This window comes from Schistocerca serialis, chromosome 1 (genome assembly GCF_023864345.2).
Source record: "Schistocerca serialis cubense isolate TAMUIC-IGC-003099 chromosome 1, iqSchSeri2.2, whole genome shotgun sequence".
In the NCBI taxonomy this organism is placed as follows: domain Eukaryota; kingdom Metazoa; phylum Arthropoda; class Insecta; order Orthoptera; family Acrididae; genus Schistocerca; species Schistocerca serialis.
Genome location: NC_064638.1, coordinates 782,287,959 through 782,576,316, shown reverse-complemented (window position 1 = coordinate 782,576,316; position 288,358 = coordinate 782,287,959). Strand labels below are relative to the sequence as shown.

General features: G+C 43.6%; 1 protein-coding gene and 1 non-coding gene across 2 annotated transcripts; both read right to left on the bottom strand.

Moving 5' to 3' along the window:
• Positions 1 to 113,012: 113,012 nt before the first annotated feature.
• Positions 113,013 to 286,198, bottom strand: LOC126483468 (BTB/POZ domain-containing protein Tiwaz). Its single transcript, XM_050106623.1, has 5 exons — positions 286,098 to 286,198; positions 266,609 to 266,818; positions 140,742 to 140,947; positions 119,486 to 119,769; positions 113,013 to 116,313 (listed from the first exon to the last, which is right to left on the bottom strand). The coding sequence occupies exons 1-5, from the start codon at positions 286,124 to 286,126 to the stop codon at positions 116,077 to 116,079; spliced, it is 966 nt and encodes a 321-aa protein (XP_049962580.1). The 5' UTR covers positions 286,127 to 286,198; the 3' UTR covers positions 113,013 to 116,076.
• Positions 154,192 to 154,263, bottom strand: Trnat-ugu (transfer RNA threonine (anticodon UGU)). Its single transcript has one exon. It is a non-coding gene; the product is annotated as a tRNA-Thr (tRNA).
• Positions 286,199 to 288,358: the final 2,160 nt, after the last annotated feature.

Sequence of the window (288,358 nt, the reverse complement as noted above, 5' to 3'; positions counted from 1 at the left end):
ATTTTAAAATTATGACGATGCGGTCTGATACCCTGAAGAATTTTATTGAAGAACCGTGGCCTGGTCAGATGAGTCCCTATTTCAGTTGCTAAGAGCTGATGGTAGGGTTCGAGTCTGGCGCAGGTCCCACGAAGCCATCGACTCAGGTTGTCAACAAGGCACTGTGCAAGCTGGTGGTGGCTTCGTAATGGTGTGGGTTCTGTTCACATGGAATGGGCTGGGTCCTCTGGTCCAGCGGAACCGATCATTGACTGGAAATGGTTAAGTTCTACTACATGGTGACTATTTGAAGCCATTCGTGGACTTCATGTTCCCAAACAACGACGGAATTTTTATGGATGACCATGCGCCACGTCCCCGTGCCACAATTGTTGACGATTTGGTTAAAGAACTTTCTGGGCACTTCGAGTGAATGATTTGGCCATATATCGAACACATATGGAACATAATCGAGAGGTCAGTCCGTGCACAAAACCCTGCATCGGCAACACTTTCGCAATTATGGGCAGCTATAAAGGCAGCAAGGCTTAATATTTCTGTATTTCTTCAGGAGACTTCCAACGACTTAATGAGTCCCTACCACGTAGGGTCGCTGAACTACACCGGGCGAAAGGAGGTCCGACACGATATTAGAAAGTATTCCATGACTTTTGTCATCTCAGTGTAGTTGAACTGGCTAACAAGATATACGAGGGTGAGTCAAATGAAAAACTTAAATTTGTAATAACAAATCGAAATTTCGTGCTGTTATCCTGTAAGTTGGTAAGCGTGCTACAAACAGCGTGCAGAATGGCCTGTAGGTGGTAAAATAGTGCAGATGCAGACACACCGTCGCAGTATGAGTATAAAGATGGCCGCCCCACTTGCGACTTGCACCAGGGAAGAAAAGCGTTCTGTTGTTCGGTTTTTGCGTAGTGAAGGTGTGAAACCTATTGAAATTCATCGACGAATGAAGGTTCAGTACGGTGATGCATGCTTGTCACAGCAGCAAGTCTACGAATGGAGTAGGAATTTCGAAAATGGTGTGACTTCAGTGGGAGATGCTCCTCGTCCAGGTCAGGCACAACGAGTTGTGATTCCACAGAACATTGCAGCAGTTGAAGACATAATGAAGGAAAACCGCCGAGTGACACTGAATGACATTGGAGCATGTTTACAGATTAGTCATGGGTCAGCACACCACATTGTGCATGATGTGCTCCGGTTTCACAAAGTGTCTGCAAGATGGGTGTCATGGCATCTGACTCGAAATGAGAGAACGACGTGTTGATGCTTACGAAGAACTTCTTCGGCGCTTTGAACGAGAAGGTGATGGCTTCCTTGCAAGAATCGTTACTGGGGACGAAACCTGGGTTCACTTCCACCAACCGGAAACGAAGAGAGCGAGCAAGGAATGGCGCCATTCCTCATCACCAAAACCAAAGAAGTTTCGAACAGAACAATTAGCAGGGAGGGTTATGCTGACTCTCTTTTGGGACGAAAAAGGCGTCATTTTGTAGCATTACATGCCTAGAGGGACCACTGTCATCAGTGCATTATACACAAATCTCCTAAAAAATCATCTGCGGCCTGCAATCAAATCAAAGCGACGTGCCGGCAGCGGTGGCCGAGCGGTTCTAGGTGCTTCAGTCCGGAACCGCGCGACTGCTACGGTCGGCATGAATGTGTGTGATGTCCTTAGGTTAGTTAGGTTTAAGTAGTTCTAAGTTCTAGGGGACTGATGACCTCATATGTTAAGTCCCATAGTGCTCAGAGCCATTTCAACCATCTGAAAGCGACATGGATTGCTGTCAGCAGGTGTCCTTTTGCAACATGACAATGCAAGGCCCCACACTGCCCGTACAACAGCTGCAACAATCACAGACCTGCATTTTGAGTGTCTTCCTCATCCACCATACTCACCAGGCCTTGCCCCAAATGATTTCCATATGTTTGGATCACTCAAAGACGCAATGGGAGAAAAGAAGTTTCGTTCTGATGAAGAGGTACGCCATGCGGTGCATACGTGGTTGCACGGACTACCAAAAGAATTTTTTTCTAAAGGAATTTATGCACTTTGTAAGCGCTGGAGGACTTGCATTGAGCGTGGGGGAGATTAAGTTGAAAAGTGATACAGCTTTGTACCACTTCTGCACGATAAATAATATTTAAAAAAATATTTAAAATTTTCATTTGACTCACGCTCGTATTAATACTATTTTTGTTCTTTCCTTTATAAAGCAGGTACGACTTAATTCTTCAGCTTAGATTGTTGCTGAGAGTAGGCCCCCTACGGCTACCATTCACTTTATATGATATTCAACGGCAAACGGTGGTATACACGTGTTACGTCATATGTAACGGTAAAGAGATTTGAACACAGATGCGACGTTTCGTCTACATACATGATATTTATTGTAGTCCTGAGCTTGATGTAACACGCCACATGTGACAAGAGTCCAAACGATTTCTTGCAGATGACAGGTTACCGTAGCTGCATTATAGTTTTTATGAAGCTATGGTTAACGGTAAAATAATGCACTTGTGCGACAGATGTTGAGATGCCGTGGACATGAAATAGTACAGCAGGGAAACGAGAAGGGCTTACAACCTCGGCGGTTAAAAGGAAGCGCCCTCGTAACGAGATGCAGAATGAAGACGTTTTGGCTCCTGTTCTGATCTGGCGTTTAATTTAAGATGCAGATGGAAACAGATAATTTCCATGAATGGGTGGTAATGTGTTAAGCAATAAACCGGTTTCAGGGTGTGGTTGCTCTCGGGGAAATGTTTTATTTCAGAGACGAGATGGAAAATGAAAAGATAACATCTTCTTGGATTATAACGTAACGACAGGCAATGCTTTTTTTGCTCTGTTATGACACTACAAATAATTTCATATCCAAAAACCAAGCAAAACAGAAGCAAGACTCGAAGAAGTCACAGCTGCTGCTCTCTGCGCTAAAAGGAAAGAAGGGAAACAGCGTGGACTGTCTTGCTGATATGTGCATAAGGAAAATCCGGAGCGTAACAGGTTTCAGTGCTTCTGTCAGAGTCATTGCTAGCCCGCTCACTGTCTCCACCGTGCTTCAGAGTTTTTTCATCGGCATACTTGCAATAGCAGTAGCGTTACCTGCACTTAACCTGTCAGTGATCCTTGAAGATACTCACCTATAGTCTGCACTAATAGGGTGGTATTTCAAGCAGTTTATTTTTTCTAGTTCTCATGGGAACTTCAGAGAGAAAAAACTGCTAAATAAGGTACCTAGTTCGTACATTTTATTGGATTCAGCTTGTTTCTGTGTTATCGAATAACAGTTCTTCATCGTTACTTAAAGGCAACGCACTAGTAACAATCACTTATTACTTTGATTGAGATGATAGTATTCAGAGGCATGTTCCCTATTAGAACGCAGTGCTTTCAGATTTTGTTTAATGTGTTCCTTCCTTCGTGGGGCGGAATCACATGTCGGTTGTCGTTGATTCCACAATGAAATGTTGCACAAGTCCGTAAAATGTATGAGCTATTCACTTTATCTATTTTCTTAGATCAAATAAGTAATTAAATCTTCTAGCTACATTTTAAATGCCAAATTTCTTTCATTTCTTCCCGAACTAGGTAATAGACGTATCCCTCTTTTCGTGCAATGCTAACTGCCATTTTACACAGTGCATTGCTCCTGTCCATTCATTTAATTGAAATTTGTTTGCTGAAAGGTGACACAAAGTTATCGTGACAGTTGCAACGAAACCTTCATGGTGCAACCAAGACTTCTTGGCAGATACACATGTTTCTCAATGCCAAGCGATCTTATTGTTATTAACAATAAGATATGTTTTAGGGAGGGGTCTACCTTTAGCAAAACACAATTTTCCTTTTTGTTCCAGACATGTTTCACTGCAGTTGCAGCATCATTAGTGTTTTTTTTATTATTATGGCTGTTAAACATAAGAAATGTACTTTACTGTTTAAATATATGTAAATATTGGTTTCTAAATCGCAATTAAAGATTTTTGAAGAGCACATAAAAATATATTTAATTACGATTTAGAAAGTAATATATATATCCATTTAAACAGTAAAGAACATTCCTTATATTTGACAGCCATAATAATAAAAAACCCTCTGATGATGCTGCAATTGCAGTGAAATATGGCTGGGACAAAAAACAAAATTGTGTTTTGGTAAAGGCGGACCCCACCCAAAAACATATGTTATTGTTAAAGCAAACACACACAAAAGAGCTTCAACCTCAAGATAATTATGACTTATCGTTATTGGCTGTTTGTGTCCTTGGAACACGACATACAGATATTGACAGTAATAGAACCTGTATTGTTTCACTCAGAAATTTTAAGCTTCTCCCGAAATGGCTGGTTGAACATTGGGAGTTCTCTGTAGTTAGGCAAACACAATATTTAGGTGTCGTAGATCACACCGATAACACAATTTTTGTGCTTAGCTTTTCCTTTTGCTCTAAAATGAAGAAAAATAGAGGAACTTCGTTCCCTAGTGCTCGTGTATGCAGGTCCTGTTGTAGTCGTTGGAACAGATTTTAATCAACTGATTGGAAAAACTAGAATTTCATAAATAAGGCCTAGAGAAAATTTACCGAGAAACAATTGTAAAAGATTTCCCTGAAAATTACCTAGAAGAGAGGGGCTACTGACCATTACACGTGATGGAAGTATAGTAGACCAGTTGGCAACCAACAGACCTGATCATTTGAAGGATATTAACATAAATACTGACATCAGTGATGAAATTGCAGTAACAATGGGAACAAAGATACAAAGGGCTAAAAAAGTAAACAAAAAATCATTCATATTTAGCAAAGGTGGAGAAGGTCTTATCATTAGCCAGGCAGGGCTTAGAAACAACTGATTCAGCACTGTCACTCAAGTGTGAATAAAATTAGGCAAATAACAGCTCACTCAAAGACGTACAAGCAGGTATTCCACCCTCGCTAAATATGTTAATGGAAAGGGAGGAAACAGTACATAAACCTTTCGCTTCCACAGACCTGCTCTCTGCTGTCACTGCTGATGGCGGCTTTTGTTGTGGCTGAACTGCTCGCCATATGCTGGAGCCTGTGCTGGCAGACGGCGTTCCGGCTCACGTGAAATACTCATCATCCGATTTTTCGAAAACTATTACGTGAAAAAATTTGGTTTTCCGCATTTTATAGTCCGAGATCTTCATTCGATAAAGAACTGTATTTCTCTTCGTTATACGTCATACTCACTGCGGTGCATCAAATTAAGTAAAACATTGCATGAAATGTTAAAGACTCTGCGCAAACTATATGTATGCTCGATTTTAGCTCATACATTGCAAGAATGAAACGTGGATGACATACAGAAATTTAAAATTGAGAACAGAAACATATCTCATTTCATTTTCTAGTTACTGGGGTTCATATCCGACGGACGGTTGCGCATGTTGCACCGAGTTCTGCCCATGCCGGCTAATATAAAATACTTATCATCCGATTTTAAGAATGCTGTTGCATGACAAAATTTAATCTTTGCACATTTTACGGTCTGATATCTTCACCCTATGAAGCAACGGATTTCTTTTCGTTATATGCCATAGTTACATAATTACTGCCCTGTATCAACTTAAGTAAAACATTGCGCGAAATTTTAAAGGTTTTTGCAGAGGTAAAAAGGCATTGCGTTAACTTTCCGCATGGTTGACATTAGTTCATAAATTGCAGTGATTGAGATGTAGAAAAGATATCAAAATATTATTTAAAATTGCCAGCAGAACGATATCTCACTTTGTTCTCAACTTATTGGGTTTGATATCCGACAGAAGGCGGCGTGCGACACGCCCATTCCCGTCCTTGCGCTTCGCGAATCATGTGGTCGTAACAATCGTCATATCTCATAAACGATTCAAGGTACATATTGGAGCGAGCTTTTTTGCAACTGATAGCACGCAGTGAGGGTCATATTTTGTATGATAGATATTCGTAACTTTTTATTCACCGAGGTATGAAATTAAGTCGTCAACAGCAGTGAGAGGTCGGCGGCGTCTCTAGCCCTGTGGTAAAGCAAAGCGGCGCTCATATAGACGTCGATAGCATCTGGATACGGCAATCAGCAAGTTTATAGGCTCCTACAGAATCTAAAGAGAAACACAATAAGAAGTGCCTTCCGCCAATAAAATAATATTACTTCGCAAGCATAGACACAAGCAGGACATCTGTACTGCAGTGAAAAGACTATTTTGCTGCATTGTTTGAAGATACCAAATTAGAATATAATGGTAGTTCTCAAATAAAGAGCTGGACAAAATATCAAGTGACCTCTTAAAAGGGCTCACCGAAAGTTTGGAACGCGGTAAGTGGCACAGAACTTTTACCAGGTGGTCATACACTGAAGCGCCAAGGAAAATGGTGTAGAGATGCGTATTCAAATACAGGGATATGTTAACAGGCAGAATATGGCGCTGGGGTCGGCAACGCCTACATAAGACTAGAAGTGTCTGGCGCAGCTGTTAGTTTTACAGCTGCTACAATGGCAGGTTATCGAGATTTAAGTGAGTTTGAACATGGTGTTACAGTCGGCGCACGAGCGATGGGACGCAGCATTTCCTAGGTACCGATTAAGTGGGGATTTCCCGTTCGACCATTTCACGAGTGTACCGTGAATATCAGGTATCCGCTAAAACACAGCTGCGGCACAGAAAGATCCTGCAAGAACGGGATCAAAGACGACTGAAGAGAATTGTTTAACGTGATAGAAGTGCATCCCTTCCGCAAATTGATGCGGATTTCAATACTGGGCCATCTAGAAGTGCCAGCGTGTGAACCGTTCAACGAAACATCGTCAATATGGGCTTTCGGGGCGGAAGACCCACTCGTGTAGCCTTGATGGCTGCATGACACAAAGCTTTACGCCTCGCCTGGCCCCGTCAACACCGACAATGGACTATTGATGACTAGAAACATGTTGCCTGGTCGGACGATCTCGTTTGAAATTGTATGGATGGACCTGTACGGGTATGGAGACAGCCTCATGGCTCCATGGACCCTGCACGTCAACAGGGGACTGTTCAAGCTGGTGGAGGCTCTGTAATGGCATGGAGCGTGTGGAATTACGTGATACGTCTAGATATCACTCAGACAGGTGACATGTACGTAACCATCCTATCTGGTCACCTGCATCCATTAGCTTCCACTGTGCATAACGACGGACTTGGGCAATTCCAGCAGACAATGCGACATTTCACACGTCCAGAATTGCTACAGAGTGGCTCCAGGAACACTCCGCAGTGGGACTAGAAGCGCGGAGGATGCCCTATGAGTGGTGCAGTGATGTGTGTCTGGCGGGCTGGCGCGGATACGAGAAGGCAGTGTCCTGAGGCAGCCTGTCCGGTTCTGAGGACTGGCGCCAGTTAGGAGGGTGCAGGTGGCCGCCTGCTGGCGACTGGTAGGTGGCACGTGGGAAGATACGCAGCAGCGGGTTCGCAGGCCGTGGGACCAGGCGCGCCTCCCTACGACGCGGCGGGTGCTCACGCTTGTTTCCATAATGCGATGTGATACGCGACACGTCCACATCCACTCACACTTCCAGAAAATTTGCGCTGCTTAGCACAGAACACACATATCTGGCTGTATAAATCTAACAGAACTATTACTCTCACATGGTGGTACTTTCCATTCAGATGAAGACCTCGGATACACCACAGTATAAAAGCGCACGATGAGGGCAGCGGAACTACTGTCACTAAGAGAGTACTGTTGTCCTTAAGAGTCAGTGCCAGGCTTGCAATGGGACCGCGCCTACTCCTTATCACTAATGTCGTCCAAATTTGTGTTAGATGCAGAGCCTGGTCAGAAATGAAAACGACGATTGTAGGAGCTCCAGATGGCCGAGCGTTTAGAGGAAATAGAGCTTTTGGCGCGGTGGGCGCAGCATGATCCATTTCCCAGGCAGCGTTTGGCGCAGCGGAATGGGGTACAGAACGGTAATTCAGTCGAATACCTGTGTGGCAACAGGTTTCTTCTGTATTTCATTTTCAGTTTTTACGTTACTTACACCTCATAAATAATGGCTAATGTTTTACATTCATTAGTATTTTCATAAAAGTCATGAAAGGAAAGGCAAAAGAAAATTTGGTATTGGAAATACGTTTCCGAGAAGAAATTGTAATTCTAGCGCAGGTTTCGTTACGAGTGGCTCCATCCCCAACTGTGTAATAAGAGAGAGCCTCTATTTAATGTAAACCACAGTCATTTTTCTGTAGAAATTTTAAAAAAATCATGTAATTGTAAAAACGCGGTGTTTATAACACTAGATACTGAGAAAGTTTGCTTTCCCTGTTCTCTGAATGTTACCCTAGCACGTTTAAATCATCAACCGTAAAATGATAAAGCATCTACTTTTATATTCGAAGCTCCCTAGATCGCTTACAATCCGTTCCTGGAAATTTATTTGCAATCTCATATTTTCTTTTGCCTTTCCTTTTCATGCCTTTTATAAGAGTATTACTAAATACAGTCTATTGAGCATTCTGCTGGTATATTTGCTGTAACGTAAAAATTGAAAATAAAAATGTTTCCGCATAGAGACTCGACACCACGACCCTCGGATAACCGTTCCGTATTCCTTCCGCTGCACCACCCTCTGCAGGGAAACCACTGTAACGTAAATGGTTCATGCCTCGCCCGATCGGCGCCAAAAATGCTATTTGTTCTAAACGTTTTCCTAATCGTTCGGACATCTGAATCTCCAAGTTCTGTCACTTTCTTTCCTGGCAAAGCCCTGCCTATACCATAAATCTGTAATGTCGAGTAGGTGCGGCTGTCTTGTTTTACAGTCACATACTAACACGTGGGACAAGAAAAAAAAAATGCCCTTGTTGGTGAATACTGCAAGCCCCGACAAATGATATCCGAACATTCATTTCGGTAAAAATTCCAACCAATCGCAACAGCTACACATCTGCAGAGGGCGTTTCATTCTCAAAGACGCCTGTAATGGTTGACTTTACCCCCCCCCCGACCCCTCCCCCACTGCCTTGTTTTACAGCGACTCCCTTGGAATTTCATTTACTACGTGGAGTATGGTCTCCGCTGAACAGAATGAGATCTGGACATGCAGGAGAAATGAGGAAAACTACCTTCACCAAGGGCAAATGTAATTCAGAGAAGCAGACTATCAAACCTGCTAACGTAGAGTTCACTTTAAGGATACACACCAGTGTTGCTTCAGTCATCCTGATGTCAGACGAAGAAAGTGCCAAAAATATTACAAATTCGGATATATTCCGATGGATTATCGTTTTGTATATGTATTCTGTATTCATCGCACTAGCATTCTGTTAGAGTTCTACAGTTTTTAATCGTATTTTAATTACTTTAAATGAATAAATTGTCAGATATAAATTTGGTATGCGTAGGGACCAAGGCAGTATGCACGAGAACTAGTATTTTGCTGCACCGTTAAGACTTGCAAATTTCTTATCTACCGACGAATAGCTAAAAGAGTCGTCAAAGTGCAGCATCACCTCCATTTTCAGATGAAGAACATAAAAGGCGTCCATCTGGATAGAAACTTCGCTATGACATAAGCTTTTGCTCTCACATCTACGACTTCCCAGCAACATTCTGCTTTCTTTGGCGGTGGGGGTGAATTCCGCTGGAAACCTTAACTACTGTCATATTAGTAGGGGAAGGTGTGGTAAAGTGGCCAGGACGAGAAAAATGGCCACTGCATGTTCTTTTGCCGCTGCCTACGCGAGAAGTAGTCAAACTAATGTATTATACACAATTATTGTTGAGTTTGCCAGAGGAAGCTTCTTCTGTTATCTTTTAGTGAAAATTTTTCAGATTTTCGGTCTTTGTTGTTGTTGTAGTCTTCAGTCCTGAGACTGGTTTGATGCAGCTCTCCATGCTACCCTATCCTGTGCAAGCTTCTTCATCTCCCAGTTCTTACTGCAACCTACATCCTTCTGAATCTGCTTAGTGTATTCATCTCTTCGTCTCCCTCTACGATTTTTACTCTCCATGCTGCCCTCCAATGGTAAATTTGTGATCCGTTGCCTCAGAACATGTCCTACCAGTCCCTTCTTCTTGTCAAGTTGTACCACAAACTCCTCTTCTCCCCAATTCTATTCAATACTTCCTCATTAGTTATGTGATCTACCCATCCAATCTTCAGCATTCTTCTGTAGCACCACATCTCGAAAGCTTCTATTCTCTTCTTGGTTGGTTGGTTGGTTTGGGGAAGGAGACCAGACAGCGTGGTCATCGGTCTCATCATATTAGAGAAGGATTGGGAAGGAAGTCGGTCGTGCCCTTTCAGAGGAACCATCCCGGCATTTGCCTGGAGTGATTTAGGGAAATCACGGAAAACCTAAATCAGGATGGCCGGACGCGGGATTGAACCGTCGTCCTCCCGAATGCGAGTCCAGTGTCTAACCACTGCGACACCCCGCTCGGTATTCTCTTCTTGTCCAAACTATTTATCGTCCCCGTTTCACTTCCATACATGGCTACACTCCATACAAATACTTTCAGAACAGACTTTGAAAGGTGGCTACACTGAGCCACAGCGCCAGAGATTGCGCCAAAGAGTTTTATTCGGCCGCCTCCACTGGCAGTTCTTGTCAAGAAGTCGCGGTGGAGAGTGTTTGTCGAGATGTGGTAGTAGTCAGTGCTTATCGAGATGTGGTAGTAGTGAGTCGGTGTTGAGATGTTGTAGTAGGGAGTGCTTGTTCCATGTTTTATGCAGTTTTGATGGGCTAGACAGCAGATGTTGTTCGAATGGAGATATTGTAGTGATCAGAGTGCTTTTCGTCAATATATATGAAGGTAAACAAAATTCCCTTTTCTTTTTATTATTTCAATGTCTTAAATAATGCGTCATTACAGGTTCAGTCAACAAAGCATCTGGCTTGTGTTCTTGTATTAGAGTGTAATTCTGGTTTCCTTACGCAGTTATAGGATTTCTATTTTTTTTTTAATTACTTCAGTATAGCCGGCCGCGGTGGTCTAGCGGTTCTGGCGCTGCAGTCCGGAACCGCGGGACTGCTACGGTCGCCGGTTCGGCTCCTGCCTCGGGCATGGATGTGTGTGATGTCCTTAGGTTAGTTAGGTTTAAGTAGTTCTAAGTTCTAGGGGACTTATGACCTACGATGTTGAGTCCCATAGTGCTCAGAGCCATTTGAACCATTTGAACTTCAGTATAAATGGTATTTAAAATTTCTTGTCTTATTGAAGAAGAACCGTGCCAGATGTGTACGTTGAATCACACTTCCACACACAGAACAATTACACTTGTGTTTTGGTTTCGTAGGTTTTATAGTTGCTGGGGACTTAATTAATTAATTGTGTTAACGGAAATTTTCTTTCATTCTTTGTTGTTATTCTATGCAGTCAGATTGCGTACTAAAACTAGTCAGGGCCAACCGTTTACGAGACTGCGTAACCGAACAGACAGCTACTAAAATTAAAAATATTTGCATTTTAAATAATTAAGCCCCCATGCACGTGACGACCGCTGCTTCGGATCGTCCCTTGGAATTCTTCTGATTGTAAAAATAGTAGACAGTAGTATTGTTGTAGTAATTTGTAGTTTAGTAATTGTAGTCTATATTGCATGTGTAGATTTGCTAATTGTCATTCTTCTAATGGTATTTTTTTTGCAGAATTTAATTTTTGTTGTCTTGTCTACGGGTTTGACAATTTAGTGCAATTATTTCAATTGTTCGTTAATCGTGTTTGAGGGAAACATTTCGTGTGAATGGTATTGTTGGAGATAAAGAGTCATTGTGTGTAATTTTCGTACAGTGACGAGTTTTGTATGTTTTGTAAATGATTACGCGATCGATGAAAAAGGCAAAAATGATCGGTAGTGAGAATGACGAAATTGTTAACATGGCGAACTCGCCAACACAGGAGAACAGTATGATGAATAATGAAGTGGAAAACATTTTAATAAGTCGGGAAAATAGTACGGAACCATTTCAAAATTTTTCTCAATCAGAAAATTCACAGAATACGAGATTAACGATAGAAGATTCTGAAATAGTATCGAACACAGATAGCTTTACAGCTATGACGAAAGAAGTTGGTTTTGCGGGAAATGTTAGGGGTGAAAAGAATTTCGAACCAATTAACATGGAGCAGTGGATGGGTGCTATATTAAATTTGGGACCACATATGGGAGCAATGGGATCACGGTTAGACTCACTGGGATCACAAATAGGAACAATTAAAACAGAGATAGGAACAATTAGAACTGAGATGGGAACAATGGAAACACGGTTAGATTCACGAATAGGGACATGTTTCAAAAATATGAAAGATGAATTAAAGAAAGAAATCAGAGAAGAAGTACAACAGATTTTGAATGCTCACAATAATAGATTAATTTCGATAGAAATTAGACAAAAGGAACAGGATAGAGAACAGGAAGAAAGAGATCGCGTGATAGTACAAAAATTTTCAGAGTTAAATTTACAATGTGCACACGATAAGGAAGAAATATTTAAGAGAATCGAGGAATCCGTACCAAATGACAGATTAAATAGCCTAACACAACAATATGAACAGTAAACTACCAAATGTGTCAGTACTGAAACCCGATTCACGACACTTACGGAAGACGTAAATAAACAGAAAGAAAAAATAGGTGACTTATCGGAAAGAGTTGAGGAGATTTCAGATAAATTGATAAGTCTTAGTTTAAATGGGGACAGAGATTCGGATGATACAGTTCCATTACCATTTGCAGAAACCGAAGAGTACCAGAACATAAATAAGCATGTTGAAAATCAGGGAAAATTTAATGAACACGTTAAAAGGGAATTTGAGGTATTACAAAAGCAAGTCAAACAAATTGAAGGCGAAATCGTAGGAAAAGACAGCAAAAGAAATTTAGAATCACAGATAGCAGAGAGGTTTGAAGAAAGTAATTTGTTTCATTTACGGGATGCAACAAGAGAGCGCCAGGTGCGTGAACTTGACAATAATCGACATTCGGACTGGAACAGTCGCGGTAGGTCTTTGTCGCCACGAGGAGAAAACTTTGACTATAAACACTTCTTAACTGTTCGGAAGTTTAAGATATTTCGCAATTCTAAGAACGACATACATCCATGTTCATGGTCAGGTCAATTTGCGTACGCACTTCCGCCAAATTTGCCACTAAGTCACAAACTGGAAATTATGTGCGGCTATTAAAGTCCTCAGGGGATTCACTACACTAAGTGAATATGTGCCGTAGCGTGCATCGGGCCCCGAGCTGTAGTGGTGCTATTTCCCTTTTAGTTTTCTGCACCGCTGCCTACTCTTTTACTATTCTTTGCATCTATCAGAATAACTCTTCAACTATCAATCTATCTAGAGAGTAAGTAAACAATAACCGGATATGACTATTTTACCCAAAATTGATTTCGGAAATTACCGTTTGGACTTACTATATCTTCTGCAGCATTCATTCGTAGTTTAAACGAAATGTTATCTGTTTATCTTCGTGACAATATTACTTCATATGTTGACGATATTCTTATTGCTAAACATTCTTGGAGTGAGCACAACAAAATTTTGGATTCATTATTACGTATTTTTGCAAGAGTTGGCATTACAGTGAACTTGGAAAAATCTGAATTTGGTCGTTCTCAGGTGAAATTTCTCGGTCACATTATTTCTACAGAAGGTATTTTTCCTGATCCATAGAAACTAGACGCTATTCGTAATTATGCTGTTCCTACCACAAAACTTGATGTTCGTAGTTTCCTTGGTGTCTGTAATTTTCCTAGACGCTTTGTTAGATTGGACAATTTGGCCACACCTCGTTTATGTGAACTATCTGGAATGAATTCTAATTGGTGTTGGGATGAGGAAGCTCAATCAGAATTTGAACAACTTCGTGATGCTTTAGTTGCTGCTCCACTTCTTTCACATCCGAATTTATCTAAAGATTTTTGTTAGACAGCATTATTTAGTTCGCAATGATATTCTTTTTAAACGAAAATCGGTCGACAACTCTGCTTGGTTAGTTTGTATTCCTGATGAGTGGGTTAATAAACTGATTTGGTGTACACATTTCAGTTATGCACACTTTGGTCCCAGAAAATGCTTTCATAAATTACGAGAAAATTGCTACTTCAGTAATATGGAAAAACGTATTCGATCTGTTCTTGCCAAATGCAAATTATGTCAAAAGGCTAAGCCGCCAACTATTTCTCACAGAGCACTGTTGTTTCCTATCATTCCAGCGAAATTAAAGGACATGGCTGCAGTCGATTTGTTCGGTCCAGTGGTTCGTTCTACTAATGGTTTTGCATACATTTTAGTAGCAGTGGAATTGACATCAAAATGTGTGTGTTTTACGCCTTTACGCAAAGCAACAGCTCGTTCAGTTTCTAACGCTTTCATCAAATATTTTCTTAAAGAAGTGGGTCATGTTGATAAGGTTATATCAAATAATGGATCACAGTTTCGCTCTAAAACTTGGCTTCATACTTTACGGCGTCGTAAGATTGAACCAATTTTCATTTCACTTTTTCACCCTCAATCTAACGCTTCAGAGAGATGGATGAAGGAAATCAATAAATTGTGTCGACTTTATTGTCATCAGAATCACAGAACGTGGGATCAGTATCTTCATATTTTTCAAAACATTCTGAATGAACTTCCTAATGACTCAACTTCTTTACCGCCAATACTGATATTAAAAAACAAAGCACCGACAAATCGCATTTCTGAAATCGTTCCTTTTCCGCGTTCACGGAAACTGCGGCATTCTGAAGTTGTCAACCTGGCTCTACAAAATATTGCATCTGCGGCTGCTAGAAGAGAGAAATCAGCTAAACATCCTGGTCGTTTAAAAATCTTGTCAGTTGGTCAGAAGGTGCTAATTAAGTCTCACCGTTTGTCTCACAAAGGAAAGGGCTTGTGTCGCAAATTTTTTCTGCTTTATAACGGTCCATATAGAATTCGCAAAATTATTCATGATAACACTGTCGAAGTAGAAACTCTTAAATCTCGGCGCTCTAAGGGAATACATCATATATCTAATGTTAAAATTTTTGTGGAATGACATACTTTTGAGAGACTAACAGTTACATGTAAACACACGGAGAATGCAAGGATACCGCGCCGTGTTCCGGCGGCGGCATATACCCAAAGCAACAGTCAAGTCTGCGCGCCGCACAAGGCAGTCGTTGACCGCAAACAATTACTTCCTACGTCACGCGCCTACAGCTGATCGAGCGCTCAGTGCGAATGCACTGACAGCCGTAAACAAATACACTGTCTAATTTCTCCGATTAAATTCAGTATAAAGCTATAGTGACTTGATGAATTATGTTATTAACGTTCAGTATTTTTCAGGATATGGTTGTATAAAATATTTAAGACGTTCAGGTAAATTCAGTGTGTGTCCGACGTTAAGAGGACTTGCTATCGAGAAAATTTCAGGAAGAATGTAATTTCGAAGAAAAAAGTAATAAACCAAAAAGGTAACTGTTAATTGAGTTTATTTTTCAGGTAACATATTTCCACTTAGGTACGTACTTTAGACATAATTTGCTGCTCGCGATTACGTGATTCATACTTTGTGCTAAATTTCATGTTCTATGAATTTACTTATGAAGCGACGTGCTTGCGTACATTAACTGATTTTGACAATGATTGATTAATGAACAAGGTTGTTACTTATGTATATTATGCATCGCTTTGCTGCTTTGCTTTTTCACTGATGTCATATTTTTTTTAATTATGTGCCTGCTGTGCTTATTTATTTAAATTATAATTGTCACCTGATTAATTGTGCTGACTGTGGTTATGTATGTAAGTTATATTTTGTGATTTATCTGCTTGCGCCTTCATGTTTACTTATTAAATTTTCATATGAACATTTATTTGCTTACGCTGATATGATGCTAATGACCTGTTTATTATGTAAGATATATATTTGCTGCTTTGCGTATGGATTGCATATTTACACATTTCTGTTTTGTTGTCATAACTACTCTTCAATTTAGAATATAGCAATGCTGATGTACAGTGTACGAACATAGAGTTTAGGTTACACTATGGTATTAATTATTGTTCGCTTGGAAGAGCCTCGTTGTAGGGATTGTGCTGCATCCACTTGTTGACATTCTGTTCTCTACTGGTATATTTACTCGCTGTTGCATGTTTTGCTTACGCTCAGTGCCTTATATTTTTAAGATAAGAAAATGAACTGCTATAATTCGAAGAACGACATTAGTACAAGAAACTTCATAGAAGTCACATGAGCTGGAGGTTTTATGGAAGCTGTATAAATTTATGCTAATAGGAAGGAAGCTAACGACATGACATACCAACACTAGGGTTAGACCATTGACAGTTATTACACTGCATTCTTCGTGAGCAATTGAAATAGGAAGTGACACTTGACACAAGAAATACTCCACATGTATGTTTTTGATTTGCCATGATTCTTGAAGTGGTGTACACACTGTGAAATATTACGATTTATTCACTCAGAGTCTTATGTGATCTTTCATACTACGTACTCGTAATTACTTACTGAGAGTTATTCAAACTAAAGGCTGTTAGAGGTCATGTATGCATTTCTCTTATTTAATGATGGACAAGGTAACCAAAATGTATTTATAATTCATAACGAGTAGAAGATTTGGGTTAGATGGATTACACAGAGGTTGTGTGTGGACACTGTGTCTTTGGATTGCATGGGATGATGAATTGAAGTTTGCACTAGGATTTTATCTGTACTTGTTCGAGGAGACTGACTAGAGGAAAGAGTTGTTATGGAAGTGAAATGATATTGGTAATAAGGTTTATGTGTATCTACGTATTGAAGAGGTATTATTGAGGTATTGAGATTGTGTGAAGTTGATGATTATTGGAGTTTGGATGGACAAGAGGTAAGGTGAATGATATTGATGATAAAGTTTATATGTATCGACGTAAGAGGTATTATTGAAGTATTGAGATTATGTGATGCTGATGATTATTGGAGTTTTGGTGGATAAGAGGTAAAGTAAGTGAGGAGCATATTTTTTTGTTGGTTTATATGAAACAAGGAGGATGAAGATGGCAGACTAGAACACTCAAGTAGAAGGAAGATTGTCTACACACATACTTTGTTAAATCACTAAGCAGTATATACTTTTTTTTTTTGGAGAGAGGAAGTAATTGCATATCTTGGTACACTGACAGTTGTTCAGCAACCGTACATTTGATTTGGCTTGGCAAACATTGGTCTTGACATGATGACTATGACGTTGACTAACTATTATTGACTGTTATACATTGCTGCCACTACTACTTGATACACATGTCGAACATCAAATCTTGGACAGAGTTACATTTACACAGTTAACACTATTCAATTACACAGTAGTACTTAATGTGGATGAAAGATGAGTGAGTGTGTTTTGTGTGTTTTCCTTTCCTAATCCTAGATAATTGGTACCGACCTATCTCCTAAATATTATTTTACTTGTTTGTTGTGGCTTGCACTGACACCCATAAATATTATAGGTTTACTGATATTTGTGTATTTGTAATAGTTAATATGACAATTATCTGGTATCATTTGTGTGTTTATTATAATTTGTATGTTTAGTGTAAGAGCATTGATAATAATTTTGTAAAAGCAATTGTGTGTGCATTGAAACTGTTGTTCACACCTGCACCTGTTCAACATTAATGTGTGACACTTAGAAATGTTTAATTTCTGCTGATGAACTGTGTGATTAGTGATAGTGAATATTATGGACTGTTACTTGCACTTTTTCTACATGATTGGTGCCACTAGGACATGTTTAATTTCTGCTGATAAACTCTGATGAACAGTGTGATTAGTGATAGTGAATATTATGGACTGCTGTCTGTACCTGTTCAACATACTGGGTGTCACTAGTGGAACTGCTTATACTGAAATGATGTCACTTGTTGCTGTCTGCACCTGCTCAACATTGCTGGGTGCCACTGATGGAACTGTTTCTACTGACATAATGTCACTTGTTGGTGTCTGCACCTGTTCAACATTACTGGGTGCCACTGATGGACTGCTTCTACTGAAATAATGTGACTTGTTGCTGTGTGTACCTGCTCAACATTACTGGGTGCCACTGATGGACTGCTTCTACTGAAATAATGTCACTTGTTGGTGTCTGCACCTGTTCAACATTGCTGGGTGCCACTGATGGAACTGCTTCTGCTGAATGATATCACTTGTTGGTGTCTGCGCCTGTTCAACATTGCTGGGTGTCACTAATGGAACTGCTTCTACTGACATAATGTCACTTGTCGGTGTCTGCACCTACTCAACATTGCTGTGTGCCACTGTTGGAACTGTTTCTACTGAAATGATGTTAGTTCTTGCTGTTTGCACCTGTTGACCATTGCTGGGTACTACTGCTGGAACTATCAACTACTTGTTTTTTTGAATCATTGAAAGCATTTTCTGTGAACATTTGTATAAACTGATTTTTTGTGTATTGTGTAAACTATTATGTAAAGTCACATGTATGAAAGAATTTGTATTGCTTACTGTATTTTATATATTAGGTTATTGAAAAGTCAGTGCAAAGCCAAAATTTTATCTAATTATGTGATATTTACGTATTAATATTATATTTTATTTTTGTGGACGATTTTGGTGGTATTTTCACCACCAATGCTGGCAAAAATACCATCAAATTCTGGCCCGTGGAGGAAGGGCATATGAAAGGTGGCTACACTGCGCCACAGTGCCAGAGATTGCGCCAAAGAGTTTTATTCGGCCGCCTCCACTGGCAGTTCTTGTCGAGAAGTCGTGGTGGAGAGTGCTTGTCGAGATGTGGCAGTAGTCAGTGCTTGTGGAGTAGTAGTAGTGAGTCGGTGTTGAGATGTTGTAGTAGGGAGTGCTTGTTCCATGTTTTATGCAGTTGTTTGATGGGCTAGACAGCAGATGTTGTTCGATTGGAGATATTGTAATGATCAGAGCGCTTTTCATCAATATATATGAAGGTAAAAAAATTCCTTTTTTTATTATTTCAATGTCTTAAATAACGCGTCATTACAGGTTCAGTCAACAAAGCATCAAGCTTGTGTTCTTATATTAGAGTGTAATTCTGGTTTCCTTACGCAATTATAGTATTTCTATTTTTTTTAATTGCCTCAGTATTAACGGTGTTCAAAATATCTTGTCTTATTGACGAAGAACCGTGCCAGATGTGTACGTTGAATCACACTTCCACACACAGAACAATTACACTTGTGTTTTGGTTTCGTAGGTTTTATAGTTGCTGGGGACTTAATTAATTAATTGTGTTAACGGAAATTTTCTTTCATTCTTTGTTGTTATTCTATGCAGTCAGATTGCGTACTAAAACTAGTCAGGGCCAACCGTTTACGAGGCTTCGTAATCGAACATACAGCTACGAAGAATAAAAATTATTTTCATTATATATAATTAAGCCCCCATGCAACTTCCTGACACTTAAATCTGTACTCGATGTTAACAAATTTCTCTTCTTCAGAAACGCTTTCCTTGCCATTGCCAGTCTACATTTTATATCCTCTCTACTTCGACCATCATCAGTTATTTTGCTCCCCAAATAGTAAAACTCCTTTACTACTTTAAGTGTCTCATTTGCCAATGTAATTCCCTCAGCATCACCTGAGGTTATGAAGTCAAATAAGATAAGTTATTTATATTATTCTCGTTATCTCACTTACACGTAGAGTAATACTTTTTTACCATATCACTGTTTGTCTTTTGGCAGACAAGTGTCGTTCCATGTTGTTTCTTTCAGATTAACAGCTCGATCTGTGAACCACTAATGCCGGCGCGGTGTCCGATCGGGAGTAATGACCATTTTACCCGTCGGAAAAGTCGGTTAAGGGGTGTACTCTAATTAATTAGTTAGCTGCATCGATACACCGTGGTGACAAGTCATGGGATAGCTATATGCGCGTATACAGACGGCGTTAGTACACAAGGTATAAAAGGGCAGTTCGGAGCTGTTATTCGTACCCAAAAGATTGTGTAAAAACGTTTCCGACGTGACTATGGCCACAAGGCGGGAATTAGCAGACTCTGAACGCGGAGTGGTAGTTGCAGCTAGATGCAAAGGACTTTTCATTTCGGAAATCGTTATCGAGCTGAGTGTTTCGAGATCCAAAGTGTCAAGAGGGTGTCGAGCATACCACATTTCAGGCATTAACTCCCACCAAGGACAACGCAGTGGCCGGCAGCCTTCACTTAACGATCGAGAGCAGTGGCGTTTGCGTACAGTTGTCTGTGCTAGCAGACAGGAAACGCTGCGTGAAATAACATCAGAAATCAATGCGGCACGTACGACGGACGTATGCGTTAGGACCGTGCGGCGAAATTTGGCGTTGCTGGGTTATGGCTTCAGACAATGGACGCGACTGCCTTTACTAACAGTACGACATCTCCTGCAGCGCCTCTCCGTGCTCGTCACCACATTGGTTGGACCCTAGACGACTGGAAAACCGTGGCCTCGTCAGAAGAGTCCCGATTTCAGCTGATGGTAGAGTTCGAGTGTGCAGATCGTACGAAGCCATAGACCCAAGTTGTCAACAAGACATCGTAAAAGGTGGTGGTAGCTCCATAATAGTGTGGGCTGTATTTACGTGGAATGGACTGGGTGCACAAAATCTTGCACGAGCAATACTCCCGCAATTATAAGTGGCAATAGAGACTGCAAAGATCAATATTTCTGCAGGGAGAAGTTGCGAGGTGCCAGGGCAAGCAGTGTATTTAACACTAAATTCTTCTAGAATCTACATATGTAAATGATGCTCTAAGCCCCCCCCCCCTATTCTAACTCCGACTTTTGCCGTTGCACATGGATTAAAAACCATACGCGAACTGAATGTAATCAACCCTGCAAGTGGAGTAGAAAAGAGTTTGGCACCTGCAATAATTTAATTTGATAAATAAGTTAAATAAAGGAAGGTTTCATTAACGTAGTGAGAAATGATGGGTTGCTCTACCGTTTAACAGAATGAAAGTTCTGTCCAAAATAACAATATGATTTATTAAGACTAAACACAAAATAATAAACAAAAACACATGAAACATTTGTAATACATCAAATTGGCTCAAATTGGATACTCAAACAAACGCTGTGAAGGTGAAGTTGTCCCTAAACTAGATTGTGAGGTTTATGACGAAGTAGTATGTGGAGCCAATTCCGTGCCACTCAAATCTTAAGAGAGACACACAGCTAACCCCACATTAATTGCTGCTACCCAAGACAGAACAAAATTAGAAAGAGACGAACAGGCACGCTCTGCTGAGCTCTGATTATCACCTAGGAAAATCCCTATCTGCCGGTGCTGCGGACATACATTACCAAACTGTCTTCTTAACTGCCAGAACACGATCCGTCGTACCGGAGGCGATGGCTGGTTGCTTTGACGTCCTCGACCGAAAAGCGAGAGCCGACTACTCTAGAGTACCCGTACATGCCGAACCGAACATTCCCGCCCTCACGACAGTGGTCGTGGTTAAACGCTCCAATCAGCAACTCGAAAACCGGCGGAAAATTCCACTCCATTGCCGGAGCACTACCATTCCACCAATGGAGATTCTTGGCGCCAATTTCTGCGCTGATTTTGCTACGTCACGGAGCTATGCCCTGAGCAAGCCAATCACAGTTACTATTTTGCAGAAAGCGCGGGAATTTTCCCGCCACAACTGCCTGGGTACACCAGTCATTCCCACGCCTCGCTGGTAGCCTGCCAGAAAGTGTTTTCGCTAAGTTTCTGCGAAGTAACGGAACCTCTAGCCCAGCCGCTACTTGAGGCCCCTCCGGGCGTGTCTTTTGACAATGTCGGCGTCTGGAAAGCATTCACTCGACTCCCTCACACCCTTTCAAAATCAGCAGAGCCCGCCTGTCACCGGACCACCCGGGTGACGAGAGACGCTGTGTGGGAAGTCCGCGTATGAAGGAATAGCAACTTTCCACCACATGCAATTAGAGAGGAGAATCGTAAGATAGAAATATGAGAGGGGGCTCATGCCACCTCTCAAAGTCTCCAACGACTTATAGAGTTCACGCCATGTCGAGTTGCTGCACTACGGCCCGGCAAAATGAGGTCCGACACAATATTGCGAGGCATAGTATGACATCTGTCACGTCAGTGTATATCATGCATAGTACCATACACTATGTGATCAAAAATATCCGGACATCTGGCTGAAAATAGCTCACAAGTTCGTGGCGCCCACCATCGGTAATGCTGGAATTCGATATGGTGTTAGCCCGCCCTTAGCCTTGATGACAACTTCCACTCTCGCAGACACACGTTGAATCAGGTGCTGGAAGGTTTCTTAGGGGAATGACAGCCCATTCTTCACGGAGTCCTGCACTAAGGAGAGGTATCGATGTCTTTTGGTGAGGCCTGGCACGAAGTCGGCGTTCCAAAACATCCCAAAGGTGTGGATTCAGGTCAGGACTCTGTGCAGGCCAACCCATTACAGGGATGTTATTGTCGTGTAACCACCCCGCCACAGGCAGTGCACTAGGAACAGGTGCTCGATCGTGTTGAAAGATGCAATCGCTATCCCCGAATTGCTATTCAACAGTGGGAAGCAAGAAGGGGCTTAAAACATCAATGTAGGCCTGTGCTGTGATAGTGACAACAACAAGGGGTGCAAGCCCCCTCCATGAAAAACACCCCTCCATGGAAAACACGACCACACCGTAACACCATTGCCTCGGAATTTTACTGTTGGCACTACGCACGCTGACAGATTACGTTCACTGGGCATTCGCCATGAGCCGTGGTAAAATTTGCTGTTTTGAAGAGCGCACTGCAGCGCGTAGTGTAAAGCAGTCGCCTTCCGTCTCTGGCGGTGGCGCCGCTGTGCCAATCGCAGCTTTGGTGTCTCCCTCTGGTGGGAGACGGCAAAAGTTACCTGTTCACGTGCATTAAAGGGGCGCTATGAGATCGGCAGTTGGTCAGTCAGTCTGAGTCGGTGCAGTCTGGGCGAGGCTAGTCAGTTGGTCAGCTGGCTCAGTGTGGGCAGTCAGTGTCTGTCTGCAGTCCTGAGTGCTAGTATGTGTTAGGCATCCAGTCCGCTCGAGTTTGTTCAGGCAATGGGCATTGACGGTTGGATTGATCGGTTGGACGGTCGCGCCGGGACACAAGATGACTTGTCCGTCTTGAGCGTCGGCGCATCTGAGGCTGCCACGTTAGTCCAGTGGGCCGCGCCGTATAGCGAGGGGTAGTGGCTTAGCGGCCGACACGAGAGCAACAGGAGTCAGCCCACGACATCGGTCTGGGCGGCGCGAGCTGCGACGCCGTGAGACGGGAGATCGGCGCGCCTTCCTGCGTCCGTTGAAGCGGCTGGCAGCGGACGGTTAGGGAGAGCGTTTTGGGCGTGGTGCGCCAGGTCTTCGCCAGACATCGCAGTTTATTATTAGTTAAGTGATTCGTGATATGTTGTTTCATTTACTCGTTAAATTCTACTTGTTTTCTTGGTCAGTTTCTGGTCCCCAGCTAGCTCGTCTGCTTCCCGTCCGCATTTCTTAGACAGTTAGTGTCTGTCTGCCTGTCTGTAGGTCTGCCGTACGTTAATAGCTGCCTCTGTCATGTTTGTCGGATTCGGTGTTAACGAATTTATTGCTTAAAGGCCGAATTCTTGAAATATGTTTTTATCTTGCCTATCATCTTGCGAGGTGGTATATGTGTAATGTAGAGCATGTTGTACATTTTATGTAAGTCTGCATTTTATGAGTTTTATTTAAATAGTCATTCTAGGTGATAATGTTGCCACCCTTCCACGGTAAGACTCCATTAAAGAAAAATGCAAATCGCACTTTCGGTGACAAATAATTTGAGTTTTGTAGCATTACCATCCCTCTTACGGGGTGCATAGTTTACGTGTTTGTGTGAGTTGTTAGTTATATTTTGGTTTAAAGTAATCTGGTGTGTTGCAGATTTGCACCAGTGTACTCTTTCAGTTGTTGTGAGTGGTCATGACTACTGCCGTGTTGAAAGGGAGCAGGCAAGCTTCTCTGCCCGAAGGCTCCTACTGTTAATATTGTTCTTTCTGCCTCTAAATAAAATTGTAATTTGATATTTCGAGGGTGCTTTTCTGCTTATAGTTTTAAATCTGTTTCTGAAAAAGGTTTAGCAATAAAATTCACATTTTTTAAAAGTAATTTCATTTTCCAAATGGTTCAAATGGCTCTGAGCACTATGGGACTTCACTTCTGAGGTCATCAGTCCCCTAGAACTTGGAACTACTTAAACCTAACAAACCTAAGGACATCACACACATCCATGCCCGAGGTAGGATTCGAACCTGCGACCGTAGCGGTCGCGCGGTTGCAGGCTGTAGCGCCTAGAACCGCTCGGCCACTCCGGCTAGCTTTCATTTTCTATCAGGTACTTCCTGGCAATTACTTCCACGCTCACCTAGTGTGATTAAATGTGTTAATGTTCTTGATGAATCGCTAGTAAATAAAGTATATTCTTTAAAAAAAATTGGAAAGTAAATTCACGGTTCACGCCATACACACACCCTGTCATCGGATCGCCACATTGCGATTCGTCACTCCACACAACGTTTTTCCAATGTTCAATAGTCCAGTGCTTACGCTCTTTACACCAAGCGAGGCGTCGGTTGGCATTTACCGGCGTGATGCGTGACTTATGAGCAGCCGCTCGACCATGAAATCCAAGTTTTCTCGCCTCCCGCCTAACTGTCACAGTACTTGCAGTGGATCCTGATGGAGTTTGGAACTGGTGTGTGATGGTCTTGATAGATGTCTGCCTATTACACATTACGGCCCTCTTCAACTGCCGGCGGTCTCTGTCAGTCAACAGACGGGGTCGGCCGGTATGCTTTTGTATTGTATGTGTCCCTTCACGTTTCCACTTCAGTCACACCGGAACCTATTGATGTTTAGGAGTGTGGGAATCTCGCGCAGAGACGTATTACACAAGTGACATCCAATCACCTGACCACGTTCTAAGTCCGTGAGTTCCGCGGAGCGCCCCATTCTGCTCTCTCACGATGTGTGATGGCTACTGAGATCGCTGGTGTGGAGTACCTGGCAGTAGGTGGTTACACAATGCACCTAATATGAAAGACGTATGTTTTTGGGAGTGTCTGGATACTTTTGATCACATAATGTATGTTATACTGATTTCCAAAATCATTTTATACACTAAACTGTTAGTCTGTGACAGTTTTGAATTAATTAATTTGTATTATTGAAAACCGACTTCTGTTATGTTTAGTCTAATACAAAAATAGGATTGAAAGTGGTCTGTTCCAGCGGGTTGGTATTGTTTCCGATACTGGACCATCAAGATGCCTAGAAGACGTGTCAGCAAGTCAGAACAGATGCTGTGGAAATGGCACTGGGCATGTTACCTCCTAAACAGAGAACAGTAGGCACTATGTATGCCTTCAGAAAAAGGAATATACTTCCTGTACCTTTTGTTCTTTTTCATTTAAAATTATGTGGTGTCATACTCTATAATATGTAGACTGAGTGTGAGTGATTTGTTGAAAATACGTTTAGCCTTTGAGTGGTCACTTTACCCTGCATTCTACTCTACTTCCCTTTTCAAAGACTGGACGCCACCGGAATTCGTGATTAGACTATGCGACATCTTAGCTGTCAGTGTGTCTTGCGCACCCTGTTTTGCGCCTAAGAGGGCTCATCGAGAATAGTCGCGGGACGCTCAGTTGGTACAATTAATACGCTAAGCCATGAGTATCACCATTCCGGTCGCCTAAAGACAGAGACGACAATGTCGAAATTTCGTAGGAATGATGTCAGTAGTCATACATGACAGATATTCCGAGAGTATGCATTTCCACGATATAGCGAGTTTTCGTAATTCTATTTTTCGTATAGTTTTACTGGTTATTGCATGTAAATAATCACTTTTCTTCATATATTGTGTCATATGAACTTATCAATACGACGATTCGTAAAATATTTTTTATGGCACTGATACACTTCGTAAAGTGTCTTCAGGAGTCTCTCGTTTTCTCAGTAACTATAATATTGCTGTCATCAGCGAAGAGAATTTTTTCACCATAAGTGACACTACTGGGAAAGTCATTGATGTATATCAGGAACAGTATTGGTCCTAATATGCTACCTTGGGGAACCCCGATATTAATGTATTTTGGTTCTCATAAGTGTTTTACTAAATGTTTAGATCTATTTGAAGTATGTGTTATCTCTACTCTTTGTACCCTATCTGCTAGGTATGATCGAAACCAGTCATTAGCTACCCCTCTTATTTCTAATGCTTCTAATTTATTTAATAGAATGTTGTGGTCAACTGTGTCAAAGGCCTTAGAAAGATTCGAAAATATGCCTGTGACACACTCATCTTTGTCAAGAGCATCAAGTACAACCTTTGTGAATTCTACTATGGCTGACTTCAGAAACCAAACTGTGACTCACTTAAAAGATTGTATTTATTTGGGTAATTCATTAATCTGACTTTTATAGTTGCTTCCATTATTTTTGAGAATGGTAGCAGCAGGGAAATGGGGCAGTGATTTACTATGCCTTCTGTATTACCTTTCTTAAGCAAAGGTACAACTCTTGCCTGTTTTAACTTCTTTGGAAATGTCCTTGATGTGAGGGATTCATTTATTATATTTGTTCAAGGGCCTTGTATAATTTCTATCCATTATTTCAGTACACACACTGGTACTTCATCTAAACCTACTGACTTTTTATTTTTTAGTTTTTGAACAGTTTTATTAACTTCATTCTCTGTGGTTGGACGTAACATCATTGTACTTAGTGCAACATTATTTACAGATGTTATATTTGTTATGGGGATTTTTTGTAACTTCTCTGAAATACTTGAAAAATTCTCATTTACATAGTTTGCTAAGTGTTGTGGATCATTTATTACCTTATCCCACTCCCTTAGTAATATGTTATTATGCGTTTCTTTGCGTCTCCCCATTTCCTTTTTTATAAAATGCCAGACTACTTTGCTTTTATTCTCTGCATTATATATTATTTTGTCATTAAATGACTTTTTGCAGCAATCAGCACTTTCCAATAGATCTTTTAGTATCTATGATAGAAATTTAAGAATTCTGGATCATTGAGACTCTTTTTCATGGAACTGAGGTATTTAAGTGTTTGGGAGGACTTCTTACTACCTGCTGTTATCAATCTGTTTTTGTGAGATGTTTACACAGACATGCATACTTTTGGAAATGCCTTTTCAGAGTTCAATTTAAATAATGTGGAGAATTTAGCGACTTTCATATTCACATTGGTTTCCTTATAAATTTCATCCCAGTTTTGTTTCGCTAGTTCCTTTGAAATATCTTTTATTTTGGTTACTGATAGCTGTCGTTTGTAGGCTTGTAGTTTAGAGAATGATTCGATGCCTGATTTTACTGTTGTTATTTGACAGAGGTGGTCTGATAGTCCGAGATCTTTCACAGCTACATCGCATTTTTCCCTGGCCATATATGTGGACACTTGGTCAATTACTGATGTAGTCATTGTAGTAACCCTTGTTGCACTATTGATCAATAGGGACATACCAAAACTTTGAAGGATATTTATGAGGGTGCTGCTGGATTCATTTATGATACTGGTGTTGATGTTAACGTCTCCACATACAATTATGTTGATCTTTATCTAGAACTTCTGTTAATTTATTGAAAAAAGTGTCCGCACTACCACTGGGAGATCTATACACATATAAAACGATTGATTTCTTGGTAATATGAAGCCCTATTAAATCAATAGCTGACATTTCAAAGTGTTTGTCTTTACTTGCAGTACTGAGGTCATGTCTTGGTTTGAATTGTGTTCCTTTCCTGATATAAATGTTGATCCTCCACCCCTTGAAGCAGTTCTGCAGTAAGAGGTCTCCCTTTTATACGATGATAACACTACATGTCGGATTTCTGTCTCTCTGCACCAGTGCTCAGTAACACAAACTACTGTGCAGTTCAAAGACTGGAGCTCAACTACTAATAGTTGTATTTTATTTTTTATTGATTGCATGTTTTTATGGAGGCTTGTTAAGTGTCGGCTGCTGTGGCCGAGCGGTTCTAGGTGCTTCAGTCCTTTTTGTGACATCTGGTATGTGTGATATTTGGAGTGTTAAAATCTGTCTAGTGAGTGATTGTTTCAGTATTTTTTAAAGTGCTGGAGATATTCTTTAGGCAAGGGAACCTACCCATGACAACAGGTATTTGACATGTGTGGCCCGAGATCCACCCCCTATCCTTTCATGACTCAGCTGTACCAATATTCCCTTCCCAGTTCTGTTTAGGTGTAGGCCATGCCTGTTGATAGTCCCGACGGCACCCGAGAAACATGGGTAAAGTTGGCTGCCGTCAGAGCCATCCCCAGCCCCAAACTGATTCGCCTCGCAGCTCCATCAAGGTGTCGCCGATCATGACTGCGGAACAGCTCAACGAAATGTACATTGGTGCCATGAGTCAGGGAGGCTATCTTGTTCAGATCACCACCTATGCCATATGCCCCATCCCTGTCCAAATTGTTTCCGCCCCACCCACTATCACTACATGGTCCTCTTTTGTAAAGTCATTTTGTAAAGACCTTAAGTCCTCTATCACATGGCTTAGCCCTGCATTTGGCTCGAAGATACTGGTGGCCTGGTACGCTGCCCCTAAACTGTCCTGCAACTGAGGGCTTACACCTAGCTCAAGGCTACTACCTAGCAGCAGCACTTTCTCCTTCCTAAGACTTTGTACACTCCTAGGCTTCTTGGCCTCAGTTGAAGTGTGCTGCACATTTTCTGCCCCTCGTTCTACCTGAGGCTCTTCTCCACTTAACTCTGATGGTGGTAGACTCCTGTTTTTGATGCTGATGATAAAACTGTCGGATCGCATTCTCTTTCTTCCTATCCTCCTACCACCTGCCAGGTCCCAACCACCCTCCTCCCCCCTATCTCCTTCGATCCCTGTTAGCTCCTTCTGTGCTTCCTCCAACTGTGCCTGAAGAGCACAGATTTTCCTTTCCTGTTCTCCAATCAAAATGTTCCTACTGCATAATCTGCAGTTGCAGGAGAGAGCCTCTTCTGTTCTTCCAATATTCTCCCCATCGCATCCTCCACAGAGAAAATATTTCGTAAATGATTGGCAACAAATCCCTCTACTCACTACCCTATAACAGCTCCCATATTTCTCACTCCTGGTCAGTTTCGAAAGAATAATTAAGTTTAAAGAATTTTTAAATTTGTCAAGGATGCGAGATTGGCTGTATGTAAACAAAAAACGACACAAAGGTCTTATGTGCGGTTGTTGTTTTTGTACTGATTTCTAGATACAACGACAGTAATTACTTTGCTTTTTAGAGAAGCGTGTTTGGTCAGTTTCTTAAACGTTTATAACTTGGAAAATCTAGGCCTCTATCGCGTCTGTCTAACTAGTAAACAATACGATGTGAGTTAGTTAAATACGATTTACAAACGTTTAATTACACTTTTATTGCGACAATAGACACTGATGAAACTAGTGTCTTTTTAACGAATTTTGCACTATCAAGAAAACTTGAATAGAATTTTTCGTGTTTATGTCACGAAAAATTTCGGGTTATGTCGCGATTATCGGAACTTCAGATAACACGAAGTTTTTTCAAGAACAAGCTCTGCTGGGACGCTACTAACACTCAGTTGTGCGACAAGAACTTACACTACAACAAGTATACGAAACAAAGAAAATTTAAATTTGACGCTATTTCCTCCTAAATAAGTTCTTTTAGCGGACGAAGAAAATACCTGTGATCTCACTCGCCGGCCATCTTGAACCATAAGACGTCGGTGGTTGTGGAATTGATCAGTACCCGCACTACCCTGGCATTTCAGTGTACCTGAACTTTGTCTCCTCTCCTTGACTACCTATGACTGTCTACGAAAAAATCAATGTTGCTCACGTAACAACTTGTGCTGCATCATAACATGCAGAGTGTGTGTTAAAGTAAGGAAAACGACGAGAGAGGCATTCAGCGACTTTGAAAGTAAAATTTTGTCAACCGATATGAGTAAAAACCCCAAAAAGTTTTGCTCTTGCATAAAATCAGTAAGCCTTTCGAAATCCTCTGCTCATTTACTCGTGACCGTACTGGAACAGAAACTGAAGATAACACAGAGAAAGCCGAAATATTGGAATCGGTCTTCCGAAATTTTTTCACCGCGGTGGATCGCAATACGGTCCCTCTTTAAATCATCATACAAACGCCGAAATGGCAGATATTTAGCTAACCGATCGCGGAATAGAAAAGTAACTACAGCTGCTTAGTTTTGGAAAGCCATCAGGTCCATCTGAGACATCTGCAAGATTCTACAAAGATTATTCGAAAGAAGCGACTGGGAAAAAGCGCAGGTTTCAAGAAGAACAGACGCACATAATTATAGGCCTATATCGTTGATGTCAATCTGCCGTAGAACTATGGATCATGTGTTTTGGTCAAGAATTATATTTCTAAAAAAGCACTCCGTATTCAGGCCACGAGTGGCCTACCGGGAACATCCGACCGCCGTGTCATCCTCGGTGGAGGATCCGAATAGGAGGGGCGTGGGGTCAGCACACCGCTCTCCCGGTCGGAAGATGGTATTCTTAACCGAAGCCGCTACTATTCGGTCGAGTAGCTCCTCAAGTGGCATCACGAGGCTGAGTGCACCCCGAAAAATGGCAATAGCGCATGGCGGCCTGGATGGTCACCCATCCAAAGGCCGACCACGCCCGACAGCGCTTAACTGCGGTGATCTCACTGAAACCGGAGTATCCACTACGGCAAGGCCGATGCCCTATGATATTTCTAGAAAACGGAAATCCCTTCTATAAAAATCAACGTGGATTTCGCAGACAGACATCTTGCGCTATGGATCTCATGGAGGAAGAGAGCGAGCTGAGTTCCGCCAACAGACCTCTTGCGAAACTCAGCTCGCTCTGCTCCTCCACGAGAGCCGTAGCGCTCTAGACAACGACGCTCAGGTTGTCGACGTCTTCCTTGACCTCAGGAGGGCATTTGACGCTCTCGTTTAGTGGGAAGAAAAGTACAAGTTTACCGAGTATCGGACCGGGCTTCTGACCGGATACAAGACTTCCTTACAGGTAGAAGTCAACACTTCGCTTTTAACAGAACAAAATCGGTAGATGTAATTGTAATTTCCGGAGTACCCCAAGGAAGCGTGATAGGACCGTTACTGTTTATATTGTATATAAACGATCTATTAGAAAGCGTACGAAGGTGTTTGAGACTGTTCACAGATGATGCAGTTGTCTATAAGTAGCAACGTCAGAAGACAGTATCGATTCCCTTTAAATGCGAAAATTTTAGGTTAGGCTTTACCGTGACTGTTATTGACATTAAATGAAACAACAAGTTTACTGTTACTAGCCACCGTTTTATTTATCTCCACGATGCGTTTCAAAAGTTTATGCCTCCATCATCATGTAGATTACATTAGTTAGTATGACACTTGTGTGTGTTGTGTTACGATTTTTTGGAGGAACTTGTGGTACTGTTTAGTGGAGAAAGAAGATACTATTTCAGATAATGGTTTTGGGTTTCCTCTGACCAAAAAGTAAACTTATATCCAACGGTAAACATAAAATAAGTAAAATAATGTACCTCCAGTGGTCATAGGTTCCTTTCGCTGTCATAACACACACATATATACTCTCGTATTTGTAAACAAATATGGCGTCTGGAAACTGCTGGGTGCAAGGTTAATATGGCAGAAGAGAAGACATTATCGCAAAGTACAAAGAATATACACCGTAGCAGCATTATTACAGAATGATTTCTAAGGATTTGGAGGTGTTGAATACATGTATTGGAGTAAATACCTCAGGTGGCACGTAAATCCGATTTTGACAAGTGAAAACAGCTTAAACCTGATACTCGTTTATACAATCAGGTGAAATATTAAAATGGCTTAAACTTCATACTTGTTTATAACAATCAGGTGAAATGTTACAGACTTTAAGTACAATAATCATATTAGCTTCAGCGGTAAAATTATACATAAATAACAATTTTGATTGGGATTAATGGATCGATACGAAAAGCTGGAGGCTGAAGGAGAGGAAGAGAATAAGAAAGTGAGAAGGTGGAAAGAGTGATTGTATGAGAGCTAACTTTACATAGTAAAAATTATATCTCTTACATATATTAGCTGCCTAAAGGTTGGGGTAATACATTGGTTAATGCTTTAAAATATGCAGATGGATGTACAATTTGTGCCAGTAGTTGATGTACATATTAGAGTGCTGCAACGCTTAATGTTTGACCGGTCACTGCTCGCCTGTTGACGGGGGGACCGAGCCGCTTATGCCCGGCCCCACACGACTCGGCTCGGTCACGTACTCGCCCCATGTCTGTTGTCCGGATTCCGGACACGCGGATAACCGAGCATGACCGGTCACCGCTGACGTCTCACCTCGCCTCGCCCCAGTTCGCTGCACCGTACTGTACAAATCCAACGCGTCTCTCTCTCTGTATGTCTGTCTGTCTATCTCTCTCTCTCTCTTTTAATACAAAGGTAACGTTGCCAAGAGCGGGTACATGACACAGCTAAATTCATAAAGCACTTGGTAAGTATAATGATATTTCAATACAATCGCTGATAGATGACGAGTGTCATTTCCAAACAGAAGATATATTTTTCCTTTCATTGATAGGCATTATGCTGTTTCGTATTGCATCAGCTTGTTCTTTGACATGTCTGCTTATAGTAGAGGGATGTGGCATGACATCTGCCACGTTAACTTCTCCATAATGCGCACCTAGATGAATTAATTTTTTGGCCTAGTTCTCTGAAACCTTAACCGGAAACAGCATTCAAAGTCTCATATCTTTAGCATACATTGCAACACACTTTTCTGTAATACTACTTTTTATTATTGCTGGTATCTCTGAAGGAGCTGTATCTTTGTGAGGTTTCTTGCAACTGTGTTTCTTTAAATGAGTGGTTCCCGGCTGGAAACACAATAATGTGGAGTAGGTTATGGGCGACCGCGAGAGCCGCGGTCTATCGGCCCCCCGGTCGCCCGGTCTCTTTCTGTTCCTGATCTTGCTGCAGCTGGCTCCATTATGCCACACAGCCCTCCTCGATCTCAGCCTGAAAAGAAGAAACATAAGTCCCGGGACAAAGAGCCTCTGGTGTCACCGGAGGTCCCTTCCCCGGCTTCACAACCGGATTCTGACCTGTCGTTTATGGATGTCGCCCCCTCCTTGTCGGTGACGGGTGGGGACCCGGCGGTATGACTGGATTTAGCGTGTTCAGCCCTCATTTAAACCATCGTTCTGTGGTTCTCCAATGGAATTGTAATGGCTACTATCGTCACCTTCCGGAATTGAAATCCCTTCTTTCGTCCTACTCAGCAGCTTGTGTGGTTCTCCAGGAATCTCATTTTACTGATGCTCACTCACCGACCCTCCGTGGGTTCCGTGTTTTCTGTCGAAATCGGGTCGGACCCTTGCGGGCTTCTGGTGGCGTTTGTACGTTGGTCCGTACAGACATTGCTAGCACGTGGATTCCTCTCCACACTACATTGGAAGCGGTTGCTGTTAGGGTCCACTTAGACTCTGCAGTCACAGTATGCAATCTTTATCTCCCTCCTGACAGGACTCTTACACCTGCTGCCTTAACCACCCTTCTTCAGCAACTTCCTCCTCCCTTCCTCCTCCTTGGGGATTTTAATGCTCATCATCCTTTGTGGGGCAGTGCCTTTCCATCTAGACGAGGTCTTCTTATAGACCAATTTATTGCAGACCACGACCTGTGCCTTCTTAATGATGGCTCCCCTACTCATTTCAGTGCTGGTCATGGTACCTTTTCTGCCATTGATCTTTCTCTTTCTTCTCCCTCTCTCCTCCCTTCATTACACTGGTCGCCACACGACGACCTTTGCGATAGTGACCATTTCCCGTTGATTATCACGCTCCCTTCCCGCTCCCCGATGGACAGGTTACCTCGTTGGTCTTTCCACCGCGCCGATTGGCCTCTATATACTGCACAGGTCGAGTTTTCTCCCTCTTTGTCGGGTTGTATTGATGACGTCCTACGTGACGTGTCTGCCGCGATTGTTCGCGCTGCTAACCTTGCTGTCCCGCGCTCATCTGGACAATTTCGTCGTCGGCAAGTCCCGTGGTGGAGTACGGCCATTGCCATTGCCATCCGTGATCGCCGTTGAGCTTTGCAACACTTTAAGAGGCACCCATCTGTAGCCAGCCTTTCCACCTTTAAGCGCCTTCGCGCTAAAGCCCGTTATTTAATCAAACAGAGCAAACGGATATGTTGGGAACGATTCGTTTCTTCCCTTGGTTCCACTGTCCCTCTGTCACGGGTATGGGCTACACTTCGCTCTCTCCAAGGTTGCCATCGGCAGTCCACCCTCCCAGGCCTTCACCTCCCAGATGGCATTTGTACGGACCCATTAGTTCTCGCAGAACATCTTGCGACCCATTTTGCAGTGGCATCAGCGTCGGCCTCCTATCCAGCTGCTTTCCTTCATCAAAAACAGCAGGCTGAAGCTGTCACCTTATGTTTCACCACTTGTGAGTCAGAATCTTACAATGAACCTTTCACTGAATGGGAATTTCTTTCTGCTCTATCTTCTTCTCATGATACGGCCCCTGGCCCAGATTCCATTCATAACCAGCTGCTTCAACATCTCAGTGCTCCACAACGGCACCATCTTCTTCGGGTGTTTAACTGTATCTGGCTCCAGGGTGACTTCCCTTCTCAGTGGAGGGATAGCATTGTGGTTCCTGTCCTTAAGCCTGGTCAGAACCCCCTATCTGTTGACAGCTATCGGCCAATTAGTTTGACCAATGTTGGTTGTAAGTTACTTGAACGGCTGGTAGCCCGTCGGCTAACTTGGGTCCTCGAATCTCGTGATCTATTGTCCCCTTACCAGTGTGGCTTTCGAGAGGGACGATCTCCAATCGATCATTTGCTTCGCTTGGAATCCGCAGTTCGGCAGGCTTTTTCCCAGCGCCGCCATTTGGTTGCAGTGTTTTTTGACCTTCGCAAGGCCTATGACACGGCCTGGCGCCATCACATCTTACTAACCCTTCATCAGTGGGGTCTTCGGGGCCCACTCCCGATTTTTATCCGCCAGTTCCTGATCCATCGGTCATTCAGAGTTCGAGTTGGTACTGCTTTTAGTTCTCCACGGACCCAGGAGACGGGCATCCCACAGGGTTCTGTCTTGAGTGTCCTTCTTTTCCTCATTGCTATCGATGGACTTGTGGCGTCTGTCGGTCCCTTGGTCGCCCCTGCCCTGTATGTGGATGATTTCTGCATTTGGGTTAGTTCCTCCTCGATGCCATCTGCAGAACGGCAGCTCCAGGTGGCTATACGGCGTGCCTCTGCATGGACCCTCTCACACGGGTTTCAATTCTCTCCTTTAAAATCGCGGGTGGTCCACTTCTGTCGCCGTACTACGGTCCACCCTGATCCAGAGCTCTATCTCGCTGCACAAAGATTGCCTGTGGTTCCACAGTTTCGTTTCCTAGGTCTTCTTTTCGACAACAAGCTCACTTGGCTGCCCCATATCAGACTCCTGAAGGTAGGATGTTTCCGTAAACTCAATGTCCTTCGCTTCCTTGCCCACTCCTCTTGGGGTGCGGACCGTTCCCTCCTCCTCCGTCTTTATCGTGCTCTAGTTCTGTCACGTTTGGACTATGGTTTGTCAAGTTTATGGTTCAGCTGCTCCTTCCACGCTGCACGTGCTGGATCCAGTCCACCATCGTGGTATCCGTTTGGCCACCGGTGCATTCCCTACTAGCCCTGTTGATAGTCTCCTGGTTGAAGCTGGGATCCCCCCCCCCCCTTTCTGTTCGGCGGTCCCAGCTTCTGGTGTCTTATGCCCTTACTATCCGTTCTTCTCCCGCTCATCCTTCCTATTCTCTCCTATTCCCAGACCATGGACGTCGCCCGCCTGACTCCCGCCCTCGGGCGGATTTACCGGTTGGGCTGCGCCTTGCGTCTCTTAACCGTGATTTTCGGCTTCCTTCTTTGTCCTGTCTTCCTCGCTCCCTCCCCTCCACCCCTCCTTGGTTAGTTCCTCGGCCTCGAATTCGGATGGATCTCCGCCGCGGTCCGAAAGATTCCATCCCCCCGGTGGAGTTCCGTTCCTTTTTCCGCCAAATTTTATGGGAGTTTCGGGATGCTGTTGTTTTTTACACTGATGGCTCTAAATCTGCTGATCATGTTGGGTATGCCTTCACGTCCTTTGTTGGAACGGAAAATCATCTACTGCCACCCTCATGTGGGGTGTTTACTGCGGAATTGATGGCAATTTCCCGGGCCCTTACCTTTATTAAACAATCCCAACACAACCGCGTTTTGTTATGTACAGACTCGTTGAGTGGCCTTCTTGCTATTGACCGGTGTTTTTCGCGCCATCCCTTGGTCTCTGCCATCCATGACCATCTCGCTGATCTTCACCGTGCTGCTTGTTCCATTGATTTCCTATGGGTCCCGGGCCATGTGGGTATCCCGGGTAATGAGCTCGCTGATCGTTTGGCTGGGGGAGCAGTTACTTACCCCCCGTTTTCTGTAACCCCTCCTGCAGCGGATTTACGGCTTCACATCAAATCCCACTTTGCACAGTCATGGGCCAATTCTTGGGAGGCTACTCCACTGTCTAATAAACTTCGTGCCATTAAGGTGAATCCAGGCCCATGGCGTTCTTCCTTTAGCCTCTCCCGCAAGGACTCGACCACACTGTGTCGTCTCTGCATTGGCCATACCAGGCTGACCCATGGTTTCCTTTTGCGTGATGAGCCAACCCCGCTATGTGGTTGTGGAGCCTTCCAGTCAGTGGCCCACATTTTGGTTGAATGCCCCCTTCTTTTGGCTCTGCGTGCTAAGTACAGACTCCCCCACACTTTACCTTTGATGTTGGCTGACGATTCCCGGATGGTCTCTCTGGTTCTAGGTTTCCTCCGGGAGAGTGGTTTTTATTCTCAGTTTTAAAGTTTTTAATCTCCCTCTGGTGTTGGGGCAGAGCGGTGAGTGTTTGGGTGTCTCCCACTGTAGGCAGTGTTCAGAGATTCCCGATTCACCTCCCTGACCGGAATCCTCTTTTCTTTCCCTTTTACTCTGTTTTTACCCCTTCTTTTTAAGGCTTGGTTAGTTTTTCTATTCCCATCCGTACTTTCTGCATTATAGCAGTTGTACCTTTTAAGTCACAGGTGGTCTTGCCTATGCTGCTTCAGCATAGTGTTGGGTCCGTTCTCTTGCCAACTTCCCTCATTTGTTTTTACTAATGACAACGTGACTGCCCTTTTACGTTTCCCCTTTTTCCGTTTTATTTTTCTGACTATACTGAGATGTCCCGTTAGCAGAATGGAGTCTATTTGAAACAAGGGACTGATGACCTTGCTGTTTGGTCCCTTTAACCTCAAACAACCAACCAACCAAGTAGGTTATGCACGATACGTACCCAGTAGAGGCACTGTTTTCGTCTACAACTAACAGAAATGTTCTCCTTACTTGGCTTTTTGGACCTTCCCGTTCCTTCAATGTGTAAACATTGGTTTCAGTCTTACGTCTTACTGCACTGGCTTCGTCGCGCTGCATGATTACAGAGAGAGACAGACCACAAATGAGAAGCCCGTTCTGGCTACACACTCACATGGATAATGACACGTGTAAAATGTTTGAAGTTTCGTGCTACGTATTCGGTCACAGCTTCTATGCTCGGTCACTAGGACTAGTGCGGGCAGACTATCCAGTTAGGGTGTGCTCGCCCCGTCTCGTATTTTGTGCTCGCTTACTCGGTCGTGCAGGACTCTAGTACATATAGTTTCAAGCTGACACGGGGTGCAAGCTGTTGGTGTGGTGAAATATCTGTAAATGACGTCAATCTCTTGTACTCTTGGCGGCTGTTATGGTAACATGACTAAATATTTATGGTAAATATTAAGGTGTGTGTGTGTGTGTGTGTGTGTGTGTGTGTGTGTGTGTGTGTGTGTGTGTGTGTGTGCAGTTTTAATGATGTAGGCAGATGCTGAAAACAGAGATGATACTATTGTAAATATTGTCATTTCTGTCAATTAAGATGGATTCAGGTTGTTTGTATATTTGTAGTGTTTCAAGGATGTCTAGTTTTCTGCCTTTTGGTTGGATGTGTAGGATGCTGATATTTGTGTTGTTAACATGGTCTTCTGTTTTGTGCAGGTATCGATTTGCAGAACGACTGCAGAGGATTGACGAATGTGTAGGTTCTGGACGTAAATAAATATAAAATATTGCGCATACACAGGAAAATAAATATAAAATATGGCGCATACACAGGAAAATGAAAAATATAAATTATTTACTTACTGGGTAATGGTGTATCCTGGACTCTAAGTCTCTTTGCAGCACCACTTCTGAAGACACACTTCTGGGAACAATATTTACCGTAAAATATCTAGGAATAACTATCCTGAGCGACCTTAAGTGGAATGACTACATAAAGAAAATAGTAGGAGAAGCAGATGGCAGACTGAGATTCATAGAAAGAGTCTTAAGGAAAAGTAACTCATTGACGAAGGAAGTGGCTTACAAGGGCGCTTGTTCGACCGATCTTTGAATACTGTTCATCTGTCAGGTAGGACTGATAGGGGAAGTAGAGAAGATTCAACGAAGAGTGACGCGTTTCGTCGCGGAATCGTTTATTATAGAGATGTTCAACAAACATCAGTGGCAGACGTTACAAGAGAGGTGTCCTGTATCACGGAGAGATTTAATACTGAAATTTCGCGAGAACAGTTTCCGGTAAGAGTCGGACTACATATTATTATCTCTGACATATATCTCGCAAAATGAGCACGACGAGGAAATTCGAGAAATTAAAGCTAAAACAAAAACTTACCGACAATCATTCTTCCCCCGCGCCATCCGCCAATGGAAGAGGGTAGGGGAATTAGTTAATGGTACGAGGAGTACCCTCCGTCACACATCTGCCGTACCAACGTCAGGGTTAATCCCTGTTGAAACCCATATCTATGTTCAACAACTGAACATTATTGAGACGTTGGAACTACCACCTATCTTCTACATGAGATCGTAATCTATATTTTCCGCTTTTGGTTAGTTAAATGGGCACCATATCAGAAAAAGTTCCTTTGATTGCTATATGATGTGGTACTACATTTGTATTGTAATCGAATTAAGTTATATATAAAAATTGGAAAAACCTTGCCTCCGTATTTTCCATATGTGCCCGAGACAAGAGGGAGACGGAAATTCCATACCATATCATCATTCTTGGTTTGAAGACGGACACCAGGAACGCAGGGATGTCTTCGTGGGATGAGCAGCCAGGTAATGACAACCTAACAGGCGTGGACAGTTCCCTCAGAAGTCGTTTGTAAAACGGGCGTGGATTTTTATAGGAACGGGAGTTTAGTGTGACAATAGGAGATAGTTTCCTTGCTGGGACCGAGCCTTGAAACAGGGACTAGCAGGAGTATCAGTCTCCCTTTTGTCGGTACTCTGGAAAAGACAACTGATAGCGTCGGCATAGCCAGTTTCCATCGCAGAGGCCTTCTTGGGAGGCGCTGTGTCGGCAAAATCTGCCTCTAAGACCTCCCACGAGAAAATCGAGTATGAAGTTTACTATTCGCTAGATGTAAATGATATAAATGATTCACGCCATCGGAATACAACTGCCGGCCACCGACTGGCTAACATGACGAGATTCTACGGCCTGCAGGTTAGGTAACACGCCATCATGCTGCAGTGTTACATCCGATTGCTAGTATAAAAGGCGATCACAAAGCTTCAGTTTGAGGGCGTTGCTGCCGCGTATATGCAACGTAGAGCGAGTCCTATGCACGTATATGAGCACCGGCGTGTCTGTTAGTGGGGCATTCGTGTCGTTTCGGCTCACTTGAGGTAAATGTGGGAACGTGAGGTATGTCGATGTTATTATCAAATGCATCCAAACAACACCAACGTGGTCTTATTATCAGTTTGGCTGCCGAAGAACAAGCACTGGCAGACATCCATCAGAGAATGATGAATATGTATGGGGCGGCAAATCTGTCGAAAACCGTAATTGTGGAAGAGGCAAAGCTGGTACTTTTTGCCGATGATACAAGTACAGCTATCACACTCAACAGACAAAAATTAACTGATGAAATTGTAAACGATGTTTTTCAGAAAATCATTCAGTGGTTCTCTGCAAATGGGGTCTCATTAAACTTGACAAAACACAGAATTTACAGTTCCACACAGTAAATGGAATGACACCATTAATAAATATAGACTTCGATCAGAAATCGGTAGCTAAGGTAGAATATTCAAAATTTCTAAGTGTATGCATTGATGTGGGGTTGAACTGGAAAAAACACACTGAAGATCTCCTGAAACGTTGTTCAGCTACTTATGCTATTAGAGTCATCGCAAATTTTGGTGATATACATCTCAGTAAATTAGCTTACTACACCTATTTTCATTCTCTGCTTTCTTATGGCATCATATTCTGGGGTAACTCATCATTGAGTAAAAGAGTGTTCATTGCACAAAAGCGTGTAATCAAAATAATTGCTGGAGCTCATCCAAGATCATCCTGCAGACACTTATTTAAAGAGCTAGGGATCTTCACTGTAGCCTTGAGAGGTGGCATGAGCCCCCTCTCATATTTCTATCTTACTCTGAGCAATTCGATTTTGAAAAGTTGCTATTCCTTCACACACGGACTTCCCACGCAGCGTCTCTCGTCACCCGGGTGGTCCGGTGATAGGCGGGTTCTGCTGAACTTGAAAGGGTTAAGCTGACGGGTGTGAGGGAGTCGAATGGATGCTTTCCAGACGCCGACATTGTCATAAAAGCGGTGGCGACACGCCCACAGGGGCCTGAAGGAGCGGCTGGGGCTAGAGATTCCGTTACTTCACAGAAACTTAGTGAAAACACTTTCTGCCGCGCTACCAGCGAGGTGTGGGAATGACTTGTGTTCCCAGGCAGTCTTGGCGGGCAAATTATCGCGTTTTCTGCAAAATCATAATTGTAATTGGCTTGCTCAGGACATAGCTCCGTGACATAGCAAAATCGGCGCAGAAATTGGAGCCAGGTACCTCCATTGGTGGAATGGTAGTGCTTCGGCAATAGAGTGGAGTTTTCCTCCAGTTTTCGAGTTGCTGATTGGATTGTTTAACCACGGCCACTGTTGTAGGGGCAGGAATGTTCTGTGTTTGGCTTGAACAGGTTCTCTTGAGAGGGTCGGCTCTCGCCTTTCGGTCGAAGTAGGTTACAAGACTGAGCTCTCGCTGCTCTGGACAGCCTGCCTCCCATTGTCTGTCTAATATACTGTTATTTAATTGTATTTGTTTGACGAAGTTGCTGAAGTTTCGACTTCAACGTAACTTTCCGAGTACAGTTGCAATTGAGCGTTCTGCGTACAAGCGGCCTATGTTGTCTGTCTTGAGCAGTTTTGGCTAAAGCTGACTGTATCGGATTTACTGTGTGACTTCGCTTGTTAAAATCAATCACTGTACCGTCAGTGATTGTGTGGCGAGCCTTCTTCATCTCCCTCAGAGGCGCATTTGTATTGGTAGGAAGTCTTTAGTCCGGAACAACCAGACCAGGATAATTTGTTTCGGGCTATACTCGTGGCATTATCATCACCACGACAGGATGTCGAAGCAACCAGGCATCGCCTCCGGTACGCCAGATCGTGTCCTTGCAGTTAAGAACGCAGCTTGGTAATGTATGTCCGCAGCACCGGCGGATTAGGTAATTTTGCTCTGTGATAATCAGAGCTCAGCAGAGCGTGCCTGTTCCCGTCTTTTCTTACGTGGTTCTGTCTTGGATGTTCATTGTCTGAATTCTCACTACTGTAGCAGCTATTAATGTTGGGTTGGCTGGGTGTTCCTCTTAAGATCTGAGTTGCAAGGAATTGGCTCCACATACCACTTGGTCATAAACGTCACAAGCTAGTTTATGGACAACTTCACCTTCACAGCATTTATTTGAGTATCCAATTTGACGTATTGTGTTTCATGTGTTTTGTTTATTACTTCGAGTTTAGTCATAATAAATCAAATTGTTATTTTGGATATAACTTTCATTCTGTGGATCGGTGAAGCAACCCTTTCATTTCTCACTATGTTAATGAAACTTTCCTTTATCGAATTAATTTATATCAAATTAAATTATTGCAGGTGGCAAACTCTTTTCTACTCAACTTGCAGGGTCGATTACAGTCAGTTCGCGCTTCTTCTTAATCCATGTGCAACAGAAAAAGTCGGAGTTAGAAAAGGGGGGCCTTAGGGCATCATTTCCATATGAAGATTCTAGAAGAATTTAGTGTTAAATACACTACTAGCTCTGGCACCTCGCAGCCTCACAATATATGTATTCACTTATGAAATTTGTTGTTAACAATCCAAACGAATTCAAAGTAATAGCAGTGTACATGGCTACAACACTAGAAGAAAGGATGATCTTCACTTCTCAAGATTGAATCTAACTTTGGCTCAGAAGGTGTAAATTATGCTGCCACAGAAGTCTTTGGTCACTTACCTAATAGTATCAAAAGTTTGACAGATAGCCATACAGCATTTAAAAGGAAAAAAAAAAGAATTTCTGAATGGCAACTCCTTCTACTCATTAGATGAATTTTTGGATATAGTAAGTGGGTAATTTCATCTACACTAAAAAAAAAAAAAAAAAAAAAAAAAAAAAAAGAAAAAAGTGTCATGTAATACTTTGTGTAATGTAATGTCTTATATAGACACCTTTTATTAACCTGACACGTTCCACATCATTACGAAGTGACGTATTCATGATCTATGGAACAAGTACTAATCTAATTTAATCTAATCTAAAGTGCGCCAAGGTTATTATAACGCACATCCCCACATCGCAAATGTCGTAACGCGGAAGTTACGTCATCTCAAGTGCGAAACACTCGAGCACCGACCATGTAAGGTACATGTACCAAAGAAGGCACGGTTCCTAATAAGGCCTACTCTCATTTTCTAGCATAGAAAGTTTGAAAACAGCGCTAAATGTCTTCGTAGTGAAGGCTTGTGACATCTAGTGGGCAAGGCAACAACTATTTCCGCACCCGCTCTCGTGCCGGCCATTTTACTTTCAGTTGCGCTACGGCTTCCAACGAAGGAGGGCTGCTTCTTATTTTCACGGTACGTTTCATCTCATGCAATCGGTGCGGTTATGAAGCATTTTTACCAGCAAATACGTATTTCAAATGGTTCAAATGGCTCTGAGCACTATGGGACTTAACATCTGTGGTCATCAGTCCCCTAGAACTTAGAACTACTTAAACCTAACTAACCTAAGGACATCACACACATCCATGCCCGAGGAAGGATTCGAACCTGCGACCGTAGCAGTCCCGCGGTTCCGGACTAAGCGCCTAGAACCGCTAGACCACCGCGGCCGGCTAAATACGTATTTATGAAGAGATAATTGTGCTGTATTAAGATAGCTGCACTATCTTCCTAATAATAAGTTTCTGTTTAAACAGTAAACGAGGACACGTTTTAAACTGGTTGTTCGCAATAAGGCCCATCCGTGGCGCTCCAAACAAGGCGCTCCAAACAAGGCCTTATTAGGCACCTTGTTGCATAGAGCTCTGCATAACGATAATGCGTATTTAATTTTAGCGTACCCTGGGAAACCTCATGAAACACGTATTTACTACCTCTAAATTAAATCTAAATTATTTTATACATTTTTACTGAGCTATCAGTTGGTCGTTGCAAGAAATGTCAAAAGAAAACATTTTAAATTCCTTCTTGGTTATTGGTCCGAGCACGGGGCTCACAACCCGAACCACGCGCCACTGTTAAGCACTATTGAAGGACTGGGTCCCTTACTTCGATTGCACACAATTCATTAAGGTCAATCCAACACATTTATTTCAAATAACATAAATGAAGTTACATTTGAATCTGTCTGAAATTAAACAGGAATAAAAATACAATTTCAATATCAGCTGATTTAGTGCGTGAAGCGCGAGTTAAGCCAATAACCAGATAAACTAAACAATTCTCCGTCGTTCAAAAGAAAGAGAAAAACAAAATTGTATCAATACACCCCACTGACAAATATCCAAAAAATCTTACAATACTACTAAAAAGAATACACTGAAGTGGGGAGCAGTCATTCACCCCACAGACCGCTTCAAAATGAGTTCAATAACACAGCTGCGTGCCCCAGAAAACTGCAAGACATTAAATACACTTGATTTGACGAATAGCAAATACTCATTAACATTACGCCACTCGTGTTTGAACTGCGGTGTCCCAGAGAAAAAGGCGCTTAGAAAGAACAATTTTTTTATATGTTTAAATTACAGCATTAAGGAATTCCAAAAGATGTCCAATCGAACCCCCCCTGTCAGTTGGGGCACAAATCTTTCCCCTTTCTGCAGTCATGGACTGTGCGGCTGACCCTGGCGGAGGTTAGAGTCCTCCCTCGGGTATGGGTGTGTGTGTTTGTTCTTAGGATAATTTAGGTTAAGTAGTGTGTAAGCTTAGGGACTGGTGACCTTAGCAGTTAAGTCTCGTAAGATTTCACACACATTTTCCCTTTTCTAGGCGGAGGCTGAGCCAGAAACACAGACTGCCTCAAAAACACAGTTTTGCTGTGAAATCTTACAGGACACCCGGAAGCAGTTACAGACAAGAGGTCGGCACCCACAAATAACACAGGCTGAGTCACGCTGGGAGCACATCCTACGAGAACTTGTTCACACTATGCTCACCACAAACTGTAGACATTCCGGTCGAAAATCCGCTTGCGGTGGCTGCCGGAAGGACGAAGCAACCAACAGGCCCACGCCGTGCTTCTCACACAAGCACCTCAATTTGTACAAACATACAGGCCAACACCAGCTCCGGACTCCCCTCTCACTGCGAGGCTTGGCACAGTTTATACAAAATGCCTTCCAGGGAACCAGTAACCACCGCAGGAGTTTCACGATTAGCAAACAGTCCCAGCGTAACAGACATCACACATGTGCTTACGCCCGAGCCACAACTCCGCCAGTCTCACCGGCCGCCCCAAACCGACTGCCTCTCGCCGTCCCGCGTGCCCCAGCAGAAAACGCAAAGATGCTCATGCCCAGGGACGCGCCAAAGATAACAAGCCGATCGCTGATGATCGACCAGCGATCTGACTCAGTAATCTTTGTGAAAGGGCGTTCTGAATAAAGGTCAATAATTTTTAGTAGCTATGATTGAAGTACGGTGCTTTAAATATAACCACAGTTTTACAGCCCTAATTCAGGAAAGTCAGGCTATCTGGAAAAGTTTGCTTTTAGATGGAGCCACAGGAAAAAGAGCAGATGATTTAAAACGAGGTATGGAAGCTGTTGCTGAAGGGATGTCTGTCAGAACCGCTTCGAAAACACACAGGATTCCTCGACGTGCGTTACGCAATCACATAAGTTCTGGACTAACAACCAAAAGTGTGGGACGAAAAACTTGTTTCTCAGGAAAGTGAACTTTGCCAAATAGTTTTTTGACTCGCTGAAGTTGGGTATTCAATTACAGCAAAAGTGCTCAGAAAATGTGGATATGTAAATTGTGAAAAGGATAGTGTGCAGAATCCTTTTAATGGGATGAAGAGATTGGCTGGACGCAAGTGGCTCATCCTACAAAGACAGCCAGACATTGCAAGAAGGAAGGCACAAGACTTGAATCCAGGAAGAGCTTCAAAGCTAAACAAGATTATTGTAAATGATCATTTTCAGAAACTGAAAACGGTCTTGTCCGAATTGGAGTTATTTGACAAAACCCACATTATCTACAATATGGACGAAAAGGGAAGTCTCCTGAAGTTTTAGCAAAGAAAGTTGAGAAATGCATACACTTTGTCGCCCCAGAACACGGGGAAAATGTTACCATTGTCTCGTGTGGGAATGCAATTGGTTATTCCTACTATGATACTTTTCAAAGGAAAGCGACGCAAGCCAGAATGGGAAGACTATTTGCCACCTGGGACAGCAATAGAAATGGCAGACAAGGGCTCAATGAATACTGCGACATTGATCAAATGGATACATCATTTTCCCAAATACAAGCCTGCAAAAGATATTATTTTGATATGTTATGGAGCATCGTCGCATTTGGACCCTGAAATCTGCGACGTTGCGGAAGAGCACATCTGACTTTACTGCTTGCTCAGCAACACAACACATGAGCTGCACCCCATGGATAAATCAGTATTCAAGCAGTTTGCGTCTTACTAGGCCGACGAAGTTCAGCTGTACTGCTCTACACAGGAAAGAGAAGAAAACAGAGCAATTAATAGACGTGTTTGCAGAAATTTTCAGCAAGTTGTGGCCAAAAGCAGCATCCCCGGTAAATGTCATGTCTGGGTTCCCTGCAACAGGGATTTATCCTTTTGATCCAGAAGCTATTATAGACACTGCATTTGCTCTCTCTCATGTATCAGAGCGTCCTGACCCAGAAGAGGACATGACAATTGCCCCCGAAACAGGGAAACTGCCAGAGACTCAGTTAGTCTCATAGGCTTCCCGAAAAAAGAGATGCCATTCCATTGATTCCAGTTCATCAGAAAACGAGGCATATTCAACAAAGGATAGTGACTTCAGCCTTGAAGATAGTGACACAGCCGAAGATCTCGATTGTTCTTAAAAGGAAATTTTGCAAACCCCAAAAGCTGAAGAAGAAAACCAAACACCACGGAAGAAGGCATTAAATTAAAAGGTGCAAGTCGTATGTAAGGAACTGTTCACGCAGCATCAAAGGAAAAATGGTACCAACGAAAACACTGCGTCTAAGGAAGATACACATCGCAAAAAAATTTCACTGTCAGTAAAGAATATTCAGAAGAAAAAATGCTAAAATAGACTCCACTGAAGCAAGCAGCAGCTCTGCCTCTAAGAAAGTGTTGCAAGAGGTTGGCTGGTTTTGTCATATGTGCTGTGAAGACAGGATATTCGACATGAGAAATTGAGAAAAATTGTATGAAATGTGTGCATGAAGACTGTGTAGGGTTGACACCCAAAGACAAAGTACGAAATTTCCTATGCCTCAAATGTAAAAAAGTATTTAAATGAGCAAACCAATTTCATGAATCATTATTTATGTCGACATAAAGTTTTCTGGGTGTGGTACCGGGTCATAATGTATAAAACTACTGATGTTGCAGAAAAACCAACTTTTCGACCACGGTTGCAGCGGCCTTGTTCTGGTTCTACTGCTGCGTTGTAGCTACGCAGTGTACCTTATATTTTGTTGTTAGTGTCCAATGCGTATGCCATTACGTCATAATTTTAAATAGGTAGTTCGTTTCATTGGTCACTTAAGGAAGAAGGAGAGGGAACTTTATTTTAATGGGTTGTTGCGGTGGAGAGAGAACATAATCTCTGTGTCTGTTGACTCTTGAATTATGTGCCATGTTTGGTGGTCACCGTCGAATGAGAAGTTGGCTGCTGTTTACCAAATGCTGGACGTCGGCCGCGCGGCGGCAGTTACTTGCCGGTAGTGCTCGTGCCTCGTGTTGACAGTGCGGTCTGTGGGACTCTGATTGCTGGCAGCCAAGATGGGGCAAGCCTGAGTCCATCCTCCCCATTCATGTTCTTAGGGTGTTTAAGTATTTCGATGTCCTCTCTGATTTTGCGTTTTGTCATAACAGACTGCTTGGCCAACACACAAGCTTCGTTGAATTTTTTCTTTTCCGCAGTCTTGCTGAAGTTCTGACGCTGCAAATTTGTAGTGTTGCGCCAGACGAATATAGCTCCCGTGTTTCCGAATGCGCGTCGCTATTGGCCTGCCGGTCTCGCCGATCTATGCCTCTCCACATTCACATTGCACCTTGTACACGCCTGCAGTGTGCAATGCATCTAACTTGTCCTTAGTGGAGCCTAACATGTCCTGGATCCTGCGACCTCTTTAGAAGACAAACTGCACCCCAACCCGGGGGAGGTGTTTGCCTATTCGATCGGTAACATTTTTCACATAAGGTAAGCGCACTGTAGGCTGCATTTCGTCTATTTATTGCTTATCTTTCTGGCTTGTGTTCGTCGACAAGGCTGTGTGGATCGACTTATGGCTGTAGCCATTGGCTAGAAAAGTTGTGCGTAGCCTTTTAAACTCAGGTGTAATGTTTTGCGCTTCACTTAGGCGCTGCGCACGAATTGTCAAAGAACGGATGACCGAGTTCTGCGCTGGGTGGTGGTAGGATTGGGCGTGCAGATACCTGTCAGTATGTGTAGGCTTTCGATATACTCTGTGCTCCAGTGTGCTCTTCGTTGTTCTGTATACTTAGACGTCTACAAATGGAACTGCACCATTCCTCTCTACTTCGAGCGTGAACTGTATCTTTCCATGCGTGTTGTTCAAATATTTGTGAAACTTGTGTAGCTCCGTTTCACCATGAGGCCATTTAGTGAACGTGTCGTCCAAGTATCTGAACCAGCAACGTGGGCGTAAAGGAGCTGAACCAAGGGCCGTTGCTTCAAAGGCTTCCATGAATGTGTCGGCTGCTAGCGGAGATAGGCCGTCTGTCTGCTTGTAGTATTTTCCTTGCCATTTGACGTACGTTGAAGTCGGGCACAACTCAACCAGGTCGCATAAGTCTGGCGGCACATGCTGCTGAAGGTTGCGGGTAGTTTCATCTACTGGCACATTCGTAAATAGTGACTTCACATCGAAGCTGACCATGATGTCCGTAGGTAAAATTGTTTCTCCCTTTAGGCGTCCTATAAAGTGCGTCGAGTTCTTCACATAAGAATCCGTCTTGCCAGCTAGACGTCTTAGCCGCCAGCAATTAGAGGCCAACACATCGCAGTGTCGACAAGTCACGAGCACTACCGGCGAGTAACTGCCGCCGCGCGGCCGACGTCCAGCAGTTGGTAAACAGCAGCAAACTTCTCATTCGACGGTGGCCACCAATCATGGTACATAACACAAGAGCCAATAGACACAAGAGGTTACGTTCTCCCTCCACCGCAACAACCTATTAAAATAAAGTTCCCTCTCCTCCTTCCTTAAGTGACCAATGAAACGAACAATCTTTTTAAAATTATTGCGTAATGGCAGTGAAGGATTAGAATTATTGTTCCTATTACGATAAGGAAACTTACTGCTGTCAGAACAATTTTGATTGCTGATTAAATTTAATAATTTGAAGAGTTAATAAGCAGTAAGCAATTCCGCATGAAGCGTTCGTAAAAACAAGTCTATATATCATCTCATTCCACTTATTTCTAAAATAAAATTACATTACGACTCTTGCAGCGTATTCAAACAGTTTTCCTGCCATTTACGTGCCCCAGAATGTTAATATGAGCAAGACATGGCTACGGGCCATATTAGGGACAAGGTCTCCTAACAAGGCCTACTTGCACGAGTTAAACATCTTCTTTAAAGTAACGATACTAAACAAATGAACTTTCAATGTTCATTTATTTTTGAACTGAATACAGTTGTAGGATGATGGACGTACGATCACGGAATCTTACCACTTGCACATACTGAATACGAAATTCCTAAACGTTAGGTGGGTCTTATTTGGTACAGGTACCTCAGTACTGATCTCTCCTCGTACGATTATCACGCCTTTGGTCCCCTAAAGAAGGCCTTGCAGGGTCGACGATTCATGTCGGACGAAGATGTGCAGTAGGCAGTTACGGACTTGTTCACGCAGCAGGACACTGCGTTTTACCAAACGGGTATATTCAACCTGGTGCGTCGGTGGGATAATTACCTCCACGCTTACGGCGATTTTATGTGATTGGCATGCCAGTTCTGAACTGTACGACATACAAACGGAAATTTTTTGATCGCCCTTACATTTCTCTCTCTATCTCGCTCGTCTCAGTCTTGAAGTGGTTTCCCTAATATCAATCATGTTGTAACTTATTTTAATTCTTGCTTGAGCACAAGAGAAATCTGATACTGAATACTAGTGCAATCTTTCTTCCCGACTTCAGTTTTTAATATTAATTTTTCTCTCTGTTTGTAGATCTTAAATGTAGAACACATTCAGCAAAGTTTAATCTCCTCGAATTCTTGTTCACCTATATCCCCAATAAGTGATGTTCAAAGTGGCTGCTTCATTCAAGCCTCTATGTACGATTGAGTTAGATCTGCTAAAGCGACTGGCTACACATCGCTTGTCCGTCCTCTTCTGGAATATTGCTGCACTGTAAGGGATCCCTACCAGATAGGATTGACGGAGGACATAAAACAAGCTCAAATAAGAACAGCTTTTAGTGTATTTTCGGGAAACAGGGGATCGAGTGTCACGGATGTGATACGCGAGTGAGGAAGGCTATCATTAAATCAAAGGCGCTCTTTGTTGCGGCGAGATTTTTTCACGAAATTTCAGTAACCAACTTTCTCCCCCAAGTGCGAAATTATTTTTTTGAAGCCGACCTGTACAGGCAGAAATGATCGTCTTAATGAATAAAGATATATCAGAGCCCGTACAGAAAGATTTTAGCGTCCATGTTTCCTGGGTGCCGTTCGAGGGTGGAACGGCAGAGAAATAATCTGAAGGTGGTTCGATGAATCCTCTGCCAAGCGCTTAAGTGTAAATTGCAGAGGATTCGTGTAGATGTAGATGTTTTCAAGACTTTACAATATGACGTCACCTACTGTGGTATCCACTTGTTACAAGAAGCGATCTTGAAGGGGGGGGGGGGCGGTGGGTTGCATTAAATTTTCGAAACACACATAAAATCTTCTTAGCTAGTACTTAGTTTTTTGAAACTGACTGAGATGGTGAATGTGATAAGAATTTTGAAATCCCCCACATGCACAAAATTGGTGAGAAATAGTACCGTCGTGTCATACAATGCATAGACAAATTACACACTTCTTTTGGTTCACTTACAGAAGGAGACGCTTTCTTCGACAGGAAAATTTTTTCTGGGTTTGGGTGTTATGCATTCATCACAGGCGGTGTGTGGATGCGACAAAGCAGAATTTTATATGTATGTAAAGTACTGGCGCTATTGTAATGTAAGTTGTCGAAAATCATTGCATCAAACTGTCACTAACGTAAAGTCTAAAATATTAATTCCGACTTTCCACAATGACGTTTTAAACTTTCTAACTATAATGAGAATTTAAAGAGAGATACTAGCCGAAAGCCATGAGTTTCCTAATATTTGGTACCAAAACACTCTAATGGAATTGCCGAGCACTGTGGTCCTATTTTCATGTTTTTATGGAGGTTAAAATGGAATTTAAATTTCGCTTTTAAAATTCTTAAAATAGCTCATGTATAAATCTCTTTCGCAGTTTGGACATAGCCCAAATGGTTTTCTTAGGACATACACTCCTGGAAATGGAAAAAAGAACACATTGACGCCGGTGTGTCAGACCCACCATACTTGCTCCGGACACTGCGAGAGGGCTGTACAAGCAATGATCACACGCACGGCACAGCGGACACACCAGGAACCGCGGTGTTGGCCGTCGAATGGCGCTAGCTGCGCAGCATTTGTGCACCGCCGCCGTCAGTGTCAGCCAGTTTGCCGTGGCATACGGAGCTCCATCGCAGTCTTTAACACTGGCAGCATGCCGCGACAGCGTGGACGTGAACCGTATGTGCAGCTGACGGACTTTGAGCGAGGGCGTATAGTGGGCATGCGGGAGGCCGGGTGGACGTACCGCCGAATTGCTCAACACGTGGGGCGTGAGGTCTCCACAGTACATCGATGTTGTCGCCAGTGGTCGGCGGAATGGAGGGACGAATGGAGACGTGTCGTCTTCAGCGATGAGAGTCGCTTCTGCCTTGGTGCCAATGATGGTCGTATGCGTGTTTGGCGCCGTGCAGGTGAGCGCCACAATCAGGACTGCATACGACCGAGGCACACACCCCCTGCGGGTCCGGGGATAAGAATAGGCCCGCGGTATTCCTGCCTGTCGTAAGAGGCGACTAAAAGGAGTCTCAAATGTTTTGGCCTTAATGTGATGGTCCCCCTTGGGGTTTGACCTCCATTTTTCAAAATTCTACAGAAGTACGAGCCTTTTGGGGAAGGACACCTTACATGGTGTACCACTGGTCCTAAGTGCACTAAGACCTTGGCACTCAGCATTGCACCGGCGTTGTCGCCATACCCATTATTCCTCAAATTGGGCCTAAACGCCTGATGGGTTGTCCACGTTACGCCCATAGTGCCTCTCCATCTGCACCAGCGATCATGATGGACTTTCCATGGCACCAGAAATCCAGCACGGTAGCCAGCCCGTTGTGGTGGGGTCGTCATGTACCCTCTAGGTTGTAGCCCCCTGACAACACAGGGATCGTACTGCCGATACTTGAGCTGCACCCTCCCCACGTTGGCCAAGGAGTAGATGCCCGTCTCCTTGGGGCATCAGGACTCCCGGCAATGGTCATCCTGCCAGGTGGCCCTTGCTGCGGCTGGGTGGCGCCCGTGGGGAGAGCCCCTGGTCGGAGTGGGTGGTATCGGGGCGGACGTTTCGTACATGAAACGTCAACACGTATCAGGTCGCTCTGCGGCCGAGTCTTCCAAAAGAAAAGGTACCGTTTCTAGTTCTGGTTCTCCTGCCCTTTCCCCCTTGGCCACTCCATGGGAGGAGGGACAGGCCCGCCGGCTTGGGGCGAAGTACTTCCCCCGCTATTTGGTCTGTTCTCGAACAGATGGGGGGACGTTCGCCACCTCCAAGCCCATGTTCTTTGTTCAACACATTGAGGACGTCTTCGGGGAAATCGAGGCTCTCAGCAAGATGCGATCTGGGTCCGTTCTTATCAAGACCACCTCTACCACACAATCGGCGGCACTCCAGGCGTGCGACCGCCTAGGGGACATCCCAGTCTCCATTGTCCCACATCTGGCACTAAATAGGACGCAGGGGGTCATTTTTCATCATGACCTCCTGCTACAATCTGATGAGGAGCTCAGGGCCAACCTGGAGCGCCGCGGCGTGCATTTCGTCCGGCGAGTCCAGCGCGGCCCCAAAGACCGTCGCATCGACACCGGGGCCTTTATCCTCGCCTTCGAGGGGGACGTTCTCCCGGAGAAGGTAAAGGTGATGTGCTACCGGTGCGACGTGCGACCTTACGTCCCGCCTCCTATGCGCTGTTTTAGGTGTTTGCGTTTTGGGCACATGTCGTCCCGGTGTGAGGCTGAGCCCCTTTGTGGCGACTGTGGACGTCCTCTTCGTGAGGAACATACTTGCACCCCACCACCTCGGTGCCCTAATTGTCCTGGCGTCCACTCGCCTAGGTCTCCAGACTGCCCCGCCTATCAGAAGGAGAAAAAGTTACAAGAAATCAAGACTTTGGATCGGCTCTCTTATTCTGAGGCCAGGAAGAAGTATGACCGCCTTCATCCCGTGTCACTGGCCACTTCGTTTGCCTCAGTTGTGTCCACTCCTTCCGCTGTATCCTCACCTTTATCCTGTCCCCCCTCCGCCTCCTCTGCCCGTCAGGGGGCTCTGCCTCCGCCTCCCAAATCCCTCCCTTCCAACTCCTCCTCCCCCGCGGCCCCCACCCCCCCTGCCCCAGGGGCCACCCTTCCTCCTCCTCCTCCCCCCACGCCACCTGAGAAGCGATCCTCTTCTCAGGCGTCCATCGGGGAAACGTTCCGGACCCCAGCTTCCGAGATCCGGCGTTCCAAAACGGACCCCGCGCGTGAGGACCTTCTTCGGGTCCAGCCCACCATCCCTGTGCCTCCTTGGCCTTCCAAGAAGGCCTCCAAGAAGAAATCTCTCTCCCCCTCTCCACCCCGGCGCGTTTCATCTGACGCTTCATCCGTGAGTCGCTGCTCCCGGCCGTCCTCAGTTTCGCCAGGACGCTCTGCTGCCAGGCGTTCCGCCGGCCTTTTGTCGGCAAATGGTGCGGCCCCTCCTACACAATCAGGGACAGCGGCCGCAGCTGGCGACGAGTCGATGGAACCGGATCCGCCTGCCGTCAGTTGTAGCGTTGTTGCCTCGCAACCTGGCCCTCCGCGGCCATCGAGGTGACCAGCTCTTCCCCGTCTCGTTCCCCCAATTTTTTGACTAGCGATGGCGTTGTTTCATTGGAACATAAGAGGTATTCTATCTAATCGGGAGGAATTACAACTGCTCCTCCGCCTGCACTGTCCGCTCGTCCTTGGTCTCCAGGAAACCAAGTTGCGCCCGACTGACCGTATTGCCTTTTCCCACTATACCTCGGAGCGGTATGACCTCGCCCCTGTGGACGGTATCCCAGCTCATGGTGGGGTCATGTTGCTCGTTCGGGACGGTGTCTATTACCATCCCATCCCATTGACCACCCCACTCCAAGCAATAGCTATCCGCATTACTCTTTCTGCTTTTACTTTTTCAGTTTGTGCCGTCTACACTCCACCGTCATCTGCTGTTAGCCGGGCAGACATGATGCACCTGATCGATCAGCTTCCCCCGCCGTTCTTATTGTTTGGCGACTTCAATGCCCATCATCCCCTTTGGGGCTCTCCTGCATCCTGTCAAAGAGGCTCACTCTTGGCGGATGTCTTCAACCATCTCAATCTTGTCTGCCTCAATACCGGCGCCCCGACTTTCCTCTCGGACTCTACTCATACCTACTCCCACTTGGACCTCTCGATCTGTTCTACCACTCTTGCCCGTCGGTTCGAGTGGTATGTCCTTTCTGACACCTATTCGAGCGACCACTTCCCCTGTGTCGTTCGTCTCCTGCACCACACCCCATCCCCACGTCCTTCGCGCTGGAACATACTGAAAGCTGACTGGGGACTTTACTCCTCCCTGGCGACCTTTCCGGACCGCGATTTTTCCAGTTGTGACAGTCAGGTCGAATACCTCACGGCTGTTATTATCAATGCTGCCGAACGTTCCATACCTCGTACTACTTCTTCTTCACGTCGCGTTTCCGTCCCCTGGTGGAACGAGGCTTGTAGGGACGCTATCCGTGCTCGACGACGTGCTTTACGCACCTTTCGCCGCCATCCTACGTTGGCGAATTGTATTGAATACAAACGACTCCGAGCGCAATGCTGTAGAGTCATCAAAGACAGCAAAAAAGCTTGCTGGGCCTCTTTCACGAGCTCCTTTACCAGTTTTACTCCCTCTTCCGTTGTTTGGGGTAGCCTGCGCCGGCTGTCGGGCATTAAGGCCCACTCCTCAGTACCTGGCCTGACCTCAGGTAATGAGGTCCTCGTTGATCCTGTGGCTGTCTCCAACGCCTTTGGCCGCTTTTTCGCGGAGGTTTCAAGCTCCGCCCATTACCATCCTGCCTTCCTTCCCAGGAAAGAGGCAGACGAGGCTCGGCGACCTTCCTTCCACTCGCTGAATCTGGAGACTTACAATGCCCCCTTTACTATGCGGGAACTCGAACGTGCGCTTGCACTGTCCCGGTCCTCTGCTCCGGGGCCAGATGCCATTCACGTTCAGATGCTGGCACACCTTTCTCCGGCGGGCAAAAGCTTCCTTCTTCGTACCTACAATCGCGTCTGGACCGAAGGTCAGGTCCCCATGCGTTGGCGTGACGCCGTTGTTGTTCCTATACCCAAACCCGGGAAGGATAGACACCTTCCTTCTAGTTACCGCCCCATTTCTCTTACAAGCTGTGTCTGTAAGGTGATGGAGCGCATGGTTAATGCTCGGTTAGTTTAGATTCTTGAATCTCGACGACTACTTACTAATGTCCAATACGGCTTTCGTCGCCGCCGCTCCGCTGTTGACCACCTTGTGACCTTGTCGACATTCATCATGAACAACTTTTTGCGAAGGCGCCAAACGGTAGCCGTGTTCTTCGACTTGGAGAAGGCTTATGATACCTGTTGGAGAGGAGGTATCCTCCGCACTATGCACAAGTGGGGCCTACGTGGTCGTCTGCCCCTTTTTATTGATTCCTTTTTAACGGATCGAAAGTTTAGGGTACGTGTGGGTTCAGTATTGTCCGACGTCTTCCTCCAGGAGAACGGAGTGCCTCAGGGCTCCGTCTTGAGCGTACCCCTTTTTGCCATCGCGATCAATCCAATTATGGATTGCATTCCACCTAATGTCTCAGGCTCTCTCTTTGTCGATGACTTCGCGATCTACTGCAGTGCCCAGAGAACATGCCTCCTGGAGCGCTGCCTCCAGCGTTGTCTAGACAGCCTCTACTCATGGAGCGTGGCAAATGGCTTCCGGTTCTCTAAGGAGAAGACGGTTTGTATCAACTTTTGGCGATATAAAGCGTTCCTTCCGCCATCCTTACATCTCGGTCCCGTTGTTCTCCCATTCGTGGACACAACTAAGTTTCTAGGGCTCACGTTGGACCGGAAACTGTGTTGGTCTCCACATGTCTCTTATTTGGCGGCCCGTTGTACACGTTCCCTTAATGTCCTCAGAGTTCTTAGTGGTTCATCTTGGGGAGCGGATCGCACTGTCCTGCTTCGCTTGTATCGGTCCATAGTCCGATCGAAGCTGGATTATGGGAGCTTCGTCTACTCGTCCGCTCGGCCATCCCTCTTACGCCGGCTCAACTCCATCCACCATCGGGGGATACGTCTTGCGACCGGAGCCTTCTACACTAGTCCTGTCGAGAGTCTTTACGCTGAAGCTGCCGAGTTACCGTTGACCTACCGGCGCGACATACTGCTGTGTCGGTATGCCTGCCGGCTGTTGTCTATGCCCGACCACCCCTCTTACAAGTCCTTCTTCGCTGATTCTCTCGACCGTCAGTACGGGTTATATGTGTCTGCCCTGCTGCCCCCCGGAGTCCGCTTCCGTCGCCTGCTTCGACAATTGGATTTTGCCCTCCCTACCACCTTCAGAGAGGGTGAGAGCCCAACACCACCTTGGCTCCAGGCTCCGGTTCGTATTTATCTCGACCTCAGCTCACTCCCGAAGGAGGGTACTCCGGCTGCAGTGTATTGCTCACGGTTTGTCGAACTTCGTGCTCGACTTGCTGGTCACACCTTTATTTACACCGATGGCTCCAAATCTGACGATGGTGTCGGCTGTGCCTTTGTCGTCGGGACCGCCACCTTTAAATACCGGCTCCTTGACCAATGTTCCAGCTTTACGGCCGAGCTTTTTGCTCTCCATCAGGCCATTCAGTATGCCCGCCGCCACCGCCATTCATCGTATGTCCTCTGCACTGACTCACTCAGTGCTCTTCAGAGCCTTGGGGCTCCCTATCCGGTCCATCCCTTGATTCAACGAATACAGCAGTCCGTCCATTGTTTCGCCGATAATGGCGGTTCTGTCAGCTTTCTGTGGGTCCCCTGACATGTAGGAGTGCCTGGGAATGAGGCTGGGCCAAGGCTGCAGTCCTCCAGCCTCGGTCAGCCTCCCATTGTGTCCCGTCATCTGACGTTTGTGGGGATGTATGTAAGAGGCTTGTGTCCTTGTGGTGGGATGCTTGGTCATCCCTCCAAGGAAACAAGCTCCAGGCAGTAAAACCGCTCCCAACTGCTTGGACAACTTCCTCCCGACCATCTCGGCGCGAGGATGTCCTTCTGACCAGGTTGCGGATTGGGCATTGCCGGTTTAGCCACCGCTACCTGCTCTCTGGTGACCCAGCCCCGCAGTGCCCTTGTGGTCAGGCATTAACGGTGCGCCATGTTTTATTGTCGTGTCCCCGTTTTAGTCAATTTCGTGTTGTCCTGTCCCTGCCATCTACCTTACCGGATGTTTTATCTGATGACGCTCGAGCAGCTGCTCGTCTTCTGCGTTTTATAACTTTAACTGGCTTGACCAAAGACATTTAACCCTTTTACTTATTTCATCTGCATCTTTGTCAGGTCCTTTTGATGTCCCCCCATCCCCTTGAGTTTTAGCAGGTTCCTTGTGCTCTAACACCAGTGACTGGGCGCTAATGACCTCAGCAGTTGAGCGCCCTTAAACCCTACCAAAAAAAAAAAAAAAAGACCGAGGCACACAGGGCCAACACCCGGCATCATGGTGTGGGGAGCGATCTCCTACACTGGCCGTACACCACTGGTGATCGTCGAGGGGACACTGAATAGTGCACGGTACATCCAAACCGTCATCGAACCCATCGTTCTACCATTCCTAGACCGGCAAGGGAACTTGCTGTTCCAACAGGACAATGCACGTCCGCATGTATCCCGTGCCACCCAACGTGCTCTAGAAGATGTAAGTCAACTACCCTGGCCAGCAAGATCTCCGGATCTGTCCCCCATTGAGCATGTTTGGGACTGGATGAAGCGTCGTCTCACGCGGTCTGCACGTCCAGCACGAACGCTGGTCCAACTGAGGCGCCAGGTGGAAATGGCATGGCAAGCCGTTCCACAGGACTACATCCAGCATCTCTACGATCGTCTCCATGGGAGAATAGCAGCCTGCATTGCTGCGAAAGGTGGATATACACTGTACTAGTGCCGACATTGTGCATGCTCTGTTGCCTGTGTCTATGTGCCTGTGGTTCTGTCAGTGTGATCATGTGATGTATCTGACCCCAGGAATGTGTCAATAAAGTTTCCCCTTCCTGGGACAATGAATTCACGGTGTTCTTATTTCAATTTCCAGGAGTGTATTTTCTCCATGATTGGACTCCAGTATTTACGGTAATAGAAAGTGAATTTTCTGTAAGAAATATTATGTTTTTCTACTTTTTGTAATTATTTAAATGCAGCTTTGACTGTGTTGAAAAAGTACAACATTTTTACAGTGTTGTGTATAGTAGAGCTGCACTACAATTACGTGATAAAAACTTATAGAGAGTAAGATATCAGTATATATGCTTCTAAATTAAACCACAGTACTATCATGTAGCAGTTGGTCTACACATGTGCCATGAATGATGGCACATTCAAGTCCCACCCACTGTGATAAGTGTGTCCAGGATTCGCTTGTCGGCCAGGGAGCACATCAAGCACGACAGTCTGCTAGCGGCGCCACCTCGATTAAGCGATGTGGAGCCACAGCAGGAGCAAGGAGTCAGTCTGTTGACATCCAACGAGGGAGGACCCTTTAAGGGAGCAACAGAGACAGCAGTGTGAGTTGTACGGACGGAGCTGCAAGTTCGCATGGCCATCGCTGGTGTATCCTGGCATGGAGTCCAGGCCTGAACTAGCGGCTAGCAGACATTGCTTCCTGGTCCAAGTAGTTGGAAGGTGCCAAGCATCTTGGTTTCAGTGAAGACCGTACTGGCTGTTCACAAGTGAATACTACTTGTGTTATATGCTCTTTAGTGGCAGCATACAAGAACAGTGTTATGCTGGTCGTGTTCAGTGAAAACATTAGTCGTGCAGTTGCCTATGGTCTGGCTCTGTTTGACCTTTAAGCTGTTCTAGCAGTTGTAGTGTTACCTATTTTCCTGTTTACTATTGTCTTAATGACAGTGTCGCTGCAAGCTCAAGTGTGTTTGACTGAAATATAGTGCAGTTGAGGAAGGTTCTATGTTAAATTAGAATCTGGATGAGTGCTCTTATATTATTGTTATGTATAACACGTTAACTTCTTTTATATTTAGTCTGTTGGACTAGTGTTTTTTTTAATTTACTGAGCGAGTTTATCTTCCTTCATATTCCAGCCTCACATAGGCCTTTTTCTGTTCTGTTTAAACTGACTATTTCTTGCTACTTTCAGTTTTTATTACAGAATTAGCCTTAGTTTTTGGTTATCTCCAGTCATCCCGCAATTATATTTCATTTAGAAAATAATGTCAGGAGCTTGTACTCAACAACCTCGTTTTGTTGTTATTTTCCAGTTTGTAATGTTAATTAGCTGTAGGCTTTTTGATTTACACTGGGCTCTTCTAGTAGTTTTACAACAACATTTACATATTGTATCAAAGTTTTTGTCATTTTGACATTTACTGTGAGATATAATTACTTTCATGATTTGTTTCCTTATTTTGTTATTTAAGCTGACATGCTCAGTTTAGTTGTATTATAAATAAATGTTATTGCAGTCGACAAGTATGTACCCATAACCCCTCCCCACCTCAGCCACTTATCACTATCAATATTTCCTGCACTACAAGTGGTAGCAGAGTGTGGTTTTGCATTGTGAGAGTCTGTTGTTTGTACATAATTTAGTGGATTTTCGGGAGTTTTGCTCTTTTGCTATTACAAAGATTTAGTCAGAAATACTGGATAAAGGATGGCTTTGGAAGGGTGAGTTAGCCTATTGTGTCAACTTTTGCAGACAAGTCTCCCATGTACATTGGCAAAGTTAACCCAGTAACTTTACCTGGTATTGGGGGAGGTGGTCCAGTTACCACCAGGGAAGCAGCAGCGGATAAGCTGCGCAAATGCTACAATACAACTAGCATTAACAGAGATTGATTCATTTATTAAGTTCTTGGAATATGAGGCACCCACACCAGTCTCAGTTGAGGAGGTTACGTGTCAGGGTAACGGATTACTTAGATTGATTGCTTGATTTAATATTTCTAAGTAAGAAAGAGGTGAACAGTGATGTGCTGGAGGATCCCCAGCCAGAAGCTGTCGAAACAGAGTTAACATTAAATAACAAGTTGTCAGCAACTTCAATATAGGATAGTAGTACTAATGTAAACATGGTTCAGGAAGATGAACTTCGTCAAGATCTGGAGGTGCAACACTGGAATAAACATTCCTCTAGGTTGTCGCAGACTGCTTCACGGATGGAACAAATGTTCTTACTGGATTCTATAACAGATGGTGGCAACAATGTGTTACCACTCATATCGTACTGGTACCTCAGTGGCTGCTATCATAACACGATGTGAGTCATCGGCCTGAACCATCACAGTTCAGCTTGCCGACGCTGGTGCCCAGCAGTGCAAGTCCAGCTGCCAGGTGGTGGCATGATCAGACACTGCCGGCAGCGCTGCATTGGAATCAATGTGCACAGCTGACAGATAGCATCATCTTGAGAAACTGACAAGCAACCTACCTGATATAATCCCACAGAGGAGTGCAGTCATTCTCATTCTATTATTGTGTTTCCTCATGTTAAATTGACTCCATTCTTGGGAATCCCCGCATTGAATTGAATTTGGCTTGACATTGTATTCAGGCTGTGTATGGAACATCTCAGCTGGTTTCTTATTAAAGTGATTCACACTCTAGGTGTGTACCCATTTGATGTGTAGTTACTAAGAAGACACTGCCGAATGTTTGTATTACTTGATCTCGCTCTGTGGGTAGAAGGAGATGTTTGGACTAGAAGAGGTTGAAATCCGATAGATAACTGACATACTTCACTGATCGCATTTTCAGTGCAATTATCACGCGAAACTGTCTTAAACTTCCATCAACAGTAGTTCCAACAACTGATCTTCGATACGGGAATAAGACACTTGATAGGTACTGGTTATGGGCGTGAACAAATTGTAGGGGAGCCCCTAGGGGAGTATATGAGCAGGGTAAAAACGACATCAAGGACATTGTGTTACTCGTACACAAGCTTGAGGTGGTATCAAGCATAGTGGAGGGCATCAGTCCACTGGACAGATCATGTTTGCTCAACCACACAAAACGTTCCAGAACTTAAAAGCGTTGGTCTTTATCATCAAAGGCATTAGATATGTGAACGAAAGTCGACAGGTTGGAAGTCAAGTGACTGGTGTTACCTATTGAGTTCTGGAGCATTCAAGGCTTGGAAAAACGGATACTGGGGGATAAAGGGGACGGTACCAAAATAGTGCGACTTAGGTGAGCTTCAGGATTCTACCAATAAACCGCAATCTAGAGTTTGCCTTACCCGTTACTTGTGTAATCTGATCATTCCATTTGAGATCATTTCGAATAGTCACTCCCAGATACTTGACGGATGTTACTGCTTCCAAACTGGGCATTTATTTTGTACTCGTACATTAATGGGGATTTTCGTCTTGTTACAAGCATGTTTGTGCTCTCTGTAGATTAGTTCAGACGTTCTTTGCACAACGGTATTTAGCATGGATAGGGACTGCGACTGCTGTGTTTGGATGCAGGCTGAGTTGTCATCCCTTCGCTCCCATTTTCAGGCAGTGTTAGCTTCGGTCACACAGCTTAAGGCTGCCAATGGGCATCACTGCGGGGATCCGGACGGGGATTTGTCGGGGACGGCCAGCTCGTCCCACACATCCTCCGATCGGACTACGGCTGTGGCTGCCCGGGATACTGCCGACATTGAGACTGACCCCTCACCCATGGTAGAGTGGGAGGTCGTCTCGAGGTGTGGCAGGGGGCGAAAGGCATTCTGGAGGGCTGAACGGAAGGCCTTTCCAGTTTGTCTGAAGAACTAGTTTCAGGCTCTGTCTCCGGCTGATACTGATCTTCGTCCGGACGTGGCTGCTTATCCTGTTCCAGAGGTTGCCCCTGTCTGCAAGATCCGGGCGGTCACATAGGGTGGGCTTACTGGTAGATGGGAGCTCCAACGTCAGGCGCGTAATGGGGCCCCTTAGGGATACGGCTGCAAGGGAGGGGAAGAAAGCCAACGTGCACTCCGTGTGCATACTGGGGGAAGTCATACCAGATGTGGAAAGGGTCCTTCCGGATGCCATGAAGGGTACAGGGTGGCCGCTCATGTCGGCACCAATGATGTGTGTCGCTATGGGTTGGAGTAAATCCTCTCTGGCTTCCGGCGGCTATCTAGTTTGATGAAGACTGCCAGTCTCGCTAGCGGGATGAAAACAGAGCTCACCATCTGCAGCATCGTCGACAGGACTGACTACGGACCTTTGGTACAGAGCCGAGTGGAGGTCTGAATCAGAGGCTGAGACGGTTCTGCGACCGTGTGGGCTGCAGATTCCTCGACTTGCACCGTAGAGTGGTGGGGTTTCGGGTCCTGCAGTATAGGTCAGGAGTCCACAACACACAGCAGGTGGCTACACGGGTAGCAGGGGTTGTGTGGCGTGGACTGGGCGGTTTTTTAGGTTTGATGGCCTCGGGCAAGTACAGAAAGGGCAACAGCCGCAAAGGGTGCTGGACAAAGTCATGACATTCGGGGACCAAGCAGCAATCGGTATTGTAATTGTAAACTGTCAAAGCTGCGATGGTATAGTACGAGAACTTCAAGCGCTGATAGAAAGCACCGAAGCTGAAATCGTTACAGGTACAGAATGCTGGCTGAAGCCAGAGATAAATTCTGCCGAAACTTTTACAAAGGCACAGGCGGTAGTTTATCCTGTGGTGAAATAGAAGTGGATAGTTCCTGTCAATTATTATGGGTGGAGGTTATACTCAACAACCGAGCTAGGTTAATAATTGGCTCCTTTTACCGACCTCCCGACTCAGCAGCATTAGTGGCTGAACAACTGAGAAAAATCTAGAATACATTTCACATAAATTTCCTCAGCATGTTATAGTCTTAGGTGGAGATTTCAATTTACCAGATATAGACTGGGACACTCAGATGTTTAGGACGGGTGGTAGGGACAGAGCATCGAGTGACATTATACTGAGTGCACTATCCGAAAATTACCTCGAGCAATTAAATAGAGAACCGACTCGTGGAGATAACATCTTGGACCTACTGATAACAAACAGACCCAAACTTTTCGACTCTGAAAACGCAGAACCGGGAATCAGTGATCATAAGGCCGTTGCAGCATCCCTGAATATGGAAGTAAATAGGAATATAAAAAAAGGGAGGAAGGTCTATCTGTTTAGCAAGAGTAATAGGGGGCAGATTTCAGACTACCTAACAGATCAAAACGAAAATTTCTGTTCCGACACTGACAATGTTGAGTGTTTATGGAAAAAGTTCAAGGCAATCTTAAAATGCGTTTTAGACAGGTATGTGCCGAGTAAAACTGTGAGGGACGAGAAAAACCCAGCGTGGTTCAAAAACAAAGTTAGGAAACTACTGCGAAAGCAGAGGGAGCTTCACTGCAAATTTAGACGCAGCCAAAACCTCTCAGACAAACAGAAGCTAAACGATGTCAAAGTTAGCGTAAGGAGGGCTATGCGTGAAGCGTTCAGTGAATTCGAAAGTAAAATTCTATGTACCGACTTGACAGAAAATGCTAGGAAGTTCTAGTCTTACGTTAAATCAGTAAGTGGCTCAAAACAGCATATCCAGACACTCCGGGATGATTATGGCATTGAAACAGAGGATGACACGCGTAAAGCTGAAATACTAAACACCTTTTTCCAAAGCTGTTTCACAGAGGAAGACCGCAATGCAGTTCCTTCTCTAAATCCTCGCACAAACGAAAAAATGGCTGACATCAAAATAAGTGTCAAAGGAATAGAAAAGCAACTGAAACCAGAGGAAAGTCCACTGGACCTGACGGGATACCAATTCGATTCTACACAGGGTACGCGAAACAACTTGCTATCCTTCTAACAGCCGTGTACCGCAAGTCTCTAGAGGAACGGAAGGTTCCAAATGATTGGAAAAGAGCACAGGTAGTTCCAGTTTTCAAGAAGGGTGTCGAGCAGATGTGCGAAACTATAGGCCTATATCTCTGACATCGATCTGTTGTAGAATTTTAGAACATGGTTTTTGCTTGCGTATCATGTCATTTCTGGAAACCCAGAATCTACTCTATAGGGATCAACATGGATTCCGGAAACAGCGATCGTGTGAGACCCAACTCGCTTTATTTATTCATGAGACTCAGAAAATATTAAATACATGCTACCAGGTAGATGCCATTTTCCTTGACTTGCGGAAGGCGTTCGATACAGTTCCGCACTGTCGCCTGATAAACAAAGTAAGAGCCTACGGAATATCAGACCAGCTGTGTGGCTGGATTGAAAAGTTTTTAGCAAACAGAACACAGCATGTTGTTCTCAATGGAGAAACGTCTACAGACGTTAAAGTAACCTCTGGCGTGCCACAGGGAAGTGTTATGGGACCATTGCTTTTCACAATATATATAAATGACCTAGTAAATAGTGTCGGAAGTTCCATGCGGCTTTTCGCGGATGATGCTGTAATATACAGAGAAGTTGCAGCATTAGAAAATTATAGCGAAATGCTGGAAGATCTGCAGCGGATAGGCACTTGGTGCAGGGAGTGGCAACTGACCCTTAACACAGACAAATGTAATGTATTGCGAATACATAGAAAGAAGGATCCTTTATTGTATGATTATATGATAGCGGAACAAACACTGGTAGCAGTTACTTCTGTAAAATATCTGGGAGTATACGTACGGAACGATCTGAAGTGGAATTATCATATAAAATTAATTGTTGGTAAGGCGGGTGCCAGGTTGAGATTCATTGGGAGAGTCCTTAGAAAATGTTTCCCGTCAACAAAGGAGGTGGCTTACAAAACACCCTTTCGACCTATACTTGAGTATTGCTCATCAGTGTGGGATCCGTACCAGGTCGGGTTGACAGAGGAGATAGAGAAGATCCAAAGAAGAGCGACTCGTTTCGTCATTGGGTTATTTGGTAAGCGTGATAGCGTTACGGAGATGTTTAGCAAACTCAAGTGGCAGACTCTGCAAGAGAGGCGCTCTGCATCGCGGTGATGCTTGCTGTCCAGGTTTCGAGAGGGTGCGTTTCTGGATGAGGTATCGAATATATTGCTCCCCCTACTTATACCTCCCGAGGAGATCACGAAAGCCAGTCGGAGTGGCCGAGCAGTTCTAGGCGCTACAGTCTGGAACCACGCGACCGCTACGGTCGCAGGTTCGAATCCTGCCTTGGGCACGGATGTGTGTGATGTCCTTAGGTTAGTTAGGTTTAAGTAGTTCTAAGTTCTATGGGACTGATGACCACAGCAGTTAAGTCCCATAGTGCTCAGAGCCATTTTTGAGATCTCGAATGTTCTTCCCGCGAACGATACGCGACTGGAACAGGAAAGGGAGGTGATGCAGTGGCACGTAAAGTGCCCTCCGCCACACACCGTTGGGTGGCTTGCGGAGTATAAATGTAGATGTATATGTTACACTTACTAATATTGAGAGATAACTGCCAGTCATTACACCACGCATTTATTTTTTGCAAATCCTCATAGATTTGTTCACAACTTTCGTGTGCTACTACTTTCCTCTAGACTACAGCAACATCGGCAAACAGTCTAATGAAGCTGTCAATACCATCAACCAGATGGTTTATGGAAATCGTAAAAAGCAGCGGACGTATTATGATGCTCTGGGTCACACCTGAAGTTACGCTTGTTTCTGTTGAAGTTACCCCGTTCAAGACGACATACTGCCCCCTTCTGTTGGAAACTGTCTGTCCAACCGCATATGTCATCGGATAGACCATAAGCGCGCACTTTTTGGAGCAAGTGACAGTGCGGAACTGAGTCGAACGTCTTTCAAAAGTGGAGAAATATGTCATCAACCATGGGAATTGGTGTCTAGAGCCTGTTGTATATCGTGCACAAAGTGGGCCAGCTGTGTCTCGCATGACCGCTGTTTCCTAAAACCGTGCTGGTTTCTGCAGATGAGCTTCTCAGAGTCTACAACAAATCGATATCAGTGAAATTGGCCGGTAATTATGTGCATCCGATTTTCTACCCTTTTTATAGATTGCTATGACCTGGGCCTTCTTCCAGTCCCGTGGAACTTTCCCCTGTTCCAATGATCTCTGATATATGATGGATAAGAATGGTGCTATATTTGTTGAGTGTGGGCCAGATGCCTTCCTGGCGTCTAAGGATCTTAGCTGTTTTACAATCCCAGATACAATAAACATGCGCTGGATCAGGGGTCTAATCCTCCTATGGTTTTCGCCACAGATTAGAATGATTTGAAATTCAATTGCGTTGCTTTCAGCCTCTCGGTGGGTGCTGTGGTGTTTTCCAGCAGCTAGGTTTATTATTTTCTGACATTAAGGTCAGATGACTTAGATGATTTAGTCTTTTCTTAGTACGAATCGAGAAGAGTACGTTTAGCGTTCAAGTGAAGCCTTTATTCGATTAAGTAAGGTGGCTTTAATCGGAAGCCCGAGAAAGTCAAAATTGGTTTTTCAGAAATTTGGTTTTAGGAAGCTTGGAGGGGATTCTATTCGAACTCAGGATTTTTTAAGTTTTGTGTCACCATCAGAATAATCCTAAGGAGGCAGCAAGGTTTAGCGGCATGGCAAGTGGTTTTAGAAAATGTTTCCTCAATTTTGTCCAGGAAAACATACACCTGAACAAATTGCGAAAAAAGGGGTGCAAATTCGAGTGAGGGGAGTCGCAACAAGCGGTTTTTGGGGAGGTGAAGGACGTCCTAACTTGTGCTCCTTTGTTGGTAGTTCTATTCATTGTCCAGACTGATGCCTTCTTGTTTGGAATGGCAGCTATGCCTCTGCAGGAAGGTCAGTGCGGTTAATATCTCGCGAATTATCTTCTCTGAAGAGAAATATTATTTTTGTAAGCTGGCAGTCCTCGCCGTGTCACTTGCGTTAGACACGTCCGCCTTTCATTTAGAATATAGGCCGTTCCAAACTGAAACTGGTAATGGACCTTAAGCTGTCTGTTGGTGTGACCTAGTTGTAAGGGGAGAATAGCGAGTTGGGCTACCTGGGTATCTATATTTCAGTTTGACATAAGGCACGCGAAGATACTGATAATGTCATTGCTGATGGCTTGTCTAAGACGTTTGAAGGCGATTCGAAGGAAGAAGAGGTTAGGGGAGCAAGACACTGATTCTCAGCTTATCAGTCCTATCTACGGTCTCTTCCGTGGTTATTTGTGAGTGCTAATAAGTACCTGGAAGAAGATGAGGCCTTACGTCAGATGAAGAGCCGGTTAGCGAGAGCTGAAGAAGTTAGGTCTTTTATGTTAAAAGATGGTACACTATATTGTGAGGCTGTGAATGAATACTGCGCTAAGATAATTGTTCCCAATCAAGTTGTCCACATACTTTTTACATAGTTACACCATTTACCTCCTGGCGGTCGCTTGTGAGTACAAAAGATGGATGCTAAGATTTAGGAAGAATTTATTTGGAAGGGTACGGATTCTAAAATATCAGGACTGTGGCACAGGCGTGCAAGGCCTTTTCGATTAGTAAACCACCTCAGGACACCAGGCGGGGAATATTGGCCTCGACAACTACCAATTAGAAATAATCTATAGACCCTTTCCTCACTCGCATTCAGGAAACAAATGTGCAGCTGTGTCGTGGTTGTATTCTCGAGGTTTTGTTGTTAGTTTCGCACACACACACACACACACAGCTATGGCACAAGTGGCTGTCTAGTGTTGGCCACTTTAGTATTGGATAACGTTACTGCCATTAGGTCCAGAGCCATGAGGCCGTATATCAATACTCCCTAGTATCCTAAACACTCATCTGGTGAGAGAATTCATCTGAATCTTTGCATCATACTTATTGCGTACCATCACCTGGACTATTCTCAGTGAGGAGAACACAGGAATGGTTGATCTATGCATTAAAGACCATCAAGCACACCTTGGCAGTATTAATGTTCGTCTTTTGTGCGAATTCCTCTACGTCTAATCTATCGTCACTCGACGAGCTCTTACACAATACAGTAACTCTTGGGGAGATCAGCAAGAGGTGGTGCAGGGCGCACAAAAAAATCCTAGTGGTTCATGGCCAAGTGGCCATGTTCTACAGCAGAGATAGGTGTCCTAATATTTTCGGGCTAAGATATTTGAGAAAATTTGGTAGGATTAGAAAAGTTACAGTGAAGCTGAAGGGAAAGTTCCCGCTGTACTTTCGGGGTTCCAACAAAATTATTAGTTCAGTTACTCCTCTCATGATAATGTTAAATGAGATTTCAACAGTGCTGGACCCATGTGTCAAAACCTAAGCGGGCATATAATTCGAATAATGTGTAAAGTAAACATACTCTGTGCCTCAATTTAAAAGCAATTGTTTATCCTTGCCATTGCATTATAACTAATATTCTTAATTCAGCTTGCAAATGTTCCTCGCAACCCCCATGTTCGTTGGGGCAAGGACGTAGCCCAAGGGGGGGGGGGGGGGGGGGGAGGCGGGGGGTAGGAGTCCAGAGAGTCCATCACTCTCTATAAGATAAATGAATTTACACGGCACCTAGCTGCCGTGTCTGTGTATGCCCTTCTTTTCACAGATGGTGACGGGACTCGGCTGTTCGCTACAGGATGTCAAATCAAACACGTTGCACACGTCTAATTTCCAAACTTATTTTATTTGGCTACCAGTTTCGGCGATTTGCTACGCCATCTTCAGGTCTCTGACCGACGTGTAGGAAGATTCCACCTGGTCAAAACAGGGGCCAGCATTCACATACTGGTATCTGTAGATTTCTGCTTGCAGTAGCGATCACTTCAACCAACATCTGCCATAGCACAGCCAGATTTCAGCTAGCGTCTTGTAGCGACTTGTTATAAATGTACAGATCTTGGTCTGTGTGGGAAGACGTTCCCTGGCTTTCCGGTTCCAGTGATGAAGTGGCCTTACGTAAGTGAGTACCGCAAGTGCACAGAATGAACGTGTTCATCTGACTTCGTTTGTGAGGTGTACGAAGTCTTTTAGTACTGTACACTTAAATTCGATTGCCAGGATACTGAGTCAAAACATGTACCCAAAGTAAATAAAGTGGTTTCCAAGCCCTGACTTCCAAGCAGTATCGCTGTATCTGTAGCTATCTCTTTGGTACTGATTATTTTTTACGTTAATGTAGCAATAAAAATCAGTTTTGTAGTATGTTCTGACTTTTCTCAAAATTTTATTGGCATTATCCACCAAGATCCACAGTAAACCATTACACAACCAGAGATAAAATTTAATTCAAATATGACAACGCCACAGATATTCATTCCACATAGCCCAATAACATCGCTGGTACAATTGTCAACAAGCAGATGTAACCATATAATATCGTTGGTCACCTGAGTTAATTACTGTCACGATATTTCAAATGGAAATAAAGTTTACAACTGATAATTATTAATGAAATGTAAGAACATAACACACAATTCATTAATACTAGAATAATAACGAAAGAACATAATCAGTAAGCAAATACACAACAACAGAAATATCAAAATCGCTGATAATTTGTCAAAACTGTCACTAAAAGTTAACTACAGACTAAGGTTTATTTCTGGCCTCTACTGAAAGAAAAGTCAGAACACACTACAAAACTGATTATTATTTGCTACATTAACGTGAAATATTATCAGTAATAAATAACGAGGATTTGCTTTGTAATGTAATACTACAGAAAGTTAAAACTTGAATTTCACTGCGTAAATGTTTCAGCTATCACAATTGCAATGGCGGTTTTGGAGTGTGATAGGCTACAATTCAAGGATAACATATCCCAGTACATACGAAAGTGTGAGTGAATTTGTCTCATCAAAATCATCCAGTAAATATACTCTCTCGCTGTTATCATACAGACAAAATATTACGCCACATGCTAAAATGCGAATTACCCTTGTGTAATGGGTTTTCAGATATTCGCTACCATGTAACTGCAGTACATCTACAACTACATCCACATCTACGTGATTACTCTGCTATTCACAGTTAAGTGTCTGGCAGAAGGTTCAATGAACCACTTTCAAGCTGTCTCTCTAAGACCGTTCCAGTCCCGAACGGCGCGCGGGAAAAAAGAGCACTTAAATTTTTCTGTGCGAGCCCTGATTTTCCTTATTTGATCGTGATGACCATTTCTCCCTATGTAGGTGGGTGTCAACAGAATGTTTTCGCAATCGGAGGCGAAAACTGGTGATTGAAATTTCATAAGAAAGTCCCGTCGCAATGAAAAACGCCTTTGTTTTAAAGATTTCCACTCCAATTCACGTATCATGTCTGTGGCACTATCTAATAGGGATCCGATTCACAATAGGTTACATACGTCACCAGCAAAGTTCACTTCTACTATTTTTTAAACTAAAAAAGCTGTAATTCAGTGTTGTCAAGTAGGGAAACAATTCGATTAATGAAAGGAAAGAAATGTTTACCTGCATTATATTTTAACGCCCCAGTTAATTAGCATACATTCGTTATTTTAATTTTCTCGAAACTTTTTTAATGTTCAGTATTCTTTAAAATCTGACAACAAAACCTTTTTCCATCTTCATATTCTCACAAACTACTTTGATTGTCATTCTAGAAGGAGACAGCACCATATCTCCACCCAAGAAACAAGAAGATTCTTAAGAATAATTAATTAATACATCGGCGTATCAAAGAATAATTATCACTTTCATAATAACATCTATGCGGCTCGATAAAAAAAAAAAACACCCTCTCTTGCTCTTGCGCTGTTTAGGTGTCTCATTCGGAGAACTCGATACCAACAGATGGTAACACCCTCGTCTGTCACAGATCGTCTCTCCACTGTCTTCATCGTTTGTGACATGACTGTCGAAAAAAATATTCATCTGCTACTTCCACTTTAAATACACAATTAAAACATCTTACACTGTGTGTTGCGTGAAATTATCTGCATTTTGTGCGGTACAAAGAACATGCTACTTGTGAGTGAAATTCGGCTGAAAGTATATACGCAAAAAAGTTTTACCTTAGGGTACTACTTTCGGTGTGTGCTCGTGATCATTTTGTGTGGTAGTGACGTACCGCCAATGGTGCTTGACAAAAACGTCGGTTGTACAGTCGCCTGTGTCATACTGTGATCCACCTTTTAAGCTGTGCTAGCAGTTGCAGGGATCTGTGTGTTCCTGTTTACCACTCTTCTAACGACGTTGCCACTGCAAGGTAAAGTTGTGTTTTACCTTTAACTTATTAACTTTTCTTATATTTAGTCTTTTGAACTAGCGATTTTTCGTTTGGTGAACCAGTCTATCTTTCCTCATATTTTAACATCTTATAGACCTTTTTCTGTGATGGTTAAACTGACTATTTCTCGGCACTTCTAATTATGATTTCTAGAATTAGCCTTAGCTTTTGGATATCTCCTGTTATCTTTCATTTATATTTTATTTAGGAAATAGTGTTTTGAGCTTGTAGTTGGCAACTTCGTTTTATTATTGTTATCTTCTAGCTTGTACTGTTAGTTAGTTGTACGCTTCTTCATTTACCTTGTGCTTTCCTTTTCCTGTTAACGAAATATTTATTCAATGTGTCGAAGTTTTTGTCTAGTTGACTTTTATCATAGATAATATTGCTCGTGTATTATTTGTTGAAGGTGAACGCAATTTTGTTACGTGTTCGGATTAGCCGATATGTACTTTAAATTTTACACTCCGACAAACTCCAATCACTTATCACTCCCAGTGTTTCCTGCACCATACAAGAAATTCGTACTACTTAGAGGGTTCTGATAATTATACATTCTGTGTAAAGGACGTGAGTATTAAGTTATTAATAGTAGACACAACGTATTGCAAAAGCTAGTGAAAAATTTATGAAGATAAATGCAGCGAATTTTAACCCTATTTTTGATGTGTTTGACACTGGAAGAAAAAAAATGATCATCGTGAAAATATACTGTGGCGAAAAAAAAATTAAATCATATCTACTGATACGCAGTTTTCAAGTTAATGAGAGACTGTGTTATAAAAATAAATCTATTGATTCAGTGGAGTACGTAATGTGTTGGTCGTTCCGACTGTTCAAATTTAAAACATAGTTGAAGCATAATGCATCCAAGTATAATGACTCACATGGTGCATCTGACAAAATATTGCTATAAATGTGTTTTAAATACGAAAAATCGAAGACATGGTAGTATTTAACGCTATGAAGAAAGTAGTGGTTGCATTGTGTGTAAAGGTTTAGTGAAAATTTCTCTCAAATCTTTTAATGTCAAAAGTTGAGCTACGCATTACATTGAGTAGAAAATAAGTCCAACGGTTTTGCTAAGGATAAGAAGAAAGCCTCAATGCAATGTGGAAGCTATGTATAGAAAAACGAGAGGAACCAAATTACGAAATTGGACAGGCCATTCGACAAAAGAGGTATACGTTACAATGGAAGTTCAGAATTAGTATTAAATGCCTAAAATAATTGAGGACTACAACAATTGTGCAACAGTAGATCTTAAATTTGTGAAAAGGTGTCTATGTCTTTTATGAATTTTCACACATTCCGATTGCGATTCATCCCGTGAGACTAGTTTTCGTAATAACTGAATTGCTATCCTGGAGGGATAAATCAAATTATGTGCTTTCATTGATTTTAGATGGTAGTTATAAGACATGTTCAAAGGAATAGTAAGAATTTAATGTATTTCCACAGGGTGAATAAGCTTATTATACATATTCATGTTTTTAAGTATTTAAAGCAATTTTTAATGTGTACGCAAATGAGAGTTAGACAGCAAAATAAATTGTTTACTATGAACTAATACAGTTTCAAATATTCAAAAACGTGTAGGTCTCCAAACTTAAAGCCACCTCCGGTTTCGTGGGCCTAAATGTGTTCCAGATAATCACATTACTGTGTAGTACAGAGCTGAGTAGAGCTATCGAGCTTAGGAAGGCTGCTGAACGCCTTAATGAAAAATTCCTTTTTTGGAAACATTAAGTTATAGTTATAACAACGTTTAAACACTAGTTTTTCAACATTCAACAAAAGGTAGTACATCTTAGGATGTGTAGGAACACAATAAATGTTTCATAAATACGTGTTAAGAAATATAGACAGTTACATTCTGTAAAATATTGTATGTTACGTTTATCTCTTCGAAGATTATGGTGCACCCTCTTTCCCAACCATCTTTCCCAGTCAACAGGAAAAATGAAAAAAAAAGAACGAGTAAATGAGTAGCTAAAAATTGATGTTCCTTTCTTTTTAATTTTCGTCCATCCCGTGCAATTTCTGCTCGGTTACTTTTAGTGTGTAACTCAATAAAATTCACAAACAGTTCCAACTTTTTATTAAGGTTTGCTAAAGCATTCTTGCCTACGAAGACAAACTATTTTTTCTTCGTATTGGAATACTCCCTATGTCACTCGATAATGCTGGCGATACAATGCTGCACCAAGACAGACACAAAGTTTATGAGCCCAGGGGAGGACTATCAATCAACAAAGTCAGCCGTTTGGTAAATTAGGTGGAAAAAAATGGTCTTGCATTTGAGAACCACCTATTGGCCGTTTAGCACATTTCTAAATTTGAAATAGAACTGTTCGTAAGGAAATCTTGCCCAGCGATCAGGAGGATAATTTAAATATTGTAACGAGAAGCAAATGTTCTAGTCTGTGTTATTTAGTTGCACATGTTTGCCGCATCATCTTGGCGACAAGACTTGGTTTATAAACTGTCGTCGTGCGTTGTTTCACTGGGTTCCAAGATGCTGGAATGTTCCAAACGTATATATGAGGCATAGTAATAGATTTGTGTGGCCATATTGTCCATAGTTGCTTTACAATTTCTAAGGGCATTTTTGTTCTGTCGTCACAACTACAAGAAAACTCGTGTTTTCCACGTCAGATGCGTTTCAAAAGACACCATATTTAAGTATATAGTATACCTGGGTATTGGACGGGCCATAAGTGGCGGATATTGAACGTTCCAGCAGATATGGTGGACAGTTGCGAATACAGAATAAGCAGTCCCGGATCAAGGCAAAATAAAACCAAATCCCCTTTGCATGTGTTTGTAGCAAGCGGAAGTCGGAGTCCTCTGGCCAACTTAGAACCAAAACAAATACATTTTTTGCAACACTTAACATACATACGCTTTTGAAACCAGGCAAAGTTCATAAATTGGATGACACATTAAAAGAACAGAAGATTCAAATTTTGGCACTTCAAGAAACACGAATGACGGACAAGAACATGATGGATTGCGGTAATTATCGTCTTTTTAAAAGTAAAACTGATAAAAGAGTACTCAATAATACACCACATCTGGGAGTTGCCTTTGCAGTCCCCAAAAATACTTTTAATTCAATATCAGAGGTAAAACCCATAGACAAATGTCAATTTCTCTTAAATGTGCAAATAAGGCTTTTTTTGGGTCATAAGTCTTCTGACTGGTTTGATGAGTCCCTCCACAAATGCTAAGTTCTTCATCTCATAGTAGCATTTGCAGCCTACGTCCTCAATTATTTGCTGGATGTGTTCCAATCTCTTTCTTTCTCTATAGTTTTGCCCTCTACAGCTCCCTCTAGTACCATGGAAGACATTCCCTCATGTCTTAACAGATGTCTTATCATACTGTCCCTTCTCCTTTTCAGTCTTTTCCACATATTCCTTTCCTTTCCGATTCTGCGTAGAACTTCCTCATTCCTTACCTTATCAGTCCACATAATTTTCAACATTCGTATATAGCACCACATCTCAAATGCTTCGATTCTCTTCTGTTCCGGTTTTCCCACAGTCCATGTTTCACTACCATAGAATGCTATACTCCAGACATACATTCAAAGAAATGTCTTCCTCAAATTAAGGCCGATATTTGATATTAGTAGACTTCTCTTGGCCAGGAATACCCTTTTTACCATAACTAGTCTGCTTTCGATGTCCTCCTTGCTCCGTCTGTCATTGGTTATTTTACGGCCTATGTAGCAGAATTCCTTAACTTCATCTACTTCGTGTCCATCAATAGTGATGTTTTCTCGCTAGTCTCATTTCTACCACTTCTCATTACCTTCGTCTTTCTTCGATTTGCCGGCCGCTGTGTCCGAGCGGTTTTAGGCGCTTCAACCCGGAACCGCGCTGCTGCTACGGTCGCAGGTTCGAATCCTGCCTCTGGCATGGATGTGTGTGATGTCCTTAGGTTAGTTAGGTTTACGTAGTTCTAAGTCTAGGGGACTGATGATCTCAGATGTTAAGTCCCATAGTGCTTAGAGCACTTTGAACCATTTTTTTCTTCTATTTACTCTCAATACATACTGTGTACTCATTAGACTGTTCATTCCGTTCAGCAGCACTTTCAAAAATGGCTCTGAGCACTATGGGAAGAAGGTCATCAGTCCCCTAGAACTTAGAACCACTTAAACCTAACTAACCTAAGGACATCACACACATCCACGCCCGAGGCAGGATTTGAACCTGCGGCCGTAGCGGTCGCGCGGTTCCAGACTGTAGCGCCTAGAACCGCTCGACCAGCCCGGCCGGCGCAGGGTAAAATTTGCTATGATTATTACAGATGTAATTGGTGAAAAATACTTGTGAATGTGTTAAATGTGTATGAAATATATGAGACATGTGTGAATGCGAGCAGAGCCACAGGTAAAAAGTCCCTCCTAAACCTGTGGAATGATTTCAATCAAATTTGGCACACATGTTAGTTACAATCTGGAAAGGAATACTGTAGGAAAAACGAACACTTAAATTTTTCTGTGCGTGCCCTGATTTCTCTTGTTTTATCGTGATGGTTTGCTCTACTCACAACATTATCTATGTGATTGTTCCAATTTAGGTTACTTGTAATTGTAATCCCTAATTATTTAGTTGAATTTATGTGAATAACTTCACATTTTTCTATATTCAGGGTCAATTGCCATTTTTCGCACCATACAAATATCTTATCTAAATCATTTTGCAATTCGTTTTGGTCATATGACGACTTTACAAGACGCTAAATGAAAGTATCATCTGCAAACAATCTAAGTCGGCTATTCAGATTGTCTCCTATGTCGTTTATATATATCAGGAACAGTAGAGGACACTTAACACTACCCCTGGGAACGCCGGATATTACTGTTGTTTTATTCGATGACTTTCCGTCTTTTACTACGAACTGTGACCTTTCTGACAGGAAGTCACGAAACCAGTCGCACAACTGAGGGGATATTCCACAGGCTCGCAGTTTGGTTAGAAGACGCTAGTGAGGAACGGTGTCGAAAGCCTTCTGGAAATCTAAAAATATGGAATCATTTTGACATCCCCTGCCGACAGCACTCATTACTTCATGAGTATAAAGAGCTAGTTGTGTTGTAACGTTGTTGCTTTAATTTGCTATGAAAGCGGTGCTGATAGACAATAAAAGCGGGTTAAAACTGTGAGCTGTCTGGGGAAGTTAACCTTGCACTACTGCGCAACTGTTTCACCAGGTATCCAGTCTAGCTTACCAAATTCCCAACCAGACTAACATTAATTATAATCTTTTAATAGTCATACGACAGCCGGTGATATATATATATATATATGTATATATGTATATGTATATGTATATGTATATATATATGTATATGTATATATATATATATATATGTATATGTATATATATGTGTATATATATATATATATCACCAGCTGTCGTATGACTATTAAAAGATTATAATTAATGTTAGTCTGGTTGGGAATTTGGTAAGCTAGACTGGATACCTGGTGAAACAGTTGCGCAGTAATGCAAGGTTGCAGTAATGCAATATATGTATAATGCAAGTATATATGCAATGTATAATGCAGTAATGCAATATATATATATATATATATATATATATATATATATATATAAAAGAATTTAAATAAAAAGAAGTAAATCAGTTTATATTTGGAAATTTATTTTAACATTGATCATTGAAATTTCAGCATATTAAACGTGAGTCGTAACTAAGCTGGTGCCTTATTTAGGATTGTGAAAATGTGAGTTTGTAATCTTACAGAACACATCTAATATGGAGCCAAGATTGGGAGACTGCATACAACACTGCATTCATAAAATAACACTCAAAGAACGTTGAAACATATGCAAGAGGAAATTAACCACAACCAACCGATTCAATTTTCACCCAAAGAAGTTACGTTCGTAGCGCAATCCTGTCCATCACGAAATTACCATACACTGGTATACTAAATTCATACTAACTCTCTGTGAAATCTTCCCGAAAAGAATAGCTGAGGGCTACTTTGATGCTTACACCACAAGGTACACGTGGTCTACTTGGTTTACACAAAGAGCGTAACTCCACAATATTTTTGATAATTAAAATAAGTTATATCGAAATGCAATTTACAAAAGAAAAACCTCGAACTGGTTACTATCGTCTTACTACTAACCTGATGGGTCAAACAGCTGTATAAGCACGTGGTACTGGTCTCACAAAGTACACCCCACGTGGGTTGAACATAAAGAAAAGTTGCTATATTGAAAAATATTGTCAAGACGAGACGTTATAATCACACGAGCATTCGCATTTAAGATTGATGATCTTAGTTAGAGTTACTGATCAACACGTGGTTCCACTTTACTCACAAAGTAGCGACAAAGCAACTACCAGAATATGTAATGAACTTCACACTCGAATTTCACTGCGCTGCAATTTAAGATAACATTAGATATTTTAGAGCTAAACCTGAAATAAGGTGATTAAATTTTCAGTTAGCCTGAACTTAAGAAATTCATTGTCCTACGGACTTAGCAGACACGCGCTTAGCCGGAGATCTTACCACTTCAGACGCTCGCCGCGGACGGACTGACCTGTGCTCCTACCGAGCGTGCTTCCCAAATACAAACGGAAGTGACCAGAGAGGCAGCTTCCTATACCAACATGACAAGGGACGGACAGGACTATACTAAGGATAGAAACCTCTCTGCTTTTAGAAAGCGTAGCTACCTGTTCCGACGTTGGTCCTACTGTTCTCTAGCAGACAGGCATGTCTGCTACCCTCAAGCATGCAACTAGAAATACATTTGCTCATTCATCCTCTCACACAGAAGGGAAGGGGGATGACAGTATCTTATCATATAAACTATATATAAAAGAAAGCGGATGTAGGTTCCGTATGAGACTGTGTGACATGAATTACATATAAACTGTGTTTTACAGTGTAGTAGTGTGACATATCGTTCTTGTTTATGTGTAAAAGTAACACGTTTCACTGCTCAGTCTCCTCCCAGATGGTCAGAAACACCATAGTAAATTTAGAAGAGGAATTTATGCCGTAAATGACAACATATTTAAGAAATTAACATGAAAAGAATCCAACAGAGACCTTTCAGTGTTTCGCAAGAAAGATATTTTCTGAATCCGTGCTGACTGTGTGTTAGTAAATGATTGTCTCCGAGGTCCTTTATAATGTTCGAATATCTGTCAAACTAAGAAAATACCTGAGGACTGGAAAACTGCCCTGATTCATCCACTGCATAAAAAGGGGACAGAACCGATGTTAATAATTACCGAGGAATCTCTATCCTCCCAGTCACATGCAAAATTCTCTCGCGTTGTTTATTTGATGTAGTCCAAGAACAGTTAGAACATAAAAGTGATGAATACCAGACAGGCTTCAGACCAAGCAGACTCTGTCCGGAACGAATTCTTAATTTAGAACTAATCCTTAGGCACCAAAGGATTTCTGGTAATACGAGGGCGGTTCGGAAAGTTAGGTCCGATCGGTCGCGAAACGGAAACCACAGTGAAAATCATATATTTTTTATAGTTAGCCACATCTTTCAGCTACCTCTCTAAATAGTCACCGCTGAGACTTAGACACTTGTCGTGGCGTTGTACCAACTTTCCAGTACTTCGTCACAGAAAGCAGCCACCTGTGCTTTCAGCCTTTTCTCTACCCTGGTTTGCTTTTCGTTGTTTGTGCCAAAACGTTGTCTTTGTAGCCAGCGGTTCATGTGAGCAGAGACGAACAACGGAGGGAGCCAATTAAGGGTTGTATTGTGGGTGATCAAAGACTTCCCGTCGAAAATCCTGCAGGAGCGTCTACATTGCCCCTGTAGAATGCCTTTGAAAATTGTCTTGAAGAAAGAAACGCATGACATTTACGTTATGTCCACTGCATAGCTTCAGGCGAAATCTGTCACAAGATCCACACACTTGGCAGGAGACACTGTTGTTTTAGGCATTTCTAATTGATCACTTTGCGCTCTGGCCTCAAAAGAGCGACGTGAAGAGATCGACAGGCACACTATAATAACTGCCCAACACATCTGTGCAAAGTTCCATCGGATTTTCACAGTGGTTTCCATTTAGCGCCAAATCGGACCTTACTTTCCGAATACGCTTCGTAATGTTGTGTGTACATTTGTGGATTTTAAAAGGCCTACGACTCAGGTGATCGTGAATCTCTTTTCCAAATTTTAAAGGAGCAAGGGCTAGATACTAAAATTCTAACACTGATCAAGGAAACGTTAATTGACACTAGCTCTAAAGTTAAATTGGTGGGAGAAATTTCTGAACCATATGATATAAAGTCTGGGTAGACAGGGAGATGGACTCTCCCCATTACTGTTTAATTGTGTTTTGGAAAAGGTGATTACAAAATGGCGAGAGCAAAAGTCGAGTCAAAATATAGATCAATCAATCAAGTTAGGCAGAAGTAATATTAGAATAGATTGCCTCGCCTTTGCGGGTGAACTGGCAATTTTGACTAGGGATGTTACCACAGCTCAAAAACAAATTGAAATTCTTAAAGAAGTTGAGGAAAAAGTAGGATTACAAATATCAGTCGAAAGAACGGAATATATGACATGAAACAAACAAGCACCAAAGTTTTTGAACACAAAATATGGAAAAATAAAAGGGTTTCTCATTTTAAATTCTTGGGGGAAATCGTATGCGAAAGCGGTCTGGAAAAAGCTGCAAACGAAAATCGCCGTCAAAAAATGACAACTAGATTCAGATTAACACAAAATTTTTGTAGCAAAAAATCATTTTCTTTATTCAGTGAACTTCGGTATTACAGTATTGTAATCAATCCTAAATTCTTTATAGAGCAGAAACTTTAGTTTTAAATAGAAAGAGGGATTTTGAAGAAATTCAAAAATAAGAAAGAAAGATTATTAGGAAAATATTGGGCCCCAAAATTACTAATGGAGATACTTATAGGCTGATAAGTAATAAGGAAAGCGAAGAATACACAGACATACATGGTGTGTGTGTAGTGAAGGAGTGTTGCTATTTGCGGAGCAAAATAACTGATGATGGTCGAAGTAGAGAGGATATAAAATGTAGACTGACAATGGCAAGGAAAGCGTTTCTGAAGAAGAGAAATTTGTTAACATCAAATATAGATTTAAGTGTCAGGAAGTCATTTCTGAAAGCATTTGTATGGAGTGTGGCCATGTATGGAAGTGAAACATGGACGATAAATAGTTTGGACAAGAAGAGAATAGAAGCTTTCGAAATGTGGTGTTACAGAATAATGCTGAATATTAGATGGGTAGATCACATAACTAATGAGGAGGTATTGAATAGGATTGGGGAGAAGAGAAGTTTGTGGCACAACTTGACTGGAAGAAGGGATCGGTTGGTAGAACATGTTCTGAGGCATCAAGGGATAACCAATTTAGTATTGGAGGGCAGCGTGGAGGGTAAAAATCATAGAGGGAGACGAAGAGATGAATACACTAAGTAGATTGAAAAGGATGTAGCTGCAGTAGGTACTGGGAGATGAAGAAGCTTGCACAGGATAGAGTAGCATGGAGAGCTGCATCAAACCAGTCTCAGGACTGAAGACCACGACAACAACAACATGGTGTCATGAGAAAACGAAGACTTCAATTTTATGGGCACATTAAAAGAACGGTACCCACTAGGTGACAAGAGAAATTGTAGAATTCTACGAAAACAGAAGTAAGGCTAAAACTGAGACAAATTAAAGGGATCGCTGCGACTAAGGAGCATCTTAAAGTAGCCTCAGTCAGACGTTACATATAGAAAAACATTCAGCAAAAGATATTTCCTTGGAAAGTTGGTGAGAGGGAAATTAGAAAACGGGCTGGAACATCGTGGTCTGGTGAAAGAAAGAGACATCACTCTGAAAGGATGAAACAAATTTGGACACAAAGTGACATTGATGGATTGTACGTCGCGTTGTGGCATTGGGCCCATACGTGAACACTAGTTAACAAATTTCAACTTTTTCTCTGTATCTGGTTTGTAAATGGGTCGATTTATCTAGTTTTGGGGTGCTGAATACACTGCTAAAATCAGTTTTTCTCTATGACGTCACATTTCCTAAATACACAGCAGAATAAAAAATGGTAACAGGGAAAATTGACACAATTAAGTCAAACAAAAATACACATTCAGAACGTTAGAAATCAATATTATTTTGTATATATATATGGGCATAATGCCAGTAAAAGGTCGAAATTAGTTCAGAAGATATTTTTACCATTAATCGTCTTTGGTTTTTGAAAAATACGACGACGGGGCTCTTCTTTTGTTTGCCGTTTCATCACTCTCTCTAACAAGACCCCAGCAGTAGTCACCCATCTTCAAACGGTTCCAATAGCCTTGGTAACGGCGTTCCATGGTAAGAATGTCTTGGTGAAAGCTTTCACCATGCTTATCGCTTGCGGCTCCCAAATTTTCCGGGAAGAAATTAAGGTGAGAATGTAAAAAGCGAATTTTAAGCGACATTCTACACCCAATGCTCTTATAGTTGTCCTACAGATAATTCACAATGGTAACATAGTTTTTGTCTTTTCTGTTACCCAAAAAGCCCTTCACAATTGCTTTAAAAGAAGACCTAGCAGCTAATTGGATATCTGTGATTTTGGTATCAAAGCTTGGATCTTTCAGAAATTTTCTGACTTGTGGTCCAACAAGTATACCCATCTTTCAGCTTTGCCTCACTTAATTTGGGAAACTTTTCTTTCAAGGCCTCACCTTCTTTATCCAGAGCTTTTACAAAGTTCTTGATGAGGCCCAACTTGATATCAAGTGGCGCAAAATGATTTATCGGACTCAACCAATGGGGTATTGTTCACATTTACGTTTGCAGAAACATATGACTTCCTAATAGGCCATTCCTTGACTGCATAGTGGTTCTTGGTGTCACGGCTGCCCCGAAGGCACAAAAAGCAGCAGTATTTCGTGAATCCACACTGTAAACCTGTAAGGAGTGGAACAACTTTTAAATCACAGCAAAGCTGCCATTAGTGATCCTTATATTTGATTGCCTGTAGCAGCAAAGCCATGGTTTCGTAAGTTTCTTTCATGTCTACTGCGTAAGCCAAAGGTATCGATGGAAATGCATTATCACTATGCAGCAGTACTGTTTTCAAGTTGGTTTTACTGAAGTCAATAAATAGTTGCCACTCCCGTGGATTATGTTGTACACTTAGCTGCATCATCAGACCATTGACAGCTCTACATACACACTTTGAATTCTGCATATCGAAATACTGAGCGAAGGAAGCACCTCTTGGTCTGAAACAGGAAATTTTTGTCCCTGGAGCTAGAAGGTTCCGTTGTTGCTGTCTCGTCCCCAAGGGTTCAGCTTGCTGTTTCGAAAGTTTTAGATTGCGAACCAAATCGTTCAATTTCTTTTGATTAAAGAGCTGAGGCGAAGTGTCATGATATAAAGGGCAGTACTCTTCTATATGTTCAACACTTTCTGATTCACTTGAAATTGTGTCTGGTTCCGTGGCTTTGAAGTTACAGACAGGAATAGGCAACCCCTCATCATGGGGGACAGGCAAATGCACTGAAGATACGTTTGGATACTTTATTTTTTGTCTAGTTTTACTTGAATGTCCAGATATATTTGTAAGACAGAAGTAACAGTCTGAATAATGGTCATTAGGCTCACACCACACCATCGGAACAGCGAATGGCATGGCTCGCCGTTTTTCTTTCAACCATTCGGTTAAGGTTGTAGAACAGGTTATTCAGGCAATATGAGGTGCAAAATTTTTATCTTAATCACCAACAGGACAATCAAAATGCAATTTATATGCCTTCTTGACCAAATAAGTGACTGGTTTTCTTTGGGCTTTTGGAGTGAATTTCCCACACACATAACCAAAGTTGTCGGGGTAGTTTAGACAGCAACGAGATTTACTAGTTGCCATTTTTCTTAGTGTAAGTTTTAAACACTAAAAGTCTGCAGTATCTTTCACAGGAAACACTCACTGACGATCTCTTTCACACCACTGGATTACCACACCAACCAATTGCTGGCGGTTTGTAGATATTCTAGCTCTCCTCTGCAAATCAAAAACCAACAATGAAGCATTAAAACAGAAAAGCAGCAAAAAACGAAATACTGAATACTAAAAATAAAAAGAAACTTTAAAAACTCAATAATGGTACGTGGTAAAACATTTTGAAATGTATATTCGGATTCTACACACCAACATATTGTGGATGTATCACAGGTATCAGATGCAAAATGGCTGTTGACTAGTGTAATAGCGTGCTGAAATACACAAATAAACAGTGAACAGTGGTGTACGAAATTGTGCTGTGTTAAGTGTAAAAAATGTGTAATTATGCAAAGCAGAGTAAAATCACAAAAAATGGTTCAAATGGCTCTGAGCACTATGGGACTTAACTTCTGAGATCATCAGTCGCCTAGAACTACTTAAACCTAACCAACCTGAGGACATCACACACATCCATGCCCGAGGCAGGATTTGAACCTGCGACCGTAGCGCTCGCGCGGTTCGAGACTGTAACGCCTAGAACCGCTCGGCCACACCGGCCCGCGTAAAATCACACCACAATTATGAGTGTCTAATGAAGAAGGAAGCCAAAGACGCGCTAGCAAAATGAATTTCCTGATTTAGGCGAAAAACCAAACAGAAATTACCGTAAATAAAAACCAACAATTTTTCTGTCTAGGAAACATATCAAACTATAAGTACCTTTAATTACAGACCACTGACGATGCTTTACTTCAACAAAGCGAAACGCTTCTGGTGATAAAAACACGCCTTTTCTTGTAGTTGTGACATCAGAACAATAAATACGCAGAGATCATTGTATAGAAACGTTTAGGTATTGAAAAGTCACATGTTTTTGCACATAGGCTACGCGGAAAAAAGAAAACTAATTTGCCTGAATATACATTGTAGATTAAGTACACTGTCATGCATAACCATCTAAATTTACAATATAAAATAAAAGCACATTCGTGAAATACGTGTTCTGCACACCTCGAGGTACAATAGAACGGTTTTGTAGCTGTAATAGTATCTTTCGAAGAATGCATGTTGATTCCTGTGGATGAGATCGCAGATTTTGAGTGCAGAGATTTATCGAGTTTAACTGTGTGATCGGACAGTACGTAAACAGTTTCAAAGTGTCATTTCGTTCACTGAGCACTGCTTTATTTGGCGTGCTGGCGATTCGTCTGCCGGCGCCGGCTCATTACAGTACGCAAAGCTGCCATCACGGGCCGGCGTGTTCCGTCTGATTGACACGGGGGATGATCCTGTGTCCAGCTGCAGCTCCGGATTGGCATCTCGCATCCCTCAGGCAGACCGACTACATCGACCAGGCGCGGCCGCAGAATGCTCTGACGGAACAGATTATATGAGCACTGTGTGCGTGCGTGTGTGTATTTGGTGCCGCGGACGGCTTACAACGGTCGGGCGGCGCGGGACAGGGGAAGGGGAGGGGGGCGGCTCGGACAGCCAATCAGCGGCGGACCGGCGGGCGCACTGGTCCGCGCCAGCCGCGCCGGGGACTCCCCGGAGCGTGCAGTGCTCACAGCGCCGCCGCGGGGCGCGCCGAAAAGGGATTACCGTTTGCTGTGGGCCGCGCAAACACGCCCTGTGTTCCCGCGCTGCGCTGCGCGTATTATCCGTCCGCGCTGACCAAACACGCGAAAGTATCGGCCTGCTCCCTGCGTCCGTGTCCCTTATCCGCTCCCCACCACCCCCATCCCACCACCCGCCCCAGCTGAAGCAGTGCGCCGTTGCTCCCGCTCCTATCGCCCCGCTGCTGCTGTCTCAGCGACCCTCACATAGTGTGAAAACTAGCTAGGCTAAAAATTAAGGCTCCAGTCTACCTTAGCTTTTCATCCGCAAGTAGCTAAGAGGTTTCAGAAGACGACTGCTCGAAAGCTACAAGAAACATTCACACAAATTAAAAAAATGTATGAATGTTCCACATCTCCTCCTAAACCACAGGCCCATTGTAACCAAACTAGGTACACATATCGTTTACTGTCTGGAAAGAATCACTGTGGAGGTAGCAACCGTCCACCTATCAAAAGGGTGGAGGTGGGGGTGAAAATGCACTGTAGCCCATGACACGAGAATACCCATAATTTAGTCATCCAGTATTTGAGGATGAGAGGACTTACAGACTTGCAACAGATTCTGCACGTAATTTCAAGCCTTCAGAAAAGTTTTTCTCGCTGACGACTTCTACAAAATGATGAAAGGAAAAAAAGTTTATCGCTTACTACATTTTCGCTGTTCATGCAGTAAAACTACTATACGAAACATGACTTTCTAATTTCCTTCTTTACTACTACTTGTATTCGTGATGCATTTTCGAGACGATATTCACATATAACACGGAATGTACCACAAAAATTAGATCATTATACTACATTTAGTTCAGAATACGACGTCTTAACCACCGTATGCGCGAAAAACTACATCATGTTTAAATTTACTACTTCCTTGATACAAACTCTACTCGCAACACACTCGCCGATAATATCCACATATGATGCTGAATGTACCTACAAAAATATATCATTGTACAACACACAGTTCAGGAGATATGACATGAAATACGGAGGTACATGAAAAACTGTCATATTATGCCTGACGTTTAAATTTATTATTTCTTCACTACTAACTCTATTCACAACACGTTTCACACACAGTAAACACATACACGACTGGTGTACCTGCAAAATTACATCATTCTATAGAAGATAGTTCAGGAGATACGACGTCATAAACATTGTGCTGCGTGGAAATGCAACTGCAGGAGAAAATGTGCTATGATTATTACAGATGAAATTGGTGAAAAATACATGTGAATGTGTTAAATGTGTGTGAAATAAATGTGATATGTGTGAATGCGAGCAGAGCCACAGGTAAAAAGTCCCTCCTAAACCTCTGGAACGATTTCAATCAAATTTGGCACATATGTTAATTACAATCTGGAAAGAAATGCTGTAGGAGTGAGAAACACCAGCCTCCTCTTGGGGTGAGTGTGATGAAGCAAAGAGAGAAGAGAGTAAGAGGAGAGGTGCAGACAGGGAGGGGAAATGAAGAGATGGGCGCAGATAGGAGCAGGACCACATGAACAGAGGTAGGAGAGGGGGAAATGGACAGAGAGAGGGGAGAGGAGGTGACGGACACAAAAAGAAAAGGGGAGGATATAAACACAGGGAGGGAGACAGACAGAGAGAATGAGGCGGAGGACACGGACTAGTAGAGACTGGAATAAATAAAAACCCGGGCAACGTCAGGTTTCTCTACTAGTAGAGGAAAAAATACATATCACTGGATAGAGCACCTCTCCAAATTTCGGTTTGTAATACGCCCCGTGTCACCGTTGGACGAGGCGGCAGGCGTATAAGAATATGTAACATACGAATGTATGGTGTCTGTTCCTTCGAAAATATCCGAAAGAACAAACACCCCGCATTCATATAACTCATTCGCCTGGATGGGCAACAAATTCACTTTATTCAGTGCGGATGCACAATTACGTCTGACAATCTCGAAGTAGCGAGCGTCGAGGACACGGACGGTGACTGTGGATTGGTGGCGCTAAAGGAGGGGGGGAGGGGGGTAGAGGGTCGGCTGAAAGGAGCGCCGAGACAGTCCGCGCAGTTGCTATGAACGTATTGTGTCCTCGTGGCGAAGTGAAGCAGTTGATCCCGGGTTAGAATCCCGGTCCAGCACACGTTTTCACCCGCCGCCTCTGATTCCACGCAAAGTCCCGATACAGCTGACGTCAACAGTCCTTTTATTTTCTTTTCCTTTCTCTCGCCCATCTTCAGTTTAGATAGACCATGTAATGACTCATCCGCTCCCTGTAGTTGCGTATGGGCAACCCAACGAACAATAGATTTGCAAACTGGCGTCTTGTCTTCCCAGGCAATTTGTGTCGGCGACCTCAATGAACTGCTCATTGCACTGATGTCTGCAGCGTCAAAAAAGTATTGATGTGTAATGTAAATTAAAAACATGAATAGATGCTGTATCCACTGATATGTGTCCGACACAGACGAAGTCGAGGAAACAAAGCACAAATTAACCAAAACTGCACAAAGCCAAATTCTTCTACAATGGCGAAACGAATGCCCTAGGTGGAATGAAGATTGTAAACAGGTAATAAATTCTCGACACACAACTTTCAGAACACGGAATAGCAACAAATAAAAAAAAATGTACCTGACACTTTTCGGGCAACCATAACAAAAGTTTCAAAAAGGCAGTATGAGATCATTCATCTCCGCGAAATTGAAGACGACTTCCAAAAATACATCATCATCAGTTTTTATAAAACATTTAAAGGCGAACCAAAGTGCGTACCAGCTCTAATATCTCTGCTTCAAGAAGTAAATTGATAACTGACAATGAACAATCAAGAAAACGGCAGACAACCTGGCAAATATTTTTAAAATCTTTTAAACTGCCCTGATCTCACAGAAAACCGGAAATTTCCCTAAACCACAATACAGATCCACAACCTCCAAATGAAAAGGCAATTGCCAGAGAAATTAAAACGCTAAAAATAACAAAGAATTTGGTGAGGACGGAAATTTTGCAGAATTCCTAAAATCAACTGGCTCAGAAGCCGTAAGTTACATTGATCCTGGAAGATATTTAGTGAACTGAGAAAATTCCATATGACTGCACTATACATCCTCTGTGTAACATAGAATCGAACTGATGTTAACAATTATAGAGGAATTTCCCTTCCTTCTGTTACACACAAAAATCTATCTCAATATCTTCTGGAGGGTGCACAACAAGAATTTCAATGTAGGCGAATATCAAGCACGTTTCAGCCAAAATGATAAGCAGAGTTTCAAATCGTATTAAGTGCACAGATCATAATTGTACAAGAAGAGACAAAAACGTTTCGCTTCTTAAGCAGATAAATTAGCGCACAATCCGCTGCAGAGTGAAAATATCATTCTGGAAACATCCCCCAAGCTGTGGCTAAGCCATGTCTCCGCATATCGTTTCTTTCAGGAGTGCTAGTCCTGCAAGGTTCGCAGGAGAGCCTCTGTACAGTTTGGAAGGTAGGAGACGAGGTACTAGCTGAAGTAAAGCTGTGAGGACGGGGCGTGCTTGGGTAGCTCAATTGGTAGAGCACTTGCCCGCGAAAGGCAACGGTCTCGAGTTCGAGTCTCGGTCCGGCATACAGTTTTAATCTGTCAGGAAGTTTCAGATAAAATACGTCAAAATTATCGGAGGCTAGACCTAGGTATTTAGATTACGTTCCACAATTAGTCATCATTGAAATTACTTCCCAGTGCATTAAGCCGCCATTTTAATTTTTAAATTCCACTTGATACGTTTTGAAGGAATTCAGTGAACAAAATACATTTTGATCCAATGATGTTTTTACGTAATATAGTTTGAAAACGTTTATTTCCGTTTTCTGTTTTTATTTTGTATAGCTTAGTCTGTGATCTTGTGTCTCTTGATTCGGTAGGCTATAAAATAATACTTTTTTGTTTTCCTTATGCCGTGATGGTTCCTCTGAAAGGATACTGCTGCTTATTTTTCTGCGATATTGCTGCTCGCGTTAGCATGGAACCCACGGCAGTCACGTGAATAAGGACTGACCACACTCTACGCCATGCAGGAGCTTAACGGGACCCCATGAATAGCGCCTAACGGGACAGACATATTGTTTTCTCAGCCGTCTAGGATGGTGCAGTTACATCACGTACTAGCCAGAAAATGTGCTTGTTTTCACCGAGGTAAAGGTCCCTGTGGACTGTGCGATGACGCGTGGAACACTACGGAATGCTTGCGACAGGGACCATAGTTGTGGCGCGCAAATTACTGCTGCTGGCTCTGAGCACTATGGGACTCAACTGCTGTGGTCATCAGTCCCCTAGAACTTAGAACTACTTAAACCTAACTAACCTAAGGACGTCACACTCATCCATGCCCGAGGCAGGATTCGAACCTGCGACCGTAGCAGTCGCACGGTTCCAGACTGCGTGCCTAGAACCGCGAGACCACCGCGGCCGGCCGCAAATTACTTGTAGGAACCGAAGGGCTACTCTTGTACCGACGTACTCAACTCTGAAGATGTTTTGATGATACTGAAACTGGACTCAGTTTTACAAATATATGCAGTTGATACCGATAGTAACATTTGTTGTATTCCTGATGTTGCTGAAACACTGTGGTTGACGGTGGCTGTAGTAAGGGATGACGTGTAAAGCATACCTCTGGAACATTTTGAGGAATTTAAACGAAGCGCAGCTTACGTAATATGGATATGCGCTAAATAAGAAAATTACAACTTGTTAGCAAACCTGGGTAAACATATAATTTGCAAAACCTGACATCGTCGGGGAAAGGAGAGGCACCGACCTATATCGTTGACTATAAATTTTAATAGGTTTGTTCGCAAATACAGTCCAATAGTTGCTAAATAAACGGTTCTGGTTGGCCAACAGTTGCCTTCAGATCATACTTCCACTGTAATTAATAGCTAAGACCACAGACAACGTTAACCAGCACAAAACTGTTACAACTGGAAACTTTTCAAAATATGTAAATTCAGACCAGAGCACGTCTCTCGGCGCACAGTCTCTTGTAAGTAGACCGATTGGTCACATTTCGGATAATTTTGAAAAGTTACAATCCCGTGGCGATTAACACTGTCTGATGTCTTCGCTACTAATTAGAGTGAAATACGTCTGAAGATGGTTGTTGATAAACCGACACCACATATCTAGTTACTATTGGATTGTATCTGCGATCAAGACTATTATTATTTTTAACACACACACAAGCGTGCACACACAGGTGCACACACATATTTTAATCTAGCACATTTTTATTATTTTTCTGTAACGGACGATATTCCTATCCTCATACCGTCTTAGCGTGAGAACGGAGTAAAGCGTTGTCTGTGAATAGTATCTGTTTTGTTGTGTGTTTTAGTTATTTGTTTTTTGCTTTCCTGGAGCCGAAATGGTAAAGAGGCTCAGCATTCGTGTAAAAATGTATGGGTAACAGCGTGATATCCGCACTCACGCTGGACGTTTAGCATACTAACCATATCGTTAATGTGGCATGAGAAAAGTAATTATAATGTAGCTTCCAGGCTTGGATACACTTTTCAATTTGGGGATGCGTATCAGTAGTTTTCGAAGCAGCTTCTCATTTGGTCTCACAAAGCCGAGTGAACCCTGTATCAGACCATAGTGCTTCTAAACACAGCAGTACAATTTTTTAGACTACGCTTCTATTAACCCCGCTTTATTGTTGTAGATACTGTGAACTGCTTATATTTGTGCTTATTCGTGTAGCTGTCGTTGTGATGCTCTTCACTCCGAAGAGTGGTTCGGTGGAGCTCTCCACTCCACTCCCTCACTACATGATTATTGCAGTTTACAGTCATTTGAACCTGTTTACTGTATCCGCATTTGGGTCTCTCTCTACAAATTTTACCCCTCAAACGTTTCTCCATTACTAACCCACCTAATGCTGGATCCGTCAGTATGTGTACTGTCAACAGATCCCTTCTTTTAATCAAGTTGTGCCATAAAATTCTTCTCTCCCCAGTTCCATTCAGTATCTCCTCACTTGTTATCCGATCAGTCCCTGTAATATTCAGCATTCTTCTGTAGCACCACATTTCGAAAGGTTCTATTCTCTTGTCTAAAACGTTTATCATCCTCGTTTCGCTTTCGTACAGGGCTACTCCCTAGATAAATACCTTTAGAGAGGACGCACTAACAGTTAAACTTATATCCAATGTTAATAAATTTCTCTTTAGCAGAAGCGCTTGTCTTCATTTTATATTCTCTGCTCTTCAGCAATCGTTACTTATTTTTCCTCCCAAAATAGCAAAACACATCTATTACTTTTGGTCTTTCAGTTCCTAAGCTAATTGCCTCAGCATCACTTCATTTTGTTCGACTACATTCAATTACCGTCGTTCCACTTTTGTTGCTGTCCATACACTGCCTAACAAAAAAAGTTAATCACTCAGAAGACATGACCGAATGTCAATATAACCTCATACAAGTGCACACCATAATTGGATATGTAAAAAATTGGAGTTGCAATTCTCTGTGACTGGCCATTGTGGTGCAGAACGACACGGAATGTTACTGAGAACATATTACTTACTCTTAGATAGCAGACGCAGAAGGGGTTACGATGTGGCTGGTAGGCAATATGGCGATCCTCCCTCGAGGCGATGAGAGACGTAGTCAACCAGAACTGTTGCCTGCCCTCATGTTCCCGTGCTGTCCCACATCGGACCACTGTGATATCTAAAAGATCCACAAATGTGGATACTGCACGATTAGACCAGCTGGCTAAATGGAGATCCAGAATGAGGCCGTTTCAAACATTGGTCCGATTTGGGACAGCATGGGAACATGAGGGTAGGAAACAGTTCTGGCTGGCTACGTCTCATCGGCACAAGGGGGGGGGGGGAGGGAATCGCCATCGCCACGAGGGGGGGGGGGGGAATCGCCATATTGTGCACCAGCTGCATCGTAATCCCATCTGAGAACAAGTAACATGTTCTCAGTAACATTCCGTGTCGTCCCGCACCACTTGTGGGAGACAAGCAGTGGCCGAATGACGGAATTTCCGTCCCACAAGTAAGCTGTACCACAACACAGACGGCTGCATTTGGAATGGTGCCGTGACTGGGGAACATGGACTGCTGATGAATGACGACGCATTGTCGTCAGCGGTGAATCGCTGTTCTGCACGACGCCGGATGGTCGATGTGTGCGAGTACGGCGGCACCCCGGGGAGAGGTTCCATTGTTAGGCACGGCGGCGCCACTGTTGGCTTCATGGTATGGGGAACCATCGGATACGAGTTCAGGTCACTGCTGGTAATTATTTAGGGAGCCCTGACAGCACGGCGGTACGTCACAGATATCCAGTGTCCTCATGTCTTACTTCACATATTACAATATTTTGGTGCTATTTTTCAGCTGGACAATGCTCGTGCACTCACGGTGAGGTGTCCCCGTGGGCAGCAGGATACCTAGATGTGTCTCCGACAGAACATGTGTGTGATCAGCTTGAACGTCAATTACGTGGCAGGCCAGTACCCGAGGTATCAAAGGCCAATTGACATAATGCCATAACTGTTGACCAGATTGCCTCAGAAGAGGATACAACAGCCCTATGACACGTTTCCAAGCGAATCAGTTCATACATCCAGGCCACATTCGTTGACTTTCAGACTGATAAATGGGCTCATACTACCAAGTCTTTGTAAATTTGGCTTAATACTGTAACCAATGAAATGATAACATACACCCTCCTAACAACGAATTTTCAATTAGTTTCCGCCTCCTCTTCCGGGTGCTTCACTTTTTCTGTCAGACAGTGTATTATAACCTCTTTTCAAGACAGTATCCACACCGTTTAACTCATCTTCCAAGTTCTTTAGCTGCCTGTGACACAATGTCAATGGCAAGTCACAAAGTATTTAGTTCTTCTCCCTGAACTTTCAAAACTTCTCCTTGGTTTACTTTATTACTTGCTCAATGTGCAGCCCGAATGACATTTGGAATAAATTACAACCATGTCCATCTCCATTTTCAGTCGCTAACTCCTTTTCACGTTCTTTGAAGTTTATAACCTCAGTCTGGTTTTTGAGAAAGTTGAAAATAACCTTTCGCTATTTGTATTTTATCGCTGCTACATTCAAATTAAGTTCACACTGTTAAAAGCTTTTTCCAAATCTACAAAATGCTATAAACGTAGGTTTGCCTTTCTTATCCTCTCTCCTAAGAGAAGTCGTTGAATAATACTGCCTTACGTGTTCCTACGTTTCTCCGGCATACAAATCATCTTCCCCGAGGTAAACTGCTGCTAGATTTTTCATTCTTTTCTAAATAACTCATGTCGTTATTTGGCAACTATGCATTATTTAAATGAGAGTCCTGTAATATTCACACTTGTCAGCACCCTCCTTCTTTAGAATTGGTAGTATCATATTCTTATAATATAGCTATAAAGTAAATGATTTACTAAAAATAACTCCCGCATCTCAAACTAAAAGTTCAGAGATGATATTTATGACGTAGGTAATATACCGCCAGTTTCATAAAAATACGCTGTGGTTAAAAGCATTTCTGTGAAATCTAGTGGTTTGTGGCCTATATCATAAATATTTTCCCTAAAGTTTTAGGTTGAATTGCGAGACATTTCTTTAGTAAATCATTTGTGGTTCCTGATAATCGTATCCAGAGCTTTTGTTGAGTACTTCCTCTTTAGCTTTTATCCCAACGAAATAATGCAGACAATGGGTTATCTCTTGGAGTCTTTAGTCACATCAGTTATGTTTTGTTGACTTTTACTCAGTATGTAACTTGCACCGATTCAGCCAGCTGATATCGCATGCTGCTAGCAGTTTGCCAGTGCTGACGAACATCCACTGGGTTGCGCGAGAGATATAGACGCCGTTGAGATGGGGTGAAGAGCCAGTTAGCTTCGGACCGCCTGTGAATGTACAAAGTTTACGTGAAACTGATTGGCAATGAGATGTGATGACGCGTATTTAACAAGCGGATATCAAGCGCTACCTGCAGTCTCTAGGTGTACTAACTTTCGTTTAATATAGGCTGTTTCACGTACGGCGCAAGCACTGGCTTTCACTTCAAGAAGCATTGATGCCATAGTGATACTACTGACTGTCCTTTGAGCGCAGGTATCGGACCACGGTACACGTTACTTGGGACTTCAACATTGCAGTTCCTCCTCTCCCATACACACCCTATACAACTGTGTAAGTTCTGGAAGATCATCCATAGAAAATTGTGCTGCAATATTTTGCTTGTCCGATTTTATTGAGTAAGTCCGATCAGGTGGTCCACAGCTACGTCTACATGGATATTCTGCGAATCACATTTAAGTGCGTGGCAGAGGGTTCATCGAACCACCTGCACACTATTTCTCTATTATTTCAATTCCATACACTGCGCGGAAAAAACGAACATCTACATCTTTGTGCGCGAGCTATGATTTCCCTTTATTTTATTTTGATGATCGTTTCTCCCTATGTTGGTCGGCGTCAACAAAATATTTTGTCATTCGCGAAAGAAAGTTGGTTATTGAAATTTCGTGAGAAGATTCCGCTGCAACGAAAAACGCCATTGATTTAATGATGTCCATCCCAAATTCTTTATCATTTAAGTGACACTCTCCTCTATTTCGCGATAGTACATAATGTGCTGTTCTCGACCGAACTTTCTCGATGTACTCCGTCGGTCCTGTCTGGTAAGGATCCCACACCGCGCAGCAGTATTTTACAAGAGGACGGGCAAGCGTAGTGTAGGCAGTCTCTTTAGTAGATCTCTTACATTTTCTAAGTATCCTGCCAATAAAACGCAATCTTTGATTACCTTCCCCACAACATTTTCTACGTGTTCCTTCCAATTTAAGTTGTTCTTAATTGTAATTCCTAGGTATTTAGTTGAAGTTTTCCCCTTTAGATTTGATTGATTTATCGTGTAACCGAAATTTAACGGATTACTTTTAGCACTCATGTGGATCACCTCACAGTTTTCGTTATTTAGGTTCAACTGCCAATTTTCGCACCACTCAGATAACTTTTCTAAATCGCTTTGCTATTTGTTTTGATCTTATGATGACTTTATTAGTCGATAAACGACAGCGTAATCTGCAAACAACCTAAGACTGCTGCACGGATTGTCTCCCAAGTAGTTTGTCTATATAAGGAACAGCAAAGGGCCTATAACACTACCTTGGGGAACGCCAGAAATCGCTTTTGCTTTACTCGATGACTTCCTGTCAGTTATTACCAACTATGACCTCTCTGACAGGAAATTACGAATCCAGTCACATAACTGGCACGATATTCCATAAGCATGCAGTTTCACTACAAGCCGCTTGTGGGGTACAGTGTCAAAAGCCTTCTGTAAATCTAGAAATACGGAATCAATTTGAAATCCCTTGTCGATAGCACTCAACACTTCGCGTGACTAAAGAGCTAATTGTGTTTCACAAGAACGATGTTTTCTAATTCCGTGTTGACTGTGTGTTAATAGATAAACTACTTCTAACAGCAACAAAGACGCCACCGTCCTCTGTGTTTAGAGTACCCTTTCGGAACGCTGTTACGTTTTTCGAAAAAATTTCGGCTGAACTTATCTCCGGCTTTAGTCAGCTTTCACTGCTTACAACGATTTGAGCATCAGTACTTTCTATTAGCGCTTGGAGTTGTAGTTTCTCAACACAGCTACGACAATTTAAAACTGTTATACCGATGGTTCCTGTATCTACGTTCTTCCTGTGTTCGGCCTGCACCCTTTGATACTGAAGCCCTTTTTGTGTTTTCAAGAGACTCTCCAACCTAAAAAGCCACCCAGCCCACGCCACGCAGCCCCTGCAACCCGTGTAACCGCCTCCTGCGTGTAGTGGACTATTCAGCGGAACCGAAACCCAACTACCCTATGGCGCAAATCGAGGAATCTGCAGCCTACACGATCGCAGAACAGTCTGAGCCTTTGATTCAGACCGTCCACTCGTTTCTGTACCAGACGTCCGCAAATCGCGAGTTCTGCATTCATCTCGCAAGCAAGACTGGCAGCCTTTACTACTTCCGTTAGCCACTCAAAATCAGAGAGAATCTCTTCAGATCCAAAGCGACATGCATCATTGGTACCGACGGGAGCCACCACCTGCAGTCGGCTGCACCCTGCGCTCTTCGGCATCCGGAAGGACCCTTTCCACATCTGGAATGAGTCCACCCGGTATACACAGGGAGTGCACATTGGCTTTCTTCCCCTTCTTGGTATCCATGTCCCTAAGGGGCTCCACAAAGGGGCCTAACATTGTAGCTCCCAGCTACCAATGCCCCTGTGACTGCACGGATCTTGCAGGCTGAGTGGTTTCCTCTGAAACAGGACAGGCGACGTCATCTGGCTGCGGGACAGTGTCAGCCACGGACAGCACCTGAACGTGTTTCTCAGACTACCAGGGGAGGCCTTACGTGTGGACCCCTAGGAAGTCTTTCGCTGCCTGCCACGCCCTGAGGCGACCTCCCACTCCACCACAGGTGAGGGGTCAACCTCAGTGCGAGCAGTGGCTGGGCTGTCTGCCGGTGAGAACCGATTGGAGGACTCTGAGGTGCTGGACGTCCGTTGGATCCACACGGCCAGTCCATAACAGTGATGTCCATCGAGAGCAGCTTCAAGCCATATAACGAAGCCATAACAGCCTGGAGCTGAGAGTGAAGTGTCATCAACTCGGCTTGCATCCACACGCAATAGTTACAGTCCGGATCCCTACTAAAGACTGGAAAACTACACTACTAAGATGAATGGACTATCAACACATGCTGCGGAACACTACTGTATACCCTGGTGAAAACGCAAGAACTGTGTCCAATAAATTAGATTAATACTCAGAGATTCAAAAACCGAACAACCGAAGCACTCAGGTGAGACTAAATAATTCACCCCTGATTAGGTACTTCTAATACATCACAAAATTGGTTTACTTCCCGACGCAAACGAAAATACGAGAACTGTGTCTATTAGATATTAAATTAATACATAGAGACTCAAGAAACTGACTATCAAAGCACGCAGATGAAATTGAGCTGTGTGTGGCTCGTGTTCGTAGCATTTCTTATTTTACATCTTGTTTTTACCGTATTGTTACCTCGTTACGTTAATTTTCAATTACTGTTGTCACTGAGTTGCTGTCCAGCCCCAGTAGCTGAGAGGTCAGCGCGACAGAATGTCAATCCCAAGGGCCCGGGTTCGATTCCCGGCTGGGTCGGAGATTTTCTCCGCTCAGAGACTGGGTGTTGTGTTGTCCTGATCATCATCATTTCATCCCCATCGACGCGCAAGTCGCCGAAGTGGCGTCAGATCGAAAGACTTGCACCAGGCGAACGGTCTACCCGACGGGAGGCCCTAGCCACACGACATTTCATTTACTGAGTTGCTACCTTGCCTGCCCGTGAGAGGCAGCAGCAGCGCTTATCGATATAGGTCCGGCTGTATTATCTTTGCTGGACTGCTATTACTTCCCGGTCGTCGTGTGTCGTGAGGGAGTTCGGCTCTGGCAGTGAGTTGGAACCTACCAGGAGATGGTTCGGACCTGGTAGTGTTTGAGTTGGCACGCAGCTCAAGTTCAGTCGGGGTGTGGAAGCAGTGAGGTCCGGACCGCCATGGCTCGCCCGGCGGTTGCCGACACACATGATTGGAGTGGCGACGACTTTGGTTGGTCGTCGGTCGGTCGTCTTGCCGGGCGACGTGTATTTGGCCAGCGATCGCTTGTGGGTTGGCTGTGTGCGCCAATTCGTGATTCGTCCCCGTTATTGTACAGTCACTGTCGTTAACATTGTCTAGTTCTTCGTGCAAGTGTTCGTGAAACTGTGTGTAGTTTGCGTGATTTTGATTGACAAGTGATTTTAAATGTTGTCGGCCTACTGGCTCTGAGGAGTCGGTCGGTTGGTGTGGATCAGCCAGGAAATCTCCACGCGGTGCAGTGCGTCGGGCCCGCTCTAGGTCTCTACGCAGTGTCGGAGTGTGTGGGAGCTGTTCCGATTGCTACGGGATTCGTGGCTCACTGACCCAGGACATCAAAGTTAATTGGTGATTTAATTACCGAAGCCAACCTGTTCACATTGTGCCATTGGTTTTCATGGTTGGGGATATTCCCGTGAGCAACAGCTAGTGTTAAAGTTAAAAAAAAATGGAAGTGAGTGAGAGACGCACCAGCAGTGCACTCACGACGGAGCAGCAGTCGCGGACGAACCAGCAGGCAATTGGTCGGTTGGCGTGTAGCAGCGAGGCAACCTCGGCGCCTGTTTTGGCCGAGCCTGCTGGCCGCATCCCATTGCTACGAGGTCCGTGGCTCACCGGTCCAGGACACGAAAGTTAAGTTTGACTTAGTCTACCAGCAAGTCACGACTGTTCGTAATGTGTCATTTGGATTTCGTTGTTGGCTGTCGGACATGTTATCTTGTCGGTGGGTCCGTTGACTGTCGGTCGGTTGGGTTGTCGTCGGATCGTGAATGGTTGGCCCGACTGCCTGTCTCCCCTAAGCGAACGTTAGTATTTCAAGTGCAGACTGACCCCCGGAAACTTCTGAGCGCTGTCGGCTGTAATGCCTTTTCTTATTGGTTGTGTATCTTAATGGCTCATAGACGATGGTTGAATTCGTATGCTTTTAGGTGGGTTTTAAATAATGGGCCTTCAGCCGTTTTAAAATTGAAAGTTCCTTACTTGTCAAGTCTTGCATTGTTTGAGCCTTTAGTCTCATTTAAAATATTTTTTTGGATAAAGCTTTGGGCCTTCTGCCTTTGAAAATTTATTGCAGTTGTGTTTTTCAAAAGGGCCTTCAGCCAGTTTAAAATTTAAATTCCTTACTTGTTGAATCTTAGATTGTTTGGGCCTTCAGCCTGTGTAAAATATTGTTTAAAGATATAGCTTTAGGCCTTCTGCCTACTAAAAATTATTTTAGTTGTTTTAAGTAATCGGCCTTCAGCCGTTTTTAAATTAAAGTTCTTGTCTTTCAAGTATCAGATTGTGTGGGGCCTTCAGTCTAATTGAAGATAAGGCCTTCTGTTTTTTTTTTTTAAATTAATTTTACCTGCAGTCTTAAATCAAGGGTCTTCAGCCGTCTTTAAATTAAACTTGTTTGCTTTTCAAGTTTTAGATTTGTTGGACCTCAGCCAAGTTATAAATCTTACTTACGTGACGCCTTCTGCCTTCTAAAAATTCTGTTTTGAGTCTGAAATTTAAGTTAATGACTTTCAGCCGTTTTTAAATTTAAATGGTCGTGCCCTTAAGGCATAAGATAGTGTGGACTATTCAGCCGATAACTAAGTTCAAAAATTTTTGCTGTATTGTTTGGACAACTACATAAAGTTATATGTGTTTGAGTGTAGCTGGCCCCTTTCCACAATTCCAACTACCTGTTCTGTCTTGCGGACTTAAGCAGGGCGTTTCAGAAATTATACAATTCGCTCCTGGCTAGGAACTCGTGAAAGTCAGAGAATCGGTTACTTCCCTGTTGCTACTTCTCTATCGCCCGGCTGCTGATGCCTGTCTCAGTTACCTATTTATCGCATCTAGTCTCTCTACACTCGTTCTTCCCTGCCGCTTCGCCGCATCTGACAGAACTGAAATCACACGTTCTGTAGTGAACTTCAGGGACAACACAAGAAGTTCGCATTGCTTTCTTCTGACGATGTTAACAACATTCGTTTACCATTGCGTTCTACGAAAGTGTGACTGTGCCAAATATCTGACACATCCTTTGCATGACAGTGTTATGAGATTTTTATGTATAATGCCTGTGTGTTGGCACGAATTATAGAAGTAGAATAATAGAAGAGAAGTACACAGCCTACTCAACTCAAAAACCCTTAGTGGTGCTGCACAGTTTACTGCGTCCTTGTCTAATGGACATCTCAAGAAATTCTTAACCCCTCACTCCATGAAACACGGATCTGAAGTATAATTCAGCTGATTAGCTAGTTGTGTGGTGAGAGTAGACATAAGCACGCCTTCCCCTTACCTCTCTGAGGAAATCTTGGCAATGAAAATAGTGATAAGAAGCTATAGGATATTGTCGCTTTATGACTTCGAACAGTGTAGAAGCGATGGCACCTTTGTTCTAGCAAATTCCTTGTTTCCGTCGCCATATAACTTCCTTCTACCAACGTTCCATTTACACTTTTTAATCCTTGAGTTCCTATTATCTCTGTCTTGATTCAATCTCGTTTCTGCTTGATTTTTCTTTATATGCCTAACAACTATAATTACCAATTTTAATAAACGCTGTCTCATTTCTGAGTGCGATGAGAGTGTTCGATGTGCTCCTCCTGAACTTAACTTTCCAGACATAAGCCAGGAATGTATGTGTAGTTCGCATTTCAGTTTGTCTTCCTTAACTCTATAGATGTAGCAGTCAGGGCGAACAGGCTTAGATGGTGGGGTCATGTTACGCGCATGGGAGAAGCAAGGTTACCCAAGAGACTCATGGATTCAGCAGTAGAGGGTAGGAGGAGTCGGGGCAGACCGAGGAGAAGGTACCTGGATTCGGTTAAGAATGATTTTGAAGTAATAGGTTTTAACATCAGAAGAGGCACCAATGTTAGCACTGAATAGGGGATCATGGAGGAACTGTATAAGGGGGGGCTATGCTCCAGACTGAACGCTGAAAGGCATAATCAGTCTTAAATGATGATGATAATGATGATTCCTCATCCGACGGTGAACCGCAATGAAATGGACATAACAGTCTAAAACTTTGATGGAAGTCTCGTATCAACTGCAGTCTCTAACAGCCTCCATATCCATGGGATAAACTCTCTCACTCTGCTTCAAATTTAACAATAGTCGTTCTTTCCATATGGAAGAGCACATTCTATGAATTGTAATAGTGACTTACCCCAACTCAATAATGGATGTTGGCTGTGTTTGTTTATGTGTGTGTGAGCTACGTGTCTGTTACTGTACGAGGTGCGACAATAAAGTAATGAGACTGATTTTCTTTGCAAGATGTGGCAATCCTGCAGGCTTGCGTAGGCACAATATCTTTGACCTTGGTCTATAAGCTGCTTCTGGTCCAAGCAGCACATTGATGTAACTGCTCAGACGTGAGTTGTGCTGTAATAAGTTAGCATGTGTTTGTGTCTTTCGTCTCGGAAATGGAACCGCATAATATTGTGTAACGGTGTGCCATCGCTTTTTGCGATAAATTGGGTGAAAACGCGACGACAACTTATAGTAAGCTTCAGAAGGCTTTTGGAGAGGAGGTTATGTCAAGCGCTCAAGCTTTTCGTTGGCATAAAATGTTTAGTGAAGGCAGAACGAATGTTGAAGACGAAGACCGCAGTGGACGGCTGTCAACCTCGCGGACGGATGTCAACTTGGCCAGGGTGCGTGAACTCGTACGGTCTGATCGAAGATTATCCGTGAAAATGATTGCAGAAGAACTGAACATCAATTGAGAAACGGTTCGTATAATAATAACTGAAGATCTTGGTATGAGAAAGATTTGTGAAGAAATGGTTCCCAAAAATCTCACACCATGATAGCGAGAAACACGGAAAAATGTGGCAGCCGATCTGTTAGAGCAAACTGAAATGAACCGTCACACAGTTTTAATCTGCCAGGAAGTTTCAATCCAGAACTGTTGAGCCGTGTTATCACTAGTGATGTAAGTTGTTTTTTTTTCAGTACGATCCAGAGACAAAACGCCAAAGTTCGCAACGCTGCTCAGAGGGATCACCCAGACCAAAAAAAGCTCTCATGTCAAAGCCAAAAGTGAAATGCATGGTTGTGTCCTTCTTTGATTCCAAGGGAATTGTTAATAAAGAATGGGTGCCTCCTGGACAAACAGTTAACCAATATTACTACAAAGAAATTTTAGAAAGACTTAGTAAAAGAGTTCTTCGTGTCTGTGCCAACATTGCTAATAATTGGATTCTACATCACGATAATGTGCCATCCCATACCGCTCTATCAGTACAGCAATTTTTAACTTCAAAACAAATTTCAGTACTACCACAGCCACCTTATTCACCAGATATCGCTCCATGCGACTCTTTCCTATTTTCAAGAGTCAAAACGGTGGTTAAGGGACACCATTTTCAAACAACACAAGATGTCCAAAAAGCTGTGACTAGGGTCTTCGAGAATATTACAGAAGATGAGTTCCAGAAATGTTACCATCAATGGCAGATGCGCTGGAAAAGTGTGTGCAATCAGAAGGAAACTACTTTTGAAGGAAACAACACTAAACTTGATTAAAATGCTAAGCAACAGCTTTTTCAAGTGACCAGCGCCACCAGCAGGCGAGATAAGCTACTGCCAAACTCTTGTGCCTCCAGTTCAAGGCTTCATCTGAAACTGAACGCTGATACTGCAGGAACGATGTACAAAGCTTAGGAAACCATGTCTAATTACAAAGCTATTTGAGAAGTGCATGTGCCGAGATTTGCTATACTCTTCGTGACATGCAATCTACATTGTGCACACAACGTCTGATCAGAGTATCCATACACCCATCAGTTGACATTAACACGTCTGTGCCTACTGAGCGAACAATGGCTGCTAAGACCGAGATATGAGTACGGGATTTACATTGCATTTTAAGTGTTTCGTTTTTAAGTGTTGTAGTGTAATATTCTCTAGCAATCCAGTCCACATGAGACTATTCCATTCCATTTTCACATTGCTTTGCACATTTAATGTTCTAAATAACATCTCTACATCCACAAAACGAGGCGAAATAATGAGATCATTCTCTACAACAGCGTTTACATCTCGTGGAAGAGTAAAGTGAAGACAGTGTTTAATTGCCAATACACTTTGAAGATAGTCCCTACAAAACCTCTGATCACCCTCTTCTCGACTACTGTTTCACGGTATGGGTCAGTACCAGATGTGATTCACAGATGACATCGAACAAAAAGTTCTAAGAAATGTGGCTTGTTTTTGTTTATACCGAAATTTATGAGTGACAGAAATATGACGTGAGACACAGGGCCGTCCAACGTGGGCCTGCATTGCATTCAGCACACGATATGCTTGATTGCATTGATTCATCTTAGTGCAGTCCGCCCCCGGTGGCTGAGTCGTCAGCGCGACAGAATGTCAATCCTAAGGGCCCGGGTTCGATTCCCGGCTGGGTCGGAGATTTTCTCCACTCAGGGACTGGGCGTTGTGTTGTCAGAATCGTCAGTATTTCATCCCCATCTAGGCGCAAGTCGCCGAGCTGGCGTCAAATCGAAAGATTTGTACCCGGTGAACGGTCTACACGACGGTAGACCTTAGTCACACGACATTTACAGTTCTATTTTAGATAATCTTAGAAATTATTTATGCATAAGAAAATCGATGCTTATTTCTCTTCTCTGTGGTAGATGAGACTGCATAGAAGCAGGGCAGAAAACCGGTAAAAATGGTTCAAATGGCTCTGAGCACTATGGGACTTAACAGATGAGGTCATCAGTCCCCTAGAACTTAGAACTATTTAAACCTAACTAACCTAAGAACATCACACACATCCATGCCCGAGGCAGGATTCGAATCTGCGACCGTAACGGTCGCGCGGTTCCAGACTGAAGCGCCTAGAACCGCTCGGCCACTCTGGCAAAACCGATAAAATCTGTACCACGTGCACTCCCCCATGTACAGGATGGGTATACTGTTAGACGATTGCCATATAGTGAAAAAGAGAACTGCTGACGATAAAATAAGCAAATTGCATTTCAAAAACAGGAAGACGAAATTTGCGGGTGCACGTGCTGTATATCTCGAGAAATATAGCTTTAATTGCGAGAATATACAGAAAGAGGCAGACTAATAGTTCACCAGAGACATGAGCAATTAAGTCTTGCTACTTTAAATACTCCACTTTAAATGGTTACAGATGCTTACTTATACATATTTTATAGTAATTACTGTTTAACGGAGCAGTATTGGATTTCTTCTTCTATGTATGCACAATATGTCACATTTATTTACATCCAGTGTTTCCACCACTAGCCTGCAATTCCTTAGTCTGCTGGCACTGCTACCTCCTTACAGGCAGCCTACCATCTGCGACCAGCCTTTGCATATTGCTATAAGCTATGGACACATGCCATTACTCTCCACGCCAAAACATCGACTTAGTAAAGTCTAGCGGGGTATGTATACTAAAGTGACACCTATATTGTATCCTGGCAGACATATTGCACCCTTGGACAGTAAGGTGTGTAAGTAGTTCGTTTAGGTTTTTATGTTGGTAACGCCACGTAGCGCCCTGTATGAAAATCACTGACTGTGCTGTGTGTAGTCTGTGGCTGGTTGGGATTGTTGGAATATTCGCTATTGTAGTGTTGTTCAGCTGGACGAGAAAACCGCGTAACGTTGCGCAGTTGGAGGTGAGCCACCAGCAGTGGTGGTTGTGGGAAGAGAGATGCCAGAGTTTTGAGCGGACGATCTGCACATGTGTCTGTCAGAAAAAGGAAATTTGTTTAATTAGATGTCACAAAATTATATATATATAATGACTTTTGAACGCTATTAAGGTAAATACATTGTTTGTTCTCTATCAAAATCTTTCATTTGCTAACTATGCCTATCCGTAGTTAGTGCCTTCAGTAGTTAGAATGTCTTATTTAGCTGGCAGTATTGGCGCTCGCTGTATTGCAGTAGTTCGAGTAACGAAGATTTTTGGAGGTAAGTTATTCATGAAAGGTATAGGTTATTGTTAGTCAGGGCCATTCTTTTGTATGGATTATTGAAAGATTGCGTTGCGCTAAAAATATTGTGTATCAGTTTAGTGATGATCACAATAAGTAAAGAGAAAACTGAGTACGTTGAGTTTTGCTCAGCTGCTTGAAAATCAAATAACGTAGAAGTTTACCAGCACAGTCATTTATAATTTTTCTAGGGGGACGTTTCAGGTGACACACGCCGCAAAACCGGAATCTATCTAAAGCATTTTCGATGTTTGTGTTTCCACAAAGAAATCATGGCAATGCGTTTTGGCGACTCACTAGAAAGCGCCCCACTATCTAATCCACACTGTCACTCCCTATACTGTTTACGATAAATAACATTACATATACACTCCATATAGCGTTCGTGGACGACGCTAACTAGCACTGTACAGAAAATCAAATGCCAGCCAACAATATGGACTACCATTATTTAACGCGCGTCGTAATTAACGGATAACGATACACAACTTGTGTCCGGAGCTTAATGTGGGTAGGGATGATTTCACAACGTGCATCACTGAACATACGTGAGGCTCTAAGCACAACCTGGCTTGAGAATGATTGCCACAGCAGACTGAGAGCCTAAAGCACAGTACTGCCACTAGGTTGACACCCACTTCTACATCACATACCAAATGAAATGCGCACCATATTCAAATTCCAATGCCGTGGAAGACTTTCCACGGAAGCTGTAGGGGTGGTCAACATTATTTCTGTGGTGCAGGCACAGAGATCGCGTTGATACGTACCTGTTAACGGCCCTCAGTGCTTCAGCGTATACAACTGTGCTAGGAAGTGGTACACTACGGATCAGAAGTTTCCTGTTTCCCATTCCACGTGTATCAGTCATAGGATTAGTATTTGTCATTTCTTTGAATGCTAATGTTGCTTTCTCGTGTTGTATCGGTCACTGTACTCATAAATCATAGTTTCATACTTACCACATATTTAATCAGGGTATTTCATGAGTTCAGTAAGTTGTCTACTAAATCGTAAATAGTGATGGAATCCATTCGTAACCAAGTTTATATGCATGCTATTCACTTTAGCAAAACAGATGGTCGTTAAATATAATTATTCCCCAGGTTTAGGAACTGCTTCCAGCTACTACATCATACTGTGGTATTTAGTATTAAAAATGCCTAGCACCTCGATAGTTGTTGATCACAGTTTAATAACATGCTCTTTCGTTAGGAAGACTTGTGTCAGTGTATTTTTCTTAGGTGACTACCTCATCCTGGTTATCTACGCATGTTCAAAGTATCATGTAAATTGTGTGTTCGCCGTTTGTCACAGTAGTACCATGTTGTACTAAGTAACACTTAGAAGATGTAAGGAACCTAGTGAAGAGTGGCTGGATGCACTACAGCTGCCTTGTACACATACTCCATCCACTACCCCAGTACTAGCAATATGTAAGCCATGTGTATTTTTCAACTGCTATTGAACAATTGAGTTACAACAGTGTTTTATACTCAGAATCTTTAGTAGGGTATGCTTTATATTCATTCGAAAACATGGTTGTTTTTCTTAGAACCTATGTAATAACATTGTTTGTATGTACAAACATATTTCATGGTATGCTGACAACAATATCCTGGGTTGAGAAAGTTGTTTCTCCTGTATAATACTTGTGTCATCTTTGTCGAAGTTTGTATTAACAATCTCCATACAATTTGTAGAAAAACAATCAAAGCTGTAGCCAGACTGAGCATAGTTTATACGTTTTGCGCGTTCTTGATTGTCTGGAAGGTTTACCTGTACCTCAGCCACCTTATGTGTGCTCTTACTTCTGGAGTAGAAAATTTGAGAACACTGTAAGATGCAACCCATACAACAGCTCTGTTTTGTAAGGCTATCTGATAATTTACATCACATGGATGTAGTTGGCACAGATTACAGAAGAACATATTTTTAAAAAATGCTGCTTATGACACTTAATGCAGTTCAACAGCCCTCCAAATAATCAAAAACCACTCATTCCATAGTTATAAATTATAGCTTTAAACCATATTCCTTTGTCAAGGAAAATGTAAATGTTTCTCGTAGCCACATACCAGGGCACACTATAAAATAGATAAGGTGGTTCCAGATAACTTTGTTCGTATCTGAATATAAATGTTACATGTATATCTTTATTGTGCAACTGGAACTCATCCACGTTAAACAGGCTTATTGTTGTTTTCAATAACATAACTGTACCCTCAGCAGTCTTTTAAGTTGTAATTTAATATTAAGTAGCCACGCACCTCCATTTTGTTAAAAATGCCTGCAAAATATTGCGTTAGACCCACATCCATTTGGTAATGGCCATCTAAATGAAGTTGTTGGCAATAGTCCAGGCAGATCATCAATTTTGAGATCGGTCAGCTTCATTTTATATGATATAACGACACAATTTTTATACTCGTATTTTATTGGAATGGTTACCAATGCTCTCTCGCAGTATTGCTCCCATGTAGGAGAAATTGTAGTTTCATGTTGACATCTTGTCTATAGAATGCATCGACTTCCTCTATTAAAGTACAGATCTGTTCTCATCCCTCTCTAATATCTAGAGCTCACATTAAAGCCCCACAGATTCTGCTGCAAAATCCAATTAATTCCACTGTATGATGCTTCCTTTTAGATGTATCTGTAAATTGGTGTAATATTGCTGAAGGATTCTGACATATGGGTATAGGCAATGAATTATAACTGTTACGGAACGGACCTGGATGTTCCCTATGGTATACAACCCACTGCACCACAAATCATTAACTGGTTGGTGGAGTACACATGTTGCTTCTGGAATGCTATTCCGTCATCTCAAGACACTTGCCAACAGATGATACAGAACTGTGTAGTAAAGTCCGAATGTTTTAACAATAGCACTCTACAGGAGATAAAATCATGTTTTCTAACTATGTGTAAGATTTACTACGTCAATAAATGGTGATAATGACTTTCAGTTCTATGTTGCGACACTAAAATCACGATTCTTTAATGTTGGTTAATTTTTTAGGATGTGTCAAGATCACAATGCAATCATGTAGAAATGCGGATTAGAAATGTCACCGTCTTAATACGCTCTGAAAGCAATTATCTCTAGCATAGCGGATGTCTGGGGTGTTAGAGAGGTAAACCCCTGAGAGTAGGTCTGTGATGATTCAAATGTTATGCCTCGAACTGTTTTTGTATGAAACTTGTTTGTAAAGAATGGAAATACATCTGCACTCATCTCCTGAATCAATACCACTGAGCAGTACATCGCATGATGTGCGAGACACTAGGTTAGTTCACCCTAAATACAGAATATGTAAGGTGACGCTAGCATCCTTCAGCGACTGGTCGTTAGCTATTAACCAAAGCCCAGAAAAACTAAGTGCAACTGGATTCTTTGATAGTGGTAATAAAAATCAAACCGTGTGTTTCCATTGTGGTGGTGTACTGAAAGGTTGGGAAGAAATGTACAATCTGTGAGTTGAACATACTGTGTGGTTTTTGATGTCTTTACATGTTATTCTTGTGGTAGTAAAAATATTGTAGATAATATTTGTCACAACGTAGGCGCAATAATTACTACAAACGATGCAACTAATATTAAACTTGCATCAGATCGGGATATGACTGTGAAAGCTTTTGACAGTGCTCGACTTCGTAAAATTTCGCTGGAGGAAGAGATGGGAGAGCTATTCATTGCATGCAGCCATGTTGACACTCGCGTAAAATGTCTACCTGTCGTGTGCAGTGTGTTAGAAACCTGTTTTAGTTACAATAAAGCGCGTCCTAGACGGTCAGTAATACTGCGCAATTTTCCCCGAAGCGCAATAATATTAAACGTCTAGAGGTGAGACTGAGAGGTTGCCCAATAATATTGAGAATATCAAAAACTAAAGAAATATTTTGCACTGTCCAGAAACATTGTGCTATCTGTGGGCAGTACTGACAATATCCTTGCCAGTCTCTCGAACGCTACGGATTGTTAATGTAGTTGTGTTCACTGTTCGTTGTTGTTATGGTGTTGGAAATGAGTTCAGCACAAGACGAAATAGTGTGATGATAAGAGCGCATCGAAATGTATAAATAATTACTTGCAGTGTGGGGTGTTGGGGCAGATGAGTACAAAAACAGAAATGAATGAATCGACGATTTATTGCTCAGAAAATACGGGGAAAGTCCACGAAGAACGTTGTTTAAAAGAAACGCAGAATTATGGATAACAGTATATATAGATGTTTGTGTCTGTTTACACTTGTAAGTTTAAAGTCTTCGAAAGAATTGCCAGAGGAAAGGAATTGTAGTATAATAGATTAAGGCTGACTTGGTGGAATTACATCTCTCACTGCTGTTCTTTGTTTCTTGATTATGGAGATCTAAGCATCTGCAGGAATTTAAGAAATAGTGTGTACCAGACTCTAAAATTTCTATTTTTGATAAAAGTGAGTTGGTCAGTTTTGAGACTCATCATGCTTCAAAAACTAAGTTTTACAAGTGACACAAAAAACATTATATCCCAGGGAACGATGCTTATCCACTCAATACTTGTTACACGTACGTTATTTCAATACCTTACTTAAAACAACAAACAAACGGTTACACAGCAATTGCTAAACCGGTATTATCTCGCTGCGATCAGCCACGCAGTCTACATTTGGCTACGCGAAAGGTATAGCAGAATCATGGGAAATCACTTCTGGAAGTGTATAAGAATTCTGTAATGATAAAATTACCATACTCCAGATTCCAAGAGGGGCAGGGAGGCCAAGTATGGCAACGGCTATGTATGTTGACAACAATTCGAGTAATGTATCTAATGTTGGACCATCAACACACAAAATGTTATAGTTATCATAATTTTCGTTCAACTTCAATTCTCTGAACAAGATTTCTCATGAGAGACTTTTGACGCTCCTTGACCCACTTTTCCATCCACTTTTTTTCTGCTTGTAACAAAGTAGAGCAATAATCATAGCTGCAGTGTCTTTATCGTCAACATTCCACATCACATTATTAATATATTCAGCGGAGTATGGAGAACCTCAGTCATATTGTACAGTATTATTATGCAGTAATATTGACCGCCTAGGAGCCACTTAAGAGCACTTTTGATGTAATAAACCAAATATAAAGGTGAATTAACTGTTTTAAACTAGTCTGTGAGGATTTTAAAAGTAAGACAAATAAAATAATTTATTTCACTGAATTATGTAATTTTTATTTGCTAAAAACCTTAGAAAATGTGCAATCAACATAGCTTAACCACTTGGGGGTAGGATAGTAGTGGGTCTACTTGTAAGCTCATAAGTGTATACGCATCTTAACTATACGATTCTCTGTATGGTGATGGTGGGAATCTGTTTATGAAGTTGGGGTTTATAAGTTTTTTGAGCAAGATAGATCGTGGACTTTCAACTACAGAACGTATGGTGGTGAAATGCAGAGCGCATTTTTACATTAAAAGTATCATTTGTTCGTGAGGCAGCAGGTATGTAACAGTTTCTCGAATAGTAGGAATTACTATAAACTGGTTTATAACCAAGAACAACATTAGATTTATATTACAGAACGTCATTGCCCGCTACCTACAATCGTCACCAGATTTTTCAAAGTATGAATTGTCAGGAACGCTATATCGAAGGCCTAAATAGCCATTCGACATACGAAATACCGTCACGTGGTTAATTCGTACGCAGCAAAAATGTATTGAATGGTTGTCCGAAATCACGGTTCCCAAAAGGACAACTCCAATTATATTATGCACGTCGGGTTTTTGGTTTAAGTAAGAAAGATCACACACTCACTTGGTGACGGCAAGAGTAAATTTTTATTTAAGCATTGTCACGCAGATACTACTCATAGCCAAATTTTTTTCAGCTCATTAGTCATCAGCTGTGCTGCTTTCTGGCGTAAACAGGTGCTTTGGGTCAAGCAACGGCACCGCCCGAACTACAGTGTCCCTCTAAAATACACCAGCAACGCGCCGAAGTGTTGTTCCACCTCCATAACACTCCACTTACACCATGAAACGCTAATCTTGACTTATGTGTATACCTTTCATATAAATAATCACGATGTTCATTTTCCTCAGGCCGACTTCTGAAGAAGATAGGTTTAAACTTATCGAAACCTAGGTAAAGACTACTTTATCCTTTGCAACGGGTCGGCTGTTTTTAATCTAATTACGTGGAACCGTTGCTGTTACGCAGCTATGTTTTGACCATGAAAATTATTACTTCATGCACCACTCACATCATCAGTACACCAAAGCAGCATCAATAACGTCTCTGAATACATTTTAACTTTTATGTACCCTCATACGTGACCAATATACAGAGGGGTCCAAAAAAGTGTACCCACTGTTCAAAAGTCCATAACTTGCAAACTAATTGACGAAGTTGTCTCATTTTAGGTGAAAGTGTAACTTAAAGATATCACTCTAGGTGTTCGAAATTGTCGCCATTAACATCCACACACAGACAAATGATGCCACCGAACTGCAGCACGAACTGCTGACTGCAATGTGTTCAGTTGGATATTTGCACATGAATGTACGATGGATTCTCGAAGTTCATCCAATATTCGTGGCTTTTGTCGATAAACGACGTCCTTTAGTGTTCCCCACAGGTAAAAGTCCAGAGGAGTTAAGTCTGGGGAACGTGGTGGGTACTCCGCAGCACCTGTACGGCCTATCCATCTTCCTGGTAGATTTTGTTGAGATACGCCCTAACACGATTTTGGTTGTGGGGTGGGGCACTATATTGTTGAAAGTAAACTCTTCCGTCCCCATACAAGTCTCGGATGGCAAGTAAAATGAATGTCTTAAGCTTCTGAAGGCACACCTCACCGGTAACTGTGCTGTCAAAGAAGAATGGCCCAATCAAGCCCCGGTAAGACAACCCACACCACACATTTACTCCTTGCAAATTCATGGCTTTGTCTACATGTACTTTCGGATTTTCGATGGGCTCAGTAGATGCAATTGTGCCGATTTTCTGTACCATTGAGTTTGAACTGTGCCTCATAAAACCACACAATCATCTCTGCATACTCTTCGTCGTTGCGCACCATGTTAGTAGAACACTCGTAGTACTCCATTCTACGATTTGGGTCGTCCTCGTTCATTGCGTGTAGCAATCGTGGGATGTAGCTCTTCCACATTGCTGTCTTCAAAATTCGCCGAATACTTGAGCGACTCACTCCAGTTTCACGGGCACACTGTCTCACAGACTTCTGTAGTGAGCGAGTGAATTGTTGTCACACACGACGGGAGTTAGCTGGACTTGTTACTGTTACAGGTCGTCCAGATCGTTGTTTGTGTACATTTCTAACACAGCCTTCGGCTTCAAATTTGTCTCGAATGTGACGAGCGTGTCGGTGGCTCTGTTTGATACTCATTTCGCCATTGCCGTTGAACCTCATTAATGTTTTCGTACTTAAAATACCACTTCAAAACTGACTTCCTTTCATCGAATGTAAGCCTTGCGCCAGCCGTGTTTACTCGAGTAACTAGGTGCAACTAAAAACAAAACACTGACAATCTGGCGACTGTCGTCTGACAAAACAAAAAAACGGAATACAACGCTTGTGTGGCGATTGCTGGAACTACAAACTATTACACTACCAAAGATGAGCCAACTCCGTCAATTAGTTTGCCAGTTATGGACTTTCAAACAGTGGATTCATTTTTGAACCATTCTGTATATATTTAAAAAGGTCGAATTTATTTCATCTGTTTATGTAATTAGGCATTTTGTCAAACAAGTAAAACTTTTGCTGAAGAACGGTTGAAGTTTCATTCTGCCCTATAAGCGCTTTGTGAAGTCCGCGTTTCTCACGCGTAGAGATAACTATTACAGCCGTATGTATGTTGGAATACTCTTTAGTCTGAGACTTAATCACGTGCATGTTTTCAGATCTGTTGTCCTCCTGTGTGAAGAAGATCTTTGAAATTGCCGTAATCCTTTACATAAAACATAAATGTTATTGTTTCCAAAAATAAAAGTCGTTTTAATGTTACATGCCTGCCACGATGCAACCATTCTTGTGACTATTAGACAACCGTTGCTAAGGATGGTTTTAATACTTGGGCGCTGATCCCGGCTGAAATTGTTTGTGTATTCTGTCGTCGATATGGCCACTATTACGTTATCAGCGTCAGCACACTTTTATCATTGCTTCAAGAGTATTTTATCTTGCAGTAAATAGATTGTAACAGCTTCACTGGAAGATGTTTGGCACAATGTAACAAAAAAGTTGTTCATACAACTGAATTCTAAAGGAAGAAAATACGAATTGCAGTCAAAAAAGCAGTACACGTTTAGTATTATGTCAAAGATTTAATCGTACAGTTTCGGTACAGATTGGCACAATTGTTTCTTATTGCGATAGAAGTTATATACTTTAAAAACAAACAATATTTTCTATATGCTACATTTACACAAAGATCTATTATTTGAGATGTGAACTGATCTGTTATAACCCTATGTCACAGAACAACAATTATGACAGGGGGAACGACGGGCAGTCAGTTCGGGTCCCGTCTCGTGGCACAGGAACCTTCTGCGACGGTCGGCGGAAACCGCAGCGCCCCGCAACGCACTCCTAACTCTCCTTTCTCACTTCTCAGCCCCGAAAGGAGTTTCTAATATGAGATCACCACGTGGTCCACATGTCTTTCCTCTCCTGTGCGGTAGTACAAGCACTCGTCTATACAACAAGGAGATAAACGTAGTGTATACGAAATTTTCCTGCTATGAAATGAGTCGAGAATATTGAGTTTTGTACTTAATGATAGAAGTCAGTTTGATCCGTAACGCCTATGTAAGTCAAAAACAGAAAACTATTTTAGTGTTAGAATGATGGGGTGTAATGTACAAAAAAAGTGTGTTAGAATTAAGGTCTTGAGAAGCATTACTAAGAAATTAAGGAAATTGCGATCGATGGTGTCTATTTACAAACGACGATTTAAAAGGTGACAAACTAAAGACCTCCGAGAAAGGTTTACGAATGTAATTTCAAACTTTTCGATGATTTAGTGCATTAATACTCGTGGCCGGCTAATAATATTTTGCCTAGCGTGCAAGGAAATGGTCCTCAGACAATTTTGTTCGAAAGCCTACGGCGTTCTGATAATACTATTTGAAGGTCATGCCAGTAGTGTGTTTCGTTAGTATTCGTTCTTATCTTAAACAGTTTTCACGATAAAAAACCGTGGAATTCCTGCTAGAGAAATAATTATGTTGCTAAAAACGATACACTAACATTAATGGAATGAATCATAACTGGAGCAACTGCGGTAAAAGTGCTGTAATTGACAGGATTGTTTTAACGGAAACAGCACGCGCTTTACGCATTGTTTGATTCAGTTCAACCTTAAATGTGTCTGTCCGCTTCTGGAATTAGGTCTCAAATCCGTAACAGTATTTTGTAGCAGTACCTCTTCATAGAACACCACTTGTACGAGGGGTGTTCATAAGTAGTGCAACACATTTTTTTCTGTTGATGCAGCAAGACCTTTGTGGGGGCATCGAGGAATATTCCCGTTTCAGCCCCCTACAGTTTCACGAAATTCCGATAGGTGGTGGCGCTATTAGTGGCCTTCAAAAGCGTGCGTTCCAATCAGAGAACTGTCATTGAGATTCTTTTGGCGGAAAACCATACCATCACAGATATTCATAGGCGCTTGCATGGTGTCTACGGAGACCTGGCAGTAACAAAAGCATGGAGAATCGTTGGGTGAGACGTCTCATCATAGCAACAGGGTCGCGCAAATCTGTCGAATCTGCCGCGTACGGGCCGACTGCACATAGCTATCACTCCTACAATGTTGGAACGTGCGGACACTGTCATCCGAGGTGATCGACGGATCACAATCAAACACCTCGCTGCTCAACTGGACATATCTGACACACTCGTCCACCAGTTGGGACACTAAAAGGTGTGTACCAGCTGCGTCGCTCTCCGCCTAACAGAGTACCATAAAGAGCAAACGAAGGTCATCAGTGCGGAATTGCTTGCGCGTTACGAGGCTGATGTTGACAGTTTTTTTGTCGAATATCGTCACAGGCGATGAAACATGGATTCATCATTTGAACCGGTTACAAAACGGCAATCCATGGAGTGACTCCACACAACCTGTCCTCCGAAGGAAAAGTTCAAAGCCACACGCTCAGCCAGTAAAGTCATGGCGACGGTCTTCTGTGACACTAAAGGGGTTATTCTGTTTGATGTCCTCCATCGTGGTGCAATGACCAACTTCGAAGTGTACTGCGCTACGCTCAAGAAGTTGAAGAAATGACTTCAGCGTGTTTCTCGCCACAAAAATTCCAACGACTGTATCCATTCACAAGCTGCGACATTGCCGCGAGTAAAACATTGACCCGTATGTAGAATAAATTCCCTTTAAGTTACGTCTACGGGCACAAACTTTTTGTTCACAGATTACCGGTTTCGGTCGATGATGACCATCTTCAGATCTGTATTTTATTAAAACAATGTCCTAATAAAGTACATTACCTAGCTACAGACCGGTTTCGGTCTATAATGTCCATCTTCAGATCTGTGTTTTATAAAAACAATGTCCTAATGTACTTTATTAGGACAGTGTTTTTATAAAACACAGATCTGAAGATGGCCATTATAGACCGAAACCGGTAATCTGTGGACAAAAAGTTTTGTGACCATAGACGTAAATTAAAGGGAGTTTATTCTTTCCCTTGACAACACGAGAGGACCTCACAACACTTCACTGGATTATTCTTCATCACGCACCCTACTGCTCGGATCACGCACATTATCACTTCCAGCTGTCTGGCTCAATGAAGGATGCACTCCGTGAGAAGGAGTACTTGAATGATGGGAAAGTTCCTGATGCAGCATGCCGTTGTCTGCGATGTCAACCAGTAGAGCGGTACAATGCGGGCATACAGGCCCTGCCAGTAAGCTGGCGTAAGGCTGTCGCATCGAACGGAGATAACGTTGAAAAATAGGATTTTGTAACCAAAAGAGTGGAAATAGTATGGTGTATTGGAGACCTGAATAAACCAGAAAAAATGTGTTGCATTTCTTATTGAACGCCCCTCTTATGATATCGTATCGTTCAGTTGCTTTTTCTCAGTTTGCTATATACCTATTTGCGTATTCACATTGTACGGAATTTGTCAAGTTTTTGCACTGACGCTAGTGCCCATTCAGACAGTGTGAAGGAATGTCAAATGAGTATTAAAACTGGAATATAAAATGCTCTGGTCGCCGAAAGGAGCTCGCGAGTCGAGCATCTCCAGTGGTGGAGAGAACACGATAGAGAGAGCGTGGCGGCGAGGTGCGCTCCCCACTGCAGCAGTCTGTGAGTCGGTCACGGCGGAAGGCCGCACCAGGGGCCGCGGGCCTAGAGCGGGTGCGCCTGCCGGACGAAGAGGTACTCGGAGAACTGCTGGCCCTCGACGCCGCCGCCGGTGCTGGCGGCGACGCTGAAGCCGCGGTTCAGCAGCCGCGTGATGGCCTGCACCGAGTTCAGCTTGCAGTAGCCGTTGAGCGGGAAGCGGATGACGTGGCGCGCGTCGTGCGCGTTCCACGCCGCGCCCGACCGCGCGTCCATCAGCGCCTGCGACGTCTCGGGGAACACCTGCGGCACCAGCAGACACCAGGGCTGTAGCGGTACAGGCGCACTCACCTGGGCTTAGACACCAACTGATCAACAGTATTCGGTCGCCCTTATCATTCTTTTTCTCCAGACATGGAAGATGTTAAAAAAAAACTAATTTTAACTCATATTTGTAATATTTTTTCGTAACTTCCAATTGACTCTCAAAGTTGAAGTGTGTACTGAAGTTTGATATCATAAGGGTCTATTAAGTGTATAATTTTCAAATTTTTTTCTGACCCACCAACAAAGATTCTGCAACTGAAAGAATGAAAAATATGTTTTTTGAAAATAGTGTACTTTTTAAGTGTAAGCTTCTCACCAGTGCAACACTATTTAAAAAAGTAACTATACTACATAGAGTAACAGCACAAAAATATTGTCTGAGAAACGGCTCTTCCTGTGAAATACTACTGTTCAAAAAATTGAGTTTTCTTAAATTTCGACCAATAGCTTCGACCTATTAGAAATACACTAAGGAACGCATCCAGCTAGGTGATAATGGCTTTAATTTGTAGACCAGAGTGTCCTGAACTAAATGCTGTGTATCTGAAAGGTCTAGAGCAACCCACTACTGCGTAGTTAATAAAACTGCATAGGCTTGAAAATATAGCAATTAGTTGAGGAGACTCTGGTGTGCCAATTAAAGCCATTATCACCTAGCTGGATGTATTCCTTAGTGTATTTCTAATAGGTCGAAGCTATTGGTCGAATATTACGAAAACTCACTTTTTTGAACAGTAGTATTCCACAGAAGGATTCATCTTGAAACAAAAGTTGCTGCCATTTCTGAATCATAAACAATAAAAAATTTTAAAAATTATTTTTGAGTCCTATAAACATTAGGCAATTCAACCAGCAAATATCAAATTTTCCTTAGGTAGTCAAGCAACCAATGCTGGACCACTTCGTGTGGGCCGGCCGAGTGGCCGAGCGGTTCTAGGCGCTGCAGTCAGGAACCGCGCTACTGTTACGGTCGCAGGTTCGAATCCTGCCTCGGGCATGGATGTGTGTGATGTCCTTAGGTTAGTTAGGTATAAGTAGTTCTAGGTTCTAGGGGACTGATGACCTCAGAAGTTAAGTCCCATAGTGCTCAGAGCCATTTGAACTTCGTGTGGATTGAACTCTCTGTACCGCATCTGTGTAGATTCACTGTGGCTATTAACGGATTGAGCGTGGTTAGTTTAACGAGTTATCGGATGCCATTCCTGTCGAAAGCCAGCTACCTCCCCGGATAAACACTTGTATGGCTACTGTTTTGCGTATACTGTTATCCATGGGATAGCGAGCGAAAGCTCTTCGAAATGTTCGTGAATCCTGTCACTGAGGCAAGATTTGGGTACTAGCCCGATATTCACCTCGTGAGATGCGGGAAACAGCCCAAAAATCAGAACTAGGCTTTCCAGTAAACCGACTTTCGTCGTTTATCACTCGGCCGGAGTGTATACAAAGCCGGCAGCTCTCCGTCCCGGAAGCGGCGCTTTAATACGAACGAATAACCGGGCGGGTGTCTGGACACCGCTATGTAGTACGCAGTTGATGATTAGATGTCAGGAGGGGCGGACTAGCAAGTGCAAAAGGAAGGAGGGACTATTGTGTTGTCGGCAGAGAAGCAGTAAATGGGTCGGCCAGGAGAGCTCACTGACTTCGCACGGGGACTCGCCGTTCGATCATACCTGAGTAACAGATCCATCGGGGGCATTTAAACCCTTATAGAGCTGTCCAAGTCGACTGATGGTGATGGGTCATCGAAATGGAAACGCTAAGGAACAATCATGACCAGGCAGACCTCATGTACACAAGGGCACGGATTGTAGAGCACTGTAGTGCTATCAGCAATACAATTAACACAATAACTGAGTGACAGTTACAAGGAACAGGTTACAATGGTCAAGCAGCTCGTCATACACCACACATTTCTGTTGTCAGTTTCAAGCGACACTTCACGTGGTCTTATGAAAGAGGCCACTGAACAGTGGATGACTAGAAATTAGTGATTTGGAGTGAAGAGTCGCGCTATACCTTGTGGCAATCCAGCAGAAGATTTTTGGTTTGGCCAGTGTCTGTAGAATGTTACCTGCCATCACGTGTAGTGCTACAGTGAAGTAGGAAGGAGGTGGTGATACACTATGGAGGTGTTTTTCGTGATTAGGGTATGGTACCCCCACTGCATTTGAGAGAAAATACGCAAGGAAATGAACAAGTTTTACAGTGTTGTGAATGCGTACAGGAATAGTTCGAAGACGATGGCAACCTGTCATAAAGCAGCATTTGCGAGACAATGGTTTGTGGACAACAGCATTTCTGAAATGCATAGCCCTGCCAATAGTACCGACTTCAACTCAATGGAACTCCACTGGGATAAATTAGAACGTCTACTTCGCTCCAGATGCCTGTGCCAGACAGCACTACCTTCTCTGTTCTTTTCTCCTGTTGAGGAAGCATTGGCAAAAAAAAAAAAAAATGGCTCTGAGCACTATGGGACTTAACATCTGAGGTCATCAGTCCCCTAGAACTTAGAACTACTTAAACCCAACTAACCTAAGGACATCACACACATCCATGCCCGAGGCAGGATTCGAACCTGCGACCGTAGCGGTCGCGCGGTTCCAGACTGAAGCGCCTAGAACCGCTCGGCCGGCTAGTTTAAACATATTCATCCACGAGGGTCCAAGTCAGTGTACTTGAGAACTGGCGAAGGTGATCAACTGTGATCATTCTACCATCGTGCGAAATTTGCATGCAGTTGGGAAGGTGGCCGGCTGAGGAAGCATTAACTGCTATTCTTCAACAGAATTCCGGATATCTCTCTGAAAGTGTCCCTAGGAAAGTTTAAGTCATCGTCATAGAGTCAAAAGGTGGAGAGACTCCACCTTCATGTCCAGTAACAGGTGTCCCGATACTTTTGCTCAGATACATTGTGTGTGCGTCTGTGAGACACCTATAAAGGCAATAAATTTTAGAAATCGATCTCGTATTTAGTTAAGCCCTTTAACACACGTATAATGTGTGAAGAAAGAGTTACTTCGCCGATATGTTTCGGCTGTGACTATTATATAAGACGTGATGAACACACTTTATAAAACTAAAACAAAATGAGAAGCTGCCGACAGTGCGGTCCGCTGAGCTGGTCACGGAGGGGAGGCGCACGCACCTCGTCGAGGACGGCGCGCTCGCCGGAGAGCACGATGCGCTCGCCGAGGTCCGGGGAGACGTGCAGCGCGACGCACTCGTAGTGCAGGCCCGGCTGCAGCGCGCCGCTGTTGTGGCAGCAGCCCGGGTCGTCGGCGCAGCCGCCCACGCCGCCCCCACCGCCCCCGCCGCGGTCCCTGCCGCCGCCCAGCGCCTGCGGGCTCGCCGCCGCCGCTGCCGCCGCCGCCGCCGCCGCTGCTTTCTTCTGGCGCTCCTTGCGCAGTTGCTCCAGCTGCCTCACCATGGCTGCAACATTCGGAGAGGCACTGTGTCACACAACGACCACATAATGGAGTTCAAGGAAAATTTTACACATCGAAATGAACGCAGCTTTATCTGATTACTAATTGATTACCCTGCGTTGGCCGAATATATACTTCTTCCAGTCTTCTATCAGTCCATCTCCCTTTGGTCTGCCTCTGTCCACTCCCACTCCCTGCCCATCTCCTCCTGCCCCTCTCTCTATTCCTTCCTATGCCTCTCTCTGTTAATCTTCTCGTCCCCCTCTGTCCATCTGGTCCTCCCCACCCTGTCTATCTCCTCCTCCCCTCTCTAATTCCATCTCCTCCTTCCCCTCTCTCTTCATTCTGTCTCCTCCCCCCCTCTCTTTTCAATCTCCATCTCCGTCATGCATGATGCGGCAGTTTCTCACTCAGCCCAGTGTTTATGACGTCATAGCTCCTCAACTACGTGTCGTAAAATAGTTCAAATGGCTCTGAGCACTATGGGACTTAACTTCTGAGGTCATCAGTCCCCTAGAACTTAGAACTACTTAAACCTAACTAACCTAAGGACATCACACACATCCATGCCTGAGGCAGGATTCGAACCTGTGACCCTAGCAGTCGCGCGGTTCCAGACTGTAGCGCCAAGAACCGCTCGGCCACCGGGGCCGGCTACGTGTCGTACTACGATATATTATTGTAGGCACATTCAGCAGTAAAATGTTCTTTATTCCAGTCTTTGATCTCAATATCAATTCTTTTGACGATGACCGGTTTCAGTCAGTAATGACCATCCTCAGATCTTTTCTACACCATGTCCTAAACTGATAAGGCCGTAATGACATCGTCAAAACATAGAAATATATTCAGCACAGCATCGTCACATGATGTAAAATACATGTAAATAGGCCACATCGTCCGCACAGTCATTTTTGCAACTGGCCCCAGCTGGTGAGACATTCAGTAGTATATGTTGATACTGTCTGCAAAATGTGCTACGAATATAATTAATATTACAGAAGTAATAAATTAAAACGTCTTGCTTCATGTGGCTGTTTTACTGCTTGAACGGTGTAAATGCGATAAGCGACGAAATTTTTTTCCGTTCATCATTTTGTGGGGGGTCATCAGCGAGAAAAAGTTATTTAGACGTTTGAAATTTTGAGTAAAGTTTTTGACAAGTCTCCAAGTGCCGTTATTCTCAAATACTGGACTAGCGCATGGGTATTGTTGCGAGTTGCGCTACACTGCTTTTTCATCCCCACTCACACCCGTTTGATAGTTGGGTGGTTCTCACTCCGACAGAGATTCTTCCTAAACAGTAAATTATATGATCATACAATGTAGACTTTCACGGACGGTATTGTCTTTACTTAAAACTTCCGGGCTAATAGGCCGTGGTCGATGTATAAAACCCTCCCCTGACGTTTCGTCTCCGACTGCGGGAGGCATCCTCCGAGGTAAGCAGTTCGCCGCTTTATCTTGGAGGATGTCTCCCGCAGTCGGAGACGAAACGTCAGAGGAGGGTTTTATACATCGACCACGGCCTATTAGCCCGGAAGTTTTAAATGAAGAGTAAATTATATGCGTACCGATTTTGATTTAAATCGGTCCTGTCATTTCGGAAGAGATGTGGGATGTACATAGATTCAAATGTACATCCATTTTTATTATTTGTATGGATAACAGGGCTCATATAAGTTTCCTTTGTTAAAAATACAGATTTCCTTGACAATGTTTGTGTGCCGATTACTCAAAATATTTGGAACGGATAACTGGCGCCTTTCTTCCCCAAATGCGATCTAACATTTAGACAGACAAATAGCACATGTGATGATGACAAGAACTACGCATCAAGACTGGTAACGAGACACCGTATTACGTGTCTCGAATATTTCTCCAGTGCGCCATGGGATGTGTGTCACAGTGGTCTCTTATCTAGAACGTATGTGGACTGGCATACGAGACCACCAGGCTCTGAGTATTTTACGTTAATATTTCTTCGTCATTTCTCCATTACAATTTAAGTGTACGTTGATGACGAATTTGTCATATCGCTAAGAATATCAATAAAACAATATTTACGTATACAATAAAGTGGGAAGAACGCAAGATTAAAGTTGTAAGTGATTTCGGGATAAACACACACAGCTGGCATCTCTGGCGACAACAATGACTTTAGCCTGGCTGGGCATTGCGTCAAACTAAGCCTGGATTCCATCCTGTTTCAGGTCTACGCAGAGTTCGTCAGTCATAGTGGTTGGCGAGTGTTTGCATTCCAGTTTCCCCTAAACCGTCTTGACCAGTGCTACAGTTGAATACCATCTTTATCGTGTTGGATCCTGGCGGTATACGCAACATGGGGTCTTGCATTACATTCTACAGAGATCTTAATATGTCAAAAATCAGACTTCTGCTGTCCAAGTTACTGACTATTCTATGCGAACAACAGGTGATTGTGTATGTACCCAACGACACTCCATACTGTCACTCCATGTCCTAGGCCTGTATGAGTTTGACGAATACAATCTGGAATTGTTCGTCCTACTCGGAGCCTCCATACACGCTGTGTGCAGCAGTGGGACACATTTGAAAAAACGACGTGGTGCAATTGTCGCCGTGCTGAATGCCCATGGTGCTCCACAGGTCGTCCTGCAAACACTACATCTGTCCTCTCAGGTGCTAGTCACGTGAAAGCGTTGAGATCCTGCATGCCCTTGAGCACGGCTCTGCTGCTGATGATGATGTTTGGTTTGTGGGGCGCTCAACTGCGCGGTCATTAGCGCCCGTACAATGTCTCAATTTTTACACAGTCCAATTTTTACACAGTCCAATTTTTTACACAGTCCACTCTAGTCACTGTCACGAATGATGATGACGATGACGAAATGATGAGGACAACACAAACACCCAGTCCCCGGGCAGAGAAAATCCCCATCGTGACCGGGAATCGAACCCGGGACCCCATGATCCACGAGCTCCGGACTGGCTCTGCTGAGCCCACCATAGCTATATTCGTATGACAGACACAGGACCCCGACCAATATGAGCATCAATATTGCCATACAAGAAACCACAGGCACGATAGGCCTCGATCTCCATCCGAACAGGCCTCAGAAGTCCCAACGGTTCCGATCGACCGTCGTGTCATCCTCAACCAATAGGCGTCACTGGATGTGGGTATGGAGGGCACGCGGTCATCACACTGCTATCTGGGCCGTTGTTAGTTTTAGGCCACGGTCTAATTGGGACACGTGCTGGTAGAAGTTTCTCCTTCTTACACGGCGCATGACATGCCCTTCTCACAAACGATTCGCGCCGCTGCCCCCGTCGGAGGTTCGAGTCCTCCCTCGGACATGGGTGTGTGTGTTGTCCTTAGCGTAAGTTAGTTTAAGTTAGAATAAGTAGTGTGTAAGCCTAGGGCCCGATGACCTTAGCAGTTTGGTCCCACTAGGAACTTACCACAAATTTCCAATTTTCCTTCTCACAAATAACAAAAATGACTGTGATTTCTGAACGTCAAACCTGCTGAGTAATCTTCCATTCTATACAGATTGTACATAGCGTTTCTCATACGTGCTTGACCTGTTATGCTGAATTGCTAATCGTTTGCATATCGAAACTTCACGCCAATTTGGCATTTGTTGCATGCCATCTTCATATTGAAGAATATGAGTTTCCACTGGTGTTTTACCTAGGATTTGGACACTTGGGCAGTAAAAGTGGAGGACAGAGTTTAAATATGACTATACTCTGACAATAACAAAATGAGCCTGTACAATAAATTACTGTTCCAATATCTATATTACTTTGCTCGGTGAGAACAATGTCGTACGTGGGGGCTACTGATTGCAGGAGGGCATGTAGGCGTGAATAGGGGTGGTACGTCTTCCGCCGGTCAGTGAGCGAGTGCCTTCGTAGTGACGATCAGTGTCCAATCATCAATAAACACGAAAGAATACAGAATGAAACTTTAAATACGATAGGAAACATAAATCTTGAAATGACTGAACAACTTGCTGACGATGATCAGTCTGAAATTCATCAGGCTCGTCCCCGACGTCCACTGCTCTCCTGTTTCTTGTTTTGAGTCCTAACGCTGCTGGATGCTTCTTGACGTGAGATTCCAACTTCACTGTGCCACATTCTTTCAAAGTGACGCAATACGTCAACCCTTCGCAGCTGGTTAAGTGAGCGAAAGTGCGCCCGGTCCTGGCTCTAGCACGATTGCTTGGATTACGTGTGTTTCCATTGTCTTTGTAATCATATCCCACCATCCAAGATGGAAGCGAAACCTACACTAAAGATGGCTGCGATGGCGGCAGAATAGCGACATATCCAGTGCTGAACCAAAGGGGACATCTGGGAGCAATGTGAAAGCAACGGGTCTGTTGCAACAATCCTGTCGAAATATAGCGTAAAAGCAAAGCTAGGAAATGGGCACTAGATTCACAATATGCAGTAGTTAGTAGGATTATAATAAAGATCAAGCTTGCAGCAATGTTGATTGCACCATGCAAGTTTAGCCTTGCCAGTTCAGGAGCATCTACCTAAAGAGGACTTGCCTCTTTCACAGTTCACGCGGTTCAACAACTCTTTAATGAAAAGTTGGTGACGCTGACAATTTTGACGTAGCTGAATTCGAATGTGGAACTGCTGCTTATCGCCACAAGTCGCCACTCACAAACACATTTTATGCACGTCCTTGCAGCAGATAGGAAATTTATTTACACAAAGCTTCAAATAAGGGAATTTACATCTTTTGAGAGGATGCAGTTCTGCGGCAGTCTCTGCAAATGTTGGCAACTACTGCTCTATGTGCGTTCTTCCTTCACCAGCTGCCATTTGGCGCCAGCCAACGTGGCAGACCGTGCAGAAAGTGCCCTCTCATATTCTCTCTCATCTAACGTGGCGTGAATGCATTAAAAAATTTAAAGTTAGATTATTAAGTAAATGCTGTATAATCACTATTCAGTCGGAATGTCATCAGAAACATAATTTACCTGCTGCAGTATGTAGACAGTCCAGCAACTTAGGTATTTAATCTACACGTTTACTTGACGGTGTCAACTTCGACATATTCCTTGTCAAATTTAGCACCCTAAATTTCTCGCCACGTGCAGCGAAATGGTTTTGTTCATACGGGCGTCCCGCCAGCAAGGCGTCATGTCCGCACCATAAACTCACAAAGGAGGCAGGTAGTATCAACCGTCCTCCAGGATTCGGTATTAAGTTCTATACTCTTTTGATCGTACGTAAATGATGTATCATCAGCTTTGCAAATACTACACGTACGCTGGTGACCTCGAGTTGTACCTAGCTGCAAAACGAGCAATCCTGAAGACTGCTATCGAGAATCTCAGTAACGACCTGTGTGCACTATCAAAGTGGGCGCAGGATGTGGTGTTAAAGCTCAACTCATCCAAATTTCAGGCGATACTGGTTAGTTATTCTAGACTCATTAATTCGAAATATTGGGAATCCCTATCATCTTTAACCCTAAATGGACCAAATATCAACTTTCCTCCTTCAGCAAAGAGTCTAGGAGTCATATAAGATGCAAATCTAAAATTGACTGAGCACGTGACTGCATAAAACATTGCATCTCTCCATGCCCTATAAAAACATAAAAAGCTCTTCCCTCTTGACATGAAAAATAAACTTGTACAAATACTTATATTCCCAATTATTGATTACAGCGAAGTTATCCTACAAGGCCTTTCTCAGGTACGCTCACAGCGCTTGCAACTGGTTACGAATGCCTGTTCCACCCTTGAAGTTTCAAAAGTGGGGGCTGGACTTATTTCCGGTTTATAAGATCGGTGTTTTTTTTTAATATTAAAAATAGTGTTTATATTCTCTAGTTTGTTATATCTGTGACGTCCGACCAAATCTCTGATCGTATTTCACTATCTTAAGCACAGCTATCATGGCTGCGTGCAGACAAGCGCAATAGCAAGAACCCGACTCTGGAACAACCTCCTGCATTATATTAGAGAACTAAAAAACATCTCCAGCTTCAGAAGACAGTTAATGACATATATAGTATAGCAACAAAACGGATCGCTATTGCGCCTGTACACATTCCTTACGCTTATATTATACATTCTTCCTTCAAACCAGATTTTCCTCACTTCCCGGAATACTTAGCTTTCCTTCCCCAGAACTCGATATATCATAAAACATCTGTTCGTATACCTACAAATTATTTTTTATATCTGCCATTATCATTACTGCGCCACCCCACACGTCAAGAATTGGTACAGAGTGACTCCAGGAACTCTCTTCTGGTTTTAAGCACTTCTCCTGGCCACCAGACTCCCCACACGGGAATATTATTGAGCATATCTGGGATGCCTTGCAACGTGCTATTCAGAAGAGATCTCCACCCCCTCCTAGTCTTACGGATTTATCGACAGCCCTGCAGGATTCATGGTGTCAGTTCTCTCCAGCACTACATCAGAAATTAGTCGAGTCCATGCCACACCGTGGTGCGGCACTTCTGCGTGCTCGCGGAGGCCCCACACGAAATTAGGCAGGTGTACCAGTTTCTTTGGCTATTCAGTAGTACAAGTACTGCCAGTATTAATTTCAGTAGTTCATAGACGGTATTATTTACTCACATTGCATTTGAGACACTCAACTCATTTTAATACTATTTGTTGTATTGAAATTGATATTACTTAGGTACTTATGATGTAAAGAATGTACCGTATGTGTGATGTACATGAGGGCCTGATGGTCCTAATCAGATCGGGTTAAATAAATAAATAAATGTATGAATACAGGGAACATCAGATCTCAGCACGTATATTGGTGACCGCAGGTGGAAGTATTACATATTTTACGGTCAAAATTATTATTCTTTGTGTTTAATTAAGGCTAAGTGGTTGTGATCCTTAGATACTTGGAAATGAGCTGAAGTCTTAAAGACGCCGTAATAGGAAAAGTTTCTGCCATTAGCCTTACTGACTGGCGGATAAGAGGCAATTAATTTGAAAACGACGAGCAGGCCGCATCAGCTGCCGGGAGCGGCCAGAAGACATTCCTGGCGGTAATTATTTTGTAAGCAGTGTACGGAGGAAACGCTAAGGACAGCAGTAACTGTCCGAGTGAGAGCGGCCTTACCGCAACGAATAAAACGCTCTGGACATAAAGCGTTGTGAGCTAAGACTGAATGCTGGGCTTTAGAATGGAACTTACTTTCTGTTGCGGGCATATGAAGTAGAAACACCTCTAAACTTTTCTCGAGCAACGAATTACAACTCTGTGTTTGGGGCGCTACTCTTTAACCAAACCGATCGAGGTGGCAAACTGGTTAAGGCGACACAACCTCAATCAGAAGGAGCGGCTTCCACACCCCGGGCTGCCAGTTGCGTTCAGGTTTAATATGAAAGCTCGGACTGTTCCTTTCAAAAAGTAGCAGCCGATTTCCTCTCCGGACTTCTTCAATCTACAACTTGTATAACATCTCAGAAGACCTCACTGTTCACATTCCTTTCCGTTTCCGCTGCGCCAGAAAAGAATTTTTTGGCAGCTAACGAGTAAAAAGCATTGTTCTGACGTTGTCATAGTTAAGTCGTAGCAGAACACATTATGACACTACTGAGGCGCAAGTTTGAACTACTATACGACCAGCATGGACCGACGAACATTATCCACTGTGTTACCAAATCTAACGTCTGGTCTGCTTAAATCATTGTTTAGCCGTCCCTATTTAGAGTATTCGTGTTCCCTTAAATCATTATTGGCGAATGTCAGGGCGGTTCCTTTTCTCCACGTTGTCGTAGAAGAGAGCTGTCGTCCGTTTCACTTACATCTCTACGGAATGCTAAACCCCCGTTTTAAAATTGTTTCGAAGATCTGTTACCCAACGTTCCTGTACCAACGGGATGTAATTTTGCGATTACTGTTGACGACTCCTCTAGCAAGGTATCCGGGATCCATTTATAGAGAGTGACGTATTTCTTTCTTGTGTTTCTACATACTGCCAATATGTGGGAATAATTTGAAATTAATAGTTTGTAAGAGATGCTATTATAACGACAATATTCTAGTTTCTCTACTCAAGAATACTGGTCAACTAATGTCACTTTATCAGATAAGAATGAAAGTGTAAATCTGTCGACTAAATACGCTGGATATTTAACTCACGGTGCTTCTTATTTTAGTAAGTAGCTATAGTACAACGCGTCTTCACAACTGTAATTGCCCTGCTCACAAAACCACTCGTTTCTTCTCGGACGTTTCAAAATCGATATACGCAGTCCTGATATGACAAAAAATCTAAAAAATTGTCTTTTGATGGAAATAAAAAGTGTATTATATGTTGCGCTGTGGGTAAGAAGAGAGTTATAGTCTCAAGAAATGTTAAAAATAATGCTTGTAGAAGAGTCACAACGACGAACTACTCAGCAATGGCACAGAGTTAACTGACTAACTCTCTGAAGGAAAGTTGGCATATCCAGTTTCGAAGTCCGATACACAGAAAATACAGTTGTGAATGTCGTGTTACATCTAAATCTACATGATAAATCTGCAGTTCACAGTTCAGTGTCTGGCAGAAACCCTCTTGGGGCCAGCCTCGCACGAAATGATGCCCTCCTGTATTACTATGCAGCTATTTACGTAGCGATGGGGACAATAAACGTAAGGTGGTCTTCAGCTCAAATTACATACAACTGACAGTGGTGTCTTAGAGAGATGGCTGTGAAAAACAAACTGCCTCATCCTGTCTGTTTTAGAAGTTTAACAAGCAGTAGGAACCACGGCGCAGTTTGGCGATACTATTACATTATGAGATCACTGTCGGGGAAGAAAGTATCCTTTAAAGGTCCAGCTCGGAATAGTTTGCAGTTAATAACATCAAACGCAACTAGAGTAATAAAAGTATCTTAGGCTATCACAGACCATCATAAGTAAGCCTAGACTACGATAGTTCCCTAGTGGCTTTGGCCAGTTAAAGTAGTAACCACATTACCTGTACATTAGTTGTGTTGCATACCTTTTAGGCATTTCCTCCTAACGATGGTCTTACTAGATTCCCCTAAAAATCGAAAGCGGTGAAGCGTGTAGAAACTGAGTGACGACAAATAAAGGGATGGGTATCCTATGGAACATTTTTGCCCTACGTAGTTATCCTCCTGTCTGTTACTTAAAAGGAAGCCATATTTATAGCAAAACTGAACTTATCGGTGTTTAATTCAGGTTTTATTCGAATATTGTTGATTTGTGACGTGAAACAGAGGAATGTTTCAGTAAAAATTAAAAAAGCAATTCAGAGTTATCACCTAGCGCTAGCCCCAGAAGCGCAACTTCTTCTTCAAAAAAAAAAAAAGACAAAAAAAAAAAAAAAAAACCGCGGAACAAAAATACCCTATGCTCATCGCTTCAATACTTCGTCGAAGTTATGTAAAACATGTTTCTGTTATTCATGAATAACTTTGGTAATTATCAATAATAAGAAGAAACTCTTGCCTTTGTCACGATGAAGAATGTTCTATTGAGTACAAAATAACCAGATATTTTATGTTTGAGCTTGTAAACGGTATCGGCAGCAAAAGCAATTTCTTTGATTACCTAAAAGCACAGAAGTACCCGCCTCCGCGACGGAGGTCGCTAATGCTTGCTTGTGAGGTGGCACTAGACACGGGGGTAAGCTAGTTCGAATCCTAGTGGTGGAAAAAAGGGGAAGGGAAGCTGAAGCGTAAAGTTCCTGATCACCAGATATTGCACCAACGTCGTGCTTTAAGTACCAAACCTTTCCACGGTGTCTCATGAAGTGAGGGCGCATGACGCTGCTGATGGTGGTCTGTCCACCGGATGGGGAGATAAAGCTTGGCAGCCCCCTCGGTGCTATTCGCGAGAAGCAGGCTAAGTGCCGGCACGGGGTTTCACCCTCTCATCATCATCATCATCATCATCTTCATCATCGTCATGCAACACAAACATCACATTACACTACACGACACTGCACACACACACACACACACACACACACACACACACACACACACACACACACACACACACACACACAATAAAATGGTTCAAATGGCTCTGAGCGCTATGGGGCTTAACATCTGAGGTCATCAGTCCCCTAGAACTTAGAACTACTTAAACCTAACTAATCTAAGGACATCACACAACACCCATGCCCGAGGCAGGATTCGAACCTGCGACCTTAGCGGTCGCGTGGTTCCAGACTGAAGCGCCTTGAACCGCACGGCCACACCGGCCGGCACTCACTCACTCACACACACACACACACACACACACACACACACACACACATACACACACACGTCCAAAATGAATTGTGTAACAACCATACAACATGTGCATGAATATTTTTCCAGGTGTTCCGGGGGGCTGACCTTCCCGTATGATACATTCCTTCATCTCGTTTTCTGAGATATTGTGGCGCTCTTTGCACCTTCCCAACTGCATGCAAATTTCGCACGATGCTAGAATGATCACAGTTGATCACCTTTGCCAGTTCTCAAGTACACTGGCTTGGACACTCGTGGATGAATATGTTTAAACTAGTCGGCCGCTGTGGCCGAGCGGTTCTAGGCGCTTCAGACTGGAACTGCGCGACCGCTATGGTCGCAGGTTCCAATCCTGCCTTGGGCATGGATGTGTGTGATGCCCTTAGGTTAGTTAGGTTTAAGTAGTTCTAAGTTCTAGGGGACTGATGACCTCAGAAGTTAAGTCCCATAGTGCTGAGAGCCATTTGAACCATTTCCTAACTATCTTCATCAAACCCCGAAGGCCTTAGCAAACGTGGAGAGTAACCAATATCAAAACAATGCTCCTTAAAGCGAGAAAAACATTTTGTTTCCGTGCTCTGTCCAACGGCATTATACCCATACACGGGGAAAACGTTACTGGCTATTTCCGCTGCTCTTACCCCTCTGTTGATCTCAGACTAAGAATGTATCAGAAATGTTCCGATTTCCCAACTTGGCACCCCATTTTCTAGCGTACACAGCTCCCCTCACTATTTTTAAATGACGAAATAACAATACTTAAACTCAAATACCAACAGTGAACTACAAATTAAAAAAATGACCATCGATAAATAAATCCATAGAAATTTTTATTGGAATACCAAAATGGAAAACAAAAAAGCTACGAAGTTATGGATCAATCTAATAACAACACCCTACGAAGTCGGACAATGTGTCGTTATTATGTCTATTACCAGCAGGTTCAGTTAATTGTAATTGCAACTAGTCACTTCAAGCGAAGTTTCTTGGAAAACTGGGTGGCGTCATAACGCAGGAATTCCAGCCACACAGAAAAAGGTAACAGTATAATAAGGCTCATTGTTAGCGGCCATTACGGAGAGCCCGGCCGTGAGTAAGGCACATAAAAGCGAGAGAACAAAAGTGCTAGGGAGCAGTCGCGGTGCGCGAGGCGTGGCTGTCAGCGGGAGGTGTGAGCAAGACGTCAGCCGGCCGGGGCAGCCCAGTTTATTGCGGCCGGCTCGCTGCTGCGGAGATAGGCGGCGTTATAAACCAATTTACGCTCGGCGGGCCTGAGTAATTGGCGGTGATAAGGGCGCGCGCGAGGCCCCGCGTGGCGGCCCGCTCCGTGGAGATTAGTTCGTTATTCGGCGGCGCCGATTTATTGTGCACGCGCGCTTCTAAATCGCGATGGCTGCCGCACTGGCGGGCGGCGCGAGGCGCTAGGCGCGAGGTTCGCTAATCGCGCCATCGCCGCCCGCGCAGACTTACGAGGCCGCCGCCGGCGTTAATTGGCAGCGCAGCCCGCCGCCAGCTCGCGAATCTCTGCAAACAGCCAACTTGCGGGAAATCTCCACTCTGCGACGACGACTGGGTAAACACGGGCAGAAAGGCTGTTAAAGAACTGCAAAACACGTTACATGCTCGCGCATTATGATCCCCTTGCAGAGTGAAAACGTTCTGTGTAGCACTCGGTACGGATTCCGCAAATGACGATCGTGTGGAGACTAGCTCGTTCTCTTCATCCACGACAGCCAGAAGGCAGTAGAAAGCACCCCCCCCCCCCCCCCAGATTGATGCCACGTTGAATGTTTTCCGCACTGTGACCTGATGAACAAACTGCGAGCATAAGGAACATCAGACCGGCTTTGTGATCGTGATTGGATTGATGAGTTCCTAGCAAAATAAACCTAGCATGTCATTCTTAACGAAGAGAGAATTTCAGACGAAGGGGAAACTATGAGTCTACCCCGAGCAATGTTGCAATGTTATAGCGCTTTTTTTCCTGTATTGAGTTTCGATTCTCCCCCGATGGGGGCGGACTGGCAGCAGCTTAGTACGCCGCTCTTCACCCTACAGAATTTTTAAAACATAAGAACAAGACAATAAACAGTAAAAGCAGGCGATAAAAACGAAGACTTAAATTGTAAAATGTCGGAAAATTGAGGAAGTTAAAACATAAAACGTAGGGTTGGCGATGCTACTAAAGTACACAGGTAGCAGACAGGTAAAATATTAGACAGACAGTTAAAGAAAACACAGCGACAATCTGGTTTCTGTTGGCAAGAGATGTAAAAATCACACCCAGCCATAGTATGATTTCCGTTCGCAACACTTCGGAAAAGACGCACAACACTTAACACTCACTTGAAACACTGTACTAAAAAATTAGCACGAAGATGACACACCACAGCCAATGCTTGGTACAAGGGTTGGCAGTTGATTCGCAACAAAGACAAATATAACGCGTTGCGTGTAAATACACTATGTGATCGAAAATACCCGGACACCTAGTTGAAGATGACTTACAAGTTCGTGGCGCCTCCATCGGTAATGCTGGAATTCAATATGGTGTCGGCCCACCCTTAGCCTTGATGACAGCTTCCACTCTCGGAGGCATACGTTCAATCAGGTGCTGGAAGATTTCTTTGGGAATGGCAGCTCATTCTTCACCGAATGCTGCAGTGAGGAGAGGTATCGATGTCGGTCGGTGAGGCCTGGCACGAAGTCGGCGTTCCAAAACATCACAAAGATGTTCTATAGGATTCAGGTGAGGACTCTGTGCAGGCCAGTCCGTTAAAGGGATGTTATTGTCGTGTAACCACTCCGCCACAGGCCGTGCATTATGAACAGGTGCTCTATTGTGTTGAAAAATACAATCGCTATCCCCGAATTGCTCTTCAACAGTGGGAAGCAAGAAGGTGCTTAAAACATCAATATAGGCCTGTGCTGTGTCAGTGCCACGCAAAACAACAAGGGGTGCAAGCCCCCTCCATGAAAAACACGACCACACCATAGGGCCACCGCCCCTGAATTTTACTGTTGGCACTACACACGCTGGCAGACGATGTTCACCGGGAATTCGCCATACCCGCACACTGCCATCGGATAGCCACATTGTCTACCGTGATTCGTGACTCCACACGACGTTTTTCCACTGTTCAATCGTTCAATGTTTACGGTCCTTACACCAAGAGAGGCGTCGTTTGGCGTTTACCGGCATGATATATGGTTTATTAGCAGCCGCTCGACCATGAAATGCAAGTTTTCTCACCTCCCGCCTTACTTTCATAGTACTTGCAGTGGATCCTGATGTAGTTTGGAATTCTTATGTGATGGTCCGGATAGATGTTCGCATATTACAAAACGGCTCTGAGCACTATGCGACTTAACTTCTGAGGTCATCAGTCGCCTAGAACTTAGAACTAATTAAACCTAACTAACCTAAAGACATCACACACATCCATGCCCGAGGCAGGATTCGAACCTGCGACCGCAGCGGTCGCTCGGTTCCAGACTGTAGCGCCTAGAACCGCATGGCCACCCCGGCCGGCCCGCCTATTACACATTACGATCCTCTTCAACTGTCGGCGGTCTCTGTCAGTCAACAGACGAGGTCAGCCTGTACGCTTTGGTCTGTGAATGTCCCTTCACGTTTCCACTTCACTATGATACCGGAAACAGTGGACCTAGGAATGTTTAGCAGTGTGGAAATCTCGCGTACAGACGTATGACAAGTGACACCCAATCACATGACCACGTTCGAAGTCCGTGACTTCCTCGGAGCGCCCCATTCTGCTCTCTCACGCTGTCTAATGACTGCTGAGGTCGCTGATATGGAGTACCTGGCAGTAGGTGGCAGCACAATTCACGTAATATGAAAAACGCATGTTTTTAGGGGTGTCCGGATACTTTTGATCACATAGTGTAGCAAGAAAGTCCAATCACTGAACAATTACACAGGTGCTAGGCGCAGGTAGGCAACCACTTGATACACCTCTGGTGCCAGTTGTCTTACTGCAGCCATGTAGCACTTCTTCGAAGGTTTCCTCTGTGAAAGCACATTGTTAAAATCCTCAATAAATGTGGGAGGAGGGCGGGGTGCCACCGAAGTTATTGCCGAACTGGTGGCTTTAGAGTTCTATTCACGCAGCTATCAATGTTGGGCAGAATTTTGATGAAATTTAGTGGTAATGGGACATCATTAACACACTTTACACGTCACATGATTTCTGCGTTGTGGCCTTCTTTTAGCACGTGTCGACACTTTGCTGTCTGAAGCATCGACGAGCCCGACGACGACGTCGCATGGGCGCCACTCTTTTGCACCGTTACAGAGGAAGGTTGTAGACAGCTTTCAGAGAAATATCAAATTTATGCTGCGCAAGACATTACAGTTACTGGGTTTCGAAAGCGTGATCCTCTAATTCTGTTGCACAGTGTAACTAGCGGTCAGTAGTCTCATTATTTGCTACCGCGACTAGACTTCGGTGATTACGAAGCACTCATAATCATTAAAGAAAGAGAGAACACATTGCCAGGATCACATTTTCACCTTCCAGATCCTTTTCAAAATTTGAGGGAACTGGAAAGGATAGATATATTTTTGTAACTTTGGCGCCGTTCTTCTGAGACGAAACTAATCTTTTCTATTTTCGTCTTTCATTTCGAAGGAAAAACAAACTTTGCAGAGCATAGTTTCCCTATAAATGTTATAATCAGACGCGGACGTTCAGTATCAAATATCAGCATATTTTCGTTTCATGGATAGTTCAGAAGAACATCAGCACAAGAAATTTATATCGAACGTTCGATGACATTCTTGAGGACTGTAATGATCTGTGAACGATCTTAAGAACTTGATAATACATTTATTTAAGCGATTTTATTCCGCTTTTTATTTCTGTTGTGGTTACGTCAATAGACAACGGAAGTTTATAAAACGTTAACTTTAATTTTCAATAGTTATTCGGAATACTGTGTGCAATATTGCAGTCAAATTGAGAGATCGAACAAAGATTTTTGAAAGTGTGATCCCAGCCATTTATACCTTCCCAACAAAACTACTTTTTGGCACGTGTAATAATTCCGGGAATCTGGTACACGTTATTAATGTGGCGATGTTCCATTAAGCAAAAACACCCGTCCGTTAGGACGCCCAAAGTTGTTAAGGAAATGTAAATTTATTCGAGCGTATAGGAGCTTAAATTAAAAATTTACATAATACACTCCAGCAGCGGCCATCGCTACGGTGGTTACCTAGTAACGTACCGGACGAAGTGGAGCGAACCACGGGGAAGAGCACGCAAACGCGTGTACTCATTAGTGTCTGAAGACGCTAAGGCTGTCCGTGTTGGCAGCACGCCTGTCATCGAACTGTTCCCGTCACGGAAGTCTGGCCACTGGTTACCTGTGATTCCGTAATCGTACCCGTCAGCGCGTGCGCATTAGCGCGTGGCAAGGAGCGCTCACGCAACGCAGCCGTGATATTCGGAGCAGCTTAGCATGATACCGTGTGGCAATATTGGCTTAAGGATAAACCCGAACAGTCATGTCGATCACCTGTGCCCAAGAAGTTATCCTTCACAATGACAGGCATGTTACGTCTGGCGTACACTCTAGGCTTTCGGGGAATTATTTGCTAGATGAAAATACCGGTGTATGAATAACGCTGTCATTACTGCGGAAATTGGAGTACTGTACGCACACACTTGGCGGTATCAGAGAGGAGCAGTAATAAGAGGGAATATGTTAGCCAACGGCGTAATTCTTTCGTCTCTGTTTGTTGTTTATGGTTTGGCGTAGACAAGTAATAAAACTCTATGAAACTTGGACCATATATAGAAAGAACCGCTGCAGTATAGTACAGAAGGTAGCCAATTCAGAGGCATACTGCTAGACTGAGCCGGCCGGGGTGGCCGAGCGGTTCTAGGCGCTACAGTCTGGAACCGCGCGACCACTTCGGTCGCAGGTTCGAATCCTGTGTCGGGCATGGATGTTTGTGATGTCCTTAGGTTAGTTAGGTTTAAGTAGTTTTAAGTTCTAGGGGACTGAAGACCTCAGAAGTTAAGTCCCATAGTGCTCAGAGCCATTTCAACCATTTGCTAGACTGATTTGTTACCTGTGTGTTCAGTCAACACTTGAATATTACGGATATTACGGGGATGCTTCGTAACTGAAACGGAAATGTCTGGAGGGAAAACGTTCTTTTCACGAAACAGCACAGAGAAAACTTAGAAAACCGGCATCTGTGGCTGACTGAGAAGAATTCTACTGTTCTACTGCCGGCAACGTACAAGTAGCGTAAGAACAGCGTAGTCGCACGTACGGACGCGTATAGATAGTCTTTTTTCTTTGCTCCCTTTGTGAGTGTAACAGGAAAGGGAACGACTCCGCTATACATTGCATGATGTTTTGGGGAGTATGTATGTAGATGTAGAAGGAATACACTCATAAGCCTTAAAACTCAGCCCATTATCTGACGGTAGTGCGAACAGACTGCTCTATGTAATTACTGTTAGGCTGACGAAACTGTAAACTACTCGTAACCTGAGTCCAAGGCAGTTATTTACGTGGCATAACATTGCCACGGCGATTTGAACCTGGAATCATTGTGTGCGTCTGCAGAATGCCAACCGCCTTGTTAGCCATAGCGAGGAGCGCGATTCGTTGGTCGTTGTCTCGCTGCTGCGGCAGAAACACGTCTAAACACGGTCCTTAAATATTTCCATCTCACGTCAAATCTATTTGGAGAATCAAAAATATTTGTTGATGTGGAAACAAAAAGTATCCAAGTCAACATTCGTACGGAAACGTTTAGTTTCTGAGTCATTGAGGAAGAAGGTGGGTATATTGTTTCCGAGGTATTGTGAACCATCGATGAAATGTTATGAATCTTTCACACTGTTATTAGGTCGTCTCAGTTTTTCCACAACTGATTGACATTTAAGATACAAATAGGTGACTTGCCCACTACTTTGATTCTTCGAATTTTTAGTAGAAGAAAGGAGGGTGCTGGGATTCAGATAGTAGACTCCACGTAATGTTGACACCACAGTTCACCCTCCACTCTGATATAGCAGATATAGTCAGTGGCACACAATGCGTGGGTCATCGGTTCGAATCATATCTCTGGGATTACTTATCATTTAAAGTTATTGATCCCTGGAAATTTCTTGCGCTTTCGTATTAATTGTGTACTGGAATTTGCTAGAACATGCCACGTATATATGAAAAAGGAGCTCTCTCTACTGAGGTAGACTCTGTGTTCTCTAGTGTGGGGTGAATAAAAGCGGTTTCTGTGTGAAGTATTCGTCTTTGATGACTAATCTGCTCCCGTAAGTGATACATGGTTTAAGATTCTCCATAACAATATAGCTACAGATGCTGTTTAGTTTTTGAAAATATGTTCTCGATTACAGTTCTTAGAGCAAAGCGATAACGGGATTTCATAAGTTTTACGAGCGGCCGTAGGTTTCGCATCAAGGACGTTTCCGCGCGCTTTCCGTGTGGCGTTAGTGGATGACAACTGACACCAAAGTGCCGCCGGACATATGCTGTCGTTAGGTAATGAAAGACCGACCACTAGTTCGCTCTGTGCGTGGGCTGTCTGGGAGGTAGCCCAATACCGCAGGAACCTTGCTGCGGTAGGAATAGATACGGACAGGAGAACCGCGTCTTGTTGGTTCCTGAACTTGGGCTGTAGATGACCAAGCATCGTGGTAGAGTTATATGACCTTGCGTAGTGCAGTACTTCCTAGTTCATCATATGAGCCACACAATTTCTTCAGTTACGTAGCGACAAAGTGGCGTTGCTTCAGCGCTGGTAATATTGATCTTTAATTCTGAGACATCGATGTCAGCAAGGTTAAATACTGTAAAAATTACTCCTTAGAAGTCAGGGTATAAAAATGGAAACAAATAAATGGTGAGATTACGTATCTGAAGAGAATTTACAGGTGAGTGAATAGCATGTGCGCCTGGCGGCAGTTTACGACTGAATATCAGAAACAGTCCCAGGTAGCGCAAATACTGTTGTTGTATTCGAGAGGAGAAATTCGAATCTCCATTCGTTCATGCTCACCTATACTTTGCCTTCTTAAATCTCTTAGGTAAATACCAAAACGAATCCTCCAACAGGACCACGGCCGACACTATTACCTGCTCTTGTCCAGATGAGTTAGCGCCTGTCCCCAATAGCCTCGACATCGACGATACATTAAAATCAACTCTATTCCGATGGAGACTGGGAGTGGCGAAGGTTTCTAGCTATGAACAAATTCCTGATCAAACAGTTTTACTATTACTTTGATTCGTATACAATACTGTCTCAGAAATCGCTTACCGAGCTAGATGGCGCAGTGGTTAGCACGCTGGCCTCGATTCGGAAGGACGACGGTTCAAATCCGCGTCCGACAATCAAAACGTAGGTTCTTCTTGATATCACTAAGTTGCTCCAGGCAAATGTCGAGATGTTTCTTCAAAATGGTACGAAAGATTTCCTATTCCATGTTAACAAAAAGAAAAGAATTCCAGCTTGTGCTTCATCTCTGATGACATGGAAATGGACGGGACTTTAAACCCTAATGTTCCTTCCTTCTCTCCTTCAGGAATCGCTCATCGCTAGCTCAGCAAACGAAACGTTCGTGTATGTGTGACATACAGAACTTCGTCTGTTATTCTCTAAGATGTCAAACTAGACGTTCTCGTTCCCTGCTACAGATTCTCGTTGTTATTGTAGTCTTCAGAATGAAGACATCTTGCTTCTACAATTTTTGCCCTATATTAACAAAATGACGATTCCATGGTGCCCCAGGTTGTGTCATATTTACAGAGTTCTTCTTTTTGTCGAGCTGTACCGTAAATTTCATTTCTCCTCAATTCGATTCATTACCTCCGGAATAGCGGAGGAAGGAAATTTGTGGCGCAACTCGGCAAAAAGAAGGGATCTGTTGATAGGACACATCCTATGGTAACATGAAATCGTCAGTTCGGTAACCTAGGAAAATGTGGGGGGAGGGGGGGGGGAAGGGTACAATGAATAGAGTAGACCAAGGGATGAACACAGTAAGTAAGTTAAATGGCTGTATAATGCAGCAGTTACGCAGGAATGAAGAGGCTTGAACAGGACAGATCACTGTGAAGAGCTATATTCAACCAGTTTTCCGACCGAAGACTGTAACAACAACCTTCTCATTAGTAATCCGATCCACCCACCTAGCCTTCAGCATTCCTCTGTAGTATCACATTTCAGAAGTTTCTCTGGACTATTTTATCGGGCACGTTTTAATACATAGAAGGCTTCACGTCTCCACACGAATACCTCAAGAGAAGAGTTATTAACACTTAAGTTTATGTTCGATGTTAACAGACTTCGCGTCTTCAGAAACGTTTATCTGCTATTTCCAGTCTGTATTTTATATCCCTTTCAGATAGACCTGCGTCAATTACTTTGCTGCCAACTACTTTTAATGTCTCATTTTCTAATCTAATTCGCTCAGCATCATCTGATTTAAATGGACTGTTTTATTATCCTAGTTTCCCTTATAACTTCTATTCAAGACACTGTCCATTCAGTTCGTCTGATCTTGCAAATTCCTTCTCATCTCTGATAAAATTACAATATCAGCGAAAAATCCCAAAGTTTTTGTTACTTCTCCCTGAAATTTAATTCCCTTTTCAAATTTCTACTCGATATCCTTCACATGTTGCTCATTTGACTGAGTAAATAACATCAGGGATAGGACCATGTCTCAGTTCTTCTTCAGCTATTCGTTTTCGTTCATGCTGTTCGGCTCTTGCACGGGAGGTGTTCAATAAGTAACGCAACACATTTTTATCTTGTCCTATTTCAGTTTTAAAAATGTGGAATTTGTCGTGGGATATCGTAAAATATTCCCGCTTCAGCCTATATAGTTTCATGAAGTGCCGATAGGTGGCAACGCTATACGTAGCCTTCAAAATGGCGTCTGCAACGGAAGTGCTTTCCAAGCAGAGAGTTGTGATTGAGTATCTTTTGGCGGAAAACCAGAACATCGCAGATATTCATAAGCGCTTGCAGAATGTCTACGGAGACCTGGAAGTGGACAAAAGCACGGTGAGTCGCTGGGGCAGGTGTCATCGCAACGAGGTCGCAATAATTTGTCCGATCTCCCGCGTGCCGGCTGGAGCACGCAGGTGTGCTACCCTCAGGAGATTGGAGAAATGACTTCAGTATGTTCGTCGCCACAAAAATGTAAACGAACTTCTCGCTATCCGTGACAACGCAAGGCCTCACACCCTGTGCACCCCAGAGGAGCTCACAAAACTTCGTTGGACTGTTCCGTCTCATCCACGCTACACACCGGATCTCAGATCTTCCCATTTCCATTAGTTTGGCTCTGTCAAGGATGCACTCAGCAGGAAGCAGTACATGGATGAATGGGGGGAGGGTTATTGATGCTCTCAGACATAGGCTCTGACGTCGGCCAATAGAGGGCCCTCCCATTAAATGGCCCAAGACCGTCGCATTGAACGGAGATTATGGTGAAAAATAGGTCTTTGTAGTCAAAAGAGTGGGAACTATATGGTGTACTGGGATCTGAATAAAACGCCCCTCGTAACTGCAGTGTGGTTTCTATACCAGTGGATAACTAATCGCTCCCTATATTTTATCGTTGCTACCTTCAGAATTTCAGAATTGCAGCTTGTTGATTGCATGAAATGAGCAGTATAAAGTGGATGTGGAGGTAAGTGCGGTACTCACGGGCGATGTCGAAATAGCGGGCCTCCTCGAGCAGCAGGTCGATGTCGCTGAAAGTGTCCGGCAGCAGCAGCCGCGAGTTGCGCATGAAGTTGAGGATGTGCCGGAACATGCCGCCGTCGCGGTCGATGAAGTAGTGCTGCTTCAGCGAGTCCAGGACGATCGGGATGCTGCCGTTGAACAGCTTCGCCAGCCGGGACTCGGGGAACCTGCGCGCAGACACACACCGAGCGTAACAACAGGCAAGGCACCCGCAGCCTTTCAGAGGACATTACTCACACATTTCACATTAAGCAGCCTGAATACATCTAGAATGCTTCCAATAAATCTGGCTATTTAACAAAACTGTGTCAAGGCGTGCTTTTTTCACCTGTGACAGTTTCATCAAAATGGATTCATTTTCTCGAATCTGATTATGTGACTAAGGTGCGATATCGGAGATACATTTTCAGAAATCCGGAACGAAAGAAGATGCGTGTTTAAAGTCTCGTCGAGAATGAGGTCACTAGAGACATATGCATACCTGTCCGAAGGAACATTGCTTGCCGGCCAGTGTGGCCGAGCGGTTCTAGGCACTTCAGTCTGGAACCGCTCGACCGCTACGGTTGCAGGTTCGAATCCTGCCTCGGCCATGGATGTGTGTTGATGGATGATGTTCTTAGGTTAGTTAGGTTTAAGTAGTTCTAAGTTCTAGGGACTGATGACCTCAGATGTTAAGTCCCATAGTGCTCAGAGCCATTTGAACCATTTGAACATTGCTTCGTGCTTCTTAATAATACAGCCACCGCTATTTCGTATTTATTCGCCAATACTGCTCCTTCGTATCTCAATAAGTATGTGCTTCCTGGAAGGGAATACACGTAACGTACGAGTGCAGGTTGTGACACGTGGCCGACGACGTATGGAAAGTTGCGTCTGACAGTGATACGTGCACGGATGGCCGAAGCGGTTACTGCAACCGCTTGCATAAAGCGGGAAATTCGGGTTTGGCACAAATTGTCACTGTCGTCATTATTTCAGTGGTTAATATTGGCAACAGCAAATGTATTTCCTCTGTTTCTTGCCGATTGTAGTCGCCACAGTGTACGATACTTACTGCTGTTTCGTGTTTAGGAATTCTGAATCAATACTAATCACCCTCCGCGAGCCGAGAGCTCGCAAGAACTTTTGTGGGGTGTGATTGTTGGCGTGCGTCGCTGGAAAAAGGAGCATGGGGCGAAAGTGCGTCTTCTCGTTTTAAATTAATGAGGGTAGCGCTTTTCTTTCTTCCTTTTTTTTCACGTAACTAGTGCAACCAACCAGAATTATCGACAATGAAACTATGTATTACATCATCAAGAAGTGTCAGTCCTTCTCTTTTATATGTGCCATACCCATCAACTACGGGCTGCAGATTCCATTGAGCAATTAAGATGCAAAGCAAGAGATACCAGTGACATGTAAGTGCACCTGGGCTTCGGTTGGACGGTTTGTGCGTGAGTATGGAACCTTACCTGTAGCCTGGCATAAAAAGTGTGAGTGATGGTGAGCTAAATTTACGTATGGAGTCACCACTGAACAGAAGACGTCGAACTAATGAGATTGTCGATCGTCCGCTTAAAGGGGTAGGACTGTAGGACGTCAAACGGGCCGGTTTGGAGCAGGAGAGGCACCACAGGATATTTTAATTTCCACTGTCAATACATTTACAAATAAATTCATAAAACTTTGTCAGCATGACCAGGAAGGATTCAGGATTCCCACTCACAACAGCAGAAATTCAGAAACATAACAAAATAAATTTTTTTACATGTGAAATTCCATCATTTTTTGGCTTACTATTAGCTGCATTTGTTGCTATAGGTATACTTTCCTTCATAAGTAAGAGACATTCTTCGATGAATTTTGCACAGCATACAAACAATACTTACAGGTGTATGAAACTCTAGAATTTATTTAATATATGAAAAAATGAGTGAGGTGTTACATTTTAAACTTCATACTTAGAAAAAAAACTGAAGTTTTAAAGTTAATTATCTCAATTTTTACACAGTTTTTAATATGTTTGGAAAATTGTAGAGTTTCATACACCTGTAAGTAGGGTTTGTATGCTGTGCAAAATTCATCGAAGAATCTCTCTTACCTATGAAGAAAAGTGTACCTAAAGTAACAAATGAAGCCAGTAGTAAGTGAAAAAAATGATGAAATTTAACATGTAAAAAAATGATTTTGTTATGTTTTTGAACTTCCACTGCTATGAGTGTGAATTCTGAATCGTTTCTGGTCATGCTGACGAAGGTTTCCTGCGGTGCCTCTCCTGCTCCAAGTCGGCCCTTATGATCGGCATTGTCCATTCCAACGGCGCCATCCCAGCATTCACCTCACTGGGTCTATAGAAACTACAGAATGCAGGTGTGATTTCCGTTGTTCCAGAACACGAGTCCGGTGCCTTATCACGGCATCACCTTTTCGGTCGGAAATCTGGAGGTGGGAGAAGCTTCCACCAATAGAACATTTCTGCTGACGGAAAAAGGTACCTGATTATGAAATCAGTCAATATTCCCCATTAAATTACAACCTCCACACCGTTCTATGGTGTGAAGGTGTAGAATTCTGTAATAATGATAAAAAATCAGAAAAGCAAGGATAAATAATAACATGAATGAGTTTGTGAAATAAGGTATTCAAAATGGTTCTAATGGCTCTGAGTACTATGGGACTTAACATCTGAGGTCATCAGTCCCCTAGAACTTAGAACTACTTAAACCTAACTAACCTAAGGACATCACACACATCCATGCCCGAGGCAGGATTCGAACCTGCGACCGTAGCAGTCGCGCGGTTCCAAACTGAAGCACCTAGAACCGCTCGGCGAAATAATGTATTAGGACAGATACTTCGTAGAAAGTGGCAGAAAAGAAGTTTTTTGGACAATGTGATTAACTGATTAGTAATACACATCCTGAAGCGTTGGTGTTAATGAACCGATGAGTTTTGCAAATCTGACATTACATCGACTACGTTGAGTACAGCTTCGCAACGATTAAATGTAGAAGAACAAATAAAGAAATAACGAACCGCATCGTACTGTGCCTCTGCTGAGAACATTCTGTGACACCAGCAGCTGTACCATATGCTGCTACGTAGGGGAGCAGAGGGTCACCACGGATGCCACTGGCCACCTGCTGCGGGCAGTCTCGACGCAAAAATCTGTGCCGGCGAGATTTACGGGGGGCCGTTGGCTGTGCTGTGGCTGAACCCAGGGACCCCGCGACACAGTTAGAGCGGAGCCAGGAGACAGTCCGGTTGGCCTGGTCGGCCAGCCCCAGTACTCAGACTGCGGGACACGGGCACCGCTAGCCCGTATGCGGGGTTAAGTTTAACGCGGTGACGTGGTGCCATTTTATTTACTTTTTTTTGGGTGGGGGATCGGGGGGTTACAGGTATCAGACTTCTGACTGGTTTAATGCGCTAGTCAATCTCCTGAGCCAACCTCTTCACCTCAGAGCAACACTTCTAGCCAATCTCCTCAGTTGTTTGTTGCATGTATTTAAATCTCTGTCTTCCTCTGCGGCTACGCCAGCTGTACCACCTTTCAGTACCGTGGAAGTTGTTCCTGTCCTTTACTCTTGTCAATGTTTTCTTCATGTTCCTCTCCTAGCCGATTCTGCTAAAAAACATTCTCATTTCTTTTGTTATCGGTCCTGCTATTGGTTAACATTCTTCTGCAAGCACCACATCACAAACCCACTTCAATTCTCTTCTTTTCACATACTTCACGATTTGCTTGCATACAATCTCAGAAATTTCTTCCTCCAGTGAAGGTCGATGTTTAATAGTAGTAGACATCTTTTGGCTAGGAATTACCTCTTGCACTATGTCAGTCTATTTTTATGTCCTTGCTTCCTCTGTCATGTGTCACTTTGCTTCCAGGAGCAGCCTCCTCCATGTTGTCTAGTTCGTTATTTTGTTATTAAGTTTGTCACTAATCTCATGTGTGCTACTCTTTATTACTTTTGTGTTTCTCCCGCCGACTCTCAATCCACGCTATATGCCCATTCTAATCAACAGATCACGCAGGTCTTCCTCACTTTGACTGAGGATAGTAATGCCATCTGTGAATTTTCTTATCGATACCTTTCACCTTGAATTTTAATTCCATTCCTGAACCTTTCTTTTTATTTCCTTCATTACTTCTCCTAAGCATAAATTAAACAGTAATGGCGAAAGGCTACATCACTGCGTTATACCCTTTGTAATTCTGTAAGTTCGTTCTTGATCTTCCATTGTTATTATTCTTTTTTGGATACTGTACACGTTGAACGTTACCAGTCTTTCGCTATAGCCCATAACTTTTTTCGTGAAAATGTCGAACACCTTGCACCATTTTGCACTGTTTACTGCTTTCCCTATGTCTAAAAATCCTACGAATGTGTCTTATTTTTCTTACGTCTGGCTTCTATTATCAAGCACGTCAGAAATGCATCACTGGTGCCTTTACCTTTCCTAAAGCTAAACAGATCGTTATCTGACATATCAACTTTCTTTGCCATTCTATGAGGAAGAAGTATTCCTATTCAGAAGATAACATTACAAATGGATGCAGTGCCTGGTCATTGCTTTGTCTGTACACTGCCAGGGCAGTGGGGGATTGCTTCGTTGCGTTCTCTAAGAACGCTCGGTGACAGCGAGGTGTCCGCCAAGCCGGCGCCTCACATAGGCACATTATTTTGCCATTTCGGTTATTCTTCCCACGCCGCGGGCTCCCCATATGCACTTTAACAGAGCAAGCTGACTGGTAGACAGTAGCTGACGCTTGCTGACGTAACAAGGCGCCGCGAGCTTTGGTGGCAAGCGTCTCAATTGGAGTAGGATTTTTCGTGGTGTTTTGGAGGAGTTGTGTGCGGTGATTTGCACACGTGTGATTGAGACTATGATCCGCGATCTTCCACTGTTGGCAGCCATGCGGCTTGATGGAGTCGGCGAATCTTAATTTTTTTCGGAGTTTGTCTAGAGAATGGGATTTCTCAGCGGTGTCTATTCCGGACCGCCGGAGAGAGAAGACGAAGTAGAGACCGGAGATTGATTGAGTTAAGAATGTTCACTGTCTCGGTAGTCCGGACAGCATTTTTCTTGTAGGCACTGATCTGGACCACTTGCCAGCATAACCCGAGCTCGATATCACGAGTTATCGGAATGTTATCCACGGCCGCAGCTCGACACGGTGGTCAACAGTCCTGATTGTAGCCTGAACTGCAGCCCACCACTGATAGCGGACTCCACACGAATTGAACACAGTGTTTGGTAAAGTTATTTGGCAGTTCCGGCAAAGCAGGTACTCGGTCGATGATTTTGACGTCACCAGCACGGCGCCTGCCCACACAGTGCCCACAGAAGATCTAATTTACTTTTGGCGTCTATAAATGAGTTCTGTTACTTGTTAGAATAATCGGCCCACTCACAGTAGACGAAAGGAAACTACAATCGTTTGATGGAACCCCATTTCAACTTTGCCAACTAATTACTCACGGAAACTTGTCGTACTTGTCACGTATTTGAATCGCCACTTATTGTCATGACATCTGGAGATTGGATTCATTTATGCTTTAACTCAACAAGTCCTATTGTGATAGTAAAACCTGCTATCACTTCAGTAATTATAGACCCACATCAGAATACCCTGCACTTAATCACATTGTTTAATATATCGTAAATTATGTACAGGAGTCAGCTCAAGAACTGTCATGAAAGGCAGAACCAAACAGATTCTTTTGCATAAAAAAATCTTTGGGCATAATAGGGAGCGTGACAGTTGCTAGAAGCGATGTGTATCTTCATAACGTTGAAACATAGGTTTTACTCAAATCAGAGAACTAGTTACACCGCGCCACAAGAACTCAAAATGGTTCAAATGGCTCTGAGCACTATGGGACTTAACAGCTATGGTCATCAGTCCCCTAGAACTTAGAACTACTTAAACCTAACCAACCTAAGGACATCACACAACACCCAGTCATCACGAGGCAGAGAAAATCCCTGACCCCGCTGGGAATCGAACCCGGGAACCCGGGCGTGGGAAGCGAGAACGCTACCGCACGACCACGAGCTGCGGACCCGCAAGAACTGCTAATCTAGGAACGCATATGGAAGAATTACTCTGAAATTCTTCCATATACGTTGTTAGATTATCAGTTCCGCTAGAGAGCGTACCGCGAATGATGGTTGACCACCGTCTGGGGAATGTTTTAAAACTGATACTTCTATATTGAAAGTTTGAGTCAAGCTGTAAAATACATATGACTCAGTTTTTAAGAATTCTGTCAGCAATTTTAAGTGGCCTGACATCAATTATCGGAAAAGCACAGAAGTTTAATTTGCCCTGAAATTTCACGTTTCGTAGTTATCACACGATGAGCTCAACATCTCTACAAATATATCTACATGTATCAAGAAATATACGAAGCAACTTCTACCAGTAATTTACACATTATTATGGCAGGCCAACTAACTTTTATTGAATACTGCATTACACTTCAAAGTGACACCGATTCATGACACTGTTCTCGATCATAGTCACCAAATCTCAACAAACAATGGTCGGACCTTCTTACCAATCATTCACTTCCTCTACGATAGAAACCTGCTCCTTGGTTTTAGAGTCCAGATCAAAATAATGAAGGTTACACAAAAAAATAATTAAAGTCTTGGGTTTTTGGTACAGCCAAATGTAGAAAACGAAGAAGTGACCACTATAACTATCCAATGCCGCACCAGCGTTAAAGTCACAACCACATTTATAAAAAATAAATACTGTGCGTCGTGCACCCAAACCATTATATTCGCCTAAAAACAAGTTCCAGTGGAGAAAATATGGTAAGATGTCATTCAGAAGTAACTTCCATGCTGCTACCAGCTCGTGTGCCTCGTACCGAGTGATGTGGGACAGTAACTAAACACAAGACTCCTAATGCGTAAGAGCCATTTGCATGGGTTCTCTTACAATATTTCTATATCTCTTCAAGTGACTTTTGCTATTCAAAAGAGCAACAACAACAGCAACTGCGAAGCCTTATTCTTTTTTTTTAATGTCCTGGAATGTTACATCTTGCTATCGATATTATCCTTCCTCATTTCGCAAAATGAAGTAATAGACTTAAGGTTGCTGACGTGAGTCCGAGTGCTTGGTTCCCTTCTACCGTTACTTAGAAACTAGAATTTGCAATGTGCAAATAAAGCTCAGGGGCGTCGGCCACCAAGGCTACACAACATCGCCCAATTTTGATTTTCTAACGATCCTCCATTCCATCACTTTCTCAATCGTTTCTTGTCCCAATGCAATATTTCTTTCTTATTTCATTCTCATTGGCAAAACTGGCATCAGAATGGCAAGACCACCATTTAATCGTGTTTTTTCTATTAAAGCAGCTACTTACTGACAGGACTCTGTTTTATTTAACCACTGCAAGACGACGCACCACGTCTGTAACATAATGCGGTAACAATCTGCAGTGATGCAGCACCAAAGACGAGATTTAGTTATGTACACAGCCGGCCGCAGTGGCCATGCGGTTCTAGGCGCTACAGTCTGGAACCGCGCGACCGCTACGGTCGCAGGTTCGAATCCTGCCTCGGGCATGGATGTGTGTGATGTCCTTAGGTTAGTTAGGTTTAGGTAGTTCTAAGTTCTAGGGGACTGATGACCTCAGAAGTTAAGTCCCATAGTGCTCAGAGCCATTTGAACCATTTTAGTTATGTACACACACGAAGTTTCGTATTTTTCAATAGTTGCTTGCAACAATTTTAGACCAATTCCCTGATTCAACCTTCCAAAAGTGAATTAGTTTTCATTAAAAGACTTCGCTGTAAGCAACAGAAAAAAAATATTGCTTAATGTCTGTTGGATTTCCTTTTGATAAGTGAGTGTTGAAAATAGGGGTGAAGGTTATCACTGAAATAACTGGTTTTCGGTTATAGCGTTTTCTTACGTCTCCAGTTTAACCTAACATTTAAAATCGAGCAAAATAACCGGTTTCTGAAATAAAGATTTTCGGATTTTTATTGCTATCATTTACAGTAAAAACGTAGACTTGGGATAAAAATTAAAAATTCTAATAAATGTAAGGAGTAGGAGATCTCGATAGGTATGGAACTGAAGCTGTGGCAGGGATCAGTGCCACTGACTCCAGCAAATGTGGTGAAGGAGAATGCGACTGACGTGGCGTCTGCGAGATCGAAGGGTCAGAAGTTGATGACTTTCCTGCATGGTCACTTTTGAAAGGTATCAATTTTTCTCCCAAGATGATTCATTATCGCAAGTTAATAGCACGCCAATAAAATTATAGGTATATCAGTCAAATGTTAATGTGTTCTTCTTATATCATGTTGCATGTTTGTTGTGCTTCCTCCCGTTTTCAATCTTTTAGAGCAAATGGTGATTTGTACTTCAGTGCCACAGCACTTTGTAAAACATTTCCCTAACTAGGTGTAGTGCCATTCTGCAATTCAACCGAAGTCCGACGCATAGACCAGTTGGGGCAAGTTTAGCACGCCGCACGTATTCGTTTGTTTACAGGACACACCACACGGCGACAGATACATACTGTCTCAGCAGTGTTGCACTGACTCTTATGCTACGCGTCTTTTGTTTTTAGTTTCTAACTGTCGGTGTAGTTATTGAAATAGTATTATTCAACTTTCCAGTTGCCTATTATAACCCGTTATTTACAAGCAATGGAAATTTTATGAACAAACATTATTCGTTTTTAAAATAAAGGTTTTTAGTACTATTGATATGGCAAATTTATATACCAATTTTTTTACCTGGTTATTAGAAAAATGAAAAAGAAGCAGTCGTCAACCGAGACCAAACAGAAACCGAAAAATACCGATTGTTCAGACTAAAACACAGATATCGATTTTAAGGGAAAGTGATGATGTACTTTATGTCAGTATCGATATTCACTGAGGATCCCACGTCGACTTGGCTTTTGACTTTTTAGATCTCACGTTTCTGTCCGTGATCGACAGAGTAAGTGTCGAGTGTCCGTCGAAGACGAAGGAGCCGACAGTGACACGCTCGAAACGTGCTGCGCCACAGTGTCTGCTTGCACTTGTTTACTTTTTGGGGAGGGAATGGCGGTAGCAGCGAGGTGCCCTCGCGGGTGTAGCGAGCGCACGGGACGAGTTTTCGATGGATCGATGTCGCGGCCGTTTGCCGGCAATTACGCTAGCCCGACTGGCCGGCAGGCGCTGTTTTCGATATCGCCGCGTGGCGCAGTGTGATCGACCGACGGTTATTCCATTAAATTTTGTGGGGCGCGGCGCTCGGCGAGAAAGAGGCGTACAAAACCGCTTTCAGCGCGCTCGCCCGCCCGCCTCGCGCACACAGACGCGGCCCACAATAGCGACACTGCCAGCCCGCGGTCGTAATTGATCCATCATTGAGCGCTGCGGGCGGCGCGTTTGTCCGCCACAAATGGAGTTGTTGTGCGTTTCTTTATTGGGTGCCCCGTGTTTTAATGACGCCACTAAAACGCAGCCGGTTTCCTTGACCTGCGTTTTCCAATTATTATTGCTAAAGCGCCTCTTTGAACTGCGCGCAACGCATAATTTATCTTTACCGTTTGAGCTGTCTGTTATAGTGAGTGCTGCAGCACCGGTTTCAGGGACTGTTGTTACGACACGCAGGTGAATTAAACAGTTAACTAACTTTTATTGTCTCTGTGTCGCGACAGATAAACGCCACGCTGTGGTATTAATATACTTAGTTCTAAATTATCGGATTATTCACGTAATAAAAGTACACAATAACTTCGATTGTAGTTTCATCCAGTTTCGATTCGGCTATTGCCTACAAGATGTATATGTCACGAACTACTGTACAGTACATGCTCGTATTTATTGGTTACTGCTGTTACTTCTTTTTACTCACAACTGTCTCGATCATCTATGCTGGAAGTGTGGCAGCTGACTAGTTTCGAATATTGTGGGTCATCATAAGAACCAGTCTCTTGTTAAAAAAGTGAAACGTCAAATAGTCATCTAGCGCCCATCGTGGTCACTTAGTATCCACTTAGCATCCACTTAGTGACCACAACGGACGCTTGATGACTATTTGACATACTGCTTTCGTAACAAGAGACAGATTCTGAGGATGAACCATACGAGGCTAAACAACTCAGCTGTCAAGATTCCACAAAATGCAGTCAAGAAAAGTGTGATTAATAAAAGATTTTTTCATCAGTATACAAAAACAAAAGTAAGCAGTAAATTTCGACAAGTATTGCAAATAGTAGTTTTTTAAAACATATAGAGTGATCTATTCAACAATAACGAATTTCATTAATAAATAACTGTCCGCTATCTGCCTGTTGTACAATAGTCTGTCCTGCTGTTTCCTTGCCACTTTTGCCCAAAATATATAATTGGTGCAGAAAATTCTGTGACACATTGTTCTCGAAATCTATGCAATAATTCTTCACGATTTAACATCACTGTCTTCAGGTGAGAGAACTGGAAGAGAAAAGAATGCGTGCAAAAGATCACGCTAATTATCGCCTTGTGACTGTGTGGTAGGAGATACTACAGAGACTCTTGTACGAAATACTCATACCACACTTTTCCGTATTATACGATACACATTTCATGGTATGGCAAATATTAAAAAATACAGCTTTTCGTGCTTTGTATCAAGTATCATTGTACACTGGATATATAAAAAGTAGCACACGCATTTAGTTACCAACAGCTCATTTAAATACAAATAACAGGAATGTTTAAATAGTGGAAACGTATCTTATTGTAACCAACAATTTTACGTAATTTACAGACAAACTAATTATTTCATTTGCGTTACTCTCAGCCAATAATAAAGTAGAAACGATAGTGTTAAAATCAGTTCGGTCATTAAAATGGCAAACCAATTGTCAAAATTCGATTATTTCACACAACCTGAAAATTAAGGTTTTGGGTAATTTTCTGGTTAACTAATGCACTGAAAGTTACGTTCATTCTCAAGAGATTACGTTTCCATGGCTCTGAGCACTATTCCTTGTAATTAATTCTGTAAGTAATAGTTTAAAACATTCTCTTGTAAACAAATTATTATTTCGATCATTTGGTCAAAACGAGATTGTTATGTAAAATTTGAATCTCAAAAGCTATTTTCTCATTATGTAAAGCAATCCACAATATGTTATCATCGAAATTCCTATTTTAATTAAGGAGATACTAATTATTTTTTATCAAGTAATGTTAGTCAAGTTAGTAAAGAGACCTTTGGAGATAAGAGAACCACTTGTATGAACATCAAGAGCTCAGATGGAAACCCAGTTCTAAGCAAAGAAGGGAAAGCAGAAAGGTGGAAGGAGTATATCGAGCGTCTATATAAGGGCCATGTACTTGAGGACAATATTATGGAAATGGAAGAGGATGCCAGAGCACTGAAAGACCTGAGTCGAAACAAGGCCCCCGGAGTAGACAACATTCCATTGGAACTACTGACGGCCTTGGGAGAGCCAGTCTTGACAAAACTCTACCATCTGGTGAGCAAGATGTATGAAACAGGCGAAATACCCTCAGACTTCAAGAAGAATATAATAATTCCAATCCCAAAGAAAGCAGGTGTTGACAGATGTGAAAATTACCGAACTATCAGTTTAATAAGTCACAGCTGCAAAATACTAACGCCAATTCTTTACTGACGAATTGAAAAACTAGTAGAAGCCGACCTCGGGGAAGATCAGTTTGGATTCCGTAGAAATGTTGGAACACGTGAGGCAATACTGACCCTACGACTTATATTAGAAGCTAGATTAAGGAAGGGCAAACCTACGTTTCTAGCATTTGTAGACTTAGAGAAAGCTTTTGACAATGTTGACTGGAATACTCTCTTTCAAATTCTGAAGGTTGCAGGGGTAAAATACAGGGAGAGAAAGGCAATTTACAATTTGTACAGAAACCAGATGGCAGTTATAAGATCGAGTGAAGGGAGTGAGATAGGGTTGTAGCCTATCCCCGATGTTATTCAGTCTGTATATTGAGCAAGCAATAAAGGAAACAAAAGAAAAATTCGGAGTAGGTACTAAAATCCATGGAGATGAAATAAAAACTTTGAGATTCGCCGAAGACATCGTAATTCTGTCAGAGACACCAAAGGACTTGGAAGAGCAGTTGAACGGAATGGATAGTGTCTTGAAAGGAGGGTATAAGATGAACATCAACAAAAGCAAAACGAGATGGAATGTAGTCAAATTAAGTCAGGTGATGCTGAGGGAATTAGATTAGGAAATGAGACACTTAAAGTAGTAAAGGAGTTTTGCTATTTGGGGAGCAAAGTAACTGATGATAGTCGAAGTAGAGAGGATGTAAAATGGAGACTGGAAATGGCAAGGAAAGCGTTAACATCGAGTATAGATTTAAGTGTCAGGAAGTTGTTTCTGAAAGTATTTGTATGGAGTGTAGCCATCTATGGAAGTGAAACATGGACGATAACCAGTTTGGTCAAGAAGAGAATAGAAGCTTTCGAAATGTGGTGCTACAGAAGAATGCTGAAGATAAGGTGGGTAGATCACGTAACTAATGAGGAAGTATTGAATAGGATTGGAGAGAAGAGAAGTTTGTGGCACAACTTGACCAGAAGAAGGGATCAGTTGGTAGGACATGTTCTGAGGCATCAAGGGATCACCAATTTAGTATTGGAGGGCAGCGTGTAGGGTAAAAATCGTAGAGGGTGACCAAGAGATCAATCCACAAAGCAGATTCAGAAGGATGTAGGCTGCAGTAGGTACTGGGAGATGAAGAAGCTTGCACAGGATAGAGTAGCATGGAGAGCTGCATCAAACCAGTCTCAGGACTGAAGATCACAACAACAACAACAACAACATTGTTAGTCACATTTCTATAGCAGAATTTCGGTACTAAAGTTGAAAATCAATGTTAGAAATCACATTTGTTATAATCAGTCATTTGTTGTGTTCAAAGCTGTAACTGTAATTTCTTATGAAACAACTGATTTTAATTGTCACTCAATGTGACTTGTTGAACAATACTTTCAAAGAACGCGAATTTTGTTCGCGTGGCCTGATTAGACCCCGGTTTTTCAAGAATGGATGGTGCAGTGCTGCTGAGTAGTGTATGTTATCACAACATGAAGAATAATGTTTTTAGACGCAATTGGAGGAGTTAGACCTCGAAAATAACTTTTCCCAGCTACATGGCGCCACTTGTCACAACTCGCACTAATCACAAGCGCTGTTGCAGGAGCAATTTTCGGGTCGAGTCATCTCACGCCATGAAGACGGGAATTGTCCACCTACACTTTGATGCAGTGAGAGTATTTCGTGTGGCGTTGCGTGAAGTCGCGTGTTTAAGCTACGAAACCGAGAACAATTCCTAAAGTAAAGGACCAAATTGAGCACGTCATTGCCGAAATCGATCCAGAAATCTTATTTGTTATGATGTATATGAAAATTTGTACCAAGGCCGGGTTTCGAACCTGGGTCTCCTGCTCACAAGGCAGATGCGCTAACCACTACGCCATCCTGGCACAGTGGCTGTGTACAACTGTACGGACCACCCTAGCACGCCCCTCTACTCGATCCAAACTCCCACTGACGCCTGATCCTACTTGGTATTATCCGTTAACCCGAACAGCATTACTAAGGCTCTCCAGCTGTACTGGACTAGTACCTCAGTTTCGAACGAACCGGGGAACTCTGCCTGAGTCCCAGGCATAGGTGCTTCAATCAAATGATACTATAAGGTCACTGGAACCATACCGGTTCTTTTTATTAGTAAAAATAGTAGGAGTTTTGTCGAACATTCTTCGGATATTGGTTTTACTACACAACCCCATTCTGTACTGATGAGAAAAAAAATTCAATATATCTAGTAAATTATATGTTTTATTTGGAACTTAAACTGTGTGTTGTTATTGAGATGCGGTACAGCTGACGGCCCCGACTCGGTGGCTGCAGCGTGCCCCACTGAACGAGTGTGTTCACGCTGAGCGCGGGTCCGGCGAGACACACCTGCGGTTTCAGCAGGCGGCGCGGCGCGCCTGTGTGCCGGAGGCCCAGCCCAGGGCGAGGGCACTGCCTGGACCAGCTGCCCGCTGCCCGCTGCCATAGCCAAACAGGATTGCGGGTTCCTGGGGACAGGCCAGTTGGGGACGACGAGGGCGTTGACCCTCCACCAGCGCCGCGTGGAAACTCTCCTCTACGGCCCCACACACCGAGCAAAAATTTCTTCCTGCTACATAACCAGTAAGCACCATCAATCAAGCCACTACGCTACGTCTTCCACATCTTGTACTGCCGTCTTCAGTGCTAATACTGCTTTGCTGCCTCATTGTCTCCTCTAGATCGACATCTATACAAACCACCTCCCGTTGTGCGGTGGGTATTTTCTAAAGCTATATCTTCAAAATCATCAATATTCTGGTACCAATAACTGATTCCCCCCCCCCCCCCCCCCCCGTCCATGTTCCATTCACGAATGGCGTGTGGGAACTATGATGGCCGGTAAGCCTCTGTATGTAATTTCTCGTTGAGATCATTTCGTTATGTGGGAAGTAATAATATGTTGTTCCACTTTTCCCGGAAAGTACTCTCACGAAATTTCAATAATAAACCTCTCCGTGAAGCACTGCGCCTTTCTTGTAGCATCTGTCATTGGAGTTCTTCTGGCATCCCTATAGCGCAAACAACCCCGTGACGGAATAGGCCGCTCTCCGTTTGATATTCTCTATTTCTTCTCTGAATCCTGCCTGGTAAGGGTCCCAGATGGGCGAGCGATACCCAAGAATCGGCCGAACAAGAGCTATGTAATCTACTTCTTTAGTGGATGAATTATAAGATTCTTCTTATGAATCTTAGTCTGGTATCTAATTTCAAGTGGTCATTCCTCTTAAAGTCGCTCCCAATAGATAATCCCACATATGGGATATTTTACGGTAGTCAGTGTTTCCAAAAATTTGTCGTCAGTAGTGTAGTGGTACAGTAGTGGATTCCTTTCCCTATTACGCATAACATGTTACATTTACTTACATTCAGCATCGACTGCGAGACTTCATATACAACAGTCACTACCCCTTTCCGTGCTCCAGTCGCGATTGGTTCACGGAGAGAACGATTGCTCTACTGACTGAGCTACCCAAACACGACTGACGACCCGTCCTCACAGATTAACGTCTGCAAGTCTGTAGAGCATTTTCCCACGTAAGGCAAACGTCGCGAGTTCGAGTCTCTGTCAGTCACACAGTTTTAATCTGCCGAGACTTAACGTATTTATTGACTCTGTACGAAGATGCGTTCTCGGAACTTAAACAGTAAAGCACACGGTGATCTAGAGTGGCTCTCTTGCAGCGTCTGCCATTGGGATTGGCTGGGAAAGTCTGTGACGCTTTCGCGTTTGCTAAATGAACCTGTAACGAAACGCGCTGCTCTTGTTTGGATCTTCTCTGTCTTCTCCATCAATCCTGTCTGGTACGGGATCCCAGACTGACAAGCAATATTCAACGAGATTTCTGAAAGGTGTCTCCTCCGTGGGTGGACCACATTTCCTGAGCATTCCTCCAATGAATCTCACTCTTGAATCTGCTTTACCTGCGATTAGTTTATGTGGTCGTTCCATTTTAAATCGCTCCGCACGTACACTCCTGAATGTTTTATGGATGTGACTGCTTCCAGCGATTTTTCTGCTGTCGTGTAATCAAACAGTAACGTGAGTTTCTACTTATTTATGCTCAATACGGTACATATGTTTATGTTGAGCGTCAGTTGCCAGTCCCTGCCCCAAGCATCGATCCTCTGGAGATCTTCTCTCATTTCGCTTCAAATGTCTAGCGTTGCGACCTCTTTGTACACAACAGCATCATCCGCGGAAAGCCTCATAGAACTTCTGTCGTTATCCACTAGATTATTTATATATATCGTAAAAAGTAAGGATCATATAACAGTCTTTTGGGGTACGCCCGAAGTTACTTTTACGTCTGAAGATATCTTTCTATTGAGAATGACTTGCTGTGTTCTGTTTCTTAGCAAGTCTTCAATCCAATCACACGGATTGTATTATATTCTGTGCGCCAGTATTTCGTTCAGTAGGCGCTAGTGCGCAACAACACCCTCCTGAGATCAAGGCCAAGTCATTGTGTTCAATTATATATGGAATCCAGCTACTACGGGTGACCTGATTTAGCCAGTGTACATCGCTTCCGTGTTTCACTTGCATTATGGTCACCTACTGAATTCCTAACATGGTTTAGATAATACGAATCTGCAAAGAGTCACGTCGTATCTTTGTAGGCCCCACACTCCGAGCAACCTCTTTGCAACTACGTTATTCTGTCTGTGGTGTCTACAGCACTCGGTGGTACCATCGATGCTAAAGAGCAACGATTCTTCTCCACCCTCTGCTGCAGCTGTTTATGATTCATGCCTACATCCAAAAACGCAACCGAGAAAAGAAATATAATTGCGTGAGGCTGCTTTTTAAGCGAAATAAACTATTTCGCCATTCCATATTAGCTAATTTTGTCCACTTGGGCTATATTAAGCTAGATCACACTAAAAGTCATGCTTACAGGTTATCGTGATCCACACAGCAATGTGGAAAGGAACAGCACGTAATGGCGTCCCTAACAAGAGACGAAAAGGCCATCCATATAGAGGTTTTGCCACCCCACGGCTCTGGACCCCATGCATGAAACGTACTGTTAATATATTATTTCCTTAATCCCAAGTCTATTTTTTATGAGATGAAAAGGGTTTTCTGTTATAAGCTGTACAAGATTGAAAAAAACCGTCTGTCTTTCATATTAAATATCACTAGCGTGGTCCAAAAAATCTTCGGCTGCTTTTTACCATTTTTTTACAGGCAGTATGAACAACGTGACCATGGCATTTTGTTGTACACACCTTATTGTTGACGCTCGCAAATAATGCGGGCATTAAGCGTCCGAAACCGGTTAAGAAATTAAATTTCTTTTATGTAACTGGCTGCTGATTATTTCGATATAAAAACTCTCTACGCACTGTTCTCGTATGCTATAGAAGTTACAGCTTTGGCTCCTTGATAAAAGTATATCTGTGTGGTGTGCTTTGAGCGCGGAGCTCTGCTGACCAATCAGGTAACTGTTCAGCTAAAAGTTCACTTCGCCATGCGGATGAGCACAAAATTTCTCCTTTCCTCTGACCCTAGGCTTGGCTGGGTGCTGTTTCTTCACGTAGACACCTCTTGCTTAACATTGTTCTATTTATTAAGTTTCAATGCTTCCGTCTTATGTTTCGCCCAGTTGGACACCTCTAAGTTGTAACATTCATGAATTTATGGTGAGAGCGTTGTTTGGTAGCGTGCTTTGACGTAATATTATATTACATGATTTGTCAGCTCTGCAGTTGTGTTAATTTGTGACCAGGATTACATCTGTTGTTGCGAATGAGACATCGCTCATTGTACGAGGATCAATATTGGTCTTTTATTAAATCTTCCGTGGGTGCATTTAATAATAGAACAGGGATTTCAGAATATATGGGGTTACATTGTACTGTACGTGGCACTAGACTCCCACGTAGCCCTTTGAAAGCCATGTATATCTCTGTTAGTGAATTCTGCTGGTTATTTATTCAATAATAATAGGTATTCATTTAAAATTTATCCTTAATTATTCACCCTAAAACCATTTACAAAATTTTCAATTACCATGTTCATGCTGATTTGTTCGTTGTCTACATTCGTTGAACACAATCCGCCGAATACGTTCTGCCTTCAGCGGAAATGCCGTCTCGATAAACTGCCTTTGAAAGACATTTTTCTTTCTTTGCATGCATATTATAGCCACAAGATCTCTGCTGTCCAAGCAGAGATCTTCGAGAAAAGTGCTGCAGTCCTGAAAAAGTTGAGAGTGGCTTTTCTGATTCATGCCTCTTGTGATTGGTGTTAGGCTATGCAATGCACAGCCTACACCAGCTTCGCACGAGTTTTCTCTGTAGGAGAAGAGACACTTACACTTTCAAATTGTGTCAGAGTGATTGAACTTCTTAGTCGAAGTTTTGCTTTATTTAAAGAAATGTTAAAGACCTCTTTATAGCTTCCGTTGCGCTATGGAAGTTTTACCTAGTACAGAGTACTAGACTAATAACAGAGAATCTCATCGCTGCTCATTCATGGTTCAAAATTTTGGGCAACAAGGGAAATAGTTTTAGAGCACTAATACTAAGGTCATACCAGTTATGTACTAAGGTTAAGGTCAAGCAGGTGATAAGAAGCTTTCGATAGCATACGCTGCAGACGAGATGTCTTTCAGGCTGCATCCATCTACTGTTGCATCTTTTTCGATGTACATGAAAGTCTCCATATCGTCCTTTCATTATGTGTCTAAAACTCTACCAGTCCTTGTGGGAGGTCTGCACACTACATAAATGTTTGCTTTTACTTATTGCTTTTCAGATTATTAGCAGTGCTAAGTACGAACTCCACTACCCCTCAACCTTTATGACTGTTGCAGTGCCTGTATTGTTAAGAAGTATCATCCGAAGTTCCTTCGAGTCGTGAGTTCTGTCTGGATAGCTCAGATGCTAAGTCCATTACCCTCAAAAATCGAGGTAACGAGTTCGAGTCTTGGTCCGTCACAGAGTTTAATCTAACAGGAACTTTCAATCAGTGTGAGGTATCACTTAAAACTAAATTATAATATTCATCTGAGATAATACGCGTGGTATTAACGTTATGAACGGGCGACAGATTTGGTTTGCCTTTATTTCTTCCTCTCTCCGTTAATTTCAAGTTTAGAGTCTGGAGAAAAATCCAGTTGCTTGATTCCCACACAAAGATATAAGATTCACCTTTCAGAGAAAAGAAGCAGACAAATCCTTCGTTATGAAGAGTTGTGTGTGACAAAGGAACTCGGCGAATTTCAGTTATTCCGATGAAATCCCGATGTAAAGAGGAAATCACGATCTTATACACTGTAGGCCGCTCTAATAAGGCGACACAGCCACGTTTCCTATCAGTTCCGGCAGCATTTTTTTTTTTTTTTTTTTTTTTTTTTTTTTTTTTTTTTTTTTTTTTTTTTTTTTGCGGAGGTAACGTTGTATAAACGAAAGGCAGCCTAGAGCACCTGCTGCGAGGCATCGATTAATTCAGAAACGTTTAAATCGCCAACAAGGCCTCACGCAACGCAAGTTGGTCGGGACCCCGCACCTAATATACGCTGCGAGGTGTTTACGTTGATTGACAGTTTTCGCTTCTGGATACGTAAGGCAAACCATTTAAACCGTTATGACCTACTAGGGCAGTGACCTGATTAAGTGGCGCACGCTAAAGCTTAGGGCGGGACCGACCGTGTGAAACGTTTACTGTGTCGGCACGCAAGGGAGGGAAAAATCCCAGATTTCCGCGATAGCTTGTCTACGAGAAACGTACACCACACTGGGCGGATGTGACTGTTCCATAAGCTACGCACTCTTAAGTTCAGGTTAACATCACTGACACCAGCACAGGGAAAACGATACAATTGCTACTGCTTCTCCAAATAAACGGTTTACAATGTCCACGTCAGTCATTACAGCAGCTCGCTGAAGGTCTGACTCGAACGACAATCCCTTCGTATTTAAAGAGCCGTGCTCTGTTTATCATTTTTCTGTTTTACGGCTGCGTGTTCACGATGGTCAGATCAGCTCATGTATTGAGATTTCCAGCTTCATACGCTTATATATTTCCGTTTCTGCATAGTAGATGCGTCATTTGTAGCATGCTGGTATCATTGGAACGCGATTGTCACAGGTACGCTGACTAGTCTCTACTGGGAAACGTCAACAAAAAAATATTGTTTGTTAAGTAAATAAATTATGCCACAATCCTAATATACCGCTTTTCAGTGGGTCTACTGCTACCATGGCGGAGAAATTGGCAAAGTAACATGAATGGAATATGAGGGCAAGAAAATTGTGGAATACAATTTACCGAATTTAATGTATAAAAATGAATATTTGTTTGTTCGTCGTTCACGCTTTCCTATACCATTCATACGATTACGATACATTCGCGACCATAGCCGTACCACCCTCTACGGGTGGGGTGTGGGTGAGGATGCATGAAATGTAAATGTAAAATATTCGGTAACTACGGATACTAGTATCGGATCATTAGTTTCTGGAGACGATAGGGCCACTGATGCCGCACATAACACTTGCTATATGGAAACACACTAAAAGTAGCCCTATGGCTCAACTAAAGAGTGCCTGGAGAAATTTCAACCAGATTTGGTGTATAAACTTCTCGTTGTTTGCATGAAAATATTATGGGAGTAAGAAAAATCTTTTACCCGTAGAGAGGGATTTTTATGGATGACAATGCGCCTTGGCACTGGGCCACAGTTGTTCGCGATTAGTTTGAAGAACATTCTGGAAAATTAGATCGAGTGGTTTGGCCACCCGACTGGCCGACGTGAAAAGCATAGAATAATTATAGAACATAATCGAGATGTCTGTTCGTGCATAAAATCCTGCACCGGCGACAGTTTTGCAAATATGGACGGATATAGAAGCAGCAAGGCTCAATATTTCTGCAGGCGATTTCGAACGACTTGTTGTGTTCAAAAATGGTTCAAATGGCTCTGAGCACTATGGCACTCAACTGCTGAGGTCATTAGTCCCCTAGAACTTAGAACTAGTTAAACCTAACTAACCTAAGGACATCACAAACATCCATGCCCGAGGTAGGATTCGAACCTGCGACCGTAGCGGTCTTGCGGTTCCAGACTGCAGCGCCTTTAACCGCACGGCCACTTCGGCCGGCACTTGTTGTGTCCATGCCATGTCGAACTGCTACACTACACCGGGCAAATGGAGGTCCGACGCGATATTAGGAGGTAGCCTACGATTTTTGTTCAGTGTATAACAAGTTATGTGTTTTCGGCAGCTATGCATTGAACTTACAGCATAACCAAAAAGATCCAATACAGCGTTAATGATAGTTCATAGTCTACAGCATAAGGAAAGTATATGCTGGGAAATGGCAAGGAGCTCTCGTCGTACACAATATACAGGGTGTTTATAAATGAATATCGGGGTTTTAACGCTTTATAATATTTATTACATTAAACTTACAGTTATAAATGATACGTCAAATGAAAGAGCAACTCTAACAGTTTTACCAAAAACCTTATAAATGTTGAAGGTGTGAGCACCATTTGTCACATGGCACACATCACGTCTATAGCCGAGTTCTTCCCAAACGTTGACAGGGATTGCTTTGCCTGGCTTCCACGTTCACCCGACCTGACGCCATGCGATTTTTTACTTTGGGGCTTCATCAAGGATCGTGTGTACGTGCCTCCGCTCCCTGAATTAAGAAACCAGATTGAAGCAGCTGTTGCTACAATCACTGAAGACACTCTTATCAACGTTTGCGAAGAACTCGGCTATAAACTTGATGTGTGCCGTGTGACAAATGGTGCTCACATTGAACATTTACAAGGTTCTTGGTAAAACTGTTTGAGTTGCTCTTTCATTTGACATATCATTTATAACTGTAAGTTTAATATAATAAATATTATAAAGCGTTAAAACCCCGGTATTCTTTTATAAACACCCTGTATATACAGTTGTATAAGGGGAGAAAAACAACAGACCGATAGCTAGCAGTGTAACGCATCCTTTTCAGGTAAAGCCCGCCCTCCGCCAGCAACTGTGAGGGCGGATCGTGAGTCGTGCTTGGATAGCTCAGTCCGTAGACACTTGTTCGCGAAAGGTATAAGTCCTAGGTTCAAATCTAGAGCCTGTACACAGTTTTAATCTACCACTAAGTTTCAGACTGGCGCACATTCCACTGCAGAGTGAATGATTATTTTGTAATCAGCTAAGCGACGGTGCATGGACGGAACGTTGTCGACTGTACGTCGTTCTCCAGACAGGACCACTCCTATCCGGCATACTGACAAGGGAACCTCCCCATCGCACCCCCCTAGATTTAGTTATAAATTGACACAGTGGATAGGCCTTGAAAAACTGAACACAGATCAAGCAAGAAAACAGGAAGAAGTTGTGTGGAACTATGAAAAAATAAGCAAAATATACAAACTGAGTAGTCCATGTGTGGGGTAGGTCACATCAAGGACAATATTAGCTGATGAGCGCCGTTGTCTCGTGGTTAGAGTGAGCAACTGCAAAGCGAGAGGTCCTTGGTTCGAGTCCTCCCTCTAGAGAAAATTTTACTTTCTTTATTTTCGCAAAGTTACGATCTGTCCGTCCATTCATTGACGTCTCTGTTCACTGTAATAAGTTTAGTGTCTATGTTTTGTGACCGCACCGCAAAACCGTGAGATTAGTAGACGGAAGGACGTGCCTCTCCAATAGGAACCGAAAACATTTGATTGCAAGGTCATAGGTCAACCGATTCCTGCACAGGAAAACACGTCTGATATATTCTTTACGACACTGGTGACGGCATGTGCGTCACATGACAGGAATATGTTGTCGACCCACCTAACTTGCACACTTGGCGAATGGGTAAAGAGATTATTTTACCTTGCCCGATTTAGGTTTTCTTGTGGATGTGATAATCACTCCCAAAAAGGTGATGAAAACATAAGAGTTTGTCACATATACTGCAACAAATGAATGCAAAAGTTTCACAGTCGCACAGTTTTCCCTGTGGTCTGTCAAAACATATGTTTTTTACATTTTCAAATGTTTCCGTGTGCAGACTGTCAAATTGTGTATATGTCCAAGCAAATCTGAACATGTCCTGGAATTTTGGAGAGCGAAGTTGATTATGTGTGAGTGCCTGAACTTTGATAATTATCTGAAAATAAAAAATTAAACTTTTCACTCGAGAGAAGATTTGAACCAAGGACCTCTCGTTCCGCAGCTGCTCACGCAACCCACGTGACCACAGCGCTCGTAAGCTGACACGCTCCTTGATGTTGCCTACATTCCGCATGGACTACTCAGTTTGTATATATTGCTTATTTTTTTCATAGTTCCACACAACTTCTTCCTGTTTTCTCGATTGATCTGTGTTCAGTTTTTCAAGGCCTATCCCTGTGCCAACTTATAACTAAATCTGAGGGGGGTGCGATGGGGAGGTTCCCTTGTGAGTGACGGGCGGTGGGCCGGCGGCGACAGGCGCGCTCCGCTACCCGCCTTGCGTGACAGGACACCACTGGACAGGCCGTTCTGGGCCGCCGGTTTCAATCACTTCGCAACGTCACGTTTCTCAATTCAGTTACGCTCATTTAATCAATTTCAAAGTTCCACTCACGCGTACAGGCAAGTTGCTACGTTTCCACGCTCACTGCACAACTTGGACCTTCTTCCGATGATACTTCTGCTCGGCCCCATGATACAAGTCAAACACTTCCACATTTGGTCACGGAATCTAGATGGAAGCGAGTGGAAGGTGATGGAATGAATATTCATTCCAGATGAGCACTTGCAACTTATGTCCTCAATTATTTTTTGTGTTTAGAATGAAATTTCCACTCTACAGCGGAGTGTGCACTGATATGAAACTTCCTGCCAGATTAAAACTGTGTGCCGGACCGAGACTCGAACTCGGGACCTTCGCCTTTCGCAGGCAAGTGCTCTACCAACTGAGGTACCCAAGCACGACTCACGCCCCGTCCTCACAGCTTTAATTCCGGCAGTACCTCGTCTCCTACCGTCGAAATTAAAGCTGTGAGGACGGGGCGTGAGTCGTGCTCGGGTAGCTCAGTTGGTAGAGCATTCCCGAGTTCGAGTCTCGGTCCGGCACACTGTTTTAATCTGCCAGGAAGTTTAATATCAGCGTACACTCCGCTGTAGAGTGGAAATTTCATTCTAGAAACAACCCCCAGGCTGTGGCTAAGTCATGTCTCCGCAATATCCTTTCTTCCAGGAGTGCTAGTTCTGCAAGGTCCGCAGGACAGCTTCTGTGAAGTTTGGATGGTAGAAGACGAGGTACTGGCAGAAGTAAAACTGTGAGGACGGGGCGTGAGTCGTGATTGGGTAGCTCTGTTGGTAGAGCACTTGCCCGCGAAAGGCGAAGGTCCCGAGTTCGAGTCTCGGTCCGGCACACAGTTTTAATCTGCCAGGAAGTTTCATTTGTTGTGTTTATTCCCATGTCTGTGTTCCTCTACAGATTTTACCCTCAACAGCTCCCTCTAGTAGCACGGAAGTTTCTCTGATAACACATGCCGTACCATCGTGCCCCTGTGTGCTATAGCACCTTTACTGATCACAATGTACATAAATGACCTAATGGGCAATGATGAAGCTCCATAAGGCTGCTCATGGATGTTGCTGCCGTTTATACAGCTGTCGCAACGCTACAAAATTGAAGAGAAACGCAGGAAGACGTGCAGTCAATAACGTCTGTGCAGTGTTTGGTAGTCTGCCCTCAACATACGTGAATGCAACCCCATGTTACACATTAATAGGAGTACGAATGTGATGTTTTTCGATAATACGATTGCCGAAAAATTACTGGAAATAATCACGTCTACTAAATGGGCGTGTTCTTACGGAGAGATGCAAAGTGTTTCGTCCACATAAAACTAATCCCTTAAAGGCAGATGTCAGACAAACTGATTGGAAGAATTCAGGAAGCGTAGTCCATCGACGAAGTGCGTAGCTAACAAAACCCTACCGCTTCTTGAGCATTGCTCCACATTTAAAGACCCTTACAAAGTGGGATTGAAGAGAAAATAAAGGATGTAGAAAGAGGAGCAATGGCTTTCTTTACAAGGTCCTTTAGTAATCGTAGATGCTGTGGTGTCACCGCCAAACATCACACTTGCTAGGTGGTAGCCTTTAAATCGGCCGCGGTCCTTTAGTATACGTCAGACCCGCGTGTCGCCACTATCAGTGATTGCAGACCGAGCGCCGCCACACGGCAGGTCTAGAGAGACTTCCTACCACTCACCCCAGTTGTACAGCCGACTTTGCTAGCGATGGTTCACTGACAAAATACGCCCTCATTTGCCGAGACGATAGTTAGCATAGCCTTCAACTACGTCATTTGCTACGACCTAGCAAGGCGCCATTACCAGTTACTATTGATATCATGAATAATGTACCGTCAAGAGCGCCGTTCACCATTTATGGATTAAAGTTAAGTATTCTACCAGTTACGTCCGTTTTTTTCTAAATTCTAATTTCCTTGTCCTGTTCCAGACCTCGCGCCAGCCTGCGTGAGCTAAAACGCGTGCCGGCTTCCTCTAGTAACCCGGTGTTGGCTCTCCTGCCAACCACAACAGATGCAGCTGAAGGTAAGACGTTGTCCGTCAAGGTGTGTTTTACTGTTAATCTGAACCAAAACATTATCTGATTGAAAGTATCCGTACAGCCCCTTTTAATGCGGAATTGACCACGTCACGAAGGGCGGATGTGAAAGGAGGCGGAGAGTCTTGTGCTGTCAGTAAAGAAGCAGCAACGGCATAGGGAGTCCAGTGATTACGAAAGTGACTAGTCAGTAGATGTCAGGTGACAAACAAATCCATCAGAACCATTCCAGTCCTCCTGAAGCTGCCCAAGTCGGCTGCTGGTGATGTGACTATGAGTTGGATCGCGAAGGAACAACCACAGCTACACCAAGACCTATCAAATCCGTATTGCGACGGACAGGATCCGTGGAGCACTGCGGAAGATAGTTACAAAAAATCATATCAAATCAGAGGAAGGAAGCGCTCGTGAGTTCCAAAGTGCTACCGAAGTCCAGATAACACAGTGACTATGCGTAGGGAATTAAAAAGAATGTGGTACAATACTCGAGCAGCAGCTGACGAGGCCCACATTTCTGTAGTCAGTGCTAAGTGACGCCTGAGCAATGCCACTCGACAATAGACGACAGCAAACGAGTGATTTGGACTGATGAATCACGCTATACCCTGAGGTAACCCGACGGAAAGGTTTGGGTTGGGCGATCGTTATCTGCCATCATGTGTAGTGCCAACAGCTAAGTACGGAGGAGGTGGTCTTATGGAATGGGAGTGCTTTTCGTGATTAGGATGTGGCCCCTTACTGCCCTTAGAAAACACTAAATACGGAAAAACACATTTTATAACATTAGCAGAGGAGCAGTTTGGGAACGATTTTTGTATCTGCATGACAATTCACCCCCTGGAGAAACTATGAGCGACAAAAGAGTTTACGAGTCGTATAAACGTTCAAAAGACAATCGAGAGACGTTGAGGACGACGGCCGCTCTGGATGACCTAGCACATCAGTTACTGACGACAATGTGGATGGAGAGAAAATGGTTTTGGAAAATTGCCGAAATCATCATCAAGGAGATATCTGGCGATATCGGCACATCCTCTAGTTCATGCCAAGCAATTCTTTCGGTTGTTTTGGTCATGTAACGTGTAGCAGCAGAGTTTGTTCATAAATTGTTGAATTTCATTCGTCGAAATTAAGGCACAATCGTCCTGATGGAAACTGTCTGAAGAGGCAAGAGCAAAACAAATTCGACAAGTTCGAACATGTGTGAAGGTTCCTCTCACTGTTTTCTTCGCTTTCAATGAGACAGTGCATCATGAATCCTGAATAAGGAGTACGACCTGGAAGCTACGCACTTTTTGCTTGAAGCAATCCGAAGAAAACAACCAGAATTGTGGCAAAACCACTCGTGGAAATTGCATTACGATAATACTCCCGCTCACACGTCAACTCTTGCTCGTGATTTTTTTTTGCAAAGAAACAAAATCGTAACGTTACCTCAACCAACGTATTCGCCGGGCTTGGCCCCCTGCGACTTCTTTCTACTGACGAGGCTCAAGAGAACCATGAAAGGACATCGTTTTGCCAATACTGATGATTAAGAACAGAATAGCTCAAGGAGCCGAACATCATAACGAAAAGTGAGTGCCTGAAGTGCTTCCAAGACTGTAAAAAGCGCTGGCACAAGTGTATTATAACTGAGGGAGTTACTCTGAAGGGGACAAAGTTGAAGTTCGTGAATAAATAAAGATTCTTTAAGGAAAACAAAAATTCCCGTTTCCTTTTGATGGCACCTCATAGGTACTGTCGCTTAGCGGCGTGTGACAAACCAGTACCGTCGCTGTTCTTGTAATTTTTCTATGTACCTTATAGTTTCGCTCAGCGTCTTCTGAAACTTTGGAGGTACTTACGAATAACCCTGTATTTTTATAGGTCGACCACGGACTCTCAACGTGGGAGTGGTAACAGGAATATGAGGACGAGTAAATTGATTCGAATGGCGGTTCACGATGCTTGCGCTGGTGCAGACGGCCAATGGCCGGCGCTGCGTGCGCGGGTGACGGGGATCTCCGGGCGGCCGACGCTGGGTGCCAATCAGGCCGGTCAGCAATTTGCATCTCAAGTGGCGGCGACGGCGGCGAAAGCTGCGGAAGTCGCGGCCGACGGTAAGCGTTTCTAAGCCCTCGGGCGGGCCCCTTTCTTCTCTTCCACATTCACTTTTCTGTCTCTCATTTTGGGTCACAGTGTTGCACAGGTCAGAAACCTATAATCGCACTGACAGTCACCTACTAGTTTCCGTCGAGTGGCAACAGTGTAACGCTTTAGCACAGATGGCTTCGACTGTCCTCCGAAATTAAAACCGGCGACAAAATACTTGTACAACCTGTACTCCACTGCTCAGATTATAGCGGGTGGCGAAGGGAGGAGTCCGAGCTGTAGAGCATAACATGCCGGTGTATAACGTAACAACGTCGGTGTGTGCTTGAGTTTTTCCGTATACGGAGTGCCATCTCCTTCACTATAACAGTGCCGGACTACACTCGAGCGCTGCGACATCAGCAGCAATCCGAAGCCTTGGAGTCAATGTCATCGATCACCCTCCATACAGCCGGTCGTAGGTTGTTTTCCAAAATTGAACAGCATAGAGACAGACCTGATGACACTTTCTGCTGGACTTGACCATCATTTTGCAGGACAATGCTCAAGCATGTTTAGTGCAAGCTGTTACTGATTTGTTTCACTGAGGGGGCTGCCAAGTGCTATAACACCTACTGCAATCCCTTGACTTAAGCCCTCGTAAGTTCAACTCGACTTCTAAACTGAAGGAAACACTTCACGGCATTCGCTTCAGAATTGCTACAAATTAGTCGGCCAATAGACCGCGCCGCTCGAGCTGTCAACACAACTGGCACTGTTAAGAGTATCCCACGACTTCCACATCGCTGGCAACGGGTTATACACAATGCTGGTGACTACTTTGAAGGTCAGTAAAACTTTGAAACACGTATCTATTTTGTACGAGCTATAAATAAACAGTTGCCGCTATTAAAGTTCCAACCCTCGTAATATTTTCAACATGATCTACTTTTCAATGCATAATTTCGGCCGGCCGGAGTAGCCGAGCGGTTCTAGGCGCTTCAATCTGGAACCGCGCGACTACGGTCGCAGGTTCGAATCCTGCCTCGGGCATGGATGTGTGTGATGTCCTTAGGTTAGTTAGGTTTAAGCAGTTCTAAGGTCTAGGCGACTGATGACCTCAGATGTTAAGTCCCATAGTGCTCAGAGCCATTCAATGTATAATTTCATGTGCTTTGCAAGAGTAAGGTGAAGATGATGGAATAGATCTGAATAACCGTCAATTTTACCACATTGACTAGTAAAGTCTTCTGTCAAGTGGTTTAAATTTGTAATCTTCGTCGAGTAAACTTTCTGTTTCAGCCGCAGAAAAAGTAGTCAAGGGGAGAAAAGTCTGGCGAACGAGGGGACACCTCCACATGACGTCTTCTCCCAATCTAGTGAGGAAAATTGTTATTCAACCAATCTCTAACAACTGCAGCAAAATGGACAGGGCCTCATCCTGCTGAAACCAGTGTGGAAGTCCCTCGCTCAAACGCTCAATTTGTGGCATCAATTTGCCTCTCAGCGTGTTCAGATGAGTCTCACCCGCTACATGTTCATCAACGAAGGAAGGCTCTAGCACTTGAGCTTTCCACAAACCACACACCACACCATCACCTTCTGACAGCCCTGCTGTTGGATAGACTCATCCAATGTGGATTGCATTGAGACCAGTATCGAAAGTTTTGTCTGTTCACTTCATCATTGACATAAAACACAGTTTCATGACTGAACAACACACAGTCTTTAGAAAAATTGATATTTCTATCCAATTTATCTGCAAACCACTCACCCTTCTGCTTGAGTCTATCGGGGTCATCTTCATGTAAGTGATACAATGCCTGTAAATGACCAGGATTTTGTGGATGGCTCACCTTGGAACAGCCAGCTCCGTGGATGTTCGACGGAGTGATTTCTTTGAGTTGGCATAAAAATTGACCAAGAGAGCCTCCCTCGTTTCGTCTGAAGTCCTTAGTCGTCCTAAACGCGGTTTGTCCAACACGTTGCCTGTTTCTTTAAAATTGGTGGTTAATTTCCCAATGGCAGCAAAATAAATGGGTTGACGACAAGGGAGTCGAAGGTTAAATTCTTCCGCAATTCTGCGGCCATGTCCGTATAATTACGTGTCGTCATTTGTTAATAAACTTCTTCAGTTCTGAATCGTTTTCGACTTCACTCAGCATTTCCTGAGCGATGTCTACGTGACGTCGTTTTTCTCGAAACCGTTCGGCCACTTCGGCCGGCAAATAAATAAAGAAAATGGCTTCATAAAGTTGTTTTCTCTTTTCTCGCACAATGTGTTTTTCTCTGAAATTTACTTGCGAACTGCTGTTTTGATTTTTCTTTAAATTCCGATTTTTAGTCAAATGTTTCAGCGTAGCGGAAACAAGACTCCCTAGAAATTAGAGATGGGGGTAAAAAAAATCATCAGCGTGAGCTCTAGTTTTGCAAAAAGAGTTTAATTGCTTGAAAGTAATTAGGGCAATAAAGGAAAGGTTAATTAGAATCTGAGGCAAATTTTTTGTCCAAATTTCCGTAGCCAAACGAATGGTGAAAAATGGACAAATGAATACCAAACTGACCAGCGTGAGGTCTAGTGTTCGGAAACATTATTTGTTTGCTCAAAAGTAATCATGGAAATCATAAAAAACTAAGTTTGAGGGAAAATTGTAATATTTCACTAATGGCTGCTGGTAGCTATATAAGTGAAGTGTAAAAATGTCTCTAATCACTGCATAAATTGACACTTCTCTACTTTCTCTTGATCTATATACTCTTAATAGTAAGAAAATCCGAAAGATATTTAAATATCTTTCACGCTTTCTCTACAAAACGTGAAAATAAAAAAAAAAGCTGCAAAAATTCGTCAAAAGTTTTGTGAAATGATTTGTCTAAAACTAAGATTGAAGAAACATTTGAGGTGATGTTCGAAATCATGTACAGCAAATGAGGTGCCGATGAGAATTTAAATTTCTGTGTTTAGTTTAGGATGTTAGCATTTTAGAAAGTGCTAGAGGGTATGTGTCTGATGGAATATCACTCAGCAGTAACTTCACGCCACCAGCGTACAAGTATCTCTGCTGCTGTACATGATTTCGAGCAAAGGCGCGTCACATGCTTCTCTAATCTATTTTTTACTTTAGGCAAACCATTTCACAAAACATGCTACTGCCTTTTTGCCCAATATTTGTTTTCGTATTCCCCGACGACGTTGAATTTTTCACCAACAGTAGGGCTGTATTGCGCCATAGATCCGCAGTGTTCTATAGTACGTAACACTGATGTACAGGGTGGGTGTAATTATTCTTTCGCCACTTGAGAGGGCCCCCATGAACAACGAGTGATTGTAGGGCAATGAAACTCTGTGGGAACATTTGTAACAACGTGCAGAAGAGAAATAACGAACAAGCCATTGAAGGAATCACATTTCAGTTTCCACATGAGAGGGTAACGTATGTTAATTGCGTACCACGTTTACGTTTCAGGTTACAAATGTTGATCTTTGTGACGACCATCTGCATCCAGACAAGGTGGACATTTGTTAGAAAATGCGGAAGAGAAATAACCAATAAAAAAATCACATTTTGATTTCCACATGAGAGGGTAATATTTGTTAATAGCATACCTTGAGTTACGTTGTAGGTTACGAACGTTGCCCAATATGACGACCTGGAATCGCATTAGAAATTGCTCTACTGCTGTCCGAAACATCTCGGTTGGAACGTTGGTTACCCTCAACCCGCTGTGCTCATCTTTCATGTGGACATTGCGTCCAGCATTTTCAGCCATGGCAACAGTAACTCCTTCAACAATTTGTGGCGCAGTTGGCCATCCGTCTCTCCCAGGAGCAACTCCCAAATTGTCAGTTAATTCGAATTTTCAATTATGTTCTTCAACCGCGGTGCGGAAAGCGGACTCTCCATATTTCTTTAATGTGTCGACACTCGCGAAGATCAACAGCATATTGCTGTTGTTTTGATAAAACAGCTTTATGAATAATGCCCTGCTCATCCTGTCCAGACCCGTGTCGACTGTCTGCAACTGTAATACACACTGACGCTTGCTTTTCAGTCCTATGTCGTCGTACCAGTATCGTCATGACACCAACACTACTAACAACGTAAGTCCCGGAGCGTACAGTCTAAACGTCCCTAAGGTAAATAGTTTTCCTTCTACACTGGCTTATATAGCGAGGGTTTAACTATTAACCGGCCTGTACCACTCTCACGGGTGTCTTCTTCCGTGCACTGGAATGGAGATGGGCAACAAGTGTGGAAAGCTTAGAAGGCTGCGCCGGAATGTGCGGCGCGTCCCGGAGGCGGCGCCGGAGGGCGGCAGGTGGGCACCTGGTGGGCCATCACCTGCCAGCTCTTTGTCTCGCCGGGGCGCCACCTGCACCTCAGCGCTCCCTGCACACCTGCCAGCGTGCGCACACTTGCTGCTGGCAGCTGTCGTTCGCTACGCTGTGCAATGATACTTTGCTGATCTCTAAGAGCATCACTTGAGTCGAGACAGCTGTTGGTTAAAAGCCAAGACTGATAGCTGACAGCACGGTCAGAAATAACCTATTCGTTAACCCTTAACCCTCAAAATACAAGGGCGATGTACTTGAGGACAATATTATGGAAATGGAGGAGGATGTAGATGAAGATGAAATGGGAGATACGATACTGCGTGAAGAGTTTGACAGAGCACTGAAAGACCTGAGTCGAAACAAGGCCCCCGGAGTAGACAATATTCCATTGGAACTACTGACGGCCGTGGGAGAGCCAGTCCTGACAAAACTCTACCATCTGGTGAGCAAGATGTATGAAACAGGCGAAATACCCTCAGACTTCAAGAAGAATATAATAATTCCAATCCCAAAGAAAGCAGGTGTTGACAGATGTGAAAATTACCGAACTATCAGCTTAATAAGTCACAGCTGCAAAATACTAACACGAATTCTTTACAGACGAATGGAAAAACTAGTAGAAGCCAACCTCGGGGAAGATCAGTTTGGATTCCGTAGAAACACTGGAACACGTGAGGCAATACTGACCTTACGACTTATCTTAGAAGAAAGGTTAAGGAAAGGCAAACCTACGTTTCTAGCATTTGTAGACTTAGAGAAAGCTTTTGACAATGTTGACTGGAATACTCTCTTTCAAATTCTAAAGGTGGCAGGGGTAAAATACAGGGAGCGAAAGGCTATTTACAATTTGTACAGAAACCAGATGGCAGTTATAAGAGTCGAGGGACATGAAAGGGAAGCAGTGGTTGGGAAGGGAGTAAGACAGGGTTGTAGCCTCTCCCCGATGTTGTTCAATCTGTATATTGAGCAAGCAGTAAAGGAAACAAAAGAAAAATTCGGAGTAGGTATTAAAATTCATGGAGAAGAAATAAAAACTTTGAGGTTCGCCGATGACATTGTAATTCTGTCAGAGACAGCAAAGGACTGGGAAGAGCAGTTGAATGGAATGGACAGTGTCTTGAAAGGAGGATATAAGATGAACATCAACAAAAGCAAAACAAGGATAATGGAATGTAGTCTAATTAAGTCGGGTGATGCTGAGGGAATGAGACTAGGAAATGAGGCACTTAAAGTAGTAAAGGAGTTTTGCTATTTGGGGAGCAAAATAACTGATGATGGTCGAAGTAGAGAGGATATAAAATGTAGGCTGGCAATGGCAAGGAAAGCATTTCTGAAGAAGAGGAATTTGTTAACATCCAGTATTGATATAAGTGTCAGGAAGTCATTTCTGAAAGTATTCGTATGGAGTGTAGCCATGTATGGAAGTGAAACATGGACGATAAATAGTTTGGACAAGAAGAGAATAGAAGCTTTCGAAATGTGGTGCTACAGAAGAATGCTGAAGATTAGATGGGTAGATCACATAACTAATGAGGAAGTATTGAATAGGATTGGGGAGAAGAGAAGTTTGTGGCACAACTTGACCAGAAGAAGGGATCGGTTGGTAGGACATGTTCTGAGGCATCAAGGGATCACCAATTTAGTATTGGAGGGCAGCGTGGAGGGTAAAAATCGTAGAGGGAGACCAAGAGATGAATACACTAAGCAGATTCAGAAGGATGTAGGTTGCAGTAGGTACTGGGAGATGAAAAAGCTTGCACAGGATAGAGTAGCATGGAGAGCTGCATCAAACCAGTCTCAGGACTGAAGACCACAACAACAACAACCCTTTATTTTGCGGAGAGTGAATGTTGCACAGTTTCCTGCAGCTAGATTATGGAAAAAACGAATCAGTCTACTGTGACTGGTGACGAAGAGCGGTTCCTGACATCCAGTGTGGCATACTAACCTGTACTGAGCGCTCCTGACGTCTGTAGTTCTATGAAGTGTGTATGCAGACTCAAGCAACGAATGAAAATTTGTGTCGGGATAGGGTTTCGAATCCGGGTCTCCTGTACACTAGGCAGATACGTTAACCACTACGCCACCCTGGCACAATGACTTTTGGTGTAATAACAAGTGAACTGAGGTCTGAATGGTATTCTGGATAGACATCTAAATCTCCATCGACATCTACATCGATACTCTGCAAATCACATTCAAGTGCCTGGCAGAGGTATCATCGAACCACCTTCACAAATCTCTATTATTCCAATCTCGTATTGCGCGCGGAAAGAATGAACACCTACATCTTTCCGTACGAGCTCTGATTTCCCTTTTTTCATCGTGGTGATCATTCCTCCCTTAGTAGGTCGGTGTCAACAAAATATTTTCGCATTCAGAGGAGAAAGTTGGCGATTGGAATTTCGTGAGAACATTCCGTCGCAACGAAAAGCGCCTTTCTGATGTCCAGCCCAAACCCTGTATAATTTCTGTGACACTCTCTCCCATATTTCGCGATAATACAAAACGTGCTGCCTTTCTTTGGACTTTTCCGATGTCAGTCCTATCTGGTAACGAATCCACACCGCGCAGCCGTATTCTAAAAGAGGACGGACAAGCGTAGTGTAGGCAGTCTCCTTAGTAGGTCTCTTACATTTTCTAAGTGTCCTGCCAATAAAAGGCAGTCTTTGGTTAGCCTTCCCCACAATATTTTCTAAGTGTTCCTTCCAGTTTAGCCGGCCGGTGTGGCGAGCGGGTCTAGGCGCTTCAGTCTTGAACCGCGCGACCACTACGGTCGCAGGTTCAAATCCTGCCTATGGCATGGCTGTGTGTAATGTCCTTAGGTTAGTTAGGTTTAAGTAGTTCTAAGTTCTAGGGGACTGATGACCTCAGATGTTAAGTCCCATAGTGCTTAGAGCCATTTGAACCTTTGAGTTTAAGTTGTTCGTAATTGTAATACCTAGGCATTTAGATTAGACTGATTTATCGTGTAATCGAAGTTTAACGAGTTCCTTTTAGCACTCATGTGGATGACTTCACACTTTTCGTTATTTAGTATAAACTTCCACTTTTCGCACCATTCAGATATCTTTTATAAATCGTTTTCAGTTTGTTTTGATCTTCTGATGACTTTATTAGTCGATAAATGACAGTGTCATCTGCAAACAACCAAAGACGGCTGCTCTCAGATTGTCTCCAAAATCATTTATATAGATAAGGAACATCAAAGGGCCTATAACACTACCTTGGGGAACGCCAGAAATCACTTCTGTTTTACACGATGACTTTCCGTCAGTTACTACGAACTGTGACCTCTCTGACAGGAAATCACAAATCCAGATACATAATTGAGACGATATTCCATAACCACGCAATTTCACTACGAGCCGCTTGTGTGGTACGTTGTCAAAAGCCTTCCGGAAAGATGGTTGGGTTCTATGGTACTTCATCCAGTTGTGCAAAGCCACTGTGCCAGGTGGTGTAGAGTGTAGCTCACCTGCTTAGTGAGCAGGAGACATGGGTTCGAATCCTGACCATGGTACAAATTTCATTTGTCGCTCCAGTCTGCATGTACAGGGTGGTGAAAAAATGCCCAACTTGGGGTTGGCACACAATTCCTCATCCCGATTCAAGACAAAAGATTATCTAGCAAAATCAGGTCGGGTGCATTTTGAATACATTTGTATGAAAACGAGGAGCTGGCTACATTGTCACATTGTGAAGGGAATCGGAACGTACAGAGGAACGTGTATCACCCTGCACTGCCGTAACAACTGTCGCAGCTCAGTGAGTAGACATCTGAGATATCAGACACACACCCAATCCTCGTCAGCTTCCTTTTTTATTTTGTAGATGTTCCTTTCCTAGTTCACGACGTTTGGTAGCGGGACATCATTTTGTCACATGGCAATAGTATATCATATGACAGTGGGATCCAATGAACTGCATGCATGTGTCTACTTACTACGCAGTGCACAACCATAACTGGTCCTGTCAAGTTCATGAATGGCAGCTTCCCGATGGAATACACAAACGATCGATAAGTCGATACGCTTTTGGAGTTGTGTGCATCCGACAACCAAGCTGCTGCTGCTGCTCGTGCGTATGCGCAAAAGGCGCTAGGCCGATAGAAATGTTTTTCGTCGCCCGCGGCAGCGCCCTCGGGAAACCAATAATCTTCTCCACAAGTAATGGCCAAGGACGTCCAAGGACTAGGTGTACTCCACAAACATAGAGGGCTATTCTTAAAACCGTTCACTAGTCGCCTCAGCGAAATATCTGCGATATTACAAGTCAGCTCCAGAAATCTCAAAAACTTGTTGTTGAAATGCAGCACGATGAAGAACGGCATTCATACCATTACACGTTAACTCGCCACCAGCGGTCAGAAGAACACATTCACGGAGTACAGCTCTGTGAATGGCTTTCCACCACATGGAAGACAACGAACATTTTATAAATATCGTGGAATGGACTGATGAATCTAGCTTCACTCGTGAAGGTATTAGCAACCTCGGCCACTACAACAGTCATTTTTGGTCGAACACAACCCAAATGTCACCAGTGAACGTGGCTTTGAGGCACGCTTTGACATAAACCTGTGGGCTGGAATCGTGGGGCCGGCCGCGGTGGTCTCGCGGTTCTAGGCGCTCAGTCCGGAGCCGCGCGACCGCTACGGTCGCAGGTTCGAACCCTGCCTCGGGCATGGATGTGTGTGATGTCCTTAGGTTAGTTAGGTTTAAGTAGTTCTAAGTTCTAGGGGTCTGATGACCAAAGATGTTAAGTCCCATAGTGCTCAGAGCCATTTGAACCATTTTTTGTTTTTTTTGGAATCGTGGGAGGAGAGCTCTTGGGCCCTTACGTATTACCACACAAGTTGAATGCGGCCCTAAATCGCACATTTCAATACTTTGCCAAACGAATCAGGAAACCTTTCCCTTGGTGTTCAGCTACGGTTTCAACATGATGATGCACCACCACATTTTGGAATGAGCGTGCGTAACTATTTAAAAGGAGCATTTCCAGGGAAATGGATTAGTCGTGGAGGTTCAATGTTCTGGCCTCCAAGATCCAAGGACCTTCATCCTCTAGATTTTCAATTGTGGAGACATTTAAAAGAACAAGTTTATAGTACTCCACCCACGGATGTACAAGACCTAATCGTTCGCGTGCATGCCGCTTCGGAAATGGTGGAAGCGGGTGTGTTGCGTAAAGTCCAGCAAGTGGCGAAGCGCGTGCAAATGCAAGGTGGTCGCTTTGAACATCTTTTATAAAGCGAACGTTGCTCATACATGTACGTACCAGCTCTTTGAGGATTAGCCTGGACGCCAAACCTACGGAATGGAATTACTGTGCGTCACATAACGTGCAATCTAGTGTAGCCTACCTGCTGTGTTTTCTTACAGAGCGAAAATCAACACACTTCTGCTGTCACGAAAACTTTGTTCCAGTCTATAAATGGTCTTCTACTTCGTAGAAACAAATAACGGAACTGTTATTAGTGCTCTTATCTTACATCTTAATGACCAACATCAACAGAAAAGAAACGTTTTCAAAAGAACATAACCGATTCTGAAAAGATTTTAAAGATTTTAATCACACCATATTCTTTGTTGGTGTTGCCTGTGGAGTGCAGGCAGTATACTAAATTGAAGTTACAAGCTTTGCATCAAAGTATTCGCAGAAATTTAAATGGGGTTTGCGCAACTCGCTCCGACGAGCCGAGTGCTAAACAATTTAATTGTAAATAATGGGTTGCCGTTCTACGTTTGTGTGAAAAGTTCAATACGAAACAATATTAGAGAGAGGAACATTTTTCTCCCTCAATTTCCAAGACATGTGCAATTCTTTACAGACAAGGAGGAAGTGCACGACGATCAGCGATTAAAGAAGTATGAAATAGTTGACGTCAGAGGCAGAACAGAAAAAAGCGTATGATGCATTTTGCACGAGTGATTGACTGCAAGAAAACTTTGTGCTTTACAGAGGCCACAGTGACTGAATACTGACCGAAAGTATTCACGAAAGCGAATTTATCAGTAATTTTTACTTTTGTTCTTTCAGTGTGTTGTTAGGGGCGAGACCTGGAGTGGAAACTGCCAGCAATACATCTGATGAAAGTAGGTACCCTTGCATCAAAGAGATTGAGTCTGTTTCGACTACTGGATAGTTAGGCGGTATTTTCTGGAACACAGAACGATTCTGCTTTGTGGTTACTTTACGAAGGATAAAAAAATAGTTGCCGAATTGTACAGCTGTGTTCTTGACCAGCTAGCTGAATGTCTTCGCAAGAAGCAGCCTAGACCGCAAAAGAAATATGATCAAGTGGTGTAGGACTACTCTTTATACACTGGGCTTGGTATTCACTTCAGTCTTCTATTTATTGCTACACGAAAAGAAATTCGTAGCTGAAACACCTTCTGAAAGCAACAGATATTTCGACAGCCGTACGTACGTTATTGTTCTTCAGTGATTTAATCTTCTCACAGGAATAAAAAATTGGACGAAGAGAACTGTTCTAAAGCTGGCTTACGTTGATGAGACCATTTTTGACCCCTAACCGTGTCTTTGAGTACCGGGTCAGAAACATTTCATCTTAAACCAAAATCTGGATCAAAACCTTTTAAAAAATTAAGGAGGCTAATTTGAGATTAACAATCTTGTTATTTTCCCATGAGTATCAGTAGTTTCTGTCTGAAATCGTAATTTTATTAATTTTATTTTTAAGTACTAGTGTCTTTAGCATGAAACTACTGATGATGTTGCAAGACAGACATCTAATGGTACTTCTATGAATGTAGCGCATTCTATCAGTCACTTAAAGTGTTCTAAGCAGCAGTTGACGAGGAGATTGTGTTTGCTATGTGATTGTTAGAAATTTTGACATGCGGTATTTTCTTATAGTGGACATACTGAGGAGATCATTGTCCGTGAAAATAAATATTTCTAAAGTTACTGTAACGGAAATTTCAGTTTGTGTCACTGCTTTTATGTGTGGCTTCGAAATGAAGCCGCTGGGGAAGTATGTAGTTATGATACAAAATAGATTAAATTTTAGGCCCATCTATGCTGGTTATTTACGACTATAATTTGTTTTAGGCATTTTGAGTTCATGGGAGTTTCGAGATGTGGGACTGCGTCTACGAAAATGCGAAATTGCTTTCATATGTATCATATGAAATGATGGGTGGTTAAAAACTGTATGTCCCCCTGATTTCTAAGTGAAAGCATCTCTTTAAAACAACTTATTGTTTACTTTTTACCAACAATAAATTACTTTCTTAAGTGAAACCACCTCCTTGAAAGAATAGAGTGTTAACTTTTTGCCAGTTTCTTCTTTTATTCGTTCCTTTCTATGAAAAAAAGTTAATTATGGGATAAATTTTAAATGTATATATTTTTAATATTATTGGGACTCGAAGGGTTATTATATTATTGTGCCCGCAGTCCATTCCGTCAGCTAGAAATACGCTGTCTCTCAAGTTGAAATTCGGGTGAATTACTCCTCGGGCACGTTCGCAAGGAGTAATAGGCTAATTATTTTATTTCAATTGATTCACTAGTTTTTGCAGAAAACGTGACCAAAAACACTCAAGAAAACTACGTTTTTGTCTCAAACATCCGCCATTTTATAATTTTTTTCAAATTTCAAAAAATTGTGGTATTAGTCCGCGCGCAATATCCTACAGATTAAGTCTGTTTTTTTATGTAGTATAAATTATCTGATGACTTCTGCCATGGCACACCTTATTTTGGAAAGAGCAACTATAACTCCTCGACTGTGGGGCTTAATGATGACTGAATTTCTTTAAAATAAAGAAAAGGTTAAATGTTGTAGAATAATCAATGAATAATGTGTGAAAAATTTACGTTTATTGCTTCTTTGGTTTTTCAAAAAAAGTCGTATAAACGCTTATTTTATAGGCTGACTGGGGAGAATAGATCTTTAAGAAGAGCTGAAGATCATTGTGGGTGGACACGTCTGTTGGACGATTCGGTTACTTAAGAAATGACTGAAGATGTGAGGTCACGACAATCAGCAATGAGTGAAGTGACTAATAATGACGACTGTAAAATCAAAGGTTTCGAGCGCTATGATGTGGGTGACGATGCTATTTCTGGCAAGTCTTTGGAGATCAGCTCCTAGTGAATGAAATGAGGGTAAGAAAGGAGAATGGATTGGTGAGAGGCAATACGGACGGATGGGTCGTTGTGTCTGGGAACAGGAAGGGGGGATGATGGTTCAAATGGCTCTGAGCACTATGGGAGTTAACATCTCTGGTCATCAGTCCCCTAGAACTACTTAAACCTAACTAACCTAAGGACATCACACAACACCCAGTCATCACGAGGCAGAGAAAATCCCTGACCCCGCCGGGAATCGAACCCGGGAACCCGGGCGCGGGAAGCGAGAACGCTACCGCACGACCACGAGCTGCGGACGGGGGGATGATATTTGGCAGGGAAGTGTGATGGATGAGTGGGAGCTGCAATAGAAAGTAGCGAGGATTGGTTTACAGCAGTCAGGACGTAGAATGGGTACTGGAGTCTTGATCTGAGGAAATTATATGGAAGGTAAGGCTAGAGATGATAGATGGGCAGATAGGGCAGATTTCTGGGTTAGGAGGAGAGAGCATGTTTAAGTTTCCTTGAAATAGCGTATGGATGGTTTGCAATTGGAGGAAGAGGAGGGGAAGGGAGGGAAGAGGTGAGACATGTAGGTGTACGCGTGTCAACAGTCGCTGATTGGATAGGCTGAGGAGCCAATAGGGTTTTAATCTTCGAGTTCATGAACCTTTCTGCAATGTTTATGAAATTCGAGGAGACCAGGGAAGTTTTTCAGTCGGTGGAGGATGCATGTAGGAGAAGAACACGAAAGTCGAGAGGGAATTCTAAGACTCTGTAAGACAGACAAAATTCTGAGAATGTGAAAATCTAAGCTGGTTCGGATAAGCGTTTTGTAATTGTAGAGGATGTCATCACCATGTACGGTCAGTTAGCAGTTTTAGTAATTTTAGTGTCTTATGTGTATATATATATATATATATATATATATATATATATATATATATATATATAGGGTGAGTCACCTAACATTACCGCTGGATATATTTCGTAAACCACATCAAATACTGACGAATCGATTCCACAGACCGAACGTGAGGAGAGGGGCTAGTGTAATTGGTTAATACAAACCATAAAAAAATGCACGGAAGTATGTTTTTTAACACAAACCTACGTTTTTTAAATGGAACCCCGTTAGTTTTGTTAGCACATCTGAACATATAAACAAATACGTAATCAGTGCCGTTTATTGCATTGTAAAATGTTAATTACATCCGGAGATATTGTAACCTAAAGTTGACGTTTGAGTACCACTTCTCAACTGTTCGATCGTGTGTATCGGAGAGCACCGAATTACGTAGGGATCCAAAGGGAACGGTGATGGACCTTAGGTACAGAAGAGACTGGAACAGCACATTACGTCCACATGCTAACACCTTTTTATTGGCCTTTTCCACTGACGCACATGTACATCACCATGAGGGGTGAGGTACACGTACAGACGTGGTTTCCGTTTTCAATTACAGAGTGGAATAGAGTGTGTCCCCACATCTCAGGCCAATAGATGTTCAATGTGGTGGCCATCATTTGCTGCACACAATTGCAATCTCTGGCGTAATGAATGTCGTACACGTCGCAGTACATCTGATGTAATGTCGCCGCAGGCTGCCACAATACGTTGTTTCATATCCTCTGGAGTTGTGGGCACATCACGGTACACATTCTCCTTTAACGTACTCCACAGAAAGAAGTCCAGAGGTGCAAGATCAGGAGAACGGGCTGGCCAATTTATGCGTCCTCCACGTCCTATGAAACGCCCGTCGAACATCCTGTCAAGGGTCAGCATAGTGTTAATTGCGGAATGTCCAGGTGCACCATCATGCTGATACCTCATACGTCGACGCGTTTCCAGTGGGACATTTTCGAGCAACGTTGGCAGATCATTCTGTAGAAACGCGATGTATGTTGCAGCTGTTTGGGCCCCTGCAATGAAGTGAGGACCAATGAGATGGTCGCCAATGATTCCGCACCATACATTTACAGTCCACGGTCGCTGTCGCTCTACCTGTCTGAGCCAGCGAGGATTGTCCACGGACAAGTAATGCATGTTCCGTAGATTCACTGCCCCGTGGTTTGTGAAACCCGCTTCATCGGTAAACAGGTAGAACTGCAACGCATTCTCTGTTAATGCCCATTGACAGAATTGCACTCGATGATTAAAGTCATCACCATGTAATTGCTGATGTAGCGACACATGAAACGGGTGAAAGCGGTGACAATGCAGTATGCGCATTACACTACTGGCTCTCGTAATGTCCCGTGTACTCATGTGTGGGTTCATGGCAACAGCAGCTAACACATCAACTGCACCCGCTTCTCCTGTGACGGGCCTGTTACGGACCCGTTTGCGTGCTACGACCATACCTGTTGCATACAGTTGGCGGTAGATGTTTTGCAATGTGCGGCACGTTGGATGCTCTCTGTCCGGGTACCGTTCTGCATACACCCTGCAGGCTTCAGCTGCATTTCGTCGACACTCGCCATAGATGAGTATCATCTCCGCCTTTTCAGAGTTCGAATACACCACGGTCACAGTTCCTACAACACTACACTATCACAGACGTCTGGTAACACGGTGTACTATAGCTGGTCTGCGTGCGGAGACGAATGCAGAATAACAATAGCAGCAAGCGCTACATGCGGACACTGCGACAGCTAGACCAAACCACAACAGTGCACTACAGCCACACTCGTAAACACGGTCGTCATCGTAAACATGTCCCTGCAGATGCTGCTCGCCGACCGTGGCCCGTGTTTGTTACAACACGCAACTGAACGTCGGAGGTTTCAAGCGTCAACTTTAGGTTACAATATCTCCGGATGTAATTAACATTTTACAATGCAACAAACGGCACTGATTACGTATTTGTTTATATGTTCAGATGTGCTAACAAAACTCACGTGGTTCCATTTAAAAAAACGTAGGTTTGTGTTAAAAAACATACTTCCGTGCATTTTTGTATGGTTTGCATTAAACAATTACACTAGCCCCTCTCCTCACGTTCGGTCTGTGGAATCGGTTCGTCAGTATTTGATGTGGTTTACGAAATATATCCAACGGTAATGTTAGGTGACTCACCCTATATATATATATATATATATATATATATATACATATATATATATATACATATATATATATATAATGGTGCATTTGAACACCTACGAGTGTTCGAACGCTCGGATGGCGAGGCTATGCCCACTTCAACTATTCGATAACTGGCAACCTTCCCACCTCTGGTGTACCGGAATATTGATATATCGAGCGTGGCATTTGCTGATGACACGTGCACTCCTTGCTATGGGGAGCGGAGGGCCGGCGGAGCTCGGCGTCAGAGCGCGCCGCTGCCAGCAGGCCGCGCCGCGCACTCCATCAGGCGCGCCGCACTCCGCTGTGTGCCCTGAATGCGTGATTACTCGGCGTGCGCGCCTTTTGTACTGCCGCCTCGCAGCAGCCGTCCTCGCTGTATCTTGTCCGGTCAACAAAAGTGCTGCCCTCCTGTTAATTCGTTTAGTTTACTGATAATTCATTCGTCTGCTGTTGCTTGGTATGCAGCCAGCATAAGTACACACCAATGACCAGAAGTCGAGGGATCTTAGAGATCCACTCCAGGTAAATCAGTGGTACCAGTACGAAGTATATTAGGAAATTGGCCAGGGACCATGGATTGTCTCCAATCCCCACCCTCTGTCATCTCAAATTCCTCGAGGTTTTCGGCAAATCTTACACATCTTAAAACTCGATGATCAGAATCTCATTGCCATCCGAATCTTCTTCAGTTCCGGACTGTTCACACGCCTGTATTAACATGGGATGATCTTCACCGAAATATCTTCTCATTGAGGCTCCAGTACCGTAAATGGCGTCCTTACATCGGTTGCTTTAATGTAATTCTTTAATTTATTGCCTTCGAAAGGTAAAGGGTGAACTAAGGCTTCTCATATTGCGGAACAAGTCATCCAGCTTCAGCTAATGTACGCTGTTCCTCAAGGAAGCGTCTAGAGGTCAGCTTTGGTCCGTAATGGAAGTGTTAGGGCCACAGTCCTTCAGTTTATAGAGTATCTAGTATGTGCAGAGGAGTGAGATGGCCATTCTAGACATGTAATGAGATCATGCTGTCTGCCAAGCCAGCCCTATGTCTTCGGGGATCATTCATCAGGCACCCACGTCGTACATCAGGTCGGAAATGGCGTGCGGTGCTGCCGCACTCGATGGTAGCGCTCTCGGAGCATATATTGTGGGGATAAAGGGAGGGAAAGAGATGGCCTGAGGACATTGATAAACAAATTTGAAGTGAGTCCTGGCTTAAAATCTGTTCACAGTGTTTCATAGAGTGAAGTCATGTGACACTGTTGAGCGCGATCCGTTCTGTAGATAGGGACTTCGAGCTTGGCTGCCCTTCTGTTGCTGTTAGAGATGATTACGCTACTTGTCATCAACGGATATTACAGCCGCTTACACAAGACATTTTTATACATAAGATATCTAATAAGCAAGTCGCCCAGGTTAATCAATGAGGAAAAATGGTAGCACGGCAATGAAAACTTGGACCATGCTTTACATAAAATTAACACATTTACTGTTAAATTCCTTGGATTATATATATATGTAAGTTTTTTGTGGAATTCAAAAATTTTATTTTCAAAAAATAATATATATATACCTTTTTATAGGAAACTGTTCAAGAGATTTCCACAAAATTTTCTCTGTTTAAACTATAGTAGGCTTCTCTCATGAAATTTTTTGAATATATCGGGTATGAAAATTTAATATTTTTTAAATTATAATTCTGTAAATATAATATAAATTTCATGCAAGATTCCTAGCACTGTACCCCATATCTCATCTTACACTCAGAATTTGAAAATTTACTCTTGAGACAACATTTATCGGGCTTGTAGAAACAAAGAGTACAAAATTTTATAATTCTAGACGACATAGATTTTGAGAAAAAGGTGCATAAACTTTTCAAAACCACGATTTTAAAGAAAGGTAATTTAACTTCAACCTAACCTTTTTTTTATGTCACGTATTTAGAAGGCCCCACATTTGTAATCAGGATTGTCTTTCCCTTCAAGGCTTCTCTTTTCCTTTACCACGGGTTTAACTGAATTTTCAGCTACGGAGAGGCGCTGTAAATCTATTGTCCTCAAGATGTGTAGAGAGAAATCTCCCGTCTTAAAGCCTATTCTCTCTAATACTTCCATCCTCCCAACACTCCAAATATTAAATACAAGAACTGCATCTTAAGTTGCAATTCTGACACTTGTAGCAGATAATAATGTGGTTTTAGGGCATCGCCGCCATTTAAGTGAATTTAGAGACTCATTTGGATTCCGGTTTTGGCATGTACACACTTTTTCAGAAGTTCAGGATCGACCAGACACCTGTACGTGGGCTTGACAACATCCAAAATGCAATTTGGATGCTTCTCCTTATGAATTTAGGGGTTGTTATGTCCCTAAACCTGTAGATATGGGGTGTTGCTTCAAAAAAGGACCCTGGCGGCAATCTCCTGCCACACATTTAATCATTTTTAGGGCACTTCGGATGGGATTTAATCACTGAAACTTTGGGAACTTATTGTCCATGAGTTCTGCTAATAAATAAAAAATAAATAGAAAATTGATATTTTCGGTAAATTTCGTAAACATCCCCCATTAAAGAGCCCCGATCCCTCGGCGCAGCAAAGTAGATGAACCTATCGTCGAAGAATGTAATCTCCGAATCCGCAGCCGTGACCCTAGGAAAAAGTGCGAAGATGCCCATGCTTATAACTTGACGCTCTCCATATTAGTCTATTCCACAATAACTGCAGTTTGAATGTGTCCCAGGGAGACTGCAGGTGCCGGTCGTTGTGGCCGAGCGGTTCTAGGCGCTTCAGTCTGGAACCGCACTGCTGCTTCGGTCGCAGGTTCGAATCCTGCCTCGGGCATGGATGTGTGTGATGTCCTTAGGTTACTTAGGTTTAAGCAGTTCTAAGTCTAACGGACTGATGACCTCAGATGTTAAGTCCCATAGTGCTCGTAGCCATTTGAACCATTTTTTGAGACGACAGATGAACAGCTTAGAAAATCGTTCTCTACGTTAAGCTGCGACTCATTTGTGGTACTCAGAACTTAAGGATTTGATAATTAAGATTAGCCGAACACTGGGTGTTTGGCAGCCGGCCGGAGTGGCTGTGCGGTTCTGGGCGCTACAGTCTGGAACCGCGAGACCGCTACGGTCGCAGGTTCGAATCCTGCCTCGGGCATGGATGTGTGTGATGTCCTTAGGTTAGTTACGTTTAAGTAGTTCTAAGTCCTAGGGGACCGATGACCTCAGATGTTAAGTCCCATAGTGCTCAGAGCCATTTTTGGGTGTTTGGTGCTTCCAATTTAGATACACTGAACAGAATGCAGCGCCATATTATTGTCGTCCTTGTCAGCAACTGTTTCACTATTTACCTGACACACTCATAATCGTTAATGTCGACTTTCGGTACTAGAACATCATTTCTGCTTTAAGGTTGCTCGTTCTTTATGTCTGACGTCAATTTAGGGCCGACATGGGATATTGAGTGTTTGCAATGTTGGGTAGCACATGTTTGTTTCACCTACTGGAGATTTTCATAAAGATGCTGAACAACGCGAACTAATAGACGATTGAGTAGAGGAGTAAATTATTCGCGAAAGCCTACTTTCAAGGACCAGTATTGAGGAATCTTCGTGTTTTATTTAGGGATCAATTTTGGATCCTCCATTAAGTGACATACAGAATCCGATTCGGACGAATATCGCCCACCAAAGTTAAAAATCTCTGAAAATTTAGTGATGCGGAAAACGACAGCAAAAATTCTGAGACTTTATGTGGTACAGCTACAGAATTTTCTGTTGACTACCACGAGGAGAAAAGGGTGATTTACGAAAGTGGGAATTAATAACAAGACCCACAGGGAACTGAAATGCGGACTTAGAACTGATTTGAAGGAGGATTGTCACCAAATACGAAGCGCTTTCGTAATGCAATGGTCTGTTGATCCAGTACATTGCAGTATAGTCGTTGAGAAGTTGGGCAGAGAGAGTAGTAGGAGTTGGTGAACCCGTGCTTTAAATATTCAACAACGTACACGCTCCAACCGACCGACAAGGCTGGCGCAAGCGTTGTGGGACTTTGGGCTTCCGGCGGGGTTCTCCCTGCGGGGGCGGCTCGTAAACATGCGCGCCGTCCGGGTCGCGGAACTGGACTGCAGCTGGCGCTGGAGCAGGAGCTGGAGAATGGGTTAATTAACACGGGCGGCGGCGGCCGTGTATTTATAGGCAGGCGGCAGGCGGAGCGATCACCGGCAGCGATACGACACGACACGAGTCGACCGGCACACGTGGTTTCCACGCGGCGCTGCTGGACCGCCGCCTTCTCTCCTGGGCGATGTTATGCCGTGTCAACGGCCGTAGTTTTCTTCTCATGCCAACGGCCGTTGCTGAGAACAATGCGACGGACAGGAATGCGGCAGCCAGTCGGGTGGTTTCTGTGACGCATTCTACACAGAATACTACACGTTGTAAATATATTTATGTTAACAGATTAGAGGGACGTAAATAAGCTCACCAGACAAAATATTAATCTCCTAAGAAGAGTGAACTGGTCATCTGGAGCGCTGTGGATGGCGTAAGACAAGCACCGGACGGCAATGTAACCCTAAGCCACTGCAGATGGCCGGCCGATGTGGCCGAGCGGTTCTAGGCACTTCAGTCCGCAACCACGCGGCTGCCACGGTCGCAGGTTCGAATCCTGCCTCGGGCAAGGATGTGTGTGATGTCCTTAGGTTAGTTAGGTTTAAGTAGTTCTAAGTCTAGGGGACTGATGACTCAGATGTTAAGTGCAATAGTGCTTAGAGCCATTTTTTCGCTGCAGATGCTTTTCGTACAGTGCGGCGGTAAAGTGGTGTGTACGTGCCAGTTGACTGTATGGAACAAGTTCGGTAAGATGTGTGTTCAGCACTTTAGGTGAGGGCCAACACTCGGCAGCATACAACACTCCTGCCCTCACCACCGTGCACGATGTCTTTGATTTTAGATGGATAGGCATCTTGATATCACAAAGGACACCAGTGACGTCTCTGAACTGCATCAAGGTCGCTTTGAGCCTTCCTCCCACATCCTCATTCACAAGGCCGTCAATTCGTAGTCGAGAACCTAGGCATCAGAATGTATCCACTTTAGTGAGAAGGGACCCATTAATTTGTACAGTTCCAGGAGATGGAATCTTTTCTAGGTACTAAGTCTTTTTGGATGAAGAGCTTTCGTACGACAGTTGACGTTCGCCAAGACTCAGCAATGGAAACGATAACACGCGACCAGCGGAAGTGTGTAGCACGGACACTGCTATACGCTAATCATGTGATGCCTCGGCCGGTGCCAGGAAGTACCTTGAAACTCAAGTCCAAAGATAGTATGTTAGTCTGCAAGGATTTGGACTCTGTTTAAACGTTCACAAGACTCAGTACTTCGAAACGATTTCATCTCCTGGAACTATACTAATTAATGGAGCTGCACAGCCCAAAGTGGATATCTAAGTTATCAACTTAGAAGTAGCGGCCATGTGAATGACGATCTGTGAGCAAGAATCGAAGCAAACTGGATGCTGCTTAGATAAGCCACTGGTGTTCTCTGTGATTCGAAACGGCTATTGTGCTACCGAGTGTTGGCCCGCATCTAGCCCGCATCTAGAACTGCTGAGCGCTCATTACACGCCTTGCAAATGCGGATACTGAGAAGGTAAGACGTTTCTCTGCTCTACCATATCAACAACAAAACGATTCGACGTCTAGTTGCAGTGGCTCCAAGCAATGAGAAGATGCATTAATGGAGACTCCTTTTTTACGGACACGTCTTAGCGCACCGCTCAGTTCAGTCGACGACTTAGCCTATCATGTCACTGTCGAAAGTCAGAGGGATGGTGGGAGACCTAAATTACCATAGCTGGACACCTAAATCCATGGGTAGCGTTAGATCGTAAGAAATGACGTGCGAATCCCGTTCCAACGGGAAGGCGATGGGTATAAAGTGAAGAAGAAAGTAAGAAGAAGAAGTGAGTCAAAATATGTGTAGCGTGTAGATAAAAATTATGTTGCTGCACATCGAACGTAAATAGTAATGAAGACGACTGTGAGTGCACATGAAAGCGTGAACAACTGTTCAGGCAGTCTTTTCATGGAGTTCGCCTTTAACTAATGTTCCACGTATTTCAAGGAAAGCTTAATGCCTATCTAACTCTGAATGTATGAATTCGAAGCCTGTAGCGATGATTTTGCAAGGAAGTAAACTGAAGAGATCTAGTGGCTCGTTATTACTCCACGCTTTCAGCGTTCTGAAAAAAAATTAAACAAGTCCTGAGTGTGGGCAAAAACTTCAGTGGGGCAAAATCTTCCAGGTGGTTAAGTCATGTCATGTTACTCACACAATCGACGTTTAGACCTCTTTCCTGGGGGATTCTTCAGAACTTTCTTGTGTTCCGACTCAGATGAACAGTCAAAGACCAGTGTAGAGCAGAACCCTTCCAAAAGATTACATTAAGACCATATTTTCTGGTCAGAACAAAATTGTTTCCAACGCGAAACGAACGCCTGTGATTACCACCGTATTGCGGGAGACCAACAATTGACGTGTGCCTGTGGTAAGCTATTTACAAGTGAAACTGAAAGGACAGCAAGAAAGTATGAAAGAGCATGAACGCCATACGCAATTAAAACAATTTGTGAAATGTGTGATAGCGAAGCATCAGGAGAACTGCGACCAAGATGCACTGAAGAGCCATCGTGTAGAAAATCGTGTAGGGCCCCTGCGAGCACGGAGAATTGCCGCAACTCGACTAATGTCTGCAGTAGTGCTGGAGGGAAATTACAACATGAATCCTGCAGGGCTGTCCATAAATCCGAAAGAGTACGAGGGTGTTGAGAACCCTTCTGAACAACACGTTGTAAGGCATCCCAGATATGCTCAATAATGTTCATGGCCAGCGGAAGTGTTTAAGCTCAGAAGAATGTTCCTGGAGCCATTCTGCAGCAGTTCTGGACGTTTGGGATGTCGCATTGTCCTGCTGGAATTGCCAAAGTCCGTCGGAATTCAAAGTAGACATAAATGGATGCAGGTGATGAGACAGGATGCTTACGTACGTGTCTGAGTCGTATCTAGACGTATCGTTCCACATCACTCCAACTACACATGTCCCACACCGTTACGGAGCCTCCGCCAGACTGAACAGTCCCCTGCTGACATACAGGGTCCATGGGTTTATGAGATTGTCTCCATACAGCCATCCGCTCGATACAATTTCAAACAAGAGTCGTCCTACCAGGCAACACGTTTGCAGTCATCAAAAGTCCAATGTCGGTGTTGACGAGCGCAGGCGAGGCGTAAAGTATTGTGTCGTGCAGTCATCAAGGATACACGAGTGTGCCTTCGACTCCGAAAGCCCGTATCGATGATGTTTCGTTGAATGGTTCTCATGCTGACACTTGTTGATGGGCCACCACTGAAATCTGCAGCAATTGGCGGAAGGGTTGCACTTCTGTCACGTTGAACCATCCTCATCAGTTGCCGTTGGTCCTGTTGTTGCATGATCTATTTCCGCCTCAGCTATGTCGGGGACCTGATGTTTTACCGGATTCCTAATATTCACAGTGCACTCGTGAAATGGTCGTATGGGAAAACCGCCACTTCATCGCTACCTCGGAGATGTGATGTCCCACAGCTCGTGCGCCGACTATAACACCTTGTTCAAACTCTTTTAAATCTTGATAACCTGCCATTTAGCAGCAGTAACCGATTTAGCAACTGCGTCAGACACTTGTTGTCTTATATAGGCGTTGGCGATCGCAGCGCCGTATTCTGTTTACATATCTCTGTATTTGGATACGCATGCCTATACCAATTTCTTTGGCGCTCCAGTATAAACGTGACTCTGGTGTTTGACAGTGTTCAGCTAACTGCGTACACCTGAAGAAACTGAAGTAGATCATGTTATTTCTTTAACCATCTAACACTGCCTGTTAGATAGCCCACCGATAGTAGTCGGAAGAATTTTACCAAGTAACCCCACTTGTTCGGAAAAAGCTCAGGGAAACTCATTTTTATAAGCGAACGCGACACTGGTCGTTGGCAATGTTCAGCTAACAGGGAACACCAGAAGATCCTTCGAAGGAGATTCCTGCAGAAGGTTCGAAATGCCGATTGTGTAAGAAAAAACTTGAGGAGGAACCTGACGTGACCTAACAACCTAGAAGAATAATATTTTGAGGAAGCAGCCTCAGTTACACAAATTTTCTGGTCTTTACCAGGTTTCGTCTAAATTAATCTAGCCTTCTTCAGGAGCATAAAATTAATATAACATGCCAGAGTCAGGCACAGTCAACATTAAAATTAAAACCTACAGTACTGTGGTACCACGTCGAATAAAACTACGACATGGTACCACGGTACTGTAGGTTTTAATTTTAATGTTGACTGTGCCTGACTCTGGCATGTTATATTAATTTTATGCTCCTGAAGAAGGCAAGATTAATTTAGCCGAAACCTGGTAAAGACCAGAAAATTTATGCAACTGAGGCTGATTCCTCAAAATATTAGTCTATCACAGTTGCTGACGGGGCTGCATATGCTAAAAACCTAGAAGACTTCGTCTTATACTGAGCAGTTTATTTTCCTGCTCAGTCGGAGCTGCCGGTCGCTGCAGAGTCGAGCGTCTCGGGCAGCGTGCTGCCAGTTGCCGGCCCGGTTGGCCGCGAGCGAAACGTGGCGTGGCGTGGCGTATCGCTTGGCCGCGGGCAGCCAGATGCGTATCGAGTGATGCAGGAGCCCTGATCGCGGCAGCACCGTGCCGCACCGCGCCACGCCAGACAGCCAGTCCGCCGCTTTCTACATCAAACCGCGCGCCTTTCGCCGCGTTTAAATTCGTGACGGTTTCCGGCAACGGGATAACGGCGAATGTGTGCCGGTGCCGGCCGCCACCTCCGCGGTCCAAACGCGCGTTTTCCGCTGGCCCAGAAATAAATCTGTCTGCTTCGAGCGGCTCGCGGCGTTTTATCTACAGCGATTAACAACGGAACAAACGTACTCCGGCCGAACGCGGCTGGCGATTGCAGCATCGCATTGTTCCCGCCACACATCTGATAGCGCGATAATGATAACTTACGGCAACGCTAACAACGCAGGCTCCGTAAATTATACGTATTAAGCGCATGTCGCTCGGCACTCTGAGTGTGTTAGTTTTCACGGCCTAATTGCTGGATGTAGAAAGTTTACCGCGCTCCTGGCGTTCACTCGACCGAGTCGTTCTTTGTGCGATACAAGAACAAATTAAACTCGGTTTCCTTGAGAAATAACTTTCCTTAACGTTATGTGGACATTTTATTTAATCATTTATTACTTTCAGACTTGTATCACAGGTATAGTTGTATTTCACACAGCAGCTAATACTGGTACGGAGCGAAATGGTGCAACGGATGTTGTGGTCTCCAATCTGAAGACTCGTTTCATACAGCTCTAGCGCAAGCCTCTTAATTTCTCCATAAGGACTGTCATCTACACCAATTGATTCTGCTTGCTTTATTGGAGCCTTGGCCTCGCTTTACAATGCCTCCCCCCCTCCTCCCCCCCCCCCCCAAACACACACTTCCTTAATGCTGAGGATGTGCCCTGTCAACCAATACCTTCAAACCGGCGCTCGGGAAATGTGTGTGAAATCTTATGGGACTGAACTGCTAAGGTCATCAGTCCCTAAGCTTACACATTACTTAAACTAAATTATCGTAAGGACAAACACACACACCCATGCCCAAGGGAGGACTCGAAACTCCGCCGGGACCAGCTGCACAGTCAATGATTGCACCGCCCCAGACCGCTCGGCTAATCCCGCGCGGCGCCGGCGCTCGGTCGATCTGACGTTAAGCTAGATTTGACGGTGTAGGTAGCAGCGGATAGCCCATTGTCCCAACTGTCGCCATCTCTTTCACCGGAACGGAATTTGTACATTCCATCTTGCAACGTCTAGCGTTATCAATGTGAAAGTGTGTAAACCGTTTGGTAAACCTTTCCAAATCGTGTAACTGAGATGTGACATGATACCAACCCGACATTTACGTAGTCGGATGTGAGAAACCGCCTAAAAGCCTCATCCACGCTGGCCGGTACCCTGGGCTTCGTCGTTAATCCGCCTGGCGGATTCGACCTCGGGCCAGCGCACCTCCACGAATCGCGGAAGCGGTGTGTTAAACCACGCGGCTGTCCGTCTGGGCCGGCCAGAGTGGCCGAACGGTTCTGGGCGCTACAGTCCGGAACCGCGCGATCGCTACGGTCGCAGGTTCGAATCCCGCCTCGGGCATGGATGTGTGTGATGTCCTTAGGTTGGTTAGGTTTAAGTCGTTCTAAGTTCTTGGGGACTGATGACCTTAGAAGTTAAGTCCCATAGTTCTCAGAGCCATTTTTTTTATTTTGTCCGTCTGGGTTGACGTTGGCCTGCCTTTGTTTCCCTAAAGCGATTAAAGCAAATTCCGGGACAAAAAGGACATGGATTTCCTTTCCCACATCTGAGCTTCAGTTTTGTCTCTAATAACATCGTCATTTTTTTTTTTCGCTATCAAAATTTTCGATACAGCAGCACGTCTGGGCTTCATTTTTGGAGTTTATCTCTTAATAAAACAGCTGTGCGCGGTACTATTCACATGTTTCGATCTTCAATCTTCTTAGCTTCCTCCCCATGCTCGCAACAATGTTACTTATTGGCTGTGATGGAACCTCTGGTGGCAATTATTGAACTCTACGGTGCACATGTCCACCACAGTGGACACCTGTTGATGTTCTTGGCGATTTCAATCAGTCCTGAGGCTGCAAATGCACACACACAGTCTGCTCCAGTGGACACTCCTTACTGGTGCTGTTCCTTGCGTGCATTTGCCACCTCAGGACTGACTGAAAAAGCGAAAGAAGAGACCATTAACAGCTGTCCAATGCAGTGAATATGTGGAACCACAGGGTTAAACCGTCATTAATGCGACGGTCTCCATGGTCATAACTCCATAACAGCGGAAATCTTCCATTAAGCCAGTATTACACGACACACGTAAAGTGTACAATTCAGGTGTAAATTGCCTGCCATTTAGCGTCAGAACGGGTGAAGGTACAATTTCAGCAGACAGTACATACGCCGCGGATGAATAGGAACCGTTCTATTCTGCCATTGATCCCCATTACGCAAAATATCCTACACATTTTTAGTGATCAATGATACTCGAAACTTCTTATTGTAGAAATGGAATGAAAGAAAATAATATAAGCATGCTCACTGACGCATAAGCAAGGATACGTTGTTCCATAAGGAATTTCATCTACAACTGTTTAATTCTGAGTTTATATGTTTTACGTAAAGATTCATATACACTGAAGCGCCAAATAAACTGTTATAGGCATGTGTATTCAAATACAGAGATGTGTAAACAGGCAGAATACGGCGCTGCGGTTGGCAACGCCTATACAGGGTGTTACAAAAAGGTACGGCCAAACTTTCAGGAAACATTCCTCACACACAAAGGAAGAAAATATGTTACGTGAACATGTGTCCGGAAACGCTTACTTTCCATGTTAGAGCTCATTTTATTACTTCTCTTCAAATCACATTAATCATGGAATGGAAAAACACAGCAACAGAACGTACCAGCGTGACTTCAAACACTTTGTTACAGGAAATGTTCAAAATGTCATCCGTTATCGAGGATACATGCATCCACCCTCCGTCGCATGGAATCCCTGATGCGCTGATGCAGCCCTGTAGAATGGCGTATTGTATCACAGCCGTCCACAATACGAGCACGAAGAGTCTCTACATTTGGTACCGGGGTTGCGTAGACAAGAGCTCCCAAATGCCCCCATAAATGAAAGTCAAGAGGGTTGAGGTCAGGAGAGCGTGGAGGCCATGGAATTGGTCCGCCGAATCTGTTGCTGAGAAGCGTACGAACACTTCGACTGAAATGTGCAGGAGCTCCATCGTGCATGAACCACATGTTGTGTCGTACTTGTAAAGGCACATGTTCTAGCAGCACAGGTAGAGTATCCCGTATGAAATCATGGCGGTGAATCGAGGAAGTACAGTACATACTGACGAAACTAAAATGAGCTCTAACATGGAAATCAAGCGTTTCCGGACACATGTCCACATAACATATTTTCTTTATTTGTGTGTGAGGAATGTTTCCTGATAGTTTGGCCGTACCTTTTTGTAACACCCTGTATAAGGCAAGTGTCTGGCGCAGTTGTTAGATCGGTTACCGCTGCAACATTGACAGTTTATCAGTATTTAAATGAGATTGAACGTGGTGTTACAGTCGGATCACGAGCGATTGGACACAGCATATCCGAGGTAGTGATCAACTGGGGGTTTTCCAATACGACATTTCACGAGTGTACCATGAATATCAGGAAAAATATCAAATCTCCGAAACCGCTGCGGCAGGAAATAGATCCTGCAAGAACGGGACCAACGACGAGTGAATAAAAGCATTCCGTGTGACAGAATTGCAACTCTTCCGCATACTGCTACAGGTTTCAAAGCTGGGCCATCAACAAGTGTCAGCGCGCGAACCACTCAACGAAACATCATCGACATGCGCTTTCGGAGCCGAAGGCAACGTTGACGATTGCACGACACCAAGCTTTACGCCTCGCCTGGACTCGTCAACACCAACTTTGGACTGTTGATGGCTGGAAACATGTCGCCTGGTCGGACGAGTCTCGTTTCAAATTGTATCGAGCGAATGGTTGTGTACGAGTATGGAGATAACCTCATGAACCCATGGACCCTGCATATCAGCAGGGAACTGTTCAAGCTGGTGTAGGCTCTGTAACGGTACGGGGTGTGTGCAGCTGGAGTGATATGGAACCCCTGATGCGTCTACATACCACTCTAACAGGTGTCACGTACGTAAGCACCCTGTCTTGTCACGTGCATCCATTCATGTCCATTGTGGATTCCGAAGGAGTATGGCAATTCCTGGAGGACAATGCGACACCCCACACATCCAGAGTTGCTACAGAGTGGCTACAGGAACACTCTTCTGGGTTTAAACACATCCGCTGGCTACCAGACTCTCCAGACATGAACACTATTGAACTTATATGCTATTGCAGTCTTTCTCGGCGTATTCCACTGCCAGAAGATGATGGGTACGAAACACGTCGAAACGTTGCGACAAGACGACGTCACCACTCGGCTGATAACCCGAGAAGAATTCACTATTGAGCTTATCTGGGATGTCTTGCAACGTGCTGTTCAGAAGTGATCTCCACCTCCTCGTACTCTTACGGATTTATGGAGAGCTCTGCAGGATTCATGTTGTCAGTTCCCTCCAGCGCCACTGAAGACGTTAGTCCAGCCCATGACACATCGTGTTGCAGCACTTCTTCCTGCTCGCGGGGGACCGACACGAAATTATTCAAGTGTACCAGTTTCTTTGGCTCTTCAGTGTAATTTTATTTTCCATATGCGTACGTGTCACCTTAACTGTTGAAAGTACCGAACTGGTTTGATTTGTTTGAATCTTTTGTATTATTTCTGCACGCCTGGAAGGACAGTGTTGTGAGAATAGCCACAAAAGACAGAGCAGTTGTGCCGGCGGCGACCGGTGGCGGCTGTAAAAGCGGTTCTGCATCTTTGCGCTCGCACTGTTGTGGAATAACTTCCCTTATTCGTGCTACCTGTGCGAATCTCTTCGTATGCGTTCGATGAGGCACATTCATTCGGATGAAGTTCGTAATTTCGTGTGGATGATACGGCCTCAACTCAGTCATTAACACAAAGTGTCTGCCTCCGCCCTCACCTCTTCTTGCCAGCCATGGTCGAACCCAGTTCCTACTCCTGACATTACCTCATCACTCTGCCGTTCTCCTAACGTCTAAGGCGGACATTTCACGGCAAATGCTGCATAGATAATTGCGTCCTCCACGTAAACATTGATAATCATTTGCTTGTACCAGTATGACATGAAACGAACACTTTAATCTATAATTCTGTATAATCGTAACGTAATTTCATTCTAGGTGCACATGGTGATAATAACTGCTTAATAAATGCGAACCTAGACGTCGTAGAAGTTTCAATATGAGTAAATAGCAGCTTTACAAAAATATCAACTTTCACACTCAACGTAAATGACGTAAACAATCCTGCAATTCCGAATATGTACCCGTGTGGTACTGGGGCAGACTTACAGGGTTAGGTGTATCTTGTAATATGGCTAAAAAAAGACGTTGGCAGTTCCAGACTTGTACGCTTGGGGCGCTGGTGCAAACTTCCATACGATTGGTGGTTCTGTAATACCGGCTTTAGTTTTATCATCAGGTCTGTGAACTTACAGCAATAGACGTTTATGTCAGTGACGACAAATTTATTCTGGAAATACCAGTATCTCACAAAGTAATATATATGAAGAAGGAATTAAAATTTTGACTAAGATGAATTAGAAACATCTGACGACAAATAAGTGGTTACTTATGGAGTGTATGTCTTCTTTATGTCGTAGTTTTTTAAATGTAGACTGCGAAATAGCTCACTAAAATATATTGTAAAATAACCGAAATGTGGCATACCCCATTTTAAACTTAGTGCCTAATAATATACTTTCATTACAGTGTGGCATTAGTCTTTGCTTTTGGAAAATTATTAGCTCTTGTTGTGTATTATATCCAGATCTGCCACTGATGAGAGAAACTGGCGAACCAGCTGCAGCATAATAAAGATTTTGGCAGCTTTCTGATGGTATACATAAAAACTCGATGTGTCTCATTAAGTAGGAAAACAAAATATTTCTTAAAGGCTTCATGATATAAAAATAAATGTCCGCCAAGTGATTGGGCGTAATAAAGCAGGCTTTATCGTGCATGTTTAATACTCTTAAATCTCAAATGACGTATTGAAATAACTAATGCTACACTACTGGCCATTAAAATTGCTACACCACGAAGGAAGATGACGTGCTACAGACGCGAAATTTAACCGACAGGAAAAAGATGCTGTGATATGCAAATGATTAGCTTTTCTGAGCATTCACACAAGGTTGGCACCGGTAGCTACACCTACAACGTGCTGACATGAGGAAAGTTTCCAACCGATTTCTCATACACAAACAGCAGTTGACCGGCGTTGCCTGGTGAAACGTTGTTGTGATGCCTCGTGTAAGGAAGAAAAATGCGTACCATCAGGTTTCCGACTTTCATAAAGGTTGGATTGTAGCCTATCGCGATTGCAGTTTATCGTATCGCGACAATGCTGTTCGCGTTGGTCGAGATCCAATGACTGTTAGCAGAATATGGAATCGATGGAGTCAGGAGGGTAATACGGAACGCCGTGCTGGATCCCAACGGCCTCGTATGATTAGAAGTCGAGATGACAGGCATCTTATCCGCATGGCTGTAACGAATCGTGCAGCCACGTCTCGATCCTTGAGTCAACAGATGGGGACGTTTGCAAGGCAACAACCATTTGCACGAACGGTTCGACGACGTTTGCAGCAGCATGGACTATCAGCTCGGAGACCATGGCTGCTGTTACCCTTGACGCTGCATCACAGATAGGAACGCCTGCAATGGTGTACTCAAGGACGAACCTGGATGCACGAATGGCAAAACGTTTTTTTTTCTCGGATGAATGCAGGTTCTGTTTACAGCATCATGATGGTCGCATCTGTCTTTGGCCACATCGCGGTGAACGCACGTTGGAAACGTCTATTCGTCATCGCCATATTGGCGTATCACCCGGAGTCATGGTACGGGGTGCCATTGGTTACACGTCTCGGTCACCTCTTGATCGCATTGACGGCACTTTGAACAGTGGACGTCACATTTCAGATGTGTTACGACTCGTGGCTCTACCCTTCATTCGATCCCTGCGAACCCCTACATTTCAGCAGGATAATGCACGACCGCATGTTGCAGGTCCTGTACGGTCCTTTCTGGATACAGAAAATGTTCGACTGCTGCCCTGGCCAGTACATTCTCCAGATCTCTCACCAACTGAAAACGTCTGGTCAATGGTGGCCGAGCAACTGGCTCGTCACAATACGCCAGTCCCTACTCTTGATGAACTGTGGTATCCTGTTGAAGGTGCATGGGCAACTGTACCTCTACACGCCATCCAAACTCTGTTTGACTCAATGCCCAGGCGTATGAAGGCCGTTATTACAGCCAGAGGTGAGTGTTCTGGGTTCTGATTTCTCAGGATCTATGCACCCAAATTGCCTGAAAATGTAATCATATGTCAGTTCTAGTATGATATATATTTGTCCAATGAATACACATTTATCATCTGCATATCTTCTTGGTGCAGCAATTTTAATGGCCAGTAGTGTAATTCACGTGGGGCGATGCACATTGTCTAACACACTGAGTACCCTTTAGAAGAGTAGACCGGTGCCTACAGTGGACGGCTCGTGAAGAGAGAAGTGCTACATTGTGAAAAATTTGTAGTTAGTGAAAACTGTGTCTTGATCAGTACTTTAGCCTAATATGCGTTATCAAGTTAGCTACTTACTTACCGTCATGAACTGATTCAAAGGCTCAACTTGCGCCGTGTTGCTCTCCATACATATCAAATTTGCCACAAATGTTCATTGGAGTATACGCTTCCACAAGCACTTAAATTACGTTTCCTCATCAGGGACGACATTTTTGATAAGTACAAAAAGGTGGACAGGGAGATACATTTGCATAATAGTATAACATACAACTTATTACGAGGCGTATTCGGAAAGTAAGATCCGATAGGTAGCAAAATGGAAACCACCGTGAAAATCAAAAACGTTTTACTTGCAACAGTTAGCTACACGTTCCAGCTACTTATCTACGCAGTCGCCGCTCCGTTTGAGACATTTGTCGTATCGTTGTACCAACTTTCCAATACCCTCGTCATAGAAGCAAGCCGCCTGTGCTTCCTGCCTATTCTCTACGCTGGTCTACAGCTCGTTGTCTGTTCCAGAACGTTGTCCTCGTAGCTAGATGTTCATGTGAGCAGAGACGAAACTCAGGGAGAGTCAATTACGGGCTCTATTGTGGGTGATCGAACACTTCTCATGGAAAACGCTGCAGAAGCATCTTCACTGCCCCTTCAAAGTGCGGCCGAGAGTTGTCAAGCAGAAGGAAACATACGACAGTTGTGTTATGTCGGCTGCATGACATCAGACGAAACCTCACGCCAGGCCCTCATACTTGGCGGAAGGCACTATTGTCCTAAGCATCTTTGCGTGTTCACTGTGCGCTCAGAACTGAAACGAGCGACGTGACGCGATCGACGGGCATATTAGAGGAACTGCTCAATACAACTGTGCAAAGCTTCGTCGGATTTCCAATGTGGTTTCCATTTCGCACTCCATCGAACCTTACTTTCCGAATAGCCCTCGTAGTTCTGTGTGCAGAGGTTTGAATTTGGAAATTTGTGGTACTGCTGAGGTATCGGTCCCTAGGCTTACACACTACTTAAACTAACTTACGGTAAGGACAACACACACACCCATGCCCAAAGGAGGACTTGAAGCTCCGACATGTGGAGCGCGCGAATCGTGGCAAGGCGCCTAAGACTGCGCGGCTACCCCGCGCGACAGAGAAGTTTGATAAAAAGTGTTCTGGCACTACTTAATAAAGTTTTCACTCTATTAAATAGTTGCAAGAAGTTAGTAAAACTGTTTGTTGCTCCGAGACTCGAGGGAAGCCAATGAGCTTTCTCTGTGAGTGCTTAAGTTCTCTTGGAAAAGCACTACGAGCAAACGTAATACGTTTTGATTCAAGTCTCGGTCCAATACGCATTTTTCAATTTTACTTAACTGACGTGGCTGTTGGAAATATTTCGACAAGTGTTGGGAAGAGAAAACTTTGCCCTCGCAGGTAAACACAAGGAATCTGAAAGTTAAACAGGGCATTGTAATGTGTATAATTCTGTCATCGCCATGGAAAAGTAAATTAAAATTTATTCCGAATACAATAAGACTGAGAAATAATGGTAGAAAAACTGAAACCGAGAAGGTTAGGCTGACAGCGTAGCAAAATAAGCACTGACACGTAATTATCTGTTTAAAGTTGCGGACAGGAAATCCATAGCGGGCAACAGTAGCGCCAGAGTGCAGCGGCTACGCGCAGGCCAGGCAGTAGTGGTGGAGCCGCGGTTCTCGTGTGCAGCCGCCACTCTGTACACGGCTGGACTGTACTTTGCTGTACAGCGCCGGTTTATCGGCGGCTGGCAGCCTGCGCTCCGCTCGGACTGCGACGCTAGACGCCCACACGCAGCCGAGGCGGCCGACCCCTAGCCCATCCGATAAGAGTGAACTGCGAGCGCCGCGGAAACACACTGGCCGGCACGGTTCGAAGAAAAAAATAAGTACGGAAAGTCAGTATTTTAAACATAGCTGCACAACAGCAACGGTTCCACGTAATAAATTATAAACAGCCAACCAGTTGCAATGGATAAAGAATTCTTTACCTAGGTTTCGACAAATATAAATTTGTCTTCTTCAGAAGGTGACAATTTTACTTTAGTAAGGACTAACATACCATCGCCGTTTTTAAAAAAGTCGGCATAGATCCATTTGTCAAAAATGAAATATAGCCCTAGAGTCGGTTGTGAGCTCTGCAAGATCCATGTACTAATTTATATTTACGTGACAAACCCTAATTCTAGGGCTATATTTCATTTATGACAAATGGATCTATGCCGACATTTGTAAAAACGGCGATGGTACATTAGTCCTTACTAATGTAAAATTGCCACCTTCTGAAGAAGACAAATTTATATTTCTCGAAACCTAGGTAAAGAATTCTTTATCCATTGCAACTGGTCGGCTGTTTATAATTTTATTAAGTACGGAAAGGATTATTAGAGACAGCCAAGAGTTGAAAATTTTTTTTCTTGACTTGCTGAAATTACACAGTTCAGTCACAAGAATATAAACATCGCCTAAGTTGGGCGTCAGTGTGGAATAACCAATCACAGACGGCACGTGGCAGCACTGAGGTGACAAAAGTTACAGGATAGCTATACGCAGATACACAGATGGCTGCAGTGCAGCCTACACAAGGTACAAAAGGACAGTATATTAGCGTAGCTGTCATTTGTACTCTGGCTATTCATGTGAAAAGGTTTCCTCCGTGATTATGGCCGTACGATGGGTATCAACAGTATCTGATCGCGGAATGGTCGTTGGAGCTACAAGCATCGGGCATTCCATTTCGGAAATAGTTAGGGAATTGGATATTACGAGATCTACAGCGTCAAGAGTGTGCCTAGAATACAAAATCACAAGTTATTACCTTTCACCACGGACAAGAAAGTGGCTGACGGCCTTCACTCTACGACCGAGAGCAGTGGCGTTTCGTAAAGTTGTCAGTGCTAACAGACAAGAAACACTGCTTAGAATAACCGCAGAAATCAATGAGCTACGTACGACGAACATACCTGTTAGGACAGTAAGGCGAAATTTAGCGTTAATGGGCTATGGCAGCAGGCGACCAATGTGAATGCTTTTGCTAACAGCACCACATCGCCTGCAGCGTCTCTCCTGAGCTGGTGACCACATCGGCTGAGCCTAGACGACTAGAAAAGCGAGGTCCGGTCACATGAGTCCAGTTGTCAGTTGGTAAGAACTATGGTTCGAGTGTGGTGCAAACACCACGAGTCCGTGGACCCAAGTAGCCAACAAGGCACTGATGAAGCTGGTGGCGGCACCATAATGGTGTGGACTGTGTTTATATGGAATTTACTGGGTCATCTGGTCCAAATGAAGCGATCGTTGACTGGAAACGGTTGTGTTCGATTACTTGGAGACCACTTGCCGCCTTTGTTCCCAAACAACGATGCGTAGTGTCAGTGGGCCACAAATGGTCACGATTGGCCTGAAGAACATACTGGACATGTCGAGCGAATGATTTGGCCACCCAAAACGCCAGTCATGAATCCCGTCGAACATTTATGGAACATAATGGAGCGGTTAGTTCGTGCACAAAATATTGCACCGGCAACACTTCCGCAATTATGGACGGCTATAGAGACAGCATGGCTCGGTATTTCTAAAGGTAACTTCCAACGACTTGTCGAGTCGATACCATATCGAGTTGCCGGGCTACGACGGGCAAAATGAGGTCCAACACGATATTAGGAGCTGACACATGACTTACATCACCTCAGTGTATAAAGCTTGACGTTAGAGGCAGAGAACAGTGAAGTCACCCTTGTAATGTGGAAACGGAGCGATTTATCTTGTAACGCTGTACGGCCCCGCTCACAACGAAAAATATCATCGTTGGTTCCTGTTAACTTATTGGCTGCCTCTACGGACGATTTCACGTAGTATCTTGGCAGAACCAGCGTTACGTGATATTTGTTCACTTAATCCAGCTAGCTGGGCTAAATACAAAGTCGCTGTTTTAAAACGTATTACTTTATTCCAGTCCAGCGCTGCTCCAACTGTAAAGACTCCAAGCAACATATGTCTGGGCCCCTCACCACTTGCGCTGCTTCCGCCACATTCCTACACACAAAGTAGTCCGTCCAAAATAACAAAGATTTATAGAACTTTCCCACATTCTGCCATTCTAAAAGTGTTTTCTACGGCTAAATGTCGCTGTTCCTGAGCAAACATATTGTATTTTAACTCTACGGAAAATTCTTGTAAGACATATGGCGCATGGATACACTATGTAAAGATACTGACTTCCTGCGAGAATAACAAACATGTGGAAATAATATCTTTGCATTATTTCAAAGAGTCTCTATGATGTCGTCTGCCACTGACTATCGATGTTATTATAATGTTATAATTTGACGTCTAAAAGGGGATGGTTATTGGTTTTCAGGCCAAGGGTGGCAGCATTTCCAAGACTGCGGAGCTCGTAAACCGTTCGCCTGCCGCCATTGCAACGACGCCGAGGGAACTGTGGTGCACCACAGGTCATAAATGATTGTTGGTGAACGTTGGCTGCGGAGATGTGTAAGGCCGAACAGTCGTGCAACTGCCGAGTAGCTGACCGTCCAGATGCGCCAAGGGGCTGTTCGCCTCGGTACCTGCGGGCTATGAGCGATAGACTGCTAGCCGAAGGGGCCTGGGTTTTCTCCGCCCAGGGATTGCGTTATGTGTTGTTCTTATATTCGTATCGTCCTACGTGACACTAAAGTCGTTTCAGACACACTGTCGCATCGTCTTACCACTGCATGGACACAAACAGAAACCCAGTTAACCAAACAAAAATCCAATGGACTAAACAGCGAATGTTGCTGCGTATGAGCCACCATAGCAGACGCCTGGGTCATGCGCCTATGCTGACTGCAGCTCATCGGCGACGAAGGATGGACTTCGCACGGCAGTATTGCAGTTAGACGTCCACCGAGCGGCGATGGTTGGCCTGTTCAGATCGCTCAGGCTTTATGTTCCAATGGTCGGAAGGGTCCAGGCCGGAGGAGGAAGCTTAATGGTTAGAGGAACGTTTTCGGCCTGCCGCTGTGGCCGAGCGGTTCTAGGCGCTTCAGTCCGGAGCCGCGCTGCTGCTACGGTCGCAGCTTCGAATCGTGCCTCGGGCATGGATGTGTGTGATGGAAGATGGAAATTTGTGGTAAGTTCCTATGGGACCAAACTGCGAAGGTCACCGGTCCCTAGGCTTACACACTACTTAATCTAACTTAAACTAGCCTACGCTAAGGACAACAAACACAACCATGCCCTAGGGAGGACTCGAAACTCCGACGGGGGCAGCCGCGCGATCCGTGGCAAGGCGTCTTACGCCGCACGGCTACCCCGCACGGCTGTGTGTGATGTCCTTAGGTTAGTTAGGTTTAAGTAGTTCTAAGTTGTAGGGGACTGATGACCTCCGATGTTGAGTTCCATAGTGCTCAGAGCCATTTGAACCATTTTGAACGTTTTCGTGGCATTCCCTGGGTGATGGCGTCATTCTGGAAGGCACAGTGGATCAACACAAGTATGCACCGATCGTGGGGGAGCACGTCCACCCCAACACGCGGCTTATTCTTCCTCGGCAAGGTGCTAATTATCAGCAGAATAGTGCAACGTGTCACACAGCTCGCAGTGTATGAGCGTGGTTCGTACAGCATAAGAGTGAGTTTATGGTACTTCCTGGCTACCAAACACCCTGGATTTAAACCCACTCCAGAATCTGTGGGATAACCTCCATAAGGCTGTTCACGCCATGGATTGTCAACCGAGAAACCGAGCTCAGCTGGTCCTGGCAGGTCGTCATGGTTCCACATCCCTGTCGGTACGCTCCAGAGCCTCATTGACTCTCTTCCTGCACGTCTCGCAGCCGAACGCGCTGCAGAAGGTGGTTATTCAGGCCTTTGACAGATGGTTATGTTGTATGACGGGTCGGTGCACTTAACGAAGCGTCGCGTTTCGAGCAACAAACATCTACAGACTGCAGTGGGTATACAGAAACAGGAAAGTACACAAAGATATTAACGTCGTGGTTCATTATCTTGGCATGTGGTGTGGTCATGTTGGGAAGAAAGGGAAAGAGAATGTAATATGAGGGAATATTCAGTTCTTTTATTGGTCTGGTTTTCATAATTTCGAGTATTTTGTATGAATAAAGTGAGAAGCCTTTTGCGTGAACAGGAGACCAACAAACCAAGTGAATATTGCCTCATATTAGGTTACCGTTCTCTTTCTCTACAGGGTGACCACAAAACAGGCCAAGACTGTAAATAACGAAACATGTTGCTTCGTGAAATAATAATTTAAGTAAGTAAAAAAATGAGACGAGTATCGGTCTCTGAAAAAATAAAACCTTTTTATGTTTTTAAAACAGTCACGGTCGATTAACAGCGAAAACCGAATAATTGAATTACTTTGAACAACACATTTTGCGACTGTTACAATGTAAATAAAATTGCCCGGATAATAGAGGCGGCTTGGGCAAGCTGTAAACGAAAATTAGGCAATTAATATCCAGTAAGAAGAAATTGGTATTGGAATTCTATCAGAGGCGGAAAAGGAATTATATCAGTTGAACGGAATGAACAATGTCTTGCACAAGGCTAATGCGATGACTGTCGGAAGAATAAAAGTAGGTTACTTGAACACAGTCGAATTAAATTTGGCGACGCCAAGAGAAATAGATTAGGAAATGGGAATCGGAAAGTAGGAAATGAGATTTACTATTTGGGGAGTAGAATGACTGATATAGCTTAAGTAGAGAGGACAAGAAAATGAAATTTTTAATATCAGGAAAAGCGTTTCTGATACAGAGATTTCTCAACATCAAATGTTTGAGAGCTCTTCCCAAAAAAAATTTTCTCTGGAATAGCCGCGTACGGATCTGAAAGGTTGACCATGAACAGTGAAGGCAACGGAAGAAGCTTTTGATTGCGGCTACATAAATTGTAGATTACCTGTATATCTTGAGTAACTAATAAAGAGGTCCAGATCGAGCTGGGGAAGAAAAGAATCTGATTAAAAGAGGGATCGGTTGATATAACACATCATGAGGCATCCAGGAATCTTAGATTTGGAAATGGAAGGAAATGTGATGGTTAAAATTGTAGAGAGGGACCAAGGCTCGAATACAGTAACCAGATTCAAATGGATATAGGCTACAGTAATTATACAGCGGTGAACAGGCTTATGAAGGATAGACTACAGTGGAAGGCTCTAGCATTCCATTTTCGTACTGAGGGCCACAAAACAAAAATAGATTCACTCAAGAAATGTTTCGCAGCATGATAGGAAAAAAATGCATGAAATTGGATATTAGTCTAAAAAGTTCACTAGTAACTAACATTCTTTACAGGCATGTTCTGAGATAGTGTACCCCCTTTGGCTTCAGAGTGTGCAACAACTCAGTTAATTTCAGACTGCCGCGCGGTATTAGCCGAGCGGTCTGGGGCGCTGCAGTCATGAACTGTGCGGCTGATCCCGGCAGAGGTTCGAGTCCTCCCTCGGGCATGTGTGTGTGTGTGTGTGTGTGTGTGTGTGTGTGTTTGACCTTAGGATAATTTAGGTTAAGTAGTGTGTAAGCTTAGGGATTGATGACCTTAGCAGTTAAGTCCCATAAGATGTCACACACATTTGAACATTTGTTTTTGTTTTGTTTTTTGTTTTGTTTTAGACTCATTTATAGCATCAGGGACAGTTTTTCCAGTTTTCTTGCAACTAGGCTTTCCTGGAATATAAAATTACGTCCAACTTTAGTAACAGAATCTCGAAGCAAGTGGGATTTTTACTCTATATCATAGATTAAATTCTCGCTCTCTCTACAGCGCACACAGAGACTACTGTAGTAGCACTGTGTAGCCAAGGATTCCAGACTCTCTCTCCATTTCGGTAGTGATTCGTGTCGACAAACAAATAACATTAAGTTGCACTTGATAGAGAAAAACTGCACTTTGCAAACACCCGTGAAAAGGTGGCCCAGTGATGAGAGACTGGAGTCTCACTCGGAAGGACGGTAATTTTTAATACCCACTCAACCATTCAGATCACTTACGGTCAATGGCGGGAAGCTTCCTGTGAACAGGACACTGCCTCAGTTCCTTTCCCATCCTCCTCCCTCCTTCCGAGGCTCTGCTCGGTCTCTAATGACCTTATACTATACGGCTTAACGCGCCCACACAATTTCTTCTTACAAAATCGACATTTCGAACCGTCTCCTGGGATCTTCTTCACGATCTTTTGGTGTCTCGTTACCTGAATATCAACCGTTTACATTTACATCGTAAATGAAATGTGGAATCAAATTCGTCGGTTCCTAATTGCAAAAGCAGGGCCACTTAAACTTCGACGATTACAGCGCTATAAGCCACGAATGCAAAATAATATTGTGACTAAACCGTACGTATATTTTGGCGTAGAATCCGATTATGTAACAAAAACTGGGGGTTACCATTTGAAAATACAAAGTTGATTGCACCCACGCGCGAGGGATGGTTAAGGGTGGCCAGATATACACTCCTGGAATTGAAATAAGAACACCGTGAATTCATTGTCCCAGGAAGGGGAAACTTTATGGACACATTCCTGGGGTCAGATACATCACATGATCACACTGACAGAACCACAGGCACATAGACACAGGCAACAGAGCATGCACAATGTCGGCACTAGTACAGTGTATATCCACCTTTCGCAGCAATGCAGGCTGCTATTCTCCCATGGAGACGATCGTAGAGATACTGGATGTAGTCCTGTGGAACGGCTTGCCATGCCATTTCCACCTGGCGCCTCAGTTGGACCAGCGTTCGTGCTGGACGTGCAGACCGCGTGAGACGACGCTTCATCCAGTCCCAAACATGCTCAATGGGGGACAGATCCGGAGATCTTGCTGGCCAGGGTAGTTGACTTACACCTTCTAGAGCACGTTGGGTGGCACGGGATACATGCGGACGTGCATTGTCCTGTTGGAACAGCAAGTTCCCTTGCCGGTCTAGGAATGGTAGAACGATGGGTTCGATGACGGTTTGGATGTACAGTGCACTATTCAGTGTCCCCTCGACGATCACCAGTGGTGTACGGTCAGTGTAGGAGATCGCTCCCCACACCATGATGCCGGGTGTTGGCCCTGTGTGCCTCGGTCGTATGCAGTCCTGATTGTGGCGCTCACCTGCACGGCGCCAAACACGCATACGACCATCATTGGCACCAAGGCAGAAGCGACTCTCATTGCTGAAGACGACACGTCTCCATTCGTCCCTCCATTCACGCCTGTCGCGACACCACTGGAGGCGGGCTGCACGATGTTGGGGCGTGAGCGAAAGACGGCCTAACGGTGTGCGGGACCGTAGCCCAGCTTCATGGAGACGGTTGCGAATGGTCCTCGCCGATACCCCAGGAGCAACAGTGTCCCTAATTTGCTGGGAAGTGGCGGTGCGGTCCCCTACGGCACTGCGTACGATCCTACGGTCTTGGCGTGCATCCGTGCGTCGCTGCGGTCCGGTCCCAGGTCGACGGGCACGTGCACCTTCCGCCGACCACTGGCGACAACATCGATGTACTGTGGAGACCTCACGCCCCACGTGTTGAGCAATTCGGCGGTACGTCCACCCGGCCTCCCGCATGCCCACTATACGCCCTCGCTCAAAGTCCGTCAACTGCACATACGGTTCACGTCCACGCTGTCGCGGCATGCTACCAGTGTTAAAGACTGCGATGGAGCTCCGTATGCCACGGCAAACTGGCTGACACTGACGGCGGCGGTGCACAAATGCTGCGCAGCTAGCGCCATTCGACGGCCAACACCGCGGTTCCTGGTGCGTCCGCTGTGCCGTGCGTGTGATCATTGCTTGTACAGCCCTCTCGCAGTGTCCGGAGCAAGTATGGTGGGTCTGACACACCGGTGTCAATGTGTTCTTTTTTCCATTTCCAGGAGTGTAGCACATACAGATGTTCCCTTTACTAATATTAACTTATCACGTAGAATATTTGTTTTCGTACGAAGCGTCGTTTTCGAGATATTTAGTTGTCTCAATTTTAAAGAAACACTCCCACTCTTTACACGAGTGGTATTGTTTGTGCCTACCCTCTTTCTTTTACTTTCTTTTTAGTGCCACAGTCACTGCGGTAGTTTGTAGGAAGAGGTGTGTTCCTCGACTCATTTGAGAAGGTGGACGCTCGGAATTTTCGCAATGCTCACCACTTCTCGTGTATCGCCTCCCAACGCAGCACCTGAGACCTTTCAGTAAAAGCAGTAGCACAACGATTCAGGACTGACGAATGAGGGTTCTGTTAACGATATCTTTCTCGTGTGAATCACACTTTTTCAAGACTGAAGCACCTAGAACTGCTTGGTCACAGCGACCGGGGCAACTCTCTCTGCCACCTTCTCACATACAACGGCGTCGGTTGGGAACAACCGCGTAAAGAGGCAGAGAGACGGTATCTTCCTAAGGCAGAGTTGATGATCTGCGTTTAGGACCAGTAGACAAGCGACGTGCATGTGATATGTCGACATTGAGCTGTGCGGAGGACAGTAACTGGCCATTCTAAGACAGCTGTAAGCCCACAATTTTAAATAAGGCTGTCAGCAGCAACCGTAAATAAAATTTTCATTATATGAAGTTTACAGCCAACCGGCTGCATACGTTTAATGTAGAAACCTTGACCAGGTTTTGATACCATTAAGGATATCTTCTTCAGAAGCAAGTTACATTAACCACCTGACGTTAAAGTTGTAAACGTAAGTAATGAGCTAGGGAGCTCAAGTCAGACAGCAGGAAATATGGAACAAAGTACTCCATGAGAACAGTCAAAATGGATACAACAGGTACATCTCGTTAAAAGAGCCGACAATGGACTGTAATTCTAATCCGTGAAATCGAGACAACGCAAAGAAACGTTTAAAGCAGTCGCACGAGCGCGGGGAAGAGGTCTGGATGGAAGCTATGGTGGCGAGCCGCGGCAGCGATTGGTCAGGGTGACCGTGAACTTGAAACGTCCTCGGGCCAGCGTTGGCAGGCAACCAGAAAACCGTGAATGGGCCCGCGGCAGAGGCAGGAGGCAGGGGCGAACCTGTTTCTGGGCGGGGCGTGCCTCGGCCGGCGCCGCTGGCTCTCAGCACACGGCAGAGGGGCAGCCAGCCGCGGGCTGCTGCGGCCGTGGCTGGCGCGTGCGCGGGCACTGGCGCGCCAGCACACTGGCGTGCCAGCGCGCTGGCCAGCCGCGCCGGGCCCCACCGGAACACTTTGTTAAACACGCACTCACTGTTGTGAAGGCTGGTCTGAGGGCGTCCTCTGAGACGCGCCCCTTCTATGTTTGGAGGTATAGTGTTAATATCGAGTGAGAGGATTTCAGTGATAAGATTCGCTTCTGACAGCTAAACGTCTACATCTACATCTTTACTCTGCATGCCACCTTACGATGTGGGGCGGAGGATACTTTCAGTACCATTGTCACTTCCCCTTTCCTGTTCCAGTGGCGTACAGTTCAAGGAAAGTACGATTGCTAGTAAGCCTCTGTAGGGCCTCAAATCTCTCTAATGTTATCTTTGTCGTCTTCTCGCGAGGTATATGTAGGTGGAAGCAATATACTGGTTCACTCTTCTAGGAACGTCCACTCTAGGAACTTTAACAGTAGACCATACCGTGATGCAGATCACCTCTCTCGCAGTGTCTTCCACTAGAGTTGACTGAGCACCCCGTGACGCTTTCGTATTTACGAAACGAATCTGTGACATGCTGTTCTTCTTCGGATCTTCTCTATTCGCTCTATCAATTCTATCTGGTACAGATTCCAGACCAACGGCCGCGCGGGATTAGCCGAGCGGTCTCAGGCGCTGCAGTCATGGACTGTGCGGCAGGTCCCGGTGGAGGTTCTACTCCTCCCTCGGGCATGGGTGTGTGTGTGTTTGTCCTTAGGATAACTTAGGTTAAGTAGTGTGTAAGCTTAGGGACTGATGACCTTAGCAGTTAAGTTCCATGAGATTTGCACTCATTTGAACATTTGAACCAGACCAACGAGCGGTATTCAAGTATTGGTCGAACGTTTTCTGAGCTACTTCCTTTGTTGACGATTCTTCGAATGATTCTGTCTGGCATCCCCTTACTCGCGATTAATTATATGTGGTCGTTCCACTTCAAATCGCTTCGTATGCGTACTGCGAGATAGTTCATGGAGGCGACTCTTTCCAGTGACTGTTCTGCAATTGTGTAATCATACAATAAAGGGACTTTTTGTATATGTGTTTGCAATACGTTATATTTGTCTATGTTGGGGGTCAACTGTCACTCCCTGCAGCAAATGTCGATTCTCTGCAGAATCTTCTTGAATTATTCTCCAATTTTAATTGTTTTGAGACTTCACTGTAGACAATAGCAGCATCCAAAAATCCCCTCATGGAACGTCCCACGTCTTCTACTAGGTCTTTGATATATAATGTACATAATGTGATGTATATAATGTGAAACGTATTGGTGCCCGCCGAAGTGGCTGTGCGGTTAAAGGGGCTGTAGTCTGGAACCGCGAGACCGCTCCGGTCGCAGGTTCGAATCCTGCCTCGGGCATGGATGTTTGTGATGTCCTTAGGTTAGTTAGGTTTAACTAGTTCTAAGTTCTAGAGGACTAACGACCTCAGCAGTTGAGTCCCATGGTGCTCAGAGCCTTTTGAACCATTTTTTTTTAACGTATTGGTCCTATAACGCTCCCTTGTGGCACGCACGAAGCTATATTTACGTATGAAAATATCTCTCCTTTCAGAATGCCATGTTGTGTTCTGTTCGCTAGAAACTTTTCAATCCTCCCAAACTGTTGCTCTGATATTCTTTGCGCTCTCATTTTGTTCATCAGATGCCAGTGCGGAACAATATCCAACGCCTTCCGGGAGTCAAGGAAACGTTACCTGCCTAGCCGCCTGTATCTATTGCTTTCTGGATCTTTTTAGACATGGAGATGACATTACCATCTTCATTGAAACTGAGGGAGAACTGGAGGATCTCTGGAATGGAGTGAACAGTCTAAACCGACGAAGGACGAAAATAATGAGGAGTCTCAGAAATGAGATTAGCGATAAAGTTAACATCAAAATTAGGGACTACGATCTAAACGTAGTGATGAAATACCTTGGAAACAAAATAATACGTGACGGGCGAAGCCAGGAGGGCATAAAAAATAAACTTGCACAGGGAAGGGGGGCGTTCCTGGCGAAGAGAAAAGTATGAATCATCAGCCTTAATTTGAAGAAGGAATTTCTGTGAATGTACGTTCGAGAAATAAACTGCATTATATAGCACGGAATCGTGGACTGTGGGAGAACCGGAAAAGATGTGAATCGAAGTGTTTGAGGTGTGCGATAACACGCTATTGAAATTTAGATGATTTAATAAGAAATGAGGAGGTTATCCGTAGAATTGGCGAGAAGAGGAACTTGTGGAAAACATCGGTGACGAGGAAGGACAGAGTCATAGGACATGTGCTGAAGGTATCAAGCACTAACTTCCATGGTATTCGAGGGAGCAGCGGAGAGTAAAAACTGTAGAGTGAGACAGACATTGGAATATATGCAACAAATAATTGAGGAAGTTGTGTGCAAATGCCGCTTTCAGATAAAGAGTTTGCGAGGTGCCGGGGCTAGCAGTGTATTTAACACTAAATTCTTCTAGAATCTTCATATGTAAATGATGCTCTAAGCCCCCCCCCCCCCCCCCCTATTCTAACTCCGACTTTTGCTGTTGCACATGGATTAAAAAATATACGCGAACTGACTGTAATCAACCCTGCAAGTGGAGTAGAAAAGAGTTTGGCACCTGCAATAATTTAATTTGATAAATAAGTTAAATAAAGGAAGGTTTCATTAACGTAGTGAGAAATGATGGGTTGCTCTACCGATTAACAGAATGAAAGTTCTGTCCAAAATAACAATATGATTTATTAAGACTAAACACAAAATAATAAACAAAAACACATGAAACATTTATAATACATCAAATTGACTCAAATTGAATACTCAAACAAACGCTGTGTAGGTGAAGTTGTTCCTAAACTAGATTGTGAGGTTTATGACGAAGTGGTATGTGGAGCCAATTCCTTGCCACTCAAATCTTAAGAGAGACACACAGCTAACCCAACATTAATTGCTGCTACTCAAGACACAACAAAGTTAGAAAAAGACGAACAGGCGCGCTCTGCTGAGTTCTTATTATCACCTAGGAAAATCCCTATCTGCCAGTGCTGCGGACATACATTACCAAACTGTCTTCTGCTAGAACACGATCTGGCGTACCGGAGGCGATGGCTGGTTGCTTCGACGTCCTCGACCGAAAGGCGAGAGCCGACTCCCTAGAGCACCCGTACATGCCGAACACCGAACATTCCCGCCCCCACGACAGTGGCCGTGGTTAAACGTTCTAATCAGCAACTCGAAAACCGGCGGAAAATTCCACTCCATTGCCGGAGCACTACCATTCCACCAATGGAGATTCTTGGCGCCAATTTCTGCGCTGATTTTGCCACATGACGGAGCTATGCCCTGAGCAAGCCAATCATAGTTACTATTTTGCAGAAAGCGCGGGAATTTTCCCGTCACAACTGCCTGGGTACACAAGTCATTCCCACGCCTCGCTGGTAGCCCGCTAAGTTTCTGCGAAGTAACGGAACCTCTAGCCCAGCCGCTACTTCAGGCCCCTCCGGGCGTGTCTTTTGACAATGTCGGTGTCTGGAAAGCATTCACTCGACTCCCTCACACCCTTTCAAAATCAGCAGAGCCCGCCTGTCACCGGACCACCCGGGTGACGAGAGACGCTGCGTGGGAAGTCCGCGTGTGAAGGAATAGCAACTTTCCACCGCATGCAATTAGAGAGGAGAATCGTAAGATAGAAATATGAGAGGGGGCTCATGCCACCTCTCAAGGTTAGTATTGGAAAACAAAGTGTCGCTTCAATGTGGCACGAATGTACATGTACCGTTCCAATTCCACCTGAACTACATCTACACCTATATAATCCAAGCCATCCAAAGGCTTGTGGCGAAGGATATTTCTCGTACGACTATCATTTTCGCTCTTCCTTATTCCAGCCACAAATGGTGCGCTGGATGAGCGACTGTCGGTAAGCTGCCGCACAAGCTATCATTTCTGATTTTTATCGTTGTAGTCATATCGCGAGATATGCACGGGAGTAAGTAACATACTGTCTGATTTTTCTTGGAACGTACACTTTCGGAATTTTAACAGAAAATCTCTCATTAATACACAGCGCCTCTCTTGATACTTCGGCCACTGGAGCTCGCTGAGGATCTTTGTCATAATCGCACTTACCAAACGAAACCGTGGCGAAATGTGCAGCTCTTCTTTGGACCCTATCTATTTCTTCCATTAAGCCAATGTGATAAGGATCTCACACTGACGACCAGCAAGCAAGAATCGGGCGAACAAATGTAAGCCATTTTTTGCGTGGATGAATTACACTTCTGTACGATGCTTACGTTGCAACTGAGACTGGTATCTACTTTTGCTCGGCGGCTGTGCAGGTCTTAAGAAAATAAACAAAAAATTAAAAAGTAAAAAAGAAATGTGGGTAAAGAACTTCACTCCGGCCCTGGAGGTTTTGAGATTGATCGCGGATGTGGGGGAGGGGGGGGGGGAGGGATTTTTCTTCGTTCCAGTCCTTACAGCACCAGTACAGCCTTAGGTGCACTTAGCATGCCATCATGATGAGAGCCGGAAAATTTTTCCGGGGGTAAAAGGTGGCTGGTGCTTTGTCTTTTACCTTATCTGTTTTTTCTACACCCAGTTTTTTAGGGTCAGGTTACTCCAGCTGTGCACTGATGATCGCGCAAGATGTTACATTTATTCACGTCCACAATCATTTGCCAGTTCCGGCACTAGTTGTCTTTAGGTCTTCCTGCATTTCTTTACAGACTTCGGGTGCTCAATCTAGCAAGCCCTGAATCCAACCACAAATAGCGGGACTGTATCAAAAGCCGTTCGGAAGTAAACCCTAGCACTCTTCTCTACGGCGGTTTAGCTCTCATGGACACACGGTGCGAACTACCATACAGATAAATATCAAACAATATAGAAAATTTCACTGCAATCTGAATGAAACTGGATCACATTTGTAAGTCCGACCTTTCGTAAAATTTACACAGGTGGATCTAAAATACATCTTGCACTTGGCTGTGAATTTTTTTTTTTTTTTTTGAAATGTAACCAGAACCGTTAATTTTTGCATGTCAGTAAATGTTCGTATTTACAGCAGAGGCTATCGCTGTAAAACAGTGCTTCCCAATATTTCTGAGACCTTTACTCCTGAGTGCAAGCAGATATTAGCTAGTACCCACTCCTTTCCCTCCACCATCAACAATGTTTCACCTAACTGAACTTTAGAATGAAAAAAAAATTTCTTATTGAGACTTCCTGGAAGATTAAAACTGTGTACCGGACCCAAACTCGAACTCGGGACCTTTGCCTTTCGCGGGCAAGTGTTATACCATTTTGAAATTTTTTATTTTTTAATTGATGGAAGATAAATGATTTTTAATTTTCCGTAGATGTCTTGTTAATCCCCGAAAAAATGAGTAAATGAGAAAATTGGTACCGCTTAATTCTAACAACATAATATTTATATTTGTAGAAAGATGAACTAATTCTCAGTGCATTGCGAGTGTTAGCAACAAATCCTCTGCAGGAAAGAGAGCTAATTATCCACATTGATGGTAGACACTTACTACAAAACGTGCTACCTCAGCATCACTCCTCTCGTTAGTGACATTTGCTTCACTCACACCCAGCAACCCTATTTTAAAACCAACCAAGACAAAGGATGTACACTATAGCTACTGCTCGTGTACCACTAGATTTCTGGCCTTCTTACCTCTGAAATGGTAGAAATTGGAAGATTTTAGGCTGTCAATGCTTTGCGTCTGACCACTGCCGCACGGCAATGAAGTAGCCATTACGTAATTACTGCTGTGTTTCGATCTCAGTTAGATCGTTTATTGTAGGGAAGTGAATAATAAAGCAGTTTCTGGTCCACTGTTGCAACTACATACGACTCAGAGACGGCAGTTTCATGAGATATTTAAGCATATATGTATCAATTTTACTATCACAGACAGATGACCCAAAGCATATGTAAGGAAGAAGGAAGATGTTGTCCATACATTCGTTTCACAGTTTGTAGCCTTCACCACATTGTCTCACGCGTTAATGCTAGTATTTGAAATAAAAATAGTAATTATTGGTAACTTAAATGTTCGGTATTACAGTGTTACGAAATAGTGATGATAATAATAATGATCTTTTGAAAATCAATTTCGAGACCCAAACACTACTGAACGTGTTCTTTTACTCCTTAGAAAATTTCATTTTACCCCTCAGTGGATAATTATCCCCAGGTTGGAAACCACTGCTGTGAAAGAAACACTAATTTTCTACAAACACACACGATATCGCCGACTGTTTATCATAATTGAGAATCTAGAGATTCTCTGTTCAGATATGATGACCTACCTCAAACAAAATGTTTTTCACTGAAGTGAGGCCTGTGAAAGGTAATGTGGGTCTCAGAACTCCCGACGTTCACAAGCGATCTCTGCTACCCCATGGCGTATCGATGCGTTATCAGTTGTAAGAAAGCCATTTCTTGTAAACCTCAAATCTGTTTAGCCGTTCCCGCTATTCTACAACTAAAAATGGCAGATGGTATTGGGTTCTGAAAGTTTGTTACCTTCACTTTGCGACGTTTTTTCAGTATCAACAGTAAATCAAAATACTTCTAAAATGTGAATATGGAAATTATTCGCATGGACCTAAACATTGCATGCCTGGCGACAAGATAATGTGTAAAAAAATCTCGTGTTAACTATATCCTTTCAGTTAAGGACATTGTAGGCAGTAAGTATGTATTATCAAATGGTTGAATTAACAAGCTGATTGACTAACAAACACTTTTTTCAAAACCTTTGAACTTTTATTTTTCAATAACCTGTGCTTCGTTCTTCTTCCACTACCCCTTCTAGGAAACTAATGTAAAACTCATAATGCGTACACACTCCGACAACTACTACGTGAATTGATTCCATTTTTGTCGATCTTTCTGAGCAAATTCAGGTACAAAAAAGACAAAACACGTTATAAATGAAAAAGCACACGACGCTGAAGTAATATTCTACCGAATTTTAATATTCCAGGAAACGATTTTCGGGTTATCATACTATCGTCATGTACAAAGATAAGTCTATGTGGCTGCGAAATTTTTATGGGATCGAGGATCTTATAACTGTGCACCTATAGAGTATTTTTATTTCCAAAGATGGCAATTGTTAGTGCTCGATTTAGAATTAAAACGACTGGGATTATTTCAAGGAAAATGAGGTGTAAAATTTTTTGGTTAAGTAAAACAGGTAGCACATTAAATAATGAACTGTACGACAACTTACAGGAATTGTTCTGACAGGAAAGATAAGTTGAACAATATACAGAAAAAGTTTCGTGAGAAGTTCCGAGGGGGTGAATTAACAAGATAATCTTATCCTTAAAAAATCCAACATTACAAAGAGGTACAATGTAACAAATGAGACTAAGAAGGTAAATGAAACGATTGTAGTTATACATACTAAAATTTTAACAGGACAAGTGAAACTACATTAACTGAAATAAATAACAGATACCATTGATGGCCAGCTTCTAGAGAAGCTGCACGGTTGTCAGTGGTATCTGTTCTTTCGAGAACAGTTACTATCTTCATATATAGTTAAATGGCTACCCGGCCAATGACCTTCGTCTGTGCGAATGCGCACTGGTTGCCCGAACTCTAACGGGAATTGTCGCCTTAGTTGGTGCGAGTAATGAGTGGATTGGCAAATATCTGTTAGGAACATTACGTTTGTAGATTGTGGACAGTAGGGAATGTGGGTCTCACGGGAAGCGTGCAAGGGATAAGTCCCTGCAGTAGCGCTCTTGATCTATGTCCTCGTTGGTTAAGATGAATAGCTTTCGTCTGCCATGTAAGCAGCAGATCCCAGGTCCGAGTCCCGGTCAGGGCACACATTTTCATCTGTGCCCGTTGACGTATGTCAACGCCTGTAAGCAGCTAAGGGTGTTCATTTCATTGTAATTACACGTCTACAAACCTGGTACACAGCATACAGTGATATCCCCGCACCATAGGTCCATAGCACGCCGCTAGAGGAGACACACGATTATTTTATTTATATTTTGCTTCTCCAGCGACATGCTGCTGTATTATGGTGCGGGAATTGGACTGTGTGCAAGGAATGCAGCCATGTACCCGTTCCTGCAAACGAGAAAATAAATGAATGACACAACATTGTCGACACGATAATTCAAACGTAATGACAACCCCTCGAACTCATGACCTCTGGAGCACTACATGGTGAAACCTAACGAGAGACCCCCCCTCATACTTAGCTTATTAGCTCAGAGGTCGGTTACGGTCTTGTCGACAGCAATTTTCGTTGGCGAGTTCAACACACGCCGCACGGCGTGGGCGTACCCGTTCCTAGACAAAACGCAGGGGTGGGCGGGGGCGGAGGAATCGTTACGAGCTCGTCTGGGCGGGGCGTGGTTTCCTTGCGACGCGTGGCCCCGGGCAGCTGTGGCCGCGATGCCGCCGCGCCGCGCTGCTGCCCAAGCGTGGGCGGGGGGGGGGGGGGGAAGCATGGGGGGGGGGAAGCAGGGGGGGGGGAGGGGCGGGGCCGCCGCTCTACCCCGGCTCAGCTCGTATATATAAATAAACAGCGCCCCGGGCGAGTGCGCGCTCGCTACGCCGCGCCGCGGTGTTTGCCAGCCGGGCTCCACACAGGCCGCGGGCGGCGTTGTTTGTTGTTCTCCAAATGTTGTTCCGCGCCCGGGGCCTGTTGTTTGAGCAGTGCGGCGCGGCGCTGCCACCGAGCCCGCCCGGCCGCAGGTAAAATTGCGGCCGCAGCGCAGCGCGGTGCGTTACCGCAGCCGCGCTGTATATACACGCGTCGCCCGGGGCTCGCCGCACCGCTGGCCATTGTTTCTGGGCCGCCCGCTGTTTCCTAACAATGGCTGCACCGGACGGAGTGGGCTATCTCCTTCGCTGCGACGTAAACGGGCCTCGTCCGTCGCTGGGAAACGGGGCCAAGGCTGGCGGCCGCTCGGCACCCAAACTCGGCCCACTCCGAGCCCATCATTGTCTCGCCGCAACACGCAGGGGAGCAGAACAACGGCCGCTTGTTGCAAGAGGCGCTGCTGCTTCCTGGGCTTTACAAGAGTAGGCAGGCCAAAGGCGAGCCGCGAGAGCCGTGACTTCTTATTTCTAAGGTCTTAAAGAAGCATGCTCATTTGAAACCCAAGTAAATTTGGAGCATGAGGTTCCACGAAACCTCTCCTCCAAGGGTACTCCTACCATGTAATCTACGAGTGCCCCCTTTTCAATGATGTAGCTTCAATGTTACGCGACCAACTACCACACTATGACACTTACAGATTACTTAGACAACACGACACCTTTCAGACCATTAATAAACTGTCTAACGTGGTATCACAGAAAGTCTTAAAGGATTACCTAAGAGACTTAAACCAGCAATAATGAGAGATGTACTTAAACACCGATAGAGTCTGGTACCGTATTCCCAAACCGCCTGGGCGCGGAAAGGCCGACTTCCTCAGTCTGGAATCCGCCGCGCTTTGGGACTCAGGGGGAGTGGGGTGCAACTTCACCGATTTCGACAACGCACCGGATTTGACCTTAGAAAAAGTTTAGTTGTAGGACTTAGTTTTTAGGCACTATCTCTAGGAACCTGCAGCAATCAACATCTTCGCCTGCCCAGTGTCAGGGACACGCTCATTGGGGTTAGCACAATGAGCAAAGCTCTATAAGTAGGTTTATACTTTCAACTGACACATTTGTAACGCTGTAGGCTTTAGTAACTAGTCAATAGTTAGGTTACCTGCTATCTAGTTAATTAACAAAACTAATTTGCCCATTGCACTATTCCCATAGCTAACATACTAACTAGTTACTTAAATATAGCTTAGATTAGCTGCAATTGAAACTATTGTACCACTTTTTCGGCCCACTAATCATATAAGGTAGTAGGTTAAATTGTATTATTAATAAGTTTTGGAAATAAATATTTTTTTTTTAAAAAACAACCTTTCCTCCATAACCACGGAGTGCTCTGCGTGCAATATTCATCGTGTTACATACACAGAAGCTCTACCACGTAGGCAGATACAGAGTCAGTCAGGACACAAAACACTAGCAAGCTTCAAGATTTCAGGAATAAACAACAACATCACAAACCAGTTGTGTCACATGACAGCAGTAGCTACTCAGTTATTAACTGCTTTCAAATACTAAATCTATCACTCTTTGTTTTGCACTAGCAATTCGTCCTGCAATAATATCATTCATCAAACTGGATTACATCTGATTGGCGTACCACTGGCACATAACTACAGTTACTAACACAATGCTAACCTGGATTTTCTAACCACATGTTTCCTCAATATTTTAGGCCCATTCACACGTCTCCATCACAGTGTTTCACCGTTGTCAAGTAGACCTGTCCTGTGCACACCTGGATCAGCACAAATATATCACCTGGTATTGTACTGAAAACGGAACCATGTCCATCATAATTACTGTCTCACACACTCTCATTCACCCACCCATCCCCTAGTAACGAGCTACACTGGTGTGTTTCAAAGCATGCACTATGAATGCTGTTTTTAATCGTTCATGAGGCTACTGTGTCTCTTCTTGCAGTCACTATTGTCTTCTGGCGCCATTGGATGCAAAATCTTCTGATTCTAATTGTAATGCATTTGGTCTGAAATAATGTATAACTACATTACAGAATATAGTCATTAGTGAATACGCGAGTGTTTCTCAAGAACTTATAGTTAATTGGTCTGGAAATAATTTCGGTAGTGAACGTACAGCAGAGTGTGCACTGAAATGAATCTCTCGATAGATTGTAACTATGCCTGACGACGGGAATCGAACACCGATACTTGACTTTATGTGGCAATGCCTTCACCGATCTATTCTGACATTTGCCAAAACTCTGCTGGAAATAATTTATGTTCCTAATTGTCGCCCAATGAGCAAAGCAGAGGCTTAAGGAACACCTGACCATCTCTGTGACTGAAGAGTCGCTTGCAGTTTTAACAAATGATAACGAAGTGAACTCTGCAGACTAAAAGTACCATTGGCGTACCCGAAGTGAGTTTACAGCACGGTTACAGTCCACAGTAGACATAAATGACTTAATGGGTAACATTGCAAACTTCGAGCTTTTTGCCGGATACTATAGTTGTACATCGAAAAGTCACGACACAAAATGGCAGCGTATCGCAGCAACACCTGGAAAGTATCGACGCCTGACGCATGGATTAGCTGTTGACTTTTAATACAGAGACGCTTTACTGTTCGATGGTACGGCTGTCAAACACTCATATGAAGTGATTACATGGAAGCCGGCAGCTGTGGCCGAACAGTTCTAGGCGCTTCAGTTTGGAACCGCGCTGCTACTACCGTCGCAGGTTCGAATCCTGCCTCGGGCATGGGTGTGTGTTATGTCCATAGTTTGGTTTAAGTAGTTCTAAGTCTAGGGGAACTGATGATCTCAGATGTTAAGTCCCATAGTGCTCAGAGCCATTTGAACCATTCGATTACATCTATTAAATATTTGGGAGTATGTTTAAATGGTTCAAATGGCTCTGAGCACTATGGGACTCAACTGCTGAGGTCATTAGTCCACTAGAACTTAGAACTAGTTAAACCTAACTAACCTAAGGACATCACAAACATCCATGCCCGAGGCAGGATTCGAACCTGCGACCGTAGCGGTCTTGCGGTTCCAGACTGCAGCGCCTTTAACCGCACGGCCACTTCCGCCGGCGGAGTATGTTTACGGAGTGATTTATTGTGGAATCACTACATAATATTGTACGAAATGTAGATGCCAGTCTGAGATTCATTGGATGAGTCCCCTGGAAGCGTAGTCTGCTTTCGATGCAGGCAGCATACCCGACTTACACTAAAGTATTTCTTCTTAGTCTGGGACTGACCAGACAGCAGTAACGGAAGAAATAGAGAAGATCAAAAGATCTAACATGAATGCGTCACAGATATGATCATGCAACAAAAGCTGTTCATCATGGTGTGGTATGCTGTTAAAATTCCGAAACAGCACTTTTCATACAAAAGTCTACCAACGAATAGCCTTCTTCTACATATTTCACGAAAAGACTATGACGGTAGAACTAGGAGGATCAAAGTTCGCTCGGATGTTTACGGACAGTTTTTCTTTCGATGTGCCATTCCCGACTGGAACGGTGAAGAGAGGGAAGCGACAGATTTACGAAGTGCGCTCTACCACAGATCTTAAGGTGTCCTGTGTACTATATTTGTAGGCAACACCGCTCTTCTTCTCAGTATTCACAGTGACTCACATAACGCGATTACCATAGTCTTCAGAAACTGTTCAACATATGATACGAGGTATGTCCAGTGATAGTACGTGAAGGGGAATGTATTTTTGCGTGTAGATAAAACTTTATTCCCGAGGCAATTAACAAACGAAAGCAGAACAACTGAAAAAACTAGTGGGACCACATCTACACTCCTGGAAATGGAAAAAAGAACACATTGACACCGGTGTGTCAGACCCACCATACTTGCTCCGGACACTGCGAGAGGGCTGTACAAGCAATGATCACACGCACGGCACAGCGGACACACCAGGAACCGCGGTGTTGGCCGTCGAATGGCGCTAGCTGCGCAGTATTTGTGCACCGCCGCCGTCAGTGTCAGCCAGTTTGCCGTGGCATACGGAGCTCCATCGCAGTCTTTAACACTGGTAGCATGCCGCGACAGCGTGGACGTGAACCGTATGTGCAGTTGACGGACTTTGAGCGAGGGCGTATAGTGGGCATGCGGGAGGCCGGGTGGACGTACCGCCGAATTGCTCGACACGTGGGGCGTGAGGTCTCCACAGTACATCGATGTTGTCGCCAGTGGTCGGCGGAAGGTGCACGTGCCCGTCGACCTGGGACCGGACCGCAGCGACGCACGGATGCACGCCAAGACCGTAGGATCGTACGCAGTGCCGTAGGGGACCGCACCGCCACTTCCCAGCAAATTAGGGACACTGTTGCTCCTGGGGTATCGGCGAGGACCATTCGCAACCGTCTCCATGAAGCTGGGCTACGGTCCCGCACACCGTTAGGCCGTCTTCCGCTCACGCCCCAACATCGTGCAGCCCGCCTCCAGTGGTGTCGCGACAGGCGTGATTGGAGGGACGAATGGAGACGTGTCGTCTTCAGCGATGAGAGTCGCTTCTGCCTTGGTGCCAATGATGGTCGTATGCGTGTTTGGCGCCGTGCAGGTGAGCGCCACAATCAGGACTGCATACGACCGAGGCACACAGGGCCAACACCCGGCATCATGGTGTGGGGAGCGATCTCCTACACTGGCCGTACACCACTGGTGATCGTCGAGGGGACACTGAATAGTGCACGGTACATCCAAACCGTCATCGAACCCATCGTTCTACCATTCCTAGACCGGCAAGGGAACTTGCTGTTCCAACAGGACAATGCACGTCCGCATGTATCCCGTGCCACCCAACGTGCTCTAGAAGGTGTAAGTCAACTACCCTGGCCAGAAAGATCTCCGGATCTGTCCCCCATTGAGCATGTTTGGTACTGGATGAAGCGTCGTCTCACGCGGTCTGCACGTCCAGCACGAACGCTGGTCCAACTGAGGCGCCAGGTGGAAATGGCATGGCAAGCCGTTACACAGGACTACATCCAGCATCTCTACGATCGTCTCCATGGGAGAATAGCAGCCTGCATTGCTGCGAAAGGTGGATATACACTGTACTAGTGCCGACATCGTGCATGCTCTGTTGCCTGTGTCTATGTGCCTGTGGTTCTGTCAGTGTGATCATGTGATGTATCTGACCCCAGGAATGTGTCAATAAAGTTTCCCCTTCCTGGGACAATGAATTCACGGTGTTCTTATTTCAATTTCCAGGAGTGTATTTAAGAGCCGTTCACATAACTCGAAATCTTGATGTCAGCTGCCCAATAGTAAAAATTCGAGAAAAAGTTTTGTCCCAGTATCAGTCAGTGGATCAACTACACCCGTTCTAGATCATGATGGCACCGACACAAGATAAATTCAAGCGTGAAATACCTATTACTGTACCAATTAAGATCATAACCACTATAGTTTCGCATGCGATGGTAACGATCTAGAGCACTCGGGAAACGCACTCGTACTTAGGACCAAACTTCCTATGCACGATGCACCTATCAGACAGAACATTACGACCACCTACCTAATAGCCGGTATGTCAACCTTTGACACGGATAACAGCGGCGACGCGTCGTGGTATGGAAGCAGTGAGGTCTTGGTAGGTTGCTGGAGGGAGTTGGCACCACACCTGCACACACAAGTCACTTAATTCCCGCAAATTCTGGGGAGGGGGCGATGAGCTCTGAAGCCACGTTCGATCATATCCCATATGGTTTCGACTGGATTCAGATCTGTAGAGTTGATGGGCCAGCATTTCAACTGGAACAGGCTACTGTGTTTCTCGAACCACTCCATCACTGGCTTTTTGACATAACGCAGTACCTTGTTGAAAAATGCCACTGCCTTCAGGAAACGTGATCGTCATGAAGGGGTGTATCTGGTCCGCAACCACCGTACAATACTCCTCGGCCGCAATAGTGCCTTGCACAACCTCCACTGGACTCAGGGATGCCCACATGAATGTTCCCCAGGACATAATGGAGCCCCACCAGCTTGTCTCCGTCCCACAGTACAGGTGTCAGAGAGATGTTCCCCTAGAAGACGATGGATTTTCGCCCTGCCATCAGCATAATGAAGAAGGTATCGGGATTCATCAGACCGTGCAAGTCTCTGCCACTGTGCCAGAGTCTAGTGCCGATGGTCACGTGCCCATTTCAGACATAGTTGTTGGAGTCGTGTTAACATTGGCACACGCATGGGAGCTGCGGAGGCCAATCGTAACTTGTGTTCAGATACTTCTACTCTGCCCAACATTAGAGTCTGATCTTAGTTCCGCGACAGCTCACTGCCTGTCCTGTTTTGACAGTCGGCCCAGCCTACGACATCCGACATCTGTAATGAGGGGTGGCAGCCCAACCCCATGACGTCTGGACATGGTTTCAGCCTGGTTTTCGCTACGTTTTGAAAACACTCACCACAGCACTCCTCGAACACTTGACAACGCTCACTGATACTACATTCGCCGTGCGTGTGTCTGACTAGCAGTCATTGCTAGCCAAGTAAGGCTGCAATCGGCCCGCCCGATTGGCTGTGCGGTCTAACGCACAGCTTTCCGGGCGGGAAGGAGCGCCTGGTCCCCGGCACGAATCCGCCCGGCGGATTTGTGTCGAGGTCCGGTGAACCGGCCATTCTGTGGATGGTTTTTAGGCGGTTTTCCATCTGCCTCGGCGAATGCGGGCTGGTCCCCCTTATTCCGCCTCAGTTACACTATGTCGGCGATCTCTGCGCAAACACTGTCTCCACGTACGCGTACATCATAATTACTCTACCACGCAAACATTTGGGTCTACACTCGTCTGGTGTGAGACGTTCCCTGGGGGGTCCACCGGGGGCCGAACCGCACAATAACCCTGGGTTCGGTGCGGGGTGGCGGAGGGGTGAAGTGGACTGCGGTAGTCGTCGTGGGGTTGTGGACCACTGCGGCTGTGGCGGGAACGGAGCCTCTCCGTCGTTTCTAGGTCCCCGGTTAACATACAATACAATACAAGGCTGCAATCGCCTGGACGGGTTTATATCGTTAGGAGGTCGGTAGTTACAACGTTCGAGCTGATCGGTGTATACGCTGGAGACCAACCACTGAAATCAACCGGCAGACAGACTGTTTGACAATTCCTATTATAAGCTTGCATAGGTTATAGAGAAGACTTAGTAGATCAGGCTCTGATAAAGAACCCATGTTCGGAAATGTACCGTTTGTATGTAAATTAAGTTTGAATATCGGATCACTTTCAGATCTTCCACTTCACGGCACGTACACAGTTGAGGGAAGAGTGCTTAGCAGTGTGTTTTACAGGAGCCCATGGCGTGGCAAATATCTCGAGTACTCGGTCATCAGGTTTCTCCTACGTGACGACAGACGCCCGAGAGTGATTTGCGTTCGTGGAACACCGCAGTGAAGCCTCCTGGTTGTGAACGTACCAACCATTTTCTCGCAGCCGTTACTGTTGCTGGACTAAAATGTGACGTCGTAGTTACAACGGGGACTGACGACGGCGCCTTCTCTTAAGCTTGTGTGCCTACTGTAAAGTGGTGGATTTCAAAATGATCCCTTCTTCAGACTTATTTTTTGTCATAATGGTACATTACCGAACCTGAGTCCCTTACGAAAACTTATCTACTATCTCCATGTAACAATTATTGTTAAACACACTGCGTATCTCAAAAGAAAATTTTAAACGCGGAGCGTTAGTTCTCGGGAAGCCAGTGGTCATCCTTCGCCGATTAGGGAGGGGGCGGTACTCGGAGGCACGTGCTGTGGTCGCCGCTGTGAGTTTGAACAGCCGGCAAGCCGTATATTTCCTGCCTACTGGCTCGGCCTGCGTGCGGACTGCTACCTGTTATTAAGCGGGCCTCTTGGCCCGTGCTGCTGCCATTAACTGGCCATCCCGCCACTCTGGCTGCGCCTATATTGGTTAAACCGGCCTACCTTCCGTTCATAGTCGATCGGGACCACTCAAATCAACCGGCAGACGAAACAGTGGTTTGTGTGAGTGTGTTATGACGGATTGTAAAAGAAACTAGAGAACTACGAAGGCTGTAAATTAAAGTTAACTGCGAGCATCAGTATTAGGCGTCCAACTGAGAGCAAAGCAACGGCTTTTAATGTCGCCAGTGAGAGCTCGGCAAGCTTTATTATATTTTTTTTTCTTTTCCTTTTTTTGAGAAATTAACGCCTGCTGTCATCAAGGCTTATGAGTAGCATCCTAATGGCATGTTATGCCAACCACATATTGAGCGCTTCGCGATCTGCGCATATTATTACTGTGTGAAACATGTCTTTCATTTCATTCTTCTGTTTACCATTCTACTTACAACGTATCCTACATCTCGACGAAAAGTAGATAATGTATAGATTTTCAGCCTGTAGAGTGGCGCTCTACCAAAACTACGGTTCGATACTTTTGGTACACTACATAAATGACATTGTAAATGGGAGAATTACCGATAGTGTTGGTAGCGTTGGTAGGAAAAGAAACGTAAATGTGTAAGAGAGAAACTGGGAACCGATGATTGCTCTTTGTTTTTCTGTTGATTTGGTTGTTTAGTTTGTACATAATTGTAACGGCATATCATTCGGTGTTAGTCTATTGTGGTTTTACATCCTTACAGAACATAAACTGAATTTTATAAGTAATAAAAATTGGTTGATCGCGCGTAACTTCTGCGCTTTTATGCAACCAAAGCAATTACGTTTGATGTAAGAACAGTCCAAACGCAGAAACATAAAATACATATATATAATTGTTGTTATTTTCAACTCAATAGAACGTTTTTCATCATGATCAAATGCAAGAGCTTGCTGTTGTTATTGATAAATGTGAAAGATGTTTATGAATAAGAAAAACATGTTTTATATCAGTTCAACGAAGTACTGACACGATGTCCGACATATTTTTGTGCTATGGTGTTTTCTGTTTTTCTTTTTTGCTGAGAAACTGAGTTTTCTAGCGCTATATGAAAAACCGTATTTTTAAAATTTTTACAACAACATCCCTCTGTTTCACGTTAAAAATCAATGCTTTTTCGAATAAAACTTGAATTAAACATTGTTAAGCTCAGTTTCGCTATAAATCTTTTTTTCTTTTAAATAACAGACAGGATGCTAACCATGTAGAACAAAAATGTTCCATAGGTTACACAGCCCTTCATATTTATATCCTCAGTCAGTTTCTAGACGGTTTACCCCATCTGGTTTTTAGGGAAATCTAGTAAGATCGCATACGTCAAGAAAGCGATCGTTATGAGATAAGACCCAGTAGGTATGCAACACCCGTAACATACAGGTAACGACCTTTCATATACAAAGCAGCTGGTTTGCTATAGAAAGCAGATGGTTTGCTATAGTTTATAAGATACGAGACAGAGTCACAGATAATCTATAAAATTAAACAGTACTTATCCAAGTTAACGTGAAATTAACTCACAGAATCGTTGTTCACCAAGCTAGTACTGAAGTGTTGCTTCAAAAAGTGGGCGTGGCAGGAGGGTCGCGTCACGCATTTAGTTATTTTTCAGGCATTTCAGGCATTTCATAATTGAAACTTGGGGAACTTATTATTTATGATTTCTAGGGAAAAAGCAAGCAAAGTAATTTGAAAACTTAATATTTAGGTCAATTTCAAGAACGTCATCCGTAAGGCGAATGCCTGAATGTTTCCACTGAAAAGGACAAGGTCGATCGTTCGCCTCCCCTCCCCCCCCCCCCCCCCCCTCTTTCCAAATGAACTCCCGCAGACAGAGCTCGTTCTCTGTCCCTAATGACCTCGGTGCTAACGGAACGTTAACCCTTGTCTAGCCTCCGTAACCTCTGCGTGCGGCACATGCACAGTCGTTTTTCCCCGGGTCCAGGAGAGAGCCGCAGGCAACGCAGCAGGGCTGGTCCCACCTGCTGCAGGCTGTCCAGGTGACGACTCAGTGCTGGCCGTGTTTCTCCAGCGCCGCCGGTTCCGGTTCAAAACGTCGCTGCCTTCGTTCCTTTTTCCCTTAATCACATAATAGTCGATTTCCTGTACTGTGTGGCTTGCGGCACTGCCACGGAGAGAGAGTCACATCACCTTTCTCTCTCTTGAATGTAGTCATGTACGCGCTGTCGAATTACCAACTGACCCGACGTTCTTTATTTCGAAGAGAGTGCTTCCATTCTGCACTTCTGTTCGGATAGCTTTGAATCAAGTTACGCTATATTTACATCAAATGTATCTGAACATCCCTACTTAATGTTGATTGACCAGTAGATGACATGAGCGGCGGACCCGCAAGTACAAAATGACGCGGGGACTCGTACGTTGTCAGTAGAGAAGCGGTAACAGTACAATGGATCTGTCAGAGGACCTCAGTCACTTAGAAAGCAGACTAGTCACTCGAGTCACTTGAGTAACAAATCCATGAGGGACATTTCAACCCTTCTAAAGCTGCCCAAGTCGACTATTGTTGTTGTGATTTTTAAGTGGAAACGCGAAGGATCAACCACAGCTAAGCCAAGACCAGGGAGACCTCATATACTGATGAACAGGGATCCTGCCTTGGAGGCGGTTAAGTGGGAGATGTGTCTCAGAGCTGGATAGTGACAGATGGTGATGCGAGACTGGACGTGCACGTAGTTTATGTATCAGCCAATAGAGGACAGTATTGGATAGAGGACTGTGATTTAGTTTCGATTGTGCGCACTATAGTGCACTAAAGTAGTAGAATGTTTTTCATAAACCTAGTATTTTCATGAAGTGTTATGTCTTTTTGTGTATGTAAGATGTTATAAATGTGTTTTATCAGTATGAATGATGCGTGAGTGTGGTTTAAGGTTAATATGAAGATAATTGTTTAAAGAGTTATGTAGTGGGATTTAGTGTGGGAACATTTCGAAGAAGTATGGTAAAGTTAATTCAGGTATAAATAACAATCGTAAATAAGTTTATGCATTAACAAAACTTCAGCATATTAGATAATTACGTCGGTAAAAAGTTTAGTCGCTAGGCTTACTATTTTGCGATTGGGTAATGATGCAAAGCGCGGACTGACGCGGGAGAATGTTGTTTTGCTATTGGCTGTTAAGTAAACTGACCAATGGTAAAGCAATATTCTTCGCGCGCCTTTTTCTGCTGGTAGAGAAGACTTAGAGTATTCTACAGAGGAGTCGGAGCCTAGCCATGATACAGTTCGGACGTATGTAGTAGTATTTCCGATAGAAATAACAAGTTGCCGGATCTAGCAGTGTTTCATACATCAAAAGTGTTGTAAAGTGACGGCATAACTATTCCGATGGGTGTGTAGAAATTTCGGAATTTTTAAGTGAATTTTGTGACGAGGAAAGACATAAATTCCGTGTGGCGTATTGAGCATATCGGTGTCTAAAAACTGTGACTGCATTAGATACCGACAGACTCAATATTTGTCGAGCATTCTCAATTAAAAACAATCCGTATTTTTATAGCTATTACGTTTTCGGGAAATGCAACACCATAAACTTGCTAACGTGAGAGAAAGGGATTGTGAGTGACTGTGTTAAGACTAGCACGGGCTTGGCAGTGATACTTTTTCACCTAAGTTTCAGAATATATTAATTAAGGACAAAATTTCCAACCTTTCATTTCGTGTGAAAACTTTCTCCAGAAACGTAGATTAGTGACTTTAATTGCAGCCTGGTTCACGTCGAAGTACAGTAGGTTTCGCTCAGTTTCCCTACTGGTGATCTGCTGAGACAATGTTCACAGGTAGGTGTAGGACCGTCGTAAAGGGACGGAAGGAACCGCACCGCCGCAGGGACCGTTGAGTATTGCAGAGGATGATTGTAAAATATCGCAAGAAACCCGCAGATGGAAACACTCGTGTGTTCCAAATGGCTCTGAGCACTATGGGACTTAACATCTTAGGTCATCAGTCCCCTAGAACTTAGAACCACTTAAACCCAACCATCCCAAGGACATCACACACATCCATGCCCGGGGCAGGACTCGAACCTGCGACCGTAGCAGTCCCGCGGTTCCGGACTGCAGCGCCTAGAACCGCAAGACCACCGCGGCTAGCCGTGTGTTCCAAAATCCTATCGTTCAGTCCAGCTAGTACAATGACTGAGCATGGAGAATTAAAAGAATGGGGTGCAATGGTCGAGCAACTCCTCAAAGCCACAGATTTCTGTAGTAAGCGACGCCACTGGACAGTCAATGGCTAAAAATGAGTGATTCGCAGTGATGAATCGTGCTTTACCCTGTGACAACCCGATAGAAGGGTCTGGGTTTGGCAAATGCCGAAAAACGTTGCCTGCCATAATGTGTAGTGGCAACAGTAAAGAACGGAGCCGTTTCTGTTATGGCATAAGGGTCCTCTTACCGCGCTTAAGAAAGCGCTAAATACATTGTGTACTGCGAACATTGGATGAACAATCGGGAGACGATGGTTGTTTCTATCAGCATGACCATGTATTCTGCCGTAAAGCAGCATCTCTGAGGCAATGGTTTGTGGATAGTAACATTCATGAAATGGACTTGCCTGCCCAGAGTCCCAACCTGAACCAAGTGGAAGAATGGAATTCGTTTTGGATGAGTTACAACGTAGATTGCACTCCAGAGTCCAGCATCTAAAATCCTACCTCTTCCACTTTCGGCTCTTGAGGAAGAATAGACTGCCATTCCTCCACAGGCGTTTATACACCTTGTTGGAAGTGTCCGCAGCAGAATTCAAACAGTCATAAAGGTGAAGGGTGGACACTCCTCATATTAATGTCCACTAATAGGTGTGTGAGTACGTTTGATCTGGCAGTATATATCATACACAGCGAATCCGGCAAGACACTCAAATTTTCAAAATTAAAATGTATTGCACGAAAGTTTTATGAATTTGAATTTCGTACTTGATTTATTATGGGTACATGGAAACTAATCTAATGGTCTTAACAAACTCTTTCTTTTGTTAATAAATCAAGCGGCTCGAATATGAGTGGTATGATTACTGTTTAGTGAATGTATTTCCACTTTCGTGCTTCATTGAATTTGTATTTTTATCCTGAATGACGTGAAGGAGCGGCGGGTCTCTACGGAATTACTAATAGACTGTAGATAACAGCTGCAGATACATTTAACCTAAGTGTAAGCTTAAGCTGTCAACGACAGAGGTCCGAAATAAGCTTACGGACGTTAAAATATTTTCATACATAGCTGATCAACAGGTGATGATACTGATCATTCACGACAGTGGCCAGTGGACATCAACACAAGGAACCTAATGAAATTGGGGCGTGTGATCACGCGTTTTCACTTGCAGGCCATTCACGACTGCTACTTTTTGAATGGAAGCTGCATTTAATCCTGCAGTGCGCTTTAACCACAGCTCGGAGAGGTTCCGGAATTTCTGTGGATGACATTTGAGTTTATGATAACAAATTCGAAACCAAAAACACTCGCTTCAGATTAAGAGTCCCTTTTTGACCCAGGTAAGAAGAAGCTTGAAAATTGACTATTTTCAATAAATTCATGTTGATTTGTTTCTTACTGTCGAAGTGGTTAGTAAGGAATTTGTGTGTAGAGTCACTAGATGCTTCTAATGCGATGTATGATGACATTTACGGAATGATATGCGGAGAAATTTTTTAAAGAAATAGCATATGTAAAAAAATAAAAATATTTTATGGAGTCATAGGAGCAACGACATGCATGACATAATTTGCTACTAAAAAAAAATCATCCTTAAAATACTTGAAAATGGCCTGAGGCAGAAATTGTACAATCGTACATGAAATAAAGAGAATGGCAGCTGAAGGCATCATGAAATCTTCCAAAACATTTTATACCAAGTTCATTCCAAATACCGTACGAGCGGTTCTAGGCGCTTCAGTCCGGAACCACGCTGCTGCTACGGTCTCACGTTCGAATCCTGCCTCGGTTGTGGATATGTGTGATGTCCTTAGGTTAGTTAGGTTTAAGTAGTTCTAAGTCTAGGGGACTGATGACCTCAGACGTTAAGTTCCATAGTGCTATGAGCCATTTGAACCAATACCGTACGTAAATCACTGAGATGAGTACGGAACGCGTATAAGAAATTCACGGTACTTTCAAATAGGATCTGTCTGTTCTAGCGATGCACTGACAGAAAGAATCTTCAGAGTGTTCACGGAGAAACGTACCGAAGTCCAATGACTCTGTAGGCGATATACGTTGGCGACAAAAATTCTGTTGTGTACATCTCTATGCTCACTCCATAGCTATTCGTACTCTATATCCTTAACATTGTTGGGAACAGCGAACTGTTAGTTAAGTAAAATTACTATAAAAATAATCTTGATCTCACAGTCAATTGTTATAAATATGACCGTTTTCGGCCTCTAGTAGTAGGCACCATCCGGCGACAATGACGACGCCTGGAACATCTGTGTTGACCCCAGTCGCAAAACGCAGTTTTGCATACCTGGAGATGGCCTAGTACTAGAGGCCAAAACCGGCCGTATTTTTAATAAATGACTGTCCGATCAAGACTGTTTTTTTCTATTTAACAAATTTTGTTCGTACTTTATTGTTACGTTCTCGCGGTACGGAGTCTGCGACGTCGACTGCTCTATTTATTTCTGATTGTCCACAGACTAGACGTGAGCCAGGAACCGCGCAAGACGAGGACTCGGCCTCTGAGGGCCCCTGTGGCTGTGGCGGCCAGTACGTACTTCAGGTGGCGGCTCTGCACGCGCCCCGGCTTACCTCTCAAATTACACGCCTGCGCACCGATCATTTTCCTGCGGCACGTCTGCAATTACAACTAAACGCCGAGCGGCAGGGCGCGGTTTATAGCTCTGTGTTTAGCAAATGTCGGCTATCGGACGGCTATCGCTTTGCGGCACGGGCCCGCCCTTGCCCCTGCGCTGATGCGTCGCAGGCACGCTAACTGGATTGTGTTGAGTCCCCACCCGCTACCAGCGCCCCACTTACGGTGGATGCTAACTTTGCAGCTTGTTCACAGTCCGTTAACGACAACGAATTATTACCCAAAAACTTTTGTAAGCCGTTTGGAATACTGGATCAGAGTTTTTGTGTACATTATCAGAACTACTGCACTCGAACATACACTTTTTCTCATATTCTGTTGCTCACTGTACTTCCGCAATAACTAGTATTCCGTGCCTTAATTACCGCACTATATTTCGGTTTAGCTATTTATAACCAAATAGAGAGCATTAATCTCTACATATAATCTGTCTGTAGGTGGAGGTTGACCTTAGGAGCTACTGTGCTTGTAATGTCTCTTGCAGCGGTCTCTCCGCGATATTTTCAGAAATTTTATAAATTATATAACTCAGTACATATCTCGAAATATCTCTTCTTATCTTACCGATTCCTAAAATTTAATATACGATGATTATCAATGCAAAGTAGTTCCAAGCCCAATTATTCCTTGGAGCGTGCATTTACTCCATGGAATAGCTTCTCTGCTATCTATGTTTTCTCTTATGAAAAGAAGGATTCATATCTCGCCGATTAGCCGTGAAAGAACGAAGATGTGTATGTATGTATTTTTTAGCTAGTCGCCATTTTGATGAGATTCTGTATGAGAAGGAATTTAATACATGAACTAAATTAAAGTAAGTGTGTTCGCGTATTATTTAACTGATTATTATTGACAGTGTCTGCTTACTACGCTCTGTTGCACGGGATCAGTGGGGAACGTCTGATTTACACTGGACGAACCTGCCGTTTTGTACGCTCAAGATATCCAGTTTATTACTTTCAATAAATAGGCTAACACGGTCTTACCAGCAGATCTCCGGTCTTCCCTATGTGATCACCGAAAGTTAATAATTATTACAAATGTTTTCAGGAGATCGACTGACAATTTTCGTCGCACCGAGATTTCGAAATTGCTTCACTGCCTTTCGGAATTAAAGTTAAGCTCAATTTAATCAGGATAGAACAGTATTGAACTGCGTGAATGTGATAAGCCTGCTTTGTGAATGAAAATTCCCTTAATATACGCATGTTTTTTACTGTCCAGTGAAGATAAATCAGGCAGGTGTGAGAGAGGTTTTTAAATTTCAGATCCCACAAAAAAATATTAAATACCGATTTTGATACGACTTTCGGTAAACGACTAATTCACGAGGAAGCTGTGGCTATGCACTGTCGGCTCAAAAAGTCCCGAGGCTGATGTTATTCCTGGCGTATAAACGATGTCAGCGCAGTAACTAGTTTTCTCCTCGATCCCTCTAAAAATCTCCAATGTTCTTCGGTATACGGGAGAAAAATAAACTGCAGATGGACCTCTGTCCGAAACCGTCATTCACCGAGATAACGGAGCACCGCACACATAGGAAACGAGGCCTTTCCACGCACCAGCTGGCTCCATCTTCTCCATTGGAGATCGCCGCAGTCTCGGTCGCGAATTAACAAGCGATATTGCGAGACGTTCCGCCTTCGGTCCGCCAACGTACAAAGTTGCGTTTACCGCCGAAGGGGTGGGCTAGTGGCAGGGGCCAGTGCCTATAGCCAGAAAGAGATTTTCACTCTGCAGCGGAGTGTGCGCTCATATGAAACTTCCTGGCAGATTCAAACTGTGTGCCGGACCGAGACTCGAGTTCGAGTCTCGGCCCGGCACACAGTTTTGTGTGTGTGTTTGAGGTTTACGGGCGCTAAACAGCGGGGTCACACAGTTTTAATCTGCTAGGAAGTTTCATGCCAGTGTCTATACCTTCGACGCTCTGTAGCGTCGTTGGAGGAAGTTTTCGGTCGCGGATACTTATCTTCGATTTGTTTCTCAAGATACTCTCTACAACCTATCGAAGTTTGTAACAACATTTCAAAAAATGGTTCAAATAACTCTGAGCGCTATGGGACTTTAACTTCTGAGGTCATCAGTCCCCTACAACCTATAACTACTTAAACCTAACTAACCTAAGGACATCACACACATCCATGCCCTAGGCAGGATTCGAACCTGCGACCGTAGCGGTCGCGCAGCTCCAGACTGTAGCGCCTAGAACCGCTCGGCTGTAATAACGTTTCTCTGACACTCTGTATAATATTGCATCATGGTACATCATGACAGACGTAATGGCATATTTGGTCTGTCTAATTATTGAAGGACATGAAGAACTGTGGAAACAGTTCTGGGAGAAACGGCAGTGACGAAAGTACCTTTATGACTAACACATAAACAGTTCAATTTCAAAGTGTCAACTCTTTATTTCAAGTACCTTTTGTTTAGTTTACTTAAGTCCTATCTTAAAGTCATGAATTATTTAGCGGAAAAGTAATTGCATTAAATATTACATTAATGTGGTTCATTTACATGAAAATGTGGAGGTACACAACTTTGTTTTAAACCTGTCTTGAAGTCATTAGTAATTAAGTGGAAAAATAATTACATTTAATATTATGTTCGCGTGGTTCATTTACATAAGAATGTGGAAACATACAACTTTCATTTATCAAGACTAAAGTGAATTTAATAAAGAATGATTAATTTCATTTTTAATTGAAAAATCCGTGGAGTGTTTATTGAGAAGACTAATTTATTGTAGTTCTTGTGAGCTACATTCTGGCACAGTAAGCTAAAACTTATATTTATTCAAGGCTAATCGCATTGATTATTTGATGTTACATAATCATAATTATTTGCAGTATTCGTCTCATCAGCGCTGAAGGCTGGAAGTAGAACTGTTCATTTTCAGAAGAACATTTCTCAATATGAATGGATTTCGGTTGCTTCCTCAGCGGTTGATACAAGCACTACACGTTAGTGTGAAACAGCAAATATCAAAATAATATTTAAATGTACGAATAGGAAGAGAAGTTTTTAACCTTTCTTCTTTGATAGCATGGGCCTCTGCCTTTTCAACAAACACTACGGAAAAAGTACGACATAAGAGATTATACTCACAGGTTTACACGTGTCATTCGATGACCAGAATATCTAATGATTGCACGAACTCAGTATGCACGTAATGGGAGCGTAACACACGCCGCAGTAGAGCATTGGTGCATAGTGAAATCAATACGTTAGAGAGGCAGATTGTGATGACATAAAACAGAAGTAATGAAGGATGCGGCGTGGAAGTCGCCAGGAGATAACTACATGCCTTGGGAGATCGTGCAACAGGCCGCCCGTCACAGACAGACGGGCAATACCGTCGGGCGACAGCTGCCTTTGAAAAGCGCTGCGAGATGCGAGACTACGGAAGAAAATATTAGCAGTTCCGTGTAATCTGACATCATATCACTGCTCGATAAGACACAGTCCTGCTCTCTCTCTCTCTCTCTCTCTCTCTCTCTCTCTGTGCGTGCGTGTGTGTGTGTGTGTGTGTGTGTGTGTGTGTGTGTGTGTGTGTGTGTGTGTGTGTGTGAGTGTGCGTGCGCGTGTGTTTTGGTGTTTTCCCGCTATATACTGATGGACAGCTTGGTGGCCTGTCATGTACGTCAGTTACCGCCTGACAATGACGTAATAGCTGAAACCGGTCAACAGTGGGAAATCTGCTTTCTTTTTTACATGCATGAATTAAATGCCCCGTGTCGTGGTTTCTGCCTGTATGTACAGGGTCGCAATTATTGGACTATGTGAAATAAAATCTTCATAACTTATGAACGGTTTGAGTTAGGACGTTCAAACTGCACGTTTTGCCGCGGGGCATGATGGGAATTAGTATGTGAATATGGTTTGGTTCAGCAACGAAGCCCACTTTCACTTGGATGGGTTCATCAATGAGCAAAATTGGCGGATTTGGGGGACTGTGAACTCGCATTTCGATCGAGAAGTCTGTTCACCTTCAACGGGTGACTGTGTGGTGTGCAAAGGGGCCAGTCACGGAATAATCAGTGCTATATTCCTCGATGACACGGTCATTACCGAACGGTACGTGAAGGCATTGGAAGATGATTTCATACACATTACCCAAAGTGACCCTGATTTCGACAAGATGTTATTCATGCAAGACGGAGCTCGGCCCCGTCGAAGCAGGGGAGTGTCTGATGTCCTGGAGGAGCATTTTGGGGGCTGCATTCTGGCTCTGGGGTACCCAGAGGCCACTGGCATCGGCCTCAATTGGCCGCCGTATTCTCCGGACCTGAACACATGTGACTCCGTTTTGTTGGGCTATATTAAAGAGAAGGTATTCAGCAATAACCCCAAAATCATTGCTGAGTAGAAAATAGTAATTCAGGAAGTCATCGACATCATCGATGTTCCGATACTTCAGCGGGTCATGCAGAATTTCGCTATTCGTCTGCGTCACATCATCACCAATGATGGCAGGCATGTCGAATATGTCGTGACATAAATCAGAATATCTTAAGTGACGTTTATATAGCGAATAAAATGTATGAATGCCGTAGTTTGTGACTAATTTACGTTTTATTTCATACTGTTCAATAATTGTCACACTGTAGCTCGCAGCGGATTGGCGCAGGAGTCGGGCGGACAGGTCGGAACTGCAGCTCGTACTTCCCATCATTGCCACGAGATGTCACTTCAAATGCTAATTAAGTATTGGTGTCTCCTGTAAATTTCCCATGCATATACAGCCTAAGTGATTTAAGTTCTATGGAAGTGATGATCTACAGTTACCCAATGTTGTCCTCTGATTTTTATCATAATTCTAAGAAGTGACCCATAAACCGCTATGCCAGAAAAGTCAGTTGGCCATAGTAGCACTAGGCGTGCAAAGCTGGGCTGGTCGCTAGTAAACAATAATCGTAGTCGACAACGGAAATTTTTTCATTTTACAAATTTTGTGCAACTGTGTTACCTGTCCGAAGGAAAGTCTTCTTTCTTATGTTTCTTGTTCCTTTGTCCCGCATCAGTGCGTGGTCGACATGGCTATTAACGGATAGCCCGCGTCTCGTGGTCGTGCGGTAGCGTTCTCGCTTCCCACGCCCGGGTTCCCGGGTTCGATTCCCGGCGGGGTCAGGGATTTTCTCTCTGCCTCGTGATGGCTGGGTGTTGTGTGCTGTCCTTAGGTTAGTTAGGTTTAAGTAGTTCTAAGTTCTAGGGGACTGATGACCTAGGTTTAAGTAGTTTTAAGTTCTAGGGGACTGATGACCATCGATGTTAAGTCCCATAGTGCTCAGAGTCATTTGAACCATATTAACGGATATGGCGTGTGTCAGTTAAAGGGGTGGCCGTTTGCCCCTCCTGCTGCCACCCCGTAACTCCCTCCCTCCCCCCCCCCCCGGGTGTAGAGTTATTCATGTGAAAATCAGCGAAAATGTTCTAAATGTTTGCGAATCGTGTAACTGAGGCGGAACTTGGGTCCTAGTTCGTTATTCAGCTAGTGAAATGTGGGAAACCGCCTAAAACTCATATCCAGGCGGGCTGGCACGCCGACGCTCGTCGTTAATCCGCCGGGTGGATTCGATCCTGGGCCAGTGGAATTCCTCGTCTCTGAAGCGGCGCTTTGACACACGCTCAGGTATCCTGGAGGGTCATCTATCCGAAAAAAGTAATGGGGTACATTCAACGAACGATATCTGATTTCCAAAGAAAGCCTCTCAGCTGAGATTACGTATTTTTTATTATTCGACCGGCACTAGGGTGTAGCCCATCATCAGGGAGTAAAGCACCTTATTTGCTTCCGATTTAGGTAAAATAATAAAAAAATGCAAAACAAATATTTCACAATTTCGTTCCCTTATGATGGATGAACTTCTTGATAACCAATTCTGATGTAAAGTTTCACTATGTTCTCATTTCTGCTACTTGTCATTACTTTGTCTTTCTTCGATTTAATCTCAATCCTTATTCTGTTCTCATCAGACTGTTCATTCCGTTCAGCAGATCATGTAATTCTTTTCACTTTCACTCAGGATAGCAATGTTATCAGCGAATCAGTATGATGGTCACGAAGTAGATGAAGTTAAGGAATTCTCCTCTGTGTAGGTAGCTAAGTAACCAGTGATGGACGGAGCAAGGAGGACATCAAAAGCAGAGTAGCACTGGCAAAAAGGACGTTCCTGGCCAAGAGAAGTCTACTAGTATCTGTCATAGACCGTAATTTGAGGAAGAAATTTCTGAAGATGTACGCTTGGAGCGCAACATTGTATCTTAGTGAAACATGGACTGTGGGAAAACCGGAAAAGAAGGAAATCGAAGCATTTGAGATGTGGTGCTACAGACGAATGTTGAAAATTAGATGGATTGATAAGGTAAGGAATGAGGAAGGGAGTAAAGGAATACGTGGAAAACACTGACATGGAGAAGGGACAGGATGTTAGGACATCTGTTAAGACATCAGGGAATGACTTCCATGGTGCTAGAGGGAGCTCTAGAGGGCAAAAACTGTAGAGGAAGACAGAGATCCCTGACACTAGTAGGACGATGCAGTTTTTTCAATAGGGCTGTGATGTGTTTCTTTAGATATGAGATTTCGTTCATGAAATAGTGTGGATTATCCATTCGCTCTATTTCGGTTGTTTATATTTGACAGCTAAATCGGATAGCTTGTGACGTTTTACATTATATCGGATAACTTTTTTCACCTAGTAAATGATGACAGACAACACTTGAATTCTTGCGTCTCCGGTGATACAACACTGTCTCGAGGAAAATCACAACACATGAGTCCAAATGGTCCGGTTGAATCCATTTGTTTCGGTCAAGGTTTTTGGAAAGTTGTAACTCAAATTGCGGAACTGGAAAAAAGATCACAGATATTCCCAATTGGGGTCCCCTCTACCTCAATGTGTAATAAATTAATTCTCACATGTCAGAGATAAAATTATACTCTGTACCTACACTGATGTTTGGTAATCCTTTGACAATTTTTAAAAAAAATATTGAGGAGATAATAGTGTCCTCTCTATTGTCATTTGTCTTCGTCCGTCTTCATGTAATGCGCATTTCCTTATTTGCAATTTTAGCAATACCAATACTTATATTAAAATTAATTTATGCTTCTATTTAGTAGTTATCTAATAAAAAATCATTTACTAATGATGTTTTCAGAATTTGTTTATGCTTCAGCTAATTAATTACTCTGGGAAGCGAGTGGTTTGGTTACTTGTCGATTTCGCACCATCAGTGCGCTATTATAAGCACATCTACGTTTTTTACAACTCGAATCTTCCAATATATTGTTCTCATTACGATGTCCTATTACTGCTTTATGTGTTACGCAATTTATTTGTTGCATTAGACTCCAGAATTTCACGGTCCGCCGTCACCAAGCTATTCTGCAGCCCAATGACAACCCTGCACCTGACGCTACAATCGTTCATAAAAAGGCAGGTAAAGGAGCCGTCCTTGGCCAAGTAGGTGCTATATTACTACCTAATGTTGAAACATTGGTGACTCATATTCTTTAAATGTGCTCCTGCTGTTCTCACTGATGTACTCCGTTCCCGAGCTTTCGAAAAAATTAAGCATTCCGTTGTTTCGTTCGACTTTACGAGGTACCGGATCTCAAACAACTCCCTCTACCGTGCGGGAAAGGAATGTTTAGACCGTAATTCAAGCCTTTCAAACTACAAAGGGGTTGGAGGTTAGCGAATTTGCGAAGAAATGTTATCCTCGATTAGGCTCATTATCTTTTTAATTTTTGTAAAGTGTAATGGTTATGATATCGAAATGAAGTGCAAAATGGCTAAGCAGGGATGGCTAGAGGACAAATGTAAGGATGTAGAGGCTTATCTCACGAGGGGTAAGATAGATACTGCCTACAGTAAAATTAAAGAGACCTTTGGAGAAAGGAGAACCACTTGCACGAATATCAAGAGCTTTGATGGAAACCCAGTTCTAAGGAAAGAAGGGAAAGCAGAAACGTGGAAGGAGTATATAGAGGGTCTATACGAGGGCGATGTACTTGAGGACAATATTATGGGAATGGAAGAGGATGTAGATGATGATGAAATGGGAGATATGATACTGCGTGAAGAGTTTGACAGAGCACTAAAAGACCTGAGTCGAAACAAGGCCCCCGGAGTAGACAACATTCCATTAGAACTACTGACGACAGCCTTGGGAGAGCCAGTCCTGACAAAACTCTACCATCTGGTGAGCAAGATGTATGAGACAGGCGAAATTCCCTCAGACTTCAAGAAGAATATAATAATTCCAATCCCAAAGAAAGCAGGTGTTGACAGATGTGAAAATTACCGAACTATCAGTTTAATAAGTCACAGCTGCAAAATACTAACGCCAATTCTTTACAGACGAATGGAAAAACTGGTAGAAGCCGACCTCGGGGAGGATCAGTTTGAATTCCGTAGAAATATTGGAACACGTGAGGCAATACTGACCCCACGACTTATCTTAGAAGAAAGATTAAGGAAAGGCAAACCAACGTTTCTAGCATTTGTAGACATAGAGAAAGCTTTTGACAATGTTGATTCGAATAATCTCTTTCAAATTCTGAAGGTGGCAGGGGTAAAATACAGGGAGCGAAAGGCTATTTACAATTTGTACAGAAACCAGATGGCAGTTATAAGAGTCGAGTGACATGAAAGGGAAGCAGTGGTTGAGAAGGGAGTGAGGTAGGGTTGTAGCCTATCCCCGATGTTATTCAATCTGTATATTGAGCAAGCAATAAAGGAAACAAAAGATAAGTTCGGAGCAGGTATTAAAATCCATAGAAGAAATAAAAACTTTGAGGTTCGCCGATGACATTGTAATTGTGTCAGAGACTGCAAAGGACTTGGTAGAGCGGTTGATCGGAATGGACAGTGTCTTGAATGGAGGGTATGAGATGAACATCAACAAAAGCAAAACGGGGATAATGGAATGTAGTCGATTTAAGTCGGGTGTTGCTAAGAGAATTAGATTAGGAAATGAGACACTTAAAGTAGTAAAGGAGTTTTGCTATTTGGGGAGCAAAATAACTGATGATGGTCGAAGTAGAGAGGATTTAAAATGTAGACTGGCAATGGCAAGGAAAGCGTTTCTGAAGAAGAAAAATTTGTTAACATCGAGTATAGATTTAAATGTCAGGAAGTCGTTTCTGAAAGTATTTGTATGGAGTGTAGCCATGTATGGAAGTGAAACGTGGACGATAAATAGTTTGGACAAGAAGAGAATAGAAGCTTTCGAAATGTGGTGCTACAGAAGAATGCTGAAGATTAGATGGGTAGATCACGTAACTAATGAGGAGGTATTGAATAGAATTGGGGAGAAGAGGAGCTTGTGGCACAACTTGACTAGAAGAAGGGATCGATTGGTAGGACATGTTCTCAGACATCGAGGGATCACCAATTTAGTATTGGAGGCAGCGTGGAGGGTAAAAGTCGTAGAGGGAGACCAAGAGATGAATACACTAAGCAGATTCAGAAGGATGTAGACTGCAGTAGGTACTGGGAGATGAAAAAACTTGCACAGGATGGAGTACCATGGAGAGCTGCATCAAACCAGTCTCAGGACTGAAGACCACAACAACAACAATAAACAATGGTTATTAATTTTTCGTAAGTGTAAATAAAGAGGAGTAGACGCCAGCAAGTGTGTAGGCGGTTCTATGTATACTAGATCACCCTCCGTGGGCTGCGAGGTAGGAAGCACAGAGCGAGGCGCCTGGTGGATAGGCAGCCACGCGTGGCGCGGCGCGTCGCCCGGTAGCAGGCGCTAATTGGCCGTCCCGTGCCGCAGCCGCGCCTCCTTATCTGCCGTGTGGCGGCGCTAGCGGGGCACAAATTAAAATAAATATTTGCCCCGTCAGCGGCATCCGCGCCTGCCTCCTAACAAGCGGCGCCCCCAGACTCGCGGCCGGGCCACCGCCCTGTGGCGTAAATCGCGGGCGGAGGACAGCCCAGACGTCGGCGCTCCCCTTAAACGCGCAGGCCCTGGCAACAGAGATCTACTGGCTGCGATACCGTCGGGTCTACGAGCAGGCGTAAAGAGCAGTCACTTCCACGACCTGGGCTTTCGGCTTACTTGAAGCTGATTGGAGTCGCTCGTACGGCGGTCGTTTTTGAGTAATTTTCACGCAAATCACACTCAATTATTTTCTTTAGAGAAGTATGATGGGAACGCCCGAGCATGGCAGAACTTTAGTATCTCGCTTGTCTTCCCGTCGGCTTTGGAATTTAGAAAGGTGGACACATATTTGTCACGTACCGGTTATATCAGCCGTCTTAAGAGGATGGATCAGGTTAGAAATTTTTTGGCCTACTTTTTTATTGGGTTAAATGTTCCTTAGAGAGTCTATTTTTAAAATTAATTCATATAAAGTGTGCCACAAATGTTAATATACTGGGTGGTCAAAAAGTCAGTATAAATTCGAAAACTGAATAAATCACCGAATAATGTAGCTAGAGAGGTACAAATTGACACACATGCTTGGAATGACATTGGGTTTTATTAGAACCAAAAAAATACAGACGTTCAAAAAATGTCCGGCAGATGGCGCTTCATCTTATCAGAATAGCAATAATTAGCATAACAAAGTAAGGCAAGCAAAGATGATGTTCTTTGCAGGAAATGCTCAATATGTCCACCATCATTCCTCAACAATAGCTGTAGTCGAGAAATAATGTTGTGAGCAGCACTGTAAATCATGCCCGGAGTTATGATGAGGCATTGGCGTCGGATGTTGTCTTTCAGCATCCCTAGAGATGTCGGTCGATCACGATACACTTGCGACTTCAGGTAATCTCAAAGCCAATAATCGCACGGACTGAGGTCTGGGGACCAGGGAGGCCAAGCGTGACGAAAGTGGCGGCTGAGCACACGATCATCACCAAACGACGCGTGCAAGAGATCTTTCACGCGTCTAGCAATATGGGGTGTTTTTTTTTTTCGTTCTAATAAAACCCCATGTCATTCCAAACAAGTGTGTCAATTTTTACCTCTCTATCTACATTATTCTGTGGTTTATTAAGTTTTCAAATTTATACTGAGTTTTTGATTACCCGGTATGTTAAAATCGCGATTAACTGCATGGGAGGGGGGGGGGGGGGGGGGGGGGTCTGGCACAGCTGAGTGCTTGAATGCAGCCCATGTAATACTATAATATCGACCGACGGAATAGGGGTCCTGTTAGTTTCGGATATTATCACACACGGCATTAGTATCAACTAAAATACTACTCTCAATTATATTTCACTTCGTAACTTGATTCTTTTACGGTAAACAGTCTGAAAGCACGTGCTTGTCTCGCGTCTACTGACCTTGACATTTCGCTTGCTTTTGTACGAAGTAAAAGGTGAGTGCTTGAAATGACCCAGAGCGAGGGTGCCGCACACTCCCGTGAAAGCTGTGTGGCCAGTCCGACACACTTCCCTGCATGACCAGCGTCTGCCTTATATCGACGGCTCACTCTAAGATCTTCGACAAGTCTTCGTGTAACACTGGACAGTAAACGACATCCGTAGTATAGTTCTAGAAAGGAGCTAAGAGGCAGTCTTATGAATACTCGTGCTGGGCTGAGACTCTATTATAAGGTTTTTGAACAGAGAAAACATTCCGCACACACTCACTTTTAGTACTTTCGTGTCAAGATTCGTTTGGGATTGTTAGCTCCAGCTATCGGTCACGTTCCATTTCATGATTTTGCAACGTTACACCTACATAATGAATGTACATGACAGCGACAGGCAGCACACCACTAATACTGCATCTGAACATTACAGGAGTGCTTTTCCTACTCATCTGCTTTACTTATCTTACTACTATACTATGAAATCATTGTGTCGTTCGTATCTAAATAAAACAATTGGTACTTACTGACAAGCAATATCAGAATGTCTCAAACTGCTAAGAAGAGTACGTTTCGAATATACGAAGGTAAGTTTTCCACGAGGACAAAACTTGTGTTATTTACTCAAAAGCATCGTAGTGTTCCATGTAGGTGAAAAGTCTTATAAAAGTCCAGTGTTTGGAAGATCAAGTAAAGCAGTGAGGTACGTGTGTGCTATGCCTTTCGGCGTGGCGCCAGGCAACCCAGGGTCTTCTGAGGTCGCAGGCGCTAGAATAAAACGACGCGACGCCCCCTGGTGGCACGCAGCGCGCAGGTCGCCTCACGGCGCAGCAATTACAGGAGAATTATAAGGGCGGACCCAGCGCACAGTAGCTAAACGTCGCGGCACTTAACCCGCCTCCCGTCCACCCAGTCAGCGGCTGCTGGAGCATCACAACGCCTCTAATGAGCCCGTCTCCACTCTTGAGTGCGGCTGGATTGCTGTGGTGCGGTGTTGGACTTGTGCAGCAAGTCTTGAGCTTCCAGACCATAGAGACTGACGTCGTTACATATCAGTATTTACGTTCTCATGAATGACAAGTACAAGAAACGATCTCGGACTCACGCCGCCACTTTCTTCCATTCCCTCCTTTTCTCTGATGTTCACCAACTTTCTTAAAATTCTTTTCTGGAACCTCAGATCATCCTTTCATTTCATTTCTTTCGTTTTCTTTTTCCTGAATACTTCAGTCGCTACTTCCACAGCCGACATTCTGTGTTTGGTGTTTTGAAACGACATAGTATTGAGCCGCACCACTACCGACCCATATCTACAAGAAATACACTGAAGCGCCAAGGAAAACTGGTATAGGAATGCGTATTCAGATACAGAGATATGTAAACAGGCAGAATACAGCGCTACGGTCGTCAACGCCTAAGTAAGACAACAAGTGTCTGGCGAAGTTTTGTTGGATCGGTTACTGCTACTACAGTGGCAGGTTATCAAGATTTAAGTGAGTCTGAACGTGGTGTTTTAGTCGGCGCACGAGCGATGGGACATAGCATCTCCGAGGTAGCTATGACATGGGGATTTTCCCTTACGACCATTTCACGAATGTACCGTGAATATCAGGAATCCGGTAAAAACTCAAATCTCAGACATGGCTGCGGCCGGAAAAAGATACTGCAAGAACGGGACCAACGACGACTGAAGAGAATCGTTCAGTGTGACGGAAGTCCAACCCTTCCGCAAATTGCTGCCGATTTCAATGCTGGGCCATCAACAAGTGTCAGCGTGTGAACCATTCAACGAAACATCATCGATGTGGGCTTTCGAAGCAGAAGGCCCACACGCACACCCTTGATGACTGCAAGACACAAGGCTTTACGCCTCGCTTGGGCCCGTCAACACCGGCATTGATCTTTTGATGACAGGAAACATGTTCCCTGGTCGGACGAGTCTCGTTTCAAATTTTATCGAGCGGATGGACGTGTACGGGTATGTCCCCTGCATGTTACCAGGGGACTGTTCAAGCTGGTAAAAGCTTTGTAATGGTACGGAGCGTATGCAGTTGGAGTGTTATGGGACCCCTGACACGTCTAAATACGACTCTGACAGGTGACACATAAAAAAGCATTCCGTCTGATCACCTGCATCCGTTTATGTCCATGTGCATTTCGACGGACTTGGGCAATTCTAGCAGGAGAATGCAACACCCCACATGTCCATAATTGCTTCAGAATGGCTCCAGGAACACTCTTCTCAGTTTAGAAACTTCTGCTGGCTACCAAACTCTTAAGGATTTATAGACAACCCTGCAGGATTCGTGATGCCAATTCCCTTCCAGCGCTACCTCAGACATTAGTCGAGTTCATGCCACGTCGTGTTGCGGCACTTCTACGTGCTCGCTGGGGCCATACACGGTATTAGGCAGGTTTACATGTTTCTTTGGCTCCTCAGTGTACATATCTACTACTTTACTTTTTCCATCTCTGGTTACCACCTCATTTTCTAGAATCTTGTTGTTTGCAACCAATTTACTAGAATCTGGGAGAGCATCAAAGCTGTTTCCAACTGAGAGTATTTGAAAGGGGATTTCCAATTCGTGCATTCGCCCAGTAATCAAGGAATACTTCCCAGAATAATGTACAATAATGTATAAAATGTAAGTCCGCCACTGAAATATATAACTGCTGGCATTTGAATCTGCTATGCCAGCAGTTACATACGATAGTATGGGCATAAGTACAGGTACTTCTATCGATGACTGACGATGTGTACTGAATAACATTACATCAGTATTTACTTCATCTGCACAGCAGTAATTATAGCAATTACGAGCAGCATGCTTTTAGCTTGGTTGGTACTGCCAAGTACGCATGGCACATGCAAACCATTAATCCTTATTTTCCCCTGGGCAGCAGTTAGAGTATTGAAGTGTGAACACGTGGATGCAAAACAGATAGTCTGTACCGACAGGTGCACTTCACTCTGTGCACAGCTACGACCATATAGAAAACATCAGGTAGTAAATTATGTGATATGTTTGCAGGAAGACTGTTAGACATCGAGAAAAAACAACCAACACGCTTAAGTGGATGCGTATTAAGGTGCCAATGGCCACAACATCTACCCTCTAACACCCGGCATATTTAAACGACGGACATACCATATATACGTTGCAGGCTGTGGTTTATCGGTTGAAAACGATGCAGCTCCGAAATCAGCAGACCATGTGAGATAAATGTCTGATTGCAATACAGTCAAGATGGAAAATGAAATTGTCTTAATAATTTTCAAGCTATACTGTGTTTCTGATTCCACATAACTAGTAAGTCCTTTCATAATGTTGGGCAAAAGTTACCCACAGGTACTGCTCTGGGTCAGGATCATCCTTTATAACCTACTGGAGGCATGGTACATGTGGCGTATCCATATGAGTCAGTGACCGTTATGGAACAGTGCTTACAGGGTAAGTCGTTGAAATATTTGGGAGTTCGCAACAAATACATCGACAGAATTCCAAATATCATGGTCACACTGATGTGGAATGTAACTCCTGGAATGTGCCCATATGTATAAGTATCGAAGTGTCGTTTCCAATATTTTAGACTGTGCCCTGACGCTGTTTCTTGGGTTAAAATATCTATATTTGAAAGACATTATATTTTTTTCTACTGTCAGCCCTCTGACGTCTGTACAACCTTTAGTTTCAATCTGTATTGCGAAAATGGCAAGTCTGCAGACAAAATCGGACTTGCTGTACATCTGAGATCAGATAATATGATATCCACTTATCTTGGGTGTGCCTGGACATTTCAATGGTATAACGGTGGTGCGTGGTACATATTAAATGAAGACACAATGCAGATGGCATTCAGAGTCTTCCGTCGTCATTAGCGAATCCCTAGCGCACTTGCAAAAATTATTCTCAACATTTTCTTATGCAGTAATGTTTATACACATTTTAAAAAATGAAATCTTTTAACAGCCGAATTTCCATCGCTTCATAAAATCAAAAAATTCAGAATGTAGGTCAACCATTATGCAGTGAAATCTGTTGTAAAGCCTATGAGACACATGTTCATCTCTTCTGCGAATGTAACGTAGGGGATACTTGTTCAGAAATATTTTGCCTTCTAATTAATGCACAAATTCTGTTAATAATGTCCTATTGGGTGACGTATTTTTAGTCGGATCTGCATCCTTACGTGTAAATTTGGTAATAATGCTTCAAGTAACAGTCATCCACCGTATGATTTACATACACCTATATTCAGGAAAAAAAACAGAACATCTTGAACGACTGGAGACAGGACATCCATCTTCACAGGACATGTACGAGTACATTAGTATGTTCTGCAGAAATGATTAGCATTCCAGTCACCTCGGTTGGCACAGACTCCGCCATGGGCCCTGATAACCTGTTGGAGGCGTGATGGCATCGACATGTATAAGGCGCGAATGGCGTCCTGTGGTATAGCCATCTATGCTGCAGTCACCTCGTTCCAAAGTTCATCTAAGGTGGTCAGCAACCATCTTGTCACCATATCCCACAAATTTTGGACTGGCGACAAGTCTAATGATCTGGCGGGCCAGGGAACAAGGCTGACATCCTGTGACACTAAGAAAGCACCTCTTCGTGCATCGTCATGTGGTCGTGCATTGTCTTGCCGAAAAATATCGTCTGGGGTGTTGTGCACAAAAGGGTATGGCTGCGGGTCGCAGGATGTCATTCACGTAGGTCACACTGGCCACAGTGCCAAGGACACGAACCAACTGTGATTTGTGGTTGAACCCAATAGCAACCCACCCTATAAGCCCTGGAGTTGGTGCTGTATGTCCCGTGCAGATGCGACCACTGTGATGCCGCTCCCCTTGTCTGCGGCGAACCAAAATGCGACCATAATTTTCAAACAAACAGAACCTGGATTCGCCCGAAAACACTATCTGATGCCATTCCTGTCCACAGTGTCGTCGTTCCATATACCATTGCCGTCTAACATGTTTCTGCACATTCGTCTAAGGCACGCAGAGAAGTGGACGACGCGCACGTGAGCCAAGCCGTAACAAACGGCGACGGACTGTCACCCCTGATAGTGTGCGATGTGTTAGACTATTCCACTGTTGCGCCAGAGCCGAGGAGGACACAATGCCACTCGGATGAGCTGTCGATCTTCTCGGGGGTATTCTGGGTTGGGTGGCCTGATCCACCTCATCGCGTTCTAAGGCCTTCCATGAACTATTCTGCACACACCCATTGCATTGACGAAACACTTGGTCCTACACGAGCATCAATTTCTCACATGAATGCATCACATTCTCTCATGTCAATAATGCGCCCTCTTTCAAACTCATTGATTTGATGGTACGGTTCGTACATACGTTTACGAGGCATCTTGCATGTCTGCTGAAGTCACACTGACCCATTACCTTCGGCTTATAGCGACAACGAGAGCCGTAAGCACATTTTAGCGGTGGGTGGTGTTGCGCCGCAATATCTATGTTGACCTTGAACCCGCTGGCCGACATGGCTCAAATGCTAATCATTTCTGCAGAAGATACTAATGTACATGTCCTGTGAATATGAACGTCATACTTCAACTCATTCACGGTGTTCTGTTTTTTCTGAACAGTGTAAGTTGCAGAAAGACTCCCGACTAACTAAGGGCCAGCGCTTACGAAAGCGCACTACCGTTTCGCTTCTCTGCCCACGTTACTCTCTTGAGAAATGAAGCGGTAATCGGCTATGCAACACAAATTGCTGAATCAACATGAACTTCTTTAGTACACTGGTTATCACTTAAAAATGACGGGTGTCCAGGATGATTCTACCTATTTATTTAATAAAATCTGAGACAGAAACATTTAAAAATTTTATACATTAGGATGTGGAAGACAGACTGTGATGAGTAAAGGTTTCCACAAATTACTGCAGCCAATCGTCTTTTGTTTTATTATTCAATTTTTATCTCCCATTATCGGTTTCAAATCGCGTAGCGTGAGTAATTCTCGCCACATTCATGCCTACATATTTCGTTTCGACATTTTTTCCACAGGTACACGACCCTCACAATACTCCAAACATGCAATGAATGTGTACCATCTGATGATGAATAGCTTGGTGATTTGAAACCCGTAATGGAAAATAAAACTTGAATAATAAAACAAAAGATGACTGGTTACACTAACACGTGGAAACCTTTATCGAAATATTTGCTTTTTTTATTGCATGTAACTCTATATGGTTTGCTGATGAGATTGTGATTCTCTTAGAGAAGTAAAGGGCTTGGAAGGCCAGATAAACGGAATGCACAGTGTTCTGAAAAGATATAATAAGATGAACATCAATAAAACTAAAAGAAGGATGGTACAGATCAGCCGAAATAAGTTAGGCAATACTGAGTGAATTATACCAGGAAAAAGAGCGCTCTGAAAGCAACAGGCAAGATGTTATTTGGGAAGCAAAATAACAGACGACAGCAGAAATCAAGATAATACAAAATATAGACTGGCAATAGCAAGTAAAGTTTTCCTGAAAAGCAGAAATTTAACACTGAATACAATTCTAAGTGTTTGGAAGTCCTTTTTTGAAATTCGGAGTGTAGCGTTGTATGGAAGTGAAAAGTGGAAGATAAACAGCACAGAGAAAAAAATATTAGATAATTTTGAATTGCGTTGTTACAAAAGAATGAAGATTACGTTGGTGCAACGAGTAACTATTGGAAGTACTGAATCGAAATTAGGAGAATTAATAAGACGCATCCTGGCGAATGAAGGAGTTGTGAATTTCGTAACAGGTTTAAATGGACATATGGCGTAGTAGTTATGTACATATAAAGAGGGCTAAAGAACAGACTAACTTCTAAGGCTGCATTAAGAATACGTCAAGTGGTTAAGATGTTCCAACTCGAAGATGTAACACTTTATCTCAACAGTGATCTAATACATAATCTAGGTCCTAGCATTCAAAATGTTTTAGGTATGGAATATTACCGCTATATTACACTCTTATAATACCGTTAACAGACACTTCTTCTTCGGAACTGTTATCTGTGTGTGTGTGTGCTGTTCCTACATTCAAATTCTAGGTTTAGCAGACATTTGCTCCTGTTACTTTTGCAGTTTTGTAGCTGAGATAATAGTGCTTCAGCTTCTAACGTCGGTAAGTGGATCTACAACAACCTCCAGTAATATCTGTCAACAAGGAGCGAGAATGAGCTCGGCCGCTATATGCCGAAGCTGACAAATGTCCAAAATATTCTGAGTTAGAGTGTGAGTAAGATGAGGGTGCGCCGCCCAGCCACCAGCCGGTCAGGAGGTGCCTCTGCGCTCAGCTAGCAGCAGCGACAGCCGTCTGTGCTGTAACACGAGTCTCGCCCGTGCGGACCGGTTCCGATTATCTCTGCGACCAAGGCTTTTATTAATTTACTAAATGGTCCGATTTAGCGTTACCAGACATAATTAGACACGTACTTTATGGCCAGTCAGCTGCGCAGTGTGCCAACCGGTTTTTGTGAAATATCCCATTAGCGATTGAATTATTTGTTCGTAAACTGCACTCCGCCCGCTGTTACTCTCTGTATGGAAAACGATACGCTCTGTGAGTGGAAAGAGCAATGTCGTATCTGCTTATGGTCACAAGTTTCGCTTAGTGGTTGCTGTATCCTGAAGCTGGATGACATGGCTCCAATGTAAAGTGGTGAACTCGGGGTTGTTATCTTGAACATGATATTGCCGAAGAGAACACAAGAAACTTTCCTTTTCAAAGCTGACTTTGACTTCGTTTAACTTTCTGTAATTTTCAGTTCCATTTATTGCAGCGCATTTGTCTGAGTTCAGATGGTTCAAATGGCCCTAAGCACTATGGGACTTAACATCTGAGGTCATCAGTTCCCTAGACTTAGAACTACTTAAACCTAACTAACCTAAGGACACCACACACATCCATGCCCGAGGCAAGGTTCGAACCTGCGACCGTAGCAGCAGCGCGGTTCCGGATTGTAGCGCCTAGAACCGCTCGGCTACAGCTGCCGGCTTTTTCTGAGTGTATGGAGCTATATCTAGCAGTATTGGTTAAAAACAGTCTTGGTTGCAATTTTAGTTTTTTTTTTATTTTTCAACGACGCGTTTCGCCTTATTTAGGCATCTTCAGGTTATCTTTTCTAGATGGACGCGAGAGGCACCAAGATCTCTTGCTGTTATGCCACATATGGACTGGAAGAATTTCTATATCTAGCAGCTTTTTCCAAGTTCCTTCACGAACCACTTAGGATACTGTTTTTGTTAATATTAGTACCGTATGAAACAAAAGATGAGAAAGGATATTTTTACAAATGCAAAATTCTAATTGCTATGTAAACAAGATGTAAGAGGTATACGGGCAGATAATTCTACTGGTGAATAAGGATGGTGTGCTGAACAACATTACCTCAGTATTTACATCATATGTAGACTATTAATTACAGACATAAAGACTCATATGTTTTTAGGTTAGTTAGTACCTCCAAGTACATGTGACTAGAGCAAGTCTTTAACGCTTGCTTTCCCCTAGCCAACAGGTCAGGTGCTGAAGTGTGGATGTATGAATGCAAAGCGGTTAGTCTGTTCCGACAGGCGTAGTCCACTTAATGGTACAGTATGACCGTGCAGAAAACATCAGTTTCTAAAGTTTCTGGCATGTTGGTGGGAGGACTGTTTGACACAGAGGAAAACAACCAATACATGCTACTCTATCCTTCTATCCTATGCAAGGTTCTTCATCTCCCAGTACCTACTGCATCCTGCATCCTTCTGAATCTGCTTAGTGTACTCATCTCTTGGTCTCCTTCTACGATTTTTACCCTCCACGCTGCCCTCCAATACTAAATTTGTGATCCCTTGATGCCTCAGAACACGTCCTACCAACCGACCCCTTCTTCTAGTCAAGTTGTACCACAAATTTCTCTTCTCCCCAATTCTATTCAATACCTCCTCATTAGTTATGTGATGTATCAGCACTTATACTTATTACACATTGTACATGAGCTAGGTGGCATTTGATCCAGAAGTAACACATTCAAACTCTGATGTTGGAACAATGTTTCATCGCAGATTATGAATGGTCTGGAGGAGGGGTGATAGCACCCATTCCTGGTCTACACGTTATAACTCAGTATAAGTATTAAATACCAACCATCTACACACATGTCTCTATTAACAGACATCCGGTATCGGATGGAGACTTCTGATCTTGGCGATTCTCTTCATGTTATGCTGCAGTAGTAATCTAGAAGTCTACGCTTGCACACACTTTATTTCACTCCACACTCCTAGCACCACAAACAGTACCGAAATTTTTTCAGTCTGCACGGCACAGATACACACTTCAAATATCACGGCGAAGGAAGAATAGCGACCCCACGTGAAAATCCCAGGATGAGTTCGAACTAACGACTATGTACAGACATGTGTGTCTTAAATAGTGAATTAGGTCGCCTTTCGATGCTACCGCCAATTTCAGTGAAGTTGTACAAGTTGTCTTTCTTGTTTTCAGCCTCCTTTATTTCCGCACTCATAGTTGTACAAGTAAAATAGGTTATAAACTGTCTTTTGCGACTGTAACAAAGCTGTAATTTAGACAACATGCGTTTCGCTTTATTTCGAACCATCTTTAGTGGTCGCTGCTACAATTTGGTATTCTTACAAATCTGTTTGTCAAGATTGTAAAGAGTTCTCATGTTTTATGTTACTACTACTGAACACTACTAAATTACAATTATTACTCACAATTCCGTGCTTCCCACTTCATTCCTAATGTTTTTCCATACATAGATTTTAGAACGTTGAACTTCACTGACACTGGATATATATGAAAATGCTCTGAAATAAAGCTGAACGAGTACTGTCGAAATAAGACTTTTATTACAGTCACAAAAGCTGGTAAGTAACCTATATTATTTTAGTGATATTGTGCTTGGTGTGTCAACGGTTATTTTATAAATTTGATGACTGTCAGCTGAAATCACGGCTGTGTCGGTAGAACATTTTACAGTGGAAAGCGCTCCATCAGCTGGAATATTTTTTTCTCAAGATTCGTTCAAGGAAGTGTATTTCTTCGTTTCCCTTTGTGTGCATAGCATCTCGTACGAGAAACTGTATCATCCGTACACATTTTGAAAGAGAAGTCCGCTTGTTCGGTACTGAACGAAGGTCTGCTGGTCGATGCAGGTATAGCGCAACTTCCACTTTATGTATGCAAAACGTACCTGCCGGAATGCCAGATTCGTGACGTTTCTGCAGGCTATGTACCCGGACCAGAATAAGTGTGGGCCGAGATTAGAGCCTTGTGGCACTCCCGGACAGGGTCGGCGTTCCCACACAGTTTCCTGGGAACTGCCTTAGGCCGCCGCATTCCGGCCTCTCATTACGGCGGCGGGGGTGGGGGGCGGGGGGCGGGTCGCCCCCGGCGCCAAGCCGCTCCAGCCGCCTCCAGCGGCCTCCAGCAGGGCCTCGCGTCTCGCTCCGCTGCACAACTCAGCTGCACCGTCTCTCCGGCGCAACAGACGTCACGACTCCAGTGATCGCACTGTCAGTGTGAATATACCGAGTGTCTCTCCTCGAGTATGGATGGGAAAAACAGACCGTTTAAAACCGATACTAATAACTGATATTTTTCTGTGAATGTTTGGTCTATTTTATTTTTGGTCCCTTTTATTTTTTACTAATAACAGGAAATAACCGAAATACAAGTTAGCCAAGGCAGCCCTGCTGAAGTTTTTGGCTTTTAATTTTTTTTTAAATAAGTGATTTTTATTCGTAAAATATCCCTTGTTTTGAAATATTGCGTTATTACAGAATTTTGGAAGGGCGACCAGTGCTACTTATATTTTAATAACAATGCCAGCAGAAACGAACAACAAACACACGGCATAAGTATAGGTACAGCATTGCTCAGACAATAATGTATCTGTTAGCACGTGATGTTACCTATTAGATGCTATGCGTACACATTCGATGTGAAAGACGCTCCCACATGGTTGGTAATGTAGTTTCTCTGCTGCTTGTGGCTACATAATATGCCTTTATGTGTTTGAAACCCTCGAAAATGGACCAATTAATATGAAAAATAGAGTTCTTCAACCTGAGTTTTCACCCTTTAGCACTGGCTATTCGTAATTCCCAAATAGTGATTACACCATGATTTTTGAGCATAGTTTCAAAAAATTAGAATCAATGGGAGAATAATGGTGGTTTTTTTTGTCATTCAACCACTTGCCACTTTTCGAGAAAAGCAACGAACGGTAGACACACTAACTTTTCTTTTTTATGCCTTTTAACTTAATATTTTTATTCTGTGTCTTGAAACAGAGGGAGTTAAAATTTTCCAATTTTTGTTAGATGTCTACTTTTGTTACAGGGAATAATGGAAATAAAAACCAAAATTGGTTGTTTCAGAAACCGGTCAATTTCAGTAGTTCTACCATTCGGATATAACCGAAAAATGGTTGTTGCAGCGATAACACCGTCCCTACATCCGAGTCGTCAGGCGCGTGTTATCTGGTGATTCAGCAGATGTTTGCATTTTGCTTGCAACTACAGTCAACCCGAGTAAATGCAGCTCATCGTGTTTCAAGCGTAGCGTAGTGTCAACAGAAAACGTCAATTAGTTTCTCGCTAGAAATAAAATGTTTTTCAAAGTGGAATTTTATATTCTCGTTCGACAGAGCGAGTTAGAATTACTCTAGTGCTATTTCCGGTTTAGCGATATCTGTCAAAGGCGTCAGCAAAAGACGAAGAATAAACAGATCTCCCATCAGCTGCTGCTGTGTGGCCATAGGAGCTGCAGTCATTGACTTCCACAGGAGACACAGCGAGCCAGGCAAGGAAGACGTGAGGACGTATGTTTACACATATATTAATGCTACAGGGGCATCATTAAGCTAAATATCGCGCTAGACTAATTCGATTCGAATAGGCGCTTAAAATTCTACTTAAAAAGAGAGAAACATTTAGTTTTTATTACAGAAACAAACCTTAGTTTTCTGTTGACTCTGGCCGTTTTTGGGAAAAATGTTGAGCAATGTTTGGGTCGACTACATAAATATGTCATAACATCGAACATAACTATGTGCCGAAATATAAGAGGAAATGGGCCTGACGACTCTTACGACAGACTTGCGGAGGCTCAAATTTATACAGACTGTGAAGGGCCCTCAACTGACGACTTTGAGATAAGGAACTAACTGTCGGGAATGTTTTTTCATGTAGTAATTTGAACTTCCATTAATTGTTCCAAAGAGGAGTGCTTGTTTCAATGCGCGCATTAGACAGGCACATAAAGTTCTTCGGTGCTGTCTAAGATATCTCTATTGTTTATGAGACACGCAGGTAGGAGCCCACCAGCATTCCTGTTCAGTACCTATTGCGGTTTCATATACGCATGCATCCCGATAGGAAAGAAACCAACGTTGAGAAGGTAGCGTCACCAACGTTGAAATGGAACGTAAGCAGTTGTCAAACATCTGTCTCATGGACATTGCTCATGAATGGCCAATATCGCCTCAGATACACATTTACGACTCTCGGACACTTATCTAAAGATAATCAGTTCGCGACTATCAATGCTCTGTGTGATGTTGAGCGTTCACGGTACCGTACGTAATGATTCAGTTGCACAATGTTTTCCGGAGCGTCTCAGTCCAATACATACCATTTTCATGCTACTGCAACAACTGCAGCAAGTATGTTCGCAACTAAGAGGGTTTTGTCGAGGGCTCCAGGGACGCAACGTACACTCGAGTTTGAACAAGGCGTCCTCCGTCACGTAGAAGTGAACCCGCCGACGAGCACTCGAAACATTGCCCCTGGTATGGGCATTTGTAGAGCATAAATGTCATAACTCATTGTATCAGCTGTGTGTGTACTGTGATGCGGTAGATTAGAAAGCGACCCAATCATCAAAATTATTTTATATTCAATCGGTACATTTCCGGGCATGAGTTTCTTACCGAAACTTTTTTCTACTAAGCCCCATATACAGCCCCTAGACCGGGGTTGTGAAACACCCTGTCTGGTGTTTGTAAAAATATTTTTAATTTGTTTTTGTGACTTGGAATGGTCAACGAAAACTTTCATTTTAGTTCCCATTACAAACCAAATGCTACTTAAACCACAATTTTATGTGTCTAGGTGGTTGAGAAATCTCACATATTATTCTGGTGTGGTCGTCATTTCAAGCGTATTTAAGACGAGGGATGATAAACAGATACACACACACACACACACACACACACACACACACACACACACAAGCAAACACACAAACAGAGTGACAATTATTGAATTATATGAAAAAAAATAGTTATAAACTACGGCGTGCACACACTAGATTGAACGCTAAAACGTAACTACAGATATTCGGATTTAGGTTATGACATGTTCGATATGCCTGAGGTTCATTGGCGATGATGGTAGTGCAGACGAATAGCGAAATTCTGTATGACCCGGCGAAGTGACGGAACATCGATGCTGTCGATGACCTCCTGAATGACTGTTTTCATCTCAGAAATGGGTTTGGGATTATTGCTGTACACCTTCACTGTAATATAGCCCTACAAAAAGGAGTCGCATGTGTTCAGATCCAGAGAGCATGGCAGCCAATCGAGGCCCATGCCAGTACCCTCTGGGTACTCCAGATCCAGAACGCGGTCCCCAAAGTGCTCCTCCAGGACATCAAACACTCTCCTGCTTCGATGGAGTCGAGCTCCGTCTTGCATGAACCACATCTTGTCGAAATCAGGTTCAGTTTGAATAACAGAGATGAAATCATCTTCCTAAACCTTTACGTACCATTCTGTAGTCACCGTGTCATCAAGGAATATCGCACCGAATACTCCGTGACTGAACACTGCACACCACACATCCACGCGTTGAGGGTGAAGAGACTTCTCGATCGCGAAATGCGGATTCTCAGTCCCCCAAATGCGCCAATTTTGCTTATTGACGAATCCATCCATCCATAATCGCTAAACCAAACCATATTCACATCAAAGTCTCATTCGTCAATTGTGGACAATAGTGCTGGCAAAAAACAACCGCTTTTCCATGGCCCTGGGGCTTAATGGTTGTGGGTTTGAATATTGTATGGGAAGAGATGCAGGTCTTCAACAACAATTTGTCGCAGTGTCTCCCGGTTGATTCCCACCTGTTGTGCAGCTCGTCTGAGCGATTTACTGGGGCTGGTTTGAAACACAGCGCGTGTCTTCTCGAAGTTTTCAGGCGTTTTCACCCTTTTTGGACGACCGACATTATAAACGCTGTCATCACGAACACCATCCCTTACCTGAAACGTGCGAATCAAATTCTAGATTGCTAACACACTTGGACTGCTGTCTTCAGCCTGAACTCGATCGCAAACTTCCTTTGAACCGCAGTTGGGCTGTTAATGTTCTCATAGTAGGCCTTCACAAGCGCTATACGCTTAGGCACAATGTACCGTGACAGTTTCACGTGCAAATGTCCTACAACAACAAGGTGCGTGTCCATGCGCATAGTAATTCCCATCATACCAGAGGCCAACCATGCAGTTGGAACGTTCTAACGCAAACCGTTCAGAAGTTATGACGCTTTTATTTATATGGGTCAATAATTTTCATCGTACATATGCATGTGTTCTTCAGGATGAATGAAGGAGTATTAAATATTTGAGAATTGACTGGCGTAAACCTTTTCGAGTTAAAACACTTATTAGAGATTTGTAAATTTTTTTCTGTTTATATAGATACCGCTTCTTGATGTCGACGCGTTCAGTCCCAGTGCGCACTGTCGTGTCTGGTAACATGTGAAGGTGAAAATCACAGTGCAATTCAAGTTCTTGTGCCTTCGTGAAACGTACCATCCATCGCACAAAAAAACCGATTCTTACAACAATTTCCTTCTTTCATCTCTAGAGCAACTCATATTAGTGAAGGAACACAACAAAAAAATTATATTTTTCAGCAGTGAATTTCCTACAGATGAAAATAACACCAAAATCGTACCATCCCAACTAAAGCTTCATATAATGTGAGGAGTTTCTTAAATATTAATTCTACTCTGAGCTCTGCGAGGAACTTCTGAATCGCAGAACACTGTAGGAAGTAAGATCGAGATGAGTTTAGGAAATAATCTTCCTGGGAGAGGCGCTGCCGGCGCAGAACAGACTGACTCTTGGAGTCTGTTTGGTCAGTAGTAAAAGAAATGAGTGAGACAAATGAGGACTGTACGAATCTTAGCCCTCTCTGATGAACAAACAGCCACATTCAAGCAAAACTTACCTGAAGAAAGTAGCTTACTATTCAGGTATACATTAGTCCACACAATTTGTTGCTCGCTTGACACAGGCCATCAATCTAATATTTGAATTCTTATACAATCAGTGAATGTGTGCCCGCTCTCGTGGAACAGACACCGGGGAATAGTTTTTGCTGAGAACAAACACTGTTAAAAAAATTAATTAGAAAAGATGACGCATCTCTGGGTTTTGAATCCATGTAAACTTTTTTTTATTTGCTTTAGTTAATTTTGCGTATCATGAGTCTTGTACAGTACTAAGTAATAGCTTGGAATGATTCCATTTACATGAAGATGCTGAAGAAGATTCCGGCAGAGAGGTCGAAGCGTCATTGTGTAAGAAGAAATTGCAGAGGAACATGACACAGCCAAACAACCTAGAGGATTTGACTCTCTGTTTATCATAATTGGAATGTAAATATCGACCGTTTTATCCAGTGAAAACATTCCCCGTCAAAGCATTTTTTCCTAAAATACTGTGCCATACTGAGTTACTGAATGAGATTGATGTTTGCAATACCAACGCATTTTCTCCTTAAGGGCACGTCGGCCGGGGGGGGGGGGGGGGGCGTACTTTACGCGGCCACGACAGAAAGACAGAAGGAAAGTTAGATTTGTTAAATTTTATTTAAAACATTCTTTTCACACAATCTTAGCAATACCAATGTATTTTCCATAATGTGTACACCGATGGTAAGGGTACTTTATGACCACCACAAAAAATTAAACAAATACAGATTTCGTTAACTGCCGTAGACTTTTATTCGCAACATACTTTTTACAGATGTACTGATTTGTAAGTACCGTCCTGAACCTGGAAAAATAAATATATCATTTCCTGTGAAAAGTCATATTCGTTAACGAGACTTAAATTTTGGGTTAGGTTTTACTGAAAAATTTAAAAAGATTATCGAATGTGGTTAAGAAGTCATTTAAAAAATATATTTTTTTCAGACACTTAAAATATAAAGTAACTGACGATATTACGATATATTCAAAAGGTAGGCATAAAATACCCCGCACCCTCAATTGGTATTACGATGTTAAGGGGAATACGTTGACTTACTTACCTGTTTGTCTTTGTGAGGTGCAATGACACGAAGTGTTAAGACGTTGTACTGAATTATCTGAGTATCTTCAGAATATTGTTTTCAGTTAAAATAATTAGCAATATTCGCCTTCGTTGTTTCGTTTTGCCTTGTACTAAGTTTATTGCTCACATTGTACGATTTGTCTCGTGAAACTGTGCTTCGAATACGGAATAGGAATTACGTGAGGCAAGAAACACTCTTATCAGAACAAAGCCATTAGTTACAGGAATGCATAAGTCACCCACGATCAGTTGACATTCCACAATAAGGATCAAAAGAAAGGAAAAGTTATAGGATCAGGCAAAGATTATAACATGATGAATAGGTGTTATAACTATGTATGCACATATGAAGAGAATTACACACGACAGGAGTGACAGAGGATGACATCAAAACAGATGAAATACTTTTGATTGTAAAAAAGTTGCCATTAGTTTAAATTTCTGCTGTGCGTCGTGTTACTTGCAATTGGTATACTCTACATGTGTCTCCTCACAGAACACTAAATCTGCGGTATCATTTCTCAGATATCTAGCTTAACTGTTGCTCTTCAATCAGGTAACATAAATTTCTTGCGAAGAAGCGAATTAAGCGCATCATAATCCGTCCACACTAGTCACCTGCGAAAAACTGGGAAAAATTGGGAGGAAATTTAACACCATGGTGTATTTACTACAACCGGCTTTTTACGTCTTTTCTCCTACTCACTTTTTTGGCCATGATCACTTCTTTCAGTTTTCATAATCAAACACAGTCTGACCTCGTCGTCCAAATGAAAAGAAAAAAAAGTGTTTTCTCCATATACGCAGGGAAACTCATGCGACCTGTCAGTTCAGAAGAATTGTGACTGGTATGTGTTCAGACATGTAGAAAGAAAGGAGACAAAGTCAACTGACCTCTCTGTAAACTGTAGCTTCCAATTGCAACGCAGCTATCCTCTTGATTATACTTGATTTTAACCAGCAGTGCTAAAACGATAAGCTAGTGCGCTGTGTTATGCTCTGGATTAATGGACATGTGTTTGGCTTACGCTTTGCCTCGAGGGACGGATGCGAATTAACTCTCGTCAGATATAATAAAATGACGGCAATAGAACCGGTTGTAATTAACAACTGTGCTGATCATTTTGCCATCATTTTCCCGAGAGAATTTCTGGCGAGACATGTTTGAAAATCATTTTACTTCGTAATTAGTTTCTTCACTAGACAATCTCTTACGCCAAAAACACTTTTTACTATTCATTATTTGTGATTTGTGGTAGTCGCGGTTGTCGAGGTTTACAAATTGCTGCATCTTAACAGGACAAGAAGGATAGAATGCAGCCTAAATCTAAGTTTCAGTGTAACTCATATTTAACGACGTTGTTGTCACCTGCGTGACAGTGTCCTTGATCTCATCTGAATGTACACGAAATTTCAGACTTAAACTTTCGAAGTTTTTACATGAAACATCCTTTGTCCGATTAAAGCTGCGTTTCTGTTTCTTAACTTGCTACTACCTCGAGGATAATTCTTTCACTTTTCGGCAGAGCGTGCGCTGTATTCAGACTTTCTGACAGAATATGGAGTGTGCTGAACCTGGACTGGAAATGGTAACTTTGCTTTGGTGGACAGTGCTCATACCGGCCCGACGCCTTAATTTCTTCGAGCACCTATACTCTGGTTGCTAATGCTGACAGACGCTCTCCTGTTTACACGTACATTGCTGGAGAAGCACACCTGGAAGAGAGCAGCTCGCGAAGAAATAGTGTGTCCACGGTCCTGGTGATTTGTTCCAAAATAAATCTTACAAAAAAAAATTGTTCAAATGGCTCTGAGCACTATGGGACTTAACTTCTGAGGTCATCAGTCCCCTAGAACGTAGAACTACTTAAACCTAACTAACCTAAGGACATCACACACAACCATGCCCGAGACAGGATTCGAACCCGCGAACGTAGCGGTCGCGCGGTTCCAGACTGAAGCGCCTAGAACCGCTCGGCCACAATGGCTGGCTTACTTCTCTCGCTTGGCACATTAATATAACAAGGAACAGTAATAGAACTAGTCATCGTTCCGGAAACACACTATAGCCGACATATTCAAAGTGAGAGAATGACCTGTATCGATTTCTCTGGAACATCTCCACTTCTGTGTAGTACACTGATACAGACACGACGGCTTGCTGACGCAGCTGTAGAGAATGAAGATGATGCGAGGAGATTGAAAGTAATCATACCGCAAAAAAAGGGCATCTGGGACTGAAGAATAAACGGTATATTAAAACTGTTTTAAAGTTCCGAAAACTTCATTATGAAAGAAACCTTACTTTGTTACGAACATCAGTTGAGTCAAAACACGTGGAACCAGCCACTATTATCTTACAGTGTCACGACCGTCTCGAAATATTGTATCTCTATCACCATCTATTGGGTGTTCCACTTATTGTCACTATGTCATAAACGTCATTGTCTGTTATTTTGTGAGAAAATTGAAGAAACGTCCTTCAAATACAAGCTACAAACTTCCAAATAACTGGGTGTACGAAGATACTGTACAGATACATCAAGTCTACAATATTAATTTGTATAAAGTGAGAATCCTGCCTCGGGCATGGGTGTGTGTGATGTCCTTGGATTAGTTAGGTTCAAGTTCGAATCCTGCCTCGGGCATGGGTGTGTGTGATGTCCTTAGGTTAGTTAGGTTTAAGTAGTTCTAAGTTCTAGGGGACTGATGACTTCAGATGTTAAGTCCCATAGTGCTCCGAGCCATTTGAACCATTTTTTTGAGAGAAGTAATGGTAGTGGTCCCCGAAAAATAGTCCTCGCTCTCCCAGCCAGCCGTTATAGTGCTGTACAAATAAGAAAGTGAGTGCGTAATATGCTCTGCGCAGACAAAGGTAGAGAGTACTTTGCTGCGCCGCCCAGGTTCCTTTTGTCTCCATCCCACACCACAGCATCGAGCCGCTGCCTACCCTCGTAAGCTGGAGTTAACGGCACAATAGATCACTGTTTATGCTCTGCCTCACCGTAGAAAAATACATTGATTAGCCAGAACATTATGACCACTGACCTATTGTCGATATCCAGCCGTCCACGCGGTAGCGGCGTCACCTGGCGAGGAATGACTGCTAGTCAGACACACGCAGGGTGCATATACTGTCAGAGATCGTGCTGTCCGTGTGTAGAATGGGGAAGGCGCGCGATCAGCCTGAGTTTGAGCGAGAGTGGATTGTGGTGGCCCGGAAGTCCGGTACGAGCATTTCGGAAACAGTACGACTTGTCGATTGTTCGAACTGGCTAAACTGAGGTGAAACCAGACATCGTAGGGTTGGGCTACCACCTTTCATTAGAGATGTCGGACTTCGTGCTCTGTGCAGACTGTTAAAACAGGACAGGAGCCGAACTCACTGAACTACCATCAGACTTCAATGTTGGACAGAGTAGAAGTGCGTTTGAACAATCAATGCACAAAACACTCCTAACGACTGGCCTCCTCAGCCAAAGACCCATGCAGTGGCAGTGGTAACACAACGACATCGGCAACTACGTATGAAATGAGAAAGTGACCATCGGCATTGGAAATTGGCGAAGTGGCAGAGGGTTGCATGGTCAGATGAATACCGATACCTACCTCATCATGCCACTGGTAGGGCGCGAATCCGTCGTCTTCCCGGGGAACAGCTCCTAGACACCTGTGCTACGGGAAGAAGACAAGCTGGCGGCGGCTCCATTATGCTACCGGGAACATGCATGTGGGCACTCATGGATCCAGTGGAGCTCGTGCAAGGCACCATGACGGCCAAGGAGTACCGTACACTGATTGCAGACCTCGTACGCCCCATCACGACGATCGTGTTTCCCGACGGCAGTGGCGTTTTTCAACAAGATAATGCACCAAGTCACAATGCCGGGAGAAAGACGGAGTGGTTCGAGGAACACAGTGGCGAATATAATTGTTCTCAGAGCTTATCACCCCTTTCCCCGGAATTTACGGGAATTAGGTGACTTGTGTTTGCAGATGTAGTGCCAACTCCCTCCAGCGACCTATCAAAGCCTCACTGCTTCCATGCCATGAAGTGTCGCCGCTGTTGCTAGTGCCAAAGATGGACATACCGGCTATTAGGTAGAGTGTCATAATGTTCTGGCCGATCAGTGTATATGTGCTTCAAAAATTATCGCTGTTGCTTGTTAAAGTAGTACTTGAGTTTGCTTGCTTCCTGTAATGAACATTACAGTGGCAAAGTACACTCAGACTTACACGAAAATCAGCGCATAAGGTTCCATGCGCGTTACATGGTACACAGTGCCCTCTGTCACTGGGCGTCTTGCCAGCACCCGCCTACTTACGGGCGCCCCACTCCCGCTGTAGGAGGTGCGGCGACAGAGAGGCGCCGTACTGTACTCACTTGGTGAGCGTCTCGAGGGAGGAGGTGTAGATGGTGCCGCCCACGTCGATGTGCACGGGCGCCGTGTAGCGGGAGGCGGCGGCCACGCACGGGATGCCCGTGATCTTGTGGTTGTACGGCTGCAGCGGCGGCGGCGGCTGCTGCGGCGTCGGCGACGACGAGTTGGACATGGTCGGCGACGTCGCGGGCGAACTGCTCGGCGACAGCAGTCTGCGAGAACAGCACGGCACTGTCAGTCCAAAATACACACTGTGTCATTACACCAATTACTTTTTTAAAGGTTTTGTAACTGACTTCATGGTCGCCTTTTGACCGTAAAATTATTTATTTGTACAACCTACTATTACAGTTTCAGCTGTGTGGTACAACGGCATGCATATACCTGGTGTCCCTCCAAAGAGTTTAGTCAGCCATTTTTTACAACTTTCTAATGCCTATAGAATTATTTTTGTTCTAATCATTAATTTGTGGTGATTTATTGTACCACGTGTTCCACACACAAATGTTGTGGGCGTCATTGTGACCTATATGCAATTACATTTTCTTGATCAAAGATTCTGAGGTTTATTCCTTATCCCTTGTCGCAGCTTCAAGAGAACGCACTTTGTAAGCCGCATCTTACTATTTCACGTAATACGACACATTTTCTGCCTTCAGCACAGATGCAAATTTTCCTGATCCAGTATTACAATCAGTATATACGTTTCTTGAAACTGCACTCATCCGGCCGGTGTGGCCGAGCGGTTCTAGGCGCTTCAGTCTGGAACCGCGCGACCACTACGGTCGCAGGTTCAAATCCTGCCTCGGGCATGGATGTGTGTGATGTCCTTAGGTTAGTTAGGTTTAAGTAGTTCTATGTTCTAGGGAACTGACGATCTCAGTTGTTAAGTCCCATAGTGCTCAGAGCCATTTGACCTAACTGCACTCAGCAGTACCCTTCGGCTGTTTCTTTGCATGTTTTCATGCCAGAAGGTAAGTCAGCAGCTGGTGATGCAGAGACACCTGCCGGGTAATCACTTTGTGTACGACGTTACTGCTGTGTGGCTTTAAATACAAAAGCTAGGCTAGCGGGGTGAGTAAGCATGTTCACTGCACATAATTTGGCTGTAAGGTGGGTTACTTACATGCTAATGATGCCAGAAAGAACACCTTAGTACGTTCATCTTAGTACGTTTTTACAATTAAGTCAAGTATTCGTTGGTGCCCATTACTGTTACGTTGTACACAATAAGTTCCTCGTATCCTTCTCTTGTTCTATTCCTTTAAGAAATAGAAGTTAGCGTTATTGTATCATTAAATGGGACGACATTTCTTCAGGCCAGGTAAATACTTGCATGCAATCTGAATTTCAAAAAGAGTCGTACGTTTACAGCATTTTCTTATATTATACAACTGCCATTGCACGGCATGATGTCACCCCAGGTATACGCTCTGTTATTTTGCATTTTGCACTATTTCCACTTGACAATGGCCACGCGGCCGAAAGTGGAACTGTTGATTGTACAATTAATAACTTTACTGTCAAAAAGTGACAATGACGTAATTTACAAAGTTTTACAAGGTTCCGAACAGCAACTAAAAGAAGTTTGTCTTTATATTTATCATGTCACATTAATACACTGAAGAGCCAAAGAAACTGATACACCTGCCTAACATCGTATAGGGCACCCGCGAGTGCGCAGAAGTGCCGCAGCACAACGTGGCGTGGACCTGACTAATGTCTGAAGTAGTGCTAGAGGGAAATGAAACCATGAAACCCCGTCCATAAATCCGTAAGAGTAAGAAGGATGGAGATATCTTCTGAGCAGCACGTTGCAAGGCATCCCAGAAATGCTCAATAATGTTCATGTCTGGGAAATTTGATGGCCTGAGGAAGTGCTTAAACTCAGAAGAGTGTTCCTGGAGCTACTCTGTAGCAATTCTGGACGTGTGGGATGTCGCATTGTAGTGCTTGGAATTGCCGAAGTCCGTCGGGATGCGCAATGGACATGAATGGCTGCAGGTGATCAGGCAGGATGCTTACGTAGGTGTCACCTCTCAGAGCCGTACCTACACGTGTCAGGGGGTCACGTGTCACTCCAACTGCACACGCCCCACACCGCTACAGGGCCTCCACCAACTTGAACAGTCTCCTGCTGACCTGCAGGGTCCATGGATTTATGAGGTTGTCTCCATACACGTACACGTCCATCCACCCGATACATTTTAAAAGGAGACTCGTCCGGTCAGGCAACATGTTTCCAGTCATCGACAGTCCAATGTCGGTGTGGACGGGCTGAGGCGAGGCGTAAACCTCATCACGGGTACACGACTGGGCCGTCGGCTCCAAAAGCCCATATCGATGATGTTTCGATGAATGTTTCGCACGCTGTCACTTATTGATGGCCCAGCGATGAAATCTGCAGCAATTTGCGGAAGGGTTGCACTTCTGTCACGTTGAACGATTCTCTTCAGTCGCCGTTGGTCCCGTTCTTGCAAGACCATTTTCTGGCCGCAGCGATGTTGGAGATCTGATGTTTTACCGGATTACTGATATTCACGGCGCACTCGTGAAATGGTCGTACGGGAAAATCCCCACTTCGTCGCTACCTCGGAGATGCTGTGTCCCATCGCTAGTGCGCCGACTATAATACCACATTCAAACTCACTTAAATCTTGATAACCTGATATTGTAACCGACCTGACAACTGTGCCAGACACTTGTTGCTTTATATAGGTGTTGCCGATCTTAGATCCATATTCTGCCTGTTTACATATCTCTGTGTTTTAATACGCATTCTTATACGAGTTTGCCGCGCGCGATTAGCTGAGCGGTCTTAGGCGCTGCAGTCACGAACTGTGCAGCTGGTCCCGGCGGAGGTTCGATTCTTCCCTCGGGCATGGCTGTGTGTGTTTGTGCTTAGGATAATTTAGGTTAAGTAGTGCAAGCTTAGGGACTGATGACCTTAGCAGTTAAGTCCCATTACATTTCACACACATTTGAACATTTCTTATACGAGTGTCTTCGTCGCTTCAGTGTATTACGTTTCCTTGCACACCATTTTCCATATCTTGCAGTCACATTCAAAAAATGGCTCTGAGCACTACGGGACTTAACATCTGAGGTCATTAGTCCCCTAAAACTTAGAACTACTTAAACCTAACTAACCTAAGGACATCACACACATCCATGCCCAAGGCAGGATTCGAACCTGTGACCGTAGCAGTCGCGCGGTTCCGGACTGAGGCGCCTAGAACCGCTCGGCCACCGCGGCCGGTGCAGTCACATTCATAAACGTCACACTTTAAACCTTCAGCCGTGCTCGATGTGATACTGCAATCCAGGACCTCACAAAACCAAGTAGTGTCGATAGCGGTTGGCTAGCTGAGAATTAATTGCGAACACTCTGCAGAGTACAAAGTGTTTACCTTTGTGGTGTGGATTCTGGTCTTTACGTGTATTTCCTTAGTGAGAGGGAGCGAGTAGTAGGGTTCACTCCAGCTTCCCTCTTCTTCTTTCTGGGAATCATTTCTGCCCCACGAAACTAAGTTGAAGTCAGAGCAGGAATATGCACTTGAAAACTATCTGTGAACAGAATGAGATTTTCACTCTGCAGCGGAGTGTGCGCTGATATGAAACTTCCTGGCAGATTAAAACTGTGTGCCGGACCGAGACAAGAACTAGGGATCTTTGCCTTTCGTGGATAAGTGCGGCTTTTTATCTGTGAACAGTCTAAATTCTGCTCAGTGGTATTTAATGCTGGCCCAGTTTCGTCTTTGGTGTCTGATACCAAAATAAATAACATTTTTGACAATAGTCTAGAAGGAAAAGGCACATTGCCTTTGTTGATCCATTATGGACTGTGGGACAACGGCTGACATGTATTTCTTGATACAATAATTTAGCAAACGGCTGTATGTGTTGTAGAGATTTTATTTTACGAACTTCTTATATGAAACCAGTTTCGGCATTACATTGCTGCCATCTTCAGGCCCCACACGCCATAGTCGTAAAATCGCTATACACGAAAGGAGCCGTAAAAGTCGATCCGTGAATCAAACCGCTATGCAACAGCTCTTGGTGGCCAGGCGACACAGACTATGACGTGTGGGGCCTGAAGATGGCATCCATGTAATGCCGAAACTGGTTGCATATAAGAAGTTCATAAAATAAATTTCTACAACACAAACGGCTGTTGGTAAATTTTTGTATCAAGAGACGCACATTGTGATCGGAATATCAGGAACAAGCGTTTAATTTAAGGCAAGGACACACACGTGTCCCTCGCCGACCTACTTATCGCATTGTATGGCTACGCCGTTGGCAGCCCTTTCTGTAAAAGACATTATTAAATTGCTACACTGCAAGCCGGCGACAGGCCGCCGTGTGGCGCTATTGGGTGCGAAGCGAGCCACTTCCTTACGAGGTAATGGCGCACTCGCCTCGTCACGGCGACGGCCGGGAAAAGTGGTTCCATTAGCGGAGGCGGTCGCCGGTGAGGGCGGCGGAAAGCTGTGTCTCCGTGGGCCGTACTGGTTGTAGGCACCATTGACCAGCGCTCTCCCAGCGGTACAACGTCGCATCAATAGGTGGTTGTAACGAGTGCGCTAAAGCAGACCGAGCGGGAAAACACACAAGATTTTCTTACGAGTGTCTCACAGAGACATCTACATCTACATTTATACTCCGCAAGCCACCCAACGATGTGTGGCGGAGGGCACCTTACGTGCCACTGTCATTACCTCGCTTTCCTGTTCCAGTCTCGTATGGTTCGCGGGAAGAACGACTGCCGGAAAGCCTTCGTGCGCATTCGAATCTCTCTGATTTTACATTCGTGATCTCCTCGGGAGGTATAAGTAGGGGGAAGCAATATATTCGATACCTCATCCAGAATCGCACCCTCTCGAAACCTGGACAGCAAGCTACACCGCGATGCAGAGCGTCTCTCTTGCAGAATCTGCCACTTGAGTTTGCTAAACATCTCCGTAACGCTAACACGCTTACCAAATAACCCTGTGACGAAACGCGCCGCTCTTCTTTGAATCTTCTCTATCTCCTCTGTCAACCCGACCTGGTACGGATCCCACACTGATGAGCAATACTCAAGTATAGGTCGAACGAGTATTTTGTAAGCCACCTCCTTTGATGATGGACAACATTTTCTAAGGACTCTCTCAACGAATCTCAACCTGGCACCCGCCTTACCAACAATTAATTTTATACGATCATTCCACTTCAAATTGTTCCGTACGCATACTCCCAGATATTTTACAGAAGTAACTGCTACCAGTGTTTGTTCCGCTATCATATAATCATACAATAATATAAGACTTCTTAAGTTTTCAATAACGATTTATCAGACAGGATCAGCAACATGCAAGATTGTTCGCTGAAGATGCTGTTGTGTATAAGAAAGTACTGTCGCTGGACGATCGTGAGAAAATGTAGGATGACTTGGCTGAAAATTCCACTTGGCGTAATGAATGACAGCTCCTTAAAATTATAAATGAGAAAAAACCAGGCAGTATCTGATTAGAAGTTTAGAGATGAACATCTTGGGCACGTCACATCGCATAAGTGCTATGGAGTGACACTAAGAAGCGATAAGAAATGGGACGATCATTATTAAGAAAGACGAATGGAAGATTTAAATTTGGTGAGAAGGTTGTGGGAAAATGTAATGCATCTGTGAAGTAAATCACGTACAAGGTGACAGTGAGATCAGTTCTAGAGTATTGTTCCAGTGTTTGGAGTCCTTAAGGCGAGATAACAGCAAATGAATTCGCACACAGGCTTCTAGAATTGTTAGTAGGATTGTACAACCCGCATGAAGATGTAACACGTATGGTCGGGGAACCTAAAATAAAATCCTACGTAAGAAGGCGATGTAGTTCTCGAGACACCTTGTCGGGTAAATTTAGGGCAACAGTATTCGAAGAATACTGTGGGCTCTTATGCTGCCACCATCGTTTATCTCGCGTCGTGATTATGACAACAAGACAACGGAGATTAGGGTGCGTACAAAAGCATACGGGCAAGTCATTTTTTTCTCACTACAGGAATGGAATAGGTAAGAAAACCGGTAGTGCTAGTACGCTATGCACTGCACACTGGCTAGCGGACTATGCAGTCACATGTAGATGCAAACATTGTCATCTCTCTCTCTCCCTCGCCCCCTCTCTCCCTCTCTATCTTTGTCTTTGTACTTACTCGCCAAAGCTTTCAACATCACAGCTTTGTTTTCAGCACCTTTAATTGCCCTACAGTAGGGCCGGCCACGGTGTGCCAGACCGCACGTGAGACGGATGCGAGGGCCACGTGCGGGCGAGGCTCGGCTTTACTCGGTCCTCCTCGGAAGTGCACGGTACAGTGCAGCATTTCATTTATTTAGTACTGCGGTGTGGCATTCCTCGGTCCACACAACTTTCGTTAGTTCAAAGAATCGTGGTGCATCGCTGTTTACCCTTCGCTATTTGTTCGATGTGTGAAGGACGTTCGCAGGTCCAGTAGCTCTCTGCAGATAAAGAGGCAGTCATGTGATCTATCGTCACATGCCTTTAAAAATTAATGAGGGTCACAGAAGAGGAAGATGAGAATTTTTGACTTCTATTACGCAGTAGCACAATCAATGGGTACCTCAAATGTGCTACGGAGCAGCATTACAACAACATACAGAAAGAATTTAAAATTTAGTTGACAACTAAAAAGCAAAATATTCCAGCAATCGACAGACAGGATTCATTGTTTTGTGTATAAAGAAGCAGTTTTTGCTAAATTTACAGGATGGAGCAAGTGAAGAAATTGTTGGTACGAATAGCATAATTTCTGACCTCACACGCATTATTCCACTGTCAGCTGCAACAGTTTTCGATGGAACTGAACGGAGAGTGTATAGAATTATATATTACTGCAAAGTTCGTTGGTTAAGTCGAGAGGTATGCCTGGAACGATTTCCCTATTTAAAACCCGCTATTTTTGAGTTTGTGTAGGAAAAAGGAGTGCAGGAATCAAAATTAGAACTTCCAGAATCGATTGCAGGCCTTGCATTCCAAGTGGACTTGGCTGGACACTGCCCACAAGACACCGCAAGGTGAGAATTTTATAAGAAAATCGCGTTGCAGAAGGAAAAAAAATCCAGCAAATACATTCCATTTTCCTACGCTCACTGGGGTCGAGGAAACTGCGAGGTTCGAAGGATTCTCCGTAAGCTTAAAAGAATTACAAGGATAGTTTTCTAAACGTTTTGAGGACACTGCCAATCTTACATCTGTACCCCTGTGCCTGCGCAGACGTAACTAAGTGATGTGTAACGTAATTCCCATTTTACAGACATATACATTGCCTTCCTCGTGAAGAGTTTCCACGTCTCCATAATGTGGTTGTGAAAGTGTGTGAAAGATTCTATTTTGATTATGAAACAAAATAAGTCACGATTACGTGCGGAAATCTGTGTAATTGCCTGTGTCTGTCCGTATACTGACAGACTGTATCATATAAAAATTATATTATGTCTACAGTGCACTCAAAATAATTAAATAATACAGAAAATTTGTTTCGTTCGTGTCTTATGTTGTCAAGAAATATGAAATGTGAAAAAAAGTTGTATCCAGTTGTATCCAGTGCGCTTTCACAGTTTATCCCGCTTCCACCTCCTACCTTCCAGACAGCATGGCATGGCGATGGAGGAAGTGTGGAGCTAGGCTGAGCGCTATGGGATGGAAGAACCAGGACACAGTTTATGACCCGAATTTTTGGCTGCCCATTCTTTTTTTTCATCGAGACTGAAAAAGTTAGTTTTATCGTTATGTAGACTTAGATTTTACGATGGTCGTTCAATAATTAAAGAGACAAATTGGTCTGGAGGAAAAAGTGTTTTTTTTTTACTTTTTCTACTTTTGAACATTTATGCACTTGTTCCAACGGGCTACAAGCTTTTTTTATTCCGGCTACAAAGAACTCTTTACCTTCATGTTTGAACCAATTTCCCACAAATTTTTTCGCGTCCTTGTAGTCATGGAACCTCTTCCCACGTAATGCCTCCTTCAGTGCACCAAACAAATGGTAACCACTAGGCGCTAAATCAGGACCGTAAGGGGGATGAGCCAGTATTTCCAAGCCCATTTTGTCCATGGTTTCACAGGTTAGTTGAGCAATATGTGGACGTGCGTTGTCTTGCTGGAGAATCAAACCTCTCCTCTGACATCCACGACGTCTCTCTCTCATGGCTGGCTTCACCTTGTTTACTGGTATAGTTCATAACGTTATCTGTAAGAAGCTGAATTCAAAAAGACTCCAAGCAGTCCATCAATGGCAAGATTGTCACCGCCATGACGAGTTCCGCAGAGGGGAGGCACGGAATGAGGCTGCAGTGGTCCCTGTCGCTTCTACAGGTGGTAGATGAACATTGAAGAATAACTGCAAAATCTTTCCTCAAAATGTAGTGCTAAGAATCCACCAAGCCGAGGTTAGTTTGAATGCCATCATACTGAACTCCATCCAAGAGGCTATATTTCTTTTCGGATGCAATTTTTTCTACGTGCTTGGCTGTGGCATATATTAAATCTTCGGAAGATAATGAACATCGCTTGTTTGTGAAGCTACTCAGTGTAAATCTTAAAGTTTGCCAGCTGAGAAGATAAGTGTGAGTTTAACTCTCAAAAATTTCCAGATGATCTTAGATTAGATACAGGTTTTTTTCCATTTATCCTGGAAAGCTGGAACTGTACTATGGTTCTTGTCCCACTTTAAGTTCTAGTACCATTGGAAATTGTCATCTGGACTGGTTTTGAGAATGGATGAATACAACATCCATTAGAATTGTGTCGTGTACAAGCCATATAGATGACCATCTCATTGGTGATTAATTTCATGACTCATTTCTCCTCCAGTTATGCTTAAGTGCTCACAGGAAAAAAAAGTCGTATGAACTCTAGGCTATAAATAAATATAGCTCTTTTTGTACTGCAGCTGTGCCTACAGTGACAGCAACCAACATCACATCAGTACCTTGAAGATGCTTAATACACAGGGGACAATTTTCTAGAAGATAGACGACAGCTTCAGCTGTACACCAGGAGACCCAAGCACTGCCAGAGGCGGCAGAGACCTTTTCTCTTCTGCAAGATACTTGGTCGAAAATAGAGTGGACTGTATCCACTGTATCCAGTGTTGGGGCCATAGCGGGCTCACCTCAGTGCTTAGCAAAGTCTTCAGATTCATACTCTGCCGAAACATCTCTCAACACTCGAAATAGCACCGCCTCGTCTCCGTCAACCAGTGTGGCTTCTACCCAAATTTCTCGTCTCATGCACCTCACGCATCTCCTAACCCACCAGGTCGTGTCCCGTAAATCTGCTATTTTTGTCTCCCTCAACTTAGAGAAAACTTACTACCGATAATAGCATTCTGCTCTCCTTTTCAAACTCGAGACATACGCACTTCCAGTTAACTATGTCTGTCTTACTGCATCCTTTCCATTCTTCGTCACTGTTAACAATACCAACTCACGTACCTTCCATCCCACTGCGCGAGTATCCTAAGACTCTGCCCTCTCGCCTCTCCTTTACCTCCTCTACACTACTGATGTGCCCAAATCGCCCCAACCAGTCCACCTCCTTCAGTATAATGACTACACCACTATCCTAGAAATCCCAACGATCCTTCCAAACCCACGTCAATCAGTTTACCTCATGGTGTAACCAATGGCTCCTCAAGATTAACCTCTCCAAAACCTGGTCAACAATTATAGGACGAATTAACTGTTCTGTCTCCATGACCTTTACGTTAGCATTTACAGCTGTCCTATCCAGTTAACTTGGACTAACCCTCTACCCGCTGTGGACATAGAGGTGAAGACTCCATTGTTGTGGCAGACTTGTGGATTTGTAAATTTATTCTTGTTTAATATTTAAACTGTTACACTCCGGATTTGGATAATTTTTCTCCCTACGGCCCTTCAACTTCGTTCATTAAGTTTGTACGTTAACAATGAGCATCCTACGGTATTCTGATTTTGATAAAGTGACAATCTAACCGGCCTTCAGCAGCCAGAAGTATTATTGTTTTATTTCAAGAATTGACTTATTTTGTGTTTTGCTTCCATCCACATCGAAGTAGATGTGCTATTAATCTCTGATAAATAAACTTGTTCAATTACTGCTGCCTTGGTTTCTTTGGTGCCGTTGTGGGCGTATATGCAGACTTGTCTATTTTTACTTCTGGGCTCAATTTACAATTTTGGTTCTTGTTAATACCCGACCGTTATTAATATAGGAAATCGATTTCAGCTGTTTTGAATACATAGGCGCCGCTTCGTCGATAGTATTGAGATAAATCTATTAGAAAATCTGCTCTATAGCACATGGTTTGCGCCATATCCGTTACGTACCGCATTATATGGTGAGATTTTTTCTTTACAGTGTAGTTTATTGCCTGGCTGGCACTTCCAGAATAGTGAAAGTATTTTCTGTTATATTCACAGAAAAAGAGAAAGCACCTCTCATACGTTAGACCTCTTAAAACAATACACTTCGTAAAGTGTTAGAAGATTTGGTAATACTTTATGTCGCAGGTCCCATACTGGCGACAAACAAATTTTATTTCATGGGGACGACCGTCTCCAAGTCAGTAATTAACTTCGTAAAATATATGTTACGAGGGTCTTCAAACGCACAGGCGGCTGCCGTAATTAGTCGGCCTGTGTAACGCAAGGCAGAAAGCGCCGCGTTTCTTGCTTTTACAGACACACAAGTCGCGTTCTCAACACGCGACACGTCGCTCAGCCAGAGACTCCTGTAATTAAGAGCGGCTGTGATAAACGCCGCAACTAGAGGGAGGGAGGTCTAGTTTCAAAGGCTAACAGCTCCTCCGGCAGCGCCGCACACGGCTGTACACGACCAGAGAGGACTGCAAAGGGATTTTAAAACAGGCGACAGCTCTTGCGTTATTGCCGTTCATAAAGTCGAAAGATGGTCCACTGGAAGTAGTAAACCAGTTATCACGTGTTCGCCACTTATTATGACTTTATAAAGGTGTTCTGTGAGGAACTGTCCAGTTCATGGGTCAGTGACTTCTGAATCTCTTCAGGGTTACCCAAGGTTTTGCCCTACAAACATAGTTTAGGTTTCAGGCACATTCGTCTTTCTGTAATAAACATGTGTGCTGTGTATTGGAGATTTGAGATTGCGTCATAGGATGGGATCTGAGCTTCCACTGTTGACAAAAGAGCCGGAGAGCGAGGAAAATTTTCCGAATGCAGAGGAGGCGATGGGAAATTCATCTAATAGGGTGCGATTCAAAGAGAAAGAACAGATTTCAGCTGTTTATTACAGGCAACCTATAAAAAATAGAAACACATAGTAATTATCACTGGATACTGGAAGGTTCAAAGTTTTGACACAGATGGGCTGTTGTTCGTTTGTAGCTACGTGGTGACTGCACCATGACAGAAATCATTTTGTGTGTTGTAACTTGGGCGAAGAGAAGGGCAATAAAATGTTCATTGTTTTTGGTCCCCCAGGTCACCAGATCTCACACCTTGCGATTTTTTCCTGTAGGGGTACACAAAAGACAGCCTTTGTCCCACATAAAAGCTACTCTTCAGCATCTGAGAAATCAAACCACCGTGTGTGGAATGAAATTTATTACCGTTTCGATGTTCCTCAAGCAACGCATGGTGCTCATACTGAGCGTATGGTGTAGTGCCCGTGCGAACACAAAACTCTGAACGTTCCTCTGTCTAGTTACATGCGCAATGCGTTTGTCTTTTCCAGTTTGTCTGTTATAAGCATCTGATATCTGTACTGTTTTTTCAATCACCATGTACAAGTCAGCAAGCATTCGACATCCTTATCTGGTCTTTGTTCAGCTACAGAAACTAAATAATACTATGACAAAGGTAACTTTAAGAATGTGTGGTAAGTGTACCGAAGACGGTCTACAAGGTCCAAACCATAACAGTTTACAATGTTTTGGAGTGGTGTAGGGGAAACCGAGACGAACAATTTGGTAGGGGACACTTGCGGTCTGTCAAGCCGAGAAACAGCTCAATTTGGCGTACAAAGGCCACATAACCCACAGTGCATACACACCAATCGATATTTTGAGTGTCCTCTCTGCCACTTACCCGGCCAATTTCGTTAGCCTTAACTATTTAGAGTTCATTAATTTTTCTAGATAAAATTGGACTTGAATATTAGACACGTCTTGTTCTTACACTTACAAAGAGAAAAATCGACGCTCCTGTAAAATTTACATCCAAATTTTGTAAATTTTAACAGCGTAAAACTAACAAATCGTTTTACTTTTCCGGCCTTCTTACTACAGAATATTGTGCTTTTATCTTGTTAAGTTTTCATCGAATTCTAACACAATTAGTTTTTACGTAACCTTTACGAAAGTCTTTTTTCTTCCGTTACTGTCATGGGAAACTTGCAACTACTAATGTAAAAATAAAAAAAAAACAAAAAGCTGATAGACTAAGCCGAAGTTACGAGAGTGAGACTGTATTCAAAACATCGGTCGCCGTGTTGGCGCTGTAGTTTAGGTGGCTCTTTTATGACCGTTTCTGGTTATTTCTCAGACAGATCACGAGTGACCTACACCACATTGTTCATCAAGACTTTCTCTATACCACTGCGGTACGTTGTAAACAATTATCGTTTATACCCTATACACGGCATTCCAAGAGATGAGAAAAGACAGACAACGATGTAATGGAAGATGGGTAGAAGACAGTACAAAATATGAAGGAGCTATGAAAAAAGCTGCAGGAAACCGTCTTGCAAAAGTCGATGCCAAATGGCTGACCATGCTGGAGGCAGACAATATAAATAGTAGGGAAAGTAGCGACTTGGTGAACACTTATATTCGGGAAACAGGCAGAGCCAGACGAATTAGATCAATTTCCGTATCTAAAAAGCGTCATTATTCATTATGATCAAAGCAAGGATTATCTCAGAAACTGTCAGAAGTGAAGACATATGTTTTCGCAGAACATCTGGTCTGGCAGCAAATACTGACGGGGCTCAAAGAAGTAGTCCACAAAATAACACAGCTGGAGACTGTGACCCTACAGAGTTTGGTATACACATTACCGTCATTCTTTACTTCTTAGAACCAGTATGCTTTTACTGCAGCTTTGAACTGAACATGCCTCAACCAATTTTGTGAAATAAAGAAATATTTGGTAAAGAGAACTATTAAAATAGTAGTGTGCGAGATGTATTGCAACTGCAGTGTATGGGGATATATATCTTTCGAAAAAGCTATAGAGATTTGATTCCATCGTTATTTTATTATATAAATTCAATAACACAAGGTATGAGGAGGTTCTCAGTAGAATCGGCAAAAAATGGAACATATGGAAAACATCGACGAGAAGACTGGATAGGTTGACAGAACATGTGTTAAGACATCTGGGAATAACTTCCATGTTACTTGTTCTGGCGTAACCACAAGCGCCGAAACGAAGAAGAAGAGCGTAAGACCAGAGAAGGCGGTGAGGCGACGTCAACCATCAGCATGCTGACACGGACGTCACTACGATAGGAGCGGCATCTAGCCGAAGTGAATATAAGCGCCGCTCCTGCCAGCCTTGGTCGGACGTTAGTGGACAGTATTAGCACGGCCTAGCAGAGAGTGCTACGAGAACAGTTATTAGTGTTCTATATCCACTGCTTCTTTGGACATTGTCTATAGCGAAGAACATTACTGTTTGCATGTCGTCCATCGTTTGCGACACCATTGTTATTTCGAAGTTAAGTATTGTCAATCTGCTTTATTAAAATAAAAATAATAATGTTATCTGTTTGAATTGTTGTATAGCATTCCGAGAGCGCAGCATCCTCTAGGCACCCTATACGAGATGAGTGGGCAGGACCCCACATTACTAGAGGGAGCTGTAGAGGATAAAACCTCTAGTGGAACACAAATAATGAAATACATCCAACAAATGAAACTGTAGGGTACAAGTGCTACTCAGAGATAAAGAGGTCGATACAAGAGAGGAATTTGTGGCGGGCCGCAACGAACTGAGCCAGTCAGAAGACTAACGTTGTCTCCACAAAACAGAGAGGTGATTTCAGAAAATGCAAAGACGAACGGACGGCTCATTGTAGTCGCTCGCTGCAACGATTGACATGTTTTGAATGAGGGCAAGCTGGAGATTCAGTCCAGTGGTTGATGGAACGCTGGATCCCCAGGAAGCGACCATGCAATCAGGCAATTTTCCCTGAAAGGTCCGCTCATTCTGATAGAAGAACTGAATAAACTGCAGAGTAGTGGATGCGTGTCTCGAAATCTGGCTTCCTTTATTACTCCAAATTCGTCTTCTCATGCTCTGACATAATTCGTTCTTTGTCGCTGACAGCGTTCACGTCATGGAGTAACATGTGAGTAACGTTTAGAGTTCTGTACGATCTTTCTTATTTGGTTGCCTCTGTGGTCGTTTACCCTGTGCGAAACATACGTGGCATTTGTGTGTTCGTTGATTTTGTATGAAATAATGTTTCCATTATAAGTCTATAATGCTACAATTAGTAACTACCATATAACTACCATACTATGAAAGTCTGTCGCTAAAAAATCTTAAATAATGCACTCTGTTCTGAGTCAATAATTTGGTATTTGTAACTTGTGACAGTCAATGGATCACATTCGCAACATAATGCTGGCTATATTGTGTAAAACTTGTAACGTTACTACAAATGATGTTCTTCAGGCTACATCTTCAAGTTAACAACAGACGTGCTTTTATATAGCGCAAACGTGATTATCCGAGTACGTTGTTAACAGATTTTGAACCTATGTTCTACACATCGGTGTACTGAAATAGGGAGTGACTTTGTTCATAACGTAACTAAAAAATATGAATGGTACGGCGTAAGACGGCTGTAATTGAAAAACTACGCTTCGTACTGTAGCTTCATTGTACGCTCTCAACACATGTTACCGTTATTATACATTCCTGTCATTTACAGTGCTTTACTAATATATTAGTCCTTTAGTTTTAATATATGTGATTCCTGAAGCGTTTGTGCTAAAGTCAGTATCGTTTTGCTATCGTCAGTCGAAAATCATTGACTGTTATTAATATTATTTGTTTTATTACACGTGCTCCGAGATACTCGCATTTCTAATAAACTTGCCTGCTCCCGAAATCGGCGTTAACAATATTACTGACTATTTGGTTCATACATGATTGTACGAAGTAACGTGCCTGTACTAACGTTCTAATATCAGTTGTCACTACTACATTATGGACGCAAAGTTCCATTCCCATATGGTCTATTTTCTATTACGACATTTTTTACATTCTTTTGCAAAAGTGTTGCAAGAAGAGCATTTTATGGCAACGAAACGCAGGTTATTGGAGAATTGAAGAAAAAATGGGGACACTGAAATGCGATTCTGTGAAGGTCTATGCATATCGCTAAATGAAGTGGTCTTAAAAAGAACAGATTATGAAATAATTTCATGAAGAGTTACCAAGAGATGGAAAGACTAAGATTAGATTATTGTAAATTAATTATTGTGAATTTTGGTTGCAGTAAGTACACACAAGTGAAAACATTAACATAAAATAGAAAGGGATGTTGAATGTCATCAAACCCAGAGAAAATCTCATGAAGTGGAAACGAAATAACTCTTCGTACGCGATGCAGGACCGTCGAAAATCATTAAACATTCATTTCCAATTAAACTTTAACAAGTGTATTCTTTAATGGAGACCTTTTGCTTACCATTTTTTCTGGATGGCTCATTGTGTCGTAATTTGTAATGTTTTTTGCATGGGATGTTCAAGATATGAATCAGGCGTGTTAATGGACCAAAAAATTGATTTAAAAATTCCATTTGGGTACTTCTGAGAATACCATTATAAAATAACGGAACTGCATTCATTGGTTATCTTATAAGAGATTGTCTTAAATCGAAAGCGTTGAGGCACTGAAGTTAAATATCGAGCGCGGTTTTCGACTGTCATCATTTTTCGGTAATATCCTTGACTCTTTTCGGTCTATGAAAAGACAACTTTCACTGAATCACATCTGATTATTTATCTCTCACTGTAGCACAACGGACGGAAGAAACTGGATGTGGTAACGGCTCAGTAAATAGACCAGTTCCAGTGAGCTACTGAACTATGCGAAAGATTGTACGTATGTGAAAAATTACATGCAAGGGTATATGGTCTTCTGACAGTAAGGATCCTCAGTCTGATGTGATATACAATATGTTTCAAAGTCCTTGCGAGAAACGTTTGGGGGGCTATAGATCACGTCATGGGGAACACCTTTGTTGCAAACAAAATCTCCTCTGACGTTTGCCGGCGACACAGGCATCGGATTAAACTGGTTATGCCCCTTAGAGGCGGCAGGTTGTAGGCACTCCGCGATGTTCGTATGTAATGTGTGTTGCCTTTTATCCAGGCATCTGCTCTGCGTGAAAGGCTGCAGGCTGAGCAAAATTGAAGTTCCTGATTCACACTTCCTCATTTTAGAGACACTTATTCGTATGGTTTTCTGGTTGAAAATCACTCTTGTCAGTTTACTGAGCTAGGTAGTATGCTACACATCTGCTTAATAAATCCTGCTGCCTCCGTAGTATCTCTTCGTCCCAGGGCCGGCGAATGCTAAAGGATGTCTAGCGTTGCTGGGAAGCGTCATCAAAGATATTCCCCTTGACTTGATCTTTTACCCCTATAAATTTGTCGTAAAGGCTTTGAAACAACCTGTATGTAATAACAAAGCTTGACCAGCAATTCCAATGAAAACGTATGTTTCCAGATATCCGTGTTCCACTGAGAAGTGCAGTTTTATTTAATGTTGCTTTGTCGGAAGTGCTCTAATAGAACTCCCGCTTCTATTTATTGCTGAAGGTAAGGAATGTATGCAGTTATGAAAATTTTGGACATGAAAAGCGAGTATCGGACTGAGACTGGATCCCGAAGGTTTTCCTTACTGTCTATGAGGAGCAGAGACCCAGGTTCAGGTCCCGGACTGACACAGAGTTTAATCTCCCAGGAAGTGTCGATCTGAAGTTATGCAGTACACTGTTAAGTCCATCAGTTATCTCAACTGTTCGTCACTGCTTTAGTATCTGAAAGCGATTCAGGCACTCCACCCAGCCCGAGAATCGATATGAACCAGCAGTCAGAGATTCTCATCCTATCCAGTGGGAGAGTTCTCCCATGGCGCCATGCAGGGCGTAACAGAGTTGTGTGCTCAAACCTACTTGCCTACCAGAACTATATAGAGCTGCCGGATTTGCGAATCCCAACTCTCGGAGAACATCACATGAATTCACAGAGAGGCTCAGACAAACTATTGACGATCGGCATCCCCTTTTTGGCAGTGAGTGTCAATCCGGGTGACCGAAATCCCGTAAAGGATAATAGAAGAACCACCAGCTGATTACCCACCTGCACAGGAAGTGCCCAGCGGATTCAGCACAAACTGGAAGACATGGAGGACACTGAACCCAATAAGGACAGGGGTGGCCCCAGTGAAGACATATGATTAGGTGGGGTCTTGGAACCACGGATCAAAAGTGTGACTGTGGCGCAGTGCGAAATATGGAGCTTGTGTTTGCCTGCCCATACTGCCCTTATAGGTGCAACCCCGACGATTTATGGCTGGACGAGAAAGAAATCTTGAACGTGGCCCTATACTGGGCTGAAAGATTGTAACTTGGTTTCCGGACACGAAAAAGTAAAGTAAAGTAAGTGTATGGTGGGTGTGGCCGCTGACACGAGATCACGCATGACTAGAGCGGCCGGTGGAATCGCATTTACTCTCTCGTATTTAATGAAACGTAGTTAGCGCGACCTATGATAGTCAGCTTTCGAACTTGCTTGTTTACTGTTATCGACTTGGATTAGTAATCTAACGGATTCATTACGCTTTACAACACCCTCCACTATATTTTGGACTTCGCTTTTGGTTAGACGTTCCCTACGCAATTTCTGTCGTTGCAAATCAGGGCCGGCCTTTGTGGCCAAGCGATTCTAGACGCTTCAGTCCGGAACCGCGCTGCTGCTACGCTCGCAGGTTCGAATCCTGCCTCGGGCATGGATGTGTGGTCCTTAGGTTAGTTAGGTTTAAGTAGTTCTAAGTCTAGGGGAGTGATGACCGTATATATTGAGTCCGATAGCGCTCAGAGCAATTTGAATTTCGCAAATCAGGCGGAATGGCCACTTCGTTTGGCACTTTTGCGGGTCACCATCTGTGCCAGTGTGGAACCGTGCTTCTTCCTGCTCCAGAGTAGGATACCTACGATAATGTATAAGTTTGCCTCTACGGATGACACTTACATGCAGTGGTTGCAAAGCTGATACGTGGACTGATAAATGCCGAATATCCGCCCCACATCATTAATGAAGTGTGCATTTTGTTACCATCCCTTCTCAAGTTAGTCATAGTTTTCACAATGAGAAAAACTCTTGATTACTCCAACATGGGCAAACGTTGGACTGAGTAGTCTAGGCTTACTGATTTGGATTTTGCTGATAACATCTTTTTTTTTTGGCAGAAATGTCATAAAATGTACAACTAATGACTACCAAGCTGGATGGAATGGACAGTTTTGTGAGGCTAAAAGTAAATGGTGATCTGAGAAACACGATGTACATAAGAAGTGGAAATGTATTTACTCATATTGCAGAAGAATGTATTTAAACTTGCTGACCGACTTCCATATCTCGGCAGCCTCAACTGTAGTAGTGGGGACCTAGATGCGGATAACAGCAGCAGAATTGGGAAGTATTCTGCTATCTTCCATGAAATGCGATCCATATTGCAATTTAACTCTAGACGTATGTCCACAAAGCTTCGGCTGTACCCCTCTATCATCCTGCTGATGGCCACATATGTATGTGAGACCCGTAAAACGTCAGCGAAATCAGCGCACAAGCTTGAGGCGAATCTTGATCAGTTATCGTTTGAAATGATGAAGTGCTGAGAAGAAGTGGTCTGGGCAACCTGCACAAATCTTTGCTGAAATAAGAGTCAAGCTTGAGGGCCGGTTCTACTCATGAAAGGCAGTAGAATCCCCAAATCAGAACTGTTGTGTAAGCAAACCGATAGTTACAGAAATAGAGGAAGTCCTCGTAACAGCTGGGAAAGAATTTTTGCAAAGGGAGCTTCAGTGCTTGGACATAACTGGGAAGAAGCAGAATACGTGGCGGCTGATCGATTTCACTAGAGCAGACTTGTTGCCTGATGTGGTACTTTCCATTCAAGGAACTAATTATAAGTATGTAAGCAGGCCTATCCGTTCGCCTGCAACCCTTTAACGTTCCTTTAGATCTCAGAAGCGTCGCGTGATTGAACCGCAACCAGACTGGGTAAGCATTTGGTTGATTCAACACATGCAGGCTGTTGGATGTGGCAAAGGTCACCCTGCGGCAGTTCATTGAATGCCGCACCGCCTTTGTCCTGTCAGTGCAGTTGTGCCGTATGCTGAGAGTGAGTGTGTGTGTGAGAGAGAGAGTGGGAACGCCCACCGGCTCACCTCATCTTGATCTGCGAGCTGGGGAACATGGCTCTGGTGCTCGCCGTCAGGTCCTTGGGCTCCTTGCCGTCCGCCTCGCCTCGAATCTCGCACTTCACATTCTTCCTGTAACATAGACAACAACACGGTCTGTATTAGATGTTAGCGTTGATAGCAACAAATTCTAAAATCTGTTGGTTTAAAATAGCGTTACGCCACAAGGGCTGTAAGTTGGCAATTCCTTGTTTAGAATCCTAGTGCTATGGAGTTTCTATGTTGGACTTAATTGAACCTGTGTTTCTGATGTGCGCTTCCATTTCTCGATATCAGCTCGTGTATCAAGACTGATGGAATTCTACTACCCAGGCAGCAAAACAACCATTGACGGACGGAGCAAGGAGGACACCAAAAGCAGACTAGCATTGGCAGAAGCCTAGTAGTATCAAACATAGATCTTAATTTGAAGAAATTTCTGAGAATGTACGTCTGGAGCACAGAATTGTATGGTAGTGAAACATGGATTGTCAGAAAATCGGAACAGAAGAGAGTCGAGGTATTTGAGATATAGTGCTACAGGTGAATGTTGAAAATTAGACGGACTGGTAAGATAATGGATGAGGAGCTTCCGCTCAGAATCAGAGAGGAAAGGAATATGTGGAAAACAAGGAGAAGGGACATGATGATAGGACATCCGTTAAGAAAATCGGGAATGACTTCCTCGGTACTACAGGGAGCTGCAGAGGACAAAAACTGTAGAGGAAGACAGAAATTGGAATACATTCAGCTACTAAATGGGGACGTAGGTTGCAAGTGCTACTCTTAGGTGAAGAGACTGGCACAGTAGAGGAATTCTTGGAGGACGCATCAAACCAGTCAGAAAACAGATGAGTAAAAAACAAAAACAAAAAAAAGTGGCGTTATGAGTATCTTAAGTGGCATTATGGGTATCTTGAGATAAAAAAATTATATGCTGGCTTGGAGTGTGTCATAAAATTTTTACTATGCAATAACCGGTTCCGACCAGCCAATGGTAATCTTCAAATTAAAGGCACAGGATGTAAGCAGTTTCCGTCCCGTTGACTGTGCTGCTGTACGTTACCTACAACAACACTGCCTGGTAGAAACCGCATACTGCATTGCTAAATGTTTACTTGATTGGGTTGCAAAAATATAAAGTAATAAAAGATTATCATTATTCATCTTTTGTTTGAACATCAAAATTTGTTCGTGTTTGATTCCTAATATATTATTAACGGCCGGCCGAAGTGGACGAGCGGTTCTAGGCGCTTCAGTCTCGAACAGCGCGACCGCTACGGTCCTGCCTCGGGCATGGATATGTGTGTTGTCCTTAGGTTAGTTAGGTTTAAGTAGTTCTAAGTTCTAGGGGACTGATGACCTCAGATGTTAAGTCCCATAGTGCTCAGAGCCATTTGAACCATATTGTTGACGAAATACGGTTCTATCTTGAACCAAAAAAATTTTGTTTTATTTCCGAAAGGACTGAAAATAACCGTAGAAAAACTAATTGTATACAAATAAAAATGAGGTCAACCAACTCACATGACAAGACTATAGCTCAGTTTATATCGGACTGACAATTAGAAATTTCAGCTATGTAAACTGAACACAGAAGGGTGCTTAAGTGTACAGCAGTCATTCCACGTTTGTAAAGTACATTATGGACATCAACCACAGACCAGCAGACATAAACACTGACGTAGAAATCCAGCTATCGAAAGAAATTTGTAACAGAAACAAATTCACTGTACAAATGGCCATAAAAGAAGGAAAAGGAATAGCGAACAAATGCACTGTATTGTGCAACGGAATCTTGTTCTCAGCTCTAAAGGAACTGTCGGAAGATCAAGGCACATGAAGCCGCGTCCACGCCGAGAAGTGCAGCGTCACACTGAGCACAAACGGCAGCGCAGAACTGCGCAGAATGGAGACGGAAGTGTTCGTAGTTCCAGTGCGTGCGCGCTCGCGTCAGGTAAGTGGGAAAAAGAGAATCGCTGTCCAAACAGAGCTGCGCACGAACGAACCGCCCATAACACATAAAACAAGATGGCAGAACAAGTGAATGTCTGATAGTGACAGTGCGCGCTAGCAGACACACTTCACGCACCCTGTAGAGGCGCGAAACAGCGGGATTACCAGAAAGTAGGTACATTAAGTTTACGCACATGACGCCTCCCCCCCCCCCCCCTCTCTCTCTCATTCATCATTTTATGAGCTCATGCGTAATTAACATATCTCCACAACATTTTTCGAAAGCTATTATT

Bases quoted from the DNA above. Each gene is read 5' to 3' on its own strand.
- LOC126483468 (XM_050106623.1), bottom strand. From the start codon at position 286,126: ATGTTCCCCAGCTCGCAGATCAAGATGAG. The intron at 266,819-286,097 runs GTGAGCCGGTGG...CTGTTCTCGCAG, and splicing joins AGCTCGCAGATCAAGATGAG to ACTGCTGTCGCCGAGCAGTT. The intron at 140,948-266,608 runs GTGAGTACAGTA...GTCTGCGCGCAG, and splicing joins TCCCTCGAGACGCTCACCAA to GTTCCCCGAGTCCCGGCTGG.